The 288,358-nt window shown below is 39.9% G+C and overlaps 2 protein-coding genes and 1 long non-coding RNA gene across 5 annotated transcripts; 1 reads left to right on the top strand and 2 right to left on the bottom strand.

Annotated features, from left to right (window-relative positions):
* Positions 1–80,752: 80,752 nt before the first annotated feature.
* Positions 80,753–176,620, bottom strand: LOC126213017 (zinc finger protein 737-like). Its single transcript, XM_049940578.1, has 7 exons — positions 176,490–176,620; positions 174,779–174,867; positions 159,183–159,245; positions 150,387–150,479; positions 149,381–149,461; positions 113,720–113,757; positions 80,753–82,909 (listed from the first exon to the last, which is right to left on the bottom strand). Exons 2-7 carry the CDS (start codon positions 174,848–174,850, stop codon positions 81,262–81,264), a joined length of 1,995 nt encoding a protein of 664 aa, XP_049796535.1. The 5' UTR covers positions 174,851–174,867; positions 176,490–176,620; the 3' UTR covers positions 80,753–81,261.
* A 5,652-nt stretch (positions 176,621–182,272) lies between these two features.
* Positions 182,273–183,335, bottom strand: LOC126213423 (uncharacterized). The gene is made up of 4 exons (XR_007541164.1): positions 183,108–183,335; positions 182,768–183,036; positions 182,506–182,643; positions 182,273–182,399 (listed from the first exon to the last, which is right to left on the bottom strand). It is a non-coding gene; the product is annotated as an uncharacterized LOC126213423 (long non-coding RNA).
* A 35-nt stretch (positions 183,336–183,370) lies between these two features.
* LOC126213421 (uncharacterized) lies at positions 183,371–254,843 on the top strand. Of its 3 annotated transcripts, none has more exons than XM_049941162.1 (6): positions 183,371–183,414; positions 202,897–202,936; positions 206,033–206,123; positions 217,026–217,103; positions 251,395–251,474; positions 254,579–254,843. In XM_049941162.1, the coding sequence occupies exons 3-6, from the start codon at positions 206,076–206,078 to the stop codon at positions 254,718–254,720; spliced, it is 348 nt and encodes a 115-aa protein (XP_049797119.1). In that variant the 5' UTR covers positions 183,371–183,414; positions 202,897–202,936; positions 206,033–206,075; the 3' UTR covers positions 254,721–254,843. The 3 variants fall into 3 exon arrangements, 2 of the variants coding, with proteins under 2 accessions (XP_049797119.1, XP_049797120.1); XM_049941163.1 differs by lacking the exon at positions 254,579–254,843 and adding an exon at positions 251,621–251,656; XR_007541163.1 differs by lacking the exons at positions 183,371–183,414; positions 254,579–254,843 and adding exons at positions 220,019–220,083; positions 251,621–251,641 and having other exon boundaries at positions 202,902–202,936.
* Positions 254,844–288,358: the final 33,515 nt, after the last annotated feature.

The raw sequence follows: 288,358 nt of genomic DNA, 5'->3' as shown, positions 1-288,358 counted from the left end.
TAAACGACTGAACAGGTGAACAGGACTTGGGATACCGGAAGCCAATGTCGAACGAAATGGTCAGCTGCTCGTACAGCTGTGAGATTTTGAAGTTAATGCTGCCATACTACTTTCACATCCACATTGAAGCTTTCCTGCTATGCGAATCCAGCTAGGAATATGCAGCCAATGGAAGATGAGCACATAACTATCTTCAAGATTTTCTACTTTTGATAATGGATTTTGCTTATTTGACAGGGTATTTGAATAAAGGTGTTAAACAACGAAATCCGCTTTATGTGTGCACCACACGCATCTGAACGCCAGTTAGTCCTGTAAGTTCGGTGCTACACGGTTTCTGAGGAGTACGAGTATGTTAACATTGGCCACCAACGACTGATCATTCTGTTCCGCAACTGGTTTGTCGAATTACGATTCAGGTAGAAGTCATCTGTTATAAATGTTACGTATTCTGAGGTTTCTTTAATGACAAATGTGCAACAATGTTACGTGCCAGCATCATATTACATTTCTACTGAAAATGTGATTATAACCAGTAGTAGAATGAAACAGCAGTAGCAAGGACGAATAAATTGTGAATTGCCTGTGGTAATCGGAAGCAAGATCAGAGAATCCACCAAAATGCTCGGCACTATTCGCCGATGATTACCAATTATGGACTGCAGCGTATCCACTAGCGAACCCATTACAATGAGATTTCCCACTCTTCCACTAGCAAACAGAACCTATTAACTGCAGTTTGACGTCATCCTCAGCAGAGCTATAATGGCAATGGAAGTGATTCAGTACGAAAAAACAACACCAATAGACCCATAAGAAGGCCACCGCAACCGTAGCCCAAGAAATGGCTTCATCAATGATACTATTTGACTCGCTACCATACGAAAGAAACTCCTGACGGAAGTTCAAGGCCTTTCACATATTGTCAATTGTCTGACAAAAGTATTCTTAGTTTGTATACAATTTCACACTGTCCGCAGTTGGCTTCAGTGTGTTGCACGTTTTAAGGGCCCTACCCAACCGAGCTATCGGCTGACGGACCGACAAACTGTACGTATGTAGGCGTTTTGACCTACCGACCGACAAACACTCCTTGTTCGGATGTCGGGCGAGTAGGCCGCACATCACCCAACAAACTATGCCGTGTGTAGCGCTGTCGTGCTAACCTTCCGAGGGAAGTTGGCCTTGTCACTGCGCGCGGGATTCAATACACATGACAGGGGGCGAGGCTGTCTAAACCTCAAGGACACTTTGTGGAGAAACTGAAAAACTGCAAATCATCTTGGGGCACGTCATGCGAATATAGCAATATAGATGCACGAAATGAAGCACTATTTTTAACTAATGCGTAAGGGTTTCGCGTGTCTTAGAGTAAAAGTCCGACGAATTTCTGTTTTTATATCTTGTTTTCAATACTTATGGGAAATTTAATATAAAAACTGGAATATCGACGTATAGTGATCGTTAATTCGTAAGATATACAGCGCTCTTCAAGATGCAACAGATTTTCAAAATTTATTGCTTCCATCCTAAAAAACAATTCCAACGTTCTTGGAAGAGAACAGTTCAAATGTTTATGCATTCGTGAGCCCCATGTCCCCCCATGAACCACGGACCTTGCCGTTGGTGGGGAGGCTTGCGTGCCTCAGCGATACAGATGGCCATACCGTAGGTGCAACCACAACGGAGGGGCATCTGTTGAGAGGCCAGACAAACATGTGGTTCCTGAAGAGGGGCAGCAGTCTTTTCAGTAGTTGCAGGGGCAACAGTCTGGATGATTGACTGATCTGGCCTTGTAACATTAACCAAAACGGCCTTGCTGTGCTGGTACTGCGAACGGCTGAAAGCAAGGGGAAACTACAGCCGTAATTTTTCCCGAGGACATGCAGCTCTACTGTATGATTAAATGATGATGGCGTCCTCTTGGGTAAAATATTCCGGAGGTAAAATAGTCCCCCATTCGGATCTCCGGGCGGGGACTACTCAAGAGGACGTCGTTATCAGGAGAAAGAAAACTGGCGTTCTACGGATCGGAGCGTGGAATGTCAGATCACTTAATCGGGCAGGTAGGTTAGAAAATTTAAAAAGGGAAATGGATAGGTTAAAGTTAGATATAGTGGGAATTAGTGAAGTTCGGTGGCAGGAGGAACAAGACTTTTGGTCAGGTGATTACAGGGTTATAAATACAAAATCAAATAGGGGTAATGCAGGAGTAGGTTTAATAATGAATAAAAGAATAGGAGTGCGGGTTAGCTACTACAAACAGCATAGTGAACGCATTATTGTGGCCAAGATAGACACAAAGCCCATGCCCACTACAGTAGTACAAGTTTATATGCCAACTAGCTCTGCAGATGATGAAGAAATAGATGAAATGTATGACGAGATAAAAGAAATTATTCAGGTAGTGAAGGGAGACGAAAATTTAATAGTCATGGGTGACTGGAATTCGAGTGTAGGAAAAGGGAGAGAAGGAAACATAGTAGGTGAATATGGATTGGGGGGAAGGAATGAAAGAGGAAGCCGCCTTGTAGAATTTTGCACAGAGCATAACTTAATCATAGCGAACACTTGGTTCAAGAATCATGAAAGGAGGCTGTATACATGGAAGAAGCCTGGAGATACTGACAGGTTTCAGATAGATTATATAATGGTAAGACAGAGATTTAGGAACCAGGTTTTAAATTGTAAGACATTTCCAGGGGCAGATGTGGATTCTGACCACAATCTATTGGTTATGAACTGCAGATTGAAACTGAAGAAACTGCAAAAAGGTGGGAATTTAAGGAGATGGGATCTGGATAAACTGAAAGAACCAGAGGTTGTAGAGAGTTTCAGGGAGAGCATAAGGGAACAATTGACAGGAATGGGGGAAAGAAATACAGTAGAAGAAGAATGGGTAGCTCTGAGGGATGAAGTGGTGAAGGCAGCAGACGATCAAGTAGGTAAAAAGACGAGGGCTAATAGAAATCCTTGGGTAACAGAAGAAATATTGAATTTAATTGATGAAAGGAGAAAATATAAAAATGCAGTAAATGAAGCAGGCAAAAAGGAATACAAACGTCTCAAAAATGAGATCGACAGGAAGTGCAAAATGGCTAAGCAGGGATGGCTAGAGGACAAATGTAAGGATGTAGAGGCTTGTCTCACTAGGGTAAGATAGATACTGCCTACAGGAAAATTAAAGAGACCTTTGGAGAGAAGAGAACCACTTGTATGAATATCAAGAGCTCAGATGGAAACCCAGTTCTAAGCAAAGAAGGGAAGGCAGAAAGGTGGAAGGAGTATATAGAGGGTTTATACAAGGGAGATGTACTTGAGGAAAATATTATGGAAATGGAAGAGGATGTAGATGAAGATGAAATGGGAGATACGATACTGCGTGAAGAGTTTGACAGAGCACTGAAAGACCCGAGTCGAAACAAGGCCCCGGGAGTAGACAACATTCCATTAGAACTACTGATGGCCTCGGGAGAGCCAGTCCTGACAAAACTCTACCATCTGGTGAGCAAGATGTATGAGACAGGCGAAATACCCTCAGACTTCAAGAAGAATATAATAATTCCAATCCCAAAGAAAGCAGGTGTTGACAGATGTGAAAATTACCGAACTATCAGTTTAATAAGTCACAGCTGCAAAATACTAACGCGAATTCTTTACAGACGAATGGAAAAACTGGTAGAAGCCGACCTCGGGGATGATCAGTTTGGATTCCGTAGAAATGTTGGAACACGCGAGGCAATACTGACCTTACGACTTATCTTGGAAAAAAGATTAAGAAAAGGCAAACCTACGTTTCTAGCATTTGTAGACTTAGAGAAAGCTTTTGACAATGTTGACTGGAATACTCTCTTTCAAATTCTGAAGGTGGCAGGGGTAAAATACAGGGAGCGAAAGGCTATTTACAATTTGTACAGAAACCAGATGGCAGTTATAAGAGTCGAGGGGCATGAAAGGGAAGCAGTGGTTGGGAAGGGAGTGAGACAGGGTTGTAGCCTCTCCCCGATGTTATTCAATCTGTATATTGAGCAAGCAGTAAAGGAAACAAAAGAAAAATTCGGAGTAGGTATTAAAATTCATGGAGAAGAAGTAAAAACTTTGAGGTTCGCCGATGACATTGTAATTCTGTCAGAGACAGCAAAGGACTTGGAAGAGCAGTTGAACGGAATGGACAGTGTCTTGAAAGGAGGATATAAGATGAACATCAACAAAAGCAAAACGAGGATAATGGAATGTAGTCAAATTAAGTCGGGTGATGCTGAGGGAATTAGATTAGGAAATGAGACACTTAAAGTAGTAAAGGAGTTTTGCTATTTAGGTAGTAAAATAACCGATGATGGTCGAAGTAGAGAGGATATAAAATGTAGACTGGCAATGGCAAGGAAATCGTTTCTGAAGAAGAGAACTTTGTTAACATCGAGAATAGATTTAGGTGTCAGGAAGTCGTTTCTGAAAGTATTTGTATGGAGTGTAGCCATGTATGGAAGTGAAACATGGACGATAACCAGTTTGGACAAGAATCGAATAGAAGCTTTCGAAATGTGGTGCTACAGAAGAATGCTGAAGATAAGGTGGGTAGATCACGTAACTAATGAGGAGGTATTGAATAGGATTGGGGAGAAGAGAAGCTTGTGGCACAACTTGACTAGAAGAAGGGATCGGTTGGTAGGACATGTTTTGAGGCATCAAGGGATCACAAATTTAGCATTGGAGGGCAGCGTGGAGGGTAAAAATCGTAGAGGGAGACCAAGAGATCAATACACTAAGCAGATTCAGAAGGATGTAGGTTGCAGTAGGTACTGGGAGATGAAGAAGCTTGCACAGGATAGAGTAGCATGGAGAGCTGCATCAAACCAGTCTCAGGACTGAAGACCACAACAACAACAACAACGAGCCCCATGTGTTACAACAAATACCAGAACGGTGGTTCACTTCGTGCCAGATACGAAGTATCTGGTGTGTCGTTGTCGAACTGACAGGTTGAACAATACGATGAGTGTAAGGCATGGTGGAGGGGAGGGGGAGGGATGAAAATGCCGTCTTTTACGTGACCCTACAAGTAAGTCAATATGTGACGTCTTCAGACCTGGAAGGCCACCGGCGATAAAGCTCCTCCCAAGTCTCCAGACTATCTTGCGACTCACGTGTGGGGTCACGTAAAGGACTGCGTCCTTATCTCCACTCCCCCTCCCCCCAAATGCCTGACACTCTTCAAAGAGTCATATATCGCGTTGTTCAGGCTGCGAGTTCGATAATGAGACCAGCTGCTTCGTGTGTGGCAGGAAATGATCTGCCATTCTGGGATTTGTCGTGTAACATTGTGCTCTCCTTTAACGCATAGAAATTTGAATTTCTCTCTTTCCAGGAACACTGGAGTTGGGTTGAAGTCTTCCTTCTTTTTGAATAGCCCTATACTTGCTTCATGGTTAGAAACGTTCAAAGTCCAGCCTATATCCGAACTTCTGCTTCGAAGAGCGAAGGATAGAATTTTTTTTACAGGTCTAACAGTTGCCGAGTACGTCATTGCTGATTTATCTGTAGTATTTATTAGATTATGTACACCATCACCACGTGTCTTTCGTGTTGGGATTTAAAATAAGTTTCTTAAACTTTGAAGTCATTTTATGCTACGTACGTAATGTTTATGTAAACCGTCTTATTTGCTTTAACGTGATTTAGTACGTCGCAACTATAAATCAGGTTGCGCGCTTCACGAATTATATTAACTGATAACCGTGGGATACAACAGCACTGAATTTGAGGTACCCCTGACTGCCAGTCGCTAGAAATCATGTAGTTGTTAACAGCATCTCTTTTTCGAAAAGAATGGTTTGATGTTTTACTCTGAACTGAATAATTCGCTCCTTATCAGGTAATTATGAAAATTATGGGGACCTAGCTGCTTAAGTAACAGAACGTGGGTGAATTTCTTTGCTCGCATTAGTCACTTTAGTCCATAGCTCTCAGTTTTTTGGCCTCATTACCTCTGAGTTTATGCAAACCCCGTGTGTTTCCGTGTTAAACAAATCGGTAACTCTTAGGACAAACAATGAGCGTTAGATAAGGTCGGGACGTGTTTTGGCTGCCACGAAATTGGTCGGTTGGCCGACATATTGATGCGTAAGTAGGAGCCCTTAGTGGAACTCACAGATCGTATTGCGAAATCTAAGAGTATGTTGAAAATTGTTTCATAAAAAGCACATCTATGTCATTTACTTTATCAGACTGATGTACAGGGTGGTTAAAAACAGTGCGAAAGGCTTTTAAGGGTGTCGCACGTTAGTTGTACTGACAATTAACTGTAAGGAAACAATTCGATACGTTACGGAGTTTCCGAGTTAATTAGCATTAACGTTAGCCCTTCAGTTCGATCCGCGTGGAAACTCAAGCGTCGGAAGGAGACTGTCGCCAAACGTGCCCTTCGGTTTTTCCTAAAATAAAACAAGAGATTAAAAAATTTGTAGTGTGACGGTAGTAGGGATCGAACCCGAGCCAAACACTGAGCAATCTCGTGCGCCATCATCTACGCTATGAGAACTGACAGTTGTATGTGGAGGACACTTTAATTTGCGCACGCAACAGCCGGACTTCAATGTTAATGAACTCTGAAACAGTGCAAGGTATGTTATATTTTTCTTGTCTTTTCAACAACCTACCGTGGCACACCCCTTACAATCTATTACGACTGTTTCTCACAACCTCTATAGATGAAGTGCATGCCTACCCTACAGACCCACATTCCACCTAAATTTGGTAATATGTTTCACACCAAAAGAGTATGTTAACGAGGGAAACGAAATGGTGGCTTCATTTCCTCTCACCACTTGACGTCACCAACAGTCCATTCACGCTGTACGGCACGTTAGTGAACATGGGAGGTAAGTAATGTCAAATTCGTTAGACGTATAGTAGCGCATTTCGTCCTTTGGCAAAACACTGCACTTTTTCCGCTACTATAAAATACAACGCACCAACAGCAACTACTCGTTCGATTTCAGAGCACATCTATTCTCTAGCATGCGTGAAGTTTTCTGGCTGTTGTCTGAAACATTTCGGTTGATTGGAATAATTCTTCCTAAGATATCAGTTTAATAAAATTTCTCAAACTTCAGCGGCTACCCTATCATATTAAGGTTGTATTTTCTACATTCTACAGATTTCATTGGCGCTTCCGTTAATATACACAATGCGAGAATAAAGGCAAATCATCTCACCTGCGCTACAGTAACTTTTTCGAAGTCGCGATAGTGACAAACTGTACTGTAATGGTAAATACGTAGCTGTGAAGTTGATTCTCACCATTGGAACAGAAAACCCGATACCAATGGCTTTGCGCTTAGAGCAAATTCTAATGGTAACAGCCTGGAAACGGTGATTGTGGAAATGTTGCCGGCACGCAAGTCAGGTTACGCAACTGATCTTCGACAGTAAAATCACAGCACCTAGCTACGAACGATATTTAAGCTATTTGTTTGAGGTAAACATTCGCTCCGAAATTAAATACCATAGTGTTTAAGACTGACTCAGTAACAACTTACGTTCTTTCTATTTTGATAAGCTAACACCCAAGCAGTACATGCAAGACTTACATGTCCAGACTGATTTCCTGGTAAGACTACAATCAAAGAAGCGTTTAAATTTCTTAGAATTTAAAGTAATCTAACAATGGCACGTAAGGATGAATTTTCCACAAATTTGTTAGTGTTAAGAAAAATCCAAGCACTCACTGTCAGCAGCTTATGTCACTGAAACTTCATAAATTCAGCGCTAAGATATTCGGCTCTTCAGTTACCTTCCATGCCATAGCACCTACCCAGATTTTACATGAGAAAAGCGAAGTGTGATTTTTTACTGTTCTAACAGTTGCTTAATGGTTCATTTCTTTTGTACCTGTGGCATTTATTACGCAGTGTGCGCAACCGCCATGTTTAGACTGCCTTCGAATTTAGAATTTTTTTAAACTTACTTGTGAGTGTTACATAAATCAAATCTTGCATTACCATGATGTATTTCTGTAATAAACTATAAATCACGTTGCATGTTTCACGAATCATTGTAATTAATAATTGTGGGGATACAACAGCACTGAATTTGAGATCCTCTAACTCTTGCTATGGGGCAGAAATCAGTGTAGGCAACAGCCTCTCTGGACTATCAGTTTTCGTTAAGAATGATTTGATTTCAGCAGGTCCGAAACACACGATTCACCCATTCCTACGTAATTACGAAAACCATCGGCTCCCATTTGCGTAAGTAGCAGAACTTGGGTGAATTTCTTTCCTTGCATTAGTCCTTATTTTGCCCACATCTTTCTGATTTTTTGGCTTTGCTACGTATAGAACAGCCAAGGAAAACCCCCCTTGTTTCTGTGCAAAACCAAGGAGCAACTTTCAGGACAAACTCAATGAAGTTAAGGTTAGCAAATCACAACACACCGGCGCTGTAATCGCCGAGTGCAGTCTGTCGAGGCTGCCACGAAATAGGGCGGTCGGTTGGCCCAAATCCTGAAGCGTGTGTAGGGGCCTTTAAACTGTTACAAGTTCTGGTGGCCACCAAACAGTTGTTCCTACAGTCTAAGTGTAAACCAGTCGTTCCCAGCCTGGGGCCAAAATTAAATTTGCTGAGGGATAAAAACTGAATCATTCAATTCTGTCAATTCTGTTTCGGTCACGAAAAAATTATTTTCAAAAGAGCATTACTATCCTCAATTTTGTAAGACATTCTGATGATATAAGCTACCAATAATTAATTTTTCTCAATAGCATTAATGCGATGGAGGTTACAGGTATTTCAATCCACACACTACACATGTTCGTCCCGCACATTACTAATGATAAAAGCGAGATATGTAAGAGACACTAAATACCTCAAACAAATGTCTTTGAGTATTAGATAGTATCTGCAGTGGTCCAGAAATTGCCTGATTACTTGCTTCGAACCAAATGAATTAATGAACACGATACAGCAGTAACTACGTAAGAGCTACTACAGTGCTGTACACAGCATTCGATTACTATTAAAGTGGTCAGACAATATCTGGCAGGTCAGAAGGGACTAGTGCAGCAATCACGTGATTTACGAACAATAAGCATAGTGCACACATTAACTGGTTTGGTTTTAATTCGGGCTGCAGTGTGCAAGTCAAGCAAGTGCCGTAAGGGAGGAGAAGAACGCGAAACAAGTGTCTACTCTGTGGATAGTTAACTTTATCTTAGGAAGAGTTGTGAGTAGCACTTGCGATGCACCACGAGCTCTGTCATTCATTTTCTAATTGAGTCTTCCGCGGATGAAAATTCTACATTTGACTACAGAGCGCAGCTACTATGCTAGAGTTCCCTCAGCAGTTACTGTCAGAAATTAGGAATTGGCGTTTCTACTGAGAATTTTTTGTTTTTCGTTTTTTTTACTACTAAGAGTATACAGACAACTGACGTTTAAACTTTCTTCCGTATACGTAAGTAAAAATTGTTTCAGGAAGTAATTACAGTTATCCAAAGCCCCGTATACAAAGCATATATCGGCATCACGACTTAGCTTATAGGTAGTCTGTGCAGAAACCGTCAATATTTTCTAACAACAAAACTGTGCAGCACATCAGCACATGTTCCGTACTCACCAAGCACTGCAGCGATGAACAGTAAACCGCAGTGAGGCGAAGGCCAGGACACACTGCTCGCGTAATACAGGCAACCTCCTCACCACCGTAAGATGAGGTTTCCACGACGAGCGAGAGGCACACAACGGACGCAACAAACTACGGCAGTCAACGCTAGTGAAGTCAATGGGGTGTAGCAGTGTGCACAGATACTGTGATACCACGTTGCCGACTGTAGCGCCCTCCATACGAGGAATCGACAAGGATCACTTCTCGATCTCACACAATGCTCGTAATCTACAAATCAGAAGCGAAATCTCACGACACACTTCCCAGGAACGATTGTCGATATCGGATGTGTATTATAATTGTTGGAATTATGTAATACATTTATATCGGATATGAGAAAGTATGTTCGAGAAGTATCGATTGTGGTGACAGCTGTTTGTGTATATATGTGTGAGTGATGGGGCGCAATAGTCAGTCTTCGTGTGTCTTTTATGAAGTGAACCTATGTATATTTTAATAAAGTATTTTATAAGTAAAAGTGTGAACGTGATTAAAAACATGGTAGCAGAGCGTGGTTAATGAAAAGAAAAGTAGAAGTTAAATATTATATTGTGGCCGTCGCGTGTTATTCAGAAAGTTCGACATGGCTGATATAACTATTCCTGTATTTGATGGCGAAGACTATGGGAACTGGAAGCAGCGGATAATCATGTACCTAAAAATGAAGAAATGTTATACAGTGATTACGAGGGCAAAAGTGAGCTCAGACAAAGAAACGTGGGATGAAGAGGACTTGAAGGCTATCAACTATATTTATGGTGCAATCACAAATAAGCAACTAGAATTCGTGAGTGACAGAGAAAGTGCTTTCGAGATCATGAAGAAATTTGATGAATTATATTCGAAAGAGTCTACAGCCCTTCAAATATTATGCAGAAACAAGTTGGACAAATTGAGGTTAAGTGATTACAGTGATACGGGGACATTTTTCAGTGCATTTGAAAAAACTGTAAATGAGCTGAAATCTGCAGGCGCTAAAGTAACGGAAAAGGAGAAGTTAAATTATATGCTGCGAACGTTACCAGAGTCAATGAGCTATATTGGGGACTTAGTGGACGTCTTGAAGGAAGAGGACCAGACAGTTGAATATGTTAAAAGTAAGATTCAATTATTGAATGCAAAAACTGGAAATGAAGAGGTAAAATCAAATGCATTTCACACAGAAAGAAAATTAAATTCAAGAAATCAGGAGCAAGTATGTTATCGATGCGGCAAAGCAGGTCACTTCAAACGTGATTGTAACCAGGGAAGAACAAGTAACAGAGGCACATGGCATCGTGGAGTACATTTTCAAAGTAGCGACAGAGGTAATGGAAATATGCAGCGTGGAGGCTATAGCAATGTACAGCGTGGAAATTACGGCAACATGCAGCGTGGAGGTTATGGCAGCAGGCAACGTGGTCGAGGAGAGCAGCATGGTTTTAGCAGCGGTCGGCATCACAGCAAGCAAGGTTACCATCAGAGTGATCATGGTATGAGTAGTTTTATAACAGAGGTTAATTCTATGATAGGTCAAAATAGAACAGTAGAGTCAAGTAACAACAATCAAATTCAAATCAATTGGTTATTAGACAGTGGCTGTACTGATCATGTTATTAATAATGAGGAATATTTTTCTAAGAGTATAACTTTAAAACAACCTATAAATGTAAAAATTGCTGATGGAAAAATTTTGCAAGCTACTAAAGTTGGTAATGTAATTAGTAATTTTCCTGTCTATGATCAAATGGTTCCAATTAATATGCGAGATGTTTTCTTTGTAAAAGACATAGACAAAAACTTGATCAGTTATGCCAAAATTACAGATAATCACAAAATTGTATCGGTAGGGAATAATGCTAAAATTTTTGATAAAGCTAATGGATTGATTGCGATTGCATGGAAAGAGAGTGGGTTGTATAAAATGAGTAGTACTATTAATAAAGGAGAAGTTAATGTTAATGTTATGAGTAAAGACAATAATATGACAACAAAGGAAAAATGGCATCGCATTTTGGGACATGTTAATTTCAATTATTTAAATACTTTATGTAAACATCAATTGTTAGATGGGGTTCCTTCAGAACTAGAATCAGAATTTATGAAATGTAAAATCTGTATCGAAAACAAAATGCATAATGTTCCTTTTAAAAATAATAGAACCAAAGCAAAAGAAATTTTAGAAATTGTTCACACAGATTTAAATGGGCCTCACTCAACTACTGGAATGCATGGGGAAAGATATTTTCTTTCTTTCATTGATGATTACAGTAAGGCAGCTCGTGTTTACACCATAAAATCTAAAGATCAAGTATACAATTGTTTTGTAGAGTATATTAATGAAGTTGAGAATCTCACTGGGAAAACTGTTAAAAAGATAAGATGTGACAATGGGAAGGAATATTTAAATGAAAATGTCTATGAATTTGTGAGACAAAAAGGAATTGTATTGAATGCTTGTCCACCTTATGTGCATGAGCTTAATGGTACTGCTGAAAGGTATAACAGATCCATCATGGACATGTCTCGGTGTCTGCTAGCCGAAGCGCGAGTAGACAAGAGATTTTGGCCTGAAGTGGTTTGTGCAGCAGCGTACCTCAAAAACAGAATTTTAGCTAACACCATTGAAAAGAAAACTCCTTATGAGATATTACTGGGGAAAAGACCTAATGTTAATCATTTGAAATTGTATGGGAGTAGAGTTTTTGTAAGAGTACCTGAGCAACTGAGGAAGTCAAAATGGGATAGGAAAGCCGATTTGGGGGTTTTAATGGGTTATTGTGAAGTAGGCTACAGAGTGCTAATAAATAATAAGATAGTTGTTGCTCGACATGTGGACATTGTTGAAAGTGGTGTTAAATGTATTGGGTTTAAAGATTATGATTCAGTAAGTGAATATTCTAGTGATTCTGAACACAAAAGTATAGAAAATGAAACTGAACTAATAGAAAAACAGAAGGAAATTGAGAAAAATGAAAAGCTTTCTGATAATCATGAACCAGAGAAAGTACTTGGGTTGAGGAGATCATCTAGAGAAAGAAAACCAAAAATATTAAATGATTATGTTTACAGCAATTTTATTTATGTAAACTTTTGCAGTGCAAATAGTCCGGAAAGCTTTGAGGAGGCGATTAACAGCGCCGAATCAAATTATTGGGAAAAAGCGATGAATAAGGAAATTGATTGTTTGAACAAAAACAAAACATGGGAATTAGTAGATAAACCAGTTGATAAAGAAGCCATTGATGTAAAGTGGGTTTTCACAAAGAAATCAGAAAGTGTTTACAAAGCAAGATTAGTTGTCAGGGGGTTTCAACAAAAAGAAGTCGTCGAGGATATTTATTCTCCAGTAACCAATATGCAAACATTAAAGATTTTGTTGTCATACTGTTGTCAAGAAGGTTTGGTTATAGAACAAATGGACGTAGAGACTGCGTTTCTAAATTGTAAAGTTGTATCTGAAGTTTATGTAAAGCAGCCAAGAGGATATGATGATGGTACGGATAGAGTCTGTAAATTGTATAAAGCATTGTATGGTTTGCGAGAAAGCTCACGAGCTTGGTACAATTGTCTTGATGAGTTTTTAAGAAGTTTAGGTTTTAAAAGGAGTAAATATGATTATTGTCTTTATGTATTGCGAGATGGAGATGTCTTGATTTATTTGATTATTTTTGTCGACGATTTGCTCATTTGCTGTGTGAGAAAAGAAAAAATTGTTAAGATTAAGAACTTATTGTCAAAACGATTTAATATGAAAGATTTAGGTGAGGTAAAAAGATATCTTGGCATCGATATTAATTATGATTGTGAAACAAGAGTTATGAGTTTGAGTCAAGAAAAATATATTGATTCGTTAGCTGCGAAATATAAAATTGAAGATTCGATCTTGTACAAAACTCCAATGGAAGTAAATTTAAAGTTGGAACCAGCGTATGAAGATTGTAATGATGTTAGATATAGAAACTTGATAGGTGCACTCTTGTACGTAAGTTCGGGTACTAGACCAGATATTAGCTATAGTGTGAATTACTTGAGCAGATTCCAAAGTTGTTACAGTAGTACTCATTTTAAATATGCTTTGAGAATTTTGAAATATTTATATTTAACTAAAGATTTGAAATTAAACTATTGTAGGAATGAAAGTGCTGAGATATTAGATTGTTTTGTGGATTCAGATTGGGCAGGTGATAGTGTGGATAGAAAGTCAACTTCTGGTTATGTAATTAGATTATTTGGTAATGTTGTATTTTGGAAGTCAAGAAAACAAGCGAGTGTTACAAAGGCTTCAACTTTCGCAGAATATGTAGCATTGTCTGAAGCTGTAAGCGAGGTGAAACTTGTACATGATATTTTAGACATTTTTAATGTTAAATTTGAAAAACCTATTGTCATATATGAAGACAATTCAGGAGCATTAAATATAGCGAAGTTTGGTAATTTTACAAAGAATTCAAAATACATAGAAGTGCATTACCATTTTGTGAATGAGTATTATTTACAGGGACTCATTGATATTGTTAAAGTAGATTCAAATGAAAATGTTGCAGATATATTCACAAAGTCGTTATGTAAAGAAAAATTCATTAAAATTAGGAATATGTTAAACATCGCGATATAAATGTAAGGAGGTGTGTTGGAATTATGTAATACATTTATATCGGATATGAGAAAGTATGTTCGAGAAGTATCGATTGTGGTGACAGCTGTTTGTGTATATATGTGTGAGTGATGGGGCGCAATAGTCAGTCTTCGTGTGTCTTTTATGAAGTGAACCTATGTATATTTTAATAAAGTATTTTATAAGTAAAAGTGTGAACGTGATTAAAAACAATAATACGAAGAGCCTTGGTTTCTGGTACTTAACAGCGTACTAATTTAAGACTGAGCTATTCGGCATGTATTAAATCGTTGGGTCGCGGAAAATAGTTTCAGTTAACCTACAAAGGAAATTTAATCAGCTCGATATTCGACTTAAGTAAGGTAACGGGCAGAGAAGCGTCCACCTAAGATCTAAGAAAGCAACAGCGGCCTAGGTCTTCCTGTCTTCATTACGTATTCTTCTTTCTTGATATTCGACATCCTAGAGTATCTCCTCTCTATGGATCCATGTAATAAATAGTATATCACATGTAATAAACTTTACAGTAGTTTTAACAGTTTACTTATTTGATGTATAACACTGCACATCACATACCGAGAGAAACTGGAGAAAAATCACAAACGGCACATTTAACCAACGATCAGTTGTCACGTGCTAATGTCCATTCTTCTTACACATTCGAGGCTTGATGGTGCAGCCACGGAAAAGACGTTTGGATCTCACAGGTAGCCTCTCAGTCTACACTCCTCGACTATGTGCCGGTTCGAAGCTCCACAACCAGCTTGGGCTGGACAGCTTACCCCACATGTGGCTGTTCTACGCGCACACTCGGCGTCTTGTTCGGATGCGATTCATATACGTCCACTAATGCTGTGGGAGTTCAAAACCCTTCGTTTCTGTAGAGGCTAATGAATATGCCGCACTTTGGGTGGGTCACTCGTAGTCCTGGAGTCGCGCCATTAGTGTTAATGGTGAAGCTGCTATCAGCAAGTCGTTTCGCCAGCCGCAGGGATGGGAATCTGTCACCAACTCCGTTTGTTGTCAACCCAGGAATATCTTCATGGTGGGAACTATTCATCATTTTGGAATATCCTTTCAACAGTGCTTCTTGTCTTCTTACCATAGGAGGGGCTATATGGCTTAGTATTGGAGGTCGGTATAGGGGAGCAGTTATCGTCCACCCAGAGATGATCCTTGTGGTTTTATTGAGCTGAGTGTCTGCCCTATTTACGTGTGGGCTGTCCAAGCACACCGGAGCACGACACTCAACTGCGGAAGTTCGAAGCCTTTCTACTGATGCTCTCCAGTTAGTACTACAGAGTTTCTCGATAAGTTTCTTGTTTCATCCCCGGCATTGATTTTTTAATGTAAAAATGTCTTGTTGTTTCGTGATTCTGGTTCCTATTGACCTGTTGGTCCTCTTAAAGCTGGTTGTGTGGGTAAGTTCAAGGGTCGGAGGAAGACAAGGGCGTACCACATTCTGTAGCACCACGCTCAGCAACGCATAGGGTTATTCAGACCAGCCTCCGGAACGGTGACAGCCTCACCTTATTAATGTAGCTGCCAATGACATAGCTGACACGTACTGAGTGCCTTTAACACAGAGCCCAGGTCTCCAAGGCGACGCTCGCTGGCTTGGTTTCTGACATAGTTGCCGAATGCTCTGAAGTTATTTGTTATGTCACGCACATAGCTGTCAAACGTGCGACTTTATTTACATAATGATGTATTCGTATATGGTGTCTGCTCCGGACTGTCTGTTGCGTAGAAACCTGTCTCTCGTTACATTGGTAGACGCTCGATCGAAAGTTCGTACTAGTTTCTTATAACGTAGATAACTGAAATGTGGTCATTAGCAAGGAAACTGTAATGTGGAGAAATCTGCTACTAAACGTAAATGATCTCTGCTTCAACCTTATACAACCTCTACTGAAAGAACAGGTTCTAAACTGTTACGTACATACAGAATGTTCGTAAATTCCCGTCACAAACTTCTATGACTTGTAGAGAGGAGTGGGTGCATAATACTTTGAGCAGGAACCCATGTCTAGAAACGTCATCCAACGACGCTACAGAGCCTCAAAGTTACACTGTACAGACATACATTTACAGGCGTACAAACTTTCTAGGATGAAAGCAGAAGGATAAATGTATCAATCTGAGGTAAGGGTCCTTGGCCCGGAAACGGACTCGAAAGTTGCAAGAGAAAATTGTTCTTATATCTCTGGCAGCGGAATAATGTACCGCTACTGTTGTTGCTAAAATTGTAGGGTAGGCAACTTTCAGAGGTAGAAGTATGCACCCAAAACAAGAAAAAACATTTAGCAAACGTGGGCTCTAAAATGCATACCTTATCAGCTATGAGCACTTATTCAATAGAGGAGATGTTTCACAGCAGCATAGACAAACAAGTGCTCGTATGCCTCAGGTATGTGTTTTAGAGCCCATGTTTACGGAACGTTTTTTCTTGTTTTGGTCCCTACTAGCTCATGCGGAAGTTGCTTGCCCTAAAATCTTAGTAGCAACAATACAATACATGTATTCCACTGTCAGAGGTATCAAAACGGTTTTCGCTTATAACATTCGACCGTTCGTTGCCGTATAAGGACCTTACTCCAAATTGATACATTTATCCTTCTCCATCGTCCTAGAAAGTTGTAACATCATCACGGAATCATCCTGCATATACATACATTTACAGACACCGCCGCGTATTAACTTTGACGGTCTGTAGCGTCGTTGGGTGACGTTTCCGCAAATGGGTTTCTAAACAAATTATTATGTGTTCACTCCACTCTACAAGTCCTAGAAATCTGTAACGGGAATTTGGGAATACCCTGCATGTTAAGCACTTAATGATGAACTTATAGGGCTAAAAATTTTATTGCATCTTGAATAAAATTTTGTAACTCAAGCTTCATTTTTCTTCCTTTGATATTGTGTTCCTTCATCAACTCAGCGCTAGGAATGATACGCAACGTGTTTTTATTGATGCCATTATATCACAGTCTCGACAGGTTATTTTTCCACGTTTACGTATGCAGTTCATATGGTGCACGCTCTATAGAACGTGATGCAGTTAAGGGATTGGAGGAAAAACGTGTATGGTCGCTATGTCTCATTTCTTTGTTTTTAATTTTTTTTTTGTTCTGGATCTAATTTTACTCTTCCAGGCTTAAGCGAAATACCAAGGGATCTTCTGCAAAGCAAGGCAAAAGTAAAAAATTTGAAAAAAATTCAAGTAGTTTACACAAATTTTAAAAAAAGTTACCGAATGAAATAAGATTTTTTTGCTATAAACTGTCTGTCAGTGGCAGTTTACTTACTTCTTTGGATCGTATCGATCGTTTGGATTCTCGAATGAGTTGTTCATCACTTCATCCTTCTAAACAATACCTCTCGTTCCTCTTGTTTCTCCCTATTTTCATCTTGTTTTTGAGCCCGGTACTAGTCCAGCTAGGATATCCCACTTTTTTTCCTGTGTCAGAACCTATCTTGTGTTTCGGTGCATCAATTTTTTTCCAATATCGCAGTTGCTTTCCATTCCTTTCCGACTTCTTTCACTCAGTTCTTCCCGGTCAAGTGTGTTTCGTTCCATACCTTTTGAGTCAAATTCTTGTCGTTCACAATCATGATGTGCTCGAAAATCTCAATCTTCTCTTCCGTAACATGCTTAAAACAACCTTCTTCTTGATCAATGTATCCAAAATTCACCTTGTTTTTCCGTTCGCCATATGTCTCTTCAAATTTTCAGACCCTTATTCGCCAGATGTATGCAGACTCCCTTGCCCAACATGGTTGCTTTAGATCCTTACATTTCGGCATTTCTGATTATTGTTGACATATTGCTGTAATTTGGCTGTAATTCAGCCGTTCCTCGATATTTTATAGTTTCTGCAAGTTGTCTTTTCAGCATATCGTGGTTATTGCAGTATGTAAGGCCTGTCTAATATGATCTTTTTCATCTGTTGGTTACTTGTTATTTGGCAGTAGATACTAATTGATAAGGAAATAAAAAACTCTTACTACCCCCTGTCTTTCTCTTCTTTAAAACGTCAGATGGCATTTCAGGTCCACGACTCTATCCTGTAGTTACGTTACTTCTTCCATGTTGGATTTTGATGTGTAAATTGAAACCATTTATGATATAAAAGAAAAATTAAAACTGTCATCTGTGTCAGTCACCTTTATTTTGTTTATCTTCTAGTAGATAATTGGTCTACATTAGCATTTCTTCCATGGACGTAGTTGGTTGTCCGTCTTAGGCTTCACTTCGTTAAAAATGAGTTATTATGTCCCACTTGCTATCATAATATGTCACTGAAGGCTCACATTATAAACGACGACAAAGCTTCTTACAAGATGATAAATCAAAAGGCATACTATACATACAGTGACGTGGTCAACATTACCTTGTACAGCAGCAACTTCTCTGACGCTAACATTAGGGTTATCGTCAACTGCACGAAGAATTGCCTCATCCATTGCAGGTGTCCTCGTCGTTCTAGGTCTTCCCCAGTCGCAAGTCGTAGGCTGGAATGTTCCGTGCTTCCTAAGACGCCGATCAATTGCTTCGAACGTCTTCCTGTCGGGACACCTTCGTTCTGGAAATCTGTCTCGATACAAATGTACCGCGCCACGGCTATCGCCCCGTGCTAATCCATACATCAAATGGGCATCTGCCAACTCCGCATTTGTAAACATTGCACTGACTGCAAAACCACGTTCGTGATGAACACTAACCTGTTGATGCTACGTACTGATGTGCTTGATGCTAGTACTGTAGAGCAATGAGTCGCATGTCAACACAAGCACCGAAGTCAACATTGCCTTCCTTCAATTGGGCCAACTGGCGGTGAATCGAGGAAATAAAGTACATACTGACGGAACTAAAATGAGCTCTAATATGGAAATTAAGCGTTTCCGGACACATGTCCACATAACATCTTTTCTTTATTTGTGTGTGAGGAATGTTTCCTGAAAGTTAGGCCGTACATTTTTGTAACACCCTGTATATATACGATTCGCGCCCATTCCTAATACACTCTGGTAGTATGTTCTGCAGGGTGTCCCAAAAGGTACGGTACAGAATCAAAGTGCTGTATGTCGACTTGCAGTTAACTTGGAGTTTGCCTGACGAGCCAATTGTTTCATCGCTAAAATTCGTTTCTCATGGATTCGTCAGTGTAAGATACATTTAAGTGAGGAATGTGTCCTGTAGTTTGTGGAAATGTTTCTGCTTAAAAGAGGGACAGTGTCCACAGGAACTGCAGCCAGAGGCTGACGTCCAAGGAGGAGGGGGGGGGGGGGGGGGGACGTCAGACTGGAGTCTTAAGCGGTACTGATGTCGTATAATGTAACCCAAGTGAAGTTCAAATTTGTTTATTTTCGGAACTCAAAACAGCTGCGTTTATGACTTTATGAGGAGAGTAGTTACTGTACTCGAAGGGATCCGATAGAGCACAATGTTGGGACGGATATTTATCGCACTTACCTGCAATATTCTGCATAAACAGACAGCTCTCTGAACAGTTGGGCAGAGCGACAAGAGCCCTGCGTTACGACCACTTCCTTCTGAAGTTTATCAACAATCAGTCACAGCTTAAAAATAGGAGTTCTGACTGGCGTCCGAGGATAGAGCTAACACTAACTGCTGAGGTGCCGTCATTTCCCACAGCAGATGCTGCTGAAAACTCCGCAGAGCAGACGATTAAAATTAAAACTGTGCCACTTTCACTTAATTTTAGTCCTGCTTGTTATAGTTTTGCTAATAACAAGTGAGGAGAGTTGTTCTTTGGGGGAAACCACAGGCCCTGCCGCTCTACCTCTGCATCTTAAGTACATTCCTCAAGCCACGTAGCGGAGAGTGGTGGAGGGTGGTTTGTAAACCGGTGTCGCTTCCCCCTTTTCCTGTTCAAGTCGCGTGTGGTTCGCGGGAAGAGCGATTGCTGGTGAGCCTCCATAACTTTATCTTCTTGGACTTTTCGTGAGATATAGCCCAGGAGGAGGTGATGTACTGGTCAACTCTTTCTAGCGGTGTACGCTGTCGGAACTTTTAACAGCAGACCACGACGTGACGCAGAACGCTTCTCTTGCAGCGTCTGCCACACGAGTTGGCAGAGCACCTCCGAGACGCTTTCGCGCTTACTAAACGAACCTGTGACGAAACGCGCTGCTCCTCTCTGGATCTTACCCGTTTCCTCCATCAGTTCTGTCTGGTACTGATCTCGTACTGACGAGCGGTTTTTAATTGTTGATCGAACGAGTGTTTCGTAAGCTGCTGCCTGTGTTGATGGACTGCATTTCCTGGGGACGTCCAATGAACCTGTCTGGTATCTCCCTTGCCCCCTTTCTACCAGCAGATTATCGTAGATCGCTGGAGCAATGAAGGGTATGTAGTGACTGGAGAATAGCGTAGGCCATTGCCGTTTCTCGAGAAGGGTCGTAGGACGCACGCACGTAATTATAGACTTATATCCTTGATGCCCGTCTGTTGTAGAATTATGGGAAATATTTTTGCTCAGGAATTATGACGTTATTGGATAACGATAATCGCCTCTACAAAAATTAACGTGGATTCCGCAGACAGGGACCTTGCCAGACACAGCCCGCTCTGTTCCTGCGTGAGACACCGGCTCTTAGCTTCGCGCCGTGTTCGCTGACTGCAGGAAGGCATTTGGCAGCATCCCGCTCTGGCGTGTAGTGAAGAGATCCAAGCTTAGAGAGTATAGCACTAGGTCTGCCACAGGATACAAAACTTCCTTACAGACTGAACTCAACACGTCGCTCTTAACGGAACACAACAGACAGATACAGAGGTAATTGCCGCAGTACCCCAAGTATATGTCATAGGCCATTGCTGTTGAAGAAGTACGTAAGTGGTGTAGTAGACAGCTTCGTGTGGCGTGTACGTCACATCCTTGCCGACGTTTGCATATTACACTTCGTTGCCATGTTTTAGTGCACAGTAAGTGAAGATGTTTCTACGGGAGGCTGGCGAGCAGGTGGGTGAGAGCCGTGTCCTGCTGGAGCAGAGAGAGAGAGAGAGAGAGAGAGAGAGAGAGAGAGAGAGAGCTGGTCACGTTTCTTGGAACGAACATTGTTAATAATAATATCAATACCGCTAAGCTCTTCAGGAAATGCTAAATAGATTTTTTAGTAACTGTCAGTCTTATTGATGGGAAGGATGGACCAAAGTGTAGCTGCCAAACTGTGAAGCTAGATCGCGGTTTGTCGACGATCAGTTTCCGAAGTGACAACACGCCAGAAGCTGTGTGAAGCGTAACTACACATAGAGGTAATTGTTGCACATATTTGTGCGATCTCAAGTTGATTCTAAGGTCGTCTGAAGCATTTTTTAGACGTCAGCAGTGCTCGGGAACTAATGAATAATGACCGGGTATCTCGTTACGAATATTAAAGATAGACTGGCTCCAGAAATCGACTTACTAATTTTGTGATTGGTGAAATAAAACAAAAGTAGTTGGCATCCTAATATTTTACGATTTTTATTATGCTTAGCATTTAAACCTACCCACTAGTTATATTAGTATGCACTGTGTGTGGCTCAAGCGTTAGAGCTCGCGACCGACGGAGGAGAAACCTTTTGGGGCAACGTATACGAGGCGCGAGATAAGCAACTAGATTACGAATCAGTTACGAGAAGTGTGGGGTGGATGCACTGGTCTTTCAAACGTAAACCTCACGTAGCATCGCTGTGTGTACCAGTGCACGTATTGTGGCAGACGGTATTTCGGACATTCATTGTCCTGTCTGCTGTGGTAGAGTTACACTTTGCATCCGGGTGAGTGAATTTGTGACTAAAGCGGCAGACTACATTTCGAACAAGTGCGTTTGTATCCCTCATGTGACAGTGTTACAGCTGGAAGGTTTTCAACACTTGTTCGCGGACGGTGCGGTTGTCTATGAGGAAGTAACGACGCCAGGACACAGTATCGATTTGCTCAATCACCTGCAGAGGGTTGACGAACGGTGCAGGCTCTACCGGTTGACCCTCAACGTAGATAAATGTAACATACTGAGCTTGCATATGAAAGGAAATTCACTAGAGAACAACTACACTACTGATGACAAGTTGCTGGAAAGTATCTACCATAAAAAAATCAGGCCTGCCTATCCAGAGCTGTCCCTTGTGGAATGACCACATAACCCAATTAGTAGGAGAAGCGGATACCAGAGAGTTTGATATAATATTAATGAAAATTAACCCAATCACGAAACGTGTGCCTTACAGATATGGGACCTTTACCGGGTACGAGCGACAAGGAGACACAGTGAAGATCCAACGGAGAGCGCCGCTTTTCGTTACTGGACCGTCTGCTCGGCGGGAGAGCGTTGCAGAGATGATCAACGAACTCCGGAGGCAGGCGCTACAAGAGAGGCGCTGTGCGTCACGGAGGGGTTTGCTACTGAGATAGCGAGAGGGCGCTTTCCGGGAAGAGTCGGACGACATGCTACTTCCTCCCACACACACGTCTCGCGAAATGACCACGACGAGAAAATTCATAAAGTTAGAGCTAATACTACTGACAATCATTTTTCCCAAGCGTCGTTCGTGACAGGAAAGGGGAGATTGTTGTCAGTCAGCGGTACCAGAGGTACGCTCCGCTTGAGGAGTGTGACCTGGACGCAGGTTAATTCCGTGTGGTCGTCCCACTTCAACTCGCTTTATATGCCTACTCCAAGATATTTTCGGTGAGTAACCGTTTACAGTGACTGTTCTGTAATTTAGTAATCATACACTAAAGGGTCTCCCAGGGTATATACTGGCAGTACGTTGCGTTTGTTCGTGTTGAGGGTCCGTCGCGACTCCCCGCACGAAGCGTCGGTCCTCCGCACGCCTTCCTGCGCTTCGCTGCAGTTTTCTACCGTCGCGACTCGTCTGCGTACAACACCACCGACCGCGGAGTGCCTCGTTCAACTTCCGACGTCGTATGTTAGGTTCTTGATATCTACTGTGGAAAAATAACGGTACTATAACGCTGCACTGGGGCACTCCCGAAGTTACTTGTACGTCTGAAGACTTCTCTCCCTGCAGAATGACACGTTGTGTTTCGCTTGCTAGACACTCTTCAGTCCACTCATACAGCTGGTCTGATATTCCGTACGTTCGTTACTTTGTTCATTAGGCGGCCGTGCAAAACTGTATCGAAAACCTTTCGCAAGACAAGGAAGAATTTTGAGTGAGAATCAGGTGCCTTTTGTCTCATAGTGGTCAACGATCTTGAAAGAAGAAGTAGACATACCAATAGCGCCGATTTGTGAAACAATTTTGTGATGTCCACTATTTAAGCACGACGGATGGCACAGTTTATGAGAGTAGAATTCGTTACACATAGTCGTAAAGAAAACTACGTTAGTGTTTTAATGTACGTTCGGAATATGGAGCAGACTTGAGCAGAATTTCAATACGGAAGATGCTACAGCAATGGTGACATGTAGCACAGGTCACGTGGTCCAATTGTCGAAGCAATAATAAAGCAGCAAAAAAGTATACATTCAGCGCTTTTAACCCGGTGCGTAAGAAACTGTCGGACAGATTTCCATCGTTTGTTTTCAATGTGTAGCAGAACTATATTATAACAGAATGTAGACACATTCAATTCGAAAGACAACTTGGTTTCGTCATAAAATTAGTATTCTTTCAGAGTGCTAAATGTGTTACCTTGGTGAGAGGAATAGAAAGCCAAGCTCACTAGAGTATACGTCACACTGCAGAATTGCTCGTGATAAGTACTTCGTGGTAGTCGATATTATGACGTCACCGTAGGTCTATCATAGAGAGAGGACTTCCGCGATCAGTAACTACTGGTATACTGTCGCAAAACAAAGCTACAGAAATACTCAATAAGGTCGTGAAAAGATTACGAAGCTGTACAAAGATTGTCACTTCACTTACAATGTACAGGAATGTGAAACTGCACACTTAGCGAGTATCGTATGAATGCCGGATCTATGATCAACAGTTGGAATGGGCCAACTAGCGCAAATATCCGGGAGCAGCTGTTTGTAGGTACGTGGAATGTGACGACCACAGAGGCCCAGTAGCAGCCGAGACGCGAGCCAGACTTGGGTTCGTAGGCAGGACGCTGGTGACGCGCGGTCAGCCCAGGGAGAGCGACGGTTTTCAAGTCGCTCGCGCGTCCCGTCTTGGAACATGGTCCAGGCGTGTGGGAGCCGCACCAAAGAGGACAAGCAAGGGTCTCTGGAAGGTCGCTAGGACGGTTTCTGTCACTCGTGGGAGATCGCGTCGGAAACGTCCAGAAACTGAACTTGCAGACTCTTGAAGACATACGCAAACTGTCCCACGACAGCCCGCTTACAACATTTCACAGACGACCGTCAAGTGATGATTACAGACACGTTATTCATCTGTGACGTGTCACTACCGACCTCATCCGTCATATGCGACTGGAACAGGAAAAAATTCTAACAGGTGTCATGGTACCTTGTACCCTCTGTCATTCACTTCGCAATGGTTTGCAGGGTTCCATCGTCGATACGGTGAATATTCTGTTTCTACGTACGACCGGAATGTACAAGACACCACAGTACCATTTTGGCAAAGATGTCCCAGAAATGTAAATATGTCGTCTACAGGGCTCGCGTGTTGCTTTTGCTGAGTCGCAACGTAAAATGATTAATGATTATGTAGTTGGCAGCTGTATGCAGCTGACTTAAAACCGATCGGAAAGCTGTCCGCGCCGGCCGGTGTGGCCGTGCGGTTCTAGGCGCTTCAGTCTGGAACCGCGTGACCACTACGGTCGCAGGTTCGAATCCTGCCTCGGGCATGGATGTGTGATGTCCTTAGGTTAGTTAGGTTTAAGTAGTTCTAAGTTCTAGGGGACTGATGACCACAGATGTTAAGTCCCATAGTGCTCAGAGCCATTTGAACCATTTTGAAAGCTGTCCGCCGTTTGCGTTTTCAAGGTGTATTTCGGGTATACTAGAGCAAAAATGAGACGCATTAAAATGGAAAATAATTGTTTCTTCAGAAAAATCTTTTAAAGTACTCAATGCATCACTTTAGTAAGAAGAATGTCAGGCCAGACACATTCCATTGCAGGGGCAGCATAGGCGGCAGTGCAGGATCGTTCGTAATGAATGAGTCGCGCCAGTGTCTATGTTATGACGTCACCACAGTGTGTCAGCAACAGACGGCCCCCGAGACCTGAGTACATGTAACGCTACTGAAGCGAAGGGAACAGTTAATTCTGGTAAGCATGTCATATTTCTAACATTCTTCGTCATTTTCTACTTGACTTAACTAATTACAACAGTACACACCTATGTTTTAGACAGAATCACCTACAGTACTGTTATCAACGTAATATCGAGGGAAGCAGATATTGTTTTACGTAATAAAAGGGCTTTGCATTTTCTGTCATCAGAGAGGCCTCAGACAACAGATTTAGCAACAGTAGTTCCAACCTGGACAGCGCCTATTGTCTTAGCGTCAGAGGAATTGGACGAATTTAATGTCTCTGTGGCGAAACAGCGTCGCAGACATCGACACCTTCTCTAGCAGCACGGCGGCAGTGATACAGTCCCGAAAAGAAAAGACGACGGACGTTTTCAAAGAAATCTAGAATTGTCATTCAAGTTTAACTCGCCAAGAATACGGACGGCGTCTGACGCAAGTATGCCGTCGCGAGCAGCTCCGTTCCCAGCTGTTCACGCGGAAACTGATAAACGTCGCATCATTTTAATTGTTCGTTTATCTCATACTCACGAATGACATAGCTGTGATGCGGAGAGAAATGTGATTACGACGATGAGAGATGAAGGACTTTAGTTAGCAGTAGATTAATCACAAGCACGTAACATTTCTTATTGTGTTTTCTGTCAGTTAAGGGAGACAGCACTATGTACTTTCAGTTGATTCCTCTAACCAATGGAAGTAAAAAGTAGAACATCTAAACGAGTTTGTCAAATTACATCTTCGCCTCATTATATAGGGGGACCCGATTTGATACCGTGTCTGGTTTGCAAACGGAGATTCAGCCGTGGGCAAAAGTTTGCTACCGTTACTAACTAGAGACGCGTCCTTACTTCCCAAATGACGCAGTGCACACAGCGAGAGCTGAATAACATGCACAAAAATAAATAAGACGAAGTCACAATATCGATTTCGTCGGGTTTTTTCTGGTTTCAATATATGTCAGTGGCACAAGACTAACAGAGCGTGTGTGACGTTATGGTTTACGCTGAGGAACGGTTAAGCATAATATGTCGGAACAAATGGGTGCTATCGGTTCCTTACGACCTGACAACGACGTAGCTTCATTTGTTACCAATACTGACTTAGCTGAAAGCTGCTAAATATTCCCTCCAGAACCGTAAGTGGATAATCTCCAAAACAGCAGCTGCATGGAAGCATCGAAGCATCGAAACAAAAGTAGTATGCGGCATTCACAGAAATGTTCTGTGTACGAGAGAAAATTTACTACGTAAAGCCAGTGTATTAAAGAGAAATTAAAGACGCCAATAGTACATAGCAGTTTAAGCTTAGCAACTCTGCCCTAATTTGGATGTGGTTTCAAAGATCAGGTACACTTGACAGCAAAAAAAGTGGGTCACTGCCGAATACAACCAACATAACGCAGCTGTGTTGCAGGTCCTCTAAACACCAAAACCCCGTGGGGTACAGTCGTTTGACTACACACAATGGGTACCGCAAGAGACTACTAGAGTCCAAAGGTCTTTATGGCAGTCAGTCTACGCGTCAACTAATATCGTCATACAAAAGATATTAGAAAACAGGTTCTTAGCGATGAGACACCCCATAACACTCATAAACTAACCTTAATTACAACAAGTGACATTCCAAAAGTTCTGAGAAAACGGATTATTTTACATATACCGTACAGTAATCCTTAGTCGAAATTAAATACTTGAGACAATATATGGAGTTACAAAGCTGTACAGCAATTGGAAAAAAGTTTTTCGCTCTCGAAAAGGTTTTCCATTCACGTGCCGAACGTCGCTCAACGGCGAGTGGCTTTGGAAACTGGGTATTGGACGAACCAGTAAAAAAATGCGATTAACGGCAACAAGCACTCTACAGAAATCTCAACATTAACAGCGAATCACCAGTAATATCATTGTTCTCGTAACACACCAACAGCTACGTGAACACATATTTGAACTTTAAATGACATGACCAACGTCGTAGTTCTGGACCTGGATTCAAACCCATCACCTATAGCCACTGCTAACTAAGCTAAGCTTTGTTTGGGCCTTTTTGAGACCCGATCACTAGGCATAAAGAGACGTGAAGTATAGAGGTTTGCACCAGTATCAGTTATCAATTCAGATCCTGAAAATAAATGACGAAAATGTTTGTACTGTACTGGGCATCCTGTCATAACAGTTACCTTCATGGGAACTACCCCCGACGACGATTAATATGGTGTCATTCACAAGGAACAAGGTATGCTCAAGTTTAAAATTGAAATGCCATCACGTAAAGCTTGTGACAGGGATGTGAACCCAGCACCTAATCGGTTTGTTAACGAAGTACATAAAATCAGAAGTTAAATATCAAATGTTTTCACCAATACCGAGATGTTGGAACCGTAAATGACGATAGAATTGTTTTTGCCTGACTGGGATTCGAACCCAGCATCTAGCGCCGTCTTTTTTTAGCCAGGAACAGACGATAGCTACTGTTGGTTCACCAGTAGCGAGATGTGCGCATGTTTAGCTAGACATCAGGCGACGAAAAGTTCTGTCTGAATGGAATTCAAACCCCGCACACGTGGTCATGAAGGCATTTCAACTATCAAATTCTTTTCCACTAATAGCTAGGAGTGGTATGTTCGTACTTTCAATGATGTGATGGAATATACTCTGCTGGCTAGAAGTTGAATCCACAACATATCGTCGTTGGTGATCACAACAAAGACAACGTTAAACCCAAATCCGTTTTCGCCAGTAGGATGGAGAGGAAAGTTTGAACTTGAAAAGATGTAAGGAAACGTTTGACCTTGTTATGTGGTGATAAAAAGCTCATCATGTGGCCGTGAGTTGAAACGAACACGCTACAGCTGACAACGCACGAAGAGACGTTGAAAATGCTACTATTTTTCACTAATAGTTCGGAGTGCACATGCTAGGGCTTGAAATGAAATAATGAATATTTTGTACTGATCAGGATTCGAAACCAGATAGGTGCCTTTCGAGGAGGCCTAGAAGAGTTTGCAATCTTGGGGAACACAGTGAAATCGAATTCGAATCCCAGTCCAGCACCACAATTTTCAACGTCTCAGTTTCAAATAAAGTAAGAGCCTTGAAAACTTGCATGTCCATTGGTTCATTAAATGAAATACGTTTTCTAGTTTACGACGGCTTGCAGGTGACAGAGTCTCTGCCTTCCGGGGTTTCTCCATCTGTCACAGCTCAAACGAATGCCGCTCTGCCCCAGTCGGCAGCGAAGGGATGTTATCTTTACTGCGGATATTGAACTACGGAGCTTACTGGCGTTCTGCACTTGGCGTTGCTAGGGGTGAAGGAGAGTTACTTGTGTGCGTTAAAAATCTTCGCCTGACGTGAGATGTGAACCTACACGTTTTACACATCAGTACAAGATTAATCCAACAGGCCATAGAACCCCCTGCCAAGCACATAATTATCAATTGCAGAGTATTCATTTAGATGTAGATGCAGACGTCAAGTGACGGGTAACAAGAAGGAGAGCGGGATCTGGGAACGGATAGAAGTGCAGAAGTGGAAAATATAAGCGTGAAATGGTTGCAGAGTTTTTGCTTACTTAGATGTGTGCCACAGTTCGTTTTATCTTAGGACCGAGAGATAAAGAGGGACTGTTTTCAGAACGAAGAATGGGTTATAGGGAAGGGGAGATCAAAGAATACGGTTTCATAGGTGTTGAGAGGAATGACAGAAAGACAGCAGCAATTAGAAGAGAAAATGGAGCGTCAATGGAAACACTTAGATTTGTTTATAAAGTTTTGGGGGAATGAAATAGAAGGGCACTTGCGGCGGTAGTGTCAGAGAGAGAGAGAGAGTGTTTGAGAGAGAATAGAGGAGATATTAACAACGAGTAAACATAATATTAAATCGTTTGCGTATTGTGTGGAGGATGGAGGCTGTATTCATGGATGGAAGGGAAGAGAGAGATGTATTTGAAATAATAAAAACTACTGTGACTCAGTCCATCTACGCTGATTAGTTTGTAAGTATCTAGACAGGGTATAAATGAAATCAAAGTAGAATTTTTAACAAACTGTATATTCAAAAGAAACCCACTTGAATTAAAAAGGCAGCTCAAAGGAAAACTAACCCATATTGTATCTTTTCTGTTGCCACGCGATCTTCCACTAGCTCCTAATGAGGAAAAATGACGAAAAAGAAGACATAAGAAAACATTTTAAGGACTCTAATATTTTATCCAGAATCCTTCATTATTTTGTACTTCTATCATGCGTCTTCGCACAGAATGTATAAGGCGTCGGGTGTAACAGCCTGAAGAAGCAACTTTCTCCCAGGCTTCCAGGACGCAGTCCCAAAGAGTGTCCGCAGTAGTTGGTTGGTTTCATGGCCAGTCCTCTGTTAATGTTCTGGCGGCCTCAGCCCACATGTTTTCCGTGGGGTTCATTTCAGCCGCCCGTGGCGGCCAGACCGTGACGTTGACGCCAATCGTGGAGAGCCGCTGCTGAACAAATGCAGACTTGTGAATGGGACAATAGTCCTCTTGCAATGTGACGTCCCCTTCTGCGTACAGCATTCGCACTGACGGAATCATCACATTTTCCAAAATGTGGACATACTGCACGTTGTCCAGAGTTCCTTCTGTCGTGTGAAGAATTCCCGCCCCTCTCGCAGATATCCAACCCCAGCAGGTAACAGATAGCCAGCCACTTCTTCTCGTCGTGGTTACATAATCGCGTCGATGGCGAGACCCTTGCATCCTGTAAACGATTCGTGGACCGTCGTTACTGGTGGAAAACACCTTCTCATCAGTGAAAATGACATTGTCCCACGATGCCCTCATATGGAGCTCCGCCAATGCTAGCCGGTATAAAACGTTGTCTTCACTGAGCTCTTGTTTCACGGCAGATCGTCGTGCATGCAGTCCAGCGTCTCTCAGCCTTCGGCGAATCGTCTCACTGGAGCCGGGGAAGTTGGTCTCCCGCCGCAACAGCTTCGCGTTCAGGAAGGGATTTTCTCTGCTCCTAGACACTAGGTCCCTGTCTTCCTGCTGTGAGCTCACTCTCTTCCTGCCTGAGCCAGGAGCCCCGTTGGTGGTGCCTCTTTCAAGGCAGATCCTCCACCATCTCCTTGCAGTCTGCCAGCTTCTCTGATGGAACATCGTCCTCCTTCAGTGAGAGCGACATCTCGACTAGACCTCTCCCAGTGAGCCATTATGGCAGACAGCCTGATGTGTATTTCTGCTTGCCGCTCTCATACTGATTCCAGGAGAGGAGGTAAACATATTTACGTCAAACGGAGCGGCAGAGGCAGAGGCATGCGGCGCAGCCGTGCTGGCTCGTTCCGGGCTGTTGGCCCACCAACGCCACCGCCAGCTCGCTCACTTCCGTCTCGCCTCGGCCAGCCTGGCTGGCCCGTAGCTCGCGAGCCGCGGCTAGTACAGACCCGGGCCTCAAGGCCACGATCACTCCTTGAAGGATCAAAAGTTACACCTAACCTACCCAAGTCTGTAGTGTAAACTAACGCAGCTGCAGCTGGTATGCTATAGCATGTGCAGGCACACCTACAGTTGACGATTCATACAAATATTTGACGAACAATACGTTCAAAAATACATTTATTTTAAACATAGTTACCACAAAATATTTCACCTAGCTAGCAGTAGCATGAAGCAGGAAACTATTCTTTCTTGTAAGCGCTCTGCATTAGATGTAGCCTTAAGAAAACGTGTATTCAACCACGACAGCTAAGCGGAATGTAAAAGTAAACAGGTTTGGCGGCAGCTTCTCCAAATAGTAGTATATACATAGTATATAATAGACTTTTGTGCACTTATAACATGTACTCAGTTCCTCTGAAACAATACGTGCTTAGGTTAGTTAGGTTTAAGTAGTTCTGAGTTCTAGGGGACTGATGACCTCCGAAGCTAAGTCCCATAGTCCTCAGAGCCATTTGCACCCTTTTTTTTTTTTTTGAGAAATTCCTTAAGATTTGCAACTAAGCATGCTACTCCTAGCTACTACTGAATACGAATTTGATTATTAACGTGTCTTCATAACCATGTGTGCGGCGTTCGACTCTCAGTCAGCATGGACGTTTTCGTCGCTTTATTTCTAGTTAAACGTGCGCACATCTCGCTGATGGTGGACCAACAGTGGACATTTCTCGTCTGTTCCTGGTTAGAAAACGACGGCGGTAGGCGCCGGGTTCGAATCCCGGTCACGCCCGGGTTCCCGGGCTCGATTCCCGGCGGGGTCAGGGATTTTCTCTGCCTCGTGATGACTGGGTGTTGTGTGAAGTCCTTAGGTTTGTTAGGTTTAAGTAGTTCTAAGTTCTAGGCGACTGATGACCATAGATGTTAAGTCCCATAGTGCTCAGAGCCATTTCGAATCCCGGTCAGGTAATACAACTTCACTCGTCATTTAAAGTTCCAACCTCACTACTGTGACATCAACATTCTGATTTTATGTACTTATTCAACAATCCGATTAGGTGCTGGGTTCGCATTCTTGTCACCAGCATTACATGATGTCATTTCAATTTTAAACATGTGCATCCTTTGTTCCTTGACTATGCCACACTGTACAACGTCTTTCGAGGTTAATTACCAAGAAGGTAATTGTCATGTTAGGGTTCCTGGTTTCGTACAAACATTATCCTCATTGACGTTCAAGTTGGGAATTGATAACTGATACTGGTGCAAACGTCAATATTTGAGGTCTCTTTCTGCCTAATGCTCGAGTCTCGATAAGGCACAAAGCTTTGCTTGGTTAACAATGGCTTTATGTTCTGGGTTTGCATTCCGGATCCAGAACGAAGACGTTGGTCATGTCATTCAAGGTACAACTTTGTGTACAAGTAACTGTTGATGAGTAGTGTGAACAATGATATTACTTGTGATTCGCTGTTAATGTTGGGATTTCCGTAGGGTGCTTGCCGCCGTTAATCACGTTTTCTTTTAACTGCTTAGTATTACATAAAGTTGATGCGAAACCACTCCCCATTAAACGTTGAACGACGTTCAGCATGTGTTGGATAAACCTTTTGGACAGCAAAGAATTTGTTTCCAATTGCCATACAACTTTATAAATCCATATACTGTCTCAAATATTTAATTGTGCCTAAGGATTACTGAACGATTTATGTGACAAAATTAGTTGTCCCATAATGTTTGAAATGTCACTTATTGTAATTAAGTTTAGTTTACAAACGTTAAGGACTGTCTGCTCTCTTCTGTACTATCATGGTGTTGCTTTACATCTGGACGGGCTGTCATAAAGACCGGTGTTCTCCAGTAGTCTCTCGCGGTATCCATTGTGTATCTTACAATGACTGTACTGTGTAGGGTTGCGACGATGTGCAACACAGATATGCTATGTTGGTTGCATACAGTCAGGTGCAACCTACACGTTGGAATTCAGGGGAGACCCACTTTTTCTGCTGTCTAGTGTACATGTACTCTCAGATGCAGTGATAAGAGTATAGTGATTCGACTTATGAGGACCAAAGTTAAGTTGTCCAGCCAATAACATAAAATAAAGCTCCGCAAGCTCACGTCTCGACAACAGTATTTCAATTATTTAGACGAGTCAGGAGACGCGGACGAAGACTTTGACTTATTACCAACACATGAAGAATTACTGACGAAGGCTAATGAATCTGATGGATTAGGTGACCAACAAAGAAAGGAACTATAGGACCTGTTGACACAGTTTATCAACGTCTTTTCTAAGAAACCGGGAATCATAGACAACTATGTATTCGACATGAAAGTTAAGCCCCACAGCACCTACTGTAAAACCACCTATGCAGTTCCGCAATCCCGCAAGGAAGCAGTACGACAGGAAAGCCCCAAAATGTTAAACTGGAGAATAGTTGAGCCGTCTGACTCTCTATATTCGAGCCCATTATTGTCTATATTTAAACAGGATGGAAGTGTTAGGCTTGTTCTAGACGCTAGGAACATCATCAAAATTATTGTTACTGTGTGTACCCGACCAGAAGCATTGGAGGAGCAACTGAAAAGGTTTTATGGTATCAAATTTCTAGCCTCCATCGACCTTCGAAGTAGCTATTGGTAGGTGAAGTTATCGCCATCTTGGAAGGAAGTACACAGCCTTTATCTTTGCGGGTCGGTCATATCAATTTTGTGTTGTACCCTTTGGCTTGAATATTAGTTCAGCTGTCTTTATTTCCGGACTTGACCATGTCTTAGACAGTTATTTTGTCCAGTAAATCATGACCTATGTCGATAATCTCTTCGTACCCTCGACTTCATGGGAGGAACATCTTGATTTGAAAAATCTTCGTGATGTTTGCTAACTTTGGCGTTACTGCCAATTTACAGAAATCAAAGTTTGTAGAAAAAGAAGTAAAATTCCATGGTCATATCATCTCTTCTGAGCGAATTTCTCCCAATCCTAACAAACTGTTTGCTATAAGGAACTTCCCTGTACCCTCTACCAAAAGACAATTAAAAGGTTTTCTAGGGTTAACGTCTTTCTTTCGTCGCTTTATACCAAATAAATCCATGAACCATCCAGTGTTGCACAATCTACTAAAGACAAACGTTCATTGGTTATGGACCTCTGAATGTCAACAAGCCTTTGAAAAACTCAAACAAGCTCTTCTGAATAGCAATATCCTCACTCATCCAGATACGAACTCAGAATTCTGACGCCTCATTTCAAGGCTTGGCCGCTTGTTTGTTCCAGCTACAGAAAACTGGCGATAAAGAAGAGATTAGGACAGATAGTTTCGCCAGTCGTGTGCTGACGGAGTGCGAGAGATCTTACTCTGTTACGGAGTTAGAAGGATTGGCAGATGTATGGGCGTTACGCCGTTTCAGTTATTACATTTATGGTCATCCGATCAAAGTATATTACGACCATCAAGCTCTTAGTTTTCTCCTCTCGTGTGAGCTCTATCATCTGAGACTTACACGCTGGTGCCTATTTCTGCAAGGCTGCAATTTCGAAATTGTTTACGTGAAAGCAAGAACAATATCGTTTCAGATGCACTGTCACGCATGCCGGAAGGTATTCCGGAGCCTACAGAACTTGTAGAATAGGTTTCCAATCACAAGATACTTCTTGATCCCTTGAATCGTAGTTATTTTCTATGTCTTTGCCAACAGATGGGTACTCTGCAAGAAAGCGACCGAAATGGAAGAGAGTCAAACAGCTTCTACAGGACAAGCCTAACAATCGTTTGTCGAAATTTTATAAATCACACAATGGTGTTTTATTTCATCGCACATCTATGTTGACGGAGCGATGGTGTGTTTGTATTCCTGAGAAGTGCGTTGAATATCTCATATGGTGCACACACCTATCCTGGGGACATTATGGCCCCGAGAAGTGTAAAAGAAAGATTTCTACCTATTGCTACGTTCCCAATCTGCATAAGAGAATTCATGAACTGCTAAGCACTTGTTTAACCTGTCAGAAGGCAAAGCCCTTCAATCTTTCGAATGCCATACCTTTGAATCCTATCTACACCGAGCGTCGTAACCAAATAGTCAGTCTCGACTATGCAGGTCCACTTCCGAGAGGAAGAGGAGGTGCTAAGTACCTTGTTGTTTTGCTAGACCTCTTCACTAAGCGCGTGCGTTTATACGTGATGAAGTCTTCCAGTGCAAAATCTTTAATAAGACGAATGGAAAAGGATTATTTTCCTCGTTTTGGTAAGCCAGAAACCATGTTGTCTGATAATGCTTCAAACTTCGTTGGAAAAAAGTGGAGGCTGTTTCTTGCCAGTAATGGTATTTCAATTTCAAGATTTAGATCCCAAAGTAACCTGACAGAATGAATCTTCAAAGAATATAATCGATTTATTCGCACCTATGTACCGAATCAGCAAACACGGTGGGTCGATTTCGTTACTCCATTTGAAGAGAGTGTAAATAGCCTTCCACACACTTCGACCGTTTTGACACCTTCAGGCAAAAGGAAAGCAATGAATGGACTGATCCTATCCACAAGATACAAGGTCCAGAAGTAAATCTAGATAATAAGTTAAGACAAGCCCTGATCTGTATCACAACTCATGCTAATTTAAGAAAAAAGGCATTTGACAAGCATGTCAAAAAGTTCTGTCGTATCGCTTGAACGAGCGTGTTCTTCTGAAGCACATTTCAAACCATCTCTCAACTTACGTAAAAATCGTAATTGGCAACACCTATACGAAGGACCGTTTATTATAGTCAGGCAGCCACATATTGGTTGTTATGTGTTGGCGGATCCAGTTAGTGGACGAATAAAAGGACTTTACCACCATGTAGACCTAAGGAATTACCATGAAAAACATTTAAAAAATCATTTGTTATGTTAAGCAGCAACTTGAAGCAAGAGTGTGATCTGCTTAGAAAGTATGTGAGTCAACAGCATGCACATGTATTCTGCAGGTGACGTAATCATTTGAGTGAGGTGGACGCAAAGTAATGATGGAGCTTGAAGGATATGAAGTGATTGAACAAGGTATTTGGAAAATAAGATTTCCCTTGATATTTTCTTAAGCCATAGATGGTTGCAGTCTTTGAACTGAGTAAGGGATGTGGCGAAGTGCCACCTCCTGCTTTAGTTTTAAGTTATGACAAATCTCCCTTCTACCAAGTAGTAAAGGTTTTCTTTAAATTCCTCATTTTATTTAATACTACGAGACATCCAGAAATGTGCATTTATGATGATAATTAGGTCCTGTATTGGAGAAACTTAGAGAGACTATTCCTATGCCACGAGTATCATATAGAAATCTTCGATACTAAGATACCTAGTTGAGGGCCGAGATAATCTGCTAATATTGTACTGCTATGTCAAAAATGGTTCAAATGGCTCTGAGCACTATGGGACTCAACATCTGTGGTCATAAGTCCCCTAGAACTTAGAACTACTTAAACCTAACTAACCTAAGGACATCACACACATCCATGCCCAAGGCAGGATTCGAACCTGCGACCGTAGCGGTCACGCGGTTCCAGACTGAAGCGCCTTTAACCGCACGGCCACACCGGCCGGCTGCTATGTCAGCATGGCGTGATTTTGAGATACATTTGACGATGCTTTGGAAGTGGATTTGTGCGACGTTTTAATACTGAAGTCAAGATATGCGGCGTGGATGACATTAAAAGCGGTGTAGCCAAAGAATGAATTTGCTAAACTAATTATTTCACCTATTATGCATCTTCGTATCTTTTATTTCTTTGCATTATCCTATTGTAGTTTTCTTCTTTAGCATTCTTACCTTTCTACCTTACCCGGCATGGGAAGAAATTTGGAAATTGGTTCAAAACACTTGACGTGTGTATATTGTGTGTACTGACGATCGTGGTTCATTGGTTAATGCGTATCTGCAGTTACTTATCGAAATATGATGTAAATCTGATTTGCTCTGAGCAAAAGCAGCCTAGGAAATATGAATAATTTTCCCGATTTCTATTAGATGAAGTTTTGAACGTGAACTGTTCGGAACACAAAAGAGGGTATATTTTACTGATTATTGATGTAACGGACTAAATTAACAAAGAAACTAAAAAAAGGCTGATAGAGAACAATAAGAAGATAAGAATCAGATTTAAAATACATATAAAATCTAAAGTGCTTGAGAAGCACCATTCATAATAGCAAACACGACTTTCGTTAGGTCTTGGACAGTAGTTAAAAAAGCTATGTATATTTTGTAAATGATCCTTTTATGATAAGTAATTTTAACATTATCTGTGCTACTCTGTGGTATAAAGACACCTATATGGATACGTATGGACTGCTGCGTATGACTCACTTAATGACAAAATGATGGACACATATATAAATATGTGCGTGTAAAATCGTAATCTGACATATGTATGGACACGAAAAACCAGTTATCTCTTGTATGAATCAAAACTAAGATAAACTTATGGACACGTCGGATATTCCGCGGGTGAAGTAGCATTATAAGTATTCTCACGTTGCAACGATGATACAGTGGTTATCAGACAAAGGATAGACAAGCTATTGTACTTACTGCAATGGGTAAACGTAGTCATTTTCATCGACGACGGTTCTTCGTCGCTGGTGCAGTCAATTTACCGTCCAGGTTGACCATGTCGCCTTGACGAGCTGCTCCAGTACTCATGATTCAACAAAGTGCACAAGTTATAAAACGATTGGTAGCCACTGAACTATCTGCCTCGTGCAGGACGCGGACTGCCAACGCTGTTAAACCTCCAGTTCGTTACCACGTGACTGCGAAGCACTGTGGCAACATTCAATGACTGCTTGCCGGCCCGCGCTCAACAATAAGCACTCTTCTCCATAACAGGCGCGAGCATGCTCCAGATTTGAGATGAAAATGGTCAATAAAAATAATAAAACGGTTAATAAACTACGCGCGATTTTACTATATTTACATGAAAAGTACACTAATGATGACTTTTCCCTAACTATGAAAATTGATACGGCAATATTGCTAAATACATTACCTAAAAAAGACCTGTACAAGACGAAATGTGTTTTGCTCAGGGTTGCTAATGAAAGAATATGAAACCTAGACATAAGCCATGAATAATATATAATACATATGTGCATAGTATGTATAGTAATTTTTATTCTCTTAAATTCTTACTCCATATTCCCTTAGATAAATATACTAGTTAATGAGCAAGACCTAATACAGATTTTTTTCTCTGTATTTTCATGTGCTGAAACATGAATTGGAATGAGATTAAGACAGCCCCCAAACTGACACATTCTTCATTGAACCAGTCATCAACTTTCCTGACCCCCAACACGACCCAATGGATTGTTGAGTCAAGAAATTTCTCGTACCCCTTCACATAGTGAAATTCCCTGTGTTTTCCACCACAATGTGAAAAGGTGATCCCCAGTTATAGTGCAGTGAAAATGAAAGGTGATGAAAGAACTCCGCTGTGAAAATCACCCGACTTCATAAGAAATACTCCCAACCACCAAGTGAAGAGTGACATCGCTACGAAAAAGACTGATGGAAGTTTTATTTTCTGTTCAAAATTTTCCTCTTGGTTCAGATTAATGTACTGGATCTTTTTAGAGAAAAAGATTTTGGGTAGCCTGCGATTCATTTGAAACTTGGTGCTTTTTAATCTTATTTGGCGAAAGTTTTATTTATTTCGTTTATCTATAGTATTTTGTCTAGGTATTGGTAAAATCTTCTTCAATTAAGCCATAGACAAAGGTCAGATTTTTATCTGATTTAAGACCCATTCTAGCATCGTTACTTGTATTTCAAATTATATTACAGAAAAAGGTTCACCGTCTTTTCCCAAGGGGGTTTTGTTTAAAAGGCTTTAATTGCTTATTCTATTTTAAGGCATGTTCTATCATACTTGCTCTTCTGTGTGTTTTAGATCACTGAAGAGTGTGATCCCCTCCGTTTTATAATTGATATCTGTTTGAGAAGGGAACATGTTTGGAATACCAGACACAGCAGTTCCTGTGTAAAAGCTGCTGAAAAATGTGGCAACAACAGAGGAATTATTATCTAATTTAATGTTTAAACTTTACAGGTTTTAGAGAAACATGACTGCTTATTTCTCGTGGCTTTTATTGTTATTAGTCAAATTTCTAAAATGGCCGTCTTTCTATGAGTTACTTGGTAAAATGAAATTGTGAACAGCTATTGTAATATTATTGGGCTTCCTGTCGTATGAAAGGTGTGAGTACCCTTGGAAAGGCATTCACCTAGCTGTGTATTAAACGATCAACTTATGAGGTGAAACCTATCCTTTGAAAGACATTTGTTTTAAATAATTTACGTAACTATAAAGATTCACATCTAGCGCTAACGCTAATACATCGATTGCGCAGTCAAAGAAATATTTTAACAGAAGCAGAACTGAGCATTCTGCTTCGATATAAATAAATTAAAAAAAAAAACTTTGTACTTCTTCAGATTTTATCGTACTTCTGCTTGTAATGTGAAAGCGTAAAGAAGGTCGTCTTTAAGCCATAAAAGTGAGCGGTCTTACCAGCATGCAGACAACAGTTATAAATTAATAAAATTCAAGTAATTTATGTTCGAGACTGTAAATCGGCAAGTTATTGTTATGAAAGTGTTGAACAGTGCAAGAATTGTCTTTAACGAAGGAGAAAAGTAATGACTGTAATTTGTGACAAAAACGTGAACCAAGAAGCTAGCATAGGACAGGTTGAAATCTGATCGCACTATACAGTCAGAAAATTACTTATGTAAATTATATTGTGTATAAATAAACCCAAATTGCTTGTGAGAATTATTTGAATATATTTAGTGTTTACCAGACTTCTTATTCTGTTCTTTTCCTTTATTTTTTTACCTCTATGTCATATTATTTTTATAAATGTCAAAACAGCCTGTACTACAGCAGCGAATACTGCGGCATCCTGGTCGTAGACAGAAGGCCACTCTTTGTCGTCTATACAACTCATAGTCGTCTATACAACTCATAGCTGCCCCATTTACTAATGATTTCATCTGCAAATGCAATTTATTATTGTTCCATGTTAAAGGTCCCTTAGGTAATTATAAAATTCATACTGATTACGTAAAGGAGTCCGGGTTGTTCTTTTCCAAATGATAGAAGCCTTTGCATAATCAAAAACTAACCTCCTTCTCAAAACGATCAGGAACCGACCAGAAGATGGACGTCTTCGGCCTCTTCCGTGTTTCCCGTGACAAAGCTGGGCCAAACTGGGAGCACAACAATCTAGTATGAAACACAATATATATATAACTATCAGGTTAAAATTGAATCAATTGAAATACATTTAATTAACTTTTTTCTTTTATCATACTAGAGTGTATGTGTTTTTTTCTGAGTACATGCACTTCATACCTTCCACTATGGAATGATGCATATTTTCTTGAGGTAATTTTATGATAGCTGAGATAGAATATTAAAAGACCTGTACTTCTTCCTACAAATACGCTTGTTAGTGATTTTGTGAAGAAAATTGTTGATGATTGTGCTAATGTTAAAGAGAGGAGGGACTTACACATCTTAACTTAAAAAATACTGGAAATGTCGCTGTAATTACATTATAATCGATAAGAATGGAGGCCCCATGTTTTAAATTAAAAATGTTTAGGTCATGGGGTTGGGAGAACCTTTGTTTTTCTCTCTACTCCAAGTCCTATGCTGACAGAAATATATGGGAGAAGCTCATACAGAACTAACTTGATCTAGAAGCTGCTAAAACAAATGTGGTTTTAGGTGTGTGTTTGACAGGGGGAGGGGTGATAATTCGGGTAGTTGACTAATGTCCAACTCAGTATACAGCAAATCTATGATGAACCTCGCAGATAAGAAAATGGAGGTTAAGGTTGTGGTGGTTAGTGTTCAACACATGGTGTTCCAAGTGGCTTACGCAAACAAAACAATATGTAATACATTACATCTCTTCACAAAGTGTATACTGCCGTACCTAAATTTCATTGTGCAAAACCAAGACACTTGTTGTTGCTTACACATCATTAGTGCATTTTATGAGGAAATTATTCTGTGCTGGGTGGTTCCTGCAACAGATTACAGCCACAATTGTGTTCTATAGCTATCTCGGTTGATCTGTGGAGTGAGAAGTTTTGAACAGTTTTGGATGTTAATGAAATGACATTTGTAGTGTGTTTAGATATTTGGAGCAGAGGGGGGAGGGTGTTGAAGGAGAAAAAGAGACACAGATATTTGTTATATTTCATAGAATTGTGTTGGCTAACAAATTTAATCCATTAAGCTGTAAGATGTGAATATTTATCTTTTACTGCGTGCATTTTTAAGTGTTAGGATATAGGAATTTTTTTCTGTTACATTCATAATAATGGCGTTCCATCTCTCTTAAACAAGAATATGTGAAATTTCTCGTGATAAGTGATCAACACATGATGGTCTAAGTAACTTGTGCAACAGTATAAGTATGTAATTCATTACAGCTCTTAGTAAAGCATTTCCTACCATATTAAATTTCATAGTTCAATGCCAACAGACTGATGCTGCTGATACATCACCAACACAGGAGGTAGTTAAGTCCGTTCTGGGTTACGTCTGCAACAGACTATGGACCTATCTGTGCACTTCTTCAGGTATGTTGGTTGATGAGTGAGGAGATTTAGTTCCTAATGAAGTGAAATTTATTTCAACTGTACACGTTTCATGGAGGGGATATATAGAAAGAGAAGGTGAGGAATAGAGACAGATTTTATTTCACAAAATTATTTTAGCTCATAAAGCTTCTCCTTCATGCTGTAAGATGTAAATATTTATGATTTATAGCACACGTTTTCTTATAGGTTATGGGATACAGCCTTTGTCTAAACAGATGAGTACTGCTTGACCTCTCCTTTTCTCTCAATTCTCTGTATTACTGTTTGTACGATATTACAATGCCTGTGTTGTTCAGAAATACGATACAGAGATCCTCGAGACATGTACGCATGTCCTTAGGAACAGGCACTGCAGCGACTAAAGCAGTTTTGAAATACATGAAATTCATTCACAGTTGCAAATGTGGGCAACCGTCAGCTGCATACCCGAATGACAACAGGGAAAATTTGTGGCAGACCTCGGCTCGAAGCAGGATTTCCCGCTTATCGCAAGCAGTCGCCTGACCATTACGCTATGCAAGCACGAGTCACGGCCAGACCCAAACCTCCATATGTCGTCAACCATGTGTCTACAATCTGCACTCGAATATCCGTTATGTATATTCCCACAGAGAAGAGGCATTTTTAATTTAACGTTGCTTGCCCTGTTTCAGCTTGTGTTGCTTACAAGTACAATAGAAAGTGCAGGCTTGTGGCCATCGTCTTCTTGAATCTCCTGCTCGCTCTGATTACGCGCATAAATTATGCCAGAATGTGCCTCGCCTCTGTCACGTACCACTGCAAATCGTTGTAACGTTACTAGTCATCGTTTGGCACAAATCTCTCCCGTAATTGGAATTTTGCGCTCAAGTAACTTATTTCTGTGCTGTAGGAAACCAGATTTTTTTTTCTGTTTTCGTTATTGCGATTTCAAGTTCATTTTTATTTCCAAGAATTTTGTGATTAATATCCCGTAGGCCTCCGATCTTGAGAAATAAGTAAATATGAAACAAAACATGAAACGCCTAAGCAATTCTGTAAGGTGAGCTTTGAATACAATGAAGGTAATACGTTAGTTTCCTTTTTTCATTTTTTTTATAATAGATGATAAACGAATGATAATGGTTTATTCTATGACTACTACTGTGGTCATCTATTTGTTGTATGCTTTACTGGATTACATTATTTGTTACTCATCTACTTAAATGTGACTATGTGATATATAATGGTTACGATGTTTGATAAAGATGTTTGATGGTTTTTCATAATTGTTTACATTTATAATGATGTTTTCCTTTTACTTAAATGCTCTCTTCAACTGTGCTTGGTCTAGTTTCATTTGAATATTAGGTTTTACCGTAACAGGGTTTGATAAAATTTTCACAATGAGGTGCAACTTTTCTTTGTGCTACCACTGGACTGGAATAATTCTCGTTTTTCATTTCCAGGGATCTAATTATATAATGGTTATGTAGTGGCAGCTATTAAGATCAAGACGTTTGGTGAGACATACTCGTATATACTTGTTTCTCAGTTTCTGTGAACGCTCAGTGAGATTTTCTACTTCATGTTAACGTATCATTGACTAAACACCGGATAAAAAATCTTAAAATTCGGCTAATTTTTGTACCTTCTGGACAGTGAAAAGTATTCTGAGCGTTTTACGTCTGTTGCGTGGGTCCCTAATTAGTTTTGATTAACGTTAATTGCCACTCTTAAAATAGAAACTGCTTAATATTCTTATTCATCAGCGTTGACATAGTGTTTTTATTTGCCTTTCTATTACGAACCTCATTATGATCATCCAAGTGTCTGAGATATTGTACCTTTTCAGCAGCTCACTTTAGAATTCACTTTAGAATATCATATCACCTAACCTAGATATTGTAAAGGCGAGCAAACCATTTTGTAATGCTCATACGTTTTTATATTTCTGTTATTGCAAAGTGAAGTGAACTGAGTTTGAACAAACTCAGTTACACTTTAAACAGAAGTTACTTACAGGATCCCTTCACCTATTTCTCATATGTCTTTTCGAAAGTGTGAATGATGAGCAACTCTAGATGTCAGTCGTCGAAACAGTGATTCCTTAAAGTTAATTTTTATCTTTTCGTTTCTCATAAAGTTTCATCTTCTGTGCCCAATTGTTGTAGCGAGGGAAATATGCCGCTACATGAGTTCTGTTGTGGGTGTATCAAAGCTAAAGGGCAGCACTGAGACCTAGAAAAGTTACAGCATAGGTCAGTATTTATTCAATAACTAAGCAGAATGGATAGGGTAAACGCCTCCCATACCTTCCTACACATACTTGTGAGTTCATCTTTTGTAATTTGATTCTGCTAAAGGGAAGATGTCTTACGCCAAGGGTTTTCAGATTAGCTAGTAGCACAGGCCACAAACTCCTCACTGTGACTATGTAAGGATCGCAGCAAGTTAAGAAAAGTCGATGCCATTTGTTTCACAAAGATTCATTTTAATTATTTTTTATGCTTTTGTTATTATAATACATGTTTAGTGGGCTAATGACATAAAGTGAAGAATTTCACTGACGCAAAGCATGTACTCTATAATACTCAACCCACTGACAACTAAACAACGCTGTTCCCCACAGGCCCACGTGCAGCTCTTGTTACAGGAACTGCTCTGTTGTGGAAGTGTGCCACTTCAGAAATAATTTTCAGTAAAATAAGTTATTATATCGAATGTGGATTCCTCTGCCGCAGTACCAGCTATATTGGCGTGACTCAAAAGTTGTACAAGGGCTGAGCCACTCCTTTCCAGGCAAGAGTGAAAGGTAGGTAATAAAGTTTACTGGAATCAATAGTGAGCGGTGTGCCACCATCATATCAATTGTGAGAGCTGCGGTTTGTCCATACAAGGTTTAGGCCACCTGCAACAGTCGCTTTCGTGTTTTGTCTCTGTTACGGAGCAGAAGACACAACCTTGATGTTCTTGAGATGGGGAACTCCACCTTATGAAGTGTCCCAATGTAACCTATGTTAGTGCTATAATCACAGACTGTAGTAATAACTCCCAACTGCCTTTGACAATGAATTCTTTGACTGTAATTATGTCTCAGTGGACCTCGTGACAAACATTAGTTCTATTCTGCCCTCAAGGCACATGGCAGGCTTTACATTGCAGAAACTCGTATAGTCCCACGAACACAGGTGACAGGATTTCGTACTGAGGTTTGATGGGTTTTTCCTAAGGATATAATGTTTTATTGTTAATATCACAATGCTGAAAGCCTTCTACCTTGGTGCCTCTTCCACAAATGATACATATTTGTTCCCCAGAAGTTATTATTTTAGACGAAACTTTAATTTTGCCTGAAGAGAAAACGGTTACTGGTAGTAACGGAAAAAGACAATGTATGTTTACAATTTGAATTGTAACAATATATGTTAAAATCAGGTGATCATACGCTACAAAAAGAAGCTTAACTTCAAGAACCACTGCAGTGGTACATCTGTGTAGTTTTATGTCTTTGGTTACAGTTCATGGCTCATGAGAGAGGTATCTGATGTAGTCATTTCATGTAAAAATATGTGCCCGGGGTACATGAGTATCCAACTTTACTGCTCCACCCTGCAGAAAATTATACGAATAATAGATGAGTGGCCTACGTAAGTAGCCTATGTAGTGCACAGAATTATCTCACCCCTTACAAATGAAACACAATTAATTAATGAAATAATTAATTTAACCTTTTAAATTGACAACTACCTCATTAACATCAATAAAGGGAGAATTTTAATAACAGGAACAACATTTATACACAAAACGTAAACGAGTAACATTTATCAGAAATTACTTTTCTACTTTTACATTTTAATGAGGGACCGTTTTTTTATCTTCGAGTGGCACTTGTATCATCTTCCAGTAAACTTAGTTCAATCCAGTAATTCCAAACGAAGCGAACTGCAGTTCTGCAAAGGACACAATGTACGACGGTAAGTCAAAATTATCCAAATCTTCCTAAAAATAACACTTTCGCGGTAGTGTGTGAAATCATACTTACCGTTGGTATTACTATGGTGGCATGCAATTCACTTGATCTTTATCGCAACTGAAGTGAGCTGGCAGTGGCAGCGTAAAATCCATTAGCAACATTCGCAAACGAAGAACAAGGACCAGTGATACGGTTAATTGGTCATAAGGAGTGAAAGGGGCTAAAATTCATGGTAGACTATTAGCACAGTACAGGGACATTACACTGCCAAGGTCAAGTTCTTTCAAGTGGGTCGAGAATTCAAATGTGGCTGGACAAAACTGACTCACAAACAGGAAGCAGGGCGCCTGTCAACGTCCACAGCGGCCGACAAAATGGAGCAAGCTCAAGTTGACGGCTTTGACGAATGGGCGGATTACTATCGACGGCATAGCGCCTACACTGAACATCAGTCAAGGTTCTGCTGATACCATCATCCGTTATGAACTTGGTTTCCATAAAATTTGTTTGTCATGGACGCCATGACGACTCACTGAAGAACACAAACTTCGGCGTCTTGAGGTCAGCCAGTAAATACTCGACCATTACAACAGAGAAGGCGAGCCATTTTTGGGAATAATAGTGATGCGTGATGAAACGTGGGCTCATCAGTATGAGCCAGAATCAAAACACCAGAGTATGGAGTGGAAGCACCCAGAATCACCAGTGAAGAAAAAATTCTAGTCTGCAACATCAGCAAGAAAGGTTATGCAAACCGTGTTTTTCGATGCAAAAGGAATATTACATGGAGAAGGGGAAAACCATCAACACAGCCTATTGTTGTGCATTGTTGACTAAGAAACTTAATCCAGCAATTCGCAATAAAGGATAAGGTCTTTTGTCATGGTACGTTTTACCGTTACGTATTAGGCCTAACGCCCATCCTCACATGACTCGCCTCATCCTTGACACAATCCAGAAACTGTTTATCGAACAGCTGGAACATCCACTTAACAATCAAGATCATTCTCCATCAGACTTTTGTTCGTTTGGGCCGCTGATAGACTCTTTGCGAGGTCACCGATTTTCCTGGGACACACAGGTGCCAGAAGTGTCGCATCAGTGGCTTCACAACCAACTGCAAACCAGTGGCTTCTCAACCATCACAAACCTTTTCGGCAGACATACACAAGCTTGTGGACGGCTGGACCAAGCGCATTTCACAGAAAGAAGACTATATTGAAAAATAATGTGTAAATCAAATTCTATTTTTCAAGTAAATGGAGTGTCTCATTAAAAGTCCGAATAATTTTTGACTTACCCTCATGAAACTGTATCCTCGTCATTTATGTTGCAATCTGGACTCCAGTGAGCAACTATGTTCGTCTAACCATGTGTTGACTCATGCTTTAAAATTAAACAGGACCATTCAGACGGAACCGCCAGTCGCTCTGAACTCATTTATGGAACAGTTACGTCAGCTATTATCGTCTGCTGGAAAATTTTTGTTACTACTTCTAGGTTGGTTACATGACAGAAACGTTGGCTTTACTACAACGGTGTGTGTGTGTGTGTGTTTTTTTATGAAATAAACAAGTGTGAAATTAATGGTGTTTTTTTAAATTAATAGCTTGACATTCAGTTACTGTATAATTCCCACACAGTGGACTATGTACTTCCTGTAGCGTATCGACTGTATTCGGTAAAAAAAATACGTCAGAGCTGCAACAGAGACAGACGCAGGTGGGCGAGAGCATTATGCATTGCAAAGCAAAACTCGGCCAAGTTGCGTTGTGAAGCAGAGCCATCTGGGCGCGGTATAGCAGCCATCGATTGTGAAAATATACTTGACCTCTTATCAACAAATACTCCTGAGTTAATAACGAGGATAAAAACGGATACAGGGATCAGCAAACACAGGGTTGTCATAGCAAGACTGAATATGGTTACCCCCAAGGGCAGCAATTAAGATATATATACCAAATAAATTAACAAACGACGGAGCAGATCCTCCTTGGTATACAAATCGGGTCATAGCACTATTGCAGAAACAACGAAACAAACATGCCAAATTTAAACAGACACAAAATCCCCATTATTGGCGATCTTTTACAGAAGCTCGGAAGTTAGCGCGGACTTCAATGCGAGATATTTATAACGGTTTCCACAACGAAACATTGTCTCGAAACCTGCCAGAAAATCCAAAGAGTTACTGGTCGTACGTGAAGTATGTTGGCGGAAAGAAACAATCAATGCCTTCTCTGCATGATAGCAATGGAGATACTATCGAAGACAGTGCTGCAAAAACAGCCTTCCGAAATGCGTTCACATAAGGAGAGGAAGTATATATTACAGAATTCGAATCAAGAACAGCTGCCAAAATGTGTAATGTAGAAGTAAATATCCTCGCAGTTGTGAAGCAACTTAAATCACTTAATAAAAGCAAGTCTTCTGGTCCAGACTGTATACCAATTAGGTTCCTTTCAGAGTATTCTGATGCATTAGCTCCATACTTAACAGTCATATACAACCATTTGCTCGACGGAAGATTCGTACCCCAAGACTGTAAAGTTGCACAGGTCACAGCAATATTTAAGAAATGCAGTAAGAGTAAGCCACTAAATTACATGTCCATATCATTAAAATCGATATGCAGTAGCATTCTGGAACATACGATATCTGAATGGTGCGAAAATTGGCAGTTAACCCTAAATAACGGAACGTGTGAAGTCATCCACATTAGTGCTACAAGGAATTCGTTAAACTTCAGTTACACGATAAATCAGTCAAATCTAAAGGAATACATAGAAAATGTTGTGGGGAAGGCGAACCAAGGGCTGCGCTTTATTGGCAGGACACTTTGAAAATGTAACAGATCTACTGAGGAGACTGCTTACACTACGCTTGTCCGTCCTCTTTTAGAAAATAACTGCGCCGTGTGGGATCCTTACCAGATAGGACTGACAGATTACATCGAAAAAGTTCAAAGAAGGGCAGCACGTTTTGTATTATCGCGAAATATGGGAGAGAGTGTCACTGAAATGATACAGGATTTGGCCTGGACACCATTAAAGAAAGGCGTTTATCGTTGCGACGGAATCTTCTCACGAAATTCCAATCACCAACTTCCTCCTCTGAATGCGAAAATATTTTTTTGACACCGACCTACATAGGTAGAAACGATCACCAAGATAAAATAAGGGAAACCAGAGCTCGTATGGAAAGAAACAGATGTTCATTCTTTCCACGCGCTATGCGAGATTGGAATAATAGAAAATTGTGAAGGTGGTTCGATGAACACTCGGCTAGGCACTTAAATGTGATTCGCACAGTATCCACGTAGATATGGATGTAGATGTAGAAGCCTTTCCTCACTTGCAACTAAGGAAGAGTCTAGAGCACGTGCCTTAAGCGTTGAATTTCTCAGCCATTCCCATTCACGTACTAAATGATTCTCGTCTCAGTATCACAGCCTAAAGCACGACCCTGTGACACCCATAGCGACATCGCAGAGAGCAGTATGGGGTCCGCTGTTCTACCACGAGACAGGGCAGCCTGCCATGAGTCACAAGGGAGGCGCTCGGGTCGCTGCCAGAGATGTGACTGACAGCAGCATTCGAGTGACGCCCTGCTAGGCCTCGCTCTCTGCGTATTCAGAAGTAATGGACGTCAATTTTTTACACGAGAGGCAACTGGAGGCCTCCACCAAGCTGCTCCTGATGTACTATGGCCGAGGGCCAGAAGAAAGAAATTAATTGAAAAAATCTACTGTCGTACTGATGTCTCATTTCAACTTGCACGGGAGACAATGTAACGGTCTTTAAACACTGGTGTCAGAACACTGATGTCACTTTCTCAGATCAGAGTATGAACCTGCAATCTTTGGTACAGTGATTAAAAAAAAAATATTTTGGTCATGGAGAAGAAGTTTGATGGTCATGCATTTTGTAAAGTAGATAATATTGCAAGTAGGGTTTAATGCTGCTTTTTTCCCCGCAAGGCACCAAGGATGTGCAGGCCTTTGTGGCAGACTTTCGAAATCTGGCTCAGATGGAAGTTTGGTCTGATAAGGAATTACTGAGTGTTGCAAAACTGAGACTAACAGGGGAAGCATAAACTTATGTAGGGTATACAGAAGCAGTTAACATAGCCTCAACATTCGAAGGGTTTAAAGAAGGGTCAATTCAAAGACATACGCAACGAAATAGTGCCAGATACTATAGGGAACAATTAGGGCTGATAACTAAGAAGAATATGGAAACCGTGGAACAATTTGCATATGGGCTAAGGAAAATTAATGGATGTACCTATGAATTGGGATAGAAAGTGAAATTATTTTCCAAGAAACTAAGCACAGAGTGCTCGACGCTTTTTTTTAAAGAAAGTTGCATGCAGAATTATCAAGACATGTGTGGGCTGGGGTCAGACGGATTTGCACACAGCAGTTCAGCTAGCTATAGAATGTGAAGAGAGCGACTTGTTGATTGGAATGTTCAGGAAACAGACAGTGTTGGCAGCTAATATAAAATGTTTCAGGTGTGGGCAAATGGGGCATGTAAGGAGGCAGTGTCACCAGCGATGACCAGATGATGTGAATAAAGTAAGAGAAAGTAATAGTTTTAGAAGTAGAGGATCAGGCAGGAATAGCCCCAGGCCCACCTACGATCCATCCCAGTAAGATTGGATGCTACGAAATCGTATGCAGAGGGGTAATAGTAGGAAAGACAGGTCGCAGGAAAATGATGGACACAGGGACGCATGTGTTGGTCGCCAGTAGTGATCTGGTGAAATGTAAGCAACACAGTACAGACTGCGTGGAAAGGGGGAGAAGAAGTGACAGTATTAGAATCGGTGGACACAGACTTCTGCCTGGATACAGTACAGTTAAACAATGTGTAGAGATTGTGCTACACATGAGTAAGGGCTATGACAGGATCCTGGAATTTGATTTCTTATATCAGTATTGTGCCAGCTACATAGAGTGGAATTTGATCGAAACATTTTTAGTTAGGAGAAGCCATAGTCAGCGTAGCGATATCGCGACGGAATTCTGTCATCAAAGACAAACCGACTAAACCACAAACGACCAAACTAAAGCTTGATTCAGACGATTGTTTACCTAAGGGTATTGCGAAACCGCTTTGGGTGAGTACTGAATCTAGCTTGCCAGTAGGACTTTTGTGAGTGGTGGAACCCTTAGAAAAATGAAGTATTAGGTCAAGTGTGCTGCTTAGTTAAAAGAGGTATTGTATACATTCAAAAAATAAGGCATGAAGAGAAGTATCTGTTTCTACAGATAGTTTTAGCGCAGAGGACATAGGATTAACAAAGAGGTTGCTAATCGCTAGTATGGAGCAAGAAGAATGGGATATGAGGGGTGTCATTGAAACTGCATAATGGAAAAAGTTAAGCATATTACACACCACTGCATACCAATTGGAAATAAATCACCTTTCTAGCGCAAATCATTCAGAATACCAAGGTACTTGCAGCCAGTTTTGGAGGAATGGCATACTTCAGCCTATCTCGGAAAATACCCCACTTCAGAGAGCTATTACATATGTGGCTAAGAATCCCACTTACCTCTTTGGAACAAGCTTTTATTATCCTGCTGGAAATCCCATCAATTCCATGTGAGCTTTTATTCTTGAGAGAGTTTATTATCTTATTAATTTCAGAAGGAGAGGTGGGTAGAATTTCAGTTGTATGAGATTGTGTGGGTAAGGCCTCTTCCTTTAACTGTCTTGCTTCTTCTAATAAACATTTAGATCATATTTTCTCTACAACATTTAAAAAATGATTATTCAAAAGGTTTTCGAATTCCGGTTTGTTGTTTGTCAAGTTTCCATTCGCTTTGATGGTAATGCCATAATCTTGTACTCTTGGTTGCCCTGTCTCTCTTGCAATAATATTCCAAATTGTTTTGATTTTGCTATCAGAGGTATTAATCTCAGATATGATGCACATACTTCTGGACTTTGTAATAGCCTTTCTTAATGTAGCACAGTAGTTTTTATAATTTCGGCTGTTTCTGTTTCATTACTCTTTCTTGTTGTTAGATACAGTTCCCTTTTGTGGTTATGAGATATTTTTATTCCTTTAGTAAGCCAAGGTTTTTTGGAAGGTTTCTTATAATTAGATTTAACTATTTTCTTGGGGAAACAGTTTTCAAATTATCTTACAAGTGTATCATGAAAGTTATATTTTAAATTAGCATCGGGTTCCTTGTGCACCTCATCCCTGTCTAACTGCTGAAGATCTTCCCTGAAATTTCTAATTGTTGAGTCATTAATTGTATGCACAACTTTGGAGGGTAGTTTTGAATTACTGAATGAAGCAACGTCATATACTGTAACTAGCTAGTGGCCTATGTATCAGGGCAACTAAATTCTCTGGAAAAAAAATTATTCCACAACATAGAAAGACATGTTAAGATTTATTTAAGGAACAACACATTTCAAACGTTATCTGTACCGTAAAAAGGTTACAGTTGTAACAGATTATGCGGCATTAAAATGGTTGTTGGAATTAAAGAATACTTCCAATAGGTTGTCACGTTGGGCAGTAAGACTAAGTGAAATTGATTTTGAAGTTATGCATAAATCTGTGAAGAACCACAGAAATATGGGCAGGTTAAGTAGAAAAGTAGCAGTATTACATGTTGGGGGTAATAAGCATAAGAATGACAAGCTGCACAAAAAGTAGATGAAGCATTAAGTAGTATTTTAAGCAGTCATAGTTTTGTATGTAGGATGGGTCGGTATATAAAGAAACCAAGTTGGGGCCACAGGTGAAGCTAAGGAATAGCGTGCTACAACAAGCTCAAAATCACATATTAGTGGGTCATGGAGGTTGCAGATCTACCAACAGAAGAGTAGTGAAAAGGTATTGATATAGGAACAGGCAGACAGACGTAAACCAGTATGCGTGGAACTGCATACAGTGCACACAGAGAGCGGATTTGTGTCCAACGAGAGTACCATTGCAGGGTTACCTGAAACATAAGGTTTTTCTGGGGATTGATGTTTAGGTCCATTCAAAAAAAATACACCTGCAGGGAATAAGTACATACTTACAATCATAAATCATTTTTCATGATACTTAGAAATTGTCACAATGCCAAACTAACAGGCAGAAACAGTGACACAAGCTCTTTTGAATAATTGGATACTGATTTTGTATTGCCTGAAACAATAACGATAGACCAGGGAACGAATTCCATGTCAGATCTATTCAAGAACTTGTGTACGTTACTGAATGTGAAGAAGTTAAGAATGAACTCTCTCCATCGACAAGCCAATGGAAGAAGTGAAAGAGTGCACAGGACGATCAGGGACATGCTTGGATACTGCAATGACTCACATCAAACCAACCAGGATGTCTATTTGAACTATATCATCTCCACCTTCGACTTAAGGCAGCATAAAATCCAGGATTATGGCTATATGAAATAGAAAATTCCTTATCAGACTCTCTAGTCTTCCCTTTCGTCACTTTCAATATGTCAAATGGTGATGTCGTTTTACGACCATATTGAAAGTGAAGAACGGGAAGACTAGAGAGCCTGTTAAGGAATTTGCCAGAGCGATTAGGGAAATTTGGAATACAGTACAGAATGCAAATACACGAGCACTGGAGAAACAGGAAGAAGCAGTGTACTATACAGTAAGAACGCCACAGTATAAGGTTGATCAGTGGCGATGCTGCCAACTTTGTGTACGCCTAAGAGAAAGATAAAAAAAGTTTTTTGAGAAGTATCAGGGGCCATACCAAGTGGTAGACACTACGTTACCAGTAAATGTCAAGATTAAATTGTCGAGGAGACCGATAATTGTGCGTGTAGGGCGGTTGAAAGCTTTTCAAGGGAGTACGGAAGTAATTCCAGGGATAGGAATGTGAACCAGAAAGGGAGAGTGAGGCGAAAGGTATTAGAAGAGGAAAAAAGAAGTTGTGAAAGAAACAGTAATGAGGAACCCATATGGATTAAGGCCTAGGAAACGTACATTACTATTTTTTTAGTTATGTTTACATTTAGTGCGTTTAGTGTAAGCAGCTGTGGGGCAGCAAAGAACTAAAGGGGGAGGGTAGTAATAGGTACTCCTGCTGATAGGTGAGGTTTAGAGAAGGACATATTGAATAGCATACGACTACTACAACTCACCTGAGAAGTAAAGCGGCGAGTTGCAGAAGAGGCACTTGATCAGAATACCAGGGAACTACAAACTGAAGTGGAAGTCTTAGACAGGGAAGTAGTAATGACAAAGTGGTTGCAGTTCGTGTATGTTAGTGTTTGTGAAGCACAAGGGAAAGTGAGAGAACTATAGGAGGCTATGTAGCAGGCTGTAAGGGATCAGTTAGGTGCAAATTCGCTGTCGGCAGAGCAGTATTTAAAGGGTCTAATTAAAGTACAGAAGGAGTTACCACCGGAGTTTCTACTGCTTTCCTGACGACCGCAGACTGTGTGGTACTGGTGTGCAAGACTCGCACGTCTCTCGCGGTTGACTTACGTATTGTGCGCAGCCGATCTTCTTCTCAAGGCAGACGGATGCGTCGATCTCCACAATGCTTCTTCTCCGAAGATTTCGTACTGGTTGCGGGAATTATACTGAACTACTTCTCTACTTTGGAAATGATCTCTTACTCTCAGAATACTTTCATATTATCTTGTCTGTATTTTCCTGTTCGCAATATAACAAATACATAAGTTTCACATTCTTTTCCATTTCTCGCAAATTAACCCTGTCCGGAAAACATTAGTACTTATTATATAACACTACAGAATCTTTTGGTTTTAATAACCTCTTTTAAAACAGTTCTTGCTCCTAGTAAGTCAAACAACAGAGTATCTAGAGTCTCTAGATAAAAATATATTTCATTTGTTCCAAACAGTCATTACTATTTCACTGTCAAAGAATGTCCCTTGATTACTCCTTGGACCAGACATATGGTTTCCAAGGTGTACGCGGCCCCCACTTGTCAGGGCCGCTCGTCTGACGCCGGTCCAGGCTTCTGGTGACAGCTGTCCTACCTGCGCACACAAATACGTGTGGCGCAGTAAAAAGGCTCTCTCACCTTCGTCGTTAAAATACCGGGTGTTCGAAATGGTGGACAGCCAAGTGTTTCTAGAATTTACCCTGAAATTCTAGAAGCACTATATATCCCTTCCTTTAGATTGAACGCGCAACATTTTACACATATGCATTCTATATATTAATATTACACAAGATGATACCACAATTACAAACTGTGAACCTTTCAATCCAGGTTGGAGTTATCTCTGTTTTTTGTTCCTCTTCCAATCGTAAATTCCAGGTGCACATGATTCATGAACATTCTTTTGCTTTGTTCTTACTTCCCGTACTACTCTTTTTTCTAAGTATGTACTTAATTATAACTTATTGTAATCTGGAGACACTCTGGGTAGAATAAAAGTGTTCTCTTCCTGGATATTTGTAAACCTGACAAGGCTAGTGGAATAGAGAATTCAAACTTACCACAATAATCTCTGTAAACGTGTGACTTCTGTCACGATACTACCCCTTTTTCCCTTTTGGAACAGTACCGATATCTCACATGAGTTGATCCTAGGAGTACCCTTTCTACTTCCGTTTGGGTAGGTACAACCCTTTTTAATTCCTAATCTATGGTACACAGGTCATCCCCATCTTGGTGCCCCTGCTGCACAGTATAGGTCAGCCTCTCTGCACCTTACGATCTAATAAATGCTGGCTGCGCCCTCCTTCTCCTTCCTGATTAGGCCTCCTGGTTCATTGCCCTAGCATACATCTTTATGTATACTATTGTTAAATATTCTCTGGTCAGATTACCAATCTACTTTACATCCATATTCCATTTTCTAATGCATCATCTTACACCCTAGAGTCCTCTTTCACTCCTCACTTTCACTATATAAATAGAGATCATGCACACACCTAGTAGATGCTATGTCTATGTGTATTTACTAACTTTCCTCCAATGGCACATGTAAATATATGTTAGAGCTACAAAATTAACGATGCAGTACCATCACATATCAACAATATAATATGAGCATCGATTCAGATGGACATATATCTATATTCCTATACATCTCTTGGCGGGTCTGCCATCGCTTTTAGCTTTCTAATTTGTAATTTTCATGTTTGTGTCTAAGTTTAATTTTGTGTGTATGTCGATATGTTTTCATGCAGCCTGGTTCTTCGGCCTACTTATTTTAAATAAGTTGAAGGTTATAGGAAACCACAGAAGTGTATGCACAGAAGTGTATGCATATGGAAAGAGGGAAAGATGGACCGGTACTCAGAAGATAAGTAAGAAAGGGAGAAGTAGAAACGGTTGCTAAGATCGAAGAAGAGAAAGAAGATAGCCCTAAAGACAGGAAACCCTTCCCACCGCCCTTCCCCAGGATCCCCACTTCACCGATACTTAAGTGAGGAGCCGGAGAGTGTATGATGTTAAACGTCACCTAAAGAATGGACATTCTCACCTTCACCTTTGAAGTCCCCGAAGAAAGATCTTAGCAACTCCTATGGAATAGCAAATGGTGAAGAATCAGTCACACTTGTCTGCGAGGGTTGTGTGAAAGTTGTGGTGTGTGTGTGTGTGTGTGTGTGTGTGTGTGTGTGTGTGTGTGTGTGTGTGTGTAGCGTTAACGTTGTGTACCTACACTAACAACCCCCTTTCAAAATTGGTACAATCCCTCCCCATTCATATGCTATCTCACCAAAAGGTATAAAATACTCTATAAAAATAGAAAATTATACACTAAAGTCAAATAGTTGTTTTACCAGTTAGTCACTTCACATTATATCTTATACACACATAAGATACCCTGTTCGCTTTATTCATCTAGGTATCATACAGTACCATCATATTATATCTTCTTCTAGAATGTTACTCTGTTAGTTTTACCTCATGCTTAGATGCTACTGTTTACTGTGACTCCTTAAAGTAGTCATAACGGTGCAGTCACAATCGGTCACTTAAATACTAAAATGATAGGATAGTTTATGAGGTTATAAATAGATTACAGAATTGTCGAAGATTTGAAGGGAATTCAGTGTAAGAAAACTAATTGTGGAAGTAACACTGCACCCAACTCAAGAATCGATGGTCGTCACTCCCCCGTTAACACAGAATGTTAACGTTCATGGGGAATACACCACTTTATATCTTTAACATTATATTTTCCTTTTTCTTCTCCAGTTGTATGATTCACTAACAATAAGGTTTTCGGGTGGATTACCCATTGTACTCGGTAAGGCTCCACACACTTTTGAAAAAATTTATGCATTTCTCTCTTCAAGGCAGAGCTCTGAAGATGTTGTTTTACTAAGACTAGATCATCTAACTTATATTGAGGTTCTATACCATTCTCGTTCCTCCCCCCATGAACCATGGACCTTGCCATTGGTGGGGAGGCTTGCGTGCCTCAGCGATACAGATAGCCGTACCGTAGGTGCAACCACAACGGAGGGGTATCTGTTGAGCGGCCAGACAAACATATGGTTCCTGAAGAGGGGCAGCAGCCTTTTCAGTTGTTGCAAGGACAACAGTCTGGATGATTGACTGATCTGGCCTTGTAACACTAACCAAAACGGCCTTGCTGTGCTGGTACTTTGAACGGCTGAAAGCAAGGGGAAACTACAGCCGTAATTTTTCCCGAGGGCATACAGCTTTACTGTATGGTTAAATGATGATGGCGTCCTCTTGGGTAAAATATAACGGAGGTAAAATAGTCCCCCATTCGGATCTCCGGGCGAGGACTACTCAAGAGGATGTCGTTATCAGGAGAAAGAAAACTGGCGTTCTACGGATCGGAACGTGGAATGTCTGATCCCTTAATCGGGTAGGTAGGTAAGAAAATTTAAAAAGGGAAATGGATAGGTTAAAGTTACATATAATGGGAATTAGTGAAGTTTGCTGGCAGGAGGAACAAGACTTCTGGTCAGGTGACTACAGGTTTATAAACACAAAATCAAATAGGGGTAATGCAGGAGTAGGTTTAATAATGAATAGGAAAATAGGAAAGCGGGTAAGCTACTACAAACAGCATAGTGAACGCATTATTGTGGCCAAGATAGATACGAAGCCCACGTCTACTACAGTAGTACAAGTTTATATGTCAACTAGCTCCGCAGATGACGAAGAAATTGAAGTAATGTATGATGAAATAAAAGAAATTATTCAGATAGTGAAGGGTGACGAAAATTTAATAGTCATGGGTGACTGGAATTCGGTAGTAGGAAAAGGGAGAGAAGGGAACGTAATAGGTGAATATGGATTGGGGCTCAGGAATGAAAGAGGAAGCCACCTGGAAGAATTTTGCACAGAGCACAACTTAGTTCAAGAATCATAAAAGAAGGCTGTATACATGGAAGAAGCCTGGAGATACTGACAGGTTTCAGATAGATTATATAATGGTAAGACAGAGATTTCGGAATCAGGTTTTAAATTGTAAGACATTTCCAGGGGCTGATGTGGACTCTGACCACAATCTATTGGTTATGACCTGTAGATTAAAACTGAAGAAACTGCAAAAAGATGGGAATTTAAGGATATGGGACCTTGATAAACTGAATAAACCAGAGGTTGTACAGAGTTTCAGGGAGAGCATAAGGGAACAATTGATAGGAATGGGGGGAAAGAAATACAGTAGAAGAAGAATGGGTAGCTTTGAGGGATGAAGTAGTGAAGGCAGCAGAGGATCAAGCAGGTAAAAAGACGAGGGCTAATAGAAATCATTGGGCAACAGAAGAGATATTGAATTTAATTGATGAAAGGAGAAAATATAAAAATGCAGTAAATGAAGCAGACAAAAAGGAATACATACGTCTCAAAAATGAGAGTGACAGGAAGTGCAAAATAAGCAGGGATGGCTAGAGGACAAATGTAAGGATATAGAGGCTTATCTCACTATGGGTAAGATAGATACTGCCTACAGGAAAATTAAAGAGACCTTTGGAGAAAAGAGAACCACTTGTATGAATATCAAGAGCTCAGATGGAAACCCAGTTCTAAGCAAAGAAGGGAAAGCAGAAAGGTGGAAGGAGTATATAGATGGTCTATACAAGGACGATGTACTTGAGGACAATATTATGGAAATGGAGGAGGCTGTACATGAAGATGAAATGGGAGATACAATACTGCGTGAAGAGTTTGACAGAGCACTGAAAGACCTGAGTCGAAACAAGGCCCCCAGAGTAGACAACATTCCATTAAAACTATTGACGGCCTTGGAAGAGCTCGTCCTGACAAAACTCTACCATCTGATGAGCAAGATGTATGAAACAGGCGAAATACCCTCAGACTTCAAGATGAATATAATAATTCCAATCCCAAAGAAAGCAGGTGTTGACAGACGTGAAAATTACCGAACTATCAGTTTAATAAGTCACAGCTGCAAAACACTAACGCGAATTCTTTACAGACAAATGGAAAAACTAGTAGAAGCTGACCTCGGGGAAGATCAGTTTGGATTCCGTAGAACTGTTGGAACACGTGAGGCAATACTGACCCTGCGACTTATTTTAGAAGCTAGATTAAGGAATTCTAGCATTTGTAGACTTAGAGAAAGCTTTTGACCATGTTGACTGGAATACTCTATTTCAAATTCTGAAGCTGGCAGGGGTAAAGTACAGGGAGCGAAAGGCTATCTACAATTTGTACAGAAACCAGATAGCAATTGTAAGAGCCGAGGGACATGAAAGGGAAGCAGTGGTTGGGAAGGGAGTGAGACAGGGTTGTAGTCTTTTCCCGATGGTATTCAATCTGTATATTGAGCAAGCAGTAAAGGAAACAAAAGAAATATTCGGAGTAGGTATTAAAATCCATGGAGAAGAAATAAAAACTTTGAGGTTCGCCGATGAGATTGTAATTCTGTCAGAGACAGCAAAGGACTTGGAGGAGAAGTTGAACGGAATGGATAGTGTCTTGAAAGGAGGGTACAAGATGAACATCAACAAAAGAAAAACGAGGATAATGGAATGTAGTCGAATTAAGTCGGGTGATGCTGAGGGAATTAGATTAGGAAATGAGACACTTAAAGTAGTAAAGGAGTTTTGCTATTTGGGGAGCAAAATAACTGATGATGGTCGAAATAGAGAGGATATAGAATGTAGACTGGAAATGGCAAGGAAAGCGTTTCTGAAGAAGAGAAATTTGTTAACATCGAGTATAGATTTAAGTGTCAGGAAGTCATTTCTGAAAGTATTTGTATGGAGTGTAGCCATGTCTGGAAGTGAAACATGGACGATAAATAATTTGGACAAGAAGAGAATAGAAGCTTTTGAAATGTGGTGCTACAGAAGAATGCTGAAGATGATATGGGTAGATCACATAACTAATGAGGAAGTATTGAATAGGATTGTGGAGAAGAGAAGTTTGTGGCACAACTTGACTAGAAGAAGGGATCGGTTGGTAGGACATGTTCTTAGGCATTAAGGCCTCACCAATTTAGTATTGGAGGGCAGCGTGGAGGGTAAAAATCGTAGAGGGAGACCAAGAGATGAATACGCCAAGCAAATTCGGAAAGATGTAGGTTGCAGTAGGGAGATGAAGAAGCTTGCACGGGATAGAGTATCATGGAGAGCTGCATCAAACCAGTCTTAGGACTGTGTTACAGGAATAGTGTGAAGAATTGGTGCAAAGGGATTAAACTGAGCACAAAGCTTGTCAGATAGCTTCAAGTTTTTCAGGAACCCCTCCAGCTAGTTCTGCAGCATCTGTAGCAATCATTCCAAACAGCTCCACTGCCGTCTCTTTTATACCTACATTTTTGGGAAAGCCGAATGGAGGTGTTACCACTTTCTTACAGAATATTCGCGATCTGGGGCATTTTTGGACTTGGCCGAATGGAATATTATTAAACATAGTGAGGTTAAAGTTGCCAGATGACAGACGTAAGTACGTTTAATATGTTGATGCATTATAAAACGCAATAAAATCTGAAGCAGTTCAGTTCAGTTAAATTTAGTTTAGCACTACGAATCTTAGATCTGTTTTCTGGAAACTCCAAACAGGTTGTACATATTGGTTAATAATGGTGACACTTCCAGGCTCATAAATATCTTTTATCACTGATATGCATTCTTGTGATCTCATACACATGATCATATGGCTCACACCCTAACCAAAACAGCGCTGCCCTGTAACATACCACGATATTCATCAGACATAGCCCGACTATCACCAATTAACCCTCTACAGGTGTAGTGCGAAAGTCACAGTGACCTGCAGAAGTATGCTCCACAGAGTTCGTCGCAGTATTTTTTTGTTGCTGACCAGTCTAAGATGATGTATCAAGATGCTGGCAGTGAAGTCGATAATGGTGTCGAAGTTAGCTTCGTGATATGACCACACCACATGAAATGGTAATTTATAGTCAGCACAGGCAATATTATGTATAATTTCGGCCAATTTCTGAGTAACAGATTTTTAGTGTTCTAGACAGTTTCTTTTCTCGCCTAGAATAAAGCCTAAATATATACTAGCAGAGCTGCATTTTGCAGGTATTCTGTCAAGCCTCAGGGAAGGATTCCTACTAAGAGAAAACCTTCCCTTCAAAAGTATGTATGTGGTTTTATGAACAGCTGTAGTCAGTTTGTTGCTCTTGCACCAACGCTGCAACTGAGCAAGCCCATCGCTCGCCTTTGCCTTAAGTCTCGCCCTGGAGTCTGCAGACACACCTACTAGGATGTCACCTGCGTATGCGACAACACTTTCAATAGCATCTGCCCCAGATGTAACAGGGTCAATACTAAGATCCCAAACCAGTGGACCACTTACGTAACTTTGAGGACAGTCCTTGGTAATCTTTTTAATTACTTTTCTCTGAAGCCCTGACATACGATTTAGCAGAGCACTATTCCGACAAATAAGAAGTCAGCTATTACAGAGACCATTTATCCACGTTAAGGCACAAGCCGAATGAAGATTTTGTTGATCAAATGCGAGCTGTGTCAGGCGGCACATATGTGTTAGGGTGGGATGCCACATGTAATGACATGTTAATTGAGCTAGCTAGAGCCAGAACAATTGACGTCTTCATCCGTGGAATAGATCTGCAGATATGTAGTGAAGTAAAGGTGGCTTCACATATTCACTGCAGGAGGCAGTAAGACTGACACATTTTTGCAAGAAGGCTGCAAGGTTCATCTCTACTCTGTCGCAAAGCAATAAGCTGCGCCACGTTTTTGTAAACGATACGAATTCCAAACGCTGATACGTAACTAGGGGATCAGGCCCCACCATCCATCCTCCACGTAACGTGGGTAATGTATCCAGACCAAGACAGAAGTTTAAATGAGGTGACTTACATAATTTTAAAGGACAATATGAGAGGAAGAGTTGCCAAAGTGTCAGTAGATACAGGGGCTCAAATTAGAGCATTATTTGTTTCTCTTAATGATAAGAGTGCACTTAAATCGTTTCGCTGTAACATTAGTGGATTAAGAGAAGAAGTAATACTGCCCACAGGAAAATGTTTTGTAAACCTGCAGATGGATGGTAAGAATTATGGTTTTGATAGGTAAGTTGGAAGAAGACGCAGAAGGGATTTCAGTGTCATTCTACAGAAGGATATCCTACATCAGTACTGGGTGGTGGTAGATTATCGGGCGTATATTGTTATATTCAGTGAGGCAACTATTTCGGCGAAATTCGCGACCCTCAGTCACTAGGAACTTGTGGAATGAGGCCTCTTCCACAACCTCCAACAGAATCACATACATGGGCATTTGAAACTTACACAACTGGTAACAATCAGCGGTGGCACAGGACCGACTTCACAATCCAAATGTTGCCTAGATTAGACTTTCTCATTGATACACTTGGTCTAAACAACGTTCTCTACAGGTTGTTGATTCCTGTGAGAAGAAGTACAAATAAAATAGAGACACTGGTACAGAAGTTTTGTGCTCCAGTATTTATTGATGATTTTCGGTAAGAAGATATAGAGATTACACCTGGAACAATACTTGATAGTGCTCAGGACGTTGAAGAATTTCAATGTGAAAATAAGTTAAAGTGTAAGAGCAAGAAGCAGCTGATAGAAGGAGAATTTGCACAGTAGCGACCTTACTTAAAAATCAGGCCTATGAGAAGTTAGCACAATTGCCAGTGTAAGTGAAATCTTTTGTACTCGGTAGTAAATGAATATGCTTGGTTGTTCGAGGAACAGCAGTATATGTGAGTCACTGACGTTGTACAACACGAAATTCAAACTTAAGACATTAGGCCAATTGCTTAGAAACTGGACAGGGTCGGAACTGGGCAGATTCCTATTTTATCTACAATCCATTGTTCAGGATGTTACACAACAACAGCTGGCTGCAGGGACAGATCATTCCTCTGTGAACCCCTGCTTGGTCGCTATCGTTGTGGGACCAGAAAAAGGCAATCAGTAGAGAGAAAGCCTATCGCCTATGCATTAACGTACAAGCAGTAAACAAGATAACTGCCGCTGATATCTACCCTCTACCCCATATCGACGAAACATTGGAGAGATTGGGAAACTGTAGGTATTTTATTACATTTTACATGTATTCTAATTACCACCAAATTCTGATTGCACCAGAATACCTAAAATACCGCATTTGTGGTTCCATGAGGATTGTATGAGTTTTTACACATGCCTTTCAGCCTTAGAAATGCGCCTGTCACTTTCCAAAGACTCGATGACTTGTTAATAAGATGATTGAAGCCTACAACATCTTTTGTGTATTTGGATGACATGATATTTTCAAGGAGTACTGAGGAACATTTGGTGAGATTGAGGTACGTTTTATCAAGATTACAACATACACATTTGAATTTAAAAGTTTTTTTTTCTGCACAATCAAAGGTTAAGTACCTGAGACATATCATCAGTTAAGATGAAGTTAAGACAGATCCACAGCTAACCAAAGCAGTTGAGACTCTTCCAGGCCCACTAACGATAAGGAAATGCAACTTTTCTTGCCTCCATTAATTATTATCGTCTTTGGTAAAGGATTTTGCTATGACAGCCAAACGATTAACTAAGTTGTTAAAGTTAAGTGAAGTGCTTGAGCGGACAGAAGGATATGAATAGGCTATGAGGAAACTTAAATATGATTTGACAGGTTCACATTATTAATATACTGATATGAAAATCTTTTTATCCTTTGAACAGACACCTCGAATATGCTATAAGTGCTGTTCTTTGTCAGGAATAATTGCTAGCACTTAAATTCGGAGTCAACTATTGCAGATGTTATTTCTACAGAAGAAAATTCGCTGTGGTCTCTGATTATACTGCTCTTTTGTAGAGGCGCAGTTTAAAGGACCCCAGTAGTCATTTGACTCGTTGGGCATTAAAACTATCAAAATAGGATTATGACACATGCCACAAACCAGGCTGTTCATACCTGAATGTTGATGCACTGGGCCATAAGGTCAAAATGATTCAGACTGACAATGTTTTAATAGAAGAATTGAGAGATGTACAATGTAACTGGTACAATTCTCTTCAACATTTTGTCACAGTTGATTATATTGTATGCCACATAAATTCCCCTGAGCAACAGAGTCATAATTGCAGAAAGAGTTGCAAGAATGTATAATAGCTCAGTATCATGACAGTTTGCAGGCATGTCATAATGGACAAAAAGCCATGAATGCCAGAATAGACACACAGTATTGATGAGAAGGTAGACAGACTGATGTTCATAAGTATATACAAAACTACTTGCCTTGTGGTCAGAGTTCAGTCCCACAATTGCCTTGCAAAGACTTATAGACGCTACAAACCCATTTCAGAATGTTGCCTTAGACAGTGTCAGACCGTTCCCACAGACCACACAGAATTATTAATATATCCTATCTACCAGTGATCTAGATATCTAAGTTTGGTACAAGTTCCAGGCATGACTATAGGAACAGTAATGACTGCCTTTGTAAATACTTAATTTTTATCATTCGGAGGCCATGATGATATTTTGACTGAACAGAGGACTAATTTAATGTACACCCTGTTTCTACAAGTGTACAAATTACTATGAACCCAAAAATAGAGAAACACTCCTTATCATCCAAAAGCTAATAGCCACCTTCAATTTGTTCATCAAACAGCAGTTCGGATTTGGTCTTACTACATAAACCACTCAATGACTGGGACAGGTAGGTTGCCTATGTAACTTCTGCATGAAATAGTCATATACATGAATCAACTAGGTATACATCCAATGAGGAAGTATATTGATGGCCTATGAGCTCCCCATTTGAACATGATAAACACCCATCTGCCGTGGATCTGGCAGAAGTTGTCACCTAAAGGCTATCTGGAAGCAGATAAAGCAAAATAAATATAAGCTACCCACAAACAAGATGAACGCAAAGGGACTGTGCTTTCTCAGTGTAAACTTGGGGACCTACTGTTGATTTGTAACCCCATGATTAAGAAAGGGAAGACTAAGAAATTCATGTCTCAATACGAAATGGCTTATGCCATCACACGAGTGACTTCTGTTTATGCAGATATTCATTTTCTGACCATACAGTGGTAGTATATTCTGACTGGTTACAGCTGTACCATGGTCAAGCTCTGCCACCCTCTGCAGTATCACTTGCATCAGTTCAAAATTATTTATGACAAGTCACAGGTACTATCATGCAGAAATGCAGGAAGAAACGGACAAGTTGCTGTCAGCTCATCCTCTGTATCCCTTGAGAAATAAGCACCCTTATGCCTTGAGGTCATGGGATTGAGGTATCGTTGGTTCGAACGAGTTTTATGTGGTATTTTATTCTGTGTAGGAGTGATTTCACTATAGGAAGAAATTTATTTTATTGATGCTGTTTTGAGTAATAATTCTGCCATTCAGTCAATCATTTTGACTGGCTAGTGCAAACGAATTGTGCTAGACTATAGAACCAGTCCCCAGTTGAGGCTAGTTGGCCATCTTTCTTTTGCAGTTTTTTATGCAAGATGCTGCCAAAATTGCTTTCTAAAGTAAGAGTGTGCCTTGCTGTATTATAAGTTACTGTATATTAACAGCAAAGTAACGAGAGAAGTGATAATGTAAATGATTCAAGTGTGACCAGAAGTAATTGCTTATACAGTGGACACGAGTTTAGAGAGATCAGTTGTTTTATAATAATCAAGTACCAGTAAAAGAGAATGTGAGGGGCTACAATTCAACATCATCAGGAGATTACTATGTTACTCAGTAAAGCTGTAAACCTTCCTATATGTGAGAACTGTACTGTGGTGATACATGAAATAACTGTTAGTTTTACATTATGTGCACTAGAGACTTTACATCATGTGAAATGGACTTTTTACGAACGCATTTACACTATTGAAAACGAGGTTTACTCAGTACTACATTGTTATAAGATGAGAGTTACAGTTTTGAGGTAGAACGATGTTTTACTTAACCAACTCATAAGCAGCATTGAAGTGAAATACACTCCAGGAAATGGAAAAAAGAACACATTGACACCGGTGTGTCAGACCCACCATACTTGCTCCGGACACTGCGAGAGGGCTGTACAAGCAATGATCACACGCACGGCACAGCGGACACACCAGGAACCACGGTGTTGGCCGTCGAATGGCGCTAGCTGCGCAGCATTTGTGCACCGCCGCCGTCAGTGTCAGCCAGTTTGCCGTGGCATACGGAGCTCCATCGCAGTCTTTAACACTGGTAGCATGCCGCGACAGCGTGGACGTGAACCGTATGTGCAGTTGACGGACTTTGAGCGAGGGCGTATAGTGGGCATGCGGGAGGCCGGGTGGACGTACCGCCGAATTGCTCAACACGTGGGGCGTGAGGTCTCCACAGTACATCGATGTTGTCGCCAGTGGTCGGCGGAAGGCGCACGTGCCCGTCGACCTGGGACCGGACCGCAGCGACGCACGGATGCACGCCAAGACCGTAGGATCCTACGCAGTGCCGTAGGGGACCGCACCGCCACTTTCCAGCAAATTAGGGACACTGTTGCTCCTGGGGTATCGGCGAGGACCATTCGCAACCGTCTCCATGAAGCTGGGCTACGGTCCCGCACACCGTTAGGCCGTCTTCCGCTCACGCCCCAACATCGTGCAGCCCGCCTCCAGTGGTGTCGCGACAGGCGTGAATGGAGGGACGAATGGAGACGTGTCGTCTTCAGTGATGAGAGTCGCTTCTGCCTTGGTGCCAATGATGGTCGTATGCGTGTTTGGCGCCGTGCAGGTGAGCGCCACAATCAGGACTGCATACGACCGAGGCACACAGGGCCAACACCCGGCATCATGGTGTGGGGAGCGATCTCCTACACTGGCACCACTGGTGATCGTCGAGGGGACACTGAATAGTGCACGGTACATCCAAACCGTCATCGAACCCATCGTTCTAACATTCCTAGACCGGCAAGGGAACTTGCTGTTCCAACAGGACAATGCACGTCCGCATGTATCCCGTGCCACCCAACGTGCTCTAGAAGGTGTAAGTCAACTACCCTGGCCAGCAAGATCTCCGGATCTGTCCCCCATTGAGCATGTTTGGGACTGGATGAAGCGTCGTCTCACGCGGTCTGCACGTCCAGCACGAACGCTGGTCCAACTGAGGCGCCAGGTGGAAATGGCATGGCAAGCCGTTCCACAGGACTACATCCAGCATCTCTACGATCGTCTCCCTGGGAGAATAGCAGCCTGCATTGCTGCGAAAGGTGGATATGCACTGTACTAGTGCCGACATTGTGCATGCTCTGTTGCCTGTGTCTATGTGCCTGTGGTTCTGTCAGTGTGATGTATCTGACCCCAGGAATGAGTCAATAAAGTTTCCCCTTCCTGGGACAATGAATTCACGTTGTTCTTATTTCAATTTCCAGGAGTGTAGATAATTGGAGACGTTAAGTAACGAAGTCTCTTTCCAGTAGCTGATATTGATTAAATGGTTTCTTTACAGCAATACATATTTTTCTTTTGCCGAGTTTCGTACGACAAACACATACAACAAATTTTCACTTATTATCAGATGTCATGCTATTTCCACTTTACTATCAAAATTTACTTTAGAATTCACAGTTATATTGTCCACAATAGGCAAGTAAACTCCTTAATTTAATACATGAAGAGACAAGAGATAAGTGCATTCATTTATATAACAGTTAAGAACCAAATCTGCAACAACCTGGCGACGTCTATATCAAGTGCTTTGAGTTAATACTAAAGACTAATTCATGCAATGAGTACCCTACAGAGATCATGTACTTACACTCGCCTAAAATCTGCAAATCACAGCTATGAAATTACCCAAGACTCTCAAAGTATACACTAGTGGGAAGTTATAATGTATAAGACGGTATTATCTCAAAGTTTTGTTAGCGTTTTGTAAACAAAGAATAACTCACACTGCAAGATATTACTAGCAGTCAGGCCAACACATGCATATAGAGCAGCATAAGTTACTGTTTGGCAGGACTTTTGCACGTCAGATGATCTATATTCTTTGTATGTGAAGGATAACACAACAAAAATAAGTCCTGGCCTTCGTAATTTGTGGTAGAATGTATAGTACCTTGTTGTAACCGCAGGAACAAGCCAAGTCTAATTGCAGTACCTTGAGAATAGTACGTAGGAAGAAGTTAAGGTTGTAGCGCTGGACGCCAGGCGTGGCCGAGGGGTCAGCTGAGGCGGCAGTCAAACTGCTGGGCAGCGGCGCTTGATAAGAAAGCAAACAGCCAGCAGATACAAACGAAGGTCTGTGTAGGGACTCATGATAAGCAATCAATTAAGAAGTATCAACAGTAAGCATTCCTGGCTAGAGAGAGAGGTCTGGGAGTGGAGAGAGAAAGAAAGAGGGCCCTTGGTTGGGACAGCGCTACGTCATAAGGAGCCAATGAAGGGCTCAGGACGCAGTGCGTGACCATATAGGGAGAGGCGCCTCTATTGCTCCACTCAGCCTCTGAAGAACAATAGCAACAACAATGTTTTAACGATACCAAATAAGGACAAGTTGCCTTCGACGCTACGTCATGCCAAGCGCTGGCGGGGTCGAAGGGAAATGCTAACAAAACCCGAGAGCACGCGGCTCTGGGGTCTTGTCGGGTCTTGTCTGGTCGGCTCGAGTAGTTAGAGAGTGATAGCAGCAGCCGACTTGGGCTGAGGGACGGGCTGTACGCAGGCAGCCGGAGATGGTCGCTGGAGAGCTTTAGTGCGTAGCCGCGGGACTCTAACGTAGGGTGCTAGAAATATTGCAGAACTTCTAGTAGGCAGTCGGAACGGTGGAGTCAGTCACCGTCTCTGTGTTAGACTTGGCCTTCCTGTGAATGCAATCACCGCGCAGTTAGGGTGAGCTTTATTCATTCAGAATAAACTGCAATTTGTTAAAGTTATCAAGACTTTAATTCTACCCGCTTCCTAGCCTTGTACCTTCACACCAGGGATTTCTACATCTTAGCCAGATCAAAAAGTCTCCCTCTCACTAAGGTCAACCGGCTAAATCCCATCCACGAACCGTGTCGCTCAATCCCTCGCAATACCCACACTTGGGACGCGACAACCTCATGTGGACTGATCTGGCGAAACAAGCGATTTATGGTTACGAATTTTGCCATATGCCATTATAGGAAATGTATTACGTCTTTAGAAACTATCCTTTCCTCCATGCTCCACCTAATTTACAATAGACTTCAGACGTGAAATCCTGAACATCACAGTTATGTGCATTGTCAGAAGACACTGCTACATGTCGAGACCACAGATCCAGCATGACAAAAATATAGGATATCAAGGGTAGGTCAGGAGAACGAAAGCATAGATAAGTTGAATTATATACTACTTCTGTATCACAAATGACTCAACTTCATTACCTGAGAGGCACTAAAAACACAGAAGGTGTCAAATGTAGTTTCACAGCAATGGTTTGTGAAAGGTAATGTGTAATTATGTCCCATTCTATATGAAGTTAAAGAGACAAACAATTTTCAAACAACAGTAGCATCTTCACTGTCATATGGAGGAATAAGAATTACATACGGTTCTGCAAAGAAGGGTAATTGCAGTGATTGTTGTAATTAGACAGTGATGAACTAACTGCTCTTGTCACTGTGACAGTTACTCCAAAAACAGGCATGCCATTCAAAATGTTTCAAATGGCTCTGAGCACTATGGGAGCATCTGAGGTAATCAGTCCCCTAGAACTGCTGTGGACATCAGTCCCCTAGAACTTAGAACTACTTAAACCTAACTATCCTAAGGACATCACACACAGCCATGCCCGAGGCAAGATTCGAGCCTGCAACCATAGCAGTCGCGCGGTTCCATACTGAAGCGCCTAAAAACCGCTTGCTCACATTGGCCAGCTGTTCTACATTACTCGTCGCCATTGTGCAAAAGCGGACATCAGATATTATCTACATCCTCCATTGAATAAAATGTGGCATTCATCAGTACAAAATCACATTTATCAAGCAGTTCCTGGCTGATGCACCTAGCACCACACCAATTTCAGCCTTGCTCACTCCTTCAAGAAGAAATATGAATAATGAAGTCTTTTCCCAATGTGGCCGCCACCAATGTTATCAGTTACAATCATTAATTAAATACTCACTAAGCCACAATTTTGTGCATCTGTCCCTCTAGTGATGTGTTTTACCTGCCAGTTAGGCTCTGCTATTTTGATGACGTGAATGCGAACGCATCTGATGCCTACCATTCCGTTTATGGGAAGATTTAGAATGCTTCATGCAATCTGTTCAAATTCTCTGTGCTTCCCCATCTCTCACTAACCAATAGAGCAGTGGATATGCATACATTACTGATACAGGTTTCTTTTGCGACCCTTTCATATCCACTGATACGTTCCACATTATGCATTCACATGTAGTACACTATAAGTAACTATACAATTGGATACACCACAGCGCCTTACACACCTAGAAAGTTAGTGTACTACTTGTCAGTACTGCATCACTGAGAAAAACTTTAAATGCTTCGACTCTTTTAACTCATTTACTTACCTCGCATATCTACAGGCGTTTCTGCTCATTTCACATTCCTTTACCATATTTGGTTTTGACATACTTTTATAGCAGCAGAATAAAATTCTATGGCTTCAAGACACAAATCTTGTATGGCAGCAGCACACACTTTTCGATTCCTACCACTTGTAAGTTCATTACACCTTGATATCCTGATGAGCTGACAAAAAACGTCTGATTCATCTAGAAACGAGCTCCTGCCATTCCTTTAGCTTCCCTTTATGATTAAGTTGCAGTAACTGTAGTGCATGATGTCACCTCTTTTCCTGTTAATGTATTTCTGTTTTCCAGGTCATATTGTCATGTTCTGCGATCTGTTTTTATCACCTAATTTAACCAGTTAGGTCCCTCAACAGCCACAAGACTACAGTCCTAGCCATCGTGAGTTTGGACAGTTAATCATGATTCCCTTCCTAGTTCACCTCTCACTCTCATTGCACCACCCATTATATTTTAATGCATTACAATTATAAATGTAACCAAGACTCTCAATTTTAATTTCGTTACAGATAACTGAAGCTGGTTTGGCCATTTTCCTAACAGCTAAGCCCTCTATTGTTTCTCATAGCTCACCAAGGAAGTTATCACTACTGGGTATGTCTACTGGCTCCCATTTTGACATCCTTGTCCTAAATCTAACATTTCCATATTCATGCCAGTTTACATAATGGACGCTTCAAAAATGTGGTTTCATTCTCATTAATTTTCAGAAAAGTGGTGATAGAAACTCACATTTATTTTCTCAACAAAGTATAGAATTAGCACACTACAGTGAATCATTCACATTAGCCAACTGTTGACCTAATTCTGCAACATGCCAGGCTATAACGTCTTCTGTTCTTTCTAAAAGCATGCCAAAAACAACTGGCTGTGAATTCAGTCCTCTCAACGTTCAGCCTTACTCAACATAAATTATCACTATTTTTTAGAAAGAATAAAAAACTTTTAAACTTGTGCAAAGTTTCAAGACAACTAGCACCCGTGAACACTCTATAAATACTGCCGATCAATCATCTTGATTGCGAAGTCGTCGAACCTTGGTACCCTGTTGCTATTGGCTCTACACGAGTGCTATCTCTTGCAGCATGCAAGCAGAAACGACCAAACAATGTGTACTACCATCTCTGTCTTTTCACAGATTTAATTCTCCTTCACTGCATTACAAACACTGTTCATCCTGTGAACAAACAGTTACAGTACCACTCCGCATTGCTATGCAAGTTTGGTTTAATAGAAGTGCAGCTGTGCTGAAAACAAATTTGGTACCCCTGATCAGACTGATGATGATCGCTGTGATAAAGCTCCCCAGCAAGCTTCGTTCTTTGTTACGCAGTATCATGAAATCCTAGTATCCTGGCATGTGCAGCTCAATCACATTGAAGACAACTTTTGGTTACCAACTGACAAATCCATAATATAGCCGCTGTGCTAATACTGAAATACTAAGAACTTAAAAACGCGATCCAGCGTGACTTACTAACTGGACACAGGGAACTGTGCAAACTGACTGCTACTTTGGAAGGGACCAAAGCCTTACAGATCTTGTTGTATAACACCCATGCAACACTTGCATGTTAACACTGTGCACACTACCATTCAGCCAAGACTGCAACAGAGCCTCAGCCCTAACTTAGTGCAAGCTGAAACCTTCCAGCAAACCATAACTAATAATTCATTCCATGCATCAGAACACATTCAAATGATCTCCTAAACGTAGGAATCAACATTGCTGTATTATTGCACTGCTGCTATTGTACAACTGTCATGATCTACAGATATTTTAAATGTGCAGATATCCCTGCCAATAACTTGCACCAGTGGCAAATTTGAGTGTTATCGCCTTCTCTTTCTCTGTCGCCTAACGGTGGACTTTTATTCAATGTTCTTATTATGATGTATCACACCCACCATTAGGTTATTTGCTCATTTAAGTTACACACAGAATAGTTTTTAAATTTTTCTTCTAATTTTCCTGAAACACCTTTTGTGCTGGCACTCAATCGACAGCCTGCCTACACTATCAAAAAAATCAAAGACTCACCTTCTGCAAACTATTCATGAATACTAGCTTGGGCAATTGCAAGTTACCATTGACCACGGCATTGCACACATCACTGAGTGGAGTAAGCTGGAATTCCTACATAGAGTGGTTGCCCCAGTGTCATGTATCTTCCAGTCACTGTAGTTGTCCTCAGAATGGTTGTATGGATCATATGTAATCCACGATATTGTGAATTATTCAGATCACCAAAACCAGTGGTGCACAAGCAGCAGCTGTTAGCTAATTTTATGCTTAAGTGGATATTTGATCCTGGCGCAATTCAGTCACGACTCTCGTTTATGACTAAGCATTAGGAGATGGGATGCTAATATGTATTAGATTGTTTCCATTGTATAAGTTTGTCATTTTGCGTATTTTGCAACATGGGAGAGCATTAAATTCAACTTAGTTAAGGACCAAACCAATGATATGGGATTTAATAACCAATATCAATTAAGTTAGTTAGTTACGTGTTCCATTGATCAATAGCACGGAAAAACCATTATGATGTGGAACGTGTCAAATGCACAAGAAATGTGCGCAGGAAACAAGTTGTTTTTTTTTATTTACATTATAGTGTTATACCTAAATATTTCTATTATCTATCCAATTCCCTTAAATGGCACAAAATGCATATATTATATCTCCAGATTTATTTACTCATATTCAAGAATTCACCTATGGTATGGAAGGAGTTGTTAAGGAGTTATGATTTCAATTTGTTTTGAAACCGTTACTGCTGTTTGTCAGACATTTTATTTCAGCTGGTAATTTATCTAGAAGTTTTATAGCAGCATATTTTACCCCTTTCTGTGCCAAAAATAGGCTAAGTAAAGGATAGTGTAGGTCTTTCTTTTTCTGGTATTGTAATCATGAATGTCACTGTTGATTTTAAACTTGTCCATGTTGTAGAGAAAAAATTTCATTACTGAGTAAATGTACTGTGAAGCAGTTGTAAGAATTCCTAACCTTTTAAACAGATGCCTACAAGATGTGCGACTATGAACCCCAAACATTATTTTAACTACTTTCTTTTGAGCAATGAATACCTTTTGCCTAAGTGTTGAGTTGCCCCAGAATATTATTCTGTATGAGATCAGAGAGTGGAAGTATGCAATGTATGTTAGCTTACTAATTTCTACATCCTCAAAATTGGCAATTATTCTGATTGCAAAAGTTGCTGAACCTAGTCGCTTTAGGAGATCCAAAACATGAATTTTCCAATTAAGATTATCATCTATTGTACACCCAAAAACTTAGTATGCTCTACCCTGGCTACAGACTTCTTTTGATGTGCTATGTTTATTGAAGGAATTATACTTTTTGCAGCAGAAAATTGTATGTACCGTATATTTTCATAGTTCAGAGGAAACCCATTCACAGAAAACCAATTAATAACTTTTCAAAGGACCTAATTTGTATCATTTTCTATTGGGCTTTCCTTTACTGGATTAATAATTATGCTTGTATCACCAGCAAACAGTGTCAGTTCAACATCTTGTTTCACATAAAAAAGGAGGTCATTCACATATATCAAGAACAGGAGGAGACCCATGATCAAACCTTGTGGAACACTTAATATAATTTCACTCCAGTTAGATGAGGTGGCAAACTCCTTCTAATCACTAGAAGCATACAAAGAGGCTTTTTGCTTCCTGTTCTGTAGATATGACTTAAACCACTCATATGCTTTTCCATTTATACCATAGAATTGTAATTTCTTTAACATAATGTCATGGTTCACACAATCAAATGCTTTGGATAAGTCACAGAATATTCCTACTGGTGACATTTCACTATTTAAACACTCTATTATGTAGACAGTGAAATTGCATATTGCTGTCTCAGTGGAACAGCATTTCTGAAATTTAAACTGTGATTTACTAATTATCCCATTACTGTTGAGATGGCTAACCACTCTTGAGTACATTACTTTCTCAAAGATTTTTGAAAATGCTGTAAGCTAGGATACTGGCCTGTAATTATTGACATCTGTGGTTTCCTCCTTTTTGTAAGAGAGGCCTGACAATGGATATATTTTAACCTGTCTGGAAAAATTCCCTGAGTCAGTGATGCATTACATATGTGACTCAAAATATCAGCTGTAATTGCTCCAAATTGTTTTGATGTCATCTACTCCAACAGAACATTTATTTTTCAAAGATTTAATAATTTTCCTTATTTCACAAGAGGTTGTTAGATGAAACCTAATCTGACTAAAATTTTTCAAAACTGACTCAACATGTGCTGCCTGGCTTTTTCTTTTGAACTATTCTCACCAATTTTTTCTCTTACACTTAAGAAGTGATTGTTAAATACATTGGCTACCTGTGTAATGTTGGTTAAGATGGTCTCATTCTCTTTAACAGTAATACTACCTACCCCAGTGGTTAGTTTTCCTGCCTCCCTTCTAACAACATTCCATATTGATTTGATTTTATTGCTGGAGTTGTTAATTTGTTCTCTAACATATATATTTCTTGATTTCCTTACAACTTTTCTCAGTGTGTTACAATAATTTTTATAGTGTAAAACTACTACTTGCTCTCACATACAGTTTTCTTTTTCTTTATGAAGACACATTAATACCTACAATAACCCAAGGTTTCTTTGAAAAGATTGTGGTGTTACATTTAGTAATTTTCTTTGGAAAACAATGTTCAAAAAGGGATATAAATTTATTAGGAAATATGCTGCATTTATCATTAGCATTTGGCTCATTATATATATCTTCCCAGTTTACATTTCCTAAACTTTCTCTGAAGTGATCTACAGATTCCGGGTTGAGCACTTTTACTTAATGGTTTCTGAAGTGTACACCCTGTTATGTTTTGTAAGTTAATCAGTTGTGCATCATGGTCAGATAATCCATTTATCACAGGGAAAGCATGTGTTTCTTCTACATCCTCTTGCTGTACAAATACATTATCTATTAGAGTATTACTGTCCTGAGCTATACGTGTAGGGCACTGATCACTGATTCTAAGTTATATGTTGTTAACAACACTTCTAGTTCACTTTTCCTATCAGAATTGCTTAGAAAGTTAACAATGAAATCACCCCAGATTAGTAACTTCTTCTTTTTGTCTGACAGACAGCATAATACGGAGTCAAACTTTTTTTATGAATAGCTCCCAATCTCCTAGTGGAAACCTGTACACTGTTGCTAATATCAACATTATCTAGCTGAAGTTCACATGCACAAACCTCAAAGTGCCGATCAACACAAAATTTGCTCACTTCAACAGTTCTGTATTTATACCCTTGTTTTATGAAAATGGCAACTTACTAGATCTAGAAGTGTAAGATGCTAAATGATACCCATTTATACTGGTATTTTCCATCCCCACAGTTACATGATGCTCAGACAGACAAAGTATATCAATCTCATTCTTATTCTTATTTTCGAGATCATCTAAATACATTATCAGCTCATCTACTTTTTTTTATTCCTCTGATATTTTGGTGAAGTAAGTTGATATCGTCCTTAGCTTTATCCTGATTTGCTGTGCATGAAGTTTCTTTTCTTCTATTTTCCTTGGTTGTTGTCTGTCTGGAAATTGACTTTAACCTAAAAAATACCTGTCTGCCTTGGCCCCAATAACCACAGGGATCACCCCTTGTGTGACTGTGGCCTCCCTTACAGTATCTGCTAATAGAGAAGCTAACTTATCTTCCCCCTTCCTAATAAGGTGCAGGCCATGTGTAGTATGGACCCACCTACCAATAGCATCAACTGGACCAACACTCATGTGAGACTTTGCTGGTGTCTCGAGCATCCTGTTCAGTTCAGTGTTAACACGCTGATCATGGCGCTGAAAGGCCTCCAAAAACCCAACATCTGTGCGCCCAGTTTCTGCTCCTATTTTATCCACTCCTAATACTATACCCTGGATTCATAGCCAGGCTGCTTATTGCTCCCCTAACTATAATTACCTGATTTTCCTTCTCAAAGTCCTTGTGTAGCTGACATAAGTTTTCTGTCGCCTGGCTAAGGCTAGCACTTGGTTTCACAAAACTTGTGACCTGGTACTCTGTCCCTAATTTCTCCTGAAGCTGTTGGCCCACACCCCTCCCATGACTGCTACCTATAAGCAGAATTTTTCTTTTCCTATTCTGGTTTGATCCTGACCTGTCTTTTTCTTTAAGCTAATATTCTGCTTCAACCTACATTCAACTAAATCTGAATGAGGCCCTTCCTCCACTACTTCAGATAGCAAGCCAAACTTATTTCCTAACAGAATTTTATAAGTTTTATCAATTGCTTCCCTTTCTGCCCTTTGTTTGCTACCTTTTACCAGCGCCCAGAGTCCTTTTCCTCCCTTAGTTTACATAATTCCAAATTCGCGATTTCTAATTCAGCCTTAAGGTCACAAATCTTTGCAGCCTGTTCCGCGATTTTTCTGTCCTTTCTATGTAACCTACACTGACATGGAAGAGCCTCATTATCTATCCTTGTTTCCTCTCCGCTACACTCTCCCCAATGAAACCACAACCTACAGTCTATACAGAACACCCCCTCTTTCAAATTTCTACAGCAACCACCACACTTGTCACACATGGTTTGATAGTAATACGTAACACAAAAGCAGAAAATAACTTCAACAGCAGAATAGTTTTTTAACCTGTCCTAGTATGTAACTAAACACTAATGTAAACAAACTTATAAACTTGGCTCAGAAACTTTTAATCAACCACACAAATTGTGGATGAGAGACACGAATTAATTTAACTTTGAAGAGCTAAGTCTAGTCAAAAACAAATATCTACACTCGTACGAAATTTACGTCAAAATATGTAAACAAAAACGCAACTGCCGGCCTTTACAAAATATTTCCTTTTCGATGTAATTACGTTTAGAAAAGCAAAACCTTCAATACATAGATTAGATAAGAAGTCAATGCATCAGTCTAAAATGAATTATTAACTAAACTAGCTCTTATTTCAATATTAATCGCTTAACTTAATGAGAGCTTCATACACGCACATATGCCTGGCTACAGGGCTGTCAACCTAAGTACATTAAATAAGATTTAATACAACAATGAAAGTGTTACAGTTGTCTTAATGAGATTAGTTTATTATGGATATATAATCAGTTTGTTATGTATCCTTCAATAACTTTGTAATTTTAACTTTTATACTACAAACTGCAGAGATTATAGGAAAAGTAATAAATCTAATTAATATTACTGAGCTAGACCTGCTTTTATATGGAAATAACCAGATAGCCTTCGATGATGCACCCATTTGATGCAGTGTTACAGCCTTTCATGATCTGCAAGGCTAGACCTTCACAACTGGTAACAACATTTGCTGGCCCCAATGTTGTCATTCTGAACCACAATACTCCATCATTGCCCACTGGCATCACCATTGCAAAAGCTTAGAGACTGCCCAGCTGGTGCATCTTGGCAGCCCTCATGCTGTCCCTGCTGGCTCAGTACATGGTCAGCACACCTGTTGCCTCGGCACCACCACACCACTCTCATCATTTCAGTTGGCTGTGTATATTTCTACAATAGCCAAAATTATTTCTACACTAGCCAAAATTGGCCAATTCGAACTCTAAATTAATGTACTATTATTTGTCACTTCTTAAATACTTTGAGTTTTCTATTCCTGTCCACTTTTTTTTACTACATTTTGAAAATTGTTTCCCCTATTAGAACGTTGCATCCCTTAGCAAGAGCCACCGGTCCAAAGGAGCATTTTCCAACATCAAACTACTACTTTTGTAATTTTGAAATAATTAGCCTGCTGCTATGGAGGGGGAGTGAAGTGTGTGTGGTAGATTGATAGACCGAGTGGGGAACACTTTATGAAATACGTTTCACTTCAGAGCTGTGGCTAGTTCTGTATCTGTTACCGCTGTATATACCTTGTTCACATTCATACAATTCTGACAGTGAGAATACTGATGGGGAGACATTTCCGAGAAGCATTCTTAGTGAGGAAAAACCTAGAAAACAATACAGCAACCAATCAGACCGCTGTTAATGGTCACATGGGGCCATAGAGCATAGCCGGGATCAATTTGGCTCAGTATTGGCAGCCAGCTTTCAGTCTGATCAGAGGTGTGCTTCTATCCCACTCTCCAGCACTATGCCCCTTAGTCTGTTAGTGGCCTTAGAAGCAAAGTTCTGATGTAAATACTAGTCAGTTGTTTTAAAGTACTCCTTATTGTTGTTTTTTCTTAAACAATGTGCTTGATTACCCTTACTCTTGGATCAACAACCTACGACGGACTTGTCCTTGACAATTCTTATACGACAGTTTATTATGTAGTGATTAGCTTAGGTTATTATTTTAATAGGTGCAGTTACACTCTTTAATTTATGGGTATGTACCGTGTTTATGTAGACTCAGTTCTTTGGGTGGTTTTCCACACAACCACTGAATATGTTTATCTTCTGCTTACATCTTGTGTACCAGAGAAACACCATATGACCCATCCTTAGCTGATGCCTATAGATATTCAGTCCATATTGTGTACCTTTTTTAACATGTTACTACAAATTTTACTGTTTCTTAGAGATTCATAATATGTATAGTCAGCACACTTTGTAGTACATTTTCAGATTCATCGGAATATAAGGCTATTGTCCAGAAACCCGGTTTTTCTTTCCTTTTATTGGAAAATAATATTTAATACAAATGTATGTGGATGTTGGCTATTATGAATAACCCATACAGCAGTTGTGGATGTACTATCACGAGAAAGATGAAATACAATGTAATCATATCACTACAAAGTGTCACAGCTAAAGTGTAGCAACACAGAACAGTGCCAATCACTTAATTATAACTATCTCCCATTGTTACACATATGATGAAACATACTAAACCACTTTCAACAATAACAAATAGGTAGGAAATCAAAATTAAAAACAATTGTTCTGAAATTAAAACTGAAGCGTAAGTGCAATTTTCCAAAAACCTCATGTATATTTACACAAGTTAAGAAAAATTCCCACAATGGAAACATCTTTGAATATATCACAAGAAATATTTAGTGCTCACGTTCTGAGCTCTCCAAAGTGTTGTTCTTGTGTATACAAATAACTGGAATCAAATCATAACACCTAATGCTTGTTTACCTATTTCATTTTTTTGTAGAACTTACGCAGTATTAAATGCTGAAGAAATAATTAAGAGCATTGGTGGATAACATTAACCTATATCATCTCTGAATCATGTACAGAGCTTTGTGAAACAAAAATTTTTCACAAAAAATATAGCTATTGTGCACTAGTGCAAATGGCAACCAAGCATGATGAATTTCTTAGATTACACATTTCCGCATCTGACCCATTTACATGAAGATGCACTGATGGGCAAAAATGTCATGAACACTGTTCATGAGGAGAATGAACGCCACGTTGTATGCACATGATGCGGTAAACAGATTACAAGTGTATAAGCAGACCAGAAGTTTACAAAGAATTGTTCTATCAATAAGATGGGCTGCGAACACGTAAATTTAATGATGTAAGTGACTTTAGCAAAGGGCAAATTACAGTGGCATTGCAGTTGGGAACTAGCACCTCAAAAGTGGTGATGCTGGTACAATGGATCTATGCTACTGTTGTGAACATCTGTGGAAAGTGGCTGAAAGGTGATAAATCCATAACCTTATGAAAAGAAGTAATACATCTGTACTTCATCACAAATCTAGGAGGTAAGAAGCTTGCCTGCTCTGTAGAGCTGGACATGTGGCAATATATGCCATATCTAATGACATAAAACAATGCTGGAGCAGCCATACACGTGTTTGAACCCACAGTTCAATGTACATTGTTGAATGTGTGGCTCTGGAACATATGGTCACTGTATGTTTCCATACCGATAATTGTCCATGTCACATGTGCAGAACGACTTCACATTGGTCTGAGTAGCATGGTAACGAACACTGATGTCTTGACCATACCATTTAGCTGATCTGAACGTGTGGAATACAAGTGGTGCAACATACACCCAGAAACATGTAAATGATGTGTCGAGTCCATATCATGTAGAATTGTCAAAGTACTGTATTCCAAAGGTGGACAAGCATGCTATTAAGCAGGTTCCTGTATTTGTTATGTTTACTATTCCAGGATTAGTACTAACAGAACATAAATGTACACACTATTAATGACACACCAAATTTCTTGAGAAAACATCTGAGTAAAATAATTTTTATAATCATGTTTCTCCAGTATTGAGTTTACTAGCCGGAATGAAGCAAGTGCCATGAATATATTTTTACTGTCACTGTTTCTAAAATACAGAGTTACAAGTACTACATGATGACTTTGTTTGAAATAATAAGCAGCAAGTCATGACATTTCCTTGGCTTTATACTGAATATTGCAAGATACTTATGATTACTGACAAATGTAAGGATTTATCACAAATCACAATCTTCTTGTCGCAAGATCGATAGGAAAAAGGAGCAGTGCTAATGACAAAAACACATTTGATTCATGTTTCTGGAGTATTTGGTAATACCATTTCTTGACATCTGAAGCTACAGATATGAATTTTTTTGTCACATTATCTGTTAGCACTCTATAGTACACATCATTGCAAGTTTTTTCACAATTCTACGAGATTTTAATGTTATTTCACAGAAAGTACAATTTATTGTCCCCTGGTACATACATTATTTTATAGGCCTTGAGGGTACCAACCACGAAAACCTACTTGTGTAAACTAACACATACTTACAGTTTCTTTCTGATGTGAAGTAATGCATGTGTCTTGAGAGTATCCAAGTAAGTGAAACTTCTGTCACAGATACCACATTTGTGAGGTCAACTTCCAGTGTGTTCAAATGCATGTGTCTTGAGATCACCTGATGTAGCAAAAGATTTCCTACAGATCTCACATTTGTGAGGTTTCTTTCCAGTGTGAATTAACATGTGTTTCTTAAGATTGCCTATGATAGTAAAAGATTTCCCACAAATCTCACATTTATGAGGTTTGATTCCAGTGTGAATTAGTGTGTGTATTTTGAGATAGCTTGACTTGGCAAAACATTTCCCACAAAACTGACATTTATGTGGTTTGATTCCAGTGTGAATGAATGTGTGTACCTTGAGATCGCTTGACATGGCAAAACATTTCCCACAAATCTCACATTTGTGAGGTTTCTTTCCAGTGTGAAAGAATACATGTCTGTTGAGCTCGTCTTTCATAGCAAAAGATTTCCCACACATCTCACATTTGTGAGGTTTCTTTCCAGTGTGAATTAATACATGTCTGTTAAGATTGCTTAATGTAGGAAAATATTTCCCACAAATCTCACATTTAAGAATTTTCTTTCTAGTGTGAAATAATGTATGTGTCTTGAGATAGTGTGCCCTAGCAAAAGATTTCCCACAAATCTCACATTTGTGCGGTTTCTTTCCAGTGTGAATTAATACGTGATTTCTGAGATGTCCTGACATAGTGAAAGATTTCCCACAAATGTCACATTTGTGTGGTTTCTTTCCAGTGTGAATTAAACTGTGATTCTTGAGAACGCCTGACCCAGCAAAAGATTTCCCACAAATCTCACATTTGTGAAGTTTCTTTCCAGTGTGAAGCAATGTGTGCGTTTTGAGATGGTTTGGCCTAGCAAAAGATTCCCCACACATCACACATTTGTGAGGTTTCTGTCGAGTGTGAATTAATGTGTGAGCCTTTAGATAACGTGACTGGGCAAACCATTTGAAACAAATATCACATTTGTGAAGTCTCTTCCCAGTATGAATGTAAACATGTCTCTTGAGATCATATGACCTAGCAAACAATTTGCCACAAATACCACATCTGTGAGTTCTGTTTGCAGTAAGTAGATCAGCCTGGGCACTGACGTTAACAGCTATAGACAAAGTTCCATAATTACTTGTTTTCTCTCTATCATTTGTCATATGTGTGTTACACATGTCATTAGAGGGTTTCTTTGAATCTTTCCAAGTTTCCTTACATGAAGACTGCTCATTGTGTTCTGTGACAGAAACTTCTCCCTCGCTATCCAACAAGTTAGTGGTTTCATGCTCATCACTATGTCCATATTTTTCATGACTGTCAGCAGTTAAAACTTGACAATTCTCACTCATTCTCATATGCTTTTTCAAGACAACATTACTATGAAATACCTCACCACACCACTTACAAACATACGAAGGTGGTTGCGTTCCATCAATGTGCATAAACACATGCATTATGAGTCCGTATTTTGAAGAAAAGCTCTGGTGGCAGAGATTACAGCTATATACATGTAATTCCTTTTCCCTCGTACTACAGTCATATTGGGTGGCAACTGAGCATTCCTTATCAATTGTCACATCTTCTGTATTGGTACTGAACCCATGTGTTGACTTCTCCATGTCTATCACCAACTCATCCTGGACCAGTCTATGGTGACAAGTTTCTTCACATGATATGCTACAACTTCCACCAGTAGTCTGAGTAAATCTGAAGAGTGAGGAGGATAATGTTAAATATTGAGATTTACAACAAAGAAACAATATTTGAGTGACCATAAATCTAGTACTATAGGCCACAAGTCCTAAAAGTGCATAAGAATTTACATATTCAGTAACTGTTACTGATTTAAAATTATAATATTCCACCAGAAGCAAAGAACTGATGAGGTAAAAGTGGTTTAAAACGAAAATAACCAGAGGAAATTCAATAATGATTATTCTGAGTCACTGCCAATTTGATCTGAAATCTTTAGATGAGAACTAAAATACTTCACTTTCACATGTTACAATCTTTTTAAAATACAGTGCTACAAGTCAATAGTCTACAACAATCTATTAAATGTATCAAAAATGTATCAGTTACATGTTTTAATTCAAAATTTTTAAGTTCAAGGTATTACAGATTTATTTAAGAGAAATAATTTGTAAATGTTCTCTTCCATTATGTAAGCTCTGTAAGTGCATTCTCTTTGTTTCGCCAACATTTTCACCTCTAGAAATGGTATATTTATTTCACTTGGTAAACAATTTATTTGGTTTCATTCCAAATAAATCAATTACTAGTGCAAGCATCAATATTTTCATTAGTTATCTACAATGGATGAAGATCAGCTGGACAATGACTGTTCATGAACAAGAATCAATGTGACATCAATCAAGAGAATGAATTTGCATACTGATGAATGAATGTGAATGACACACTTGCAGATGGTTTTAATCTAAAACTGTTTTTGGCACTGAAACTTGTATGAAGCCTTTCACAAATGGAAATACTGTCTGAACAGATGGAAATGGTTGCAAAGTTTCTAGTACACTTGGAGTGAGCCTTTTTGAAAATTTTTACATCTTCCCAACATCTGGTCTCCTGGCATTGCAGAACACCGTTGACTGAAGGACACACACATAAATGGTCACATCATCACCCATTAAACACTGAAGGGTAACACTACATACTGAGTGGCAGTGATAACAGCTGATGCATGAGCTACACCTGTAGTATCTGGGTTTCATTATTATACCTGCAGTTAAACCCTTTCCCACAGAACAGAACTGTAATGCTTTTCAGGTCCCCAGTATGTACATCACTCGGATATGAAACATTACAAACTACTGAAGGTGTGCAGGCTCCAGAGTTTTCTTTTGTTCTGACTGTACCTTTTCACTTTTTTGCACTGTGATGAGTATATAGTTTTGTTTTGGCATGGTATCTGGTAAATTTCGAGTGTTTTTGAACAGTTAATTGGATCACACGATTTTTTAAATGTAACTGGTGTGTCACATTCTAGAAGTTGACAACTGAATCACTAAATATTGTAACTTTTATAACTCAATAATTTACAACTTGTATTTTCATACATATGTAAGTGAAGTAACTGAACACTAATAATGATAAAACAAATCAGAAAAATATGCAAATAAGGTTTCAAACAAATATCTTTCTGTTTCTCAAAGTACTAGAAATAAAACTTACAATTAAAATTTTACAACATGCCAGTCAACCGTAAAGAAACCAGAATTAGAAACAGAATTTCTGGAAAGCTTTAGCAATAAATAAATTTTGATGTTAATTATTTATCAATTGTTTGAGAGCCCACCATATGAGCATTGTGTAGATACTGGGTGCTTGTATCATATCCCTAATCTTTACTGCACAACATTTCGTGTGGCAGGTACATTGATAAACTATTCATCTACATCTACACAATTACTCTGCTATTCACAGTGCCTCGCAGATGGTTCAATGAATCACTTTCGAACTCACTCTCTACAATTCCACTCTCGAACGGCGTGCAGGAAAAACGAGCACTTAAATTTTTCTGTGCGAGCCCTGATTTCTCTTATTTTATCGTGATGATCATTTCTCCCTATGTAAGTGGGTGCCAACAGAATGTTTTCACAATCAGAGGAGAAAACTGGCGATTCAAATTTCATGAGATCCTGTCGCAACGAAAAACGCCTTTGTTTTCATGACTGCCACTCCAATTCATATACCATGTCTCTGACACTATGACCCCTACTTCGCGATAATACAAAACGAGCTGCCCTTCTTTGTACTTTTGTCAGTGTCATCCGTCAGTCCCATCTGACGCAGATCCCACACCACACAGCAATACTCCAGAAAAGGGTGGACAAGCGTGGTGTAAGCAGTCTCTTTAGTAGACCTGTTGCCCTTCTAAGTGTTCTGCCAATGAATTGGAGTCTTTGGTCTGCTCTGATGTTGTTGTTGTGGTCTGCAGTCCTGAGACTGGTTTGATGCAGCTCTCCATGCTACCCTATCCTGTGCAAGCTTCTTCATCTCCCAGTACCTACTGCAACCTACATCCTTCTGCATCTGTTTGATGTATTCATCTCTTGGTCTTCTTCCACGATTTTTACCCTCCACGCTGCCCTCCAATGCTAAATTTGTGATCCCTTGATGCCTCAAAACATGTCGTACCAACCGATCCCCTCTTCTGGTCAAGTTGTGCCACAAACTCCTCTTCTCCCCAATCCTATTCAGTACTTCCTCATTAGTTATGTGATCTACCCATCTAATCTTCAGCATTGTTCTGTAGCACCACATTTCGAAAACTTCTCTTCTCTTTTCGTCCAAACTATTTATTCTCCATACAAATACTTTCAGAAACGACCTCCTGACACTTAAATCTGTACTCGATGTTAACAAATTTCTCTTCTTCAGAAACGCTTTCCTTGCCATTGCCAGTCTACATTTTATATCCTATCTACTTCGTCCATTATCAGTTATTTTTCTCCCCAAATAGCAAAACTCATCTACTACTTTAAGTGTCTCATTTCCTAATCTAATTCCCTCAGCATCACCCGACTACATTCCATTATCCTCGTTTTGCTTTTGTTGATGTTCATCTTATATCCTCCTTTCAAAACACTGTACATTCTGTTCAGCTGCTCTTCCAAGTCCTTTGGTGTATCCGACATAATTACAATGTCATCACGAACCTCAAAGTTTTTAATTCTTCTCCATGTATTTTAATACCTACTCCGAATTTTTCCTTTTGTTTCCTTTACTGCTCGCTCAATATACAGATTAAATAACATCGAGGAGAGGCTACAACCCTGTCTCACTCCCTTCCCGACCACCGCTTACCTTTCATGCCCCTCTACTCTTAATTGCCATCTGTTATCTGTACAAAATGTAAATAGCCTTCAACTCCCTGTATTTTACCCCTGCCACCTTTAGAATTTGAAAGAGAGTATTCCAGTCAAAATTGTCAAAAGCTTTCTCTAAGTCTACAAATGCTAGAAACATAGGTTTGCCTTTCCTTAATGTTTCTTCTAAGATAAGTCGTAGAGTTAGTATTCCTCACATGTTCCAATATTTCTACGGAATCCAAACTGATCTTCCCAGAAGCCGGCCTGTAACAGTTTTTCCAGTCGTCTATAAAGAATTCACGTTAGTATTTTGCAGCTGTGACATATTAAACTGATACTTCGGTAATTTTCACTTCTGTCAACACCTACTTTCTTCAGGTTTGCAATTATCATATTCTTCTTGAAGTCGAGGGTATGTCGCCTGTCTCATAGATCTTGCTCACCAGATGGTAGAGTTTTGTCAGGACTGGCTCTTCCAAAGCCTTCAGTAGTTCTAATGGAATGTTGTCCACTCCCGGGGCCTTGTTTCGACTCAGGTCTTTCAGTGCTCTGTCAAACTCTTTATGCAGTATCATATCTCCCATTTCATCTTCATCTAAATCCTCTTCCATTTCCATAATATTGTCCTCAAGCAAATCGCACTTGAAGAGACCCTCTATACAGGGTGTTACAAAAAGGTACAGCCAAATTTTAAGGAAAGATTCCTCACACACAAATAAAGAAAAGATGTTATGTGGGCATGTGTCCGGAAACGCTTAATTTCCTTGTTAGAGCTCATTTTAGTTTCGTCAGTATGTACTGTAATTCCTCGATCCACTGCCAGTTGGCCCAATTGAAGGAAGGTAATGTTGACTTCGGTGCTTGTGTTGACATGCGACTCATTGCTCTACAGTACTATCATCACGCACATCAGTACGTAGCATCAACAGGTTAGTGTTCATCACGAATGTAGTTTTGCAGTCAGTGCAATGTTTACAAATGCGGAGTTGGGAGATGCCCAATTGATGCATGGATTAGCACGGGGCAATAGCAGTGGTGCAGTGTGTTTGTATGGATAGAGATTTCCAGAACATAGGTGTCCCGACAGGAAGACGTTCGAAGCAATTGATCGGCGTCTTAGGGAGCATGGAACATTCCAGCCTATGACTCGCGACTGGGAAAGACCTAGAACGACAAGGACACCTGCAATGGACGAGGCAATTCTTCGTGCAGTTGACGATAACCCTAATGTCAGCACCAGAGAAGTTGCTGCTGTACAAGGTAACGATGACCACGTCACTGTATGGAGGACATTTTGAAAATTTCCTGTAACAAAGTGTTTGAACTCACGCTAGTACGTTCTGTTGCTGTGTGTTTCCATTCCATGATTAATGTGATTTGAAGAGAAGTAATAAAATGACCTCTAACATAGAAAGTAAGCATTTCCGGACACATGCCCACATAACATATTTTCTTTCTTTGTGTGTCAGGAATGTTTCCTGAAACTTGGCCGTACCTTTTTGTAACACCCTGTATACTCCTTCCACCTTTCTGCTTTTCCTTCTTTGCTTAGGGCTGGATTTCCATCTGAGCTCTTCATATTCATACAAGTGGCTCTCTTTCCTCCAAAGGTCTCTCTAATTTTCCTGTAGGCAGTATCTACCTTACCCCTAGTGAGATAAGCCTTTACAGCCTTACATTTGTCCTCTAGCCATCCCTGCTTGGCCATTTTGCACTTCCTGTCGATCTCATTTTTGAGACGTTTGTATTCCTTTTTGCCTGCTTCCTTTCCTGCATTTTAATATTTTCTCCTTTCATCAATTAAATTCAATATTTCTTCTGTTACCCAAGGATTTCTACTAGCCCTCGTCTTTTTACCTACTTGATCCTCAGCTGCCTTCACTATTTCATTCCTCAAAGCTACCTATTCTTCTTCTACTGTATTTCTTTCCCCCATTCGTGATAATTGTTCCATTATCCTCTCCCTGAAACTCTGTATGACCTCTGAGTTAGTCTGTTTATCCAGATCCCATCTCCTTAAATTCCCATTGCAGTTTCTTCAGTTTTAATATACAGTTCATAACCAATAGATTGTGGTCACAGTCCACATCTGCCCCTGGAAATGTCTTACAATTTAAAACCTGGTTCATAAGTCTCTGTCTTACCATTATATAATCTATCTGATCCATTTTAGTATCTCCAGGATTGTTCCATGGGTACAACCTTCTTTTATGATTCTTTAACTAAGTGTTAGCTATGATTAAGTTATGCTCTGTGCAAAGTTCTACCAGACGGCTTCTTCTTTCATTTCTTACCCCCATCCATATTCACCTACTATGTTTCCTTCTGTCCCTTTTTCTCTACCCACAATATTATCTATGTGATCGTTAGAATTTCGGTTATTTGTAATCCCTAAGAATTTAGTTGAATTTACAGCCTTCAGTTTTGTGTGACTTATCACGTAATTGTAATTTAGCACACTTCTTTTAAGACTCATCTGAATAACTTCATACTTTCCCTTATTCAGGGTCAGATGCCACTTTCTGAACCATACAGATATCTTATGTAAATCATTTTGCAAGTCGTTTTTATCATCTGATAACTTTAGAAGACGGTAAATGACAGCATCATCTGCAAACAATTTAAGACAGCTACCCAGATTGTCTCTGATGTTGTTAATATAGATCAGGAACAATAGCAGGGCCTATAACACTTCCTTGGGGAACGCCGGATATTACTTGTTTTACTCGATGACTTTCCGTCTATTAGTACGAACTGTGACCTTTATGACATGAAATCACGAATCCAGTCGCACAACTGAGGCAATATTCTGTAGGCACACAGTTTGGTTAGAAGACGCCTGTGAGGAACAGTATCGAAAGCCTTCTGTAAATCTAAAAATATGGAATCAATTTGACATTCCTTGTCGATAACACTTATTACTTCACGAGTATAAAGAGTCAGTTGTGTCTCACAAGAACGATATTTTCTGAAACCATGCTGACTATATGTCAATAAATCGTTTTCTTCGAGGTACTTCATAATGTCTGAATACAGTATATGTTCCAAAACCCAACTGCAAATTGACGTTAGTGATATAGGTCTGTAATTTAGCGGATTACTCCTACTTCCCTTTTTGGGTATTTGTGTGACTTGAGCAATTTTTCAGTCTTTAGGTACGGATCTTTCGGTGAGCGAGTTGTCGTATATAATTGCTAAATATGGAGCTATTTTATCAGCATATTCTGAGAGAAACCTGACTGGTATACAATCTGGACCGGAGGCTTTGCCATTATTAAGTAATTTAAGCTGCTTTGTTACTCCGAGGATATCTAATTCTATGTTTCTCATCTTGGCAGTTTTTCTTGATTGGAATTCAGGAATATTTACTTCATCATCTTTGGTGAAGGAGTTTCGGAAAACCGTGTTTAATAAATCTGCTTTAGTGGCACTATCTTCAGTGACTTCACCGTTGTTATCTCGCAGTCAAGGTATTGCGTGTTGCCACTGGTGTGCCTTATGTATGACCAGAATCTTTATGTGTTTTCTGCCAGATTTCGAGACAGAATTTAGTTGTGGACATTATCGAAAGCATCTCGCATTGAAGTATGCGCCATATTTCGAACTTCTGTACAACTTTGCCAATCTTGAGGATTTTGCGCTCTTTTAAATTTGGCATGCTTTTTTCGTTGCTTCTGCAACAACGATCTGACCCACCTAGTGTACCATGGGGGATGAGTGCCATCACTTATTAATTTATGTGGTATTTATCTCTCAATTGCTGTCGATACTATCTCTTTGAAAACATACCACAACTTTTCTACACTTACATGATCAGATCGGAAGGAGTGAAGACTGTCTCTTAAGAGGGCGTTAAGAGCATTTTTATCAGCTTTTTTAAATAGATATACTTTGCGTTTCTTTTTGATGGTTGCAGTGATGATGGAAGCGCACATGTATTTTATCAACACATATACTACAGCCTGGACAATAACACTGCTGATGGTTTACACCACATTTGTTAAAAATTTTGGCATGATAGCTGTTACCTCTATTTTATTCCTTCCTTTGTTCTCTCAATTTTCCAACGAAAGGGCTGTCATTATGAACAAAAACAGTTTCTCACATTCGATTTATCTACGCCGGCACCCCTCTACCCAACAACTAGTTGGGTTGGGGGATCAATGGGAATCTGCAACCTTTACTCAGTCTTTTGGCCGAGGCTGGTTGCAAAGTGCCATTACATATACAGGCTAGTATCACGATGGGGTCACCATTCCCAAAGTCCCTCCCCCCCTGTTCTGGGACATAATTAGTGAATTAGTGTACCCCAACTGTTTGCATCCAGTGTAATCCATGGGAAAATGGGAATGTCTGCAAGCTGTGTAACTAAGGTGGAATGTGGGGACAAGCCTGCTATTCACCTAGCAGGCTGTAGAAAACCACCTAAAAACCACATCCAGGCTGGCCGGCACACTGGCCCTTCATCAATCTGCCAGGTAGATTCGATCCGGGGTCAGCACGCCTACTGGAATCCAGGAAGCAGTGTGTTAGTGCTCTCGGCTACCCTGGTGGGTCGTTTCTTACATCACCGTAAAACTATTACATCTGGTTCCACCTACTAAGGAAAGATACTCGATGCACTTGATGCCAGGGTTGGAGACTGTTGTGAATACAAGCAAAACTATTAAATCTTATCTCATAAACATTAATATCATGCAAAGAAGGTATGTTCTTTTGAACATTTTTATATTATCAAGATTTTGTTTCATCACTGTTGAATCTCATCTAAAATATCTTCAGGGAAAAGTACACCTGATTTCTAGCTCAATGTCTCGATTCCTGACCAACGCATTACCACTTAGTCACAGGACAGGAATCTGCAAAGCAATGTTATATTGTCTAGCATAAACATTGCTTGGATTGTGCATGCCTCCATTTGAGTTTCCCCTACAATAAAAGCAGGAGTCATGGTGATATGAGTATGTCTTCTGTTCTCATTTCCACCACGACCACTACTACCACCAAGCCATTTTCTGAATTTGTATCACCAATTTCCATCATGTAATCTTGATGAATATTAGTGTCATCACAACTTCATAAATCATTTACCCAAATATACGTTGAAGTACAGTTCTCTTACTCTCAGAAATCATGTGGGTCGCTCAACTGCACAGTCATCAGTCCCAATTTTTACACAGTGTTTTTTTTTACACAGTCCAATGTAGCCACTGTCACGAATGATGATGACAATGATGATCAAATGATGAGGACAATGCAAACACCCAGTCATTAGGCAGAGAAGGTCCCCAACCCAGCCAGGAATCGAACCCAGGACCCCATGATCCAGAAGCAGCAATGTTAGCTACTAGATCACGAGCTGTGAACAGAACTCATGGAGAATAAGAAGTCTGATCAGACTGGTTTGAATGGTTAGGGAGACATGGGGCACACTGCATATTGTAAAAGACACTGACAGAGGTCACTACAATTATTACACTGTAATAACAATAAACACAATCTGTTGACAAAAACCCCTGCTGAGTGGCAATCACAGAACGAGTGTGGTATCTGCTAGACGTCATAGCAACTTTATTATGAATTTACCGAGGGTAAAATCGTCTGAAAAGCACCCTGTTTTCATAACAAGAAATTGATCCGAGGGGTTTTAACTGATTTTAATTAAACTGAGAGTGTTCGGGGTGCTGCAGTGTGGGCTCTATACTTTGCAGGATGCTGTAACATTGTAGGATGTATATTAACTGGTGTCCTCACAGAGCATGCTGAAAAAGAATTTTTCACTTTCCGCCACCAGGTGAAAATATGGCGCTATAAGCAGTGAGAATGAGGTATCAGGCAGGAAAAAGAGAAGAACGATCAGACCAATGATAATGGTGGTTCTGGTACCTTTGTTAGGATATGATCAGAAGTCACATATTCAAAATGGTCTACTGACTCTGCAACATGATGTATCCATGACATGACATAGTTAATAGTTGTCTATATCATATACAGTGTAATCAGATTGACTGTCATCATATGATAGCTTACTGATCAGGGGTATCTGGATACATCCCCAATAAATCTTTCACATATCCCAACATCCACATGTCACATGAATTTATATCAGAGGATCTCGAAGGCCACATATCTTGAAACTGCCTAGATATGATGCAGATGATACTGAAATTTACATGAAACCAATGGTTCACTCGACAAATGACATACCATCAAAATAATGGTACATGTATTTTCATGAAATGTTGGAATCACGTAGCATAACAAGGTCCTTATAAAGTTCAGATGTCACTGTACTCCTAAGAGGTGCATGACGTGTCATTATCTTCGAGGAACACTGGCTGAAAATGAAGGGGGCTTGTGAAATCACACCACACTATCACATAAACTGGGTGCATTGGATGTTCCTGCACAAGATTTAGGAGGAAATCCCCCATATGTGACAGTTCTGTGCATTCACAGCCCCGTGCAGAGTAAAATATGCCTTGTCCATCCAAAGAATATTCCCCAGCCAAAAGTCGCTCATTTTCATGCATGCCAAAAATGAAGGCAAAATGAAAGCGTTGTAGCCTATCTTGGGGCTTCTTTAGCAGCACATTCAGAGCCTTATAGATATACTAGTGTAAAATGTGTCACCAAATCTTTTTAACTGTTGACTGGGGGGAGGCACAGTCAGAGGTAGTGTGTGGGGGGGGGGGAGGGAGAGTGAGAGAGGGGGGAGAGAGGGGGGAGAGAGGGGGGAGAGAGGGGGGAGAGAGATCCTGTGAGAATGCTAGCACTTACTGCAGAATTTGAGGCATCTGCTGCATGATCAGCTGTAGCTAAAAGCAACTTCAACAACCGCTATGGCAATCTGCTGCACCACCCAATTCACTTATTTCTTCAAATTCCTTTATTGTATTCTTCAACACATTTATTGACATGGGGTCTCTTCACAGCCATTTATTTCAATGATATTCCTGCAATGCAGTGCTGCTGTTCTGATAAAACAGCTGTACCACTTGTGCACGGCGTTTCTTCTCAACAGGCACTTCATTTCATTTCATATGGAAGACCTACCTTCTTAACTGGGTGTATATACAAACAAGACAAATTTTCCAGATTTCCCAGCCAGAAACGCGCTTCCTAAGGTGAAAAACTTTTTATTGGGTGGAAGTTCATTTTTCCATGTTAAAAGATGGTATCGTTTCCACAGGAGCTGTAAACCTTATCAATCCATTGAATGGTTATAGATTTATAAGCCTGTATAGAGCTTTCTGGCAGTTTAGGAATCTCAACCTACCTGGAGATACGGGCGGGGGAGATACATGGGAGACAGAGAGAGGAAGGGAGAGTTAGAGATAAAACAGGAAAGGAACTAGTGCCTGAGGTGCACAGGATGGAAAGGGGATATGGGAGGGGAGGGGGGGGGGAGAGAGGGATGAGAGGACCCTTGTGCCTCCTCCCTGTGCTTCTGCTACTTTTACATGTAGCAGCTCCTATTCCAAGTGCCCTCGGCTCAGCATGCACAGGACCAAGATTTCAGTACAGTTCAAATGCATGTCATATTCACTGTTATGTGCATAAGCATCCAGCCATGAACACCTCCACTCCCATGGCCAGAGCTCCATCAACTATCATGCAGCTTTGCCCTGTGCACCTCACATCTCTGAGCCCATTATGCCGTATGACGTCACTGCAATTAACATGTATGAAGTGTTGCATATGTTCGAATTGTTTAAAATGCCTGTCCATACAAGAAACGTTTAAAAACTGGTCTACCTGTAACTCTCATTATGTTTTGTTACTATTGTATCAGTAGGAGGTTCTACTTTCTTTTTGAAACATCTATGCACCGCACTCTCTCAGCATTTGCATCTTGACAATGACTGATTAAGACATCGAGTGTACATATTAAAAACAAAAAAGAAATCCCACTGCTAAGCATTCGATTTTCTGTATTCAGTTGATTAACTTTTTGTCCATGGTACACTGTAATGGGAGTGCTGATGATTTAGATATTGACGCAACTTGCTATTGTTGCTATGGTATTCCAGAAAATGTAATGAGAACAGTGTTGGTAAATATGTGAAGAGCAAGTGGCTCAGACAATTATCAGCCACACCACCTAAACGTCCTAAGCCCACGAGCATATATATATATATGATGACGATGATGCCTGATGATCTATATCTACATGATAACTCTGCAATTCACGATTAGGGGCGTGGCAGATGGGCATAGAACCATAATTTTTAATTTACTTCTCTACCATTCCACTCTTATTGCGTGCAGGGTTACATCTTTTCATGTGAGCTCTGATTTCTCGTACTTTTCTATGATGATAATTTCTCCCTACATAGATGGGCGCCAAAAAAATATTATCAAACTCTGACGACAAAATTCGTGTTTGAAATTTCACGAAAATCTCTGGCTCTAGGGAAAAACGCCTTTGTTCTAATTACCGCCATCCAGTTCATGTATCGTATCCATAGCACTCTATCCCTGATTTCGTGATAATACAAAAGGAGCTGTTATCCTTTAAATTGCTTTGATGTCCCACACCACACTGCAATACTCCACAAGAGGACAGACAAGCACAGTGTAAGCAGTTTCTTTAGTAGACCTGTTACATTTTCCAAGTTGTCTGCCAAAAAATCAATCTTTGGTTTGCTTTCTCCAGAGCATTATCTATATGAATGTTATGATTTAATTTACTCATAAGTGTAATCCCTACTATTTAGTTGAGTTCACAGCTTTTAGGTTTGTATGATTTATCGTGGTAACGAAATTTAGCACATTCCTTTCAATACTCATTTGGTTTACTTCATACTTTCCATTATTTACAATCAGATGTCATTTTTCACATCATACAGATATCTTTATCACATCACAATTCGTTTTGATCATCTGATGACTTTACAATAAGGTAAATGACAGCATAATCTGCAAACAATCAAAGAGAGCTGCTCAGATTGTCTCTTAAATCGTGTACATAGATCAGGTACAAGAGAGGGCCTATAACACTTACTTGGGAAACGTCAGATATTACTTCGATGACTTTCTGTCACATATTACGAACTGTTACCTTCCTGGTACAAAATCACGAATAAGTGCAAACAACTAGGATGATACTCCTGGGGCACACAACGTAATCGGAAATCACTTGTGAGGAACAGTGTCGAAAGCTTTCTGTTAAACAAAAAATATGGAATCAATGTAATATCCATCTGCCCAAATCAGTCATTACTTTGCGAGAATAAAGAGCTTGTTGTGTTTCACAAGAATTATGTTCTCCAAATATGTGTTGTTATTTGTCCATAAATGATATCTTGAACGTAATTCACAATGTTCAAAAGATTATATTTTCCAAAATCCTACTGCAAAGTGGCGTTAGTGGTATGGGTGGGCATTTCATCGGATTACTCCCATTTCCTTTCTTGGGTTCCGGTCTAATTTGTGCTACTTTCCTGTCTTTGGGTACTGATCTTTCTGCAGTTGAAGAGTTGCATATGACTGCTAAGTATGGAGCTATTGTATCAGCATATTCTGAAAAGAACCTGGGTGGTGTACAGTCTGACCCAGAGGCATTGCCTTTCTTAAGTGTTAAGCTACTCCACCACGTTTAGGATACCCACTTCTAAGTTACTCAAGTAGGCAGTTATTCTTGATTAGAATTCTGGAATACTTCGCTTTTCCTGTGAAGGAATTGATAAAATTCGTCTTCAGTAACTCGCTTTAGTAGCACTGTCGTCAATAACTTTACCATTGTTATCACGCAGTGAAGGTATTAATGCATCTTGTCAATTGTATACTTAACATACAACCAGAATTTCTTTGGGTTTTCTGCTAGATTTCGACACAGAGTGTCGTTCTGGAAACTATTAAAAGCCTCTCTCATTGAAGTTTGCACTAAATTTCGAGCTTCTGTAAAACTTCGCCAATCCTGCGGATTTTGCATTCTTTTAAATTTGGCATGTGTATTTCATTGCTTCTCCAACACTGGTCTGACCTGTTTTGTGTCAGTACCACTTATTAATTTATTTGATATGTATCTCTCAGTTATTACTTATTTTAGTTCAAACCACATCTGGACTATGTTTAGAAAGACTTATCTGAAGGAGTGGAAACTGTCTCTTTGGGATGTGTCAAGTGAATTTTTATCTGCTTTTTCTGGGGTATGTATTATGCGTTTATTTTGGTGAGTTTTGATGTTGCAGTATTCACTCTTGTGAACTTTTCATGGCTCAACAACATTGTTGTCACTAATCCCTGTACCTGATATGCTCCCTGTTTGGCCATGGTTATTAAGATGTCAAAGATGTTTTCTCAACCATTTACACTTTCAGTGCGTTTCTGAACTCACTGTGCAAAATAATTTTCAGACACACCATTCAGTTCGGTTTTGGACGACATTTTATGCCTACCACTGACATTGTATTTTCGCCAATATATCGAGGGTAGACTAAAGTCCCCACCAACTATAATTCTACGAGTGGCATACCTATTTCAAATGACAAGTTTTCTTTGAACTTTTCAGCATGTTTCATCCAAATCATAGCATTGGTGAAGGGAACTTATTAATTTATTCCAGTTAGTAGGTGTAAGCTCCACCCGTAATAATAATACTGTGTAGGCTTTCACAGTCAGCGTCCCCATTAGTTAAAACTTATGGCCTTAGAGGCCGTGGTCAATCTGTAAAACTACTACTTCCTGACGTTTCTTTGGCAACTGCGGGCAGCAGTGAGTCAATGCCTGGCAGCCAGGCTCTGGAGGTCCCAACATTGCCTGTCCATGATTTATTTGGCTCTGAGCACTATGGTACTTAACATCTCAGGTCATCAGTCCCCTAGAACTTAGAACTACGTAAACCTAACTAACCTAAGGACATCACACACATCCATGCCCTAGGCAGGATTCGAACCTGCGATCGTAGCGGTCGCGCGGTTCCAGACTGAAGCGCCTAGAACCGCTCGGCCACCAGCGGCCGGCCATGACTTATTTCCAGTATTACAATGAGTTTCACGAACAAACAGAAGGCGTGGCCACGGGCAGCCCTCTGAGTCCAGCTGTTGCTAATCTTTTCATGGAATTTTTTGAACAGTAAGCGCTGCAGTCGGGCTGAAAAAGTCCTTTAAAGTGGTGTCGGTATGTGGATGGGACTTTTGTGATATGGAATCACAGTAGAGAGGAACTGTACGGTTTCTTGGTGTATCTGAATAGTATTAATCCAAAGATACAATTTACTATGGAGAAACAGAGAAATGGCAACTAAATTTTTTGGACATATCAGCAATTAAACAGGCAATGGGATTCTAGGGCATAAGGTGTATAGAATAGAAACACATCGACTATTACATCCATAAGCATTCGAACCATCATCCCAGGCAGAAGAGATGTGACATTAAAACATTGGTGGACAGAGCTAATAAGTTTATTTTCAAGTTGATCTAAATCATTTACGAATGGCTGTTAAGAAAAATGGATACGCCGACAACTACATCGAGCGAGCACTTCATCCCAGAAGAAAAGTATGTGACAACATGCAGCAACAAGTGTCAGCTGGAAAAGTTTTTCTTCCATTTATTCACAATATTACGGACTGTATTGGGAAAGTTTTGGCCGACCGAACACAAAAGGAACTGTAGACTGGGATATACCGACAAATCAGCTGTACCGAAACATGTTTTTAAGGAAGGTGATCATGAAATAAAATTTAGTGAGACATGCGTGTTAGCCAGAACATCGATTATTATGCACGTATGTATAGGAATGCTATAGAAATTATCGAACACCACAATGATTTCAACACAAAAGAGGACGGCTAAAAGTTAGACAGGATATTGTGGTCGACTTTGTTCCAACGATGTGACGATCGATTACATTCATTCAAGAATAATGATGTTTGTCAGAGACAGATTTATAGTCGGCCCCACGTGACATATGTTGGTGCCCTCTATGCACACTATATAAACGGGAAATCCATGGCCTGGCAGCCATTGTTTACTCACCTCCGAAGAGTAGGCAACGAAACGTCAGGAAGAGGTAGTTTTACAGATAGACCATGACATCTGAGGTCAGAACTTTTCATTGATCGCTACCCTTACTACCTCACAGGAGCTATCTACTTAAATTTCACTACAAGGTAAACTACTTCAAATGGTTCAAATGGCTCTGAGAACTATGGGACTCAACTGCTGTGGTCATTTGTCCCCTAGAACTTAGAACTACTTAAACCTAACTAACCTAAGGACATCACACACATCCATGCCCGAGGCAGGATTCGAACCTGCGACCGTAGCAGTCACACGGTTCCGGACTGCGCGCCTAGAACCGCGAGACCACCGCGGCCGGCTCGTAAACTACTTCGAACAGCAATGAACACTACACCACCAAATGTATTTCATCTATTCTTTGCGAGCATGCTTAGGTCTCTTCAAAAATTTCAGCTGAACTTATTTAAATACCTATAACGATTTGAGATTCGGTGCTTCCTATTAGAGCTTTCAGCCCTCGATCTTTTCTAATGCAACTACGACAATTTACAGCTACGATACTTACTGTGTTGTATCTACCCTCTTTCTGTGTTCTACTTGCAGCCTTTGAAACTGAAGCACTTTCTGCACTTACCTGAGACCCTCTAATTTAAAAAAAAAGCCCAGTCCCCTCTACACATCCGCATACTCGTGGAACTGCTTCCTTTGTGTAGTTGACTCCTGAGCCATTTAGCTGAATCCGTAAATCCACCATCTTCTGACGCTAGTTGGGGAATCTGCAACCTACACAGCTGCAGAACTGTCTGGGACTCTGATTCAGACATTCACTCCACTCTGTTTAAAAGAACCACCTTCAGTTCTGCCCATGATGCTTCAGATGGTGAGCTCTGCCTTCGTCTCGCATACAAGACTGGCAGTCTTTACTAGCCAGTCGCCTGAAACCTGAGAGAACCTCTTCCAATCCAATGTGGCACATATTGTCAGCACCAACGTGAGCCACCACCTACTGCTTGCTATTCCTGCCTTTTATGGCATTTGGAAGCATCCATTTCTCATCTGTAAAAACTCCTCCCAGTATGCACATTGAATTCCTTCCCCTCCTATACAGTCGTTTCCCTAAATGGTGCCATTACACACCTAACACCGGAGCATCCAATCACCAGTAATACTACCCTCTGTCCTGTCTTGCACACTGAGAGGCTTTCTCTGGAACATGGCAAGCGACTTCATCTGGCTCATGGATTTCATCAGCCATAGACAGAAATCAAATTGTTCATCAGACAAACTGAGCAGGCTCTCCGATCAGCAACATGGAAATTCTTTCACTGCCACCCACACGCTAGAATGACTTCCCACTCTACCAGAAGTGAGAGGTTCAAATGGCTCTGGTGTATGGTCATCAGTCCCCTAGAACTTAGAACTACTTAAACCTAACTAAACTAAGGGCAGCACGCAACACCCAGTCAGCACGAGGCAGAGAAAATCACTGACCCCACTGGGAATCGAACCCGGGCGTGGGAAGCGAGAATGCTACAGCACGACCACGAGCTGCGGACCAAGTGAGAGGTCAATCTCAGTATGGGCAGTACTCAATATGAGTGCAGCAGTGGACCAATAGGTGGACAACACTACCTGGAGCTGTGAGCGAAGAATCACCAACTTCATTCACATCTGAACACAGCAATTACTATACCTGTCCATACCAGAGTTGGCATGGTAAATAAACAGACATATACTAAGTATAAGAGTTGAAGGTAAGGAACACAGACAATATTTAAAATAAGTCGCTTCTTATGAAAACATGTCAGCTCATAGTACTCTGATGTACTACTGCTGCTACTATGAGAGCTACCACTGGATTGGGCGATCTAAGTGCTGCAAGTAACACAAAAAAAAGGAGTGATGCAATTCAGCCAGTGGTTCTATGGACCACACAGTTTATAAAGCTTATAGATGTGCCTGATAAATACACACAAAATACGGGATTTGAAGCTAAATAACAATAACAACAATAACAATAATAATACCGTCACTACTATAATAGTAGTAGATGTCGCGAAAATATACTTACAGCAACTGGTAAATAATTCGCTCACTTGTGACAAACATCAAAGGATAAGGATGTCAAGTCGTGCATCAAAAGTCCCCATTGTGAGCCAATTTAAGTATTAATGCTGACGAACAGAGAAAATGAGCAAATAAGCTTCTAACGAACACTATCTGCTTTACTTGCAGGAAAGGTGAAGTCGTTGCAGCAGCAGGCATCTGGTGTCAACATAATGCTGTTCAATCAAACCTACTGTTTGAATACCAGTGGGTGTAAGCATGTTACTGTCAGTGTAATACCGAATAGGGAGTTCTAGTAAGTGAAATTTCTTGAAAACCATCGATTTAGTGATGACAAAGTAATATTCGCCTTGCATCAATGACAATGACAATGCAATGTCTCAAAGCAGATGTCAGCCTTGTTCCACATAAAAGTTTGTTCTCCCCTGATGTTACAGGTGATCATACCATCTCTGTAGGGGATAGAGCTGGTACAGATAAAATATTTAACAACAGAGGGAGCACAGATCTACAGGAGTTGATTTTTAACATTTTAATGAAATGCGGTACAGGATGAGCTAGAGTGCTGGCAAACATGGCAGTCACATATTCTCCAAGTAATTTACTGTCGATAGCTTGCCAAAATCTCCACTCATTGGAAACTACTATAGCTCGACTCCATGATGCATTCTGTGCATTGATGGAAGTGGAAATGTATGATTCGTCATTACCGGATGTGGGCACTGGATTACGATCTTATTTAAGTTTGTTTATATACCAAGCTGTAAGTAGGAGTTTATAAAACCCCTCCATTTCAATGTAAATAAACAGTTACCACCATGACTAAGTGGACGAAACAGTCTCACACCAAGGGTCTTTAAATGACTGGTCCTGCAATGATGAAGGTAGAAACCAGAAGAACGAGACGAATGGACCATTACTTCCTGATATTAGAGGTGCTTTGGTTATTGGGTTTTCATGCTGCGGAAAATAATTACTTTTTACACTGTTGACATATCCTGTGGGAGTCCACTTAGAGCATGTATATATATTTTTCAAAAATTCTGTTTCAATCAAAATATTAGCTACTTCAGGAGATTTTGCATGGAGTTAAGGTACTAACATACTAAACTGCCAACAAAAGCCGTGATATTCCACCCCCTGAAAACGTAAAACCAAACAGCATATTCATTTGGGCAACATCTTCGTGGAAAAATCAGGATATCCGCCGACATTTCTGCTTTGCTCGCCACATGGAAGTGAATATAATTTATTTGAGTGAGACATACTTAGGCATACCAAAGCTGTTGGTCTGGGATGCACCAACCTTATAACAATCGAACAGGACAATCTGAATTCAAAGTATATTTTCCAAGTACATGTAGTAACTGACATGGCACTCAATGAATTCGTTATGTGTGAGGATTGCTGTAGTAACTCTCAGTATAGCGTGCTGGTTACAGATGAAACTACTAAATTGAATGAGAGTCAAAATTTCAAAATGATTCTTCAAAACACACCTGTGTCAGTATATTGTACACTATGTACAAATTTACACATGTGTTGCACATTCATTCAGAGGATGCAAGGCACGTGCGTTTGACAAAAAAATGGAGGTAATCAACACTAAATTAATGGAACTGAATGTCTTGTCAAGGGAGGTGCTATGAATGGTGAGGTGTTGAATGCTCAAATTCAGCAACATGACCTGTGTGTCAACGAGAAAATTGAAGGAGTCAATGTAAAACTAACGCATATGTGGAACAAGAATGTGATAGCTAAGGCACTTCACGCCCATCACCACCGACTGTCTCAGAATATACGTAAGTTGTAAACTGTCTCAAAAATGGATGAGTATGCAGCAGCATGTTGTCAAAGGAGTGTAATGTTAAAAACTGGGGTGTGGAAGACAATTTGACAGAAGTTACTTTCGTGAAAGTTAGGTCAACTGCAACGAGACCAGTGTCCCTCAGCAACATTTAAGCCAGTAACTGAGAGGCTGAAAGAGCTGTCATGGACTATGGATGAAACCAGAAACAGGAGGAGGAGGAGGAGGAGGAGGAGGAGGAGGAGTGCTGAGTTAAGAAAGAACATATGGGGTCATCAGGGCAAAAGCATATTTGTTAGGTAAGCACTCAAAATGTTTAACCAAGAAGGCAATAAGAATTGGGAACAAGGAATTTGAAAGATTGCCTAGACTGTTACAGTTAATAATTTTGAAAATGTCGACTGTTAAAAATATACCCTGAAACTATAGAAACATGTGGTCCAATATCACACATGACCAACGCATGTAAAACCCCAAAAGGATGAATGGAAGTCTCATAGAGTGACAAATACAGGATTTTAACTGAACCAGCAGTAGCAGCTCCACATAGTGCAGGTAAAATAGTCGAAGTTCAGCCTGAAAGACTAAACAGTCTACTTTTAGAATATACGAGGGCGGTTCAGAAAGTAACCTCCGATTGGTCACAGTGCGGGTTGTGGGGGGAGTAGCGACGCCATCTGTGCGTTCACGCACTCAACAGGTCAGTCGGCATCAAGCCGTGGTCGAGTGAACGTCGTACCTGCGCTAGTTTAGTTTTTGTGGCAGTTTGAAATGTGTGCTGCAATAGAAAACCCCGCCAAATGTGAAGTGCGTGCTGTCATAAGGTTTTTTACAGCCAAAGGATATTCTGCAGCAGCTATTCATCGTGAGCTTTGTGCCGTGTACGGAACAAGAGTTATGAGTGAAGGAGTTGTCCGTGAATGGGTATGTTTATTTAAAAGTGGACGAGAAAACGTTCATGATGAAGAGAGGAGTGGTAGACCATCATTGGTGACAGACGAACTCGTTCAGACAGTTGATGCAAAAGTTCGTGAAAATCGACGTTTCTCAATGTCGGAGTTGTCTACTGGTTTTCCACAGATTTCTAAGACTCTCTTGTACGAGATAGTAACAGCAAGATTGGGTTACCGTAAGTTCTGTGCACGATGGGTGCCCAAAATTCTTACCGACCACCACAAAACTCAAAGAATGGCCTCTGCATTAGACTTTCTGTCACGTTATGAGGACGAAGGAGAACCATTGTTAAACAGAATCGTGACCGGTGACGAAACCTGGATTAAGTACGTGAACCCTGAGACAAAAGAACAATCAAAGATGTGGGCACATTCAAATTCGCCTACCAAACCAAGAAAAGCCTCGCAAGATTTTTCTGCCAGAAAACTGATGGCAACGGTGTTTTGGATGCCAAAGGGGTGTTGTTGGTTGAATTCATGGAACGTGGTACGACCATTAATCAAGACGTGTACTGTGAAACAATAAAAAAGTTACGACGGGCTATACAGAACAAACGCCGTGGTATGCTGACTTCCGGTATCGTTTTTTTGCACGATAACGCCCGTCCTCACTCTGCTCGCAGAACAACGGCCCTTCTTGAGTCCTTCAAGTGGGGCGTTATCAACCATCCACCTTACAGCCCAGACCTGGCGCCAAGTGATTATCACCTCTTCATGCATTTGAAGAAATGGCTCGGGTCACAGCGGTTTGATAACGACGAAGAGCTCAAAGATGCGGTCACAGGCTGGCTCCAGGCACAAGCGGGTGATTTTTATGCAGAAGGAATTTCAAAGCTTGTGAAGAGATATGATAAGTGCCTCAATCGCTATGGAGACTATGTAGAAAAATAGTGCAAAGATGTAGTTTAAGATGTATATATTAAAATATTTTTATTTAACTTGGTGTATTTTTTTAAATCTACCGGAGGTTACTTTCTGAACGGCCCTCGTATAAATTATGGTAACTAAATGGAATCATAGATCGATTACGACTGTTTATACAGCTTTAGCTGGTGAAGAGAATGCAGATCACATGAACAAAATATTATCGATCTTACCTGGGTTACGAAAATTATGCATCGTCGAGTAAGTGTGGAGAGAGTTGTTCATGAGCTTTACAGACCTGCATGCAGAATATATCTGATAATACGAGGAATGGATTATGCATGGCAGGCTGATCTCTCGGATATGCAAAACTACTTACAATCAAATAATGACGTCAAGTACGTTCTCACAGTCACAGACACATTCCAATTTCGCTTGGGCCTTACCTTTGGATGTAAAGACAGGGAAGGAGGTTTGAGAGGTTTCTGAACAGTTGTTGCAGACAAGACTACATCGACTGTCCATCAACCTTGAAGACATATGATCGAAGTGAATTTTACGATAGACATTTCAAAGCAGAATTCGAATTAAGTGGGATAAATCACTACTCAACATTCTCATATTTGGAAAGTAGTATTGCCAAATGGTTGAACTGGATCATCAAAAATAGAATGTGGAAGCAATTTAATCTTCAACGTATGTGCAAGTGACTGAACATACAGCCAAAAATCATTGACGAGTATAATCGCATCATTCACCACAGAATTAAGAGCAAACCTATTGAAGTCACAAACGAATTACTGGAAAGCTTTGAACCCATTATGTTCCTCATAGAGCAGGTCATATGATGTCAAAGGAACAGGGCATTGATGAAATGGCTTAGTTTCTCATCAAAGCTCAATGGCTGAGTGAACACCCACAATTTGCTATGTAATTCGAAAAGCAAAGCTGAAACCATGCAGTAGTGTGACATGAGTGCTACGAAACGTATCAACAAAGTTGGAGGTGGTATTCTCGAGAATCTGCCATCAGAAGTGCATATCTCTGGCTACAATTTCTGTGGAGCTGGAACAAAACTAAAATAGCACCTAGCTTATGGTGATAAGGGCTTCAGTGCATTGGACAATGTATACAAAGTGCACATCATCGCCTACACTACACGCAAAGATCACCGTATTGCAGAGCAAATATTAATTGATAAGGCTACACAGGCATGTCAAGGAACGGATATTCATGCAGGACAAACTACTTCTGAATATGTGGTTGATAAGGCAATGTTTGCTCGAACTTACATTGGGTACTGGACTAACCTTTAAGCATTACTGAATTCAGTTCACTGTATACTAAAGAAGAAGAAAAACCTATGGGATGTTTAAAAAATTGGTGACAGCTGCAAAAGGTGCCTTTAGGCAGAAAGAAGGAAGGAAATGATGTGTTAAAACGCCCAGGTTCCTACAAATACCAAAGACAACTGGTGGAATAATTCTGTTTCTGATACCTCCATTTGCTGGACTGTCAGCTACCGGTTTCATTAGCTAGGACAGCTGATATAATTCAAGCAGTACAGAACGCCTGAAAAAGCGAAAAGTAATTACAAGCAACTAAAAGGCATAATACGACCATGGAGGCCATTGCTATAGGTAAAGGCACATATTTACAATACAGGAAATGGCTTTGGTTGTACATAAAAAAGGCCCACCGCAATGATACTGGAAAAAAGGATTAATAACACAGGTCTGGTTAAACTCGTCAGCAAACTTAAAATCACGAGATTTTACAGCGTGTTTATAAATGATACATTGCCTGAGACAATGTGGAAATCCAAGAAACAAGGAACTGTCAATTTAGATGTTGTCTGGGGTATGGAGCTCTTGGTGATTTAAGGCCACCTGAAGAACTGTGTTGTCACTTCACCAATAGGAACCAGCTGATGTACAATGTTCGACGCTACCATGACTTCAATTCATACTTCTGAGAATATTCTGCATGATACTTTTCCTGAAAATTGCATAAAAACAAGCAGTATGCAAGTCTCTATGTCACTCTAATCCTAATTGGTTTAAATTGAAAGCAAACTACTTTCCTCCAATATATGAGCAGGGGGTAGCGATGTACAGCATTGACTGGCTGGAAACACACGAAAGCATAGCTAACGTCACTGAATTAATAATAAATTGCATCTAGAGAATTGGGAAGTTGTGTCAATACCTCTGGGCACTTGCAACATTGACAATTCGTATGTATACTTGAAACGTTTTGTTAAGGGATTTAAGGTATGAGGTGCAGGCAAACGTTAATATCTTTAAATCTAAGATAGAAACAAAACACATTGCGGACTTCAGTAACAAATATTTAACAGGATGGCTGCTACGTTTCTCAGAGGGACAAGTGATGGTGCATAATACTGATAAAATTTGAGTTATCAACTGGTGAACCAACTGCAAGTCAGTACAATTCGTGTAGAGTGTAATACTGCAACGAATTTTGTACCTTGACGACAGATTAGTGCATACTATTTATGCATTTTTTCCTACAGTGTGTCCTGCGTATAAAAGTGACGAAAATGAAGTCCACAATGAACATGGGTTGCTACATGAAGCCAAGGTGGCGAAGGGTTCACACCCATCAGGAATGTGGCAGGTACTGTGAAGTTAAGCTGCAAAGCAGAAGCCAAAAGTGAACTCCAGGAGGTAACTGAGATGAATGGCATGACCCATACTAGAAGGCAAGGGAGTCATGGAATAAGAGGGAATAGGATGAGTGGTCAGGCGTCAAAGAGAAACGGCATGCCTATCCACTGAGGAGGACATCATGCCAGTATGACTAGTTCTTCAGCATCTTCTGCATAGACTCTCAACCAGGCTCGCGTAAAAGCCGCCAGTGGTGAAACATATTCCATGATGGTGGAGTGTGTTAAGACAGCAAATGATGAACAGAAGTGCATAGGAATGAAGTAAACACCAACAGTCTAGTTATGAATGGACATGGGATTTTTAAAAAATGGAGGAGGGTGGTCTGATCCACTCCCCTGGAAGTACCACTTAGGAGATGTAGGACATTGAGGAACTGGGTCCCATGTACAGCCAGGTAAGAATACATGGGAGGACCAAGTAAGTTTCCTATCAGACATGAGCTACAGGAATTTTCTAGTTTCAATGAATGGAAGAACGAAAGGTGCAAGATGTAAAGATGGTGTAAGAAACTCATTACGCCGCCAAATATTCATACAAAAGGTTTTGGCAGTGGAAAAGTGAAAGCCACTGCCCATGCTTCACGAGAAAAGAAGATAGGAACGACGCTAAAGACGCCACACGAGGAGACACGTTTGTGTGGAACTGTAATAGATTGTAAAATCCTTGGCGGAAAGGGAGCTGAGACGCCTGTTGGGTGATATTCCATAATATGGTTATTGGGGATAGCAAAGACAATGATACCCTGGACGAGCATTCAGGCAACCCGTTTTCGTGGGTAAATGTGTGTGACAAGTCAAACCATATAAACCTGGAGAAAACTTTGACTTTCAAAACTTCCTCTAGTAAATGGGGCAGACAGCCTCTAAAGCCCCACATGTACGGACTACAGAGGATACCAGCCCTCTAGCAGATGTATCAGGACGACGGTTCAAAATGTGGAGAGCACATCTCTGCAAGCGAATCACATCACTGCATGCCTCAGTCCACCAGGGACCAGGACACACTACAGTAAACTTGAAGTGCACGGTATGGAACATTCTTCAGCGATAAGGATATTTGGAAGATACTTTACTTGGTCATCCCAGCTGTGTAAAGGTCGTGAGGGAGGGGTAAAGCCTCCAGTCGGCCTTAGGATGTCAAAGTTAGCGTAAGGAGGGCTATGTGTGAAGCGTTCAGTGAATTCGAAAGTAAAATTCTATGTACCGATTTGACAGAAAACCCTAGGAAGTTCTGGTCTTACGTTAAATCAGTAAGTGGATCGAAAAAGCATATCCTGACACTCTGGGATGATTATGGCATTGAAACAGAGGATGACACACGTAAAGCTGAAATACTAAACACCTTTGTCCAAAGCTGTTTCACAGAGGAAGACCGCACTGCAGTTCCTTCTCTAAATCCTCGCACGAACGAAAATATGGCTGACATCGAAATAAGTGTCCAAGGAATAGAAAAGCAACTGGAATCACTCAACAGAGGAAAGTCCACTGGACCTGACGGGATACCAATTCGATTCTACACAGAGTACGCGAAAGAACTTGCCCCCCTTCTAACAGCCGTGTACCGCAAGTCTCTAGAGGAACGGAGGGTTCCAAATGATTGGAAAAGAGCACAGGTAGTCCCAGTCTTCAAGAAGGGTCGTCGAGCAGATGCACAAAACTATAGACCTATATCTCTGACGTCGATCTGTTGTAGAATTTTAGAACATGTTTTTTGCTCGCGTATCATGTCATTTCTGGAAACCCAGAATCTACTCTGTAGGAATCAACATGGATTCCGGAAACAGCGATCGTGTGAGACCCAACTCGCTTTATTTGTTCATGAGACCCAGAAAATATTAGATACCGGCTCCCAGGTAGATGCCATTTTCCTTGACTTCCGGAAGGCGTTTGATACAATTCCGCATTGTCGCCTGATAATCTAAGAGCCTGCGGAATATCAGACCAGCTGTGTGGCTGGATTGAAGACTTTTTAACAAACAGAACACAGCATGTTGTTCTCAATGGAGAGACGTCTACAGACAAAGTAGCCTCTGACGTGCCACAGGGGAGTGTTATGGGACCATTGCCTTTCACAATATATATAAATGACCTAGTAGTGTCGAAAGTTCCATGCAGCTTTTTGCGGATGATGCTGTAGTATACAGAGAAGTTGCAGCATTAGAAAACTGCAGCGAAATGCAGGAAGATCTGCAGCAGATAGGCACATGGTGCAGAAAGTGGCAACTGACCCCTAACATAGACACATGTAATGTATTGCGAATACATAGAAAGAAGGCTCCTTTATTGTATGATTATATGATAGTGGAACAAACACTGGTAGCAGTCGCTTCTGTAAAATGTCTGAGAGTATGTGTACGGAACGATTTGAAGTGGAATGATCATATAAAATTAATTGTTGGTAAGGCGGGTGCCAGGTTGAGATTCATTGGGAGAGTCCTTAGAAAATGTAGTCGATCTACAAAGGAGGTGGCTTACAAAACACTCGTTCGACCTATACTCGAGTATTGCTCATCAGTGTGGGATCCGTACCAGGTCAGGTTGACAGAGGAGATAGAGAACATCCACAGAAGAGTGGCGCGTTTCGTCACAGGGTTATATGGTAAGCATGATAGCGTTACAGAGATGTTTAGCAAAATCAAGTGGCAGACTCTGCAAGAGAGGCGCTCTGCATCACGGTGTAGCTTGCTGTCCAGGTTTCGAGAGGGTGCGTTTCTGGATGAGCTATCGAATATATTATTGCTTCCCCCTACTTATACCTCCCGAGGAGATCACGAATGTAAAATTAGAGAGATTCGAGTGCGCACGGAGGCTTTCCGGCAGTACTTCCTGCAAACCATACGCGACTGGAACAGGAAAGGGAGGTAATGACAGTGGCACGTAAAGTGCCCACCGCCACACACTGTTGGGTAGCTTGCGGAGTATAATGTAGATGTACAAATTTGCCAATTGGATTTGCACTCAGGTGGGGTAGGAGTCGGCGCATGGATAGCACACAGGAAGTGATCACTTGAGTATGTGTCAGAGGGAATGGGTCATTCCAGGTTGATACGGCGCGCGCCACTATCCTGTGATCTTGTTTAGAGCGCGCGCTATAATCGATTATAGTTCGCTGTTCTAGTGGGGGTGGCGCTCCGGTGGTGATTTGCTATTACGTCGCTGGCGTGTGTTCGTGGTGGCTGGCGGAAAGTGAGAGGGTAGTCTGTTTCTGGTTATTGCACGGAACGTGAAGTTCGCTCTGCCTGATCTGCTGGTGACTAGCACTAAGGTGGTTGTACCTCTCAATATGAGCAGAGTGGTCTGGGGTGGATCAACTCGCCGCTGTGCTGGCCATGCGGTGGTGATGAATTGGGTCGGTGTACTTGTTCTGCCTGCCTGTCCGATGTGGAGGTCTGGTGGGGTCCTGTGATATTCAGACCGGGAGACAACTAGTTGCTAAATTTTGGAGTCATCTGCCAGGTTAGGGTGTGAGCTCGGTAGGCTCGTCAGATTTTCCGCTGGAAGCTCCAGCTGCGGTTTCTGAACTTCATTCTGATGTGGGACGGCGTTATTGGAAGTTTATGCTGTGTGTGTGTGGCACATTACGATATTCATTGGTACTAATTTATTTGCTCAACTGGAGTATCTTTTGTTTATACCGCTGAGTGGGTCGTTACCCACCCGGTCTGCTCAGCGTAGCCTTTGGTGGTGCCTGTATGTTCCTTTTTGAAGGAATTCATGTAGGTGGATCCTGTTACCTGCCCGGAGTTGCGTTCATGTATTGACTATTCATGTGCGCTTGGCTTTTATTGTTTTGTTTATGAAGATTTGTGTGTGTTGGCTTCTGGCACCTGTTAAGAGCGCCTGAGTTAACGGCGCTGTGGTTATCATGTGCTGTCGGGATGTTATATTGTTATTTGATTTTTGAATTTTATCTTGTGTTGATGTTATCTATCGTGTGTTACAGAACATAACCAAGGTGCGTAAGTGATGGGCAGTTGTGGGAGGCATGTCGGGGATCTCTCAGCATTTATTTCGGGGACCGTTTCTAGTGGGAAGGCTCTGAAGTGTGAGAGCTCGGCCATCTGTGATTGTGTTGGGAGTTGCCCTTGCCCTTTGGTTGTATCAAATTATTATTTTGTTATTATATTTATTGGTTGTGTGTTGCGCTTCTTTTATTTTATGGTGCCAAGTGCCATTATCTTTCTCAAAGTTCTTTTATATAAATGATTTTAAATTGTAACGCCAAGTTAACTTACTATTGGATCTTGGACTGTGGTGTAAAATCTTTTAAAGCACCATTGTAATTTGTTCTTGCAGAATAAATTTCTCTTATTTTATGGTGCCACGTTGCCATTATTATTAATGTTTTTTAGTTTATTGCTGCTCTTAATGTTTTCCGTATTTATGGTGCCAACTGTCATCATTCTTAAAGGTTTTTGTAAATGATCTTAAGTTGTATTGCCAAGTTAACTTATTATTGGATTTTGTCTCTTGGCTAAACTCTAAAAGCTGTTTGGGGATTATTGGGTGGAAATCCTTGGATAGTTGTCCTATAAGAACACACATTCCAAAGATGACAGGCGAGCTGGACAGTGCAGAACGAGAAGTCCAAATGGTAAGAAATGTGCATGGAATCTGAAAGGAACGTGGGTGCTCTAGTGGTAAGAGAGGATTCGGAAGGTCAGCTAAGAGGGAACCTCTTGGACAGGTTCTCTAAGAGCCCCAAAGCAGATGGTGGGCAATGAAGTTGCCAAGCAGCAAAAAGGAGTGAGGGAGCTGACCAATGAGCTAGAGTAAGCCCGGCTTGGTAACAGCAAATGATGGGGAGGTGTAGATGTTGCAAAGAGAAAAGGTGAAATGAGGAAGGGCAAAGCTGACTGCAACAGCTAGCAGTCGCATGTTAAATGAGATGGATGGCCAGCATGGCTCCCACATGAGGTGGAATGCTGTCCTTGGAGGTAAAGGTCACAGAGGACCAGAAAGAAACATGAAAGGTCAAATGGGTTGTGAGGATAATTTTTTTCCTTGGAAGCAGAAAACAAGCGGACACTGCAATTCCAAGAGCAGCTTTAAGCCCTCCTGGGATCTAATGCCATGAATTTTCCATTGGAGAAGTCATAATGGGGATTGGGGAAGAGGGAACAAATGAAGATTAGTCACCTTGGTGGCTGCTGAGTGCCAGCCTTCAAAAATCCACTGTTACAGGGGGAAGAGGCTGGAGAATCCTGTTCCATGAGATCAACAAACATATTGGCACTCTCCCTGGGTCAGTCTGAATTCCACGGCAGAAAATCGGTAGGCAGTGGGCACCAGCAAAATGGAGGTCAGCCAGGTAAGGGTACATATGCCAACACCACTGAAGTGGATCTCCAAGTCAGGGAAGGAGAAGACCATTTGTTTTTGTTATAGTTCTTAGAACTTTCTAGTTGACAGATGAAGAGTATGTTTTCAGCTGTAGAAAGTCTTTGCAGGAGTATTGCTTTTGTCCTTTCAGCCTGACAGTTGTGTAGCACGTGATTTCGCCACCAAATGTAAAGATCTGATTCCTTGTTGCGTAGCTGTAGTAGGAGACAGGGATGCTATTGTGACCTGTGTGATTTCACTACTGCAACACTGACTTGAAGTTGGAAGTCTTGGTGGGCATATCCTCCGTTACGGACGGCATAGCAAAAATGGTACTGTAAATGCCAGATGGTAAAATGCACGGATTTTGACTAACTAACAATTGCAAGTGACAGGGTGGGGTTTGGTGGCCTTCAATCAGATCTCCTGGATGCTTGCTCATTAAGACACTTGGGACATTCACGGGATTACAATTGATACAGCAGAGAGGAGGCGAACAGCTGCCCTCGTGAGCATCTCTGCCAAAAGTAACAAAGTTGGCCATGTTTTGACTGGATACACGTTTTATTATAATGTTGACACTTGTACGAACGCATCTGGTTTGGAATGTATGGTTGGACTGTGATTACTTCACAGCCTCCCTTAATCTTTGAGGCAAAAACTACTCGAGCAAATGATAGAAAATGAGTGCATGTGGGTTTGCAGCTCATGGTCGTGCAGTAGCGTTCTCGCTTCCCGTGCCCGGGTTCCCGGGTTCCCGGGTTCGATTCCCGGCGGGGTCAGGGATTTTCTCTGCCTCGTGATGACTGGGTGTTGTGTGCTGCCCTTAGGTTAGTTAGGTTTAAGTAGTTCTAAGTTCTAGGGGACTGATGACCATAGATGTTAAGTCCCATAGTGCTCAGAGACATTTGAACCATTTTTGAGTGCATGTGGGCATTAAGTTTGCATCCATCTTTTTCCTAAATGAGAAAAATTTCACAGTCTCCAACTGCAACACCTTCCAGAATAAGGCATGCATTAACTGTAGCAAAGAAATGACCCTCTTCAGTATGTGATACCATGAGGAACCAAGGTGCATTTGGGAGGGCCTTCAAATCTATAGCCTCATTCTGTTTATGTTTATGTTTAGTAGACACACGCTAAGATGATTGATACATTGCAAAAGAATCCCCCATGATTGCCAACATCTCCAATGGCATGCTTTTTCCAACTGGGAACCCCCTCAGAGGGGGATTCACCCACCGTAAATGATTGTTCGCACCTCAGGTCACACCCCCCAAACTCCTGACAGAGGGACCAATTGGCATTTGGGAAGGTAACAGCTCAGGCACTCACCCTTCTGGGCCTGACCTGTATCAAAGGGTACATGAGAACCCTACCCGTTGACCTGGAGCTGCCAATTATGCATTACCTTGTCACCTGTAATGTGTCTAACGAATGGGACAGCCTTCAGGAACACACCAGGATGAAGGAGAAACAAAGAGAATGAGGATTCACCAGTTAAGTCTTCACAGCCTTACCGAAAGTGGCACCAGCTACTTATATTTCTTCTTGATGGTGGCCTGTAAACCACTACAAGCTTGTGCGTTACCTGAGCACCGCTGTGGCACCGAATTGAGAGAGGTGTTCAACACTATATTCATTAATCTGAAAGGCTGGGAATCAGCAATTTTTGGATATATAGCCATTCACCCTTTCTTCTAACTTGTTCTACTGCAGTATGATATTAGCTTGTGCCCATCAAGATAAATCTGTTGAATTTAAGTGATTTAATGTGACATTCTGCATTAAACAAAATACAGCTGCTGATATGCCACCTGAACTTTTATTTTCCTGTATGGATATCAGACATTTGCTCTATTTATCTAGGAATAGCCACATAATGGTTGTTGCAAAGAATAGTATTAATGAATCATTACAGTAGAGCATTTTATAACTTAAGTACTCTCACAATTAATAAACCAAAATTTATATTTCTGAAAAAGTTCTGCAGTGAATTATGAAAACTTACCTTGCACTATCAGATGCACATCTTGTTGAGGTTTCCACCTGAAATATTTGAAGAAATGGCCAGTGATTTACAACTGATGGGACAGTAAATACATAGAATTCTATTAACGTCCACCAACATGTGATTGGTCCACAAAATGCTGTAAGTTAGGCTTGAAAATATCATTAAAGAGGACATGATAAACTGTTGCAGTTAATGGAACAGAATGTTAGTAAGAATTCATTCTCCATTTTCTCACTGTCTTCAGTACTGTAAATAACTACGCAAGCCAGTAATTTGGTTGTAGCCATACTTCCTACTAGACACTTCACAAAGGAAAGTGACCAATAACATCTTTAATCTGTTATGCATTTACACTTTGTGTAAAATTTTCTTTCACTTTTTTTCCGTTATGAAAACTGCCATGCAATGACAGATGAATCCATCATCGTAAGTGACACATTTGGACCTTTGTGCTCTGGGCAGCCCAGACCAACTTGCAGAGGTGAGGAGTGACTCCTAAACCCAACCTTAAGTTCACACCCAGAACTACATACAGGGTTGGACCATTAAATATACAAACATTAATAAATATTGGCAACCTCCAAATAGTTTCACACATTGTAAATGGACAAGTTAAAATTGGCATTACAAAATATCACATTCACAGATGAAGAAATACCACAATCAGAGAACTGTAGATTCTTCACAGAGAACACAGGGAAGAAATTCGCGAAACTACTACAGAACTAGGCTCTGCATTCATAAATGGCAATTATGTTGCAAACGGTACCAAATTTTTTGGGAGGACAATGGTTCAATCCCACACTTGACCATCCGGATTTAGGTTTTCCATTATTTCCCTAAATCACTCCAGGCAAATGCCGGGATGGTTCCTTTGAAAGGGCATGGCCGACTTCCTTCCCCATCCTTTCTTAATCCGATTAGACCAATGAGCTCACTGTTTTGCCTCTTCCCCCAAACAATCCAAAATCCAAATTTTTCATTACCTCCAGAAGTCTCTCTCCCTGTAATAATTCAATATTTGGGTGAGAGGTACACAATAATTAATGCACATGCAACAATGGATCAGGATAACAATGCAGAAGATAAAACAGTCCTCAGAACAATGTTGAGAAGCATCTGATGAAGTTCCAGAGGAAAACATACAGATTTTATTAAACTTTTATCCTCAGACTGGCACAGAATGGAGATGAGAACATTATCTGCCCAAACTGCTATTAAATGAATTTATTCACAACTGGAATTTTGACTTATGCCATTCTCAAGTGACAGCTTACTATGAACTAAGTCAGTATTATTAAATGTCATGCCTAGTGCTTGGGGAGTGGATATTAAGATGTGCAGTATGACATGACTTTGACAGAAATTAGTGCATGAAGTACTACCAATTTCTAGGCATACAGATTACAAAGACTCCCATCTTGTAAAGAAAATGGAATTTGTAAACATGGTTAACACAAAAGTATTACCTCAAAAGTATTACCTCGAAAGTATTACCTCAAAAGTATTACCTCGAAAGTATTACCTCAAAAGTATTACCTCAAAAGGAAATATAAAGGATTCAGACATCACACCGAGCTACCACATGAGAATTGCACAACTGCCAAATTAATTTTGAATAAGTACATTCCATATCAGCCCTGGTAGAAAATGTTTTCATTTATGAATGTCTGCCTGACTAGATGTAAGAAAAAAGGAAAACTGCAAAGAAAAAGACATTTAGCATACACCACTAAAAAGATACGAGGACATCAATAATATGATTTGAGAATATCAGACAGCTTGTGTGCCAGTAACAAAGCACAATTCCAAAAAGATGATGAATTCCGGAGTCAGACATAGATATCTGTTGAAATTGACCATTACCACTGAATAATAAAAGTAAGATTCCTGGCCTAGAATAACTGATAACCATGTTCACATAAGATTCAATGAAATTCCATGAAAAGTTCAAGGAGACAACAGCAGAATTCTAAAATACAAGATATATCAGAGATGGCTTAGGACAGGATGGTCCTGTGAAGGCCAAATTGATAGAGGACTAAAGGAGCAAAATACTATTGGAATACATATGTAACATTTTAGAAGGCTTATGACTATCAAGCAAGACTGCTTTATTTCAAAATTGTTAAAGAATCTGAAATACAGAAGACAACACGGGTCTTCTTAAAAGAACTACAGCCTCATTTGAGATAAGAACAGACTTTAGCAAAGGCAATGTACTAACTCCATTCTTCTTTCAGACTATACTAGAAAAGTGAATATTGAACAGATGGAGCAGTTGTCAGAATCTACTACCAGAAGTTGAATACTACTTGGTTAGAAAATTGATAATGTCAAAATTGTTTGTTCAACTTTTGTAGATAATTTAGCAATGCTGACAATGTAGAGAAACCACAGAACAGAAAGAAAGAAAAACAGTAGGAAAAGCATGACTACTCGTCTCTTCTGATAAGCTGCAGTGAAGCAGTAATGGGTAACTACAGGACTGCTACATCCCTATCAAATACGAAGTGTGGGAGGGTCAGGGGAAGACAAATTTAAGGATCTATGAGAAGTCATGTAGCCAAATGGTGGGGAAAATGGAACCACAAGAGGAAGACTATAAAAGATGGACTCTGCATTTCAATTAACAGAAGATGTTTATAGTAAAAATTCATTCTCCAAAATTGCAGAACCTCCAACTTGCAAGGTAGTCATTTGGCCAAAATACACATCTGTATCACACAGAATACACATCTGTATCACAATTACTAATTTTAGAATCAACAGAAGATAGTGAAAATTACGAAAAAGAAAAGATATTAGGAAACAGAATACCACCACAAACATTTAAATTCAGAAACAATACAGAAGTATAGATAACTATGTAGGAAAATAACTGGAGACAAAATTTGACACACAAGGTTAATGAGTCTTAGCATACTGAGAAGAAAAACTGTGTAGCAGTACTAAAACCATTAAAAAATCTCAATGCCTTACAACAGTGCACAAAGACCTACAAGAAACTTGTATAAATTAGCAAGATATTTAAAACCAAACCAAATACTGAAACAGGATTGAGTTGGTAAATTCTCCACAGCATAACAGTTCCAAAAAGACAAGATAGAAACCGAACGTCACGTGCGTGGAAAGAAAAACGTGTACAGAAGAAGGAGTAGCATAAATAAATGTAAAACCTTAGCTGGCCTGTAATTGATCAGGAAAAAAAATTGTTCCATATTTGTAGTACCTTCTCAGTAAAGCATAGCGATCATATATGTACTGCAAACAAGTTGCAGCAAGCAGCTCAAAGAGTCTCTGCAAATATGCAAATAACAGTATTTGGAGTGTTTTGCTAGGCTACAGCAGTGATCAGAAATATTTTGCAGTGGTGTTGTTATGCTGTCAGTACTGCTAGCATGCAGTCACAAAAGAGCAATGCATTCAAGTGTCACTCCATCAAGAGCTGCACACTGCTGTGGTTACATATCTAGTGAACAAATAAGATCATACAACAACAATATACGTATGTATTCCTTTAGCTCGAAAGTTTGTAGCTTGCCTGGATGGTATGGTATCCAGTAACTACTATGACTGAGGTATTCACTCAGTGATTGCTTACTTGCAGGGAACTAGAAGTATAGCAAAACAAAACACTCGCTTGATGTGAGACAAGCTGTTTTGCATGTCTTCAAGATTGGGAGTACTTCTAGGGACTATGGCATATCACAACCACAAACAAGTGTGCACAGTCAATAGCAAAAACATGAAACAACAGTAACCAATAAGCCAAGGTCGGGTCATCCCTGAAGAGAGAGGAGGAAGGACAGAATGATTTGTACGCAATCAGCTGGTGTTCCAAGAGAAACATCTCAACAAAGCTTGTGAATCTCTGTAACATGTTCGTTGCGATGGTGCATTTCTTCTGCCAATTGAATCCGATGTTACTAGATAGCAATAGATTTCCTGCAGCATTGAATATATGGCCATTTTTAAGGCAACTGGGAATTTTGACTGGAACACTGGACTCGTTATATTAAATTTGAGTGTAACACACCTCAATTTTGGAGGCAATTTTTTGAAGAAACAAATGAATTTTATAAACCACAATATATGGTATCAAGTCTTTGTAAGCACCACTGGAAATTAATTTGAACAAATAATGAAGGTAACTGAAAATCTGTCATGCATTCAAACTTTCAAATATTATACGTGAGATAGTAATGTGAATCTACCATCAAATGCACAGGATTGATTGACACTGAACATTTCCCATTTAACATTGAAACATGAAAATCTGTACATTTAATATTTTGCTCTGGTGAACTATGTTCCTTCTAAGTCAAGAGAAATGCCCATAACCTACTATCCATTGGGGTTAGTTTCCTGTGAGAAAAGGTTGACAACTGTGAGGCAGTATTTAAATTCACATTCATGTAACTTTTCCACTTGAATCTTTAAGCAATTTTAGGACTTTCCCAAGGTCAGTGCTATGATGGCAAGTAGAATTTTTGTCACACATTTAAACATAATCATAAACTCATTGACAAACAAAAGATGAATGCGGCCAAAATTAGTGAGGGACAGCAATAAACAAAGGATGCAACAAATCAAATATTCTAACTCTGCTGACTGATCTCTCAAAAAATCAGTTGCATAGCCAACTGCTAATTTGTCACTTTCCAGCTATAAAAAATTATTCACAAATATTATATAGAAAAACACTAAAATTGAATTCAACAGTACTATTTCAAACTGTACAGCCCAACTTCAGGAGTTAAATAGAGCCCTGTATAGTTTTTCATTAATTAATTTTATAAACACTGATTACAATAATGCTAAATAGTACTACATGTAAGCCAAAACTGCCACAAGCATAAACAATACATCAAACTGTACAGTGAATACATAATTTGCCTGGAACTCAACTGGATCCAGGATATCTACAATTTGATTAGAACTACTCAATTAATTTGACCAGAGCTAAATGTACTCCACAATTCCATACACCAAAAGACAGCAAGCATATTTTACATTACACCCTTATCCTTATCAAATGTGTATTAGATACTTTTCTGACAAATTAACTATTATACAGTGTGATCAAGATGTGTCAAGTTCAGTTGGTTGTAATTCAAACTTGGTAAGTGCTACGTAGTAACCTAAAGCACCATGTAAATGAGCAGGAAATTACAATCTCACCCGATATGACACGTTTGTTTGTATAGAAATATTTCCTTGTATTTAATTACTGTAACAGTTGCATATGATGGCAATTTATCATGATTTCACTGATAATTAATGTAATATTTATCTCAGAATGTTTCGTAAGGTTCTAAAGTGACCAGCATGGGAAGGTGCTTATCTCAAGCCAGGCTTCACAAAATCCTCACCAGAGTACCAACTAATCCAGGAGGTTAATTGAGGAAGGACAATGGGGAAAATACAGAGACAGCACATGAAACACTGGAACTGCTCCTCAAAACTCATTTTCCTCAATATGCTCTGGTGGATAACATAGAGCAGAATGCGACCCCTGAAAGACAATGGTTCTCAGGCACTCAAAGAGAGGACTGGGAATCAGCCAAGGAGTGTGTCAGTTTCAGTAAAATCCAATGGGCGGTGGCAACATTCCAATCGGTCAAGTCACCTGGTCCAGATGGAATGTTTCCAGCTCTCTTAAAACAAATAGGAGACAATCTTATAAGAGTCCTCTGCATGTTATTCAGGGTTAGCCTAGCAGTGGGAGTCATTCCCAATGCCTGGAGGGCAGTGAAGGTTGTCTTTATTCCAAAGCCAGGGAGAATTGATCATACGAAGGCCAAGGATATGAGACCAATCAGTCGAGTTAATGTACATGCTGGGGAGAGGAGGCTAACTAGGGCTCCTCTACATTCAAACTAACACACATAACCAGGTAAATCAAGTGAGACAGCTCTCCAACTATTTGTTGGGAGGGTGGAGAAAGCACTTTCTATTCAAGAAACAGCCCTCTGCATCTTCCTGGGCGTCAAGAGGGCTTTTAGTAACACAACCTTTGATTCCATGGTTAGGTCAACAGAGGTGCATGACCTAGTGGCCACTATATGTAGGTGGACTATAGCCATGCTTAGTGGAAGGAGGGTAGAGGTCACATGATGAATGAAAAAATAGTAATTAACACCACTAGAGGTTGTCCACAAGGAGTGTTGTCCACCTTATTGTGGAATCTACTGGAGAACGAACTCATTGGGGAACTAAATTACAGACAATGCTTTTGCCACGGATACGCAGATGACCTTGTCATAGTAATACCTGGCAAATTTGCTGACACAGTTAGGAATATGGCACAAGGTGCACTGGACATTGTGCAAGACTGGTACATTACATAGGACCTAAACGTTAATCCTAACAAAACTGTTGTGGTACTAATCACGAAGAAGCACATCTAAAGCTTTTCGATGAGACTATCTGTGAAGGGGATAGTGAAATATCTAGAAATAATCTTAGATGAGAAACTAACATGAACCCTTCACATTAAGAGCATCTGCTCCAAGGCAAATTGTACTCTAGTGAGTACCAGAAGGCCTTGTGGCAAAAACTGGGGCCTAAGATCCTGATGTATGCACTGGACACACACAACAGTGGTTAAACTTAGGATCTCCTATGGGGCCGTAGTATCGTGGAAGAATGTACAACAGCAGGCTGCAGCTAAGGAGCTTGCTAAGGTGCACAAACTAGCCTGCTTTGCCACAACAGGCAGAATTAGTAGCACACCAACAACTGGGATGTAAGTCATGCTGGACATGCCTCCACTACATCTTTGGGTTAAGATGAAGGCAGCAGCTGGTGCATACACACTCAAAACTGGTAAAAACTGGATCACATTGGGATATCCAGACTCACACACTAAAATAGTGAGGCATATATAGGAATGGCTTGAGAAATGCCGCCCGACTACATAACAACTCCCAACTGCTTCAACAAGCCTTACAATACAATAATTGGAAGCAGGGAGCAGTGGGAAAACAGTTTGACACCATGCAGAGGACACTGTCTGGTTCACTGATGGGTCAAAATCAGACCAAGGCGCTGGGGGCGGGGTGCACAGGGTTCAGCCAAAACTCGAGGGCATCATCTCTCTAGGAAAACTGGCCTTGGTATTCCAAGCTGAAATTACTGCAATCAAAGAGTGTGTGGAGGAGAATATATATAGGTGCTACAAGGACCATAGCATCTACATCTATTCAGACAGCAAGGTAGCCCTGAAATTATTGGGAGCTCCTGCAGCACAATACATTATTATTGCAGAATGTCACAGGGCTTTGGTGGAGTTACGGGATTCAATAGCAGAAACTTAATATGGGTCCTTGGTCACTCAGGGATCAGTGGCAATAAAGAAGCTGACAGATTGGCCAAGATGGGGGCAAAGACTCCATTCAGTGGACCAGTACCTGTTCTGATAATCACCAATGCTATGATCAAACGAACTATGGAACTGGCTTAGAAGAAGCACACAGAATACTAGACCAAGGTCTATAAGCAAAAACATGGTAAGGTAACGATGCCAAAGTTGCGCTTTAAAAGATGCTCTGTAACCCTGGGCTTGAAGAGGAAAGAGATTAAACTCATGTTTGGACTGATGACCAGTCATGTGAATTTTTAAAAAAACACCTACATACAATGGGTATAATGGAAGAAGACCATAAATGTAGCATCTGTGATGAGAGTGAAGAAACTGCATCACACCTAATCTTCCAATGCATGACATTGGAGAGCAAAGAGACAGAATTTTCAATGCAACTAGAAGTGAAGAAATTGTGTCTAACAAATAATGGGTAGAGAGACTCCTTGCACTATCTAAGGGCACTGGTTGGCTTTACTAGATATACAGTGAGCAATACTGCACAATAAACTGTTTCGGTGCCAGGTTAGACCAAAGCTGTCTTAGCTTCTCTACCAAAATCAAATTAAATCCATCATCCTTAGTGAATTTGTGTTCAGGTATTTTTGACAAATTAACTATTATGCAGTGTGATCAAGATGGGTCCAGTTCAATTGGTTGTACTTCGAATTTGGTATGTGCTACATAGTACCTTAAAGCACTATGTAAATGAGCGGGAAATTATGATCTCGTCTCATATGACAAACTCGTTTCTATAGTAATATTTCCTTGTATTGACTTATTTTAACAGTTGCATATGATGGCTGTTTATCATGTTTTCACTGATATTTAATGTTAATATTTATCTTAGAATGTTTGGTAAGCTTCCAAAGTGACCAGTATGGGAAGGTGTTTATTTCAAGTTGATTAGTTTCAATAAGAACAATGTACTTTCAATCACTTATTTTAATTAAGTTTTGTAAGATGTTTTGAAAATGACTAGTATGGTATGGTTTCTTGAGGTTTTAAATAAACAGTTCTGCTGTGCCTCATAGTCTTTGGTAATGTATGTGTGTTTCTCACATAGTCTGGGCCGGTGAACTGTTACTGTTAAGTCTGCATAGGTTTTGACAGTAATTGAACCGAAGCCTCTGGGCAGCCAACCAGTTGTGTCATTTCAGCTCTCTAAAATTGTATGGATGATAAGATTTTGAGCAATACATGAGGATTTAGGCATTTTCTCATTACATTAAATTGTTGTATGTTTTTGTGACTGACGAACTATCACTTTGCGCAACTGATAGATCTGTTTTGTACTGAACTTTGATTGACACTGACACAGCATCACTGATGGTTACACCCAGCTGGACTTAGTTCCGATTTCACATTAGCTTATGTAACTGGGGAATCTGTCAAATATTCAAAATTATTCACATAATTCAACTGCATTATCTTCAATCTGAAGTGTTCACCCTTGCTATGTGATCCTATATAATTCAATTTAATGATTTTAAGGATGGCTATTTCTATTTTTGTGTCTTACATTGACAGTACACCATTCAACTTAACTTTGTCACTGCGTTTACATTTCCTTATTTAGTTGTCACTGCATTTAAATTCGTTTAAACAACTTGTTTAAGTATACATTAACTATTACAATATATGCCTAACTTCATACTTTTAGATGTTGCTTGACTGACAGGCAGCTGGTGGTTTTAACAGGGTAGATACTCAGTGGTAGATGGCCTTGACCCATGCAAGGGACTGTAGAGAGACATTCTGAAATCAGCTCTGTTCACTACCCTGAAACTCAGTACATCATAGGACCAATTTCAAAGCATTAACATTACACATCTTGATTGAATTTTCACAGTAAGCAATCAGCACACAGTGTCAGTAGCTGGACTGAAATCACAATCAGTTGCCCTATTGGCATACAAACTGAAGATAACAGACACAAGGCCAAATATTCAATTTTCTCTTTCAAATCTATTTCATTGTGGAATATCATAATGGAGTTCCTCCTTTCAGTACCGGCATAAACATCATAATGACAGATTCTGAGATGATCATTTTTTGTTGATTTTATACTGTGTACTCACTTAATAGAGAAAAAGCACCCAGGCAATATGAGATGGCAGTACAATACCACTCATATTACACTAAACTTGTTCCTTCTCTAACAGCAGCATATCAAACATCTCTGAGCCCATGGAAGTTTCCTAGTGGCTGGAAGAAGGTACCAATCAATCATATTCTCAATTAGTGTCACCTGATAGATGCACATAATCATAGCAAAATGAAGCATGTGCATGAATAACGCTGTATGGTATATTTCCAAGTTTTTAGGAAATCGACAAAAACTGTTAATAAAAATGTAATAGCAGATATTTATTGTTTGCAGATGCAGACTGTTGAAAATCGTTGGTTGTGCTTTTTAAAATTGCACTAAGGATAGGTTTTAGAAAATACATAACTATTAAAATGGAAAAACAGTGTATAGCAACTGATATACAGCATTGCTGTATATCACACTCTACTAGAACTATAAGGTTGCCTAGAGTCTCAAAGTTTTAAATAAAAAAAAGATATCATGATACAAACTAATATTTATAGAAAACTGATTGCTTTGGTCTTAAATAAGTAATAGAACATGAGTTTGTTATGAAGTTGAGCCCAAAGCTGGCACATTACACTCAGTTGGCACACTGAATGTTTTCATAAAATGCCTGGATTTTGATTCCCCGTATTTCGTCACATCCAATAGATTGCCTTTCTTCTCCTTACAAGTTTCAGTACCCATTGTAGAGCAACCAAAAACCAAAATGCAACAGAATTTCTTTTACTTCGTGTTCAAAAACATGTTTCACAATACAATGTCTTTCACATGGATGAAACTGCTTATGCCTTGAGGATCATCACTGCATCGCTTCAACCAGAGCACAGCAGTAATGTTCAAAGTAGGTGGCATTTTGAGAACCAGCTCAACAGATCCAATGCCCTTGTCTTCCATCATCTCCTGTATGGTCAACTTCGACGGTTCTACAGTGGCCTAAGCAATGGCATGCTTCCATTCTAAAGGAGCCATAACTTTTGACACTTTCTTTCCTCAATCACTGCGAAGTTCCTGTCACAAGGCAGGAAACTATCACTCTAACATAAAAACTTTTTATGTATTTCTACACAGTACTTGCAGTTGACCAGATAGAAAGAAAGTGCTAAAATTCTCCAGTTATCGTTCTGCCCAACATGGTGGTCAGACCATATAATTAGTTTGTGTCCCATACCTTTTTCAAGCATCACAAATTTAATCAGACAGGAAACTATTTTGGCTGAACCACACCTTGCACCAGAACCATCCCCTAAATTTACCGTGTTAGTTAAGTACCAAAGTCATGAACCATGAAATTATATGACGGCAACTGTCTCTGGCAGAATACCATGGAATGTGCCAATTTATGACAAAGTACCACGTGTTGTACGTCCACGCATGTAACATATATATTGTTCCTTTGTAGCCATTTCTGTGTTATTTTTTAGCAGTTTGTATGCTCAGTCTGCTTTTGCATAACAACTGACTAAGTTCTATGTTGTGCATTTCTATCTCATCTGAAGCTCTGATCATAAAGAATCATTAATTTCTGCACAGATTGAGATTGTGGTACAGACATTCTTTCGAAGATTTATTCTTACTTCGAGAAACTCAAACTGAGTTCTTGAATCAGGGACCTGTCATCATTTGATATGACATGTGGCCTACACAAATATTTTCCTCAACCATCTTCAGGAGTGGTCACTCCACTTTCCAGTTTATGTTGAAGAGAGAGTTTTCATTGCTGGGTGATGCAAAATATGTCAAGCAATGTTTTTTGACACACTTCTTTTGACTGGACTTCATATTTGAAAGCAGCTTGTTTCAATGAAGTACTGTCTGTCTTACCTTCCTTTCGTCTGCCTGGCACACCTATTTACGTAGAGTTTATTGAGTAAATTGCCTTTTCATTGTGCATCAAGGCATGGCATTCTCTGTACAGCCTTAACTTAATTTACATATTTATGTCCTAGAATCCTTCTTTTGAACACACTACTGTGTTGCACACACGGTCCTGAATCATGCTGTCAATACTACTACCCAATATTCAACTGAATTACCATACTCCACATTGTCTTTCAATAATATAGCAGTGTGTTTTCTACCTTTTCATCACTGATAAAGACAGAACTGCAGTTAGTTTTATTCATGGTCTTAGACTTGTGGGACAAATTTCAATGTTGGATCAACAACAATGGAAAATCCGGGAAGGAATGTAACAATATTATAAACAGCAAACTTGATTGGTTGGTTGGTTTTGAGTATAAAGGGACCAAACTACAGGGTCATCAGACCCTTTTTTCCCTGACGGAAGCAAGGCTCAAGGTACAAAAACACTCAGCAGCACACCTAAAAAGAAAATGAATGGAATGAACAAAAAATGGGGAAAACATACGCCACAAAGAAAAGCAGAAGAAGGTATTAAAACCATAGAGCATATAGTCTGGGCTGGCTGATCACAATAATAAATGAGGATGAGCCAGCCACTCTGCAACACATTAAAACGTCCACCCCAAAAAGACAAGGCGAGAAGAGCACATGTAGGGAAAAGATGACAACGAAGACAAACAAATGCAAAGAAAGTGCGACAGAGTTACAATGGAGGGAGGGTGGCGACCTCAGAGAGAAGGCTAAATGCCCACCCTTGGATTGTATGACAAAACCCCCTCACAAATAAAACCTAAAATTAAATCTGCGGTTTGAAACATTGTTACCCAACACCGAAGGTGGGATTCTAGGAAGGTTAAAAGTCTGCCGTAGAGTGGTTAAAAGTCAGCAGTCCAGCAACATGTGGAGGACAGTCATATGTGAGCCACAGTGACACCGACGTGGGTCCTCACGACAGAGGAAGTAGCTATGTGTTAGCCATGTATGGCCGGCATTTGTTTGGTTTGGTTTGTTTTGGAGGAGGAGACCAGACAGCAAGGTCATCAGTCTCATAGGATTAGGGAAGGAAGTCGGCCGTGCCCTTTCAAAGGAACTATCCCGGCATTTGCCGGGAGCGATTTAGGGCATGTATGGCCAATGTGGAGCCAGCAGAGAACCACAGAGTCCCTGAGACAGGCTTGCATGGAGTCTTTTACACATTTGTAGTCTCCTTAAGGGCGCAGAGTTTGTTGTGCATACTGAGATTATGCCATTCGGTCTCCCAAACCTGAAAAACCTTGTGGTGTAATAATGATCACAGGTCAGTTACAGGGATGCCGACCTCCATAAGTGGTTTCCGTTTAGCCCGTTTGGCCAGCCTGTCGGAAAGTTCACTTCCTGGGGTTCCAATGTGGCCTGGGGTCCACACAAACAACACAGAATGACTGGACCGTTCCAGGGCATAGATGGATTCTTGGATGGTCGCTACCAATCGATGGTACAGGTAGCTTGTAGGCTGCTCAAGGAGTCAGCACAGAGAAGAAACGACTTGCTTAGGCACATTGGATGTGCTCAAGAGCACGAGAAATGGCTGCCAGCCTTGCAGTCCAAACACTGCAGCCGTCTGACAAGGAGTGCTGTTCTGTATGTTCTCCATGAACATATGCAAAGACAATGTGACCATCACCCATGGAGCAGTCCGAGTAAACCACTTCACGGTCCCGGTACTTGTCAAGAATCGAGAGGAAGTGACAGCCGAGAGCTGCAGAGTTAACTCATCCATTAGCACCCTGTGAAAGGTCCAGGCAAAGCTTCAGCTTCAGTGTACACCGTGGAGGTGTACATGAATGGATCTTGAGCATAGGTGGCAAAAGCAAGGACTCCACCTCAGACAGACAAGATCAGTTGCGAACTGCAGTCATAAGCCCTGACCTGGGCCTCCGATGCAGGAGATGAAATACCGTGTATGGGATAAGGAGATGGTAATGTGGATGCTCTGGAGAACTATGAATGTGTGCAACATACCTGGCGAGCAGTTGTGCATGTCTAACCTTCAATGGAGGGACTCCGACCTGGTCACTGGACTCATCCTGAAACCTCCTGTTGCCAGTCATCTGGGTAGAGTAAACATATCGCTGAGGGTGCCACCAAACAATAAACCAGTTTCCCATAGTCAAAACGAGATTGAACAAGGGCTCTATAGAGCTGCAGCAGCTTAGTGCGATTTGCACCCCAGTTGGTGTTGCTCAGGCACCACAGGGCATTGAATTGCTGCCAGCAGTTCCACTTCAGCTGACCAAGATGAGAAAGCCACGTCAATCACGTGTTGAAATCCAGTCGTAAGAATTGATATGTCTCCATTACAGTGAGTGGATCATCCTTAAGGTAAAGTTCTGGCTCCGGATGAATGGTACGACACCGACAGAAGGGCGTTACACACAACTTCGCAGCTGAAAACTAGAACCTGTGGGCTAAACCCCATGACTGCACCTTGTGAATGGTTCCCTGTAGGCACTGCTCAGCAACACCAGTACTGGAGGAGCTGCATGAAATACATAAGTCTTCTGCGTACAGAGAAGGTGAGACCGATGGCCTGACAGTTGCTGCAAGACAGTTAATGGCCACTAAAAATAGAGATACACTCAATACAGAGCCCTGCAGGACCCCATTCTCCTGAATGTGGGGCAAACTACGGGAGGCCCCAACTTGGACACGGACAGTACAGAGCGATAGGAGATTTTGCATAAAAATCTGGCATGGGCTCTGGAGACCCCACTCATATAATGTGGCAATGATATGATTTCGCCAGGTCGTGTCTTAAGCTTTTCATAAATCAAAAAAGACGGCAACCAGGTGTTAGCATCTGGAAAAGGCTGTTCAGACGGCAGACTCAAGGGAAACTAGATTATCAATGGTAGAGTGACCCTGGCGGAAACTGCACTGGCATGGAGCCAGTAGGCCACATGACTCCAGGACCCAACACAACTGTCGACTTACCATACATTCTAACAGCTTAAAAAGAACGTTGGTGATGCTGATGGGTCAATAGCTATCCACATCAAGTGGGTTTTTACCGGGTTTGAGCACTGGAATAATGGTGCTCTCCCACCATTGCGATAGAAAGACGCCATCGCACCAGATCCAGTTGAAGATGATAATGAGATGGTGTGTTTAGTCAAACAATAGATGTTTGATCATCTGACTGTGAATCTGATCTGGCCTAGGAGCTGTGTCAGGGCAATGTGCAAGTGTGCTGAGGAACTCCCACTCTGTAAATGGAACATTATAGGGTTCAATGTGACATTCAGTGAACTAGAGTGCTTTCCTTTCCATCTGCCATTTGAGGGTGCAGAGGCTCAACAGTAGTGCTCAGCAATTGCCTTTGTGTCGGTAGATAACACACAATTTATGTTAGTGCCAGTAGCACTTGTCGTGGTCTGGTACGCACATACATGACCGATCTTTTTCCAGACTTAGGAAGGTGACGTATGGCACCAATGGTCGAGATGTACCTCTCCCAACATGCCTGTTTCCGTCTTTTTATAAGCTGGAGAATGCGAGCATGAGTCCTTCCAAAGCTATTAACTATGCTAGGGAAGAGTGTCACTTACGTCACTGTAGAGCTTGTCGATGCTCTTTAATGGCCTCAACGATTTCTGGCGACCACCAAGGTTTTCGCTGGAGCACTATAAAGAACAAGGGATCGTTAATTCTGTCACAGAAACGATCGTTCTAGTGACCTGCTCAACTACCACATTGATGGTACCATGTGATGGAGTTTCAATGGTGACAGCAGAGGTGAAAGCTTCCAGTCTGCATTGTTTAAAGACCATCTTGGTAGACATCTGGGGGGAATGGTGCTGGGGGAGTGACAGGAAGATGGGGAAGTGGCCACTACCACACAAGGCATCATGGGCTCTCCAGTGGACAGATGGGAGAAGTCCTGGGATGCAGAGGGATAAAGCAATGGCCGAGTAAGTGCCATGAGCCACACTGAAACGTGTGGGGGCCCCTAGTATTTAAGAGGCAGAGGTCGAGTTTCGACATCTCTAACTTGACCAGTAAGCATAGTGCCACCCCACAAGGGGTTATGGACGATAAAATCTCCCATAAGTAGGAAAGATTTAGGGAGTTGATGAATCAGTGTAGCCAATGCTTTCAGGGGTACTGCACCATCCGGATGATGATATATGTTGCAGGTAGTTATTTCCTGCTTTGTCCTTATCCTGACAGCCACAGTTTCAAGAGTGGTTTGAAGGGGCACAGGTTAACTACATACTGAGTTCAGGCCATAGACAAGAACTCCACCTGACGCACTATTATAGTTGCTACAGTTCTTGTAATATCCCCTATAGCTATGAAGGTCAGGGGTCCGCATTGCCAGGAACCAGATTTCCTGGAGGGCAATGCAGAAAGCAGGTGTAAACCTAAATAGTTGCTGTAGCTCAGCCAGGTGGTGGAAAAAGCCGCTGCTGTTCCACTGGAGGATGAGGTTATTGTGAGGCTGGGAAGGCATGAAGCATGCAAGGAGGCAGGTTACACTTCAGCGTCACCTGCTGCCACCGATTGAGTATTTGTATCCGTTCCTATTGTGGATGAGGCATCAAGTGAGATCCAGGTGCTCAGTAGATGCTGAAATTTCCACCTTATCCACAGGTATAGATCTGGTAGCTAGTAGTGGTGTTGAGGCCACCTGAGGTTTCTTTTTCTTAGCAGACTTCTTTTTTTTTGTTTGCCCTCTCACTTCTCTTTAGGGGTTTGCTGGGAGGACTTCTCTGAAGTAGCTTCAGGCATGGAGGAAGACCGTGCAGCTCTTTGACCAGCAGCTTTTGGCTCCTTTAGCCACTGGCGAGCGTCCGCTGTAGCATTAGTGGAGACCTTGGGAGAGAGAATCCCAAGCGACTGCTTCCACACGAGATGAGCCAGAGGAGGCTGTTGCTTCTCTGGCTGGTGGGTGGGGACTGATGTCCCCTGCATTTGGGGAGGAGGGGGGGGGGGCTTGCTCCTAAACTAGGTACTTGTGATGGCGATGGTAATGTAGCTGCAGCATATGTCGACGTCAACCATATGGGTTGTAATCGTTCAAATTTACATTCAGCCTCTTGGTAAGTCAATCTGTCCAGGGTCTTGTACTTCATGATTTTCCGCTCCTTTTGGAGTACTGTGCAGTCTGGCAAGCCGGGGGAGTGCTGCTTCCCGTAGTTGATACAAGTGAGAAGGGGCACACACGGAGTATCTGGATGCAGTGGACATCCACAGTCCACATGTGGCATTGGAAGTGCAGCGAGAAGACATGTGCCCTAATTTCCAGCACATAGAGCACCGCATATGGGGAGGAACATTTGGTTTAACATCACAGTGGTAAATCGTCACGTTGACCTTCTCAGGCAATGAATCATCCTCAAAGGCCAAGATGAAAGCACCAGTAGTGACCCTGTTGTCTTTGGGTCCCCTGTAAATGCGCCAGATGAAAAAAACACCCTACCATTCCACATTGGCACAGAGCTTGTCAGACTGCAAGAGGAGGTTGCAATGCAAAATAATCCCCTGGACATGTTGAGGATTTTATGGGGAGTGACAGAAACAGGATTATCACCCAGATGGTCACAAGTGAGTAATGCCCGGGATTGGGCTGGAGATGCTGTCTGAATCGAGACTGCACTGCTTCTCATCTTGGACAGTGCTGCCACTTCCTCAAACTTATCCTCAAGATATTAAAAAACTGAGGCTTCATGGGTAGAAAGAGTCCCTGTCCATTCTGCTACAGACTAAATACCGAGGCGAATATGGCTATCTTCTTTCTGTAGCCCTATGTTTCTCCCATGGTGTAGCAAGGGAGGGAAAAGATTTAGGATCATATCTGTCAGCTTTGTACTCGATCTTGCCTTCTTGGAGACAGCTGGTGTCTTACAGTCACCAGTAAGGGATGACTTAGTCCGCTTCATTGTGGGTCATCTGCCCTGATGCCACCCATTCCGATCATGGGCTCTCCCCACGGGTGCCACCCAGCGACAGCAAAGGCCACATGGCATGCTGGCCATTGCCAGGAGTCCTGATGCCCCAGGAAGACAGGCATCTACTCCTTGGCATACATGGGGAGTCTACAGCTCAGGCATCAGCAGTGCGATCCCTGTGTTGTCAGGGGACTACCACCAAATGGGTACATGATTGCCCCACCACAATGTACTGGCTACCGTGCTGGATATTGGTTGCAGAGAAATCCAAACTGCCATGAGGGTGAAAGAGTACAGGAGGAAATGGAAGAAGATGACATACCCTGCAAAGTGTGCTCATCCAAATAGTTGAATTGCAGGTGGAGATGCAAAGCCAAGACAATAGGCTCAGGACATCCCATCTAGGGGAACTATGGATAACTCATGCACCATGTAAGGCATCCTTCCCCATATGGCCCGCACTTCTGTAGAATTTGGAAAGTGGCAGGTCAAACCATAAAATGGGACCTTAAGTTATAGGGTCGAAGAGTGAGAGACTCCTTTTAGTCACGTCTTATGACAGGCAGGGATACCTTAAGCCTATTCTAACCCCCACACCTGCTGGGGGAAGCAAAGTTGACATTTGTCATATTGCAGAGATGCTAAGTTGCAGATAGGAACAACAAAAAGAGTGTGACAAAACTTTTGGCCCATAAGCCTTTCGTCAAAATTAGATGACACACACACACACACACACACACACACACACACACACACACACACACACACACACACACACACACGACTGCAGTCTCGGCAACTTTAGCCACACTGTGAGCAGCAGCACCACTGCATGATGAGAGTGGTGACTGGGCAGGGGTAACGAGGAGGCTGGAATGGGGAGGGATAGTTGGGTAGGGGTGACTTACAGTGCAGTGCTGCTGGGGAGCATGCAAGGATGAGGTGGAAAGAGGGTAGGGCAGCTACGTGCTGTCAGGCAATTAGACAGTGGGCAGGGGAGAGGTGGGAAGGGGGGCACCAGCAAAGGAGAGAAGTAAAAAGACTGGGTGCAATGGTGGAATGATGAGGGCTGCATGGTGCTGGAATGGAACAGGAGGCTGAATGGGTGAAGACAATGACTATTGAAGGTTTAGGGCAAGAGGGTTACGTGAATGTAGGGGAAGTTCTCCCTGCACAATTCAGAAAAGCTGGTGTTGGTGTGAAGGATCCATATGGCACAGACTTTGAAGCAGTCACTGAAACAAAGGATGTCATGAATAGTAGCATTCTCAGCAACCAGGTGGTCCGCTTTTTTCGCTGGCCATTCATGCAGACAGATGGCTTGTCGGGTGTCATGCCCACATAGAATGCAGCACACTGGTTGCAGCTTAGCTTGTAGATCACATGACTAGTTTCACAGATAGCCCTGTCTTGGGATAGGTGATGTTTGTGATGGTGGTGGGAGTATGTATGGGACAGGTCTTGCATCTATTTAGTCTATTACAGGGGAGTGAGCCATGAGGTACGGGGTTGGAAGCAGGGGTTGTGTAGGGATGGGTGAGTAGATTGTGTAGGTTTGGTGGATGGTGGAATACCACTGTGGGGGGTGTGGGAAGGATAGTGGGCAGAACATTTCTCGCTTCAGGGCAAGACGAGGGGTAGTCAAAACCCTGGTGGAGAATGTAATTCAGTTGCTCCAGTCCCGGGTGGTACTGAGTTACACGGGGAATGATCCTGTATGGCCATACAATGTGAAACTGGAAAGATAAAGCATGATATATTTATTTTGGTACAAGGCTGGGAGGATAATTACGATCAGTGAGGGTCCTCAGTATATTTTACAGACTATAAGATGCTGCAGGCTATAGGGTACACATTCATACTTAAGCACTTTTTAAAAAGTAACATTTTTACAATTTGTAATTTTAGATTGCAAAGCCAGGCTAACAACAATTCTGTGTATAGAACCGCACTGACCTAAAGGCCCCTGAATATCAAAATTGAACTTCTCCTTTATAACGACTGTGTTCTTCATATAAGAGATGGTCTTCACTGCCCACCAGAGCATTACCTATGCAGTACTTCTTGAAAGATTTGACCAAAATGTATTCTCTTACAGTAGCCAACAACGTTTTTCCAGTGACACACTGGTGTGATTGTAGGTCCTTTCAATGCTCTCTCTGGTGTAAGTCCTTGTTGCGTTTCGTCTGTAGCATGTCAACTGAATTTGGTCAGAAAATATGCCAGAGCAGAAGTGAGCTGCAACAGTGCCAGCTGCAGGTGGGTGGGAGTATTACATGCTGCAAAGCAATACACAACCAACTGGTGTTGTGACGCTAAGTCAGTTGGGCGTGATATAGCAACAGCCAACGCTGGAGTGCATTAACAGAAGTGATATTCTGGATATAAGATTAGTTTAGGCCATTTTGCATTCAGTCCTCAATTGGGACATGTAGTCTTACTCATTTTTTCAGTTCTACCTTACTGGCAAGTCAATCACAAATGGCTCTTTCTGTTGGAGGAGGACCAAAATGCCACTCAGCTGCTCTGTTTCCATATTGGTCTGCATATGCTATGCACCTGCCACCAGTCATGTTTAAAGTATTTGCCTGAAGCCCTCAATGAACATAGTCTGGAACAAATAAACAATCAGCTATTTGTGTACTAAATGATTCTTGTCTCAATATCAGAGCGAACAACACCCACAAGCCTGTGACACCCAGAGTGACATCCTAGAATGTACTCTGGGGTCTGCCGTTTGACCACTACACATGGTAGCCTGCTGTGAGGCACGAGGGAGCTGGCTGCTCACTGGAGGAAGTTTACGGCCATCATCAGCTGCATCGCTGTCGCAGCCAGAGTGACTGCTGACAGCAACACTGAGTGACCCCATATTCAGCCTTGCTCCTTGACCTGTCAGCAATGACAGATGTCTACTATTTAACTTAAGAGGCAACTGGAAGCCTCTACCAAGCTGTTCCTGATTTACTACAGCTGAGGGCTGGAAAAAAGCAAGTAATTAAACATATCTACTGTCGCCCTGACACCTCATTTCACCCTCCACATGTGACAATCCAAGGCTCATGCAACATTGATGTCAGAACTTTGCCATCACTTCTTAGAGCAATGTTTGAACCTACACCCTATGTTACAGTGAATTAAAGAAAAAGAAAATCCTCATATTTTGGTCATAGAAAAGCCATCTGACAGATTTTATTGCGAATAGAGAACCAGTGGATTTTTCTACTCTTAGAGGTAATGGAAGGAATGACTAGTTAGTGACTGTTAGATGTGCACAGTGTAACCTCAAGGGTTGTAAGTGCAATGTATGAAATCACTTCTAGGAAAATGTTACACATGTAATCATTTGGGCCATATGGCTAGGCAGTGCTGGGAAACAATATGGCTCATAATTACATGTAAGAATTAAGTTAATGTATTTTGTCTTCTTGCCTTTTGAATGTTAGTTCTCAAAATGAGTGTTGTCAAGGACAAAGCTTGAATAGAACCAGAGACACAAGGTGTACCACAATCAGAAGTAGTATGCATATTGTTCGAGAAGGTAACAGAATTACCAGCAGAAAATAAGGAACTTTGTGGGTTGACAGGATCACGATCATTCAACACAGTGTAAATTTGTCAGACAAAAGTTTAATTGGTCCTTTTCCTGGTAAAACAACTGACAATGAGCATGTCTTCACCTTCAATATCTGCCTCAGATGCATGGTTGGTCTAATGAAGTATTATTGACTGTTACAAAACTGATACTAACAAAGGAAGTAAAAACATATTTAGGGTATACAGGAGCTGTGAAGTGGGCCACAATATTCAAAGAATTTAAAGAAGGGTTAATTCTAAGATATATGGATCAAAATAGTGCCAGACACTATAGGGAACAATTCGCAGTAATAACTAAGAGAAATAAAGAAACTGTGGAAGAATTTGCAGATAGGATAACGAAAATCAATGGACATACCTGTGCATTGGGGCAGGATGCTGAAGTTAATGACATTATTTTGCAAGAAGCATAGCAGAGGGTCTTCAAAGCTTTTTTAAGAGGGCTGCATGCAGAAATGTCAGAATGTGTGTGGACAGGGTGTCTGACAGATTTGCGCACAGCAGTGCGGTACTACTGGAATACAGGGCAAATGGACACTGTTTGCAGCTAATATAAAACATTTCAAGTTTGGACAAACAGGCCATGCAAGGACGAAGTGTTGCCAGCCTCAGGGTGATGTGAATAAAGAAAGAAGAAGTAACAGTTTTAAAAGTAGAGGAGCAGGTAGAAATAAGGTATTGAACAATAGCTGGGACCCCTGGTCCACCTATGGTCTTCCCAGTAACACTAGATGCTACAAAATTGTATGCAGATGTGGATGCCATAAGATCTGTATGGGATAAGAAGAATAGGAACAAAAATGATTCCATGATATCATTGGACACAGGGGAGAACGTTTCAGTCACCAGTAGTGATCTGGTGAAACGTACGCAATTGGACCCACCACAGTACAGACTGCATGGAGTGGGAATAAAGACATCATCACACCATTGGGACTGTGGACACAGGCATCCACCTGAATACGACTTAATTTAAATAATGATTAGAGATTGTGTCACATTCAATTGAGGGGTACAACATGATTCTGTATTAGATTTCCTTATCAGCATTGTGCCATACTCAACTTCCAGCTACATAGGGTGGAACATGGCAGAAAAATGCTTCAGTTAGGTTAAGTCATGGTAGAGAGGTGGCAAGAAGAGTCTATTGCGAAAGATGAACCAATTAAAGCATGAAAACTATACTAAGACTCGATTCACATGATTATGTATCTAAGGGTACTGGGAAATTTCTTTGGGTCAGTGTCAAGTCCAGCTTGCCGGCAGGAATTTTGTGTGTGATGGAACCATTATAAGAGAATTAAGTATTAGATCAGGTGGGTTGTTTATTTAACAGACATATCATGCCCATACCTATTTCTACGTACCATTTCAGCACAGAGGGCACATGATTAACACACCAGTTGTTAATCACCAATATGAATATCTTGGAGGAAGAAGAATGGAACATATGGGGTGTCAGCCACAGAGAATTGCCAGACATCACTGAAACTGTATGAGGAGCAAAAGTGAAGCATCTAGAGGGAAGCAAGAGCAAACAGATGACAAAACTACTTTTGGAATTCAATGGTTTATTTTTTCCAAAAGGACCATTATCAGGTATGCATATTACACAACACTGCATACCAATATGAAATGAGTCATCAGTCTACCACAAACCATACACAAGAGCTAGCAACTTTCACCCAATTTTGAAGTCGTAAATCGATCAACAGCTGAAAGATGGAATACTTGAAGAATGTGATGTCGACAGTGGGCAGGAATATTTGTGCCAAAAATATAGGTTTGGTTTGATTACAGACACCTAAATGAGAAAACCATAATGGATGCCTACCGTTTCCCAAACATCACAGAAACTATGGATCATTTAGAGCTATCCTAATATTTTTCAACAATGGATTTGCAGATTGAGTATCACCACAGAGAGCCTGTATCACAGGACTGACACAAAACAGCATTTCTGGAACCATGGGGACACTACCAAATTATAAGGATGCCATCCTCATTAAAAAATGCACCTGTATAACATTTCAGAGATTGTTGGACACAATTCTCAGAAGTTTGAAACCATGCAAATGCTGTGTATCTTGATGCAATAATTGTCTATGGAAGTGACAGCAGACAGTATATGCAGTGCTTAAGGGAAGTATTCCTAAGGTTAAAAGCAGTGAAGTTAACAGTGAGTACGAAAAAGTGTGACTTTTTGATGGAATAGATAGCATACCTAGGACATATCAAAAGATGGATGTAACACAGACCAAGATTAGAGCTGTACGGGAATTTCCCGTACCACAATCTGTAAAAGAGTTGCAGTCACTCTGGACTTGTGAACTATTACCACCAGTGCGTAAAAGAATGTGTGGATACTGCCAAAAGGTTGACAATTGTTAGAAGAAGGGTACTAAATTTGTGTGGTCAGAACAGTGCCAGCATGCTTTTGAGGAGCTAAAAGAAGTTTAAATATTGAGTCCAATTGTAGCATATCCAGATTTTAATACAGAATTTGTTTTATTATGTGATGCGTAAATTCATGCACCAGCCTGTCTCTTATCAGAAGAGGTAGAATGTGTAGAACATCCAGTAGCTTACGCTCAAGGCAACTGAATTCTGAAGAATGAAATTATTCCACAATGGAGAATGGGAAGTTAACCTTATTTATGGACTTTCATACTTCAAATTTTATCTGTACAGTAAAACATTTAGAGTAATAACAGATCATACGGAATTAAAATAGTTGTTGGGCTTAAAGAATCCTTCCCAACAGGTTGACATGATGGGCAGCAAGGCTAAGCGAATTTGATTTTGAACTTATTCATAAAACTGAGAAGAAGCATGGGAATGCAGATAGCTGAAGTGGAGAACCAGCAGTATTACATATTACTCAGAATATCTAAGAACTACAAATTCAAGTAGAAGTCTTAGAGAGGGAAGTAGATATTAAAATGTTTGCAGTCCGTAGAAGATAGTGTTCCAGCTAGGGGTAAATTTGTTGCAAGAAGGGAAGTATTTAAAGGGTCTAAGGAAAGTACAGAAGGAACTATCGCCGAAGTTGAGGTTGGTTTCAGAATCTGAGCACAAAGGCTTGCCCTTTAATTTGGAGTAGCAACAGCATCATTGAGAACTGATGGAAGAAAAGTTTCTATTTCCATTTCTGTAACAGTAGCAGGGAAACAAGAACATCATGAGTGCTACATAATTCATGCATAACTCGTCACAAGGGGAACACTGAAGAAATTTGTAAGAGTAAAAACTCAGCGACTGTCATTAACTGCAAAAGATGAAGGAAGATATGTAGAAATGGACGAAACAAAGTTACAAAAATGCCACCGAGAGAAAATCATAGTCTGTCTGCATATGGTAATATGAGTGGGGCAGGATTCCTATGCAGTGAAATTGATAATGGGAGAAAGGAGGAAAGAGAATACAATTAAAAAGTGGTCCAGCCATAATTGTACTTTCAGCATGTCGAGGCACATGGGCTTTGTCAAGATGGTAGTAGCAGCTAGTTGTTACAAGAAGTGGAGGGGTACATCAGCAACGAGGGTAGAATGAAAGGTGAATTCTTTCTTATTAAATGGAACAGCGTCCAAAGTAATGGGGCCTACTTTCTGCCTGTCCACCATGATTGCAGGGATAACTCACTTGAGCATTTCCCAGCCACATTTGCACTGGCCAGAAGGGCCCATGGAAGTGCCACCTGCCGCAAACCACCCAGCTTAAATCAAACTCTAGGGCAAGAACTAATGTAATCTGTAAACACACTTCTGAACCGGCAGGAGGGACCAATCTCCCTGGAAACGTTATTGCAACATGTAAATTTATATTGTGAAAATCAGCACCAGAATGAGACAACACTCACCATTGTCATACCAACCACTGCAGCGGCACTTGTTCTGCTGAGCCTGATGTTCTTCTGGTACACACAAGACAAAGAACATGACCGAGTTCGGACCCAGCCATAGTTCAGGTTCCACTGTGTTGGATAACCCAAGCATAAAAGCAGCAGAATGCACAGTGATATAGTATGAAGAATAATCGATTTATTTTCGCTTTTAAGTGAGACGTAGAGTGTCGGAAAAAATTGTGCAAGAAGCACAGTAATGAAATTAGTACCATGGTGTCTGAGTCACGGTGCAGGGCAAGAGGCCCTATGGAAATTTATAAGATTCAGTGAAAGGGTTAAGGTAACTAATTGTTAGAACGATACATAAGTGGCGAAATAAGGCCGGAAATACTTGTCGCCAGTAACTCTGGTTTAATGGGTAGTATAGTTTGGTCAATCTGAGAGACAGAGTCTTGACAAAAAGGTCAATGTAGCGTATTGACCATGATTGGTCAAAATATATGCTAGAGCAGAACAGCCAGCTGCACATAAGTGACGGTGTTATGCATTGAAAAGCAAAACATGGCCAACTTGCTTTGCAAAGCAGAGCCAGCAGGGGCATAGTATAGCAACAGCCAATGCTGCAACATGCTAGTGGAAAGACGGAAGTTTTTCATCACTTGCCACCAGATTAGTATTTACAATACATGCCTTAAACACTAAACAACATAATCTGAAGTGTAGAAGTACTAAGCAGTTCGTATGATACTTGTCCCACTATCACAGCCAACACCACACACCTGTGACACCCACAATGACATCCTGGAATGCAGCATGGAGTCCACCATTCAAACACAAGACAGGGCAGGCTGCCCTTAGTCACAAACAAGCTGCCTGCTCACTCTTGACATTGCCTTCTGTGAAGATGTGTCAGAGGTAGACATACAGCAGGTCTCCAACAATAAAGGCCACTCTGCCAAAGCCATCTGCACACAGTTTACCTTGACACAACACGTCCAGCGGATGCTGCAGGCTTATATGCCAGCTACCGTGCAGTACAAAGGCAGTCTGTTGTGACCTTACAACCAAATAACAGTCCTCTCTTCAGAAGCCACATGTGGTCGACCCTGTCCTGGACTTTGGGATGCAGTTTCAGTCTCTATGAACTGTCGTTAAATCCAAGAAACAACAGCACAATTCGCACTAAGCCATCAAGCCACATCAATTTTTGACTGTCCTGCTTCCTTTCTTTCTATGGCCCTCCAATGCCAAGTCTAGTAGGTATTTTCTCTGTGTCAAACTGCACTGTCTGTAGCTGTGTACACGGTGATTGTGAATGTAAGGTTACCCAACAAACACTACCTCGTTTCATACGTCCCCTGACATCATTGGCAAAGTTGTCAGTTGACCGGAATGCCATCTTCCATGCAGAACATGATCATACGGACATCTGTTTACAGTTTGTAGGATTGTATTGTGAATGAAACACAAGATGGGGAAGTAGTAGTTTGTTGCTTTAATTCTGGATATAAGATTAGTTTAGGCCATTTCGCATTCAGTCCTCAATTGGCACATGTAGTCTTACTCATTTTTTCAGTACTTCCTTACTGGCAAGCCAATCACGAATGGCTCTTTCTGTTGGAGGAAGACCAAAATGCCACTCAGCTGCTCTGTTTCCATATTGGTCTGCATATGCTATTATCTTCAATTTATAGCCCACATCATATGAAACCCCTATTTTTTCATTAATAAACTACTAAAGAAAATTCTCTTCTGTTATCAATAATACAAATCACTTTCAATTCAAGTTCACTGGCACTGTAGACTGCTGTGATACATCATAGGCTTGACAGTGTTCTAGGTTTGTGATGGCGGGGCAGGAGGGGGACTGTGTTAACAAGCTTGTTAAGCTCTACAGCTCATGTTCATTGCATCGGTGCACTGCTGCTGCCAGTTGAATCATGTTGCCAGATAGTTATAGGTTTCCCACAGCACTGAATATATGGCCTTCTTTAAGCCTGGCAGGAATTTTAAATCAAACACTGGACATTTTAAAATTAATTTTGAGTATAAGACACACCTGAATGATGTAAGAATTTTTTTTAAGAAAAAAGTGTGTCATAGTCCATAAAACATTGTATGGTTTTATTCTGTATAAAATATAAAGTCAAATTCGTGATGTTTCCTTGTGAGTGACACACTTTAGGTCTCAGTGACCTGCCCTTCTTTCCTAACCTTCCTGTATCTGTTACTAACTCTTTCCAGATGAAGGAAATAATAATTCCAAAAGCTAGGGAAGTTCCTTGTACCTTTGTGTGCATGTATTGTCAGTACTAGCTATTTCAACTCCTGAAGGTAAGTGAAGACCAGCCATTTTGTCTGACAAATTTGTAGTTTTGAGCCAATCCAAAATGTGAAAACGAGAGTAAAATATAATTTTCTGAACCTTATCTGTGTTTTTGCATCAAGGTTTATCTGTAGTATCTATTTTCCTGTCTGAAGAGCAAAAATGTAAATAATTTTCCCACATCTATTTTTTGAAAGTTAGAAGTAGAGGTTACAATGATATAAAGAATCTTTGTCTTCACATTACATACCTGATGTAATGATCAGTATGACACTTCCTGTGTGCTGATTTGAACTGCGTAGACCATGTTACAAAATACATTTTGTTTGGCTACAGTGTTAGAGGCATTTTAAGTTTAAATTCATCATGGTTGCTGCCAGATATGGAACTAAAAATACTGATTAAGTTGTGATATCCAAAGAAGAATTTAACATCAAGGATTCTTACTACACAGAAGGTAGGTCAGGAAGAATGTTTAAATTTTTTGTTAGGTAACTTTAACCTAAACAATTTAAAAAAGATGTGCTGTAAAGCAAAGAATTTATGGTGGAATTATTTTGTGGATGAAACAATAAAAGTTTCATTTACTGAATAATTAACACAGTAATACATCTGTATATGAAGGCTGGAGCATTGTTACACATTATTATTACTAGCTTTCTGTTAAAGATAATGGATAGTAAATTTGAGAGAGAGAGAGAGAGAGAGAGAGAGAGAGAGAGAGAGAGAGAGAGAGATTTTGCAAAACTGTAAGCAAATCAATTACAATTGGTTCAGTGTAGAGAAAAAGACAAGCAAATATCACAAGACTCCAGAAGAAAGGGAAGAGAACAACTTCGCAAATGTCGAGATTTAAAATAAAGGTAAAGAGGAAAAAGAGTTGTGAAGAGTATGTACAAGTAATGTAAATGCACAACCACTCATGTCACTGGAGTGTAACCATCAGAACCCTATTTACATTCATACTAATCCCCATAAACTTTAGGAAAAGCAGTGAAAAGATTGAAATAACTACATCCAGAGAGCCCAACATGGAAATATGCAGTAACAAACAAATTAATTGTTCCAGTGGAACAACTTCCATAATGTTTAAGCACACATTACCAACACGAACTGGATAACAAGGTTTCAGAAAAAAAGAAGCAAACAGTTGAATTTTTTTACAACAGAGATGACAATATGTCAAGCACCAGACAGATTATTTAAAGATCAGAATACAAAGATGCACAGAGTTTTGCAAAAAACACTACATGGTATTTTCAGCTCAGGGAGCTTATAAGCAATTTTAGGCAGATACAGAAATGGGACAAATAAAAAATACTTTCATTTATTACACATTTTGTTTGTTTTGAATACACCTCAATGCATGTATGAAGGTATCATGCCAACTCTTATTATCTGGTGAATGCACTGAAAAGAGCATTTTTTTTATGAGGTAAGGAGTTACTGGAACATGTAGTCTACCGATAATTCATGTGTACTATGAACTCATGTATAAAGTGTAAAAACTGTAACTCCTAAACTTCACTCCACATTGAAGAATGAAGTCGACTGACAAACAAGTAAAATGGAAAAAAATGGATTGATGTTGACAGGCAACAAAAATATGCAGAAGTTAAAGGTAGCATCACTGACGTAGTGTCAGAAATTTATAAGGAAATTTTATATTTAATATTTCACTGCTTCATAGAAAACTCACAATCTGCTGAATTGGGGATATGTGCAAAATGGAGTTCTCAAATCTGGAGATCTACAGACTGACTTTGTAGATAGTGTGTCTATGATTAACGAAGACCAAAGTCAAAGTGCTCATTCATAACATGAATAAGTACAGGCTTTGCAGGTTGTGCCTGGATGCTGCAGGAACATTTTATCATGCCATCATCACGAATGAGATCTAACACATGAAACAGTTTCTGTTGCTGTGTTCTCATATAAATAATACCTGATGTAAATAAGAAGATCTCACATCTAAAAAAATTTGACAATTCGTTGAGATGGCTGTACTACTTCTATATTTGAAAAGAAAAGTACACATTATCCAGTTTGTGTTCAAAAGTATTTAAAGTGGAAATGGACTATTATTCTTTGCTGCGTGACATGGTAAAGTTGTCATGGATGCTATTTGTGGTACAATGAGGAGAGGAGTGTGGAACCAGATGAAACACAGAAAATGGTATGCTGGGTGAGCTACAGATTTTTATAAATGGCACAAACTCAGATTCAAGTAAAAACCATATTTTATGGTACTGGAAGATGGTTTCTGGACAACTGAGTGAGCGTAACTCGCATTCAGGTCAAACGTTTTTGCTCATATTAAAAACTATTATTATTTTTTACCTTAAGCTATCATAATATTGTTGTCACAACAACCCTGAAGCTTGAAAAAACCAAACATCTTCTCGTAACTCAGGATGCAACCCATCAAAGATGTGCTTGGTATTCAGAGGTGGAAAATGATTCTTGCGGGGATCAAATGCTGCAAACGAAGACATAATAGCAACAGATGCTGTCATGAATGTGCATATTGATCTGATAAATCCTGGACTGTTTGTCATTGTAGAAATTTTAAATGAGAGAGGTATAAAACAATTTCGAAGGCATCTCTGAAAATGCAGAACCTATAGTAATGTTTTTAAAACCCATTCCAAAGGCTACAATTTTTTCACAAAATACAAAAGTGACAGCACTTTTTGTTAGAACTGAACAAATTTGAACATTAATAAATTAACCAATGATCATTTAAAAAGCATCAGATATTACTTATGTCTTTAGAATTGGGACCTATGACTGTTGCAAAATGATTTTTTTTTTTTTTTTAAGAAGAAAATGTAATATAATGAAAACCCGAAAGACTCTTGTATTTCAATCGTATGATTTATGTATAGTTTTAGTTTTTTGAGTATCAAAAATTGCATTATGAATAATGCTATTTGTGTGAGCTGTGTATAGAATCTATGGTGTCCCAAATGCAATTAGTTTTTTACTTTTATCTTCAAGATTTCAAGTTTTAGATTCAATTATTGCATGCCTAATTTAACATATTCCTTATGTATTTGGATTTTAAAGGAAGGGTGCAATTCAAATAATTTCTGATTTAAACATAATTTTAAGAAATTATTTCAGAAGCTATCTTTAATTCCACACGGCCAATTGTGTGAACCCATTATCAATCATTTAGAAAAGGAACTGTTACTATAACAATGAATGAAACTCACTTTTCAAACATGTGATTGCCCAAGAGAAAACTTGGAATCGCTCTTTCCTCAGCTGAATTGTACTTTCGATTCAACTAACATTTAATGAGTAACTATACTCTTGTATTCCATTAAGAAATAATTGTATCTCTATCCACTGCAACTACCAGGCCTACTGATCATACAACAAAATCAAATTATTTCCAACATCAATTGGTGGATATTTAGTAGTTAAGTCATTTCTACAATGAAGTAAACAAATTTAGTTGATAACCTACAAAATATTTCAATGCACCCTATGGGTTGTTCATTAAAATTATTTTAACCGATACATCACAACAAGAGTAATTAGCTTTTATGTTGGTTAACTGTCACAACACAGCTGATCCAAACACTACTCCTCAAATATTATGAGAATCAATAGTGGACAGATTACATTAACCTCTCAACAGAGCCACATCATTTTACAACAATAAATTAAGAATGTTCTGACATTTACTCAGCCATAACCTTACTTGTAGATCAGAATTGTTTTGAGAAAATATTAAATTCTTTATAAACTTGACAACTAAAGACAATATGATTCATCATTCAAGATTTAACACACATCCATTGAGTTAACCGTGTTGCAAAAGATATGTACAATACCAATCCGTGTTTGCAACATCTGTATTCAAACACTGGGCTTAACAGACCACGTTTTGTTTTGAACATTATACGTACTGGTTAGACAGTGATGAAAGGAAACACCGTTTACCAATAAAATGAAAAAAGGTAAGGCATATGTACCCAGTTCCAGCAATTATTTGGTTGGTATATGGTTCATGGCATATTTACCTAACTGTAATATGTAACAGATACAAATAAGAGACTTAAATAATCAACAAAATGTTCTCCTTCACTATTTACAGCAGTCCCCCAATGCTGGGATGACTTTTTCATTCTGTAACTGTACAAGTCACATAGAAGTGGAGAAAACTTATTGGCATCACATTAAAGCCTTATCCTTCCTTTACTCAGGGAAACTACAAGTGTTGTCATTTTAAATGAATTACACTTACAAGAACTGAATCTTAGCTTAGCAACAATAAACTGGGTCATAGTGATAAATGATACCTTGGGAGGAAAACTGAATACAGAATGGGGAAACAATACATATGATGTCCCACAGGACTGACCTACATAAATGTTGTGCTAAAGCCATTGGAGATGCTTTCAAAATCTGCAATGCTTGCCGATAATTAGTACACTGATAATGGCCAAACACATTCATACTAGAAACAGCCAGGAGAATAATGGAACATGCTTGCAACTGGTTTACAGGCAACAGCACAAAAATTCAACCTTTATACTTACAAAAACATACGTCATGCAATTCCAAACAAATTCAAATGACTTACTGATACAAGTAGATATCAATGACAGACACTGGATGAGGTTCCAAGAGTTAAGTTCTTAGGCATTCAGATCGATAATAAATTAAGGAGGCACCAGCATGAGAATGAGATAACCAAAAAGCTCATCTCTCTCTGCCCTGCAATTAATGAATGTTCCTCCAGAGTGTCTACATGCAGAAATGCTTCCCAGCACGCTTTCTATCAGTCCTAGCCTATAGGATAATCTTATAGGACATGGCAGCAATGAACAAATTAGTATTTATCCTATACAAGCTTGTAGTAGGAATGTGATGTGAACACTTTGCATCTACATGTCACTATGGAACTCCCTATTGCCTTTCACAAATAACATTAATATTTTATTTATTTCTATTTGGCTTTCCCAGAAGATAATTCCAAAAACAAGTGAAAACTCCAAAAGATGCCATTGAAATTGCCTGTAGGTGAGTAATGCTGAGGGGATCAACTTGACAATTTTACCAATTTGTGGACCCCATTTCAATTGAAACCCAAGCAGACACCAAGGAATTGGATGCAGTATGTTTCATTTAGTGTGTGACCAGGAGTGTCTACTTCTTCTAGTAGCAGGCCATTTCTGATTGCTTTTCCATCTTATAAAATGAGTCTTCAAGGGATGACTTGAACTGGTAGCTTCAACATTAATAAGGCTAAAGTGCTGTGCAATATGGGGCAGGAAGTTTGTTGGTAGTGATAAGGAATTATTACTAAACATAAGTAATGTGATGAACAGTTTGATGAGATTATCACTGAACTGAATCTGAAGAGGAGCAAATTCTGTAACAAATTGAAGAAAGTTGATAATATTAGAAAACACATAGATGGTCAAAAAACCGAAGAGATGGGAAATTATCAGAAATATAATTTTTCATACGGATGGTATACCACTGCATTGGAACCAGCATTGACCAGCTAAAGGGTCTGCAGACCTGACCATGAAATTTACTTCATCTCACATTATGGTATCTTTTTTATTGGTGGGTGTTTGTGAGAGGCTCCACATATGTGTACCAATAACACTGGATGAACTATGATGCTACATGGGAACAGCATTGAGTTTCCTAAACTGACATGCTTGAAAATGCATGGATCAAGTCTATTGTCTGGATGCTTAAATGTGTAGAAAAGGATTTTGATATTTGTGATCAGTAAATGACAAATCTGGTCCTAAACATAGCTGTGAAAAGTACCTTAATGTTGTATGTGCACACACACACACAAAATGTGAGCAACATGAAAATCATATGGTTCCTTTGGAAATAAAGGCTTTGCAGGCATGTATAGAAATAAAAATTTGGCCCCAATTCTGTACCTTTGTAATAAATAAAGTTATAGTCTTGTGAAATCTGATGATTTTAAACATCCTTGAGGAATTGCTTATACAGGTATAACTTATTTCAGTGAAATATGATGATCTTAATTTGTCTTGATGGGTTGCACCTATTATTGAATGTTTCACAATGTTTTTCAGAAAATTAAATTTGCTTTCAACACTGTAATCTCTGCCCCGGCTAGAGATATGGTGTGAATGTTATTCATTTATTCATTCTTTAATTTACACATTGCATTCCATAAATGAAGACGTGGATGCATGTGGGGTGAGCCACACTGCATATCTTAAGGCAGAAGCTCCCACAGGGATTTATCTCTGTGAAGTGTAGTGACAACCAGCTGTTTGTGACTAGTGCTAATCTACTTGCACGGCTAATTAAGGGAACTAGTAATAGATTATTTTGTATGTATGTTAATGTACACTTACTACTATGAAACATATTGTTGCTCCTACTACACTGGTCAGCTACTTATTTTACCTAGAATTTCCACATACATCTATACTCCGCTATCCACTTAATGGCACATCGCAAAGGGTACCCCATAACCCTGCTGGTGATTTCCGTTCCCATTCCACTCACAAATATGAGTGAAAAAGACTGTATATGTGCCTCTCAATCAGCCCTGACTTCTCAAATTTCACCTTCATAGTCCTTATGTGCTGTGTAAGTTTGAAACAACAAAATCGTTCACCAGTCAGCTTCAAATGGCAGTTCTCTAAATTTTCTCAATAGTGTCTCTAGAAAGAACATCACCTTCCCTCTGGGAATTCTCATTTGAGTTTCTGAAGGATCTCCGTTACACTTGTGTGTTGTTTGAACCCACCAGTAACAGATGTAGCAGCTTGGCACTGAACTGCTTCTCCAACAAAGTATTAATTTGCTATCTTGCTAACTTGCTCTAGCTTCTCATGCAATTATCTAATAAAATTCCCAATTCCACAATTACTACAGAATCTTGCTGGCCATGTGCCAGTATCAAAATGGTCAGCCCTGTTTTTCTGCATCATTATTAAGCTCTTGCATTTTATGCTCCCGAGACCACAAAGGTTGCATGTCCACTCTAGCTGACAGAGCTAAGATATTTACTGCACAGCTGCATGTACTACTCAGCATCACTGTTATGTTCACACATCATATTCGTAGATCTCTCAGGTGTCTACCACTGTTTAATCTAAGTTATGTATTTTCAAAGTAACAAGTGGGGTACAACATCAGTGATTTCAGTGCCAACCACATGACATGGTATTCCAGACCACACAATCAGCAACACGCTGTTCTTCACACTTGCTATGGGAACAGCACTCCATGCAGCGGACACTATCCCTGAACCTCTGGCCCTGGTGCCATGGAGACATCTTGTTGGACCTGTGATCTCTTGGGCTGCATATGAAGGCCAGTATGGCCTTTTGTATTTTCATGGTAAGTGGTCACCAACTACAATCCAGCCACTTTGACAACTACAGCTATGCCCTAGGACACCCTACAGATCACTGTTTTAGCCAAACTCCTCATATGCACATCCCTGACTACTATGTGCAGCATTCTCATTTCTGTAAAACCCTTCTTGTGGAACAACACTACTACTGTTTCACTTACTGTCCTGTCAACTTGTGATGCCAATGCATCCCTTTAATTTGTTTAAAATGGCATAACATGAGTCCCTGTGACATTTAAGTCTTGGCCTGTTAGCTGTGAATCAGCTACACTCCTTTATATAGTCTCTGAGCTGTTCCTAGCATGATAGTTTGGATCCTAGACCTGTATGCTTGTATAATCACCACACATTCCAGTGTCTGAAGAAGCTAACATTTCAGTGCCTGAAAAATCCTTTATAACTTCAGAAAGTTTGTTTATGAACAATCACATCAAGAGTGAGCCAGTACCTAACCTTCGCAAATGTGTGTTGAATGTTACCCAATATTTGTCTAATTTCATTCTTGTGACATGTTTATCAATGTGAGCTTCTCCTTCCCTTAGCAAGGTGGTCATAAAGCATATTTAAAAAAATAATCTTTCTTCTTCAGATCTGCCAGGACTCTAATGGTGAGGCCATACATGGCTTCAACTACGTACAATCATTCACTAAAAGCTATAAGAGTTTTTCTATTAATGAAAATTTTATAAGTAATACAACAGGTACCACAGAAGCTGCCACAATATGTACAGATTGTGGCCAACATATCGGGGCTGATCTAGAACCCACAAATTTCATCTCTGTTTTTCAAATCCTAAAAAAATTTTAGGGCAAACTCAAGAATAACTATGATTCACACAAAATATAAGAACAGCCAGTGTTCTTTTGAATTCTATTTAACAGAAGTTGTTGAAAATAGGAATATTTCTCAAATCACCTACACTATTAGAACTTACACTTCATCTAAATGTGAATTTCGCGACCATCACAGACAACCATTATACAATGTAGCTGATAACAACAAGGGCTACTGAGAACAGGATTATACCAGCCACTAATCCCCTTCCACTTCTATTTAAAACAGTCAGAATTTAAGAGGTGATATGAAAGTCAAGTGCAGGAGTACAAGAATACTCTACAATTACGGACAGCAACAAATTCCAGAGAACTGACAATCTGTGACAATTCCACTGCAATGCATCTTTTACTCTACACACTTAACAAAAGACTTACTACTTGAATACATGCAATACATCAGAGATGTAAATACTTACAGTATTCTCAGTTATATTTAATTCAGGATCCTCCTTGATAAAATCAGTGGACAAAGATATTCCCAATGGATCTTCAACCAACTGAAAGAAGAACACAATCTGTGAATTATAACTGCTTGCTATCTTCTGTGTGTATATGACAGCTCTCAATATTCTTTTCTCATTAGTATCATCCAACTTTGCAGAGATTCTTATCAATTGGGAAGAGAGAGTGTCAGAATGCATCCAAATCAGTTCTATTGCCCCTGATTTTGCTATCAGCCATTGTGTAGTACTTATTTGGCATACTTTCACTTTCTATTCCTGTCACATAATCCACTCCGATTTCAGAGGCACTATGGCCTACTCTATTGGATGGTTGTACTCCCATATACAAATCTCATATACGTGTGTGGCAACATTTCAAAATTAAACTCAGATAATATAAAGATGCAAATAATCTTCCAACAGTAAACCCATAAACAAGAGGAATTTTTGGTCATTAATCAAATGAATGTGGCATTCCACACATTATCATCAAAATTACCCAAATTTAATGTTATTTACACAGCTTCTTGCCATATCACCATGTATTTTCAGTGCCTGCTCTTTAGGGAACAATGCAAATTTATGTCATGTGTACTGGAGGAAAATCATAAGGAATTCCACAGCAGGATTTCAGTATTGATGTAAATACTACAGTGAATAGTGACTGGGAACTCTAGAATATACATCCATCACATGTCATAGTTCCACACATGTTACATCACTGTGACACAGAGATGTAACAAGATTAACAATTACTTCCAAGAGGAAGTCTTCCTTGTTCCGTTTACACCAAATATGTACTTAAGGCATTCATTACATAGAATCACAATAAAAAATTAATGAAAGAGTAATGGTTCATAAAGATATGCTTGTTACAAGTGCTGTTAAAATACTATTGGTAATACCCTACAAATAACACATCTAACTAGAGTTTCTTACTACACTTCCTGCACAATACAGTGCTTGTGTGAAAACTTACATTATGCTCAGATCCAGCAGCATGGTGTTTCAGTTCGGGGTCTTGCTTTACGCAAACACTAGGGTCGCCAGCCTTTAATGGGTCTTCAAGAAACTGAAAAAATCAAGAAAGTGACGTATCAGGGCATCTGTCTCTTGTTCCTACATGGCACTGTCATACAGGAGGAGAGAGGGGGGCGAGACAGGGTGGTGGTGGTGCGTGGGGGCGGGGCAGGGAGACAGGGCGCGGGGGCAGGGAGACAGGGCGCGGGGGCAGGGAGACAGGGCGCGGGGGCAGGGAGACAGGGCGCGGGGGCAGGGAGACCGGTTGGGGGGAGAGAGGGTGGGGGTAGAGAAGGGGAAGAAAAGGGGAGTTTCTTATCAATCTATTTACACTAAGTGACATGCACATAACATATCCAGTCAGCAAAATCTTACAAGACCATATCTTGGGCGTTGGGCAATGGCAAAAGCAAAATTAGTTTTGACGTTCATCATAATGCAATCATAATGATGATGCTATGACATATAAGAAAGTAACTTTTTATTCCAACGCTGGACCATGTTAAGACTGGCATGAGAGAGCATTTTGTTGAAGAAAATATTTATCATTTTAAATTCAACATCCTTTTCCCATCACAATTACTGGAACATGCTGCTAATGATCTTGCGCACAAACTAAATCAGTGCTTAACCGAACTACTTTATTTTGAAGAAGACTCACACTTTGTGATTAAAAAGAGACTAATGGGACAGTCTCTTCAATACAAGCAATGAGCATAAATGCCCTTAATGATTGTGTTTTTGTTATGCAAGCATTATCTCTCTATCCTATATCTGACCATCCTACTTTGCACACGCTGTACAAAATATTTGTCTACCTGCATCTATTGCAGCAGTAGAAAGAAGTTTTTCAACACTGCAGTGTACAAAGACATGGCTGAGGTCAACAGTGAAGGAGGATTGACTTAATGGCTTAGCTCTGTTGGACACTCACCCTGACATTGCTTGTCGTGCTGACAATGTAATTAACCAATTTGTCAGCAAGAGTAGGTGCATAGACTTCATCATTTAAAGTACAGAACCACAACTCTAACTTTTTTATATCATGTATATGTGTATAATCAGTTTAAATAAAACTTTCTTACACTTTCCATATGACTTCGTTAGCTTTTATTACAGTAAAAGTAAAGGTAGCTCAAGATATCTTTAGTGAGCCCTCCTTGAGGTTTTTCTGTATCTGCCACTGTCTCATATGAGATATGGTGTAAGTTCTATTGGCCAGCTGTGAACTGAGGCTCGTGAGCAACAATAAAATCTGTTGGTTGGGCTCAGAGGACATCCTAGGCTCACTTTTTGGCTGTTGGCTGAAGAGGCAATGAACATTTGTAAGTGAGGCAAGAGAACATCTTTTAATTTGTAGAGTCAAGCTGTGGATGAACTACTATCACCTAATTTTGAGCAGAGTTTAAGACTCAGATCAGACCTTTCATTAGTTTTGTGACCTCCACTACATATTCTCTGGAAAATGGTAGAGTCCCTATGTAGCAACAATGAGTAAGTTTCAGAGATGTAATCTCACATTTACAAAACTGTAATGCATGGATTCGTGCAGTCTATTACAGAGTTGTATTTTGTTTGTTTTGAATGGCCAGCAACTGCTTGTCTCAGAGGCTCAAACTGCAGTATGTGACACCAGCAGAGCACAGTAGAGGATGCATAATTACCTACTGAAAGGTAAGCATATTTCATTCAAACCAGTAGAAAATACAAGGTATCGGTAGTCAATCACTTAATGCTCCCAGTATGCACTGTTGCCCCTTTCAGATGCATTGATGAAGCTGCACAATGAGTGAGTGTTGACCATAATGGCACAGTGAGAGGAGGAATATCACACTGGCTGAATGTTTGTCCCCATTGTTGTGGGTTGATCCCAGCAAGCAAAATTATACCATATTGTGACAATTGTTTTTACGAAGAAATGATCACAAACAGGGAATGCTGATATTACACATTCATGTCCACAACGATGGACAAATGATTGCAGTAAGGAAAACATGTTCAGATTGATGGAGCAGGATGTGACGATACATCCACATATCCGAAAGACTGGACACCACATATATAATTAAGGTGATGTCATCCAATGATCCTTTCAGTGTAGATGCACACCACACTAACTCTTACAGGAACCAGTGAGACACCATGTGTAAGGAGGATCATGAGCAAGTGCACCGCATCAGTGGTGAGTAAGTTCAGAATTTGGGTCTGACAGGAAGCATGCTAGAGTAGACCATGCAGATGTGATGACCACTGTGTCCAGATGGCATAGTCATCACTGCAACTGCCCAGTCCACATGAGACTTGGGTTCAATTCCTGGTTCAGCACAAATTTTCAATCATCCCCATTGATGTAAATTAATGCCCACAGACAACTAATGTCTCTACTTCCTTTGTCCCTGAGTCATTGTGGCTGCAGGATCAAAATGCTGTCTGTCCCCTTGGACATGTCCTAAAGAACAGACAACACTAGCATATTTGACACGTTGAGATTAGATATGAATAAAAATTTATTTTGCAGTGATAGTGATTCCTTCCATTTATGTTTAACCAAAAATATGTAACTTTACCTCGGGCTAACTTTCATGACCTCCTTTAGTCAACAATCCCTGCTCCTTGAATGAAGCATTATTGAGCAGCCAAAATCTGCCTGAAATAACACCCATAGCACTCAAAATCAATTAGCATGTATGCATTAGGTTACCGTTACTTGAAACAAAGGTGAATCCCGTACATTACTTGACTGCTAACAATACCCTGATTTAATCAGGGTTGTTTCAGAATCAAGTTACACATGAAGGGCTTATTTCAATAGTGGTACAAGTCCATTTTTGTTCATCTTGAGATACAGAGTCCTAAAGTTAAATGAATGCTGAAAAATCTGCAGTTGGGATACCACAAATATATTCAAGCATATGGCTTCTTGCTAGACATGAACCTTTCTTTCTCTTTGTTTGGATAATTAATTTAGAAGCATTATAGCAGAAAAGTGGAGGTAATGGACTTGTACCACTATTGAAATAAGCCCTTCATATGTATCTCTCTCTCTCTCTCTCTCTCTCTCTCTCTCTCTCTCTCGTTTTATGATTACATTCCTTCCATGCTTTTGTAGTAAAGAGGTGCAATCCCATATTTTAGTAACTTTAAAATGTATTCATGGTCTGCTGCACAGATCTTAATTCTTTTGAATGAAAAGCTACACTGTGCAATAATGCATTAGCCTCCACTGGTGAAACAACAGAACAATAGCAAGCTACATATATAGCTTTCCTGTGTGTTTTACTGTTAATTCTTGAATAGTAGTACTGGAATGGATATAATGTGTGCACACTGTGTGCAGATGGAGGAGCTGGCCTCAGTTCACCAACAGCTGAAGATGCGTTTTGCCATATTCAGCAGCATTCAGGCTGCTGCCTATTGTAGTAGTGAGGGCCGAGAATCTGGCTCATCACATAGGATGCCTAAGATGCCACCTATTTTGCCCACTGGCTCTGTTGTCAAGACACCTTGTGGTGTACCCAATGTGGCTGAGTTGTCCTCACCAAATGGTGAGGGATGGGTCGTAACAGTTTGAGGCAGAGAGTGATGTGGAGGCTGCCTCACCCATTGACCCTGTGAGTGGACTGGCAGGTGTTCATTCATCAGGGCACAGACAGGCCCAAGTGGAGAGAAGTTTTCTAGTTAATCAGGACCTCCAACGTCAAACTTATTATGGAGCTCCTTAGGGAAATGGCATCCAGGACTGGAAATGAATCCTATGTGTACTGAATATGTCTGCCATGGAGCCTCATCTGAGATTTGGAAAATGTCCTGCCTGTGGCTACGAAACACACAGGGTGTGGCTGTCTACAAGTTGTGGCTGATGTTGGTGCCAATGATACCCATCGTTTGGGTTCTGAGGCCACCTTCAGTTTATATTGAAAGGTAGCACAAATGGCAAAGAGCCCTTGTGTCACACATGAGTGCATGCAGCACACACAGTTTGTATCAGCATTCCCAGAATTGATTCAAGTCCTTTGGTTTGGCATGAGTGGCGGGTCTCAACCAAAGGCTTCATTGATTCTCTGACTGCCCAAACTGCAGACTGCTGGAAATGCATTATGAGGTGGAGAATTGTAGAAATACTTGATGAGTCAGTGGTGCACTACACAAAGCAAGCATTTTTTAGGCTAGGCAGTTGTTTGAGGTCCTCTGATGAATGCACGCTAGTCAGACTGCATACAAAGTAAAGACCATACTACCATCAACATGTTAACAGTAAATTCTTGATGTATTTGTAGTTCCTGAATGTAATGCCCTCCAAGAAAGTTGTCATGTTCAAAATACGCTTGGACCAAAGCTGGCTAAAACATTGAGCAGAAACCCTTGAAATATTTAGCAAGCCATGGAATGTACACCGAAAAGACAGATGACACACCTGTGGGATGGTAGCATCAGAAGAGTGGAGGGGAGACGAAGGGCAAGAATGAATATGGGTGAAACTTGTGCAATAAATGAAAGCGCATGCTATTGGTGGTAACCCCCAAACAGTAGTGAAAGTTGGATTCTCAGACTCAATAATATTCTTATATTGCCAACATATATAACTATACTTAAAATACTTTTTGTCACAAATAAGTAGGCAGTTATGCAAACATTCATTTTCATTCCATATGTTTTGTGGATTAGCTATGACTGTTGGACACCATCACAAGAGAAGGTACTTGTATAGTTTACAATGTGGTAACGGCAGGTACATCACACCTATCCATTTGTACAATTCAGTTCTAACGTATCTTACTGTTTTCACGTAATTTAAGGCATAAAGTAATGACTAACTGCATAGCAGAAGTACTAAGTAATTGAAAGGCACATCAACTTTGCTAGCTTTCCCACAGATACTGCTTCAGAACTATGGTCTCATTTTACAGGCTGACTACATTGTGGCAGCACTATGGAGAAGCAGAGTAAACAGTTTCACATGACCAGTAATTATGGGATCCATTTCCATTCTTGCAGATGAATTGATTTTTTTTTCAAGAGCCATCATACAGGATCACAAAATCATTCAAGAAGATTTTTGCACCAACTAGGTATGTCTGTAGTTTTGCACGTATTTCCTGTGACTTTTCTTACAAACTGGAATGACCTTTGCCTGTTTCTATACATGTGCAAACCACTGTTCCATAAATGAACAATTCAGATGGCAGAAAGGTGTCAGTTCAGCACCATTTTTTGTGTAACTGAATCTGCTAACTACACTTTATGGTCATGTGACCTCTGGTGTGTTCATCATCTACTTTTGGAGTGCATTCCATATGGAATTATAAGGATTATAGCTCTGGACTTTACTGCTAAATGCTTCTGCCTTATTCTAGTACTTGGTGGCTCAATGGGTAATAGTGACACTACAAATCCAAAGGTCCTTGATCATTGAACAGCAGGTACTTTTAACTAGTTGGGTAAATCAGTTCAGATGTGGAAAGAGGGTAACAGCACATGGTAGTCAGTAGGACTGTGTGTAGTGGAGAACTCCGGTGTTTAAAACCTCCAGGCTGATGACAGCTTTACCTCTAGTTTATATTTATGTTTAGCTTTCTGTCATGTATTCTCTTCATGACACAAGCAGATGACTGATCCTTGGCTCTGTCACATATGCCAGTTAACAACTTATTAGCCTTACAAATGGGCTTTCCAAATGTATAAAGCTTGAGAATGCATTTCACATGGAATCTGCAGCTTGATTATCTTCTTTCTGGCTGCTGTGCATGTACGTTTGCATTAAAACTGTGCAAACCACCAAACGGTGCATCGTGGATGGCATCTATTACCACAGCAACAACAATTACTACTACTAGGCACTTCTATGGTGTTCTATACGTAGTGTCCCTTACAAATGAACCACAGTTTTCCAAATACAAAAAAAGTTGATCATTCCCCATCCTACTACCATCCTTATGTGCTTGTTCTACTTCATATCACTTTGCAATGTTATGGTTCAAATGGCTCTGAGCACTATGGGACTTAACTTCTGAGGTCATCAGTCCCCTAGAACTTAGAACTACTTAAACCTAACCAACCCAAGGACATCACATATATCCATGCCCAAGGCAGGATTCGAACCTGCAACTGTAGCGGTTGCACGGTTCCAGACTGTAGCGCCTAGAACCGCTCGGCCATTCCGGCCGGCCCCTGCAATGTTATACCTAAACATTTTATTGACCAGACTGTCAATCTGTAGAGTACTGATGTTGTATTCTAACATTATGGGATTGTTTTTCCTACTCATCTGTAGTTACTTGAATATTTCTGCATCTGCCATTCATCACACCACATAAAAAGTTTGTCCAAGTCATTTTGTATCCTCGTAGTCACTTAGTGATGATCCTTCCGCACACACAATGCCATTAGCAAACAGGCACAGAATGCTGCTCATCAGATCATTTCATATATAAATATGGCACCATTCTCTGTGGCACTATTGATGATACTCTTGTCTCTGAAAAAACAGTTGCTGTTGAGATCAAAGTACTGGCCTCTGTTACTTGAGAGGTCTTTGCACCATTCATATATCGGGAAACCTATTCCATATGCTCATACCTCGATTTACAGTATGCAGTGGTGCACTGTTCAAATGCTTTCTGGAAATATAGGAATGTGGAATCCAGCCTGTTGCCCATCATCCATGGTTCACAGTATGTACTTTGATAGAAGACCAAGATGAGTATTGCACAAAATCAATGCTGATTTGTGGATAAAAACTTTTCTGTCTTAAAGAAATTAATTATATTTGAACTGAAGATATGTTCAGGAACTCTGGAGCAAATAATCATTATGATATTGTTCTGTAATTTTGCAGGTACATTCTTTTACCATTCTTATATACAGAAGCCACCTTTTTCCCAGCTGCCTGAGTCTTTGCACTAGGCGAGAGATTTCAAATAAATGCAAGCTAAGTATGAGGAAAATGCTGTAGAGTACTCTCTGGACAAATGATTTGTGATTCTGTTTGGACATGGCAACTATTATGTTTTCAACTCTTCCAGTTGCTTCTCTACTCCAGGGATCCTATTACTATGTTCCTAATACAGGAGTCTGTGTGACAGTGAAACAACAATATGTTGGTATGATCCTCCTGCACAAACTTGATAACTAAATACAGAGAGAGGTTAGTGACCACCTTCTGCTTTCCTCCAAAGCCACACCAGACTGGTCAATGACTGCCTGGATAGAAGTATTTGACCAGAAATGTCTCATGTTCTCTGTAAAATCTGTTGCTCATGTATGATGGTGGTAGTTGTATGCTTCACGCATAGATCTTTTTACAGACAGAAGAATTTCCATTAGCACTTGCCAGTCACCAGTGTGCATACTTTTTTGAACTGAGTGTACAACAGTCTGCTTCCTCAGTGTTTTCCGAATTCCGACATTAAACCACAGTGGGTCTTTCCTGTCTGTAATCCAGTTACTCACCACATACTTATTCAGCGTGTGATTTACAGTCCATTTAGTGTTTGTCCATCTTCCTCTATGTAAATCATATTGGAAGTAAATGACATTCTCAGTGTTTAAATGGGATGTTAACAACTACTTACCCGCTCTTTCTAGCAAATCTATTCACCTAGCCCTCTTAAAGGATTCATTAACTTCATTTACCATCCAGAATGAGATTTTCACTCTGCAGCAGAGTGTGCACTGATAAAACTTCCTGGCAGATTAAAACTGTGTGCCGGACCGAGACTCGAACTCAGGACCTTTGCCTTTCGCGGGCAAGTGCTCTACCATCTGAACTACCCAAGCACCACTCACGCCCTGTCCTCACAGCTTTACTTCTGCCAGTACTTTGTCTCCTACCTTCCAAGCTTTACAGAACCTCTCCTGCGAACCTTGCAGAAGTAAAGCTGCGAGGACGGGACGTGAGTCGTGCTTGGGTAGCTCAGATGGTAGAGCACTTGCCCGTGAAAGGCAAAGGTCCCGAGTTCAAGTCTCAGTCCGGCACCCAGTTTTAATCTGCCAGGAAGTTTCATTTACCACTGTTGCTGTGCTGGCATCATGATCACTAGCCCCTCTCTGTACTAATACCATCTGTAAGGACGAGCCTGTTTATAGTTGCAGTATTTCAACTATTTCAATGTTGTGTGGGCTGTTAAACTAGCAGCTTACAACAGCTTTCAGAAAACTGTTCTAAAGTACTTCACAAGACTGCCTGTCCATACCACTTGCAATGTATACACAGACATCTTAGTCTCTACTCAGTAGGTTAGGATCACCTACTTTTTCTGCACTACTTTGTGTAGATTTTTCTTGAATGATTCTGTAACTGTCACAGCAGTATCACATGGCGAATAAAAACATCCAATGCTGGAGTTCACATACACGGAACCATTAAGGGAACTACTCATTAAAACAGGATATCACAGCTTGAGTCTTGGGACTTGGTACCAATTTTCATATAACTTCATCAATGCTATCTCATTTAATTTTTATTTGTACTTATAATGTAAAGAAGCAATTCTACAAACTCACAAGCTAAACTACTTCACCTGCTCAAAGATAATGTTTAAATCCATATGGGTAGAGTGTAACAAAATATTCTATTTTACCGGTTTCCTTGCTTCCAACCTGGAGCATACTGTAATACTGTAACCCTTGTTATCTTTACCCTAAAGTAAAAACAAGACTGCTAAAGTGAATACACACACAATTGATTACCATCTCATTATTTTCACCACAGCTCAACAAGATTACTTCCATGTAGTCATATAAATTCTAAAATTACCTCTTTATTCACACCCTCCTCCAACTCTTCTTTTACATTCATGCTGCATGCATAATCTTGGGCCTGTGGCAAAAATAACAAACTGTAATAAGTACTTTTAAGCAGTCACAGTCCTCCCATATTATATAAAATGTATCACACAGATAAACCCCAACCATCACACTACTTTATAACTAAATAGTAGTTATTGTTAAGTGTTCTCTTTTGAGTTCAAAATTCTGAGTGACGAGTTCACTATGGTATACTTCAATGGGAGGAAGCAAAAAATTGTAAGACTGATTAATGACAACACCTTTGAAAATTCATTATGATCTTTCATTTCAGCCTTCTCCCTATGCTATTGTTTTCAATCACATTTTCTAGCTTCATTATCTACATATGCATATAATGGTAGTGTAATGAAGTAAAATAACACAGCTACTACCTGAAACAATGACTTCAATGTTGTTCATAAAGTCAATGTTGTTCATATCAAATTACAATACAGTTTACACCAACTGTGTGGGGGAGCAGAAACTGGACTGTCAAGTGCCACATCAACCAGACTACTTTTATGATCAGAATAATAAAATATCTAGAACAGTTACACTGTTGCACTGAATGCTTATTTATGATAAAATTATTAAACGCACACACCCTACGTTGGCACACTACTTAATACTATTCTAACTTCATGAATTCCTTTTGGTGGGACAAGCACGTTTCCAACAGAACAAAAAGAGAGAGTAGGCTACAGGCTACACCAGTCCTATTCTGTGGATCTGAACTATGGGTTTTACTTGCTGATCTCAAAAGAAGACTGGAAAGATTATTTATGGAACAGTACCAGCATATCAAGACTGAAACACCCATAATGTCAAAGGAAGTGCTGGAATGAGAACAAATGAAACAGTGATAGCATAGGAAGAAAATCATTAAACTGATATTGGGATCTGTTGAGGATGTTGGATAATTAGCAGCCAAAGAATAATTTTTTATTGGAAATCATCGTACTGATAGAAACAAAGTAGACCACTTAACTTTCAGAAAGTGTATATCGACAAAATAATGAAGCAAAATGGTGTACGCAAAGAAGATGCCTTGAAGAGAGATGCTGGGCAAAAGATAGAAAGAATACAGCAACATCTTATTACTTGATCTTTGTATTAATTAACTGCCTACAACAATAATAATATACTAGTACAAATAATGATCATTATGATTTTTATTATTATTACTATCTGAGGCATGATGGGCTACCTCTTTGAATTCCCATCCTGCACTTGGTGATGTCACTTCTTTGGCTAGGAGCTCGGGGCGCCATGGGGCACGATAAGAGCCATGCAGGGTACATCGACAGTATTTGCCATTCAGCCACAATTGACAGAATGGAGTGACTAATAGCCCTTCAAAAGTTCTGTCAAGTTAATAATTGCAGGCACAGGTGTTAATGAAAGACAGTACATTGGTGTGGTCTTGGCTATCTGTATTTGCTATTTGATCTTCTCTGTGGAAGTCACATTATGCAACAAGCTTTCTCATCTGAAAAACTGCCCGATTTCAGTTGTGTTGCATGACTTAATACCTTGTGGCATTGCCTTGGAAGGGATTAGGGTAGTGTCTAGCAACTAGACAAGCTTGTTATTGTTATTCAATTCCCCATGTTCAGCAGTGGATTCGATGATTTGGTAATCCTGAATACTGTTTTAAGTGTGACCATGTTTAGCCTTAGACAGAGTTTTTGATGAGAATCATCTGATGAGTCCATTGATCTACCCAACTATCGTGGCCGTGCAGTTGTATTAAGTGAGAATGACAGTGGAATTTAGATGCTCCTTAGTCTGCTCCAGTTTTCTACTGTTGTGGCACACTTTGATTGTTTTGGACTTGGACTTAGGGCATGCTTATCATGCTGTGGCTGTTAACATTGCCTCTGTATATCAGCCTCACGGAATTCACCACTGCCAGCTACTGATAGGCTGCCTTCACTCAAGTTACGTAAATCACTATTCGAAATTTGTACTAAAATTTTGTACATTTTGATTTTTGGGGGTTTGTTGGGTCGAGTGCCTTTCTTGTACATACTGTCGAGCACTGTTAGAATGGTCACATGCTGATCATCTCTATGTGAATCACACGTCACATTCAGATGTCATCCAGACTTGTGAAAACATAGCCTGTTGGTAAGTAACAGGCACATTTGACGCTTAGAGACTGGAACAAGCAAAAGTGTGTAAAACCATCAAGTGTTACTGAGCTCTGAATGTTTTTCGTGTTCGTTCACTGGCCATTTGTGAGGTGGAGAGTGAAAGAAATTTATTCCATCTCAGGGTGAGTTACTGCTTACCAGATTTAATTGTTCAAGTGTTTGTTATTTTAAAGTTGTCATGAAGTGAGCTTTTCTCACCTGTTATTTATTTACTGCTACAAGTAGGTTCTGACTACTAATTACTGGTTTTCCTTTTTAAAGGGTGTTCTTGAGCTGCTATGCATGCACATTCACATACTGAATCACTTACGGATTTTCTACAGTATGCCTTCATAGAATTTTCACTGTGTCTGAAGCCAGTTATATCGATCTGTGCACACTCATTCTCTTGTTAATTACTTACCTGCTCACTGGTGCAAGATTTAAAGAGACTTGCTCTGTCTGTCTGCCTGAAGGTAGCTCTAGAAATCAGTGCACCTGTTTACTTTATTAAATTATCTAGATGCACTTGGAGGTGTATTTTAAGAATTTCCTTTTTCTCGGGGTCCCGAGGCAGCTATAAATTGCTCTGTCTTCCAGTATAGCTATTCAGTTTTAACCTTTGAGATGAGTTATGCTTCTATGTTGTCTTAAAGAGCCATCTGTTTCCAGATAATTATTTGTTCATTTGTTGAAGCATTTTCTCATTTGCGGTTTGTGAAGATGGAAATTTTGAATCTAAAATCTAAGAACTGGTGGCAGACAAAGATTTAGTCGTTAACTATTGCCTTATTTAAATTGTCACTAAACTAAAGTGTGTAATGTCTTAAATTTGAAAGTTCGGAGTGGTGTTTGTAATCCTGCTAATGTATCTGACTTTAGTTATTTTTGTTAAACAAAAACATTTTAATAAACAATGGAGACTCATGTGAGCCCCAATCCGTCCAGTCCTTCCACTTAATTTCCCCTTTTCCTGCTGGATGTTTGGTTGGTAACAGAGTATGGTTATTTTCCTGGAAGTAAAGGGGGAAGGTGTCATACTGTCATTTACCATGAGGTGTGTGTTTGCAAGTATCCACTGCGGAACATGGGGTCCCACAACTGTCCCAGTTTGTCCTCATTGAAAAATCAACAGTTTATCTACGAATTAAAAGTTTGTCAGCTTCCATGTAAGGGCGGGTGCCCAACTTGTGGACGACCCCTTGGTCATTAGTACCAACTGCACCATGGAGGTATATGTTGCACTAGCTGCCTGAGCTCTGGCCATGACAATCTTGTCAGAATGTAGTGTGTTTAGAAAGTAGTCAGCCCCATCATAAGCAAATACATATAATTCAGGCACAATTGATCCATTGGGATAATCACTTGTGTGCGGTATTGCACAATGTAATCTCGATTCTGAGCAGATTACATTAGCTCTGCAGTTACACGGACAGCTGCCTTTATTTAGACAAATTAGGAGCAATAGGTGGTGAACAAGATTCTCCCACCGACATATAACTGCTGGAAGTAGTAGGAATGCTACGGACACCTTTAAAGACCTCAGGAGAATTCATTTGGGAAATTACCATACCAAATAATGTTACTGCTGCAAGCTATAATGGAACTTACAATGTAGAATTTAAAGACAGGTAAAATCCATCATATGGATCATGGTCAAATTTATGTTTCATGCTGACACTTTGGCCATCACTGACAATGTTGATGTTCAGACGCTGTACCCCCTGTGTTAAGCCATGTTTTCAATCGAATTTTACATGAAAGTGCAACATCAAGGGAGTTGTAAAAATCAATTATTGGCCTGAAATTGTCACCTCGTATTAAGAGGCTACTCAGGCATAAACATTTTTGGCTATTGCAGTTTCCTCATGAACCTTTTCCTAGGTTCATAGATGAATGCATATGACCATTCCATACCTGGAATTGCAAGTCACAGAGATACAAATACTCAATAATATATTACAGAAAATGCGACCACAGGACTGTTCATGGATTACCTTCACTAATAAATGCACATCTTTTACTGAATTAGAGACTTTGGTGTCCGCTATTGAAGTCGGAGTTTCGCAGACCAGCAGTGATGGGGGTTTAAGTGTCATTATAAGGATGGGGATTGAGATTCCAAGCAATTTAAAAGGGGACCACCCATAAGGAAAAAGTGTAGGATGTGTTTCCAGTGTAACAAAGAGGGGCATTTTGTATGGCGATGTCTCGTTACATGGAAGGAGAATCAAACAGCCGACATCACACAGAATGGAAGAGGCACGGTAATGTTCTACTGCCTAAGGGCTGGATCTGTGCCAAGTCCGAGGTACGGGAACCCCTGCCTTATTTTTGGGTACAACTTAACCAGGAACGAATGTGCGCCCTCCTCAACTCTGGTAGTTCAGTTTCTTGTTTAGATTATCTGTGGCATTTGAAGTTCCGCCATACCTGTGAATTGCCTTGTTTGCATCCGCCCTCCCAATGTTGAGCTCTCACTGGGCACATGTTGCCTCTGGTTGGCTAAACTGAGTATTGGAAAATTTTCTTGGTCTGTGAAGTTGATAGTAACTAAAAATCTTTCAGTGAACTTAATTTTGCAGTGTGTTTTTGTAAGTGGTAGTGGGTTTGTGCTAGTCTGTCAAGGCAGGGTTGTTTATTTTAAATTTAACCCAGCTGAAACGTTCACATTGTGCTCCTGTCACGTTGCCACAGGAATTCATAGTGTGTTACCGCAATGTTTGCCATTTCAGCTCAGTCACCTTCATCCAGTACAGGTGATGCTGGTACTGGAAGTTTTTGATCGGTTACCACAGATCTTAACTAACAGATTGGACATCACCGATAAAATCCAGTACAAGATTAGCCTTACAGATGACATTCCAGAGAGGTTTTCTCCATCAAGGATGATATGTATATGTACTTTGATTAATAATGTGTTGTTCAATGCGGTCATCAGGCCCTCAACTTCAGCCTATGCTTCTACCATATTCTCAGTATCTATGGGCAGCAGTGGGGTGTTTCATCCTGTTGTGGGTTATTGTGCAGTTAATGAGAACGTAGTTTTGGAATCTGTGCCACTTCCCAATCTGCATAATTCTTTTACTTGGTTCAGTCAGGCTCAGTATTTTGCTGTCCTGGATCTCAATCTCACATATTATCAGATCATGTTAACAGAGGATTCCAAGTATATTACTGCCTGCTGTACAGATTGGAACCTCCACAATTTTAACAGGGTGCCCTTTGGTTTTTCAACGGGAGTTACCATTACGTCTTGCCTTCTAGATTGTGTTTTTGGTGATTTCACATTCAAGTGTCTCTCTAATTACCTAGATGGCATGATTGTTTACAGTTCTAGTCTGTCTGAAAACCTGCAACATCTTGAGGCAGTTCTGGTTTACCAGAGGGAGGTGGGACTTACAGTAAAACCATCTAAAATGACACTGGCACATAGGTTTCATCCTTGGGACATCTTAGTTTCACTGATTGGATTGAAATTGACCAGGAGCATACTAGTGATTTGCGAAAATTCCAAGCTCCTAGAAATAAGAAAGCTGTGGCACGGTTCATAGGCATGACAAATTTTTTTCGAAAGTCTGTGCCCAATTTTATTAAATTAGTGGGGTGCCTTAACGATTTAAGAAATTTCATATGGGATGAAAGTCATCCAGAATCTTCTGAAGCCATTAAGGTGGTACTTAGTAACCCACTAGTATTAGCCATACCCAATTTTGAGCTCGTGTTCTTCTTGCAGATGGACACCTAATTCTTCTGGAGTAGAAAGTGGTAGCTGTCCTCCTGCAGGAACAGAATGGCAGGGGAGGCGTTGCGTGTTGATGTTCAATAGCAATGCACCTTGGGAACTTTCACCTGCAGAGATGAAATATTCTATGTATGAATGGGAAGACTTGGCAGTTCTGCTTGCCCTTAAGAAATTCAGATTTTATTTTGAACACAAGGAATTTTGTTTAGAGACTGACAATCAAGCTCTTAGTTAGGTTTTGGCTCATTATTTCCATACTACCCTCTTAGGCATTTATAAAACTGTTGTCAAGATCAGACGACACATCACCTGGTCCTCCCTGTATAAGCAAGCCTGGAGGTTGGTGGGGTCAAGATCACTCAACATGTCACCTGGTCCTCCCTGAATAAGGCTGTCCAGAGGTTGGTGGAGGAGTGTGAGAGCCGTAAGGGAGCTGAGCCCAACTTGAATTCCCTCAAGTGGCTTTTAGAGTCTACCCATTAGGAATGCCTGATGGATTAACTTTGTATGGATTATATAGGTCCACTTCATCAAGTGTGTGTGTGTATTAGGCACCTACTAGTTATCATGGATGACTTTTCTCGTTTTTTTGACACATGCCGAGCAGAGAAATGACCATCCTGGCAGCTGGCCAGCATTTGTTATGAATTTTTTCTGTTTCCAGGCCACCGAGGATGCTTGATAGCTTCTGTTTCCCAGCTATTTGTGAGGTTCTGCTTTGACAATGGAATTAAAGATGTGACCACAAATCCTTTTACCAGCATACTTTGCTGACCAGGTGAACTGCAAGTTGAAGGCTGTGCTTATCTTCCACAACAAGGCTCAGACAACGTGGCTCAATTTTGTCTTTAACACTGCACAACCCAAGTCCCTAGAGGCTGCTCCAGCATCCCTTATGTTAGCACATCCAGTCAATTTTCCTCTTGTCAACCTGTAGTCAATCAATGATTTGCTTCAAGAACAAGTCACCCTAACAGTAACACAGCACAACTGGAGCCAGGCTAGACCTAATACCAAAATTGCCTGTCACAGGTTATCCATCTGTTACAGTCAGGGGCTAAACGGTTCATTGGAAAGGCTGGGGACACAGTGTTAGTCCGAAACCCTAATATTGCTGAAAAGGGGGAGTTAGGGTTCGATAGCAAGTTAGCTCCTCAGTTGTTGGGACCCTGTTAGATTGTCAGGGTGGTGAGCTCAGCAAACCTCCTGGTTCTGAATTTATAGATGAGTAAAGCCTCACACATGCACATTATTCATATCAAGGAGAGGGATATGTAAAGGGCTCCTTAATGGTGGGGACGGGGGATTTTGGTTTGGTGGAGGAGGCTGAACCACGGTGGGCTCCCTCTTCAAATTTGAGCCCCATGTGCCTGGCAGATGTCACTTCTCACAGCTCAGAGCTCATGGCACCAGTGGGCATTGTGGAGCAACAATGGGTGTAGAGGAACAGCAGTGGATCTCACGGGCAGTTGGTGTCTTGAAGCTGGACTGTAGGGTGAACCATGCAGGGCTCGTGGGCAGCTGTACTGTTTAGCCGAACTTTATGTGGCAGTATCATTATACCATCACAATCATTACAATAAAACAATCTTTTTTCAATAATGGTAACTGCCATAGGCTCATCAGCCCAAGATTATCATCACTCATCTAAAAGCTGGTATGTACACCTCTGGCACAGACAACAGTAGGGAGACATAGTGGCACGGAAGCAATGAGGCCTTCATAGATCACTGGAGGAAGTTGGAACCATATTTATACAATCAGGCCACCTCATTCCCATAAATTCTGGAAGGGGGGATGATCTCTGATGTTATGTTAAATCACATCCCAGATCTATTCGGCCAGGTTCAGGGCTGGCGAGTTGGGTGGCCAACACATCAATTGGAACTCACCACTGTGTTCCTGAAACCACTATCACACTCATGGCCTTGTGAAATGGTGCATTGTTTTCATGAAAAATGCCACACCCAATGCAAATACTTTGAGAAAAGACTTCCTGACACTTAAATGTATACTCAATGGGAAACATGATCGTCACGAAGGAGTGGACCTAACATGAACCATGGACCGTGGCACTTGTAGGGAGGCTTGCGTGCCTCAGCGATACAGATAGTCATTCCGTACGTGCAACCCCAACGGAGGGGTATCTGTTGTGGGGCCAGACAAACATGTGGTCCCTTAAGAGGAGCAGCAGTCTTTTCAGTAGTTGCAGGGGCGACAGTCAGGATGAATGACTGATCTGGTCTTGGTAACATTAACCAAAACAGCCTTGCTGTGCTGGTACTGTAAACGGATGAAAGCAAGGGAAAAATATAGCTGTAATTTTTCACGAGGGGATGCAACTTTACTGATCATTAAATGATGGTGTCCTCTTGGGTAAAATATTCCGGAAGTCAAACAGTCCCCCATTCAGATCTCCAGGATGACATCGTTATCAGGAGACAGAAAACTTATGTTCTACAAATTGGAACATGGAATGTCAGACCCTTTAATCAGGCAGGTAGGTTAGAAAATTTAAAAAGGGAAATGGATAGCGTAAAGATAAATATGGTGGGAATTGGTTAAGTTTGATGGCATGAGGAATAAGAATTCTGGTCAGATGAATACAGGATTATAAATCATATAGCGGTAATGGAGGAGTAGGTTTAAAAATGAATAAAAAACAGGATTGCCCGTAAGCTACCTTGAAGAGCACAGTGAATGCAGTATTGTAGCCAAGATAGACACAAAGCCCACTTTTACCACAGTAGTACAAGTTCATATGCCAACTAGGTCCCCAGATGGTGAAGAGATTAAAGAAATGTATGATGAGATAAAAGAAATTATTCAGATAACGAAGGGAGACGAAAATTTAATAGACATAGGGGATTGGAATTCAATAGTAGGAAAAGGAAGAGAAGGAAAAGTAGGAGGTGAATATGGAATGTGGGTAAGGAATGAAAGAGGAAGCCGTCTGGTAGAAGTTTGCACAGAGCACAACTTCATCATACACTATGCTCAAAAGCATCGGGCCACCCCCAAAAACTTACTTTTTCATATTTGGTGCATTGTGTTGCCACCTACTCCATATCAGAGACCTTAGTAGTCATTATACATCGTGAGAGAGCAAAATGGGGCACTCCGCGGAGCTCATTGACTTTGAATGTGGTCAGGTGATAGGGTTTCATTGGTTTCACATGTCTGTATGCGGGCTTTCCACACTCCTGAACATTCCTACGTCCACTGTTTCTGATGAGATAGTGAAGTGGAAGCATGAAGGGACACATGCAGGACAAAAGCATACAGGCCAATCTTGTCTGCTGACTGAAAGATACCGCCGACATTTGGAGAAGGTTGTAATGTGTAATAGGCAGATATTTATCCAGACCTGAAAGAACTGGCAGAGGATCAAGTAGCCGAGGCTAGTAGAAATCCTTGGGTAACAGAGGAGATACTGAATTTAATAGATGAATGGTGAAAATATAAAATTGCAGTAAATGAAGTAGGCTGAAAGGAATAAAAAGTCTCAAAAATGAGATTGACAGGAAGTGAAAAATGGCTCAGCAGGGATGGTAACAGGGCAAATTTAAGGATGTAGAGGCATATATGACTAGGCGTAAGACAGACACTGCCTACTGGAATACTGAAGAGACCTATAGAGGGTCTATACAAGGGCGATGCACTTGCAGGCAATATTTTGAAAATGGAAGAGAACGTAGATGAGGATGAAATGGGAGATACGATACTGCGTGAAGAATTTGACAGTGCTGCAAGACATAAGTTGAAACAAGGCCCTGGGAGGAGACAACATCCATTAAAACTACTGATAGCCTTGGGACAGCCAGCCTTGAAAAAACTCTGCCATCTGGTCAGAAAAATGTATGAGACAGACAAAATACCCCCAGACTTCAAGAAGAATATAATAATTGCAATCCCAAAGAAAGCAAAAGTTGACAGGCATGAAAATTACCGATCTATCAGTTTAATAAGTCATGGCTGTAGAATACTAACATGAATTCTTTACAGTCGAATGGAAAAACTGGTAGGTGCTGACCTCAGGGAAGATTAGTTTCGATTCCGTAGAAACGTTGGAACACGAGGCAATACCGACCCTATGATTTATCTTAGATGATAGATGAAGGAAAGGCAAACCTACATTTCTAGTATTTGTAAACTTAAAGAAGCTTTCGACAATGTTGACTGGCATACTCTCTTTCAATTCTGAAGGTGGCAGTCGTCAAATGCAGAGAGTGAAAGGCTTTTTACAATTTGTACAGAAACCAGATGGCAGTTATAAAAGGGGAGGAGCGAAAGGGAAGCAGTGGTTGGGAAGGGAGTGAGACAGGGTTTTAGCCTATCCCTGGTGTCGCTCAGTCTGCATATTGAGCAAGCAATAAAGGGAACAAATGAAAAATTTTGAGTAGGAATTAATATCCAGGGAGGAGAAATAAAAACTTTGAGGTTAGCCAATGACATTGTAATTCTGTCAGAGACAGTAAAGGTCCTGGAAGATCAGTTGAACAGAATGGACAGCGCATTCAAAGAGGGATATAAGACGAACATCAACAAAAGCAAAACAAGGATAATGGAATGTAGTCTAATTAAATTGGGTGGTGATGACAGAAGTACATTATGAAATAAGACAATTAAGGTAGTAGGTAAGTTTTGCTATTTGGGGAGCAAAGTAACTGACGAAGGTTGAAGTAGAGAGAATATAAAATGTAGTCTGGCAATGCCAAGGACAGCATTTCTGAAGAAGAGAAATTTGTTCACATTGAGTATACATTTAATTGTCAGGAAGTCTTTTCTGAAAGTATTTGCATTGAGTCTATCCACGTATGGAAGTGAAACATGGATGACAAATAGTTTAGACGAGAAGAGAACAGAAGCTTTCGAAATGTGGTGCTACAGAAGAATGCTGAAGATTAGATGGGTAGATTATGTGACTAATGAGGACACACTGAATAGAATTGGGGAGAAGAGGAATTTGTGGCACAACTTAACTATAAGGTGGCGTACAAAATGTGTTACCAATTGTTTCTTTTACAATTTACGCCACACATTAGATACTCCGCTGGTATCTCTACAGCAGTACCATGAGTTACGAAATGACATGTAATTCACGATACCGCCACTAGGAGACTAGTAACCAGCAATGGCTGACAATGGAAGACTGACGACACAGCAACGATTGGCAATTGTGTTACTTTTTCATGAAACGAAAAGCCTTGTTGTGACTCAGAGGCATTTTCGACAACAGTTTAACACACGATGGGTCCCTTGCAAGAAGACCATTCACGGGTTGTACGACAAATTTGTACAGGAAGGAACAGTATTGGATCCGAAGTGACCTCGGCCTAAGCCTGTTTGTTCGCCGGAGAATATTTAAGCAGTATGAGTTGCTGTACAGAGAAGTCCCGGGAAATTGTGTAGAAAGGCAACAGTGCAACTGGGAATATTCAATCACTCCATTCAATGCATTCTTAAAAGTGGCCTCCACATGTACCCATACAAGATGACCTGTACACAGAAGCTCACTGAAGAACACAAGCAGCAGAGACTACTGTTTGCTCAGTGGGTGGAGGATAGGGAAGAAACTCTCAACAAAATTCGGTTTTCAGATGAGGCGCATTTTCATTTAGATGGTGTGGTTAACAAACAAAATGTACACTTTTGGGCCACTGAAAACCCATAAGTGCTTCATGAACGACATTATGCTCCAAGGATTACAGCGTGGGCAGCAATTTCCAGTCACGGACTTACTGGACCCTTTTTCTTTGAAGAAACTGAACAGCGAATGTTATTTGAGCATGCTTCGCAATAGATTCATTCCACAGCTTCTTGCTACTGCCTTGCCCTTCAACACACAGTGATTCATGCAAGATGGAGCAAGGCCACATACTGCAAACACTGTGTTGGAGTTTTTACATGAGCATTTCGACATGCGGATCATTTCACTCAGGTTTCCAGGTAGCTTCAATGACGGACAAAATTGGCCCCCAATAGTCCAGACCTCAATCCATGTGACTTTTCTTTGGGGGCACCTAAAGGAAAAAAATTTTCTGAAATGTCCACGTGATTTAATGGAGCTTAGAAGACTTATTCTTTAAGCTTTCAGTGAAATTAGGGAAGACATGTGCCGTAGGGTACTCACTAACTTCAGCGTTCCTTTGAAGAAAGTTAGGAAACGAAATGGTGGGCATATTGAGCATGTACTGAGTTAGAACAAATCTCCATGGACGGCTCTTCATTATAGTGCATGTTCCTTTCAGATTGTATTGACAATAAAGTTTATATTCAAAAACAAAATGGTAACACATTTTGTGCGCCACCCTATAGAAGAAGGGACTGGTTGGTAGGACAGGTTCTGAGCCATCAAGGGATCATCGATTTAGTACTGGAGGGAAGGGTGGAGGGTGAAAATCAGAGGGAGACCAAGACATGAATACACTAAACAGATTCAGGAAGATGTGGGTTGCAGTAGTTACTCGGGGATGAAGAAGCTTGCACAGTATAGAGTAGCATGGAGAGCTGCATCAATCCAGTCTTGCCACTGACGAGCACAACAACAACAGAAGGGGTGGATGTGCTTTGCAACCAGTTTACAATACTTCTTTTGTGACACAGTGCCTCACACGAGCTCCACTGGACCCATGGGTGCCCACGTGGTTCTTTCCCAGAGTATAATGGAGGCCCCAACAGTACAGGAGTCAAGAGGCTGTTCCCCTTGTGGGTGACGGAAATGAACCCTCCCAAAGGCACGATGAAGGTATCAGGATTCAGCAGACCAAGCAGTGCTCGGCCACTGTGCCAACATCCAGCGCCAATAGTTACATACCTATTTCAGTTGTTGTCGATGTCATGGCATGGGTCATCAGCGGCACAGACTCATCATTAGGAGTGTTTGGAGCATTGTGCATTCAGACACAATTTTACTCTGCCCAGCATTAAGGTCTGATGTTAGTTACATCACAGTTTGTTGCCTGTCTTGTTTTACCAGTCTGCCCAGCCTATGATGTCTACCATCTGTGATGAGGAGTACTTGCCCAACCCTATAATGTCTGGCCATGGTCTCACCTTTGTTTTGCCATGTGTTGAAGACAACTGCCATAGTACTACTTCAACACCCGGCATGCTGTGCAGCTTCCAAAACGCTCATACCAAGCCTTCAGGCCATCAAAATCTGCTCTTGGTCAAACTCAGATTGTGCGCATTTCCTATTTTACAACAAGACAAGATGCTCACTGATACTCCATGCAACCTGTGTGTGTCTGACGAGAAGACAAGGTGAGATGCTATTGCCTGGATGAGTTTATACTGATAGTAGATCAGTGATCATAATGTTTTGGCAGCTGTGTATATGGATTTAGTATTATGACTTCCAAGTGGATGCTGGGCAATGTCAAGGGAACCATTCTGCAACATTTGAGGTAATTGTAAAATGCATCAATTTATTACAAGAGTATGCCAGAAAATAATGCCTCCAAAATTTTGATTCTGTTCTTAATATCAGTTGTCATGCATATGGCACTGTTGATGTTACCACTTTGCTGACACAGTATGCAGCACCCTCCTGATGAACAGTTCTGAACTGCAGGGTGTAACGTGTGTGTGTGTGTGTGTGTGTGTGTGTGTGTGTTATTTAACTGTGTCAGCACGTGAGAAAACCCTCAGACAACAGAGCATCAATTCAAATAGTTCATCCACATGTGGAGCACCCTCTCCTTCAGCATGACAATGCCAGACCATACACAACTTTTTTTTTTTTTTTTTTTTTTTTGCACCTGCAACAGTCTGACGCCTTTAATTCTTTATTATCGATCATCCTCCATACTGACCCGGTTTGAGCCAATGAATTTTCAACTGTTTCCAAAACTTAAAGAACACCTTCAGGGACTTAACTTTGATAGTGATGAATTAGTGTGAGCGTAGGTGAGGCTGTGGGTCTGCCAATGAAGTCAAGCATTCTACAGTGACGACACCAACAACCTGATGTCTCACTGGGAGAAAGGTATTAAGTGCCATGGTGACTATGTTTGAAATAAATATACAAGCACGAAGAATAAATATGTTAAATATTAAGTTTGTTTTAATTAAAATGCTTCAATAATTTCTGAATAGAAATTTTGTGCCATTACTTTCCAGCATGTGCTCATGCCCAAAATATACACCAATTAAAAATTAACATTTAATTAATTTGGCAAAGAAGGTGGCTTTCAACTGATACAATGTTAAGGTCATAGGGAAGTGCAGTTCATCAACTAACACAGCACACAGAGTATGAGAAGACTTCTTGTAGGTAAAAAGTTACATTATGGGCACCATTTGGATGTTTTGGTTAACATTAGGCTGTGCTGCTGATCAATTTGTTACCATATCCTTTACTTGGCTTTCACATTTCTAGACTTTGTCAGCTCACAGCCACACTGCCACTTTTGAACATAGGCTAAGCCTTGAGATGCACTATGAATCAGACTCCCACTACAACTAATGTTACAAGGGGGGAGTGGGTCTAGAACCACATTTTAACCTTGTAGCCTTTGAATAGTTCTCCAGTTTAGGTCCAAAGTCAATGGATCTTCAAACTGCTTTTCATTTACATGATGTGTGTTGTGCATACGTATCATCCTGAATGCCAAACCATCATTACATCAGGGGTCAAAGCCAAAGCCTGAACTGTGTTGGGTCTAACCACTCTTTTACTGTATTTAATAAAATTTAGTATATTTATTTTCCTATCATTTCCTCACAGTGATTGTTTAGGATTACTGTTGTGATAATGCTTGTCAAATAAATTGCAAGCTATTCACATAGTTTGTATAATCTATAATGAAGTACTCACATATATTCAAATGCAAATGCTGCATTAATGCTATGCCAGTACTTTTGCAGTTGCACTCAAGATGGATGTTGAAACAGATTTTTTCAGCACAGATAGTTCACAAGTAGTTTGCGTGATTGTGTCAGGATAAAAATACTAGTGGCACCAAGTGAATTTGTTTGCTGCTGATAGGTGAATACCCTACAACCGGTTGCACTACATCAGATTTCAAGTGACATGTATATGTAAGATTATTTACACCAGTAAATGTAACATTGTGACAGTTTCACAAACAATATGCGTAACAATGTGCAGCAAATGCAGAAAGTGGTTATGAACAAACCTATCAATACTTGATGTGTAGCCCCATGGCTTCATCAAAACTTTGCTGCCAACATACAGATTCATTCTGCTGTGTAACAATTTATGCTTCCATGTGATATTTGTCTGAAATTTAACTTTACTGCTGAGAGTTCTACTTACATATGGTTCAAATATTCAAAGTAAACAAAATGTACTTCTCAGATCAGTGACCATCCGAATGTCACTTCAAAATTTTGTCATTCAAAAGAAGTGTATCAGAGCAGAATATACCCACTTTATGGCAACCAGTTTATCAGTATAATTGGGTTGTGCATTAAAAAAGTTTTCCATGTTTACTAAACATTAAATTGAAACTCTTGCTCAATTCTATGTGAGGTTTAATACAAGGCTTATTTCAATGCACTGTGCAAAATGTCATGTTTAAGACAGTCAGTTCATCAGTTTAGTAAACCAAATTATTCATGTTTCTAGCTGTATGACATCAATTGTATGTATTCACGCATCACACTGCACACAGAAATTAATGAAACCCTGTTAAGAAATACAAGTAAGCCACTTACTATGAAGTGTAACTCAGTTTGTACTTCATGAGTTTCCTCTTTTTTTATCCACTTAGTTGGCTCCTGGTCCATCGCTTCAGTTCTACAGTCTGAAAAGAAAAAGCAATCAGATAAGAAAAGTTTCTGGCCCACTCAGTTTCCGTTTTTACCATGAGGTATAGCTCAAAGGCAGTATTTTCACTCATATATTGCGTGCAGTAAACGGGTGATTACACAGGAAACAGATTCAAAGTGGCTGAGGAAAAGTGTGTTCATTGATATAAACTCATTCACATTTTGCAGGTCATGAAGAGTGAGAACAATCTTAAAATAACATGCAATGGAAACTGAGCATTTAAAGTTGCTACTGCTTCTTTGTAACACTGGCTCATGGATACCATCCTGTTGTGACAATTATGGAAGATGTGTAATTTTGTGTGCATGCATTAACTTCAGCATTACAAACAATTACAGCAGTCAATTGACTGCAGCGATATTACTTAATAACATCAAATATTTCATTCTATACTTGGTTCATTGTGTTAATTTCAGTGTGATAGAGACATGAAGAAAATCCGGACATACGGATTGTTTATCAGTGAATATGCATTTTCAACATACGCATTACCTTGAAACTTACTTCATCTGTATTCATTCACGGATGTATGCTCAATTTACAGGAAGCGTCATCATTTTAGAATCTTTACCTGCTATTAAAGGAAACCAATACCTGCACTGTAGACTGCACATTGCAATGTGGAAGTTCTCATTCTTGATTACCATCAAGATTAAACATTGGTTAGCATTTTCTAACAAAACTGATTTACTGAAACGACTTCATACTAACTGTAAATATGATGAATGATCTATTGAGTTCTGATGACATGTAATGTTTTATGTTAGACAGATTATAGTTAATCTGTACCTAGTATCTTGCCAGTTCGTAAATGATGTTACAGTACTCTTATACAGAACTCCATTAAAACCCACACACTACAACAAACTGGTATTTACATATCGTTACACGAATACTAACGACACGAATAATCAAAGCACACTGAAAACTAACAAAATGCAACAGAATTGCAGCATTTCCTTTCATGCGAACATACTCAAACCATGAAATGTGGGCACTTTAAAAAATGCTTACGTTAGCCCTAAAATCTGGAGCCGCTATATGTCTACATCACATCACAGAAAATTATCATCACAATCATTATTACTGCTAAGTAAGTCAAAATAACCGTACTAACATGGACAACCTCTGAATTTCACTGTCCGCCTTTTCTCGTTAGCCACGAAGTATATGAGGAGATTACTTCGTAGACAAACTGCTCCTGACAGCACGTCACACACTCAGCCGTTTCTTTTACGAAGATACACGTAGCGATTTTACCGGTCAGGCCAAAAACAAGCACAAACAACTCAGGTATTTAGTTGTTATGAACATAACCTGAAAAATTACAACATTCACACACCCGTCACCAAGCACAGTATAGGTGATGTGATCACAAATACAGAATAAAATCTCATCCTTATGTACCCATTAAAAATTAAAACATAAAAAAGACAGCATCCTCAAACAGCAGGGTCATCACAAGATATTCGCGAAGTATTACGCTCATCAAACTCAACTGTTACTGTGATAGAAATTAAGTACCATGTTAATTTACTTCCGAAACACATTTCTTCACTTATTCTTGTTTGCAGTTTATAAACGCTTATAAATTACCTGGAGAATGTAACACACAAATTTCCACAACACCACGAAGTTGCTGCTGACTACACACTACACAGTACACGAAGGGTGACAGTATCGCAGAACCAGCAGATGACAGGCGTCTAAAGCTAGCGAAATGAGGGATGCTCAACTACCGGAACTACCGATAGATGGCTCTAGCGCGTGCCGGCCAAAGTTCATATCGTTGAGTGTCCGCCAGAGATCACTGGTGTCCGCCATATCTGAATTTGGCAAGAAACGAAGTGTCAAAACACGGATGAAAATGTTTTTCGTTCTGCGCCCTCATAAGTCTTTTATATAGGATGTTCTAGATATCTACACATCAACATAATGAAGTGTCTCTAATCTAGCGAGAAAAAACAGTGACAGTCCTGCTATGAAATTCCTAAATTCGAGTGTGTTTTGGAAGTTTGACAAGCTGACCTATAAATCATTTACTATTAATTTTATGAGTGCTTTACTTATTTGCCCGTTTTAAAACACTATTTAAGATTCAATGGAGGTCAACAAATTACCTTACTTGCCAAAGCTATTAACTACAGGTATAATTCGAAAAATCTAGTGTGCAAAACAGTGAAGACGTCTCTTCAAATAAAAAGTTGACATCGTTTGCGTTTGCTTAGGGGTATCTTTACTGACAACAGAAATTACAACTGAACTGTCAAAGTATTACTTACGTATAAACGGAAAAATTTATTATTTTTCTTTATCTGAAGTGATGCATTACCGATCTACATATATGCTGACACTGTAATTGCAACATGCACTTATGAATTTGGCTCTCTCTTTGATCAGAAATTTAAATGCCATGATTTTATTAACTGCTGTACGTGCTTGGTGTATTTTAACTGAGTGATAAGGTAGAAGCACCAGTTTTTGACAGTGCTTCAGTCTTTGATACGAGACAAGAAATACATTTAAATGAGACAAACACAAAGGCCAACGTTAAGGCTTCACTTAAATGCATGAATTGTATCATTTGGAAGTTAAGCCTAGTACTAATATTATATTGGACCGATCCATGATGATGTAGGAAGTGAAGGAACTTGCTGAAAATAACATCGATCACAGCTGTTAATTTTATGGTTGGGGTGTCTTAAAACCAATTTTCCAGTCTGACACCCAAACAATGACTGGTACCATGGTTTTATTTTAAAATGGAATTCAAAACATGTGAGTGAGCAAAATTAATTACACTATGAATTATAACCATGGAATTTTATTTCTGTGAATCTTGGTTCCAATCTTTGAGATGGTGTCTGTCACTGGAATGACTGGTTGTCAGTATAGGGCCCAAGCAAACACCAAACCTGAAAGCGAAAGCTACAGAAGCTGGCCAAACAGGCACCCCAATGGCTGCTACAATCTGTGTGAGACAAGGGTGTCATTATATTGCAAATTTAGTGTAAAAAGTTCCATATTGTCTGAATTTGTTCTATACTGACAGGACATTCTAGTCCAGCCGAGTTTCTTATCTGCAAAAGTACACTAGCCAATACCAGTGGCACAAAGGTAGTGCCAAATTACAAACTATCCGGTAACAACAGAAGTATTGCTGGACAATGTACAGTAAATAATATGTAATAACCTGAGAAATTCAGAATTGGTTTGAAGAAATAGAACAGTATCTGGAAAGAGAGTAACATTCTCATTCTCTCTCTCTCTCTCTCTCTCTCTCTCTCTCTCTCTCTCTCTCTCTCTCTCTCTCTCCCTCCCTCCCTCCCTCCTCCATGTTTAGAGTATTCCTGTAATAAATAGCTAATAGCATACCAAGAACATAAGGGTGTCACAGTGGAGATTTGTTTTCTGGTACAGACGTCTGATACAACTATTCCACAGCAAAACTTACTTTCAGTAGGTGTGGAACCAGTGCACTCCCATAGGATAACAGAATATTATATCCTCCAGGAATCACATTGGGTACACCACTTACAGCATTAACTGTACAGCAACTACAATGTTCTGTGAGCAAGTAATACCAGTCAGTATCTTTAATTTTAACATAACTCTTTACTCCCATAATTACCTGCTTCTATGTGTGCTTGTACTACAGGTTATTGGTAAAGCAAATACTAATTGAATAGGTCTTCACACTTTTAATACTTACCAGAAATTCTGAAAAAAGTAAATTGTTTTATTACTGTATAATTAAGAGGTGCTGACTGGTTTCTTTGAACATTTAATAGAAGCCTTCTTTTTACCTGCTATTGATAGAGAGCCATTCCAAGTTCTCTACAGAACAATCTCTCCCATTTTTCATGAGGTTTGTTATCCTGTACACTAATATTGCTTGTTCTAAATGGTAAATAATGCATTCAGACATTGTTGGTATTAAAGGTAATTCATGAAATAAATTACATTTAAACCAGAAAATTAAAGGTTCCACATGGCACATGAAAAGTACTTTGCTACACACATGTATGTACAGATTCCAAATTGTCTGGTAATTTGAGTTACAAACTTTTTTAAATAGAAATATGAAGAGCACAATACTTTGGGCCTGCAACAGCTCAAACGTAAAATACTTTAGTTCCCTATGGGTAACTTTGTTCTACACGTGACTCGTGCAACTGCTTTCACTCTTAATGGAAAACTAAATGGTTTATGTTAACGTTAACTAGCAAAAAGTGTAACCATTGTTACATAATTTCTGTGAAGTAAGATTCCTTAATGTTAATTCCTTCCTTTGTCGTCATAACTTCAGTTCCATGTGGGACATATGAACTAACAAAATGAAATGCTTTTATTACTATGACCAAACAAAATATTTTTAACATTTAGTACACAGTTCTAATCAGCAAAAAGTGCAACCATATAATTAAGGTAAATGATGAAAATTAGGCATGTAACAAGTACTGAAATTTCCTAGATTGCCAAGTGCAACTGCAATCACTGTATTCTGTACTTTGTAGTGCTAGAAAGATAATTCTATATGATTATTTGCATTATCTCTCCCCCCCCCCTCCAACACAGGAAAATATAATAGAAAGACCTCCTAGCAAAATAAAGACAAAATTCAGAGAATTAGGTTTCACCTGACTCAGGCTCTCTTATTCTAGAATGGTTCTAAAGTAAAAAGAATGCTTATGATCAATTGGAACATTGTGTTCATTCTAGGAAGTAATAAAACAAGAACTGACAGAGTAACAATTTTATTGCTCTTATGTTGCAGAGTATCCACAAACATTACTGTTTGAAACATAGGGCCACTGCATACTCCATTAGATCAAATTCAAGTTAACATGGTTATTGAGGGAAATATTTTCTCACACTGAAAGCCATCTGTCAAATAAGTCTCAGAACTTTTTTTCCCATTAATTTCACACAAATCACCTGTTTTTAATGCAAGTGCATATTTTGTAACACCAAACATCTTAAAATAAGCTTATATAATAAACAATTACAATTTTGTTACAATATCTACACAGGATGTAAAGAGTTAATTTTACTTCAATGTGATTCGTCCTTTGAAGTTCATCATTCCACAACAACAAATCTATGGACAAAGTTTTAAAAAAGCTGTCAAAATATCACACCCATCTGCATGGAATGTTCCATTACATAATCTTTTCCAATTTGCGCACTATACATGATTAAACAATATGAGTTTATTTAACTTCTGCCTTATACTTGATTTGTTGTTTAAAATTTTCTCAGCAGACATTTTTTCCCATATGTTTTTAAGCGTATGCAGGAGTACAGGGATGCAATCTTACAAACAAGTTGAGTCTGATGTAAGTCCTCAATCCCAATTTCATAACGGTAATCATGACCAAGAGCAGGAAATGGGTAATCTACAAAATTATTTTTAACAGAATGCAAAATCTTGGCCTGTATATATTTCCATCGCATATCCCCAGCAATCACAAACATCTGAAACAGTTTATCTGAGTATTCTACAACAGAGTATACGCAGCCATTTGTTTTAACCAGTTCTCCCCGGTTAACAAAATTTACAAATGCATTTTTACTGGCCATATTGGGAAAAGCATAGAGAGCATCACATTCTAATGCAGATTTAACTACTGGTGGCTTCAGTATGTGAAGACAGTCTTTGCATGTGATCTGCCTTGACAAGCGCAATGACACATATCCTGCAATATAATAGACTATGTTTTGCTTGTAAAATGAGAACTTAATCTTATCATCAAGAAGTGCACACCACTTCTCTATTTCATTTTCTGCAACACTTTCATCACTTTCTACTACATGCTTTCTTGCATGAAAATCATAAACAGGTGGCAAACAACACACATTAAAATTTGATCAATTCTCATTCATTACAGTGACACTGTTACCCAAGAGAAACTTTCTCATGGCACATTTGAACTGGTATGCATTTGGATTGTTGTTCCAACTACCTCTGGGCCGAAAGCAGGAAAAAAAAAGCCCTATGTGATCTTGTGACAGTTTATATGTCAGCAAATACTTCAGAGGAGATTCGACACGAAGCATACTTGACAGAGCTATGTGCCTGACTGATTGCATATCGAAAATTATCCCAAAAGCAAAAGTACTTCTTGCATGGAGCAGCAACGGAACACCAATAATTTTTAAGCTTTTGATATAATTTTTAGTGTCTGAAAATACCAAGCCAATAAGATTTGTTGTCAAGTGTCAGGGGGCTCTTATACCCTTTACCTAATGGATTTCTGGAGTTCAGAATATCAAAAATCCTATCAATATAATACAAAAATTCTACTGTTGCTTCACTTCCTTTAAAATTTGGTTCACCAACCCTCCTCAAAAACTCTATACTATCTGCCACACTAGAATTCAAAGTCTGTGTAGATAATGAAACATTCATTTTTCTATTTACATAACTTATATGTTGCTATGATAGTTTGTTGGCAAATGTCATACCTTCTTCTTGTTGTACCTTCTTCAATTGCTCAATGAAATGCCATCTAATAATGCCAGTTGGAGACTCGATAGATACTTCTGCTACAGCATTTATGCCTAACTTAATCATATGACACATGTCAAAGATACAATAAACATTGTATTTTTCCACAGGATGAGGAAAGTGGCTTTTAAAATCACCCTTGGAAAAATTTAAAGTACAGCCAAGTGCTTATATTTACCTTGCAGCCATCACATGTAACACACCAAACCCTAATGCCAGAACTATGCAGCCTCTCAAAGCAGATTTTATCAGTGTGGCCTGATTATTTGCCTGTACACCGTTGATAAAGAAATATGCAATCGGGCATTTAAATTTGCCTTTAATAGAGCCAAGCATGAAAGTCAGAGCCTTAGATGCCTCTATTACTTCTTTTGACTGAGAAACTTCCCCACCAAAGTCTAAAAAAAAACTGTGTATTGCTTAGTTCCTCGGTCCCAAACTACTTGCTTCCTAATTGCCATACTGTCTACAATTAGACATGAATCGCTGAACTGGTCCCTTACAATTTGGTTCAAATCAATGTACTTAAAAAAATCTTTTAAGAAGCCAGGTTCACAGTCTACACTAGCCACCCATTTGGAAATCAATGATTTATGGGGCAGAGGCATTAATTTTTGCAGGTAATCACATGCTGCTGGTGAATAAAAGTACACAGTCATCACAAACATTTTCACATTTGTTGTGTATCTATTACCCTTTGACGAGAGAGAGTTGTTCACTAAATTGCACACTAATTCCACTTGTGTTCCTTTCTGATGATTGAGGAAATTATGTAACTTCTTAGGAAGATGCCCATTCTCCTTCAATGAACTTATGATGTCATCCATGGAACATACTTTCTTCTCTCTTCTTCGAAGGTTTTCACAGACGCACTTCAGTTTACGTTTTAATTCGTGCACAATGTCTGAGAAAAAATTGCAAGTTTCGGTCGCCTTGTCTTCCATTTCTACTTTCGACTGTATACCACAATCAATTGCTGAAGAACCAACTGCACTCTGAAACAAATAAATAATTTCGTTATATATGATTGAAATATCTCAAGGCTTGATGAAAAAATATTATAAGAAAACTTTGGGCGTGTGAAAACACCCTTATACTAACGTTTTTGACACAATTCGCAGCTTCTGCATTGGATAATTGGGACATGCTTTCCACGGAAGAATTCTCATTGACAACATTCTCCACGCAATCAGTAGGTTCTGCAGCTGGCAAATCGAGCACAGATTCTATGACAGAACGCTAAAAACAAAAATATGGACCTGTATTACAACATTGCTTAGACCTATGTAGCTCATTTGTGTTCGTACGAAATAAATTCACAAAAGTAAAAAGCACACACATAGCAAGGAAATTAATTAGCTACCTCAAATGGAGAAGCATTCGTTGTCACTCAAAATCCTAACAACATGTCATCGTCGCTGTTTATTTGGTGGCATCAAATGAGTCGGAAAGTCAAAAACTGATGGCACTGCTTCGGGTTTGAGACGTTTCTTCCACGTTCTAGGGCTCACTGCGTAATCATCTTGTCGCAAATGGTTTCCGCAAAGAGAACTGCAAGACGTAGGATTAAAACCTTTCCGCTTCACGGAAGTAATACACTTCTTTAGCAGCTCTGGGTGCTTTAGGAGAAACCTGTTCAAAAACATCGCATTAGCAAACGCACTAAGTCTTTTTTTATCGTATTGTATCGGTAGTCCTATTACCTGTGAAATGGTAAGTCACTTTCCTTACTCCATCGCTTCGTACAATTGAAAGCGGAACAAGAAATCACCATTTCGATAATACTTAATTCCTTATACACCGTACAGACCGAGAGAAACTTCTTGCCAAATTCGAATATGGCGGTCAATACAGACGACAGTAATCAGCTGGTAGAGCCATCTATCGGTAAGTCCGGTAGTTGAGCATCCCTCATTTCGCTAGCTTTAGACGCCTGTCAGCAGATGCATTCAAAACCAGCGTGAATCTTGTCGCTCGTGTTACCAACAGCAGAATTTTACGTCTTTTTCAGTGAGTGTTACGAGATATGTAATTAATAGTTTTTTCTGTATTTTCTATAGTATTTGCGTGCATTAGTGTGAAATAGACTTGATAAATTGAAGGTTTCAGTTTTTATTTGCGTCTGAATAGGAAAAGCGAAGGACAGCTTCGCGTGTACGCAGACGTTTGTTTACATTCTTAAATTGTTAAATGCGCGGAATCATCAATTAAGTAGTGCACAATACTCACTATTTACGTTTATTAGTGTCATTTACACTCGATACATTGAAGATAGCAGTTTATATACATTTTATTAGGTCGTTTTTCGCGTGTACGTGAACGTTTGTTTACATTATAAATACGAGGGTTAATCAGTTTAAGTTAGTGTTGGATGCTCAGTATTCACGCTTATTAGTGTCATTTAGGCTCGTTACATTGAAGGTAGCAGTTTTTATACGTTTTCTTAGGAAAAGTGATACTGACGGTGAACTCTTAACGCCACTTGCATACGTTTGACTAGCGCAATCTGCGAGCGTTAACAGTTAAGTAGACGTAAAATACGTGGTAAATTAGTGTTACACTAAAATGTCTGAGTAAATCAATGTTACAATAAAACTTCTGAGCCCTTCTTACATACGGTTTAATTAGCAGAAAGCTAATACTCTGCTCGCCGTCTGCTTATTTTCCTTAGTTTTCGTGTACTGTGAGCCTATGGGTTCCTATAAAGTAGAGCTTGTATTTGTGCTTTTCATTCTGAACTCTTATTGTTAGCTAAAGGTTTTGTTTTGTACCTGAATCTGTCAGTGTACAATACTCAGTATTTACGTTTATTTGTGTCATTTCGACTCAATACATTGAATGTAGCCGTTTTTATAGTTTTATTAGGTCATTTTCGCGTGTATGTAAGCGTTTGTTTACATTGTAAATGCGAGGGATAACAAGTAGGTGTAGTTTACCGCTGGTTACTGTTTTAACATTTATAAATAACATTCACTAGATAGCCCCTAGCAGACCGAGCGAGGTGGCGCAGTGGTTAGACGCTGGACTCGCATTCGGGAGGACGACGGTTCAATCCCGCGTCCGGCCATCCTGATTTAGATTTTCCGTGATTTCCCTAAATCGCTCCAGGTAAATGCCGGGATGGTTCCTTTCAAAGGGCACGGCCGACTTCCTTCCCTAACCCGATGAGACCGATGACCTCGCTGTCTGGTCTCCTTCCCCAAACCAACCATAGCCCCTAGCAGTATACTGTAGGTCACTGTTTTTTCCTGTAGTATCCACTTGATAGCCCCTAGCAGCAAAATAAGCACCAGATCTAGCTTCTACCATAAATTTTTATTGTTTTTCATTGTTGAGTGTCCTTTCTGCCACCTAGAGTGTAGTTGTTAACCTTGTGTGGCAGTAGGTTTCCTTAAGTTTCTTATAGTAAATCACATATTTGCCAGATGGATAGGGACTGTGTCTGTTGTGTGCGGATGCAGGAGGAGTTAGCCACAGTCCAAATGCAGCTGGAAGCTTTGTTGGCGACAGTCAACTGGCTCCAGAGTGCCACCTTGAGGTGCGGTGGGGATGGGGTGCCTGGGGCAGCCTTTGCTGTACTAGATGTGCGGGGAGGGGGGCGGGTGAGAGATGTCACAGCTCTCTGTCACTGAGCCGACCTACACTAGTAACAGAAAACTGTTTATTTGTTGCCATTAATCATCAATGAGGAAAGAAGTCAACAAAGCTAACTCAAAAACTTCATAAAAAGACTGAAAGCATTACATGGAAAAATATCCTAAATGTAAAACCAAAATGAACTCCTAACACTGAAAAGATAGTCAACAAAAATGTAATAAAGGAGAAATTTTTAAAAAGAAAATCTGAAACTAAATATAATGTGTCATTTCTTATTAATGTGCTCTATTTGTATGTATACAGTCAATTGAATAAAGTTGAAAAAAGGTTCAAGTCATGACTGTGATACAAATTTTAATTAATTTCTTCAGCTTCTATCGTTATTAAAGATAAAGCTGAGACTCGTACACCTCAAGGAAACTTTAAAACCATCAGTTCATGAAATGAAAGAAAATGATCTGTTTTATGCCCAATTGTGCAATAAAATCTTCAAAGAAATGTAAATCAGTGTGTATGAAATATTTTTATTGATTTATGAATATTTCAATACCATACACAGAGGATCATTTATAATTTTTGTCTGTCTGATGCAGTGTATGCGGTACTTTCACTCCTGTGCACTTCACACGTGTAAAACAGACATCAAGGGACTCCAAACCTCCTGTTTGTGTATTAGTCAGTACAGTATAACATGAAGAATGACAGAGAGCTTGGATAATTCCCTGGCTGATTGCTGTGTCCTCAGGATAAGTCTTCAAATGCATGATTAAGTGGACTAAAATGATTTTTTTTCTAGTCAAATTTGTCACCACTCTTTCTTCCTCGGACAGACTATCAATTACATCTTGTAGACACAAGACTACATGTTACACTTGTTGAGGTACATGACTTCAAGACTGTCATGGTCAGAATCTGTGGAGGAGCTACCACTTGTATCAACATCGAATAATTCATCCCCACTGTCATGCTTCATATCTTCATAATTTCTTCCTCAATAGAATGGAACAACAACAACATATTCAATAGAAGGGCCAAAGATAAAAACATTTGGATCAACAGAGGCGTCCAATCCCACCCGTCGGCTTTGATCCGTGACGTAAGGATGTTGTGGTGTGTGACGTCATGGCGGTGCGGAGTTTAGTTTATGAGTGTGTTGTGTTTGTAGCTGTCGTCTTGTTGCAGTTGGAGGTCTCCTCAAGTGGCATGTGTATTGTCCGCATATTATGTGGTGTATTGGGTTCATTTGGTTATCACTGCTTGAAGTGTGCATTTATCGGTCATGACTGTTATAGAACAGAAATTGGTTTCAGTGAGTTAAGAATTAAGTTTGTGTTGTGTTTATTTTATTGTGGTGTCATTTGCTGTTTGTCGAGTGGTAAGTCGTTTAATTTAATTTGGGATTCTTTTGTTTGGTATGGATATGTCTTCTAAGTTTAATTGGGTTAAGGTTGAGGGAGAGGGGGGGCTGGTTTGTTTTGGATGTGTTTTTGTTTGTTTGTTTGGCGGAGTTGGGGGGATTGGGCTTGCTGACCTAGTATGTAGCGCTGGAACTTTTTTGTGGTAAGTAGCCATTTTTTTGGATCTATTGTTTGCATGTTATGATGATTGGGGGTTGACAGCAGCGTCCGATCCCATGCGTCGGCTTTGACCCGTGACATAAGGGTGTTGTCGTGTGTGACGTCATGACGGCGCGGAGTTTGGTTTGAGTGTGGCTGTCTCCAGTTCTGTTTTATCTTACTTTATTTACTTTTCTGATCTGTTCGTTCTATCTCGTGAGATTTTTTTTTTTAAATTTAAAAACACTTATTACTTATTTTAATTATCTGTTTCCTCCAATTTCTGTTTTAGTTTATTATATTCATCTTTCTGATCAGTTCGTTCTATCCCGTGAGATTTTTTTTTTTTAAAGACAAAAAACACTAATAAGCTACTGAAGCATCTTTATCTTCTATGGGTTGCAGGGGTTACGACCCCTGGGGAGGTGGGTGGGTATTCATGCATGGCTGTCTTCACTTACACGTTGTAGCTACGCAAGGCGTCCATTTCCCACACTTGTCCCGTTAGTGTCATTAGGCTTCTTGTGGAAAGTGTGTGTGTTTGTTTTTGTTTCCGCCATATTTGTGACGTCTTGGGTCAAAGCAGACGGGCGGGATCGGACACTTCCGTAATCCCAAACATTTTTATTCTAATCTTGATGAACAGTAAGATGAAGTAAAATTGGATGCAGTGAAATAATATCGTAGTAGACACAGTACTACTACCAACTTAGTAGCCAGAACTGTGAGAAACTGCTAAAAAATAGATTCAAAGCTCTATTGTGCACTTAAATACATGAACAATACACAGCTGCCTGCGAAGTTGCACATTTATACTTGTCATTAGTGGTCAGGGGGCAGCAGGATGGCTTAAGTTAACTCATCAATAGCGCTCAAGGAAAACCCACAAGCTGTGCTTAAACTCGTCAAAAGTACCTGGTGACCGGCAGAACATGAAGACAGTACTCAACAACAACAGTTAAAGGACTAAGGACAGATGAGACAGTGGTTGGCCAAGAAATTTATTTGGAGGGTAGGCCCTGAAATTGTCATTTTGTATATAGCTCAGTTTGTCAGTTTCATACTGCATCATGCCCAAAAACAAATGTGTCCATTCATAGTAGTGAATCATATTAAAAAAAAACTGTGTTAATAAAAACCAAGTTAAGGAAAAACTGTAGTGTCCTATGTTTTCAAACCGAGCATCACAAGAAGTGAACCAAGTATGGCTTATCCCTGGACAATAAGAATAACAATAAAGATGATGATGATGATGATGATGATGATGATGATGATGATGATGATGATGATGATGATGTAGTATTCCACATTAATATTAAAGGAAATAATTTTCAACAGACAAAACATCATGCTGCGTTAACTGAAGCCTGTGTCATTCGAAGGAATTAATTAATTCATTGTACATGTGCTATGCCAATCAACGATATCAATTCATTTTGAAATGTGAATTGACTACCTAGTATCTGTTAATGAGCAACTTTGGTGGCAACCACTGAACAATGCAACTAGCTGATAGTAATAATTTGAATCTAAGCTTGCTTGCTAAAGAGACTTGATTTTGTAACCCCAAATACAGACTCACATAAGTGCCAAGAGTGGACATTATCAACAAATATTGACTGCAATATCAGACAGTTCTGTGTCGCCTTGCTTTCATGTAGTGAAGAATTCTGCCTCGGCATAGAAGAAGGACATTACAATTTCGCTGACCTTGGAAGTGCCAGTAGGTAGCAGTAGGAAGTTTGACAGCCAGAAACCACACTTTTGAGAGTAGGTGTTCGCTGATGAGACTTGTGTTCTGGAATAAGTTCATCAGTCTGTTTCCGTTTGATCTTGCAATTTCTCTTATTTTGTGTAGAGCTGATTGCCAGTTTTTGGCTGCCATTTTCACTGGCATTTGTGTCTCAAGTACCATGTGCTCCCTTTGTTAAGTTTGTGGTTTCTGATAAATACGAGTAGAGTTTTATGTGGATTTATTTTGGCCCTTGCCACTTTTTCAACATTTTGGAGGGCTCTTGTATTCTTGGAAAGTCTGTCTTGTCTTTATGAAGGATCCTATGTTGTCAGTGTAAGCTTTACATTTCACTGTAGTGCCGGGCAACTTGATTCTGGTGATGGTGTTGGTTTTCCACTGCAGGGGATCCAGGGCCATTGCAAATAATGCCACTCAGAGTGGGCAGCCTTGTCTCACCGACCTCTGAACATCCATCAGTTTTGTGTTACGGCCATTTATTTATGGCCTGGAGGTGGTGCTCTTAAGTATATTCATTATTATTGAGATGAAAGAGTATCCAGGCATAGTTTTTCTAGAATCTTGTAAAGATAGCCGTGGTTCACTCCAGAGTGAAGGCCTTATCAAAGTCCATCGGCACAATTGCAGCGTCGAATTTGTTTACTGCTGTAATTCCCATGACTTCTCTATATTCGGCTAAAGCCTCATAGGTGGCCCTTCTGGGCATGGCACGTCTCGTGAGGGTGTATCATTTTCTTCATCAGCACTGTTAATTTGTCTGCCATGCATTGTGCTGCTATATTGTAGTCAGTGTGATATGTCTGTAATCCTCTATTTTTCACAATGCTGCTTTCTTCAGCATTAAGATAGTGTGTTACTTTTTGAAATCTTCTGGTATTTTCTGACCACCAATCACATCATTTATGACTGGTGAAGATGTCCCTGACGATATCCCAGTACATATGGTAGAATTAAATGGAAATCCCATGTATCCTGGCGATTTTCCAGCTGTGCTGGATTTAACGGTGGTATGGACATCATCTTTTTCCATACTTCTTTCCAGGTTCAATTTGTCTTTGTCTGTCAGAATGACATGCAAGATCTATAGGAGAACATTTGGATGAGGTATTTATGTACCTGCTCCAGGATTTCTGGTGTTGCTGTTGTGTTGTGTGCACCAGAAAGTACTTCTGTTGAAGAGTCTCGATTTAAGATAAAACATGCTGTACCCTGTTTACATAGAAAACATCAACCCAGTCACATATGTTGTCTGATACCCATATCACCATACTTTTGATAATAAACATTGGTGCAGTATTAAGTCGAATTGTTTTTATAAATCAGGAAATATTCCATCTACCTTATTCCCTCAATCTTTGTCTTTGAGGATGGTATGTGGAGTAAAACAAATAAATAAATACAAAAAAAGTGTAGGGGGGTGTTGTGTGATGGAGGTTTTCAGAATTCGTGCTTGTTGGTTTGGAGGAGGTCATTCTGCTTGAAATAACTGTAAATATTTGTAGAGCTGTTATACCTCAACAGCATCTGAGTGTTGGTCCATAGGTTCAAGCGATTGCCACAGTATATCTCTTTTTTATTTTTAAAACCAGTTTTAATATAATATTTGAGTTTCCTTTAATACATGTAGCATTTTTAATTTTCTTATTTGCTATAAAGGCTACACTTGTATTTACTTCCACTCTTTTCATCTGTAATACAACATACGGCATGATTTTAATTCCATTTGGTCTGGATTTTTTCAACACTTCTGATAACCTTTCTACATATTATTTGGTCTTAATTAACCCCTCTTGCAACTCCACTAACCTAGATCGTGATCCCAGATTTCTGCAGTTTATTGTCACTGTTTAAGAAGTTGTAGAGACATTTGTGTTTCTAAGGCCCAAGTGATCAAATGCAGAAGTAGCTGTATGTGCCCTGTGGTCTGAGGCTATTGCCCGAGTTTCCTAAGTACAATTTTATATATTCACTATTACCCATTCTGTATAAGAGTATAACTCTTGATTCTTTAGATACTTTGGAAAGTTGAGGCGAAATTGACGTAAGATAGCACTTATACTGTGCATGCTTTTAGTGATGACATAGCATCACGCTCAAATCTTAACGACTTTTTTTCCGTTTATGGACTTCTTTTTTACTTTCTGCTCTGTTGTGGTTAATATAAAATTAGTACAAGACCTAAAATTTTGACAGAGTTAAGTCTCTTCTTGGAAAGTTTTGTGTTGAAATTTCAATGCAAGCGAGAAAAATTTTATTTTCTACCAGTTATAAATTTTCTCTAGATTATTTATTAATGTACCATAAACCTTGTTATAATGTTGTATTTTTTATCTTATCTTGTGTCCTGTCTTACATTTGTAACTTATTTTACATATATACTCCTCTACTTCATTGTGTGCAGTAGTCTGTTACATAATATCTTACTTATTGATAGTAGTAGTTCCTTTTACCCTATTAATAATTGTTTCACCTCTCCATTCATTTGTTATTTCAAAATAACTTCTTTCTTTTATAATCTCATTTTAAGGGTTTCAGAGTCTTACATGCTTACAGATTTGTTTTGTTACATTAGTGATTAACAGAAAATTACTTCTGAAATGTTCACTTTTGTATACAGAATGATTCATATTTTGTGTACATGGTTTGAGTTACACTAAAACAAACAGAGTAGTGTCAGAAATTTGACCCCATGTTACTTCTAGAGTAATTGAAGAAAGGTAGATGAAATATCTCATGTATAAAATTTACTCTGTGAGCTATTGATTGATACTGTTTTTGGAGATAGCAATATTGAGTAGATCAAAATATGGAGTGACATATGTACCAGGCACATCAATGTTGCCCCTAATGCATTGTGTGCGTGCTGTGGTGCCAGTGATGAAAATGAAGTAGCGAGGCATGTCATTATTGAGAAATAGCATCTCATATGAAATGGCAGTCAATTAGATACATTGTCATGATGGTTTTTCAGTCTAGTAGGCAACCTGATAAGAAAACTATGAATAATTATGCTGGAAAAATCAAAATGGTTATTATACAGGGTGTTACAAAAAGGTACAGCCAAACTTTCAGGAAATATTCCTCACACACAAAGGAAGAAAATATGTTATGTCTGGAAACACTTAATTTCCATGTTAGAGCTCATTTTATTACTTCTCTTCAAATCACATTAATCATGGAATGGAAACACACAGCACAAGAACGTACCAGCGTGACTTCAAACACTTTGTTACAGGAAATGTTCAAAATGTTCTCCATTAGCAAGGATACATGCATCAACCCTCCGTCGCATGGAATCCCTGATGCGCTGATGCAGCCCTGGAGAATGGCGTATTCTATCACAGCCATCCACAATACGAGCACGAAGAGTCTCTACATTTGGTACCGGGGTAGCGTAGGCAAGAGCTTTCAAATGCCCCCGTAAATGTAAGTCAAGAGGGTTGAGGTCAGGAGAGCGTGGAGGTCATGGAATTGCTCCGCCTCTACCAATGCATCGGTCACCGAATCTGTTGTTGAGAAGCGTACGAACACTTCGACTGAAATGTGCAGGAGCTCCATCGTGCATGAACTACATGTTGTGTCATACTTGTAAAGGCACATGTTCTAGCAGCACAGGTAGAATATCCCGTATGAAATCATGGCGGTGAATTGAGGAAGTACAGTACATACTGACGAAACTAAAATGAGCTCTAACATGGAAATTAAGCGATTCCGGACACATGTCCACATAACAACTTTTCTTTATTTGTGTGTGAGGAATGTTTCCTGAAAGTTTGGCCGTACCTTTTCGTAACACCCTGTATAACCTGCTCTCCTATTATAAGGCCTTAGTATCATGATTATGGTGATAGTTTTCTGCTTCATACAAAAGGTGAAAAGGAAAGGATTAAAAGGAAAAAAGATAATAACGAGTCATTCCATGTCGGATAAACACAGAAAAGTACAATTTTCAACCTGACCTATTTCAATATTCATGAAATTTGGTGTGTTTATTGCTTATGACAAGAGAATGAAAAATAACAAATTACAGAATTTTAGCACAAGTAAGACAGGAGTAATGGCCACTTGAAGCTCTAAAAATGTGCTGATAATTCAACAAGTACTGTGACAAAAACAGCTGAAATTTCCATTCTAATAAAGACACAAGAGTGAACCAGGTTATTTTGGAAAGGTCTTGAAACAAGCTTTTCAGTGATATGTGAGATTGCCATAGTTGAAGAATGTACACAATTAACGTCAGTGACCTTGACCTTTGACCTTTAATATTGAAAAACATGCCACCTATGAAACTGATGAAACAATATATTTTCTTCTTCATGTTACACTGTACAACAGTAAAAAGTCAAGTTGGGGTGATAATGGGTTTATGAGGTATAAATTAATACATACAGGAATGTGTTGTTCATGCAAATAAATTGTGTTCAGAGTCTGACAATATGACACAAAGCACTGAAAAACATGTTTATTGTTAAAAAGGTGGTGGTCTAACAATGCACTGGAAGGTAACGATGTAGGCGGGCCATTAACAACCTAACAAGTATTGGATGGTAGCGTGCCTGCAACGTGTACACAGATAGTTGCTGCAATAGGTCTTGTGTGTTGAAATTATACAAATCCACCTGGAGATGAAGTTTGAGATGATCATGTATTGCTGTAACCCATTCAGGGAAGATGGACACAGCAGATGTAAGAAAAATCTATGTAAAGTGCAAATGCGGATGATTGGTGTCATAATGACAGATTACAAAATATGTGGTAAATGTAGAAAAAAATTAACTCAGGGACAAAGGTGGGTGGCCGACCCAGCTACATTGAAACATGTGGAAACCACGAACATGTATTGCTCCTCAGATGAATCACACATCTGCAGCCCCAAAAGTTGCTTTAGATGCATTAAATGATAGTTTGTTATCTCTTGGCAAATCCCCAGTGAAAAAGAACAGACTGGAAAAGAAAACATATGTGCGGAAAAACATTGAGCAAGTTCTGAGTTATTGCAAAGTAAATACATACCTAGTGTGGAAAAAATGCAGATTATGAAACAAATGTTGAATCTGATATGGTAAAGCAATTGAAATAGAAATTCAGTACCAGCACCGCAGACAGTGAGAAGATGCAGATGCCGACACATCTTCTGAAAAGTTGGAGCTTTCAAAGGATTGAAAATGAATTTGGATCCTCTAACTATTTAGTGAGAAAAGCAAAACAAATGTGGTATCTTAGAGAATCCCAAGCCAAGACCTACATGTGTCTTAAGTGAACAATTGTGAATGGTGTCTTATTCTACAACAGACATAATTAGCCACTATTTGCCTGGGAAAAAGGATTTTGTTTCTGTTAATGAGCAGGGTTTCAGGGTTCATACACAAAAATGACTAGTGTTGGGAAACCTGCATTAACTGTATCAGGCATTCAAAGGTGAAAACCCAGGACTGAAGATAGGACTATTGAAATTCTGCCACTTGTGACCCAAGAACTGTGTTTGGGCTGGTGCAGGCAGAGTACCATAGCTGGTAGATGCGCAGACAATGGGGCAAGTGTTGGGAGATCAGTGGTGGTGGGGCTCTGGGCAGGCACTGTAGGGTAAATACTGAGTGCTGGAGGGCAAGTGCTATTCTAAACTGAAGCCTACACTCACATATTTTGTAAATATTAAGAGAGGCCCCTCATGCCCACATTTGCGTGGTGCCTATTCAAAAAGATTTGTCACCTCTTCTGTGGTTAGTATCCAAAAAGAATTCCACCGAAAATACAACGATTAATTTTCTCCTTGTTTGTTAACCATTTGTAACTTTCAGAGAAGTGTCATGAATGGGGAATTTTGAGGAAAACCTACACATTTCTCTTGTTGCCATGTTAAAATGTGCTTCTTTTGCCAAAACTCATCAGAGTTTACACAGTCTAACCTCACTAACGTGTTGTGCAGACGCAGTTGTGAGAGAATCCTTACACAGTGGTTCATTTAATTTATCAGGAGAGGAACAGGTGAAAACTAAGGTGAGCAGTTTATGAAAAAACACATCCACAGTATGAAAAAAACATGTAATGAGTTCATTTATGTTGTTCTAAAGCCCATACCATTTCTTGCTTCACCAGCTGTTGATGGCTCTTAAAAATAACATTCCTTCACTGGAAATGTCTGTAGTTAGTGGAACAATATGGTAGATAATGAAGAATTACATAATAACCGTATGGCAAAATACTCTCCTGTTTGTGTGCTGTCGTTTGTCAAACTCTCATTTTGATATCTCAAACCATTTATGAAATATGAGGAATGTTGTGGATATATCACCTTAGCTTTATTGCTGGCACTGTGTGACCACAAATGAGTATGCTACGTCAGATAAATTTTCTCGAGATTGGTGACAATTACAGACCTCTACCAAGTTTAAAGAAAAATTCAATATGTTAGCTAAATTTCAATGCACAGCAACATATTATGTAACATGCACCGATCACAAAGTCATAGCGACACCAATTTTTCATTGCAAACTTTTTCGAATTTCGTGCTGTGTCTTACTTCCACATAAATATCACAACAATTATGACCAGTAATGAAATGTTGGGCACCTCATAATGAACCTGACATATAAAGCTGCAAGTAAAGCAAAAATTATTTTTTTAGCAAATAGTTTCTGTAAAATCATTTTAAAAAAATTGCAGGGCATGTGCCTCGATTATATCATCACCGACCAGCTGAAAGATCGACGTAGATTGAAAGTTCTTCCAGTAACTGACTGCTAAGTGCTTGACCTTAGGCTTGTATAAATACTGAAACAAATATATTTAGCCCAAATGGTAATACTTTAAACTGAAAGTTTATTCCATCATATAAAAATGCTGAGTATGGTTTTGAATTGTCATTTAATCTCATCTGCCAATTGCCAAATCCATCAAACTAAAGTACTTCGCTTCCTCAAAATGTATTAATATTTCATTGATATACACTGATATATCTCCCTCAGTCTCTATATGTCTATGGAAAGTACATGCATGTAGCATGAGGTGAACCCTATCTGTAACCTTTCGTACTCTCAGTAAAGGATTGTTGAAGGCACTTATGCTACATTCTATATCATTATCTGTCATCTTATTAATATCTTCTTGTACTTCAGGTTTTAAATGTATCAATACTGGTTAGGATTTGCAGAAAAATAGTCCTTTATTCTTACATTTAAAATTACATGTATGATTGCCTATGACCCCTAGTTTGTTGGAAACATTTTCTCATGGGTACATAAAACATGGTACAATGCTTTCTTTTACATATTAGTTAATAAATCAGACTCGTATACAATTTTTATGAATGTAAGTGACGTTTATTGTAGCTGATTAACATTTTCTTTCTCCACTACTTTTGTATTATTTACTAAACGGATGTGATTTAGCCTCACATATTTAGTACTTGCTAAGGTGGTGATGTAAACTGTATTCTGTCATGGTGATTGTCCACATTGCACTTCATTGATGATGCATGGAAATCTAAAATCGCTTTGTACTTCTTCAATCAATCTGCTCCATATAACACCTGAATATTTATATTAAGTCCACTAATAAAATTCATGGAAATGTAAATGGTCCAATTTTGATAGTTGCTCTTGTTTCCCTTTTAATTGATTTACTCTTTATACCTTTCTCTCTGATAATATATACTCCAGTTAATGGTAGTATTGGGAAAAAATCTTTCACTATACTTAAAGATATTAATTCTTGGGTCAGTCCATATCAAGTGGTCCAGCGTTGGTAGCTTGACCATCTCAGAAGAAACTGATATTCAGTTGGTGAATTCCCTCATGTTTGGTGGACTCTAAATTTTTTTTAAATTTGTTATCATGTAGAAAGAGCATTCATTTTGTTTCGGGCTGCAACCATTCTTTTGCATTTAGAAGCATCATGTTTTTTTTTTTTTAAATTATACAGTAAGCAGTTGCCCCAGACCTTTCAAATAAGCATGTAATTCAACATACACTGGATTATAAATTAAAACCATGGTCATCTAACTAAATGTATTTCTTAATATATTTTTAACGGGTCAGATTTATTGGTTGCAAATTAAAAAAAAAACTAAATTTTTGAACAGTATTTCTCCAAAGAAGGAGTAATTTGTTGGTCTTAATATTTTTGGTGCTATACTACATAGTGTAGTTACTTTTAATGGAGTGTCAATTGTGAGAAGCTTACACTTAAAAAAGTTCACTATCTAAAAAAAAAAAAAAATCGAATTTGTTCATTCTCTGGCCAGCAGTATCTTTGTTGGGGGACCATTTAAAAATCTGAAAATTACACACTTAATAGACCTGTATGATGTAGAACTTCAGTATAAATTTCAACCTTGGGACTCAATGGGAAGATACTAAAAAAAAATTACCAGTATGAGTTGGAAAGACTTTTCATATTGTCGGCAGTATCTGGACTAATAGATAAAGTATATCAGTTACATAATTTAAGCATATCTATGATCACTTTTTTTAAAAAATGAGCCAGCTAATTGCATTGATCTTGTTCTCACCTTATTTGTTTTTACTACATTGTTCATTGAACAACAGATAAGTTTCCTCACTCAGTTTGGGCATTATGTTAAAAGTTCGGCCAGTCGCAGTTGTAAATTCGAGGGGAGACATGTTCTTCAGTACATTTTTAACAGGTGTCCAGGCAAGATCCTTTTCAACTTTAATAAACACGACCCTTTGTCCTGGTAGGTGTAAAATGAAACATGCACATATTGGTTTTTACAATAGTATTAACAACTTCACCAATCCATCATTGTTCACCATAAAACCATGCCACTATGTCCTTATTTTTAATTGTCAATGGTACATCTTTTCCACACTGGGGAATTTCACTATCAGGGAATGTTGGTGTGATCTTACACTTCAGCAAGTTGTTTGGCTGAAGTATGAAACAGTGAAAAGATCAGGTGCCTTTAATCTTCTGATAAGTTTTGAATCTTTCCTCCAAGATATTGGTGTAGAGTTCTTGTATTTCCTCACATTTTAAAAACATTGCTAAATCTTTTACCTCTGCTTTACGTAATTTAAACATTTCTTGAGGTGTCAAGATTTGGTTCTCTTAGGTCTACAGAAGACTAGATTTTATGACAGCTTGTTTTGTTACACCGCCGACTCAATCACATGCATTTTTCCTGAAGCATAATGCAAAAATGTGCCGTTCTGCATCAAATCCATGTCCTTCTCCTGCAAAGGAGATGTTAATAATTCTTTTGTTTTGTTTTTATATTGACTTGCAGCACAGTCAGAGAAGTAGATCAGTTTGTTTATGGAAGTTCTGTCCTGTTTTATCTAGTTTGTTAATTGCAGTTGAAAAGCATGCACTGCTGTAGCATTGTGCTCAGGGTAGTCACTTATGACACAAAAACTGTGATTTTATTTTGACCTTTATAATAGAACTCAAATAGATGAATTGTGGGTTCTTTGTTTATCCAGTTGTACTCTTGTACTTCATCTCGAACAATAAAGGAATTGTTTTCTGAAAAGTCGGCAAGAACTAAGCACTCAGCTGCCAAGGTTTGCTTTTTGTCTTTCAGAAATTTGTCCTGAACTTTGGCAATAAAATGGTGTAATTCAGGTTTTCAAGGTTTGCTGGTTAACACTCCAAAAAACTCTTTGTGTGGTTTTGTAATTGTCACCATTTCCATTCTGTCTTTATCACCCATTGTTTGTATTGTATATTTTCAGGCATCAAATCATCTTCTGATGCTTCACACGCGTCAAGGAAAGCTTGTTTGCCTGGACAGTCTTGACATTTTCCCATGATCATACAATTGTAACAGTTAATAGCCGGCCGCGGTGGTCTCGCGGTTCTAGGCGCGCAGTCCGGAACCGTGAGACTGCTACGGTCGCAGGTTCGAATCCTGCCTCGGGCATGGGTGTGTGTGATGTCCTTAGGTTAGTTAGGTTTAAGTAGTTCTAAGTTCTAGGGGACTGATGACCACAGCAGTTGAGTCCCATAGTGCTCAGAGCCATTTGAACCATTTGAACAGTTAATATTGCAAATGAGAACTTCCAAAATGGTCAACTCTCTAAGATTAGCGCCATCTGTCATGAACTTTGCATTCTGATGATACAAACAAATTCAAGCATTATGGTTATTAGATATTGACTCTAATTAGTCCTCTGTGAGATTATAAAGTTGACCTTTTAATCAAATACGCAGTACACCATATTGCCAGGAACGCACATTTTTAGAGACCATTGATTCAACGGTGTACATAATGAAGATCAAGAAGAAAACATAAACTACTAGACATATAACACATCAAAGAGTAAAATATGAATGTTCCCAACACCCCCCACAAGTTCTCGAGATGTCAATTCGTGAACTCTGAAAGTTTACCTTTAGGCAGTGCCTTTGTCAAAAAATCAGCTTTCTGCTTATCGGTACTTACAGGTTTCAACTGAATTTTCCTGTTTTAATTAAATGACGAGTGTAGTGGTGCCTCACGTCAATGTGTTTTGTTTGAGCGTGATGCACACCATTGTGACTCAGTGCAATGGCACCTCTATTGTCACAGCGTACACTTAACTGGTTTTTCGCTATGCGAAACACACAATTCACGAAGCAATCCTTGAAGTGATACCGATTCTTTTGCTGCTGCTGATAGAGCCATATACTCGGCTTCTGTAGTTGATAGAGCGACGGTTTGTTGTCGTTTTGAAGTCCAGGAAACTGCTGTCGCATCACACAAACCTTCAGTTTCCGTTGTTCCAGTTTTTTGGAAAATTATTCCTACATTGACTGTGCCTTTAATGTATCGCATAATTCGTTTGATCACTTCCCAGTGGATTTTCCAATAATTAGAATTGAATGTACTTAGAACCCCCACAGCATATGCAATGTCCAGTCTTGTGCTTTGATCTAAATACAGTAGCGATACTACGGCTTGCTGATAAGGAATGCGATATAACACAAGGTTATCCTCATCTGTCACTTTAGTTTCACATTTTTGCAGCTTTGAGCCAGGTTCAAATGGATATGCAACCGGATTACAATGTTCCATACCAAATTTCTTGAATATGTTTGCTGCGTATTTGCTTTGATCAATACTAATCGTCCCGTGTTTCCTGTTACATTTTATTCTCATGCCAAGACACCAACTAAGATCACCAAGATCTCTCATCTTAAACTGATTCATTAGTCCTTTCTTCAAGTCTTTCTTCCACCTATTATTTCTATTGGAGAAAATGATCAAGTAGTTCACATAAACAGCTATAATGAGTATAATTTCTTTCTCAATTCTGAAGTAAATGCAAGAATCGTATTCTGACTTCTTTAGGTTCATTTAATGTAATGTCACATCTAATTTCATATTCCAAATGCTTGACGCCTGTTTTAGACCAAAAATTGCCTTCGTCAGCTTGCAAACCTTCATCTCCTTCCCGTTCTTCACGTAGCCTTCAGGTTGACGAATATGAACTTGTTCATCGAGATCACCATATAGGAACGCAGTTCGAACATCCATATGTTCAATGTCCAGATCAAATTCAGCTGATAAAGCTAACAGGATGCGAAGTGAAGAATGACGAACAACAGGCGAGAACATTTCATCAAAGTCTATTCCTTGTATTTGGGAATAACCTTTCGCTACAAAACGAGCCTTATAACGTTCAAATTCGCCATTTGACGTTTCTTTCACCTTGAACACCCATTTCGAATTAATTTCCTTCCTGCCTGGTGGTAAATCAGTCAAAGTCCATGTTTCATTTTCAAGTAAAGATTTATATTCATTATCTAAGGCTTCCTTCCATTTTTCACAGTCACCACAATTCATTGCTTCTTCATACGAATTTGGTTCAGAAGTACAAGGAAGACAAGCAAAATCATCATTAAAATATTTAGTATTTGGTTTTCTTTCAAGTGATGATTTTCTAATTTCTGGTTGCATTTCTGGCTGTGCAACTTCCATGCGACTATGTATGTTGTTATTTACTGTTTTCTCAGTGTCACTTTGTGTTAATTCAAGATAAACTTCATTTCTGTCAACTTCAGCAGATTGTGTCAGTTCAGTTGCCCCTTCAGTAATTTACTATTATTCAAGCTTCAATAAATATCAGAATACTCGGAATAAATTCGTTTAGGTAAGGACCCTACTGAGGTAAATGAAATTTCCAGAATGAGATTTTCACTCTGCAGTGGAGTGTGCGCTGATATGGAACTTCCTGGCAGATTAAAACTGTGTGCGCCGGGCGAGACTCGAACTCGGGACCTTTGCCTTTCGCGGGCAAGTGCTCTACCATCTGAGCTACCGAAGCACGACTCATGCCCAGCCCCCACAGCTTTACTTCTGCCAGTATCTCGCCTCCTACCTTCCAAACTTTACAGAAGCTCTTCTGCGAACCTTGCAGAACTAGCACTCCTGAAAGAAAGGATACTGCGGAGACATGGCTTATCCACAGCCTGGGAGATGTTTCCAGAATGAGATTTTCACTCTGCAGCAGAGTGTGTGCTGATATGAAACTTCCTGGCAGATTAAAACTGTGTGCACCGAGCGAGACTCGAACTCGGGACCTTTGCCTTTCGTGGGAAAGTGCTCTACCATCTGAGCTACCGAAGCACGACTCACGCCCGGCCCCCACAGCTTTACTTTTGCCAGTATCTGCACACAGTTTTAATCTGCCAGGAAGTTTCATATCAGCGCACACTCTGCTGCAGAGTGAAAATCTCATTCTGGAAACATCCCCCAGGCTGTGGCTAAGCCATGTCTCCGCAGTATCCTTTCTTTCAGGAGTGCTAGTTCTGCAAGGTTTGCAGAAGAGTTTCTGTAAAGTTTGGAAGGTAGGAGACGAGATACTGGCAGAAGTAAAGCTGTGGGGGCTGGGTGTGAGTCGTGCTTCAGTAGCTCAGATGGTAGAGCATTTGCCCGCGAAAGGCAAAGATCCCGAGTTCGAGTCTCGGTCGGTGCACACAGTTTTAATCTGCCAAGAAATTTCGTAAATGAAATTGGAAAATTATGGTTAAACAAAAAGGTACATTTAACACTTATATTCAACTGATTGAAGAAGGATGGTTCATACTGTGATACACTTCTAAATCAAGTACTTTGCCTGTTACTGATGTCGAAGGTGGCATGAGGCGGTGCTGCATAATAACATTGCACAGGTACGGCTCTTGATGTACATAGCTCTATCTTCCTCTTGGTGGCGACGATAAAATAGCAAATTTCTGAGCTATTAATTTATTGCTGTACTGCACCATCATGTAGAACATGTCTGAGCATGTTCACCACTTGCAGGGGAGCTACCGACTGTGTGTGTCACTTGCACGCCAATTCTCACTCGCGCGCCCCACCACCTTTCCCATTCCACCACAGAATGGAGTTCCGTTCTACCTATGATCCCTACACATTTTCATTTTACACTTCTGCTTACAAAAACCCTAAGTATGAACCATCTACAATTGCATGACAGCACATACATACAAAATTGACATAATTAATTACAGTTGTACTTGAAATATTACATAATTATTTACAAAATATGTTTTAATACATTTATTCCACCTACATCAAAGAGGTTATTTTTAACAGATAAACTACACTTAACAAAAGCTTACTCTCGTTATAGTATTTGCTTAATTTTTCAAAATTATTACAGAACAAAAAATTTAAAATATACAGATTAATGGCAGTATTATATTTACAATAGCATTACAACTGCCACAGCGTATTTTGGTAATTTGCCGATAGTCGGTGCTAGTCACAAGCATGGTGAGTTGAGGTATGTTGTAGTTTGACAAATGGGAAAGTGAACAGGCATAAATATCGAATATGGGATACAAAGCATCCACACAAATTCATTGAATTTGAGCATGATTCCCCAAAGGTAAATATTTTTTGTGCCTTGTCACGTCGAAAACTGTACAGGCCATTCTTCTTTGTCGAAAGCACTGTCATTGGGTATTCCTACCTGTACATGTTTCAGCAGAATGGGGCTCCACCCCATTTCCATCTTGAAGTTTGTGGGTACCTGAACACGGAGCTGCTGCATTGGTGGATTGGCCGTGCTACAAAAGGGGACAGCTGTTTCATGAAATAGCCTTCCTGATCACCAGACCTCACTCCATGTGAGTCTTTCCTGTGGGAACACATTAAAGATCTGGTGTATGTACCACCTCTACCACGTGATACAGCAGAGGTCCGGGAGAGAATACGGGAAGCGACTGCCACAGTCGACGATGCCATGCTAGGATGGGTATCGCAAGGTATCAGTTACCATACTGACATGTGCTGGGTCTCTCATGGTTCGCATATCAAATGTTTGTAAAAAACAAAAACTTTCACAGTCTCTCTTCAAAGGGCAATATGTATTACACCTGTACAATGTTTAGTTCTTTTGCAATAAATAATTATTGAAAGTGTTCCCGGACTTTATGTACACCCTGTATGTGACAACCAGGAACTGAAAGAAGGTTTAATTACTCCAGCTTTTAGTAAATCTGAGGTATTTTTGTCTACTGCAGGCTGCAAGTGATAGGATATGCAATAAGGTTTCCAGGCTATTGGCTTGGTATCATGTGTAGGAATCTTGTGGTACATTAAGAAGTTTGACAGAAGTTGTTTCTTTTCTTCAGATGAAGTTGCAAAGTCAGCTAGAATGGGGTACAGTTGACAGTGAGTATATCTAAAAAACAAAACATTTATTTGCATGCCTGTATTGATGAGGAAGGTAGAAGTTCTGCTGTTCATTTATCTTGCAAACTTACGTTTACCACTTGAGCAATTCCTATCTCTCTTACTGGACTGGCTTTGCAGAAGGGGAGCAAGGAGCAGTGGCAGAACTGCTCCCATTTACATTTCGCATATTCACATTCCTTCGAGCACCTCGTTGACCTACTTGGTTAGCTGACCAGTGCTGTACAGATGGACAGTTTTCTCTCCCCTTGTCTGATTTTTCTAAAACAAGCACATGCTGGTGCCAAACACTAAGGAGCCGTGTAACTTTTTGTCATTTGCAACGAGTGCAGCACACTTTGGCAACAAATGCACATCAAGTGGGCTTTATCCCGGTGGATGATTAGACGAACTGTTGCACCTCCTTTGTGAGTTGTATAGCCTATCTTAGTGTACTCGGTGTACTTCACCTTGTCACGTACCTGTGGGGTCAGTCCTGCGAATGAGTGAATCTGCACAGCAAGTTTCTGATTTCCTGAGTGGTATCTCATTTCTTTCATTACTTTCTGTTAGTACATATGTACAACAAGACACAACTCTTATTCGGTCAGAAAATCACTCGAAATCCTCTCCAGAATTTTGTTATTTGATGGAAAGATTGTCCTTATAGTAGCTGATGGTATTTATCTCTGTACATATCTTCAACGCATTCTGCAAGGATGTTAAATGCCTTAGTATTTATGAGCCCTTCCTTGAATCTACATAAGCGTGAGCCACTCCTTGCAACTTTGTGCTGGTACTCCTATGAACTTTTCGTCAGTCGATGGGGACAGTTTCCCTGTATCAATTACATTTTGTACTACTGTGTCAACGTTTACACCTAGTTTAGAACCACCTATGGGAACACAGAAATAGGGAAGTTAGGCTAGCTCCAGGCACAGTACTGTTTCGCAGCATCACATTTACTAATGCCTCACTAAGGTGCCTTTGTAGATCATCATTTTTCACACGGAGTTGCTCCACCCGTGTTTGCAATATGTTGGATCCATCTCTAGTTGCCTCTGTGACGTGGTTGAGGGAATTGCTTTAAACTACACACACACACACACACACACACACACACACACACACACACACACAAAAAAGTTGATCACAGACCTCGATGATGTCAGTGGCATCATTGGTCCAGAGGCATGTCCCCCTACAAGTGAAGCTTGCACATTTAATATGTAGTAATTGGATAGATAAAAAAATCCAGTCACCAAGTGATGGCAGGAGAAAGGTTTTACTTATGCAAGCTTTTGAAGCCAGTGGCCCCTCCTTCCAGCATAAAGATTGAACGGGTAGGGACAGGGGTGAAGGGAAGGGAACTTGAGACGTCTAGGGAAAGGGGTGGGGTTCTGAAAAGTCACCCAGAATGCAAGGTCAGGGGAGACTTAACAGATGGGATGATAAGGAAAGACACCAACTGTTGCTTGGGGAATGGATTTTTTAGCTATACAATTACAGTATATTGTCAGAAATCGATTATCTTGATTGTTACAATTAAATTGTTCATTGACAATAGATTGGGGAGCAATGCAGTGGCGATGCCCGGTGTCGAGGTGGCATCGGGACATCATAATCATGATGTGGCCTCGTGCAACCACGATAGAGGAGGCAGACGAGGTTGAATTTCCTTACCTAATGGCAGTGATGGCAGCATGGTATTAGGCATGGGTAGACTGTGGTGGGCAGCTTGGGCTGACTGTGCTAAGCACTTGTCTGTTGCACCGCAGCATGGAGCCGGACTGTCCTGCACGATGGTTTCTTACATCTGTTCACGGCTTAGTAATTTGTATGGGGCAGCTCAAAGCTGAAAGTGGGTCAAATTTGGCATCTCACTTCAGATGCCAGTTCTTACACCCTCTTGGGGGTGTAGTCAGGATTGGATAGTGATGTGGACTTGTAATTAATATACGTACTCATGTTGGGAAAAGGAAACCGTATCAGTTTATTTGCTCATGGGGATTACATTGTGAGAATTGTCAGGAGGACAACAGAAGGTAGTTCCAGAACCATCCTGGAGCAGAAGGGAAAATGCCAAGGTAAAGAAACTGAGCCATTTAGTGTTTGCTGTAGGTGGCGGTTTGGAACATAAGAGAGAGATGTTATTCAGCTCTGATAGCAGTCAGTGTCTAAAGTCAAGTGATCCTGTGGCATGATTTGGTTGGTAGGTAGGTCTTTACAGTGATGATTTATCCTAGTCCATCATGAACTGGCCCATTGTTGTATCAGCAGCAAGGCGACAGAGTGAATGGGAGCCCATTTGTAAAATGAAGTAATAGTAATTTCTTGCTTACGGAGACTGGAGTAGCACCTTGCAAACAAACTACTTTCCAATAACAGTTTTAGCCACGGATGTGACCTTTCCTGAGCCTTTTACACAACTATTGTGTAAAAATGGCTGTTTGTGAGACTTTAATATGGTGCATCATTTAAACTATATATTTTCAAATTACAAAAGTATAAATATGAAAAACACTGAATGTGACACTTAAGTTTTGTGAATATGTAAATTAACATGGCATCCGGTATCCTTTAACATAACGTAGATCGCAGCCTAGTTAGGCGATACATGTTATTTGTCCATAAAAATATGTCTGATCTCTTCCTCGTGATCAGATAAAGATGTTCATTTAAAAATATTATTTAGCTAGTTAGTATATAAAGAACTCCCCACTGTGTGTACTTCGTGGTGTAATATTTGCAGAAATGACAAAAGAATTGTCGGCTTAGGACATCATCAAAGTGTGACAGATATGGAACATCTTCTCCTGCTACGAAGGGGTTATTTACTTATTGGGGTTGTGGCTCAGCAGTGTTTTCGAAGGCAGAGAGGAAGAGGCCCTGTCTGCAATATCAACACCCAGAATAAGCTTAACAAGGCTGAGGAGCAATGTCACTCTCTTCTGTGGTGTTATGAGATTCAATTTGAAAATGTTGTTCTCGTTAATGAGATCTGTTTACTCAATGTATATGAATGTCACATAAGAGTAACAAAATACAACAGTGTTGTTTAAAAGGCAGTTATGTTATTTTGTGGCTGTCTTACAGCCCTCAATCCTCTGCAAATGGAAACAAAGTCACATGACAAGACATGGTGGCAGTGCATAGCAGGTCCTTAACATGGAGAAACTACAAGAAGGTAACTGACTTGAGGTAAATGTTTATGAGTAGCATCAGGGTGACAGATCATTGAAATGTAATGTGTCTTCTCAGCTCAGTACAGCCATCCCTCTCTTTTTCACTGTTAAATTTCACTACCAACAATTCGTGCTTAACCACAAGCTTCATTCACAAAGTAGTAAAAATAATATGGAATAACTATTGAAATAAATGTGAGGGTTACCCAAAAAGTGAGGCACTACATTTTTTTTTCCTTCAGTAATTATTTATTGAAAACAATGATAAATACACAAAAGAAAGAATGTTGTTTATTCTACATTCCCTATACTTCCACACAATTGCTGCCATGTTCTACGCCCTTCCTCCATCGAGACACAAGGGTGTGTGTACCCTGTCAGTGCCACTCCTTGTTCTGGTATTGAAGCCATTTCTCCACTGTAAGAATCACATCTTTGTCATCATCAAAATGTCATCTACAAATGTGATGCTTTAATGAGACAAGCAAATGGAAGTTGGAGGTGCGCTAGGTCAGGGCTGTAGGATGGATGAGATAATACTGTCCAACCCTGTTTAATGATGGTTCTGAAGTCCTCAACTTGTGTTATCATATAGAATCAGTCAATCACCTGGGTTATTATGGTGACAAAATCATTGGAAGCCCTTTTTGGGTTTGGTTAATGTGTTCACATCTGCTTCAGAAATATTGGTACTGTGTCTTGGCGTCACATCAAAGAGCGAGAAGATTTAGTTTCCTCATGAGATAGTGCGTAACCCATTGTGCACAGACTTCTGAGTAATTAAGACTATGGACAATTGCATCCACACTTTCCTTCCTGAGTGACAGCTTCATTGCCAAGTGCCAAGTTGTTCTGCATTGGTCTTTGTGAATGAGCACATCAGCAAGATGTGCCTGGTCAAGTTTGAAAGCCACGAATGGCCTCCCTGAATGAAGCAAATCTTGGAGCTCTGCCGAACCAATGTCTCGTAATGGCCTCACTCTCTTTGCCCAGTGACTAACAGAACTTCTGTCTATTGCAGATGCTCCATAAACAGGATGCAAACAACTGGGAATATTCTCGAAGGTCCTATTCTTTACTGTGAGAAGTTCAATGACGACACGCTGCTTGTAGCTTACATCATATAGAGGACACCATTTCAAAACATTGCTACAGGTATGCTACCTGTGAGAATAAATACAATTTTTGCTGATTGAGAAAAAATGTGGTACATTATTTTCCGGGCAATCTTCGTACTTTCAGTTAGCATGACGCCCTCTGTTTGCTGCTGTGTACGGTGGCGAGAACCTGACCAATTGGGTGCAAATTTTATTTACGTGCTACCTAAAGTGCTATGTGCTATATTTCATGTTGTGTTTGTGTCCTGCAAAAAAATCCAATTTAACTGATGCTCCACTTTACAGATCTCACCAAACTGTCTCATTGTTGGTACAGTTTGTTACGCAAAAATATTGAGAACTCTGATGTCAGTGGATGAAACAGTACCTATATTCCAAGTTACAATTGAAGACTGTTTCATTATTATGAGTAATACAAATTTTTGATGCTAAAACCATCCAGCTTTTGTTAAATATGAATGGAACGAATGCTTCAGGGCGAGGTGAAGAAAACCGAGAAAGGCACTATGTTGCACCTTCATATTAGGCTAACAACTCTTATGGTGGCAGTCTGTATATTTAGTCTTATTCACAGTCCTGGGCTCTTATTTCTAGTGTGATGATGATGAATTATGGTCGTGCTGACACAGCAAATAGTTTATGTGTGCATAGGATGGCAGGTCTCAGTTGTGAAATATTCTGAAGGGGTAGCAATACCTTTATAATTTGATGAGAAGCAACTTCCCATGCAAGCAGGATATGTGGACATTGTCAGATGTCTGGTGTTGTGCTGAAGACATTTGGTCCTCACAAGGGGAAGGTCTTGGAATGGCCAACCAATTTGACTCATATTTGGCAGGGTGCTTGTATAAACCTAAAACAGAGGACTGAGATATTTTGGCTCAAGAAGCTCCCCCATCCTTATATTTGAGGAAACCACTCCTAAAGTTCATGACATGCAATTGATTCAAATTTGACGAAATCAATAGGTAATTGAAAATTGGGTGTTTTCATCATGTGGGGGGGGGGGGGGGGGGGATGCTGCATATGCCCATTTCGTAGAATCGAAGAAAGAAATTGAGTATGCCTATGGTAAACACTGTTCAAAAGAACTGCCACTGATGTAGCGATCAAGGCATGTGGCTGAGGAGAAGAGAACATATGTTTAATTTCCAAATGCATTCTGCAGTTTTTTCATTAGTATTTTTGCTGTATTGAATCTAGTAGGAATAGGAAAGTCAAAAGGTAATCAGTGAAAAATAATAACAAGGTAGGGAAATAAATTTCTTTAATGACTTCGATTAGAAAGAATTATAATTTTAGTCCTGGTTGCCCTACAAAGGCTCTTTCACTCACTGTTACATGCCTTCACTTATCTTTGAACATCTACATGGGTGGTACTTGTCATATAAACATTTGAAGCAAATATGCTTGTGGCACCAAGAACATATAATGAAAGCAGCTTTCACACAACTACATAATTCATTCTGAAGATTTGGCAGAAAACTGACTTGGGTTACATTTAAAAATATTTCGTTTTTCAGAATTACACTGAAGTGCCAAGCAAACTGGTATAGGAATGTGTATTAAAATACAGAGAGATGTAAACAGACAGAATATGGCACTGTGGTCATCAATGCCAGTATAAGATAACAAGTGTCTGCCACAGTTGTTAGCTCGGTTACTGCTGCTGCAATGGCAGATTATCAAGATTTAAATGAGTTGGAACGTGTTGCTATAGTCGGTGCATGAGCGATGGGACACAGTATCTCTGAGGTAGTGATGAAGCGAGGTTTTTCCATTTGACCATTCCACAAGTGTACCTTGAATATCAGGAATCTGGTAAAACATCAGATCTCTGACATCACTGTGGCTGGAAAAAGATTCTGCAAGAAAATGACCAATGACGACTGAAGAGAATTGTTCAATGTGACAGAAGCGCAACCTTTCCCCAGATTGCCATACATTTCAGTACTGAGCTATCAACAAGTATCAGCATGCAAATCATTCAATGATACATCATCAATATGGACTTTTGGAGCTGAGGCCCACTCGTGTACCCTTGATGACTGCATGACACAAAGCTTTATGCCTCGTCTGGATCCGTCAACACCGACATTGGACTGTTGTTGACTGGAAACATGTTGCCTGGTCGGATGAGTCTCATTTCAAATTGTATCAAGTGTATAGATGTGTATGGGTATGGAACTGGCCTCATGAGTCCATGGACACTGCTTGTCAGCAGGGGACTTGTTCAAGCTGGTGGGGGCTCTGTAATGGTGTGGGATGTGTGCAGTTGGACTGATACAGGACCCATGATATGTCTATATACGACTCTGATAGGTAACTCTTATGTAACCATCCTTTCTAGATTACCTGTATCCATTCATGGCCATTGTGCATTCTGAAGAACTTGGGCAATTCCAGCAGGACAATGTGACACCCCACACATACAGAATTTCTACAGAGTGGCTCCAGAAACACTCTTCTGAGTTTAAACACTTCACTGGTCACCAAACTCACCAGACATGAACATTATTGAGTGTATCTGGGATGCCTTGCAATGTGCTGTTCAGATGATGTCCCCACACCCTTGTGTTCTTACTGATTTATGGACAGCCCTGCAGGATTCATGGTGTCAGTTCCCTCTAGCACTATTTCAGACATGAGTCAAGTCCATGCCATGCCATGCCATGTTGCAGCACTTCTGCGTGCTTGTGGGCCCCTACATGATATTAGGCAGGTGTACCAGTTTCTTTGGATCTCCAGTGTAATTTTAATGCATACCACGCATGCAACATCACCTAAAAATTGGTGCTGAAAATTGATCATGAATTATGCTATGAATTGTTGTGGAATGTGGATAGTTGTGAAATTCCTGCTGGATTTCCAGATGTACATTGCAGTTTTGAAACCTCCAAATAAAGTTCTGTACCACAGCTCATTGTAAACTAGCATAGCTTATTAAGCTGTCTGTGGTCCCTCGTGACATTTGGTTTCATATGAGGCTTCAAATTTTAATTTTTCACCAATCCAAGTTGTTTGAGAAATTTATTTACCTCCTTGTTATTATTCCTTAATAACTGCCATATTAACCCTCCTATTGTTACTAATTTCAATAAGGAAAAGAAAGATGACAAAAAATCCAGCAGAATGCATTTCAGAATTGAACACAGGTTCTCTGCTCCCCAGCCAGATGCCTTGATTGTTGCATCAGCAGTACTTTCATTGAATAGCATTTACTTTGCGGGTACATAAGTGGCAGTTGTAATAGTTTCTTTCGCAAATCCCTAGGAAAAAAGCTTGCTTCTGGACACCACCTATGATGATTAAAAGTGTTCCATTTTCAATTGTATATCGATCTGGTCAGTTTTGAATCAAATTCACATCATGAACTGTAGGGATGGTGTTCTCAAAACTGATCTTCATTTTATGTTGTATAGAAGCAGGCTGCCAAATATGAGCTGAATTGGTTAACTGCATTTGTGGCCTTCTCCTTGCCCATGTTAAAAATTTACACTTTACGCTGCTATTTTTGCATTGTTGTGAAGTACTGATCAATTGGTGGTAAAAGGTTTCAAAGAAACCATTGAAGCTATAATAGTAGTTTAATTTGAAAACCTTTTGACAGTGTATGGTTTCTTTAATTGATTACATTTAATGGGTTTCATATAAATGATTTCCTTTTTCTTCTGTGATGCCATATGTAATGTAGTTAAGAGGTATATTTTCGTTTTCATAGTGCTGGAACAGTGATATAAGCCATTTGATACTTCAAAAATAAGCCATTGGAAAGTGATACCAAACTCCTCAAAAATACCATCAAAATTGGCAGAAAGTAATACCAGAGTTAACAGAAAACAGCAACAAATAGGCAAAAATAACTCTGAAATTGACCTTAAAATAAAATGGATTTTTCCTGTCTCTGCTTACTGTTTGTTAGACAGACAGACAGACAGACATTATTTCCACGACATAATACTTATTTCTTTGAGATTGTGTTCTTCGCAGTTGTATACCATTGTTTACACCTGATTCTCTTATCTTGAATGTGCTGCCATACAGTGTATGTTCAAGTACAGCGTGTACATAAAATCAAGGAACACTTTCAATTATTTATTTAAACATTGTACAGATGCCATACATACTGCATTTCGAAGAGAAACTTTTTGAAAGTTTATTTTTTTCTATAAACATTTGATATGCGAACCAAGAGTGATCAGGTAGATGACAGTACGGTAATTGAATTCTTGCCTTACCCATCCCAGCATGGCATCGTCGACTGTGGCAGTCACTTCCCGTATTCACTCCCGGAGCTCTGCCACATCATCTGGTAGAGGTAGTACATACACAAAAGAGTCACACAGAGTGAGATCTGGTGATCGGGAGGACCATTTCATGAAACAGATTTACCCTTCTGTAGCATGGCCGAGCCATCGATGTGACTGCTCTGTTTTCAAGTACCCAGGAAATTCACGATGAAAATGGGGTGGAGCCCCATCCTGCTGAAAGATGAACAGAGAGTCCAATCTCATTTGAGGCATCAGCCATTGCTGCAACATGTACAAGTAGGAATTTCCAGTGACAGTGCTCTTGGCGAAGAAGAATGGCCCATACAATTTTTGACGTGACAAGACACAAAAAACATTTACCTTTGCAGTACAGATTCAGATTCTTTGTTCACCATTGACCACCTGAGGTGGAATAGGCGATTTAAATGCACAACATATAACATTTTCCTTGAATAGTACCTTAAAGCTAAATGAGCTTTGCAAATAGTGCCCATAGATGATAACATACACCATAACATAAGATAAATACATTCAGTGACATCACATAATGAAATCCTTAAAAATTAATGTTGATTGATTGTATATTCATAAATTCTGTTACATTGTAAAAAGGATTGATTAGTAACCAATTTAGTAGCTTGCTCTTGAAGCTACTTACGTGATCCGACCGAGAAGAAAATGGAAGTTTATTAAATATTTTTAGACTATTGATTCGATGGGAATTCCCTGTTCTTGTCAGCCTGTGCCTAGGTATGTCTAATTTTGTTTTGCCTCTGGTATTATGGTGGTGCATGTTTTCCCCCATTTCAAAATCTGCTATATTGTTTTTTGCATACAATTCTGAGGCGTATATATAAAAATTAATAACGGTTAATATTTTCAGCTGAATGAACAGTGGTCGGCAGTGCTCTGATCTACCAGAATTGCTCATTGGCCTTATCACTTTCTTCTGAATTTTTAGAACTTCAGTGATGTGAAGAGAGAGTCCCCATATCAGCAGTCCATACTCTATCTGTGACTGAAAGAGTCCAAAATAAATAACTCATAAATATTCTTTTGTCACCAGGCTCCTCAGTTTCCACATTAAATACGTAACTCGAGACAATTTTGTGCAGGTGTGGTTGATGTGTGTTTCCCACATTAACTTAAAGTCTACATGAATTCCTAGAATTTTAACTGCTTTCACCTATACCTCTTTTGACAACCCAGTGTAATCTGTTGGTTTTTATAAGGATTGCAAAGCAGTGTATTTGGTGAGAACCAATTTAGTGCTGCTTCCATGTCATCTTGCATCATATCTTACAGAACTGATATGTTCTCGTGCTGAGCAAACAAAGTTGTGGCATCAGCATAACCAAATAACAAAAGTGGGGATACAATGAGGTAAATCATTGACTGCAGTTATAAAAAAGAAGGGCCTAAGAACAGAACCTTGTGGGACTCCTGTCTTAACTTCTAGCAACTGTGAGTCTCTGTTTCTGACATAGGCAAACTGCTTCCAATTTTTAGGTATGATTCAATTACTGCCAATGCAGAATCTTGTATGCCATAGAATTTGAGTTTAGCAATTAAGATATCATGAGAAATCCAGTCTAATGCCTTACTTAAATCACATAAATGAAGTGAGGCTTTATTTTTATTCCCAAAGGTTGTTATTACTTCATTCACAATTGAAAGAACAGCAGTGGTGGTATTTTTTCCCTTGCGGAAGCCAAATTGACTATTAGAGAGTAAGTTATGCGACTCAAAGTAGTGGTTCAGTTGGTTATAAATAAGAGATTCAAGTATTTTCAAGAAAATGGGAACTATTGAAACTGGTCGGTAATTTTTGAGATCATGTTTGTCCCCTTTTTTATACACTGGGATAACTTTTGATATTTTTAGAGTTGTAGGATAGACTCCAAACTTTCGACACTTATTAAACAGAAAGGCCAATGGTTCACTAATTATATGCACTGTTTTTTTTAATTATGTAATTGGACAACCAAGAGCAGTCCATGCTCTTGGGAGTTTGAGAACTTTGCCACTACCTTTGTAATCTCAGTGGGTGCGATTGTCCTCCATGTAAATGTATTGTTTGCAGGTTGTTGTTGCTTAAGTAGATCACTTGAATTGGTGGTTGTTGTTTCAATTTTGTTCCTAATATAACTTACAGAGTCCATGAAAAAATGATTAACTTTATCCGGGTCAAGAGCTATGCGATGTTCATCATTCCTGCAATGCTCTTGTGCAACAGCATTCCATGCAGCTTTGCACTTATTAGGAGCCCCTTCAATGTATCTTCTGTATGCTGTTCTTTTTGCCATTCTAAGCTTAGTTCTGTAGGTTCTCTTACATTCAAGATATGCTTTGTACAAATCATCTTTCTGCTCCGTTCCATCTTTATGAGAATTTTTATACATGTGGTACAATGATAACATATTTTCCCTCATATTGGTAAGTTTATCTGTGTACCACTTAATGTTTTTCTTTATAGGTTGCCTTTTAAGATTGATTTTTATAAGAGGAGAACAAGAATACCACAAATCTAAATAATTTTTAATGAAGCTCTTAAAAGCAGTTTCAGTTTTATTTATTCCCACTTGACAGTTATATATACAGTCCCACTTAATATATCCGAGTTTCTGAATGAACTGGTTTACTACTTCTTCCTTCTGCCCTCTAACCCACATTACCTTTTCCTTAGCATTGGCTCCTGTGTTTGTGGAATACGCTCAAATTCAGTGCATTTGTGTGGATGCTTCATACCGTAGATTCGACAGTTGTGCCTGTTCACATTCACAGTACTGTGAAAAGTTACTTGGTTGCTAAAAATGAAGTGTTCAACAATGCCATACCCACCCCATTCACTTGTTACAACTGTGAATAAATCTCAGAATGCTTGTCTTTGTCATTGCCATTGAGGTTCTGCACTAGCTCCAATTTTAATGGTTTCATAGACAGCTTCTGTAGCAGGACTTTCCACACTGTCATTGGAGTCATTTCCAGTTCAAAGGATGCACGATGCGCCGATTTCTTAGGGCTCCTTATGAATATCTGTCGTAAGTGCTCCACATTCACTGCACTCACACTAGGATGTCCGCTTCTCTTCGTCAGGCACAAGCTACCTGTCATACCAAATTTGTTGTGCCGGTGGTACATGGCCTTTCTTGTTGTTGGCTTCTTACCGTACTTGGTTCTAAACATAGGGAAAAAAAAACTTTCAGTGTTTATCTTCGAAATGACATATGTGTGATATCTGTACAGTGTTTGGTTTCTGTGCAATAAATAATTGAAACTGTTCCTAGACTTTATGTACACCCTGTATTTTGAAATCTCCTATGTTGGCAAACATACAAGTGTTATATCAAATATTGATAGAAACTGCTTACCAAGCATCAAGGAAGACATTAACACAGACGAGGAAAACCTAGTCATGGAAAACATAATTTTTTTTTGAAACTAGAGTTATATTAATCTGCCAAAAGAGAAGAAAGTAGCAATATTATGAAAAGGAAAGTTACCACTCACTATAAAGCAGAGATGCTAAGTCATAGATAGGCACAACTAAACGCCTGTCACAAACAAGAAGGTTTGGCCAGTAAGGCCTTACTGGCCAGAAGCTTCTTATTTGTGACAGTCTTTCTGTTGTGCCTATCTGTGACTCAGCATCTCTACCATACGGCGAGTGGTGACCTTTATTTCCATAATATTGTTATATTCCATCCTGGATTTTCCTTATTTGAAAAGAGAAGACAGGTTGGATGAAACAATGCATACTGAGATTAAATAGAAAAAGTTCTCAAGAGTTCCTGGAGCAAGGAGGAGGTGAACAACTCAGTAAGAGCACTTGTTTTTCCTTTCATTCTTTCCATTTAATTTCAGTTACTATTCCTGCTTCTGTACTTTCTTCATTGGAAAGAACCTGAAAAATGGCACTGTTATACTTCACTGTGTATGCCTGTATCTACAGCTGCTTGGTAAATAAAAATTATACCTAATGTTGTTTGACTACAATTCTGTATGGGGTGTAATTTTTGCTAGCAGAAAAATATATAATTCCAGTGATACACTATGGCCGACCACTACTTATATTTAGGAGGTGAAATTGCCAGTGCTGCTGATTGTCACACACAAAATGAGGGGGAATGAGGAAGGGAGATATCTCACAACTTTGATGTTCCCCAAGGAGGAAAGATTGATAGCTTGGGGATGATTGGAAGAGGTCCCTCAGACATCAGGAAACTAATGAATTCGATTTTTTTTTTCACCCCATATACTTACAAGTGTCCATCAGCAGTACTTGAAATTCCACCTTCTAAAGGTAAGTACTGCCCACCCCATCAGTCTCTTTGTAATTTTATACACAGTTCAGTCACATTAATGTGAGCACTGCCTATGTTTTATATCAACATGCAGTAACCGCTCACAGATGGCAGGTGCCAGCATTAGCATTGGAGTATATATAAAGTGGGTCGAGGGGTGATGCAGAAAAGAGTGCAGATGTTGTCATAATGCTGAAACAGAGCTATTTATCGGACATCATTGGTTTTTGGGCCAAGTGTAGAAGCATTTCCAAAATGGCTAAGATTGTAAACTGTTTACATGCCACCGTGGTGAAAGTATACCAATAACCAACTGTTGAGCAACTGACCGGCCAGATGAACCAAGGGGCTACCAACCGTGTCTCCTCAATGACCGTTCAACAAATGTTGATGCATATGGGCCTCTGCAACAATGGTTTGGTTCATGCACGTATTCTGGCCGCTGTCCATCATCGAGAAAGGCAAGAATTTGCATGCCACTGAGTGGCAAAAGATGGCCTTTTCAAATGAATCGTGTTTTATGCTCCATCAGACAGACGGCTTTTGGCATGTATGGCACTGCAACAATTGTTGAAGGGTTCAGGCCGGTGGAGGGGGTTTATGGTGTTGCGAATATTTTTGTGGTCTCCCCTGGGTGATTTCATCATTCTGGAAAGCACAGTGGTTCAACACAAGTAAGCATCAATCCTTGGGGACCACATCCACTCATACGTGCAATTTATTTTCCCTTGGCAAGATAGCGTCTACCAGCAGAACAATGGAGTATGTCACACACTTCGTAGTGTAAGTGTGTGGTACCACGAGCAACAGAGGGAGTTCACTGTGCTCATGCTCCCCTGCCTCCCCCTACCCGCTCCCTGCCCCCCTCCTCTACCCTAAGGCTGAATTCAAAACCCGGTTGAGAATATGCGGTGACTACTTTGATACTGTTTTTGCCACGAATCTTTGGCCCTCGGCTGTGAAACATAGTACACTTGGCCGTGATAGTGGATCTGGAGTGGGTCCACATCCCTGTTGGTACCTTCTGGAACCTCACTGACACTCTCCATGCATGTCCTCAATGTGAAAGATGGCTATTTGGGCTTTTGACAGGTGGTTACAAGTAGTTTTGGACCAAGCAGCTTCCTCAAGTTAATTTTACTATAGATAGAATACTTGGGCAAATTCCTGTGGTTTTGTTCACAACAATTTTCTTTCTTGTTTTGTTCTAGTGGCAGATTGAAGGATTTGTTGAGAAGTACAAGAAAATGAAAGACAGGGCAGCTCTTTTGAAAGGCAGTTTACATAAGGTAAGGTGGCATAAACCATCTTTTTAAACACATGAACATGATAATGAAAACCTATCACCATTATGCATTACAGTGTGCTATTATACTCCGAAATATACAAGGTACATCCAAAAAGTTCGATGAATGGTCTCAGAAAATAAAGAAAATGAGAGTTACAAAGTAATCACCATTAGCTACAACACATTTGTGACACTAATTGTAAAGCTATTGAAAACTGTTCATAAACACTTCTTGTGGAATAGTTTTAAGTAACGTGGTCATGCGTTGTTGGATTTATCGCATCATTACAGGAGGTGAGACCGGGTGCTACCAGTACGATCCAGAGACTGAGCGACAGACATTTCCCTCACCTCCCTCAGATAGAAATTCATGATAGATCAAGACTTTGCTTTTGAAAAAAGCAATCGACATCCTTTAATCTTGGATTTTGACAGAAGACTCTTTTTGGGAGGTGGGGAAGACAACAAACATTGTGCCACGGACTGTCACTCGGTCTCAGGATCTTATTGGTAGCACCAGGCCTCATCACCTGCTATGCCACAGATATGCAACGGTGTGTGACCACAGTGCTTTGAGCGATTGCACAAGAAAATTTGTTGACAGTTTCCAACAGCTTTACAACTGATGTCAGAAGTGTGTTGTAGCTAACAGTGGTTACTTTGAAGGCCAAGACTTATTTGGTGCACCTCTTCTTGTTTGTCTTTTCTGTACAGAGCTTTTTGTTTTTGTATAACTGCTGAAATCTACATCCATTTGGCTCTGCGTGCTGTTGTCAAAAATTGTTCTCCCTTTATAATGTTACCCCTGCCCCCTCCCCTCCAACTTCCCTCTATTACAAAATTGAAATGTTTTTCTGGTGACCTCCTCCTCAGTATTCACCAACTGGGAAATCCAAAAGGGAAAGCATTTCTCCTCCAGAATATTATCCCCAAGGGGATGCCATTATCAAGCTGTATAGTATAGGTGGATAATAGTGATGTGTTGTGTTGATTGTAGCAAAATTGGGAGTTGCACATGCTCCTAATTTAGAAAATTAAAAGTATGTGCTCTGCAACACTTGCCATCAGAATAATTCCTAATATGAATGAAATATTTTCATTTACTTGTGGATTTGTGAATGTTTTCTAAGGCTGTTAATGGGCAATGAAAAATGTCTACACCCAAAATGAGATTATTAAAGAGTTACATGTGTCTCGTCACCCGAGAAATCTCCTGTCTTAGCCTTTTTAAGAAAGTGGGGACATTGACCACAACCATACATTCTCTCTCTTCAATCGTAACTTTCTCACAATCAAATGTACCACAACCATAATATAAGAAGAAAATGTGACCCACATTATGATCTGATGAATTTTTCTGTAGTACAGAAATGTGTGAAATAGAACTAGCACTGAAATCTTTTAACTTGCTTGGAAGTAATAAAGATTCCTAAGAGATAATAACACGTTATTTGAAAGTAAGAAGAAGAAAATTTTGTGTAATAATCGTATTATTGTCTTACTTAATTTTTAAGGCAGAAAAATTTGGAATGTAGTCTGATTTGTTCAAGTTATGTCTTTCTGGTTTTGTTTGTACATGATTAATAATGCATTCTATGTTATATAATTCATAGAAAAGTTCTTTAAATTTGAGAAATCCAATGCAATGTTTATGTAATCAGGAAACAGTGTTATATGATTTGTAATAAAGTCTAATTTTATATTTATTTTTGATTGACGTTTATGTAATACTAAATTAAATTTTTTGAGAGAGTCCACCTCCGGATACTCAAAAGAGATATGTGACGGCGCACACGCCCCGCCCCCCCCCCCCCCCACACACACACACAAAAAAAGCAACTATCATCTCCGCATGCTAAGACTGATATGTTTATTTCTGTATCTTCAAACTAATCTCACCACTTCTCTTCACCATCATTGTATTTTCCTGCTCCTGCCTGCACCAGACATATAGTCTCACATATTCAGTGGCATAAGTTGCAAGATCCCTTGCCTTTTGATATGCTGAACTGTAAAGTGTCACACAGCATAACAGGAAAGGAGAGACAGTGCTGTCAACGTACTATATGTTTACAACTATATGTCTACACCATAAAACAAGGAAGGAAAAGAGCAATTCACAAGAATCACAGCCAGTAAAAACATTGCTCCTGAGGTGCACATTTTAGTATGACATGATGTGGAGTTGTAAATGGATTTAGTAGCTGATCTGCAATTTTATTTGTCCCTCCTACAGCATTTTAAGCTTTTCACAACTGACACTTGCATTTCTACACGCATGTCAAAGTAGTATTAGTGAATGGAGATAATACAAACAAGAGTTGAGATGCCACACTTCGAATGTATTAGACTTTTCTGAGGGATGTTCAGTGAGTCACTAAGGAGCTGAAAATTGCTTCCCCAGACGAGGATAAGACAAAAACTGAAAGCATATTTGTTTCTCAGTATTAACATGATTTTATGTCTATATGAGAAATAAGTTGTGTATTAAGGTAGTCTTGCTAGCTGCACTAAGATCCATATAATTTTTCCTATTGTTTCCAACTGTCAAACATTTAAGTAAAACAAAAACCACTAACCATTTGGTCTAGTAATAACAGCGTTTCTGTGTTGATGGGCTGGACTAGTGTGATCCTGTTTTACACCCTTTATTACAAAGTACTAGATGCCACTGAGGCCAATCATTCTCGTACCGGCTGTGTGACAGTGTTCACCCATAGGCCCTGCCAGGTGCCAGGAAAGCGACTACTGTTTGGTGGGCGTAACACTGATTGTTTTCTTGAGAGGTGAAGATTTCATTCTTTTTGTCACCTCTACGAGTTTCAAAACTGTGGTACACATAACAATTAAAATGTTATTTTAAATGTAAGATGAATATAAGCTAGCTGTCACGTCATTCCTGCTTTCTTTTTATAGTCCCCGTACATTAATACCAACAACTAAAAATGTTGACAGTGAATAGTGAACCTTTACTGCTGCAGGTAAGTAATAAAAAAATTAAAGTTTTTATCAAAAAATTAATGATAATTATATGATAGAATGTTCAGATGTAATACAAACACGTATCATGACCTGAAGCAACAACTCAGAGCACAGTTTGTGAACAGTTAACAATATAGATCAACAAAGGCAAAAGTCAGTTGTTCATGTCCTGTCCTTATCATTCTTATGTTACATTTCCACATATTGCTCACTGTGTGTATGCTACTACAAAGAAAAATGCATTTATGACCTTAATGTGCTGAATTGAAAGCAAATACTACAAAGATATTATTGTGATCATGTATTATTTAGAATCTTGAAAAAATCTGATTAGAAAGAAAAGAAACAGAACTGTGTAGCACAAAAAGAATGCTTGAAGCCATCTACTCACAAATGGCTAAAGACTTTCATTTCCTATTTTTTGATAATGACACAGAAACTAAATTTTGTTTGTGACACAGTTTCCAGTTGCTGTGACAACCATGTGCTTAGCTGCAACTTTGTATTCTGCATTTGCTCTCTCACTGACAGAAGATCGCACTATTAGTGAACACCAGTTCTGTGGAAAGTTGTCCTGTAATATATGCCAAAATAAATACTATAATTGATTTTGAGTATCTATTCCTTGAAGTCAAATTGATGAACACTCTCAGATCTTTGATAAATGTTTATTACCGGTAAAAATAACCCACAATCCGAAACGGTAGTGTGACAGTGTTGATGTAAACACAGAGCATTTCATCAGATGAAGAGTGACATATTAACATAACCACAGCATTCCTGGTGCTTACAGTTTGATACATCCAGTTTCCAGGAATGTAACCCATGTACACTGTCTTTCATAATGTTGACACAATTACACAACCCATATGCTGCCTACTGAATGTTTCCAAAAAGTTAAAGGTAATGCATGTCACTGCAAAGACTGTAGAAAAAGAAAAGAAAGATGTTAATGAAGATGTTAGGTGGACTGACTTTTGATAATATGAATGCAGATAGGTTAATCATGTGAGAGATTGCCACTGACTGACTACTTTGGGTAGGATTGGTCTTATAAAGGGTGGTGTAAAGATTTTTGCTGCATTCGGAATCTTGTAATTATTTGAAAATGACTAGGTTAAGTTTTACTACTTTGGATGGGCTGTATACTCAGAACAAAATTGGGTTTATGAAATATGTTGTGGATTATTACATTAGAAAAATTCATGCAACCACTTTATTCATCCATGTTAGGAACACCCCAGCTAGAAGTTTGGCAGTCATATTTAAATGTATAATACCTTATGTTAATTTTATTAAGTTTTTAATTAATTACTTTACATATTAATAAAGGATGCCATTCAGTCCACAAAAATAATGTCTATGATAATACACAGGTGAACTTCAGAAGTAAACAGATATTATGACACAAAAGATAATAGTGTGCCTGGTTCCAAACTTTAAGTGTGTATATATTTTAATTGAATTATTTTCCAGTGAATCAAAATATCTTCTCACAGATAGTGGAATGAGTGCTTTCCGGTGAGTGGTGTCACTGCTTCAGATTATTCCGCTCAGCTCATTCTAAATTTCCTATCTCGTATAATAGTGAAGTTTTCAGTTGATAACTTTTAATTAGTACAGTACCATGCACCACAGCATCATCAGCAAACAACCCCAGATTGCTGCCCATCCTGTCCTCTAAATCATTTATCTGTATATAGAGAACAACAGTGATCTTATCACACGTACCTGGAGCACTCCTGATGATACCATTGTCCCTGATACTGGGTTCTATTACTGAAGAAGTCTTCGAGCGATTCACATATCTGTGAACTTATTCCATATGCTTGTACCTTCATTCAGAGCCTGCAGTGGGGCACCGTGTCAAATGTGTTCCAGAAATCTATGGACTCTGCCTGTTGCCCTTCATATTATGTTCACAGTATATCATGTGAGAAAAGGTTGATCTGAGCTTCACACGAGCAATGCTCTCTCAAGCTGATTTGTGGACATAATCTTCTCAGTCTCAAGAAAATTTATTATATTCAGACTGGGAATACACTCCTGGAAATTGAAATAAGAACACCGTGAATTCATTGTCCCAGGAAGGGGAAACTTTATTGACACATTCCTGGGGTCAGATACATCACATGATCACACTGACAGAACCACAGGCACATAGACACAGGCAACAGAGCATGCACAATGTCGGCACTAGTACAGTGTATATCCACCTTTCGCAGCAATGCAGGCTGCTATTCTCCCATGGAGACGATCGTAGAGATGCTGGATGTAGTCCTGTGGAACGGCTTGCCATGCCATTTCCACCTGGCGCCTCAGTTGGACCAGCGTTCGTGCTGGACGTGCAGACCGCGTGAGACGACGCTTCATCCAGTCCCAAACATGCTCAATGGGGGACGATCCGGAGATCTTGCTGGCCAGGGTAGTTGACTTACACCTTCTAGAGCACGTTGGGTGGCACGGGATACATGCGGACGTGCATTGTCCTGTTGGAACAGCAAGTTCCCTTGCCGGTCTAGGAATGGTAGAACGGTGGGTTCGATGACCGTTTGGATGTACCGTGCACTATTCAGTGTCCCCTCGACGGTCACCAGTGGTGTACGGCCAGTGTAGGAGATCGCTCCCCACACCATGATGCCGGGTGTTGGCCCTGTGTGCGTCGGTCGTATGCAGTCCTGATTGTGGCGCTCACCTGCACGGCGCCAAACACGCATACGACCATCATTGGCACCAAGGCAGAAGCGACTCTCATCGCTGAAGACGACACGTCTCCATTCGTCCCTCCATTCACGCCTGTCGCGACACCACTGGAGGCGGGCTGCACGATGTTGGGGCGTGAGCGGAAGACGGCCTAACGGTGTGCGGGACCGTAGCCCAGCTTCATGGAGACGGTTGCGAATGGTCTTCGCCGATACCCCAGGAGCAACAGTGTCCCTAATTTGCTGGGAAGTGCCGGTGCGGTCCCCTACGGCACTGCGTAGGATCCTACGGTCTTGGCGTGCATCCGTGCGTCGCTGCGGTCCGGTCCCAGGTCGACGGGCACGTGCACCTTCCGCCGACCACTGGCGACAACATCGATGTACTGTGGAGACCTCACGCCCCACGTGTTGAGCAATTCGGCGGTACGTCCACCCGGCCTCCCGCATGCCCACTATACGCCCTCGCTCAAAGTCCGTCAACTGCACATACGGTTCACGTCCACGCTGTCGCGGCATGCTACCAGTGTTAAAGACTGCGATGGAGCTCCGTATGCCACGGCAAACTGGCTGACACTGACGGCGGCGGTGCACAAATGCTGCGCAGCTAGCGCCATTCGACGGCCAACACCGCGGTTCCTGGTGTGTCCGCTGTGCCGTGCGTGTGATCATTGCTTGTACAGCCCTCTCGCAGTGTCCGGAGCAGGTATGGTGGGTCTGACACACCGGTGTCAATGTGTTCTTTTTTCCATTTCCAGGAGTGTATGTTCAAGGATTCTGCAACAAACTGAAGTTACTGATATTCGTCTGTAATTTTGCAGGCGTGTTCCTTTACCCTTCTGCCACTTGGGACTTCGTGCTGGACGAGAGATTCGCAATAAATGCAAGCTAAATAAGGGATAATGCTGTGGAGTATTCTTTGTAAAACCAAATTGGGAGTACATCCAGACCTAGTGCCTTATTTGCTTTTAAATCTTTCAGTTGTTTCTCTGCGCCAGGAGCCTGTCCGATTGTCATATGACTGTATATTTGTATGATTTTGCTGTGTGAATGATTTCTTGGATATGAAATTTAAAACTTCAGCTTTCATTTTGCTGTCTTCAACTGCCACACCTGACTGTTCAACAAGGGACTGAGCAGAAGCATAAGACGCACTTACGGATTTTACATAGGACCAGAATTTTCTCAGGTTCTCTGCAAGATATTTTGCTAAGGTATCACGGTGGTAGTTGTTGTATGCTTTGCGCATAGATCTTTTCGCAAACATACGAATCTCTATTAACCTTTTATTGTTGTCGTTTTTGCGGTCTCTTTTGAACTGAGGGTGCAATAACCTCTGCTTCCACAGCATCTTCCAAATTTCATTATTAAACCATGGAGAGGCTTTTCCATCCTTTATCCACTTACAAGGTGCATAACTCTCCAGACCATGATTTACAATCTGTTTAAACTTTACCTGTAACTCCTCTACTTGCATCTTACTGGAACTAAGTGACGTTAATTCACTGGCTAAGTGAGATGCTAACAACTGCTTATCTACTCTTATCTACAAGAAACACTCTCCTAGCCTTCTTACTTGATGTAATATCTTTCATAACCATGGTTAATTGCTAGTTATGATTGCTAATCTCCATTTCTATACTGATATTGTCAGTAAGATCTGGCATGTTTGTAGCTACAAGATCTAAGATATTTCCATTGCGTATGGGCTACCAAGCTAACTGCTCAAAAGAGTTTTCAGAAAATGTTTTCAAAATTATTTTGGCCATCTGTCTGTCAGTATCCTCAGCAATGAATCCATAGATATACCAGTCTATACTCAATAGGTGAAAGTCACCTCCAACTAGTATTGCATGGTCTGGGAATTTATGCGCAACTGACTGTGGTCTTTCTTTGAAGTTTTAAGAACTGTCACAGTGGAATAGGGTCACCACTAAAAACATCCGTCTGTTATACGGGACCAAATAACTTCACTGTCGCATTCCACTTCAACCTCAATAGAGGTAATATTTTTGTCAGCTGCAGTGAACACTCCTCCTGCCTTGGAGTCTAATCTGTCTTTATGACATATTTTCCCTGACTTTCTAAATCTCTCAGATCTTTCCACTTTAGGTTGCAGTGAGCTGTTGGTCTCAAGAATACTTTGAGCATGAGAGCTTTCCTGTAGGGCTGGAAATTCAAGAAATTTTGTTGTGAATTCTTTGACGGTTTACTGATAAAATTTTGACAGTCGAAGTTTCTTTAGACCTAAAGTGGTCTGACATCCTTTGCTGCGTATTGACTGGGGAGTGTTCTTCAGAGTACTTCAAACTACTGTCTAGTCAAAAAAACCCTCATGTGCACTTCATAAGCACTCTGCTACCTGAGTAGCTGCTTCCTTCATGTAGACCACCCCCTGACCTGACAAAGGGAGTCTTACAAATCCCCACCAGATAATGCAAGTCTAGAAATCTGCAGTCAAGACAATCACAGAATCAACGAAGCCTTTGGTTGAGACCCTCCACTCGGCTCCAAACCAAAGGACCCAATCACCCCTGGGAACAATGCTGCAAATTGCGAGCTCTGCCTGCACCCCACACCAAGGCTAGCAGTCTTCACCACCACCACTTTTTCCTCCTCCTCCTCCTCCTCCTCCTCCCCCCCCCCCCTGGCCACCTGTATGAACTGAGTATGGCGACAGAAATCATTGGTGCCAATGTGAGCCACAACTTGCAGACTACTGCACCCTGTATGCTCGATAGCTGCAGGCAGAGCTGCCTCCACATCTTGGATGAGGCTCACCGAGACACTACCGAATGCACATTGTCTTTCTTTCCAGCCCTGAACAGTGTCTGTCTAAGGGGCTCCACAACGCAACCAATTTTGGAGTTCCCAATAACTAGTAAACCCCTCCTCCTGTGGGCCTGCCCATATCCTACTGAAGCAGCAGCCACATATTTACTTAAAGGGTGAAAGGGTGAGGCCAAGCGACCGGTCTCCTCATTGGCTCTCCGCCTTGATTGATGCAAATGCATTACCTCCCTATACTCACCCTGCAGTGAGGGTGAATCCACCGCATCATGTACACTAGGAGGTGCCTGGTTAGCAGAGCCCATGGGCAGAACAAGTGACACCTGAGGTGTCCCATACAACACGCCAGATTCTCCACTACCACTGTACCCTGAGGCAGCAGTCTGAAGGTGACCGATTGTAGCCAGAAGTGCCTCAAGCTGTTTGCGGACCACAGCCAACTCCTCGTGCATCCACATACAGGATGCACACACCCTAATCATCCTAGTAAGACCAACTGAGAAGCAAACTATAAAAGCAGATAGAATCCCAGGTACACAACTTGTTACCCTCCTGATGTGTCACAAATGGGTATTGATGCATTAATTAGCTAGCTGTTCAGTGAGCAATTCTGCGCGACAGGCTGAAGGATTTTTTTTCTTACAAAAATGTGAAATTAAACCTTTTAAATAGAGCAGCATATGCTAAATTTAGTAAATGTACTACAAGGAAAAGAAGGAAATTCATGAAGACTTAACTTATTGCTCTGTACGATGACTGGTATGTTGTTGTATTAATAATAAATGAAAAAAGGAAATGACATGACAACTGGCTTTTATTAATCTTATATTGAAATTAAGATTTTAATTGTAAAAAATCAGATAGTGTTGAAACTAGCGAGGGCAAAAATAAGAATGAAACCTTCACTTTCAAGGAAATGTCAGTGTTCTGCCACAGCAACAGTTGTGACCTTCATAGCACCCAACAGACCTGGTGTGAAGAGACTGGTATGCAACCAGTCCAAAAATTATTGGCGTCAGTGGCCTCCAGTGCATTAAAATGCTCTGGGAAAAATAAAACTTCAAATCAGTTACTAAATCAGTTTGTGAATTCCACATTATGTCACACATAAATACATCCATCCTGAGGAATATTTTTACTGCCGTGATGCTTGTAGATTACTATTTTCATTCTTTGTTTTATGGTAGAAGAAAATGAACCTTTCTGTTAAGCCACTGATTTTAATTGAAATTAGTCTTATGTTAACTCCTAATTCAGGTCAGTTGGTATCTCACTTTTTGTTTGCTATAGGGTACAGTATGGACCCGTGTGAATTGGTAGTACATTGGCAGCACTGTGTCTTCTTACCTTTTAAGCTGTGTGACAGGCTTTACAGTGCATCATAACGAAAAGGCAAGATACTGACCATGCCCAACCCATTTACAACTGCTGCCTGCTTCATTCATACCTACATACCAACATGTGTTTCACACTGTTATTGTATTATTATTTATTTCTATTCCTGTCTTCATTTTAATCTCATCCAGTTTTCTTATTGGTCTTATTTACATCTTGATGTCTTACTACTGTGCTTCATGTAGCTTTATCCTTCCTTCGCTATACTTAATTTGGTTTCATCTTTTTCCAGTTTTCAGAATATTCCCATATGTTTTAATGCTCTGTTACTATTTTTTTTTCTCCACAATCGATTTTAGTTCCTTCCATCTGTGTAAATACAGAAAAGTTTCCCTACCCCTATACCGAACCCACTCCCACATAACTTGTTTGTGTGTTGCTGCTTAGTTTGTGGAATTGCTCCCAAACAGCTTTCCACAGTGATTCTATGTTATAATTCTGTCATTCCACAGCCCTCACCAACTCAGCCCTACACAATATATAACTGAGTCCTAAACATTTTGTCACTACATCATCACTGCCTGTAAAATATTTCCACTCTGCTGTACCAATTACCACATCACATTGCCAAATTTGAAACCCACGTACTGCAGGAACAAGAGCAGCATGCACAGTGCCACCTTAAAAACTGTAAAGTCTATTCACTTTGTACACTTATATTGGACTACCACAATCCAGCACCACTACAAAAACCTCTGTCAAACCTCCTTTACATCAGTTAATAGATGCCTGACCCCATCTTGCAGAACTACATACGCTACAATCTCACAAGCTCCCGCCCACCATCCTACCGAACCCAGCACCTAAACAGTCCTGTAACATAGTAGTGAACCTCTTCTCCAAAAGCCTCATTTCAAAGCGGCTTATCTTTTGCCACATTCACAAATTCAGTCATTCTGAGCTTGTTAAAGACCTACTCTCCTTCCTAAAGTGGAAACACTTTTTTGCTACCAACTCAAAACTAGTACTGAACCCAGCCTTACTTGGTATACTCTTCCATCTAACTGTGATCCTACAATACATCCCTCCCCTCCACCTTCACTTCCCCCACCCCACTTCCTAGATCATCCTGTAACCTCAATTCTTGTCTCACCATCATTCCTCCGAACTCACATACGCAGAGAGAAGCACAGTCTGGTGCTTAAAAACTGATTTCCACCTTAAAATCACTTCTAATGGAATACATTTCTGAATAAATATAGAATATTGTTTGTGACTGCAGCGCACTTTCTGCTCCACCTGTACAGTCCTTGTTAGGGTGTGGAGTACACGGACAGTTTGAAAATTGGCTCATTCCATTTCAAGTGTAACAGGAGTCTCTGCTGGACCATTTGTGAATGTAATGAAATTTTATCAGAAGGTTCCACAATCTCTTGAATGGATATGTACTAATATTCAACTCCATATCTCCTTTGGTTCATTTAATTTTATCAGAAGGTTCCACAATGTCTTGAATGGATATGTACTAATATTCAGCTCCATATCTCCTTTGGTTCATTTCTACAGCCTCTCGTGAATAGAGTTCCCGAGTTTGCACCACCTACACACGTGCCAAAGTGTGAACTTTGGATAACTTTTGTGAAAGGTACTTTCAGTTTACAAGCCCTTGCTTATGTGCACTTAAACAACTTTTTGTGCTGAATTAGAAGATATTATCATTGACATTTTTAAATGCAAACTGTAATAGCCGTAAGACTACAAAAATGACAGAAAATTCATTGTGTGACTTTGAGAGCCCATCTTTAACCAGTCACAATTCACAATTTAATCAACAGATTTGGCCGACAACTGTGCTGTCTTCTTGTGCTTTTTGTTTGATAGCCTTGGGCCTTTTCTGTCAAATTATATGCTCCTACCAATTTGGTGTAAATGTTTTCGGTGCCAAACTTGTGTAGTTTTTGGAGTCTGTATCTCAACTGTATGTTCTTTAATCTTTATAATCTTTCTGTATCTAAAAAGAGAAGCCTTTCAACTTGAGAGGCACTGTAGTTTAATTTTTTACTCTTGCCTGCTTATGAGTGAAAAAATAATTGCTCACAGTTATTACTTTTCATACACATCTTTATGCTCAAACGTGATATTAATGAATAAACAGAAAGAAAAATCAGTGAAACCTTTTTTCTGTCCATAAAAATACAAGTGTAGTTATGTACGAATCAACTTCAAGCAATAAGCAGCAATAAAGCAAACGAAAATTCAGAATGTTAGAACTCTAAACACAGCTGGAATAATTCTTTTTCACGTCAGAATGAATAAATTGCTATTACTGTCTTGTTCATATTCTGAGTAAATATATTGGATTCCTGATGCTTTGTTGTGTTTATGACTTTTAGACATGTATTGTTCCGGAATTGGTCTTCTCAAAATTTTGTGAACTCAGGCCAAAGTAGTGCTGCTGGTACCAGAGTTGTTGTAATTTAACCTTACCCAAAAAGATTGCATTTTTAAACCAATTGTAAAAAAAATCAATAAAACCCAACTATATCTAATATGAAAATTCAATTAACATACAAAATGTTACATAGTTACCCTTACACGAACTAAAGAGAGCCATCATATTTACTGAAGGCAAATATGTAGTGTCACAAGAATTTATTTTATTAATATTGTGTTTTAACTTTTCTTGCAATTTAAGAAATGCAACTAAAATAACATTTACACTCCCAGCAAAAAGAAACTAACTTGATGTAGAATTGTCATGAGAGTAAAGTACTATTAACTACTTTTTGGAAGCATGCAGAAATTTGTAGATCTTCACTAATTTCTCAGTTCTTTTGTCTCCTAAATTTTTTATTAATTTTGCCCAAATGAATTGGCAGATGGACAAGATTCTTTCAGGTGCATTGCTGGCAGGGCATGAAAAGAGGCACTAATAAAGTAGTTGTAAGAATGGGTTATTGTTTTGAATAGAGTAGTAATAGGAATTTATATTGAATTGTTTAATCATCAATCTGAAAAGAAAGCAATAAGATCCAATTTCAACTACTTTTCTTTCATTTTTTAAACCCATTTTTATTTTCTCCCTAATCGTGGCTGGTACACTCAGTTCATGTATGTGTAATACATAAAAATGGCCAACTGTTGTTGGCTGCAGCAGCTATCAAGGATGGTAACTATGAGGAATTAATCAAGAAAACTGTGCCATTTGGAATCAAAGAATGCATGCTGCAATATTGTGAACCATGTCCTGTATAACCTGACCTAGAATCTTATTCAGTACATGTTTTTAAAAGAATATGACCCAGAAGAAATTATACAGTACAAACAGGGGTTTATACTAATAAGAATGTTGTAGAGATGCATCATTCAACTGTAGAAGAGTTAATAGAGAAACTGGTTCTTTAAAAAAGAAAATAAATAAAAAAAGTCATGGTCTGACTAGCTACCATTCTCTCTCTCTCTCTCTCTCTCTCTCTTTCTCTCTCTCTCTCTCTCTCTCTCTCTATCTCTCTCTCTCTCTCTCCCCCGCTCCCCCGCTCCCCCTGCTGTCCCCCCCCCCTCTCCCAAATTGACATCTGGGTATACCGTGTATGCTTCATATCACTGCCTTTTCATTTTTGCTGAGTGCTGGCAGCTCTACAGCAGGCTGCTTCTGTGCACCCTACTAAATGAGAGAAATTTCTTCTTTTGTAAACGATAAACATTGTAATGCTTTTTACACACAAGAAAGACTTCAAATAATTCTGTCTGCTTGATAAGCACATTTTGACAACATTTGCAATGAACAGAGTTACAGATTAGAACACACCCTACTATCATGTTTCTTTTGTTCCATGACTTTTTTAAGCACTGTCAAGAATGTCTTCTTCCAAGGAGCCTGTCACAACTCTGAGGTGGTAATCTGCTGCACAGGGAAAACATAAAGTACAGCAAGTGGCATAATGATCTTCATACCAATTAGTAATCTATTTGAGACCAGTAAATGCTACTCGAGCTACTGTTTGTACGAAATCTGAAGATACTTGCAATATCTGTAGGGTATATAAGAATCCCAGAATGTGACAAGCAGTTGTTCGTCTAGCCTAGTACTTCGTTTTTATGTAATATTCTTCTTTACAGTGTCGATATTGTAGAGGCCTCCTTTTCCATTCAAGAGGGTCTTGATTATTATTGGTGCAATCTCTTCCTTGCATAGTTTGTTAATCTGTCCCCAATATTCTGAGTTCCACTTTTCTTGTCACCTGGTATTTTTAAAGAACAGATAAATAAATAAGTAGTGTGACTATAATTAATACCAGTGTAAATAAAATCCTTGTATACTCTTATTAACTAAATAATACTACACCAGGCCATGTGAGAGACATTGTGTCAGTAGTGTTTTATGATGCCCTCCAGATGAAATACTAGCACCACCTCCTAGGTTGAGAGTGTAAATAAATCTTAAATCTTCTCCATCTAAATTTAATTCTTCCGATAGTTCTGGTGAAAGGCGATTGCTTTCATAAAATTTCCATTTACTTAATTTATCTCTGGTTTTATTAAGTCCATCCCAGAGCTTACCTAGTTCCTCTTCTGTTTTTCCTAAATCAACTGTGAACCATAGTGTACTGACTGATAAATCTGTTGTTTCTTGTACCTTTTGAGTAATTAATTCACTTACTCATGCCTCCAAAGTTCTGAAAGTGGAGCCTGGTAAAGCTGTTATGTCCAAATTTTTACCCTGCTCTAACACATGTAACCACATTTGCGTATCTTAAGAATTGTTCATTTACTTTTGTAAACATTTGTTTAGTTAATTCTTTCATATATTCTGACCTACCTCCTTTAATTGTTCAAAACCAGCATTTCTTACAAGATCACATAGTTCGTTTATCTTAATACTTAACTACTCTTGTAAAGTGAGTAAAATGTTAACAAGTCAGTTATTTTTGTATTTATCTCCTTTTTTTTTTCCTCTTCGTGAGATTCCTGAATATGCTGTTGGAGGCTACCATTTGTGATATTTGTGATATCTACTTTTGCACTTAAATCCTCAGTCTGTCTTCCACCATTTGTTGCCTAAAATTTATTAATGTAAAAACGCTAATGAGTTGTCTGTTGACTCAGTATTCTAAGCCCAATAACACTCAACTTTCTGGCCAGCCACTGACTTCAAATTTCTCACAACACATAGTACCACTTGAAGGCACGTTATTTTGATTCAAATACAGCTCAATTACGACTTTCAGTGGCTCTAGGCACGGCGAACTGCCAGTGCGAAGTGGGACCGTCATGGTGGGAAGGCTACAATAGAAATTGCTGCAGCAGTGGCCAACTCTGGTGTTTGATAGGCCGCCAATGTAACTGCAGTTAACTGGCGTGTGATGACAAGGAACTGAAGACTAGAAAACAGCCACCGGCTCGAAATCTCAATCTTCTGGATTGTAGACATGTATTTTATTCTGTGTTGTAATTATTGTTGAGTAACTTAATATTCTTGTATTGACAACTAAATTCCTTCTGTTCTTTCTGTATCACTGAGAAGTCTATAAAGTTTTCTCATCAACAGCTCAATTCTTCATAAACTTTTCTTGAATAAAGTATTATTAATGATTGCTGCATTGAGTAACCTTCACAGTTGACCACATTTTCGTGGACAGTGTCCTTTTCTACTGGAACTCATTATGACAAAAATACTAATTTCTTTCAAGTATCTTAACAATTTTTTGCATATTCGCTATTCTGTGAGGCATTCACCACAAACGAAATTTTTCTTGGGTACCTACATGACAATTTTCTCTGATGAGGGCTGTACATTAGCTACTATTGTCAAAACACCTTTTGCTCATTACCTGCATAAACTGCCCCCCCCCCTCATCTCCCCCCATCTCACTGCCCCATCTCCAAATCAGTGTACAGCTGTACCCTGTATGCCTTGTATTACTGACTGTGTCTCCTTTTTGGCATGCTGCTGAGTGCTGAAGACTCAACAACAGACTACTACTGTGCACACTACTACATGAGAGAATTTTCTTCTTCTGTAAACCACATATATTATTATACCTTTTTACACACAGGAAAGATATCAAGCTGTTCTGTTTGCTTGGCTAGTATATTTCAACATCATTTGCAACAAACCAAGTTACAGTCCATAGCGTTTCTTGGTTCTGTGTATGTCTGATGCATTGTCACATGTGTCTTCATCCTAGGAGCCTGGCACATATCTGAAGTAGGGATCTGCTGCACAGAGAAAACATTAAGAACAGCAAGTGTGGCCAAATGGAAGCCACTTCCAGTGTTGCTCTGTCCAGTAGCAACATAGTCTACCTCACCATTCAGTCAATATACACATGCAGAAAAACCCAGTGGTCAACATGAATGTCCCACTATCCAAACTACTTTAAATAAATGTGCTCCAGTAGTTGGTGGTCATCATTCATCAGTGCTAAATACCCTGTGCAATACATTACTTTAACAAAGTGATAGATTACACTGTAGTCTTGATCTATTTAAATTCAAGGACAGCATTTCAAGCATCATCTTGTCTTACGTTACAGAGAAAGAAATTAAAGAAATTGAATTTGATCAAGAAAGGTTTGCTGAAGTCCACAGAGTTGCTAGGATAAGAGAAAATCAACAGTTCAAGCCCATTGTTGTAAACAATATTAGGGGAAACAGAGGTTAGAATGATTTTGTAGTATTCAAAGTCAAAGTGTTTAAAGTCGGTGAAGAAATTCCAGCACTTATCAGCTTTTTGCATCCCGCTGGCTACGTCCATTCCTTCCATTGTCCATCTACCTAAGGTACTTAATGGATTCCGGATCATCACATATTTAAAATCAAAAGCACCATCAATAGCATCAGGAAGGCAATATACTTGTTCAGAATCCAAATGAGACGGCATTTGCAATTTATTTAGTCTGAAGTGCAAAGACATTATTCCAGTCATACAGTGTGTTTAAATTTCTGTCTCTCTGGATTTTCATTTGTTTTATTGCTGCTTATTGCTTGAAGATGATTGTACATAACTACACTTGTATTTTTGTGGCTTAAAAGCTGTTTTCTCTCATTTTACTTTCTATTTACTCATTAATGCTGCATTTGAGCATATACACTCTTTATGAAAACCTACAACTTTGAACAAGGTTTTACAGCTGTAAGCAGACAAGGGTCAGCTGCTGAAGCTGAAAGACTGCTGAACAGGTCCAGAAAAACAGGGACACTTCATTGAAAATATATTTATTGAAATATAAGTTTCAAAACTGTGCAAATTAAAGCTGAAAGTACATATTTTATACTGTAATTAGCCCTTTAAAAAACATTCATTGTAGAACACACAAATTTGACCATCCGTTATTTCCTTTTCTCTGCTGAACAAAACACTAGAACAGTGTATCATTGCAACCCCATTTGTAGTCCAGTGGGCCATTCTTGAGAGCACAAGACAGATTCTTAAAAACCAAGTCAAAAAGAAGTATATTTTTGCATTAGAAGTTCATTTGATATGAGTATTGTTTCAAAATTAATTAATTTTAATTTCAATATGAATTGTCCCACCCATAACACCGAACATCATTAAGTTGTACAAGAGAACACTGTGTAAGCAAGCTAGTTTGCGTGTAGGATTCAGCTGGTAAAATTAAAGTATGTTAAGAATAACATTTGCATTTTATGGGTGGGACTTTACGCACTGTATTCACTCCAATGTTAGAAGCTTTGTCAGAAAATGGGTTAAGAAGAATATTGTTTTAGAATGAAGGTACATGTTTTGGGCACTTATTTTGCCAAATAAAATAATAATAGATATTTTTAACTAAATTTGAAATTAATATACATAGCAGTAATGGCATCAAAGACTAGAGTCCAAAAGTCCTGTATTAAAGAACCACATATTATACCAAATACATGACAAAATAGTAAAACCAAATAAATGTAATTGGTGCCAACATGTATATGTAAAACATCATCATCTTTTTTGTGTGTTGAACTAATATAAAGTTCTCGGGTTTCCAGATGCGACAGTTCGATGAGTGTCGCTACCATCGTCTTATGGTAAAGTGTTGAAATGTCATCTTGCTTGATCTTATACAGGTACTGCAGCGAGTTGAGTTGTCCTTGCCCTTGACGCAGCATAGATTGGAGCAGATGAGGGAGTGTACTTGAATCCCAGCATGTTCAGTCAGATAACAACTAGCACATTGTACAGATATCTCTCAGCTCTGAGTTCTCACAGTGTGTTATGGCCAGTAACAGGTCCAAAGCAGAACTTTGTTAATAGCCACCATCTCTGTTTCTGAGGCCGTTATTAGCCCTAAATTTGATGGATTCCTTTATCATGCTGTCCCAAACTACATTGCATTACAAAGGACTCTTGCTCATTCAGAACACAACATGCAGCTTTCTTCCAAACTGTGCTCAGTGACTGCCAATTTGTCTCTCTGCCCCAGAGCTGATGTGCTCCAGGCAGTACTGCTGAATACGACATTGTGTCTGCTCCGTGTAACATGGCCTACGCTCACACTGAATGCTTTAGATGTCATATGGGCACATCCCCAGATGAAGAAGATGGTGATTATCTTTGAAAACTTGAGTTTTAACTCTTGTTTGTCCTGCTCTGGAAACCTAGAAGATTTTATTAGTATATCCCAGTTGTTCTGGAACACATTTCACACACATATATATAACTAGTACTGATAATAACAAACAGCTGGTACATAAAGGGCAGGCTCTATTAAAGGGATCCAGTAGGCTACAAAGCGTGGTGGTACTTTTGGAGTGGTATTCTAAGTGAATTTCTAATCAATCATGGGCTGGTTTGAAAATTGTTTTTCCTTGTTTCTTTGTGTTCTGACATACTTTACATCTGTTAGGACCTCCTCACTATTGATCTATACATTGAACAGTGTATCTAAGGCAATCTAATCTAGTGAAGTGAAGAACAAGCATATTTTTTTGAATGGGTGTGTACCAGCTGGAAATGAATGTGTCAGCTTGCGACGTTTGCCAACTTTATTTCTTCACTGATGGTCCTCAGTGTTGACGTACTGTGTTGTGATACTGGCTGAAAAATGGGCAGTGGAAATTCAACACTGACTACTGTAAATAATGTAGCCGACAGGTGCACAGTTGCGTTCCCAGTTCTTTACTTTCACTGTTCACAACCCAACAATATACACAGTTAATATGGCCAGTGCGCTATTGTTTAACTTTCGATAAGCCTCGTTAATAGTTCTCAGGCAAACATCAGCGTACTGCTACCATAGTTTACTGTCGAACATCTATTAGCAGTAGAAAACTGATCACACAGTTATTGCAGAATAATATGCTACATATTGAATAAACACTGTTATTGTTTTAACATATGACCTATTACACATATTTCACAGTTAATAATACCTCTTACCAGTAGCACCAATAATTCTTATTCCAGAAACATGCATCACCACTATACCCTCTGTGTTCTTAATAGCTTCAAAAAATGCCTGTGAGATGCCTTTCAAATCGCTACCATTGTCCAGTAAACACTTACCATCACTTGCTTTTGTTACAGGGTGCCACACTTCCTTTTTACTTACCATTTGATCTTCTTCATACAACAAATCCTCATTAATCCTTTGCCTGGAAAGACTATAATCCAGATTACCAAATTAATTACCAGCCACAGTCAAATGACAAAATAGCATGGTTCTCTTCCTCATTGCCACTCTCAAACTCCAACTCTTCATTACACCTAACATTATCTTCCTTTATTGTTTCTTTATGTAACACATTGTCATTATTATCAATTATAAATTTAAATACCTCATCCTCGTCACTACTGAATTCGTCACTGCTATCATCATTACAGCTACTGTCAGAATCAGACCCACTGTCACTTTGATTGTCATCAAATACTTGGCTTATTAGTTGATTATTGTTTCCAGTATTAGACCATAAAGCAATACACCTGAATTCCTTATGTTCTCTTAAAAATTTACCATCTGTCTGGACACTTTGGACATCCTGGGCAAATACGGAGACTTACAAGCAGTCGTTCTTCCCACGCACAATTCGTGAATGGAACAGGGAAGGGGGATCAGATAGTGGTACAATAAGTACCCTCCGCCACACACCGTAAGGTGGCTCGCGGAGTATAGATGTAGATGTAGATGTAGATAGCAACACACTGTGTTTCATCACTTGATTTTATTATAGTACATTCCTCCTCTACTTTTATGGGATAAACATTGCTACCCACACCATCATTCAACATCTCACTAGAATTAGAAATTACACTCATCTTACTACTATCATTTACATTACCCTTACCTGTGATTACAGCACATTTATATACACATGGTTCTTCATCACTACCTGCTCTAGTGCGAGCCAAAACTGGAGCATTATCTAGTTTAAATGGTTTGATCCAGAATTAAAATAATCTGCTCCATTTCTTTTACTTGAATTTCTCCTACTATTTCTGTGTCCATTCTGGCTATCTTCCACCCAACCATTCCTTGAATTTCTACTGTAATTAGTCCTGTTCATCCTATTTACCTAAAATTCTCTCCCTAATTGATTATTGTCATCAAAATTCCTCCTACGATCTTCCACTGAGGGCTTCACCCTCTCCACTTTATCAATATGACTCAGATATCACTAACATTACCTGTAGGGGCAGGTATGAGCAATTCTCTAACTTTCTGAGGCAACTTAGTTTCTAAACCCACTAGCTAGCTCTTTGTCCAAATATTTCAGTTTTTTTTTTTATCCAAAGCTGACAGAATCCTTTCATAGTACCCTTCCCAGAGGCAAATCTCTCTCCTCCACAAAATTCACTCAAAATTCTCTGCTGCTTCTCTTTGGACCAATATTCATCTAGAATTGGTTTTTCAAAGCTGTGCCATGAAGGCATGATTTGTATCGCTTCATAGGCTCAGATGTTATTGAATTTAGCATCTGTTAAACTTCAGGAGTAAGTAAAAAACCGATAATTTTTTGTTTTCTCCAAAAAAAATTCCTGCCCCGAGATACAGGCCTCCGAAGATGAGACTGCGAACACCATTTTGAAGATGCGAATTTAGGAAGAATTTTTGAAACGCTTTATCTCTGTAACTGTTCTAGATATTTTAAGAGTTTTTTTTAATTTAAAAGATAATTGCTTTATGATTACAATGATATCCTCCATTTGGACATATCTGCCAAAGTTCTTTTACTGTTGCCTTTTGAATTTTATTTTTTTAATAATTTTCGTATTTTTTTTCAAAAATGCTAGTCCAGAAAAGTTAGATTTTTTTTGGTTCATCAGTACTATGTAGTACTCTCTGTAAAGAATAGCTTCCACTTTTAAGTTGGACAGGTTTTATTTAAAAAAATCTTTTTTTTTCATCTTTCATGGGTAATATATGACTTCACTGAAGTTGTTTCTTACTAATTTCTTTGTTACAATGTTTATTTCTATTGTCTTTGTTGCAGTTATTTTTTATCACTTTCTTTTTTGCATTTACTTCTTTTCACTTTCATTGTTGAAGATATTTCTTACACTTGGTGGTAGTTTCTTGTCAGTATCTTTGTTGTGGGTGTTCATTGCAGGTTTCTGTATTGTAGTTGTTCAGTGCTAATTTGTTTACTGAAGAGGCTTCCAAGAAATTTGAGGCCATCCAATGCATTCTGTGTTTTCATGAGGAATTTGCCAGTCGACATAGTTGCAGCGTGTTTTTTGAAATTGACTGTTTGAAATGTCTTCTGACTGGGCCCACAGGAGAGTGAAGTGTGCTGACTATTTGGATATTCATAAAAGAGTGAAATATAAGACAAACAGAAAAAGCAGACTTTGTTCAGGTTGGGAATAAGTGTTCTCATTTGAAGACTCTGTTTCAAAGTAAAGATGTTTCCAGCGATGACTTTTTGTGTTATAAATGTTTTGACAGAATAACAACAATGATAGTATCAGAACAATGTGAAGCCTCCCATGGTGCAGATGATGCAAATTTTGCATCACTAATGGAGAAATTAAATACCCTGAATCAGTCAACTACAGAGGTAGATGTTTGTCCTGTTAAGAAACCGTGGTCAGTGAAGTCGAATCAGCAGCTCTATGCATCAAGAAAGTGCAGAAAAATTACTAAAGCTATGGACGAATTCACTACAGCAAAACTGACCATACTCTCGAAAGTAGAAATTCAGAAGAAAATGAATCAAAGCCCTCTTGCACCTCTAGCCCAGGAATTTTTCACAAATATCAATTCAGCTGTTGTATACTGTGCATCCTACAGTGAAAAGGCTCAAGTTTTAACTATTATTCCAGAGACATTTTTAAAGAAAACAAATTTGAACCACTTTCCATCAGTATCAAAGTACATGGTAGACAAATCAAGAAATGTGAAGTCTGTAAAAGGAATCTTAGGAAGACCAGATCCCTATTATTGTCATCCTGTAGAAGCAGCTCAGGTTCTTATAGTGCAGTCATTTTATCTGGAAGATAAATGGGACTCTTCTTGTCAGAGTGCCAACAAAAAAGACACTATAACACTAACAGGTGAAGGTCAAAAAGTTGTGAAAGTGTAGAGGTACATGACTTACAGTATTAAAGAAACTTTTGCAATTTATAAGATCAACAATACAACTTCACATATTGGAAGATCAAAATTTTATGCACTATGACTTAAGTGGGTAGTTCCAACCCACCTAGAGATGTCTATTTATGTGTGTACGGCATGAATTTTTAACTTTGTGTGGTAACTTTGAAGAAATTACTGGAGCACATGACATATGACGCCTCTGTTAGGCGTGTGAACTCATTAGTAGTCTGTAACATAAAACAAGGGTACCATTGGTGTAATGACCAGATTTCAATTTTTACAGGAGAGACATATTTTCAAAACAAGACCACAAGTGTTGCAGCTATAAGTGATGACACAGGACATGACTCAGCACATGCTTTGCTAGCGGTGCAGAAAATTCTTCAACTGCAAACAGGGGCAGACCAGATCGTTATTATTTCTGATGGTACTCCTAATCATTTTAAAAATTGTTACCAGCTGTTTGAATTGAGTAAGTCACTATTGCCAACTGATTGGGTACACAGTGCTACTGGTCACAGGAAGGGGCCTTGTGATGTTGTAGGAGGCCTGACGAAGCACCATGCTCCAAAACATAATCTTTACATTCCAAACATAGCTGCGATACAGAATGCTTAGGATTTTATGAGAGTTGTGAAATCTTACACATCCACAACCCTCATTCTTTTGTCCAAAGATGAAATCGAAGAATTCCGTGAGCAGAAAAAAGAAGAATGGTCCAAAAAAATTACTCCTGTGAAAGAAATTCAGAAGACACATTTTTGGACTCACTTTAAAGAGCAAGAAAGAAGACATTTCATTCATTCAGCCAACACCTCAGAAACAGTAGGATAATATTCAGGTTCACAGCCTGAGAAGGGGGATGTTTGTGGCATGTGTGTGTGGCTGGGATTGCAGAGATTTATAGACACTAGTTATGAGTTAAACGAAATTGTAGTGAAATTTATGCTACCACATGGACCAGTTGCTGGATGTAAGTGTCCAGCTGAAGGACAGCAACAATGCCATCAGTGCTCACCTTCTGTTCACAATGTTCTCAAGTGCTCTAGTTCCTATTGGTTCAACAGGAAGGCATCACTCTATATTAAAGGAAGATACTGAAGCACTGGAACACATTTTTAGTTCATTAACTGGCTAATTTCGGTACAAACAGGGTACACATAAGTTATATAAATTGAAACTTTTTACTCTTTGGACCTTTCACATACGTTTTGGAATCATTTAAAATGCTTGAAAAATGTGTCTCTTACTCATCTTTCAAACTACTAAAATTTTGTTAAATAAGGGTAGTTTTTGATTTTTATGAGCCTGTTATGTGATAATGTGATAATAAAACATGCTTTATGTATGGCAAAAATTTCAATTGTTTGTGAAACCTGTTCAACTGAAAAGTGGAGGCTCCCCTTTTCAGGGAATGTAAAATAATATGGTACTAATCAACAGAAAAAAATCAAAATTTTACAGATTGGAATTTCTGAAAAAAAAATTCCATAAATTAAATAAAAAAAGTTCAGAATGCTATAGTAAAAGAACTTTGTCAGATAAGTCCAAATGGAGGATTTCTTTGTAATCATAAAGCAATTAGCTTTCAATTAAAAAAATCAATAAAATATCTAGAGATGTTCCATTTTATCAAAAAGTCACATCTTCAAAATGGTATGCACAGTGTCATTTTTGGAGGGCTGTATCTTGGAGCAGAAATATAAACTAAATTCAATAACATCTGAGACTATGAAGGTAACATTTTTTTCCTACCCTGCCTGTATTGTTATGGACTATGCCTGAAGTACAACTATCAGCTACCTGAGCTGCCCACCCGTGAGCTACCCCTTTAAAAAAATCTTTCACAAATGACATTTTCTCCTTGTGATTGCATGTTTCAAGCAAATTATTAAATTATTTAATGAGATCCTATGGATGCACTTGAACATATGGTTCAAAACTATTAAATTTTTTACAACTAACAAATGAAGTTCTGTTTGGGACACTACATATTCTGTACTTTAGATTTTGTATTTCTTCCATCTTTTTTTCCATATCAGCCAATTTGGAATCTACATTATTATTTACTTTTACCAGTTTTTCCTCTACCACTACTGCACACTTGGTTTCCACTTCTGTTTCTAAATCATTTTTAATCTGATTGGTTTGGTTCAAGTTTAACCCTGGTTTCAGCACAAAATTTCCTGGCTGCTTTGATTTCATCTTTATGCTGTTTTTTGGAAGCCTGCACCCTCCTACTATAGTCATCACAAAGCTTCTTTCTGTCTTCTACACATTTACTACTCATTAATGTTAATTTCTCATTAGTGTTATGTGCTACTTTCTTTATCTTTTCATCACAATCGTTAGCTACTGCCTCAACCTTCTTATTTAATTCTGAAAGATTAGAGCTGACTACCTTAATCTCCTTTTTAATTTATTTCTCCAATTCATCCTTGAAGCTAACCATGTCAGTTCTAATGCAATGAGTTTTCTTTTCCACCTTAATAATGTCTTCTTTCGTACACATACTACTCATAATTTCTTTTAACATTCATTCCAATTTTTCGTCCACCCTAACCTGTTGCCCTCACTGACTTTCACCACTCCCCCTTAACCTTAATGATTTCATCCACTTCAGTACTGTTTTCATCCATTTCACTTCCATCACCATACAGTGTACATGACGCTTTTATCGTTTCATCTACAATATGGCTTTCGTCCCCATCATTCAAAGTTACGTGCATGTCATTTACAGAACCAGTTCCCCATTGTCCCTTCTCTCTCATCACACTGTCTTGTTCGTTAAGGCCACTCATTATGCATAATTTAATATAAAATGACTTTTTTATGAAATTACCTTATTCTTATTCACTCGTCTTCTGCGGCTGCTGCTGCTGCTGCTGCTGCTGCTGCTGCTGCTGCTGCTGCAGTTGCAGCAGCAGTAATCATCATCTCGATTCATCGTCTGCACAGCTGCGTCTATGTGTGTGCTGATTTGCTGCTCCTGTACTCAATGGCTGCTTCCATAGAACCCATTAGCTGATTGGCTGCTGTCATACTGTGGCCATGAAACCCATTCGCTGATTTGCTGTTGCACTTCCTTCGTTATAATCATTGTATTGTAAACTGTTCTTGAGATAGTGTTCATAGTTCATGAGTCCTAGTTTATTGTGCCCAATTACGATAATCATCACCCAGAAGGGAACCATACATGATGTTCACCTGCTTTATTTGTTTGTTGATGGTCCTTGGTGTCAACATATTGCGTTGTGTTACTGACTGAAAAATGGGGAGTGGAATTTCAACACTGACTACTGTAAATAATGTAGCCAACAGGTGCACAGTTGCATTCCTAGTTCTTTACTTTCACTGTTCACGACCTGCCAATAAACACAGTTAATATGGCCAGTGCACTATTGTTTAACTTTCGATGAACGTCATTAATAGTATTCATGCAAACATCAGCATACTGCTACCGTAGTTTACTGTTGAACACCTATGAGCAGTAAAAACCTGATCACACGGTTATTGCAGAATAATATGCTACATATTGAATAAACACTGTCATTGTTTTAACACATGACCTATTACACGTATTTCACAGTTACGTTGATGCATTGTTGTTGACCTAACCAGCACAGGTTTCTCGTCTGAAAATCGCCCGTGGACTGATTGTCTCGGGACCAAAAATTGGGCCTTTATACATCATCTCAGTAATAGGCACTGAAACTACACATTGTTCAGTGTTTAAGTTGCAGAAGTTACAATTAAAACATAAATCATTAAATTAACTGAATACATTGAAAAATTGGTTCTTTTTAACAGTTTGTTCTACACGGGTTAAGCTGAATTATTTGTTTAAATGATGAAATTAACAGATATAGATATAGAAACAATACTTTTTACAAACCTGTTAATTACTTTGGAATTAATGAAGGGCGGGATTTGTTAATATATTTTCAAATAGAGCCAAATAAATACTTCAAGAATCCTAGTGATTCTTTTTCCAAATGTGTATGATTAGTACAGAATTTATATTTGTTTGTAAGTCAGCAATAGAATCTAAGCCACAAAACAATTACTGATTTCATCCTATAACAAAAGATATTAACAATAAATTGTCAAAATAAATTAGAAAATCAATTGCATACATAAAACGGAGCACAACTTTAGATCTGGTGCTATATTCTTTAAAACTGAGGGCCAATCTTTCTCTTTTATGAAATTGCAGATTATACTTACATATTTTGATGGTAATTAGTCAAAAATTTCAAAAAAATGAGTTTAAGGAGGCAGATAACAAAACAAGAGGAAGTAAGAAGATCCCAGCTTGCTTTGTTATAAGCTTACATTTTGACAGTGTAAGAAGACTACTGCATCTCACAGGATGATTAAATAAATTTCAGACATGTTTTGTAATACCTTAAAGCTGTTTGTATACTTTTCATTTGATACACAGCAATTAATGTTCCTTTGAATACTCCTCATTGAAGCATTGAGCCTAGATTGAAATGCTTATTTCTTACATGTGTATATGCTGAAGCTTATGTATGATTTATATCCTCAACAGATAGTTTGTTCAAATATTTACACTATGTGATCAAATCACATGTTAAAAACTGCATTCTTCCCTTAGGTGAGAATGGTCTCTTCTACATTTCACAATGATCTTGGTACTTCCTTAAGCAGGAAAGTGTATGAAATTGGTCCATAATTTGAAGAGTCACCCTTATGGTGGTTTTGAAGGTACTGAAGGTTCATTGGATAAACAAGTCAGTCACCTTTGTTCTAATAGCTTACAATACTTCCTGAAGTCTTGCTCAGTGCACACAAAATATCCTAGACCATAGCTGCTGTGCAGATGGCGTGGTTGGGGAGGACAACAATAGTTATGGAGACTTTGTTGTGGACAACCACAGCATGTTGGGGGAGGTGCAGATCAACAGCTGAAGCATCTGCACAAATGTATTTCTTCCATAGCTTGTCAGCTACAACTACTGAGCTTGTGAAAGATAATATCAACTGGTTATGGAAGTATGGCCAATGGTTTGACAAATGTAGATGTTAAGATTAAGTACTGTCTCACTAGAATACTGAAGCAGAACAAACCACATAAACAGAAGATCATTCGAAGTGAAACCAGGTGGACTGTGTGCCGCCAGAAGGAAATCTCCTAAAACAAAAAATATGTCATAATGGCCAACACCACTTAATATGGTACTGTCAGTGTAAAATAAAGAAAATGTCACACATGGGGATTGTGTGTCATCCCCCTGATAACCATTTCAGCAGGCATTACCTAAAAATATAACGTTCATTTTCTTCTTCTTCTGGTTTTTCCGAAGTAGTGAAGCCTGAGGAAGTACTTTCAGTTATTATATGAGCATGGTGTCTGTTGTTTTGGACATTTCTGGAAGAACACACACCACACTGAATCCACAGCTATGACAGCAATTGTAGTTGGAGGGAGAGGAAGGCAGAGAAAGGGAAGGGACTAATGATATTAGCTGCATCGAGACTTTACACAGTCAGCAGCGATGAGTGAAAATGCGTGCTGTAGAGGGACTCAAACCCATGATCTTCTGGTTACTAGGCAGTCACATTAACCGCAATGCCACCTGGACACAGTGTTTATTGCAAAAACGCAGACTATCTCATCGTGCTCCCCAGCAGACTCACACTGCCACCCAGTGGCATCTATCAGCAGTCCCTGTCCATGTCGTACTTTCTCGCTGATTTTATATTCACACTGTAGGTTGAATGTAAGTGTACATCCACACTGAAGGTAGGGAATTAATTACCTATTGAGGTGAATCAATAGTATGAATGCATGGTAAAACTTGCTCACAATTAACTCACCATGTAAAAAGAAATTGGTCAAATCTAGAACATAGAACTATTCACACATATTTTATTCAGCATAACTAAAACAAACTGTTCTTCATATCATTGTCAACTCTCTGCCAGGACAAGAACTTTTTTTTTCTTTCCTTCATTATGGGATACTTAACCAACCACAGTTTGTATTTCAAGATGGCTTTCATACTGAGGTAGTTTTCAGTCAGCAGTTGGTTCCCACTCCTTGTTGCACATATCCTGCAGATGCGTGCTGTTTCATTTAGTTTCAACACAATAGACAACTACATTTTTACCCAGTGAACTCAGTTGTGTAACAGTCCATCCCACAGAAATCAGCTGAAGACAGCAACATTCTCTGTTGCCAAAATAACTGGTGATCTGAGGCATCTCAACACCTTGGAAGATTACTAACATTATCAGACATATTGGGTTTTTAAAATGTTGTCTATATCTTGCTTACGTCTTTCATTCTTGCAGTCTGTAAATATAATACTGAATACTTTTTCTGTAATACTGTATTGTATAAGTTGGGCAAGCCCAGATAAACCTATTGTTTACATTTGACTGCACAAAAATTAGTTGTCCTCTAAGAATACTAAGTCTGGCCGTCTACACAATCTGGCAACACTATAGTATGTGTATGTGTCTGGAGGAAATGTTCTCTTCCACTCGAGCTGTTACAGTGTTTTATCTGGTAGTAAATGTCGTGCAATGTAGATGCATAGTTGAGAGTTTAAGTCCTCTCATTCTTTTATTTTTTAACCACATTTCGGCTGTGTACTTAATGTATCGGTCTGATGGAAACTCAGAGATAATTTGCTTCACTTTCTTATCTTCTGTGCAAGAGCTCATGGCTGCATCAAGATCGGAATAGATTATAGTCGAGAGTTTTCTTTCCATAGAGCAGCAACCAGCCATCTGCCACTGGTCTCTTGATGCCAGCCACCATCTGACCAGTTGAGCTCATTGCGATGTATTTTTGGCACCTTGCAGCTCTCGCATTTAAATTGTTTCTTTGTGTAGTTTGATTCTCCGCATGAAATAACTTTGATAAATGGTGTGGACACCATGCAGTTACACATGTGTAGGTTATTGTGAATATATTTATCAGTTGCCATTTTCTTATTTGAACTTCCAATATTTGATGTGTAGTTATGAACTGGATTGTGTGTAGTTGAATCTTATGAATATTGTTTAAGTGTTATGAAATAGATGCAAGAGGAAAGGGTCTAACACTTCAGACATATTTTTCATTTTGGGGTTAACTGACAGGTGAAGGAGCCTCCATATTTGCCATGTCTTTTATAACAGCATCTTCTCAATGTTGATAGCTATGGCATAGGGAAGCTCTATGAGTGAACTGATGACACTGAAACCAAAATGCGGTAATAGACACCAGTTTGAATTTTGTTGCTGTTAGTTGTGGCATGTCGTACTTCTGCTATTGACTTCTTAACTTTGTCAGTTGAATGCAAATGTTGCACGAAAGTTAAATTGTAACAGTTCATCATATGAATGCAAATGTTGCAGGAAAGTTAAATTGTAACAGTTCATCATATATGTCAATTATTGAAACTTCATGAATGTGGAAATTCATTCATGCCAGAATGAAAGAAACAAGAAAATGCTTCTCTGATGTGGTTTTCCTAATATCGTTCCACACTTCACACAAATGCTTCAAGGTGCATTCACCCCTCTGTTAAACCCACAGCAAACAGTATGTCACATATATTAGATATCTTCCTCGTGCTACTTAGTTTATAATGCATAACAAATGTTAAAAAGATCAAATTATGAAAAATCCAATTCATAACTGCAAGTCAAATACTAGAATTTTAAATTAGAAAATGACAGTTGATAAATACACTCATACCTTTTGTGTAGCTCCATGTTCACTTTGTTTACTAAAGTTATTTACTGCAGAAAATCCAACTATGCTAATAAATAATTTCATGCTTATCAGTGTGAGAGCATAAATTTACTCCAAACGCAGATGCACCACATTCATCTGTTCGGACTACAACCAGTGTCAGATGCCTGGTGGTGAGCAGCTGGGCTGCAGTGGTTATGTAGGGTGAGGAAACGTTTAAGCATAAACTGTTGTGATCATGATGCAGCCAAAGGCTCTTTTGTTATTACTGTGTGGTTAGAAAGTGAAGCGGATTACCTTTGAGGTTTCATCAGGTTCACACTTTTAGCAGGCAGTCAAACTGCAGTTAAAAAATAAAGGAATGAATAGACTGGAGCATACAACTTTGCATCTACATTGCATGACATTTACCACTAGACCACAAGTGGTACAACACTCTAACAACTCAAGTGATAGACAATGTCTACATCTTACAGTGTCTGCATCCTGTGTTGTCAAATCATGCATATGACAAGGCTTAGAATTCTGGGGGGTGGGGAACTTTCTGTGCTGTCAAGTGTATGTGTTCAGTTGTTTCATTTAATGTGGTCTGGTAGTTGCTTCACATACTCATTTGATATAACTTTTTGTTAATGGTAACTACATTACCTGAGAGCTTGTATAGTTACAAATATTATTGATTGATCAATGGAAGGTCCAGGATGTAAGAACAATGATATAGAGGATAGATTTCTACTCGTAACGTAGAAGAGTCATCAAGTTGTGGGCCGGCACAATGAAAAGGACACAGGAAGTATGCACAATCTCCGACAAAGTCCTTCCTCAGAAGTAGAACTCTATATATATATATCTCTCTCTCTCTCTCTCTCTCTCTCTCTCTCTCTCTCTCTCTCTCTCTCTCTCTCTCTCTCTCACACACACACACACACACACACACACACACACACACGGCTACTGTCTGTGGCTATTAAGGCCCGACTGTGACTGTGTATGACATGAGCAACAACTGCTGAAGTGAGTGACAGGTAAAAGGAGGCAGCACAGGTTGAGGAGTGGGAGGGATAGTAGGGTAGGGGTTGGGGAAGAAGTGAACCAACTGTGAGCTACTACCTGTATTCTGTAATGGTCTAACTTCTGTATCAATATTTTGTGATCAACACAACTGAACACCTTAGTTGATTAAAAAAAGATGGCTAGTGCTCGAAACCATTTGTTTAATCCATCCAGTACCTCACAGAGAAAAGAGAATATAGCATTTTCAGTTTTTAAACCACTTCTAAAACTGATCTGGACATTTGATAGCAAATTATGTGAAATAAAATGATCAATTATCCTTACATACACAGCCTTTTCAATAACTTAAGCAAACACTGTTGGCATAGAAATAGGTCTAAAATTGGTCACATTATCCCTTTCTCCCCTTTTACAAAGTAGCTTTTTCATGCAAACAGATAGCTTGTTAGTGGTCGTGCCCACATAGAATGTGCCACAGATGTTACCGTGTATTTGGTAGATCGTATGGCTGTTTTCACAGGTGGCGCTGTCTTTGATCAAATAGGGGATGCCAGTGATAGGACTGGAGTAGATATGGCTTCTGGGTCTGTTGCAGGGATATAACCCTTGAGGCAAGGGGCTAGGAGCAAGAGAGGAGTAGTGATGGATAAGAGTATTGTCTAGGACTGGTGGGCAACAAGATATCATTATGGGAGGGTTGGGGAAGACAGTAGTGAGGATATTTTAGGACAGGTCGGGAGACAGTCAAAACTGAAATGACAAATATCCTCACCATCCCTCCCACAGTGATATTCCACCACCCACCCAACATATGAAATATACTTGTCCATCTCTAGCCTGCCCCAGTTCCCAACTCCTTGGTACATGCCTCATATCTATGCAATAGACTCAGATGCAAGACCTGTCCCATACATCCTTCTGTTACCACCTACTACAATCATATCATTGGCCTCTCTTACCCCATCCAAGGCAGGACCACCTGTGTAAGCAGCTGTGAGATCTACAAACTTAGTTACAACCACTGTGCGGCATTCTACATGGGCATGACTACTAACAGGCTAACAAGCAGGGAAATCTTCCTATAATATATCCATTGTTCATAAATCCCCCCTCGCCTCCACCTTCCATTCTTCCACCTGCCTACCCCCTTCCCAGCTCCCACTGCAATACTTATCTTGCTAATGCACCTAGAAGTTCTTTCCCTCTTCTGTACCCTCCCTTTCCTCCTCCCCATTTCCACACTCTTCCAGCACAGTCTCTTGATGCTGCTCCTAGCAACCCACTTGGATAGTCTCACAGGCAGCACCAGCATCATCCCCCACACGTAACCTGATACTCCACCCTCTCCCTTCCACAACCTACATCTTCATACACCGCCCCATCCGAGCAGATTGCTGTTTCATCAGACGCGGATGCAGTCACAGTCGCAGTTGAACTCTAGTGCTCTGAGGCAGTGGTCATGTGTGTGCGAGCTATGCTAGGGTGAATGTGTGTGTGTGTGTGTGTGTGTGTGTGTGTGTGTGTGTGTGTGTGTGTGTGTGTGTGTTTTAATGCAGAAGAACTTTGTCTGGAAGCTTTAATATTTTAGCAGGCTTCTCATTTTGCCTCTTTGTGGCTCAACACAGCCTCTATGTGATGAATAGCAATATATTCTTCCCATATTAATGTTATTCATTGTTTGTAAAAAATGTAACTCAATGCTGCCTCTATATGATGAATAGCAATATAGCCTTCCCATGTTATTCATTGTTCATGTAAAATGTAACTAAGTCTGACACATTATCCTGAAGCATTTGGAAGTTACATCTTAGGCCTTAGATGTTATTTTCTTCCTGTTTATCAAGCAGTTTCCTCCCTTTTGACCCACTCCCGAATCTTGTAAGATGGCACCAAGACAAAATTTACCCCATTGCTTTTGTGGTTGCAATTGTGGTGTTTTCTGTAAAAAGAGATACACAGTTTCTGTAGGAGCTGATGTTCCACATACCAAATTGTTTGATCACAAATACCAGATTATTTTATCACTACTTTCAAAAACCATCCTATGCTGATTACCACAAGGAAAATCGCTTTTATTGAGATAGCTCGTCGTTGTTGGTTTCCAAAACAGGACAGCTGCTAGGATAGTAATTTTGTTGCTTTATGTGGCTATTCATACATCAATGTGTGTGCCATTGTGATTGATTTAGACTAAGTTTGCTTAAAAGGCAAACAATTTGCTATAAAAGAGACTTACTTATTTTGCAATTTAATTGTAGCTATGTTTTTTTTGACACATTCCCCACAGTTGTAGCAGAAAGACTTCATGCTTCATACTATCACCTGTTCAGCAGTTTAGTAACTGATGGGAACTAGGAAGAACACCATCTGTTTTTTTATGAAGCTCTCAGTCCTATGCAGGTTACAGTCAATATCTGAGGGATGTCATAGTTAAAAAAAGAGTTCTGTAAATAGCGTGTTTATGTAGCCACCCTGAGTGTACAAAATAAAAGTAAAGGAGTGTGTTAGTAAATAGGCCATTTTTTTGTTTGAATGTTTTAAGAAGAAGAAGTAACACATATTTTTTTTCAATTTGTTGTATTCTGGTAAGAAAATTCATTTATACAAAATATTGTGTGTGTGTGTGTGTGTGTGTGTGTGTGTGTGTGTGTGTGTGTGTGTGTGTGTGTGTTGGAGGGGGGGTGCTAGAGAAAAAGTGTGTGGGGGGGGGAGGGGGAGCACTGCACTGAAAACATTGTAAAATAATGCTCCAATATTGTTTATTCATATGTGTTATCTCCAGTGCTATTTCAAAAACATTTTCCCACACTAATGGCATAACATTTAGCACCCCCTCCCTTCCTCACCTTGTATCACCCCTCTTCCTTTCACTCCTTGCCTCGTACATTACTTACCATAGCTTGGTAAGACCTTTAAAAATAAATCTAAATCCAGTGAGCATAGAAACTGATTATTTTTGCTACTTATTATGAGACACCTTGTTTACAAATTTTGCATGACCAGCACCAACAGTGCTGCAAATGGTCACTTGAGTCACTTTGGCCTTAAACCAACTCTGATTATCTCAGTACAATTATTCCATCCATTTAGTGCAGCAAAGAAAAGAGACTTGGTTGTGCAACTAATTGCACGAGTAAGAAATGATCACTGTATTAATAAAACTTAGATCAATGATATACTTTATGCAATAATTAAGACTTATCTTTCCTCTGTTTCCAGAAAGTGATGACCTTTGAAAGATGGTGGTGTGTTTTAACAGATGAACTTGATCTCTGCATTCAGAGATCTGTGGAGAACAAGTAAGCATGTTTGAAATTTCACTTGTTTCTGACATGTTGCTTACAATGACTGCCTTTTGTCACGTTCAAAATGTAGATTACATTGATATTTAACTGATTTCATATTTCTCTTTTTTGTGATTAAGTAGTATATGACTTGTCATCAGGTCCTTTGAAGCCGAAAACTCACCTTAGAACATATAAATGATAATTAAATGGACACCCTAGCTGCAAACAGGCGTTGATGTACTTCATTGGGGACATGTTGAAAATGTGTGCCCCGACCGGGACTCGAACCCGGGATCTCCTGCTTACATGGCAACCACTCTATCCAACTGAGCCACCGCGGGCACAGAGGATAGTGCGTCTGCAGGGACTTATCCCTTGCACGCTCCCCGTGAGATCCACATTCCCAACATGTCCACACCACTACATTCGTAGTGCGCCTAATAGATGTTTGCCCATCATACTCATTACTCGTGACAGATTAATCTACCAAGTCCCGTACGAGTTCGGGCATAGCGTGTGCGTTCACACAAGAAGGTCAATGGCCGGGAAGCCATATTTTAACTATATATGACGGTAGTATCTGTTCCCGAAAGAACAGTTACCGTGGATGACCATGCAGCTTTGTTAGAAATGAAATGATAATTAAATGGACACCCTAGCTGCAAACAGGCGTTGATGTACTTCATTGGGGACATGTTGAAAATGTGTGCCCCGACCGGGACTCGAACCCGGGATCTCCTGCTTACATGGCAACCGCTCTATCCAACTGAGCCACCGCGGGCACAGAGGATAGTGCGTCTGCAGGGACTTATCCCTTGCACGCTCCCCGTGAGATCCACATTCCCAACATGTCCACACCACTACATTCGTAGTGCGCCTAATAGATGTTTGCCCATCATACTCATTACTCGTGACAGATTAATCTACCAAGTCCCGTACGAGTTCGGGCATAGCGTGTGCGTTCACACAAGAAGGTCAATGGCCGGGAAGCCATATTTTAAGTATATATGACGGTAGTATCTGTTCCCGAAAGAACAGTTACCGTGGATGACCATGCAGCTTTGCTAGAAATGAAATGATAATTAAATGGACACCCTAGCTGCAAACAGGCGTTGATGTACTTCATTGGGGACATGTTGAAAATGTGTGCCCCGACCGGGACTCGAACCCGGGATCTCCTGCTTACATGGCAACCGCTCTATCCAACTGAGCCACCGCGGGCACAGAGGATAGTGCGTCTGCAGGGACTTATCCCTTGCACGCTCCCCGTGAGATCCACATTCCCAACATGTCCACACCACTACATTCGTAGTGCGCCTAATAGATGTTTGCCCATCATACGGGGAGCGTGCAAGGGATAAGTCCCTGCAGACGCACTATCCTCTGTGCCCGCGGTGGCTCAGTTGGATAGAGCGGTTGCCATGTAAGCAGGAGATCCCGGGTTCGAGTCCCGGTCGGGGCACACATTTTCAACATGTCCCCAATGAAGTACATCAACGCCTGTTTGCAGCTAGGGTGTCCATTTAATTATCATTTCATTTCTAGCAAAGCTGCATGGTCATCCACGGTAACTGTTCTTTCGGGAACAGATACTACCGTCATATATAGTTAGAACATATAGGCCGCCCGCTGTGGCCGAGCGGTTCTAGGCGCTTCAGTCTGGAACCACGCAGCTGCTATGGTCGCAGGTTCGAATCCTGCCTCAGGCGTGGACGTGTGTGATGTCCTTAGGTTAGTTAGGTTTAAGTAGTTCTAAGTCTAGGGGTCTGATGACCTCAGATGTCAAGTCCCATAATGCTTAGAGCCATTTGAACCATTTTTGAACATGCAGTTAGCAGTTCATTGTGAAGTAAATTTGCAGATTTGTTCCACAAACTTGAACCATTTAGTTACGTAAAAGGCTTCAGTAAGGTCACAAAATATACCAGGAGGATTATTTTGGTTGTTTTTAGTTCTGCTAGGTTTTCATTCATAAGGGTATATGGTGGCTGCTACATGTGAAACTCAAAAGTATTTAGCAAATTTTGTTTGAGTTAAGGACTGATTATGAATACGGTTCAAGGTTAATTGTATCAACCTTTCACAAGATTTTACTAATCTGCTAGAAACACTGTCATGGAAAAATATTGCTGCTTTTAGCAACTTTTAATTCCCTTTGGTCTTGCATATTTGATATTAACGACGTTTGGTGATGTAAAAAGTATTGAATTATCAATTTCACGGCTGAAATGCCACAATTATTAAAATATTTCTGGCTATTATTCTGTGGTTTTTCCTGATTTCTTTGATGACTTGTGGCATATAAGTTCTTGTATTCCATTTGGAACTAATTAAAGAATGGAAACTCCAGGTAGGAATATCAACAATTTAGGAAAAGGTAGATTGCTACTCACTGTAAAGGAGACACGTTAAGTTGCAGACAGGCATAATTAATATGCAAGTTAATGTGTCTTCTTTATGGTAAGTAGCAATTTGTTTTTTTCTGCAGCATTAATTGTTTGTAGAATGCAAAGGTTACAATATTTACACTGTAACCAAAGCAGTAAGCGACTGTTTTCTTCAAAGTGAAAGTGCTTTGCAAACAAACAACTTCTGTTACTTTTGGTTCTCCTTGGAACACTCAAATGGCTTATTGTTGTTCAGTTTTCAACTCTTGTACCAAAGTCATAATAAAGTTTTAAAATGATGACACTGCCACCACCTGCCTGTGTGTTTTTTTATTATTTCCCAAATTTAGGCTATTGAGCTATTACCAAATGCAACTGGGAAAAATATTAGTACATGTTAGCCATTTTGTGCTGCCTGGTTTATCTTTACAGGTCTCAATGAAATGTTTTGTTAGTGATATGTTTGTCAGATATGCTTTACATGTACTGATCTCTTTCCCAGTTGCAATTAATAATGGCACGAAAAAAGAAATAATGAAAAAGAACATGTAGGCAAATGGAGATAGTGCTACTGTTAGTGTTACGTGTCATTTAGAATGGAAAATGCCAATGTACATCTCTTAGGCTCTGCAAGAGATGAAAATATCCATGTGAATAAAGAGAAAAGTTTTAAATTGAGGGAGAATGATTGAGAGCTGTAGACTGTCGCTAGGCTTTCTGTTTGTGCAGAGCTGCCCGTCTGGTGGAAGTGGATAGTCAGCGCATGTCTCCAACTGCTGTAGTGGGCGTATGTTGTTCTGTGCAGCCACAAGTGGAAAGTGTCATGAGAAATGTTCATGGAGAAGACGTAAGACTTGAATTAAAAACGTAAAAATGTATCTTTGATATCTTCTCCAGTTGTTCTTGTTCTTCTTGTTGTTGATCTTGCTATGGAACAAGTACTTGAGGTGGAGGCAAATATTTAAATTGAGGTCTGCAAGACTGGATGATGTAATATGACCAAGTTGTACTCTTAACAGATGAGAGAATATAAGTTTTAAGTGGAAAGAGGTGTTTGAGGTGCTAGATCAGAATTGACCTCTCTTTCAGTGTATTTCTTAAATTGTCGAAGTAGGGGTCCCCATCAAGGCACAAAGAAGAAGAGAAGCTGGAAGTGAATAGCAGGACCAGCTGTGGATCCTGTAATAAATAATATAGGTGACTGTATATTCAGAGAAGTTTTGTTGTGTGAGCATATCTGGAATTCAAGGAGTAAAGAAACTTCTATAGCCCTTGCGTGTGAACCTCCCTGTGTGTGAACATGATACTCACACATCCAGTCTGAGGACAAACTAAGACCCAAACCAAGTTGCATATGTTGACAATATAGGCCAGGAGAAAGGAAATATGGTAGTAGGAGAGTGGAAAATAAAAAAAGAACATCAATTTAAAAAGATTTTCCTTTTATATTCAAGGAGTACAGTTGCCAAAGGCAACTGACATCAACAATGGAACATCTAGCTGTAGACACGTAGTATAAATAGATAAGAAGAATTGGTAAAGAAATAGGGGAGAACAAATTGCCAAGAATTTGGGAAGTAAAAGGAGGGTGCTAATAAAGGTTAAACAGAAGAGCACAGTTGATCATAGTAACAAAAGTCCATCGCTAAGGATTGTAAATGTGTGACAGAAGAAAAAGGTCTACAATCCTTATACAGTTGGTGTTACGATAAGGAAGATGTTGTGGTGAGTTCCGTGAAGAAGAATGGTGACAGGATGGCAGTCTACAAACATTGTGTCCGCCTCTCGACTCGGCATGCAGCCCACGGCACCACACAGTTTTTGGTTGCCAGCCACGCTACAACAGCAGCCTGTGACAGCTGCTTGATGTGATGTGTCTGCAGCACACCAGCACGCAACTCATCACCAGCACACAGTTCTTATCTTAGGGTGGGCTGTGGTTAATATATTTTAAGGTAAATTTGTTTGTTTTGGTGAATAGAGTAAAGAAATTAATTGTTGATGTTTGCTACACATTAAATGAAGTGACTTTGTGCAGGGAGTACTATAATGGAAAAGTGATATTAAATTTGGTAAATAGAAGATACAGTGTGTCTGTAAAGTCATAGTGCAGTTTTAATTGGTCACAGAAATGTAGTGAAATGAGGTAGAAATGTGATACGAGATGAAAGTGAAAGACGAACTTTCCAAGTGTGCATACATGTTTGGTGCAGTTCTATGTGGCTTCCATTTGTTGCACCACATACATCTAAATGATATATTCTAGCTCTTACCACACGTGTATGGGCATCTGGTGTAACAGAGCGAATAGCATCTGCGATTCTGTGATTAATGTTGTTGATACATTCACTGTATACACGTTGCTTCACATAACCCTAAAAGTAAAATTCTAATGATATTAGCTCCAGGATCATGGTGGTCATGAGTTAAAACCACCCCTTCCTATTCATTGTGGGGGAAAATTCTGTATCCAAAAATTTGCGAACATTGTTGATGTAGTGTGGAGGAGCACCATTATATTCAAACACGATACCTTCTGGAAATTGTGGCACTGCCACTGCATTCAATGCAACATGTCAAGGTAGTTGTTGACATCATAGTCTGCTCCACGTAGAAAAATTGGCCTAAAACTTACGCATCAGGGCACACCGTGTGTTGACCTTGTGTTCAGCGTAGGCACAAGGATTTTCTGAAGCCCGTATTCTGATGAACAGTGATGAATATGACAGACATGGAATGTGCCTCATTGCTGTACACAATTTCCTTCATAAATTGTTCATCTTAACTGATCCCATCAAGCATTCTGTAATTAACTTCAATCATTTGGACCTATCAGTCAGTTTGTTACTGTGCAACAACCACAATTTGTGACCCTAAAAAGATTATTTTTTTTCAGACCTTATGAACTGATCTTTTTTGTAGGTCTAATTATCAGTGGTAGACACACCAGATTTTTGGTTCTCAATAGTTAGCTAACTTGTACAGCTTCTACGGACTCGGGGCGTAGTGAATGCCTACCAGAACATGGTTCATCAACAAACTGCCAGTCTCCTTTAACTGGGTATCCCACCAATTAATGGTTTTTTATAAGTGGTGGCTCTTTGTTGTACATGTGATGATATTCAAGTTGAACATCGTTCACGGATTTTATTAAGCAAGCTACGAAGTACACTAAACTTTTCTTTGTATCATCAACATCTCGACTGACATGGCCTGATCAGCTGCTGCTGGTAACCAGTTTGTTGGGTTGCTTCATGACTTACATACACACACATCATTGAACATCATACTACAGAAACTCTTTGCTATACTGTCCAGTGTAGTGCAAGTTCCAATCTTTCATTTGGCTTCTGTTAGCCACAACAAGCGTTCATAACTGCAACATGACTTTACAGACCCACAGAAAGTGAAAGACTAGAAAAATAACCCCTGATGGACAGGGAATGAAGATAGCAGTTTTTCTTGTGAAGTTGTAATAGTAAAACATAATATTATGGCTCAAGGCAATCACCTTAATAGTGAAATGCTTCAAAAACAAGGGAGTACAACTAAGCCAGAAAATAGTAATGCAAAATTAGTAGAAGAGCTAAAGAAATAGATTCGGGAAACTTGTGAGATTCTGAAATCATACCTTGAGATGAAGCTAGGTAATAAATTAGATGAAAAACTGTCAGCATTAACAGACGAGATACACACCGAAATTTTATGGCAGTGTGATTTGGTGAGGTGTGAAATACATGGTCATATTAAAGAATTACACATCATTAGAGAGCATGTATGTGATTTGACTGAGAAGGTTTGCAAATATGTAAAGGATCCAATCTCAGAGGCACAAGGCCACATCAGATTATTAGAACAGTGGTGTGAAAATGGTGAACCAATTTGTTCACGAGATACACTTACCAGTTTGGAGGAAAAAGGTGAAGAATTACTAGAACAGAAATTTTGAGAAAAGGCAAAGAACTTGGATAATATCAAACTTTCTGGGGAATGAGGCTACTCAACACAACATGGAATTCAAATGATTGTGGGATGAGTTAGCAAAAACCCCAATAGAAAGAAAATCAGTGCCTGAGAAAATCCTGTGCCACTAGTACATTATTGGAAGTATTTCAATTAGGTAGTATTTTATCCACTTTTGGCTAGAGAACACCACATCTGGTTTCATAAATTACACTTTGGGAGAAATACTTCATCCAGCCACAAGATTTTTTTAAAATTGTGCCAGCACTAATTTCAGGCCTTAGCCCATCATCAGGTGTGTAGCATTGATTTCTTTAGAAGTTTTACATTTGTGTTCTAAAATAGAACATAGTTTTAGTGATTGCTTAATTTATGAAAGGTTTTACATTTGTGTTCTAAAATATTTCAAAGTTTTTATGATTGCATAAATTTACATGTATATATGTTCTATATATTGTGTTTACTTCATGAAGAGCTCTCTGTTACATATTATAAGGCAGAGATTTGATTTTCTTTTACATTTCATGTTGGTCAACGAACTAAATACAAGATGGTGGATACATTTGTTTACATCAGCATTGTTCAACGTGGATTGTAAAAGAGTGATCAGACCTTCATCTTATAATATGTAAAGTACAATTAATAAAACTATAAACAGCCGACCAGTTGCAATGGATAAAGAATTCTTTACTTAGGTTTCAACAAATATAAATTTGTCTTCTTCAGAAGGTGGCTTAAGGACAATGAACATCATAGCTTACATTAGAAAAGTATGAAACTTAAATCAAGTATAGATTTTAACACAAATTAGAGAGCTCTTGCATTACAGAAATATGAGAACGACAACTGGTACTTACAATTTTACATTAGTAAGGACTAATGTACCATCACCGTTTTTACAAATGTCGGTATAGATTCATTTGTCAAAATTGAAATATGGCCCTAGAATTAGGGTTTGTCATGTAAATATAAATTAGTATATGGATCTTGCAGAGCTCCCAACCAACTGAGTGTAATAGGCGAGCGTAGTTGCTCTGCGACCAGGGCAGGTGGCTCTCATGGCTCGAACCATGTGCCAATTGACGTACAAAGGCAACTTGTTAATTATCAGTATTAATAACGTCCTTAGATAAAATAACAATGAAAAGAAGGAAGGCGTTTAACACTCCCGTTATAACAGTATGGGAGCATTGGTACAATTAATGTAGTTATACATAAAAAAGGCATGTGGTGCTTATGCCAAGAGAGTGAAGCCCACAAACGGTATATGTGTCAGAACTTTAAAATTGACAATAATGGCTCTTAAGACAAAATTAGGAATCCTGGTATACAATACAGTTAATACACATTTGCAGGGAACCAACATTTTAAAGCCAGACAAAATCACATAAAGGCCGATGTGGTGGCAACCATACATTGTGAGAAAACCACATTACATATAGGCTAGTGAGCTTAAAGCATTGAAGGTGCATCATAGCTTCCTGAGGAGATAGACCACTAAGGTTACCAGCATTAATGTTATACCATAAACAGTACAGGTTTAAAGCCTTAGAAAAATTGTCTACAAGCAAGGTTCAACTGGTCGTTCAGTATATTACCGTCCTTGAGCTCTAGATGTTTGAAAATTTGTAACTCTTCCCGCAGATCTAATCTACGCCCTTTGACTTCTCCGTGTAGGATAACAGTGTCTTCTAACTGTTTAGGCGTATGACCGGCTATCAAGAGGCGTTCAGCAAAAGTAGAGCTATGTATATTCGCTCCTTTCTTACCTAATAGGTGTTCTTTATATCTTGTTTTCACAGTTCTGCCTGTTTGGCCAATATAATATGAAGGACAGTTATTACAGGTTAGTTTGTAAACACCTGAGTTGGAAAACCAATAGCTGGCAATCTCTACTGAATGTACAAGATTTCTTTTTAAACTGTTATCTGTAGAGGAGGAGACGTTACAGTTATATTTTTTCCTTAGAAGACGTTTTATCCTATACAGTATATTACCCAAGAAAAGAATGGAAATAAAGTTTTTAGCTTCTTTGCTATCAGTGGGAAGGTCGAACAATTTTGGAAAGTTTTCTTACTGAACAAGTAATCGATCATATTCTGATTGTACCCAGTATTAGCCACAATCACTTTGTTTAAAATACTAAAGTACAATTTATGGAACATATATAAGTAATCACAATAACTTGGTTATCTTTAAGATGCATATGTAAAACCTTTTGTAAAGTATGCAATACAGAAACATTGTTATACTTCAGGTCACAAATGTAAAACTTCCAAAAAAGTCAATGCTACTCCCACAGTATAATTTATGAAAACAGCTGCGGTGTTCTCTCACCAAGGTGGATAAAATAATTTTGTTACTATGCCACCAGGTAAGGAGAACTGTGCATGATTTGTGAAAAGTGCAAGCTTCAGCTAATGAAAGTAATACTTACTGTAGCATTTAACAAAAAGTATCTTGCTGAAAGAGTCATTCCAAAATATATCAAAGTGAACGTCAAGAATGTCAGTAAAACTGCGTATCTAGCAAATGTAAAGTGTGAACTGTGTTGGCTACATAGTGAAATGAGAGCTCAGTACAAACAGAAAGAGCTTCTGAACAGACAGATATATGTGCTTCGTTTAGAATGAAATAACTTGCTGTTTCCTTTGCATTTCATATGCATTGTAGATGAAACTTATGTTTTCATTAGGACAAAACATCATATCATACCGCAAAGACATAAGAGAAAATTAAAAGCCCTAATTTCAAGCAAGAAGTCATACAAAAACCCATCATCTGATGAAGATTGTTTCTTTGATAGAGTTATCAACTTCAGAACTATTAGTTTCATTAATTTTGAAAAAAATGTGCTAAGCAAGGCCCCAAAACATAACATTACAACTAAAACAAGTAAAAATTAGCATTAAAGAAGCAATTGTTGAAACCAAAATTGCATGTGAGATAGCTAAGGTAAATAATTGCAGTAAAAATGCAGTAGGTAATGAAATAAACAAGTTAATCCAGGAACACACAGACACAAACAAGACGCAATGCAAATTTTCATAAGACTCAACTGATCTCAGAAAAATAAATAAAAAAACTCAGTGAGAACAAAGCTCTGCAATGATAACGTATGAAGACGATTACATAAACAAACACTAGATTTTTTTCAGGAACGTAACATAAAAGAAATTAATACTGAGCAAAACCTAAAATTATTGAAAAATCTGAATGCACAATAATGTACCCTCCAGCCTCAGGACTTTGATCACAATCATAGATTCACAATGAACATTCACATTCTTTGATATAGTTAACTTGTTTACAAAAGTACCGGCAAAAGAAACGATCTCAGTAATTTAAAATAAGATGATTAAACATAAAAAAGATCAGTATACCAGAAATTTATGATCTAGTCAAACTTATAATCTTAGTGCTATCTCAAAACTAGTTCAGCTTTAATAACAATTTCTATGAACAAGAAGATGCCCTTGCAATAGGCAGGTGCCTAGCTAGTCTGCTAGCCAATATTTGCATAAATCATTTAGAAACATCTTTTTCAATGCCAATATGACAATAAAGAAAAAAGTCATATATTACAGACACTATGTGGATGACACACTTATCTTATTTGATAGAATGGTAGATGAAATTAATCAATTTTCAAAAGAGGTTAACAAATCCCACCGAAACCTAAAATTTACTGTTGAGCATGAAACTGATAATGGCATAAATTTCTTGGATAAAAAATTATTAAATACAATGGTAAATATAAGTTTAAAATATATAGAAAACCCACTACACTGGATACCACAACAGCAGCTAATCATGTCACCCTGAGCAACATAAAATGGTGTATTATAGGGTAACACTCAACAGAATGGGAAAAAAATCCATTTGGACATTGAAGATAAACTACAAGAACTAAAAACGATCAAACTAATCACCCATAATGATGGTTACAGCTCTGACACTATCACTAAACTTCACAACAGAATTAGAAAGAAATACAGGGACAAAAATAGCTCTAAGTCCAAATAAAACAGCAATTTAGCTCAAATACCTCATGAGAATTCTGTGAAATATATCTGCTTTCCGTACATTGGTAAAGCATCATATCATATTGTGAACTTATTCCATGCAATAAAATATCAAAATTAGTTTTTCCACAAACAATAAAATGAAAGACAAAATTGTTCACAACTTAAATTTAAAAACTGAAGTACAGCATAGGTCTGGCATTTATAAACTAAATTGTTCTCTGTGCCCCAACTTTAACATTAGCCAAACTGGTAAGAGGTTTAATGTATAATACTGTGAACACATAGATGCTCTTAGGCTCAACAACGTAAATAAGTCAACTTTTGCTAGTCGCATGGCCCAATGTGGAAACAGAAAAAAAAGCATCAAAGACAACTTAGTGATATTTCCTTTACTAGAATGGAAAAGAAAGAAATCCAGTATATCTCTAAAATTTCATACAGCTCCTATAATTTGAAATGATAGCAATTATAATTAATTGGCAGGGAGAAAATTCTTCATTGGCCATTACCAGCATCTTTGAAACCTTAATAATTAAATGTATTACTGTATGGAATTATCTGTACCATTAAAAGTACCTTTGCAGTAGCTCTAGAAGTGTGCCATATCTGTTCACATATCTCAGTATTTGGCACACTATATCAGCTGCCGATGTAAACAAATGTGTTTGCCATCATGTATTTAGCTCACTTCATTGGTCAACATTGACTGTAAAAGAAAATCAAACCACTGTCTTATAGTATGTAAAGGAGGGCTTTTTGTGAAGTAAGTGCTATGTATAGAGCATATATGAGCATAAAACTGTTTAATCATAAAAACTTTGATATATTTTAGGAAACAAATGTAAAGCCTTTTGTAAACAGTGCAACACAAATACCTTGTTATAATTTAGGACACAAATGTAAAACTTGCAAAGAAGTCAGTGCTGCCATCTGATGATAAGCTTAGCTCTGTAACTAGTAATGGTTTAATAAAATCATTTAAAAATATTTGAGGCTGGCTGCAGTATTTCCTACAGTGTAATTAGGAAGTAACTTGAATATGTAGAAACATTTTGCGAAATTTAAACCTGGTGGCAGTGTAAACTCGTGTTCAGAAAAAAACAGAACACCTTGAATGGCTAGAGATAGGACATTCATATTCACAGGACATGTATATTAGTATGTTCTGCAGACATGATTAGCATTTGTATCATGTCGGCCCGCGGGTTGAAGGTCAACATCAATATCGTGGCACACCACCACCTGCCGATAAAATGTGCATGTGGCTTAAACATGCTAGACCTCAGTGGTGTATGTAATGATGTCGCTGGGTACAGGAATAGCATCAGATAGTGTTTTCGGATGAATCCAAGTTCTGTTTGTTTGAAAATGATGGCCACATTTTGGTTCACTGCAGACAGGGAGCGGCATCACAGTGACTACATTTGCAAAAGACACACAGCACCAAATTTAGGCAAGCATCAAATGATGGAAAAGCACAATGTGGGGTGCTATTGGGTACAACTACAAATCACATTTGCTCCTAGTCCACGGCACTGTGACCAGTGTGACCCATGCAGATGGCTTCCTGTGACTCATAGCTTTGCCCTTTCTGAATAACACCCCAGATTCCATTTTTCAGCAAGATCTTGCTGCAAGAACTTGTACCTTCTTGGTGTCAGCCTTTTGCCGTGGCCCACAAGATCTCGAGACTTTGCCACCAGTCGCAAATGTGTGGGATGTGGTGAAATGACGGGTGCAGTGCTGTGACCCAGTGTCGACCACCACTTTGGAACCATGTCAATGGAGCATGGATGGCTATACAACAAGACTCCATTCACAGTGTATATGCATCGATGCCATCATGCTGGAACGCGTTATCAGTGCCCATGGGAGACCCTGTGCCTGCTAGGCAACAGGAGACATGTTGAAACGAGCTGACTGAAATGCTAATCATTTCTGCATAACATACTGATGTACATGCCTGTGAATATCAATGTCCTCTCTCTAGTCGTTCAAGCTGTTCTGCTTTTTTCTGACACGAGTGTACATTCTACTTATTTCTTGATAGTGTTTTCTAGGACCTTACAACAAAAGTAGGAGGATTGTAAGAACATTGATTCTGCATTGACTTACTTGGTAGGGGATGCAACAGAGTGAGGAAATGGACACTCAGAGGAGTTTACATCTCAGATTTTTTTTTTTTCAGGAAATGTTGAAACGAAAATATACAGGAAAAACTAACATTAGAATTACTGGACCTAAAATATTATAATAGTTCATGGGGCAATTTTAAAAAGTATGCAGTGTGTCACCTTATCCGATCGAAGTCTGTAGACTACCCACTCGAGAATGTAGTGAAGATACTACTTACATGTTTAATTTACTATGTACCTAAAGAAATTTTGTGTACAGGTGGTTAATGGTAAATGAATTACTCTCTTTTATAGGAGGTTTAGATACCATGAACAATGAAAAAAGAAACCAAAATCCAGAAGAGACAAATCACGGCAATAGTAGACCTAATTCAGAATTTCAGGTAAAGAAAAAGGCAAACTTTTGTCAGGTTACAAATTATCTTGGGGTAAACATTAACAACTGAATAACAGGCTGAGAAATGCAAATACAGAAACACTTAGTAAAACTAAAAGGGATGATGATAAAACAATATTTCCATGATATACACAGTCATGATCCACATTATTTGAGGAAGATGGGCAGTGTCCTGGTCAAAAAGCCAAAACCCAGGATGTACGAGGATTGGAACTTTAATAATGGCAACTATTTATTTACAGCTTATACAAAATAGATATGTGTTTCAAAGTTTTACTGACCTTCAAAGTAGTCACCAGCATTCTGTATAACCCGTTGCCAGTGATGTGGAAGTTGTAGAATACTTTTAGCAGTGCCAGTTGTGATGACAGTTTGAGCAGAGTGGTCTGCTGCCCAACGAATTTATGGCAGTTCTCAAGCGAATTCCGTGAAGTGTTTCTTTCAGTTTAGAAATCGAGTTGAACTCACGAGGGCTTAAGTCAGAGGAGTGCAGTAGGTGGTATAGTCCTTACCAGCCCCAATAGTCAAACAAATCAGTAACAGCTTGCACTGTACATGCTTGAGCATTGTCCTACAAAATGATGGTCAGGTCCTGCAGAAAGTGTCATCACTTCTATCTCTAAGCTGGTCGTAGGTTGTGTTAAAAAAATGAACAGCATAGAGACAGAAGTGATGACACTTTTTGCAGGACGAGACCATCATTTTGTAGGACAATGCTCAAGCACTTTCATTGTAACCTGTTACTGATTTGTTTGACTGATGGGTCTGCTAAGGGCTATACCACCTCTGACCTAAGCCCTCGTGAATTCAACTCGATTTCTAAACTAAAGGAAACACTTCACGACATTCGCTTCAGAACTGCTACAAATTTGTTGGGCAATAGACCATGCTGCTCAAACTGTCATCACAACTGGCACTGCTAAGAGTATGCTACAACTTCCACATCGCTGGCAGTGGGTTATACACAATGCTGGTGACTACTTTGAAGGTCAGTAAAACTTTGAAACACGTATCTATTTTGTACGAGCTGTAAATAAATAGTTGCCACTATTAAAGTTCCAACCCACATATCTATGTAAGATCAGGCACATACATAGAAAAATTAGTTGTGTTTACCAAAACTTACCAGTAAAGAAATGGTTACTGGAGGAGGAACAGAAAGATCATGGCGAAATTAATAAACCCTTGTTGAAGGATTATTCATTAATAATTTGAGCTATTGAAACATAGAATAGTATATCCTATACTTGCAGTAACTGGAGTATATGTTATTGGTGTTACAGGGGCTAAAGCCAAACAAATCAAACAAGAAGTAGGACTGCCTCTAAGAATACTGGTAAACAAGTTTCCATTTATGCAAACATGTTTAGTAGTACCTAATGTTATTAACATGCAAATGTTGTTTGGGATCAACTGGGTAGTTACATATAATGTAAGCTTATAATCTGCAACTAAGAAATTGACATGTAGCTATAACAACATGGTTTATGAAATGCCATTTAAAAATAGGAACATTGTAGACATGGGAGATAATGCAATATGCTTCATTTCTACAAGAAAGACAGTAAGTTTGGAGGATCCGATCAGTCCTAAAGGTGTGATAAAGGCACAGATTAAGATTAAAGCTTGTGAGTGATGTATTGAACCAGTCACAATAGGAAGATCTGTACAATATATTATTAAAATATGAGAAGATGTTTTGAGATAAACCAGGTGTACTTGGAGATTACGTTTGCAGTTTCAAGATAAAGGATGAAACACCTTCTTCTTCAACTGTGTCCAATACCTTTAAGCATACGTCCCACTGTACAAGAGGAGATTGACAAAAGGATCAATGATGGTATTATAGAACCACTACTTTTGGTGCACAAGGCCACTGGTGGAGTACGTCTGTGGCTCTGTGCTTGCATTTTAAATATGCATATATAAACCAAGAGAGAGAGACCTATTAGTATAAATGAAATCTTAGCTAAGTTTGAGCAAGCCAAAGACTTTAGCTCAATGAATCTGACTGCTGGATTGTGGCAGGTGAAAGTGGATGAGGAATCTAAGAAATTGCAGCCTTTTTATGTGGAGGTAAGTCATTTCAGTTGAAAGTACTGCCATTTGGATTGAACATCTCGGTATTTGAGCTTTAGCTGCTGACTTGGGAAAGGAGTTACTACAACACTTAATCATTTGTGTAAATGATGCACTTTTAGTATCCGAAATGTGAGAAGATATTGTGATTTATTAACAAAAACTTTGGAAATGTTTTTTGTGAAAGGTATTACATTCAAGCTTTCAGAATCATACTTTGATAGGGAAGAGCTAAAATTTTTAGGACATGAGCAATTAAAGATTGCTCAGAATGCAAGAACGCAAAGCAACTGAAGTCCTTTTTTGGGTTAGCAGGGTTCTACTTCTATTTTTTTATTTTCTATTTATTGTATTTTTTTGCATGGAGACACCAACTGATGTCTTTTGCAAACGTCATAGCATTTTTTTTTACAAGTTTAGTACAGTCATATATACATATGTGATTTCATATACATGATACAAATGGACCATTGTAATTGTACCTAATAAGGCACAATATTGGGTGTTAAATTGTACCTATTACAAATATTCAGATTTTACACAACTATATAATATTCACTTAAAGAATATAAACACTTGTCAATCAAGAAATATTTCAGTTTCACTTTGAATAAGTTCCCTTTGTGGCACCTTATAGAGCTCGGTAATCTGTTGTACCATATTTGACCACTAATGCATGGACTATGGTCTGTTGTTTTTAATTTTGTTCTTTGTCTGTAGTAGCAGTCTTTATTTCTTGTATTATAGGCATGCATATCAGAGCACTTTGTTGCTTTGTTTTGATGTGTCACAAAAAATATAATTAATTTGTAAAGATACAGTGAGTAGACTGTGAGGTATTTATGATGAACAACGATTTCCCTGCATGAATCTCTATACCCTAATCAATGGATAATTCTGATTGCTCTTTTTCTGTTGGGTTAATATTCTGTTGATATGTATGTCGGCAGCACAACCCCATATCTCTATCCCGTAATTAATCTGTGCAAAAATGGTTCCATAATAAATTGTTTTTAATGTCTGATGTGGGACTACTTTTGATAACTGGCTGATTAGATGTAATGAACTGCTGATTTTATTGCATAAAAATTTGATATGGTTTACCCATCTTAGATTTTCATCTAGGTGAATACCTAGAAATCTGCAGCCTTCTGTGTCCACTACTTCAATTCCACCTATGTTACTGATAGAGATTTGGTGTGAGTTTGTAAGTTTAAATGGCAATAACTGAGATTTACTGATATTAACTTTCAAACCTTGATCTTGGAAATAAGTAGTTATTTGACATAGTCCCTCAGTTGCTACCAACGTTAACTCATTATTTTGTTTACCAAGAAATAACAGTGAGGTATCGTCTCCATAGGTTACCAATTGAGAGTTGCTCTATATCATTTATGTACACTAGGCAAAGGATAGGGCCCAAAATTGAGCCCTGGGGTACACCTCGTGTGACTGTCTCATATTTGAACTGGAAATTAATGATCTGATTATTGATTTTGTAAGCCAGCTTTGTACACTGTTGTTGTTGTTGTTGTCTTCAGTCCTGAGACTGGTTTGATGCAGCTCTCCATGCTACTATCCTGTGCAAGCTTCTTCATCTCCCAGTACTTACTGCAACCTGCAACCTTCTTAATCTGCTTAGTGTAGTCATCTCTTGGTCTCCCTCTACGATTTTTACCCTCCACTCTGCCCTCCAATGCTAAATTTGTGATCCCTTGATGCCTCAGAACATGTCCTACCAACCGGTCCCTTCCTCTTGTCAAGTTGTGCCACAAACTCCTCTTCTCCCCAATTCTATTCCATACCTCCTCATTAGTTATGTGATCTACCCATCTAATCTTCAGCATTCTTCTGTAGCACCACATTTCAAAAGCTTCTATTCTCTTCTTGTCCAAACTATTTATTGTCCATGTTTCACTTCCATACATGGCTACACTCCATGCAAATACTTTCAGAAATGACTTCCTGACACTTAAATCTATACTCGATGTTAACAAATTTCTCTTCTTCAGAAACGCTTTCCTTGCCATTGCCAGTCTACATTTTATATCCTCTCTACTTAAACCATCATCAGTTTTTTGCTCCCCAAATAGCAAAACTCCTTTATTACTTTAAGTGTCTCATTTCCCAATCTAATTCCCTCAGCATCACCCGACTTAATTCAACTACATTCCATTATTGTCGTTTTGCTTTTGTTGATGTTCATCTTATATCCTCCTCTCAAGACACTGTCCATTCCATTCAACTGCTCTTCCAAGTCCTTTGCTGTCTCTGACAGAATTACATGTCATCGGCGAACCTCAACGTTTTTATTGCTTCTCCATGGACTTTAATACCTACTCCGAATTTTGCTGCTTGCGGTTAAATAAATATGTAGCCAGTAATTGCATGGATGCAGCATTTACATTGTTCAAGTTTACTTAAAAGTAACTCATGGTTTACCGAGTCAAAGGCTTTAGTAAGGTCTAGAAATATGCCAGCTGTTTGCATACCTTGATCAAGGGCACCATACGTTTTGTGAAGAAATTTCGTAATTGCTGTGATAGTACTATGATCTTTTCGGAATCCATGTTGTCTCTGTTAGGAACTTATTTTTCAAGAAATAGTCACTAAGTTGTGTCAGCAGCACAACTTCAAATACTTTGCTGAAGACAGGTATTAATGAAATGGGCCTGAAATTTGAAACCTCTTCCTTTGATCCTTTTTTATGCACTGGTTTAACTGTGCTCCATTTCAATACATTTGGAAATGTATGTTCTCTAATACTGCAGTTCACCAGGTGGATGATTATTTTAACTAATTCCTTATTACATTTTTTAATCACGATACTACTCAAACCATCTCATCCAGATGAGAACTTATTCTTTAGGTTATTTATTATCCTGCCTATTTCTTTTTCACTTACTTGTTTGAATTCAAAAGGTGGCTCTTCAAAGGGGCAGAGCTTTACCTCACTACTCACAATTGTGTTATTAACTCGACTAACAGCTGCAGATATAAAGTATTTATTGAAAACATTGCAGACTTTATTAGGATCTTTAATTGTGTTTCCTTCATGTCTTATATTTACAATTTCAGTTTCTGGCTTTGGTGTGGCTTTGTGAAATTGATTTACAATTCTCCATGAGGTCTTGGCTATATTGTCTGATTGAGCTATTTCACTGCTGTATATCTGTTTTCTTAGATTTGAAAGCTCTTTCTTAAAGATTTTCTTGGCTTCATTGTTCTTGGCCTTAAAAACCTGCAGGTTTGTTGACTTGTGTAACACATCCAGATCCTAGATGTTTTGCCTGAGTTTTATCATATTTGCTGGAAGTATCAGTCTGTTGGTTTTTGCACTTTGGTTATGGGTGAACACTCTTTGTATTTTCTTAACAGGGTAGCATCTGTCAAAGTGTCTTAGCATAGTATCATAGAATTTGGCCCATTTGTTTTCAGATCCTCAGTCTGGTAAACCAGATCCCAGTCCTCTATAGCTAATTTATTTCTGAGGGCAAGGATGTTACCCTCTTTTAGGATTCTTTTATTTTTGATAACTTTTGTCATTTTTGGGATACTTGTGTTTACATACTCTACAAGCTGGCATTTGTGGTCAGAGTAGCGAAAATCCATATTCCAGCAACTAACACTGTCTTTAATATGTTTACATAGTATAACGTAATCAATTCTGCTAGATGTGGACTTTGTTACCCTGGTATCACTATTTACTACATTTATGAGATTATATGGGTTAAGAGTATCTATTAACCTCATATTACACAAACTGGAAGATTTTGCCTCAATATTCAGATCACCAAGTATAGTTAGGTCACTGGGACCACAACGTCCCACTACTCTACTAAATATGTCTATGAAGCTAACTACATCAGCCTTTGGTGGATGATAAATCTCAATAACTTCATGTTTTCTCATAACCTCTCTACACTCTTTAGTGTGGAATTCAATGCCTTTCACTTCAATCAAGCCTTCTTTGTTGTACTGGTCTAGATAGTTTATTTTCTTGTACTCGAGATTCTCACTAATGTAAACTGCCACACCACCACCCTTATGTTGCTGTCTACAATAACTATTTGCTAAGGAGTAGCCCTCTAGTTTACAGTAAATAATTTCATCAGATTTTAATCCATGCTCAGTTAGCACTACTATATGAGGTGACTGTTCATTTACAAAAACCTGTAATATATTAAGCTTATTTCTAAGGTACTGTATGTTTAGGTGCATGAGCCTTAGTGGTATTTTTAACTGGTCGTGTTCGTGATTGATCTAAGAATGATCCATGCCTATTGAAACTTGAAAAATAAAAATTAAAATGGATTTGGGGAGAGGCAGAATCAGATGTTTTTAACAACATTAAGTTAGCATTGGTGAGAGTACCCATTATTTTAAAACATCCATGTATGGATAAACCATTTAAACCAAGTTCTGAAACTTCGGAGCATGGGATGGCTTGTAAACTATTTCAGGGCAAATAAGACCCTAGTATAGGAGAGCATATCACATTAGTGCGTGCCAGTAGAGCTTTAAGCAAACACAAATTAAACTATACAGCCACAGGAAAAGAATTATTACCTACAGAATGGAGTGTACAGAAGTTTGAGGCTTCAATCTAGGGTTTTAAAGTATTTATTCACACAGAATAATCAGGCACTAGCATTCCTGATGGAAAATAATTGTTACACAGTAGACAGATTCATTGAGTAGTATTCTAGCAGGAGTATCATATTCATATTAATTACATGTAAGGTCCTCAAAAGATGTGGTTCCTGATGCACTATCATGTCTTCTGTTAGGAATGAATGATATGGTATGCACAGAAGGTCCTAGAGTTACTTTTAGTGTAAATTTCTTAGCACTAAGCTACACCAATAACAAATTATGGAACCTTGCCCACGTCCTAGACAAGACCTAATAGATAAGCTGTAGTAACACTGTTCACGTTTTACGTCGCACTTCACTTAGCGTAGACCGGGACTGTGTCCTAGGCATGCCTGATCTTAAATGACTGGGCAAGGCCCGTACTGCCTCAGTTGTTGTTGTTGTTCCACCGGCAGAGGTCGCATCAGAATTCTCGCGTGCCCTCTGGTGGACGGGACTCTACTTGCGGCAACTACCGTCGGTGACGTGCCGTGCCGATGTGCGCTTCCCACGATCTTTCTGATGGCTACTGCACTCCTCCTCCTTCGGGGGGTGAAGCCACTGTGAACCACTGCGTCAGAAGGTGGAGCATTGGGCAGGAGTGATGACCTCCACATCCATTGGAAGGCTGGAGTCGAGGGGATGTGCCAGCCCTCGAGCCGGAACCTTTGAATACGGCTGGAAGTGACTCACACGAAGAGGCCCTTGTCGTCCCACCACCAGAGCCCGGGACAGAACGGGTGACAAGCTGTTGAACTCCGGATCCTGTTCCACCGTGGGAGGGGGCAAGAACCAGTGGCGGGGACGATGGGGAAGGGACGACCACAGGTGAACCAGCCTCCTGAGAAACTGGGCCTGCGAGGGGGGCCGGCCTCACCGGGGCATCTCTAACAATGTCGATGCTGGTGCTGGAGCTACTGGAGGCTGCCAAGGCTGAGAACCATCGCAGTGCGGCGGAGTCACAGCAGGGAGAGGCGGTAACGTCCCCTGAGAAACCAACACGGGTGCCGGCAATGGGGAAGCTGGTGTCCGAGAGGTTGGAGGGTGGGTGCCCAAATGTGGACGTAACTGATTTTAGTGACGACGTACCACCCGGTGCCCCGCCTGCAAGGTATAGAGCTGGCGGCCATTTCGGCGCAGGACCACCGCCGTTATCCAATGCGGATTGCGACCAAACCCACGTGCCCAGACCGACATACCCAGTGGAAAACCAGGTACTCCGTTTTGCAAAGACTGGCGAGGACCAGGCCGGAGCAGGTGCAGCAGAGTCCTAGGTTGGCGCCCGTGGAGGAGCTCTGCGGGGCTGCATTCTCCCATTGGTGTGGTCCGGTATCCCGTCAGGAGAAACGTCAATGCCTCCTCCACAGGAAATTCGTGCACATACTTTTTCATCTGCATCTTATATGTGCGCACCATGTGCTCAGCTTCCCCATTCGATTGTGGATGAAAGGGGGGAGAGAAAACGTGCCGAATACTGAAGCGCCTACAAATATCCTGGAAGGTCTGCGAAATAAACTGTGGTCCATTTTCCGAGACCAGGGTGACTGGCAGACCTTCCACAGAAAAGACTTTTGCTAGTGTCTGGATTGCAACTTCTGAAGCGGTTGAGGAGCAGCGAACCACATATGGGAATCGGGAATAAGCATCAATGACAATGAGCCAAAAGCCATTGAGAAACGGGCCCGCAAAATCGATGTGAACACGTTCCCATGCTTGGGTTTCTGGCGGCCATGAAGAGAACGCTGCCCTGGGAGGTGCCTGTTGGCTCGCACACTGGGAACAGGCAGCCACCAAGTGCTCAATTTCTCTGTCAATACTGGGCCACTACACATGTCTGCGAGCCAAGTTTTTAGTACCGGAAACACCCCAGTGCCCCTCATGTAATAACGTGAGGACCTCCCTCTGCAAACTTGCAGGAACAACCACGTGAGGAGCTGTATCATCGGTAGCCAGAAGGAGAACTCTGTCCAAGACTGAGAGGCGGTCTCGTAGAATAAAATAATTACGAAGAGGGTCCGAGACCCGGCCTGGAGGGCGGGATGACCACCCCTGCTGAATGAGGCGAACTACTTGCTGGAGAACTGGGTCAGCTGCCGTTTCCCTGGCGACTCGAGAACTAGTGGTTGGGAAGCCATCAACCACTTGGCAGGACGCCCCATCCAAATGAAAACACTTAATCTCCTCTCTATCGAACTTAGGATCCGGGCCCACCGGAAGACGGGAAAGAGCATCGGCATTGGCATGCTGTCTGGTAGGGCGAAAATGAATGTCGTAATGGTACTTAGAGAGGAACAAGGCCCAGTGCTGTAGTCTGTGGGTCGCCCTATCCGGAATTTGAGAGGCGGGGCCAAATAACGATATTAATGGCTTATGGTCAGTGATTAACTGAAACTTCGTACCATACAAGAAAGGGTGAAACTTGGTAACAGCGTAGACAATGGCCAAAGCCTCTTTTTCCACCTGGGAGTAATGGGCCTGCGCGGGACTAAGAGTTTTAGACGCAAACGCAAGTGGTTGCTCAGAACCATCTGCGTTGCGATGGGCCAGGACCACACCCACCCCATACTGCGAAGCATCTGTAGCCAGGACCAACAGCTTATGGGGGTCAAAAGTAGCCAAACAAGGCGCTGACGTGAGGAGGCCCTTCAACGAGGTGAATGCTCGCTCGCATGCAGGCGACCAATCAAAAGGAACACCCTTGCGCGGAAGGCAGTACAGGGGGCAGGCTATGATGGAAGACCTGGGAATGAACCGGTGGTAATAGGCTATCTTGCCTAAAAAATGCTTGTGACTCTTTCAGCGAAGCGGGCTGAGGAAGGTCGACGATACCTTGGACCAAACTTCCTAGTGGCTGTACGCCATGCCGAGAGATGGTGTAGCCCACATAGTCAATGGACGGTTGGAAGAAGTTTGACTTACGCAGGTTGCAATGCAAGCCCACAGACCTGAATTTGAGAAAGAGGGTGCGAAGGTTGTGCAAGTGTTCCTTAGTGCTGCGGCCTGTGACAATTATGTCATCCAGGTAATTAATACAATGAGGGACTGTCGACGTGATGTGCTCAAGATAACGCTGGAATATCTCTGGGGCACTGGATATTCTGAAGGCCATCCGCTGGTATTGGTAAAGGCCAAACGGGGTGTTGACGACCGCCAGCCGTTTGGAGTCCTCATCAAGTGGTATCTGATGATAAGCCTTCGAAAGATCGATTTTCGAAAAATATTGGCCTCCCGCCATGGCGGAGAACAATTGATCAGCACGAGGCAAAGGATAGGTGTCCACCACCAATTGGGAATTAATGGTGGCCTTGAAATCGCCACAAAGACATAATTTTCCCGAGGGCTTCCTGACAATAACGAGGGGCGAAGCCCACTCACTAGAAGAAATGGGAAGAACGACCCTTAGGGCTGTCAGCCGGTTTAGCTCTTCCTTTACGTGAGGGCGGAGAGCCAAGGGGATCTCCCTCGCGCGTAGAAAACGCGGGCGAGCCGACGCCTTCAACGTTAAGTGAGCTTCAAAATCTGAAACACGCCCCAGGCCCTCCTCAAAGATATCTGGAAAGTCTGAGATCAAAGATTCCAATGATTGATAGGGAACGTCTTCGGAGACCAACTGTATGGTGTCAGCGTTAGAAAAACCGAAAGCTTGAAAGGCATCCAGGCCAAAAAGGTTAGCGGAGCTCGCATCACTGACAACAATAAAAGTAATAGGCCGAGTGACTGATTTGTAAGTCACGTCGGTAGTGAATTGACCCAGTAGGGGAATGAACTGTTTACCATAACCGCGTAGACGCCGGTAAACTGGCGCCAACGGGGGCGATCCAAGGTCGGAATAGGTTTGTGCATTCAAACTGCCGCGCCCGTATCTACTTGCAGTTGTAACCGGCGTTACCGAACCGACACCTCGATAAAGAGTTTGCGTGCCGATGCGTCGGGAGCCTGGCCCGATGAAACTTCCTGAATGTCAACGTCCATGTCCTCTGTACCTGCTTCCTTCGATTCTTTCGAGGCTGAGCGTCAAACTTTAGCAATGTGACCTTTTTTATTACATTTGCGACAAACGGCCCAACGCTGGGGGCACTCTGACCGATCATGATGTATATAGCACGACGCACAGGACGGCAACAGGGGCCGGCGGCCGGAATTCTGTTTACGCGCCGTGCGGGAGCGGCCGCAACGGCCGGATTGTACCACTCGCACGTCGTCCACCCCAGACACAGTGGACGCGGACGCGCCGCCCTGAACCGCCGTGACGTCATACCACGCTTCCATCTGTTGACCGGCGGCGTGAGAGACTTAATATGATTGAGCAATGGACAGGACTTCCTCAAGGGAAGGGTCTTCTAACTGCAGGGCCCGTTGCCGGACCTCCCTATCAGGGGCCGAACGAACAATGACGTCGCGTACCATAACGTGGGCATACGACTCTCGCGACTGCTTCGTGACAAAATGACACTTGCGACTAAGACCGTGCAGGGTAGCGGCCCACGCCCGGTAAGACTGATGGGGCTGTTTCTTGCACAACATGCGTGCGGCGGCGATAAAATGAAGACAGCAATGAACACAATGCGTCAAAAGACAAGGACGAGGGTTCCTGCAACGACACTAGCTGCCGCAAAACTTGATACAGCGAGGGAGATATCCAAGACAAGAAGAAAGCACGACATACCACCACATCGGCAACATGAAACGCCTGGAAATGCTGCCGAAGGCGATGTTCATATGCGTTCCCTCCTCCCTCGTCATACGGGGGAAATCCGAGCGGGATGGCGCAGTGGTTAGACACTGGACTCGCATTCGGGAGGACGACGGTTCAATCCCGCGTCCGGCCATCCTGATTTAGGTTTTCCGTGATTTCCCTAAATCGCTCCAGGCAAATGCCGGGATGGTTCCTCTGAAAGGGCACGGCCGACTTCCTTCCCCATCCTTCCCTAATCCGATGAGACCGATGACCACGCTGTCTGGTCTCCTTCCCCAAACCAGTCAACCATACGGGGGAAAGGGAGGAGGGAACGGCGCTGGAGCAGACTGCGTGGAGAGCAACGCCGGAAGCACTTGACATGGTGGCCATGAGCTCCGTCTGCTGCTCAACCAAAACCCGCACTAAATCCTCCATGGCGTGGATAAGCTGCGAAACCGGAACAACGACGCAACACGCGGAAGAACGACCCTACTCGTCGCCAATTGTGTAGTAACACTGTTCACGTTTTACGCCGCACTTCACTTAGCGTAGACCGGGACTGTGTCCTAGGCATGCCCGATGTTAAACGGCCCGTGCTGCCTCAGTTGTTGTTCCGCCGGCAGAGGTCGCGTCCGAATTCTCGCGTGCCCTCTGGTGGACGGGACTCTACTTGCGGCAACTACCGTCCGTGACGCGCCGTGCCGATGTGCGCCTCCCGCGATCTTTCTGGTGGCTACTGGAGAAGCCATACTTAAAAGATACATGCTTAATGCTCAAACAGGGATTAGCCTTGGATGATAATATATCTGAACAGACTAATCACAAACATGCACTGTTCGGAAAGTGGAGATTGTATATATCTCGCACAGTTGAATTAGTTCTTATGAAGTTTGTTCACCATAGTTATGGACATTTTGGCGTGAGGAAGTGTATAAAGTATATTCTCAAATTTTGTTACTTTAAAGGGACATGCACATGAACAGACTGCATTATCTTCACCCTCATAGTGCAAATGATGGATAAATGGGAAATAGCTCAAAATTCTTATACACAATTAGGGTCATTAGTCAAAACATTTCCCAAAACATCATTGCGATATTTATTATATTTTATTACTGACAACAGTATTTATAATAGTATAAAACATGGAGCACTATTTCACTGTGGCACGGTTTTCTTTGAAATCACTGATTGGCACAGCTTGGAGAAAAGGGTCGGAGTTCAAGACAACATTCACATAATTGTTTTATGCCGTCAATTTCCTTCCCTTATGCTGATCTGTGAAAAAAACAAGTAATTTATTCTACTACAGCAAAAATATTTAAAAATGTAGCTCAAATATCACCATCATCATCATCATGTCAAAATTTTTTCAGGAAATGGTAGGCAAGGGAGGTACAGGAGGTCATTCTAAATATCTGTACCAATTTTTGTGAGTTTAACTTCAGTCATTTAGGAGAAAAGTGTACCTGAATGATGAAAATTCAAGTTTTCGGTAAAATGCAAGAGGAGATTTACAGATTTATTAACTTACCACTATGCTCATTTTGAACATTTCAGCTGCATAGTCCAGTTGTTCTCCTTTTCCTTATCCTCCATACTCTTTCTCTTCATTCTTTTCTTTATCCTTGACTCCTTGGTCTCAGTTTCTGCAGCTGTTCTGCTTCAGTTACAGACAAGAAGAGGAACAAATAGCATTAAGAGTAAATGATACATTGGTGACAGATGTGTATAATGTTGCAGAACTTTTTAACAAACATTTTATAACTGTTACTGAAAAGATGGGGTTGTCAGATTGGGTAGATGCTGCTATGGAATACCTCAGACCAGATATTTCAAGTAACTTCCATAATATGAATTTGACCCTCACTACCCCAGCAGAAATAATGTCCTTCATAAAATCTTTAAAATCAAAAACATCTAGTGGGCATGATGAAATATCAACAAAGTTAATTAAAAAATTTGATTCTGAGCTCAGTAACATATTAAGCTATCTGTGTAACCAGTCGTTTATCAGTGGAATATTTTCTGAATGGTTGAAATATGCTCAAGTTAAGCCACTGTTTAAGAAGGGAGATAAAGAAATAGCATCAAATTTCCGTCCAATTTCACTGTTGCCAGCATTCTCAAAAATTTTAGAAAAAGTAATGTACAATCAGCTCTATAACCATCTTATCTCAAATAATATACTGTCAAAGTCACAGTTTGGATTTCTAAAGGGTTCTGATATTGAGAAGGCTATCTACACTTACAGTGAAAATGTGCTTAATTCATTAGACAAAAAATTACAGGCAACTGGTATATTTTGTGATCTGTGAAAGGTATTTGACTGTGTAAATCACAATATCCTTTTAAGTAAATTAGAATATTGCAGTGTAACAGGAAATGCTGCAAAATGGTTCAAATCTTATATCTCTGGCATGAAACAAAGGGTGTTATTAGGAAAGAGACATGTATCAAGCTATCAGGCATCATCCAGCTGGGAACTAATTACATGTGGGGTCCCACAATGTTCCATTTTGCCAAGTTCATTTTGTTTGCCGATGATACAAACATTGCAATGAATAGCAAGTCAAGTGTAGTCTTAGAAAGATCAGCTAATAAAATATTTGTGGACATTAATCACTGGTTCCTAGCCAATTCTTTGTCACTAAACTTTGAAAAAACACACTACATACAGTTCAGAACCTGTAAGGGGTGTCCCACAAGTATATGCCTAACATACGATGACAAGCAGATAGAAGAAGTGGACAGTGTTAAATTCTTGGGATTACAGCTTGATAATAAATTCAACTGGGAGGAGCACACCACAGAACTACTGAAGCGTCTTAACAAATCTCTATTTGCTGCAATGCGAATTGTGTCAGACATAGGGGATATAAAAATGAAAAAGCTGGCATAATGTCATATGGGATTATTTTTTGGGGTAATTCATCAAGCCAAGCTAAAGTTTTCCAGGCACAAAAACATGCAGTAAGAGTTAAATGTGGTGTGAACTCAAGAATATCCTGCCGAAGCCTGTTTAGGGAATTAGGGATACTGACTACTGTTTCCCAATATATTTATTCATTAATGAAATTTGTCATTAAAAATATATCACTTTTTCAAACCAACACCTCAATTCATTGAATCAATACCAAAAATAAGAATAATCTTCACAAGTCACTTAGTCTTGTACAAAAAGGCGTGCATTATTCAGGAACACACATTTTCAATAACTTGCCAGCAGCCATAAAAAGCTTAACAACCAATGAAATTCAGTTTGAGAGAAGCCTACAGGATTTATTAGTGGCCTAAAGGATTTATTAGAAAGACAAGAGGTAGCACAACAAGATTTATTTTGTAGATAACATGTTGACCAAGTATCAAGTGATTACGTTTACAGACGTCTGTGACATGTGGTTCCTGCCAGAATCAGTAGCCAGAGTAGCCGCCATTGTTGGAGATCACCGCTGCCACACGTCTCGGCATTGAGTCAAAGAGACGTTGGATGTGTTCCTGGGGTACAGCAGCCCAAGCAGCTTCCACACGTTGCCAAAGATCATCTGGTGTGGCAGCTGGGGATGTAATCTGGGTCACTCGTTGAGCAACCATGGACCACATGTTTTCTATCGGCGAAAGATCCGGAGAGCGAGCCGGCCAGGGAAGCAATTCAATCTGGTTATTGACGAAGAACCTTTGGACAATGCGTGCCACGTGTGGTCGCGCATTATCCTGTTGAAATATGGCTGTGGCCGAGCCCTGAAGGTAAGGAAGGACAACTGGCTCCAGCACCTCGGATATATAGCGCCGGCTATTTAAAGTACCGGCAATGCGTACTAGAGGCGTGCGAGAGTAATATCCAATACCGCCCCATACCATAATACCCGGTGCAAGACCAGTGTGGCGGTGCATAATGCAGCTGTCAAGCATCCTCTCTCCACAGTGTCTCCACACTCGAATCCGACCATTGTGGTGCTGCAGACAGAAGCGTGCCTTGTCAGTAAAGACAACGTCATTCCATTCTGCCGTCCACATCCGTCTGTCATCACACCATTGGCGACGGAGACGTCTGTGGTTCTGCGTCAATGGTATACGAAGCAATGGACGTCTTGCGGACAGACCACTCTGCTGTAAACGGTGTCGAATGGTACGCGCAGACACTGGATGATGCGTTACAGACGCAATGTGCTGTGCTATGGTTTGGGATGTCACTGAGCGATCCGTCACTGCCATGTGAACAATTTGCCTATCAGCACGTGCAGTGGTGCACCGAGGTGAATGCGATCGACCACGTCGGTCCGTCGTACCCTCCTGCATCCAACGGTCACATATTCGCATTACAGTTGTTTGGTTTCGTCCAACACGACTAGCGATTTCTCTGTATGATAATCCACAATCTCGGTAAGCCACTATCCTTCCTCTGTCGAACTCGGATACTTGATCAAAAGATGTTCGCTGTTGTCTACGAGGCATAACTGATCGTCTTGTGAAACAACCACAAGGTAAACACACGTGCCGAACGTACACTCGTCGAAATCGCCAAGGCTTAAGTGGCGCTATGAGGTGGCGCCACAGGCGCGCGTGATGTGCGTCTGCGCTGAAATTCTAATCATTTGCATATCTTATCGCTGCAAACCCATGGTGTAAATTTCACTTGATTCGGATGCTTCCTTCAGGGTGTTGCATTTACGGTGGCCAGCAGTGTATAAATTAATAATCTTAGAACTGACACACTATCTACAAATTCTGTTTAGAAAACTATATTGTAATTTACAATTTACTATGTGAGGTATCTTTATAACACAGATTTTAGCTCTAAAAGTAAAACTGAGTGTTGACAGTCATTTTAGTGGTCTTTACATGCATTTCACCGTCTCTTTAGAATATCCATATATCTCGTTTGAGACATCTGTTCTCACAACTAATTCTACTATGTGCACAAAATAGAAATGAAATATTTACACAGATATATACAATACAAATGTTACATTTATGAAATAAATTTCTTGAGATGTTTATGCTGATATTTTTATTTGGTAGAAGTTTTCTGGTAAATAGCTTCCTTTATGAGGAACGTCCTCAATTTTGTGTGGACCATTTTACTTGGGCTGCACTTCTTATTCTTCTTTTTCAACAAAGAGGGTTTAAAAATTGATTTTAGTAACACTCTGTCGCCAGTTCAGTACCTCTGTACCTTACACAAGGTTTCATCAAATTTATGGTTTCTAAGCTGTGCTTAGTGAGCTAACAAAGCTTCAACATGTTTTCATTTTTCCTCCCACACAATTTCTGTTCTAGGCACTTGTGGAAGGGATTTGATCCATTCAAAATTTCATGTGTCTTTAGCATAAGTTCTGCAGGTGTAAAATTGGTGAATATGTATGGCAAATTGTCAATAGTTTGCTTGAAGGGTTTACATATTTTATCCACTCGGTCTGTCTGTAAAGTCTATAAGTTCTGATAATCTATTGCATTCCCTGGATACTTTTTCAGTGGGATTCCGTTTCAGGTGGTAGCATGATACCAAAATTGCTTAATGTTTTTTTTCTTTGAAAAAGGATTTCTTCTTACGGCTCGTGAAATTACTGGCATTGTCAGAAAGTTCTGCTGAAGGTTTCCCTATTCTAGGGATGTAATCATTAGTAATGCATTTGATTATAGGAGCAGAAATAGAGGTTTTCGTAGCACACAATTTCAAATGTTTTGTGACTACGCCTGTAAATGCTACGACATACTTTATGCCCCCACCTGACCTTGGCACGGGTTCTGTGACGTCAATTGCCGCGGTCTCGAGTTGTTTAGTTGGCAATATTGCGTTTAATTGTATCCAAGAACATACATTCATGGGTTTGACTATCTGACATGTTATACACTTTTTCAGTATTTGGAGAATATACCGTTTCATATCGGGAAAATAACAATAACGTTTCAGTTTCTGATTACATTTGTTTATGCCATAGTGGCTCCTGGAATAGTGTGTGTGCCTTACCAAAGACTCTTGGTGTTGCAATGGAATACATACGCACCATACACCTTTTCCTGTACCACGATATTGGAACAGAATGTCATTGTGTGAAGTAAAATATCGATTTACTGGTCCCTGAGCTATTGCTTCAATAACTATGTTCCACCCTGTGTTACCCTTTTGTAAGGCCTGCACATTGTGAAACATATTCATGTATGTTCTTTGAGCACAGTGTTTTAAATTCAGCAATGTGTTCAACAAGTTCTGAATAGTCATGCAGTCCTTGCAGTTGGCAATATAGCACGTCTACTACCAAGTTTTCATTTCTGCTAATGTGAACAATCTCTAGGTCATATTCTTGAAGCACACAATGACCAGCCCGCCAAACGCTGATGCAACAACTTGCATCTCACGAGGAAACTCAAGGCTTGGCGATCACAAAACACCTTGTTGTGTTTACCATACACATAGTAATTAAATTATTTTCATAACCATGTTATCGCCAGTGCCTCGATTTCGGTGGCAGAGTAAGATCTCTCACAGTGCAAGAGAGTCCTACTCGCAGTCCTATGACTCTAATGTCAACATTGTTACTGCAACAGGCAAGCACCTAATCTGGGGAATGACGCATCTGTTGTCAGAGAGAAGTCTCTGCTCATATCCAGGTGATGCAGAATTTGTACATTTACTAGAGCATATTTGGTTTTATCCAATACAATCTGGCACCTGTTAGTCTAACACCGAGCTGTGTTTTTCTGAAGTAAGTTTCATAGTGCTTCACTATTAAGCAACTGACTTGGGACTAAGCAACGAAAGAAACAAGCTAATCCTAAGTATGCCTTTAGCCGTTTTTTATTACATGGAGGTGGCATGTTCTTCTATACCTAAATCTTGCTCGACTCTGGTTAATACCCTCAGTAATTATGACATGACCTAAGAATTTTATTTTTTACATTACAAACTTGGATTTCTGCAAATCTGCTGTGACACTCACATTCTGGAACTTGTGACACATGTGTCAAGTAACTCAATGTGCTCATTTACGCTGTGGTGGCTATCAGCAGATTGTCTATCTATGCTGTTACTTTATCCACTACCTCGGGACCTAATAACATATCTAGAGGGGTGATAAATACACCAGCAGTCACATTTAACCCAAAAGGTTGTACATGAAACTCATAACTTCTGCCACGGAAAATGAAAGCTGCATATTTTCTTTATTCCTCAGACAGCAAGATCTGCCAGCAGGTATTTCATAAATCTATCGAAGATAGATATTGCACACAACAGAATTTCTGTATTTGTTGCTGTAGGTTTCCTGGCCTTGTTTTGAATGATACTGTAATATTATTGATTGCTCGTGCATTCAGCACTAATTGTAAACTACCTTGTGGCTTGACTACAGGTAGTAAAGACTTAACTTGCATATGATATGCATAGTCTTTTATTATAGCTGGTTTTTCTACAAAGACCTGTAGATATCTATACAAGACATTGCATAGCTCATTTCTCTGCTGCTCACTTAAGTAATCTGATTGTAAAATCTTGCCTGGTAATATTGTCTCAAGATCTTTCTTGTTGTCATCAACATTAGCACACTTGGTTACATCAGCTTGAGCAGTTGAACTACCACCTGTCAGTGGGGGCCCAATAACTACAAACTTACACAGAAATGCTCTATCGAAATACTCATATGTTTAACATATCTGTATAATTTTTGACGCCCACAGCGCACCTTCATCTTGAACATGTTAGGCCACGAATTGTATTCTTTGTCTGTTTGTCCAGGTTCTGGGGATTATTCCTCTGAAACTCTCTATGAAAACAACAAGCTGTTGAACCCCTTTCTTGTCTGAGACGTACATCTGAAACTGACGATGCTTGAGAAAACTCTCTCGCAATAAGATGTTTGTCAAAGCATTTGCGCCCCCCCCCCCCCCGTATTACACGATGATTATCCTCCATTCGCGTAAGTATTGTACAGTGTTTCTCTGTACAAGATATACGACGGTGGAGACTGTAAATGCATACGGGGATTGTTTGTTGCCGCTGCTGCTGGGTTTCTGCCTGCATTACTGGGCATGGTTGACAACTCACGGTGCAATTTGCCTATGTGTATTTCCACGTCTTGCTTCTTCCACTTAGGAACATCACGTTTTGGCATAGCTTCAGTTTCTTCTAATTTTGTTTTTACACCAATGCTGAGAACACTTTAGTATTAGAATTTTGAGTGAAGGTGTGTAATTTGGTCCTAAGTGCTTTGTTAACATGTTAATCCTTTGGATGCAACCAGTTCATGAAGTCGCTATTATTTCTTTCACTTCATGCTGTTAAGCACTCGGTAACCTGCTTGTCTTTGTTATACAGCCAGGTAACAAACTTTTCATTCCACTGGACATTTTGTAACAGTGTGTTGTGCAGTACTTTCCTATTCAGACTGCATTTCTTGTAGTTCGCTCACTTCCGAGTTCATCTGCTTCACCGACTAGGATATGTCTTTACATGCAATTTGTAGCTCAGCAAAGGTATTAGTAACATTTTCTTTATTCGAATTTTTTATTTTTTATTTCAGCAGACTGCTCTTCGGCTAGCCGCCGAAAATGTGCACTTAATTTTTCCTCTAAGCGTTCGAAATGAACATTCATCTGGTATTGAATTTCGCCACTTATTTATCTCTTCTGTTGATTTCCAAATTGCTTAAAATCTTCGTTTATTTTGTCCTGAATAAGCATCAGTCGTATCAGACTGGCTCCACCACTGGCTACTCTTGTTATATTGTTGCGATCGATTTTGGAGGGTATATTAGATCTTTGGATATTGTGTGGCTTTCTTCCAGGTTGGCAGACTCAAGAGTCGGCTGTTATGTTCCAGAAGAAATACCTAGAGACGTCGGACGTCTCTGGAGAAAGGAGTGTCGACTGTGACCGTATGTGGCCTGTCAGCGTGATATAACGCACAATTTTATTGGTCGGCAAGTCTGTGTATTGGGGCAGCTTGGAGATCCAAATTTCGTGATTTCCATCAAGGGAAAGGTCCCTAAAGTAATGTGGTTAAGCTGTTTGAGCCGCTGAGTTGTGCTGTGTGTAAACATCAAGTAAGTTGGCCGTTAGTGTTTGTGTCTGAGCGACATGTTGAGAGGCGTTTTGTGCGCTAGAACACTGTGGAACTTAGACAGCTGTTAATCGGAAAGTATGTGGATGAGCTCTGTGTGAGCTGGTTAAATGTTGGCGTCTCAGTGAAGTCTTAGTTATAACTGTATTAAGTGATTGAAAACTGCACCTAAGTGATATTATTATTACCGGTGAACCGACATTAAATGGTTTCAATTTAAAGGTCAGTGATTGCTGTGGACAGAACATTGTAGACTGATGCATGTATGTGTGATGCAAGGATTCTGCCCTGTATTTTGTGTGTGTTTCAGAGAGTTGCAATTGTCCTGTGTTTGTCAAAAGCTGCTGTAAGTACCAACGCCTTAGTGGGGAGTGAGGTGTAACCTCCAGCCTAGGTCCTGCTGTGTTTACGTAATCCTGCCATAGCTGGATTGCTTTGGACCAGGACCCAATATCAAAAGATAAGTATATCTTTTCTGTCTGCAGAGGCGGGTAAAATGCGTTTTGTAATTTGTGCTTTTCTGATGTTTAAACAAATATTTTTTGGGTGACACACAGACAGACCTGTAACTAAGTAAAGATTAGCTAGTAGTGTGGGTGTAGAGTAATTAATTTCTCTCTATCGATTGTCATGTAATTTTGGGCTAATTGCAGTCATCTGTCTCTGTAATAATAGACAGTTCACAGTGCTTGTTGAGTCTCTAAGTTACAGTGTGTAATCTCGTAAAGTGTAGTCTGGGTTTGTTTCATGGCAATCTTTCTTGCTTCTGTTACACATCCATGATTATACTTGACTTATGGATTATGCCAGGTCGTATTAAAGGGGCAACGTACGATTTGGTAGCAGGACACAAGGGAGTGGAGGGACTTGTCTTCCTACCCACTCTCCTTTGGTTGGTAGTCGTTCCTTTACTTCCTGTATTCTCCTAATTGCTCTTGTAACTTTCAGGACCTCATGCAACATGAGTATCCGAGCTTGCCCTGGTCTCACTTATTTACATAAGGACCAGTTGCTTTACAAACTCTGTACACATGGGCTGCCAGTGGACGGAAATGTTGGTGATTTGATAGCCCAACTTCGCACAGTGGCCGACACTCCTATTTCCTTTGCACCCACCATCATTACTGAGGTAGGTGATTTATTGTCTAACATTACAACAGCCTTAGATGATATCGGTCGAACGGGTGAATTTCTTGCTCTGACCAGCCGACGTGTAAGCACATTTATCACATGACTGTAATTGTTTGTCTGATTTAGCCTCACTCGATCTCGACTATCTACTGCGGCTCCTTCCGCGTAAATTACTTGCTGTTGCTCAGAGTTTACAGTCTCGCGCCGTAGCGCTTGCGTGGAGGATTAAGTACTGATGCCATGCCTGAAAGGGAGGCGAAGGTCACACAAGTCGAGGGTAGGGAGCAAACTTCGAGTTGTTTTTCCAAATTACCCAATCCCATTATGAGTCTGTCAAAAGACACAGATCAGTCTGTATCTTGAAAACTTGGACCACATTCAATCTTTCCTGTTGTTGTTAGTCCATCTGCAAACTCATGCTGATGCACCGCATGTGCCACATCCAGTGGTGTTAGCATTGTTATACCCAAGGGCTAGAGGCGTCCTTAATAGTATGATAGCCAAGGAATTGCGGCGGTAGGGTACATTAGCACAGCTTCACCAGTGCATCTTTGAAAGAAGAGTGTCAGTGCATATGCGTGTTGAGTTGGAACGAGAATATTACTGGAGAGTGCAGGCTCATAACGAAATCCTAGATCAATATTTCAAGAGGTTTCGTGTGGCAGTACTGACATTAGATACGCAGGTATCACATTGTAATTGCATCGAGCACATGCTGGAGGGCATGGGTGCTCAGATCACTGTAGGTTAACTTTTGCAATGAGTCCTGAGTCCTCGGAGCAGTTTCAGGGCTTAATTGTTTCCATTGAATCGATGAGCAGTGGGCCACCATGCAAGACAGAGAGATTCCTAGAGTGCAAGCATTTAGTAGACCTAATAATAGCAGCCCTAATTCTGTAATACGCCATTCCTATCGATGCCCTGCTGTAGACCACTTGGTACAGTACTGATGCCAGAGAACAGGAAATGGGGGGGGGGGGGGGCGGTGAATGTACTAATTCGCCGATAAATTGTAAAGCAATTCAGGGGGCGGATGTTCCAGCTCTACTGTATGTGTGTGAGAGAATAGGGCAAGAGCCAGTCTGTGCCTTGTTAGATTCAGGGAGTCCTGTATCTGTAATTGATTGTGAGTTGTGTCTGGAATACAGACATTTGTGCAGGTTTTCATCTTATCATGCTCTCGCAGAAAGATGTGAGGTGGCCGATGGGCAGAAGTTACCTCTAGTGGGGCGTTGTGGGGGTGAGTGCACGTTGGCGGGTTCTCATGGGCCCATAGATTTCTCATGACGAAACATTTGAGGATTCCAGTATTGCTTGGGTGCTATTTTATTCGGTGTAACAGTTCGGTATTGAACTATGTTGGGGGTATCTTTTACTTTAAGTTCACACCTCACCAAATTCTTTCCTTATGTTCTTGTAAGTCATCTTGTAGGACTAATATGAGAGTTTTGTGTGTGATTCAAGTTGACATGGAGCATCTTACTGTGCACCAAGTGCAATCCCTCCATCAAGTTTTTCAGCGTTGCCTGATGGTCTTCTCTGATGAATTAGGGGAAACCAAGATCATTGAGTATGATTATCAATTGACAGATAGTGTTCCTGTCCGACAGGCCCCGTATCGGTTGACAGGCCCCTAAGATGAAGGTATTAGGAACGAAGATTGAAAACATGCTCCAGGAGGGAGTGATCAGACTGGCCACTTCACCTTATGCCTCTCCGGCGTTCTTAGTGCTGAAAGGACAGTGTCGTGATTTCCATATGGTGGTTGACTACTGATGGCTTAATAAAAAGGTTGTCTTACAGTCGGTGCCTTTACCTGATTTACACAACTGTTTTACGTGGTTTGCTGGTGCCCAGGTATTTACCATCTTAATCAGGCATATTATCACATTACCCTGACTTAGTCATCCAAGCCCATGATAGCATTCTACACGGACTGGAACTTGTTTGAATTCAACCTGGTACCCTTTGGGTTGGCGACTGGTACTGCAGTTTTGTCCCAGTTGTTAGATGTTGTGTTAGACGACTTGAAGTTCGTCTGTGTGTATAACTATTTAGACAATGTAGTTATTTATAGGCATACCTTTGAGGAGCATCTCGTCGTTCTTGAACAGGCTTTCAAAAGGAGTTGTGCTGGCCTCACTGTTATACCATCAAAAATTACATTGTGTAGGCAACAGATTTCCTCTTTAGGCCATTTGGTCTCTGCCACAGGGGTCAGCATTGAACCAGATAGGGGCTTAAGTCTTGCGGGATTTCCTACCTCCCATGAACAAGAAGGACGTAGCTCGTTTTGTCGGTATGGTGAATTTTTTCCGGAAGTTCATTGCCAACTTTGCGCAGCTTGCGGCCCCCCTTAATAACATTCACAAGAACAGCGAGTTTGCATGGGGAGGAAGCCGGCA

This window comes from Schistocerca nitens, chromosome 11, assembly GCF_023898315.1.
Source record: "Schistocerca nitens isolate TAMUIC-IGC-003100 chromosome 11, iqSchNite1.1, whole genome shotgun sequence".
Lineage (NCBI taxonomy): Eukaryota > Metazoa > Arthropoda > Insecta > Orthoptera > Acrididae > Schistocerca > Schistocerca nitens.
Note: the sequence above shows the minus strand (reverse complement) of the source record. Positions and strands in the feature narration are given on the sequence as shown.

What these genes read in the sequence shown, in the direction of transcription:
- LOC126213017 (XM_049940578.1), bottom strand. Translation starts at nt 174,850, where the DNA reads ATGGACCAGGAGCCAACTAAGTGGATAAAAAAAGAGGAAACTCATGAA. An exon ending in CTGCTGGATCTGAGCATAAT is followed by an intron (nt 149,462 to 150,386) that starts GTAAGTTTTCAC and finishes TTCTTCTTTCAG; the next exon opens with TTGGTTGAAGATCCATTGGG. An exon ending in TAAATATAACTGAGAATACT is followed by an intron (nt 113,758 to 149,380) that starts GTAAGTATTTAC and finishes CAAATATTTCAG; the next exon opens with GTGGAAACCTCAACAAGATG.
- LOC126213421 (XM_049941162.1), top strand. Translation starts at nt 206,076, where the DNA reads ATGGTGGCAGTGCATAGCAGGTCCTTAACATGGAGAAACTACAAGAAG. An exon ending in CATGGAGAAACTACAAGAAG is followed by an intron (nt 206,124 to 217,025) that starts GTAACTGACTTG and finishes GTTTTGTTCTAG; the next exon opens with TGGCAGATTGAAGGATTTGT. An exon ending in TGAAAGGCAGTTTACATAAG is followed by an intron (nt 217,104 to 251,394) that starts GTAAGGTGGCAT and finishes CTCTGTTTCCAG; the next exon opens with AAAGTGATGACCTTTGAAAG.